Below are 288,358 nucleotides of genomic sequence, written 5' to 3' on the forward strand. Positions count from 1 at the left end.
CCCACTGCTTTTTATATCGGTCCTGGAGGTTATGCTGAATATGATTAGAAGGGACCGGTTGGTTAAAGGTATACAGGTCGGAGCCAAACAGTACAAACTGAGAGCATTTGCAGATGACTTAGTATTGACGTTACAGGAGCCAGAATCTAGTACTAAAAGGGTTTTAGAATTAATTCAATAATTTGGTCAAGTGGCAGGATTTAAATTGAACAAGCTAAAAACTAAGGTTTTAGAGAAAAATTTAACACCGATTGAAAGAGAGAGGTTTCAGAATGAGACAGGCCTGACTGTGGTTAAGAAAGTGAAATACCTGGGGATTAATATGACAGCCAAAAATGGGAACTTATTTAAAGATAATTATGAAAAATGTTGGACGGAAGTGAAAAAAGATTTAGAAATCTGGTCAAATTTGAAGCTTTCACTGTTGGGTCGTATTGCTGTGATAAAAATGAATGTATTGCCTAGAACGTTGTTTTTGTTTCAGACATTGCAAATTGTGGACAAGATGGACTGTTTCAAGAAGTGGCAGAGAGATATTTCTAGATTTGTCTGGCAGGGCAAGAAGCCCAGAATAAAATTTAAGATATTAACTGATGCAAAGGAAAGAGGTGGATTTGCCCTGCCAGACTTTAAACTTTATTATGAATCAGTAGCTTTTTGCTGGTTGAAAGAATGGCTACTTCTTGAAAATACAGACATTTTGGATTTAGAAGGTTTCAACAATGTATTTGGATGGCATGCATATTTATGGTATGATAAGGTCAAAGCACATAAAGCATTTAAAAAACATATTGTCAGGAAAGCACTGTTTAATGTTTGGATAAGGTACAAGGATTTATTGGAAAATAAAACCCCAAGGTGGTTGTCACCGATGGAAGCGAAAGCTCTGAAAAGGCTCAATATGGAGGCCAAATGGCCGAAATATTGGGAAATTTTGGAACAAGAAGGAGACAAACTGAAATTGCAGAGTTTCGAGAAACTAAAAAACAAAGTGAGAGATTGGCTTCATTATTATCAGATAATGGAGGCATATAATTTGGATAAGAAAATTGGCTTCCAGGTGGAAAAATCAAAACTAGAAACAGAACTGTTAGAACCCAAAACTAAGAATTTGTCAAGAATGTATAACTTGCTGTTGAAATGGAATACTCAGGATGAAACGGTGAAATCTGCTATGATTAAATGGGCACAAGATGTTGGACATAATATTATGTTTGCTGACTGGGAACAGTTATGGACCACAGGTATGAAGTTTACGGCATGTAATGCCCTAAGAGAGAATATTATGAAAATGATATACAGGTGGTACATGACCCCAGTCAAGCTTGCAAAAATCTATCATTTGCCTGACAATAAATGTTGGAAATGTAAAGAAACTGAAGATACATTCTTTCACCTTTGGTGGACGTGCCCAAGGATTAAGGCTTTCTGGGAAATGATATATAATGAACTGAAAAAGGTATTTAAATATACCTTCTTGAAGAAACCAGAGGCCTTTCTTCTGGGCATTGTCGGCCAATTGGTGCCAAAGAAGGACAGAACTTTTTTTATATATGCTACAACAGCAGCAAGAATACTCATTGCAAGGTATTGAAAGACACAAGATCTACCCACTTTGGAAGAATGGCAGATGAAGGTGATGGACTATATGGAATTGGCAGAAATGACTGGCAGAATCCGAGACCAGGGAGAAGAGTCGGTGGAAGAAGATTGGAATAAATTTAAAGACTATTTACAGAAATATTGTAAAATTAATGAATGATAGAATGATGTTGGATAGTAATTAAGTGGTTTCCAGCTGTGATGTTCTAAGAGAATATGAAAAAAGGGTTATAAATGGGTTAAAATCTAATGGTAAGGATTTGCTGAACCAATAAATTGAAGTGGAATACAAAAAAGGGAGGTACGAGGAGGTCCGGGAAACAAGCTAAAGGAAAATAAGTAATAGAAAATATGTGTGTTTTTAACTGTTTTTATTTTGTATTTTTCTTTTTTCTTTTTCATTTTCACTGTAATATTTCAAAAAACCTTAATAAATATCTTATAAAAAAAAAAAGAAGTACGGACCTCCAAAATGAATTAAGTTCGTAACCAGAGGTACCACTGTATCTATCTAGCTTCCTTGGGGGGGGAGAACCACACACATTTCATAAGGACAATAGTGTATGGGACAGGGTCAGTCCCATTCTCCACATTTGACATTCCTAATCCCGATCAGGTCCCTCTGTAGCCTTCTTTACCTATGGGTCTGGGTCCAGTCACCTCGTACCCTCGCCAGGAGCATGAAGGAGTTAAGCAACGCCAGGGTGTGATTCCACAGAGAAAAAGTTTATTCGGTTACTGCGCAGCAGGTACCAGCGGAATTGCTTCCAAAGTCTGGCACACACATACAGGTCTTGCAAAGCCTTTTATACATTGGTTTCTCCGCCCTGTTCAGCCCCCTGAGCCTATCCCATTCATGTGTCCAGCCCCCCACGTACTGACTGTGCTCGTGCCCAAGTCATGTACACCGCATGCTCAGGGTGTGCTTATCAGCAGGGAAGCTCGTGACTGCGGTTAGTACTGTGCATGTGAGGAGCGTGATCACCGCCTGGGCTTACTTGGGCCTGCCTCATCAGGGCTGTTGTGATAAGATAAGAACAGGGCCTCTTTCTCCTTCATTAGAAGGGGGCCTCTTTCTCCTTCCCCTCCTTGGCTACTCTTCCCATCCCCCCCCCAAAAAAACCCCAGAGGTATGTGAAATCCAATCACACATTTCATGTATCATCCAGTTTGGCCCTGTATGGTGTTAAAAAGTTATATGCAAACCAGTCCAAAGTTCCGTTTCCTCAGACTGTGACTACTGTACTTGCTGTTGGCAGGCCTCTGTGTCTGTGTGACTGTATACAATGTGGGCAGGAAATTACAGTGAAAAGCTAATGTGTAGAGAGTAAAAAGTGACACAAATAGGACCAGCAAGCTGAACATTCCTGGGAGATCAAGATTTCAGAAGCAATTGTACTGGTGTCACACATAGCAAGAGCACTGGCAACTCTGAGCTTGCTGGCTTGCAGGAGGACGTCTGATGCTGTGCATGCAGAAACACAGAGAGGACACAATCGGGAGGACTTGGAAAGGGTCCATAATTTACACTTTTAAGTGCCGCCTGCCATTTCTGTTATCCTGCTTACTGCTAATCTCAAGTAGGCATGTAGGAATAGACCACCATCCACTATACATTTCAGAAAGTTGTTTGTCTGCCTGTCCACCTGTTCTCTGTGGGTTTGGCCACCTCTCTAGATATCGTTGCCAAACTTGGCACAAGGATCCTAAAGTTGGGGCAGCAGTCTTTGGTGACATTTGTGTGCCAGACACCTTTTTGAATCAAGATGGTGGACCAAAATAGGGCTTTGGCATGACTTTGCACCTTAATTGGCATACATTCAACTGTCTCTTGAGATATCATCACCAAACTCTGTACAAGGCTTCTTGAAGTGGGGACACTGGTCTTCATCAACATTTGGATGCTGGGTGCCATTTTGAGTCAATATGGCAGACTAAAGCATGACTTTGCCATGACTTGGTTCAGTTTTGGGTGTGATGGGTCCAAATTCACAAATTCCACTATCCATTTAGAAATCAAGATTTTTTTGTTTTTTTTTGTTTCTACAAATTCCAAGTATTGTATTTGGACTTCCACTCAGCAAACGTCCTGCTTTGATATCAGATTCCAACACCAGGGTTTGCAGCTTTCTGACATCTAGTTATGAGTTGTTGTAACTACCAATGCTTAGCACCTGTACAGGGGTTTGTATGCTATACCATGGTTGTAGCAAACCATGGAAGGGAAGAGGAATTTCCATGGGAGTTGGTGTAGGTGCTCACAAGCCCATAGCATTCTCCCAATTCTTCAAAGAACAGGATATTGCATGTGCACAGGAACAAAGGGATCATTTAATGAATTGTGCCTTTGTGTGTATAGAAGTTTATTTACGATTTCTATTTAGGGAATGTGACTTTAAATCACAGGAATGGACTGGGATAGTGGTATTTCTGATCTTGCAACGCAGCCTTGCGATTTCATTTTGCAAAGGTCACCTTCCTGGGGTAGGTGATAATTAAAAGCAATATACAGTGGTACCTCGGGTTAAGAACTTAATTTGTTCCGGAGGTCTGTTCTTAACCTGAAACTGTTCTTAACCTGAAGCACCACTTTAGCTAATGGTGCCTCCTGCTGCCGCTGCTGTGCTGGAGCACGATTTCTATTCTCATCCTGAAGCAAAGTTCTTAACCCGAGATACTATTTCTGGGTTAGCAGAGTCTGTAACCTAAAGCGTTTGTAACCCAAGGTACCACTGTAGAGGTATAATTTCTGCAGCAATGATAATCCTATGTAAATGCACCTGAGAGTAAGCCCCATTGTACACAGTCAGATTTACTTCTGCAGAAAGGCATAGGATATGGGAGGGGATATCTGTCTCTCTTCCCTCACTGCTACCTCTCTCCCCCACACCTCAAATTTTATCTATTGATGCTAGTTGAAAGAAAGCTGGTGGAAAGCATGCCAGTGTAAAGGGACAAAAAGAGGCATGGACCTAATGGTCAGGGGTCCCTTTACCCTTTTATAATAACCCTCCACTCCCAAAAAACACATTTTAAAAGGGCATAGGATGATCACAACATTTAAAGTAAGACAATTAACAAAGCCACTACCGTGGTACCTCAGGTTACAGACGCTTCAGGTTACATACGCTTCAGGTTACAGACTCCGCTAACCCAGAAATAGTACCTCGGGTTAAGAACTTTGCTTCAGGATGAGAACAGAAATCGTGCACTGGTGGCGCAGCGGCAGCAGGAGGCCCCTTTAGCTAAAGTGGTGCTTCAGGTTAAGAACAGTTTCAGGTTAAGAACAGACCTCTGGAACAAATTAAGTACTTAACCCAAGGTACCACTGTAGTTGGAAAGACCATTTATTTGCAACCAATTTGGCTGGTTGCCTTTCTGATACAGTTAAGCTGCATCCTAACTGTTTACTGGTTCTTTGTTTATGTTTCCCGTTTCGTTTTCCCAAGCAGAGATAATGTGTAAGTGTAGTGTCAGCTGCCTAAAAAAGGTTGTCAACTCTGGGGAACCTTTCCTAAGAAAGGTCAACAACTTTGGGGTCCCCAACTCTAGGAAACGGGGGGGGGGGCGCATCGGAGGGATCTTTGCACCACAGCTCCGGATATGCTTAAGACAGCCCTGTGGACCATTGGCCAGATCCAGCAGGCTTAATCTTACATCCTTAAGATGTAACTGTGCACCAATTTAAGATACAACTCCAGATTTTAATTATGTTTACAGACTGGAGGTGTGCACTGTAGATCAGTGTCTAAATCTGCTGTCTCCTATCTCTTCTAACTGGCTGTTGCAACTTTGCTGATATGTACTACGTTTGAAAGTTGTGAATATTTTAGTGTTCTGAAAAATGATATATTGGGAGGCTACAGAAATGTGTGCGTTCATGTCATCTGAAAGTGAAAATGTGCCTTCTGGGATGCAGGAAATACATATTTAAAAGATGAAATCTGGGGGATTGCTTGGCAGAATGCGCCATCGCCTTGTCACACCACACGGAAGCAGGTGGCTCATTTGACTTCATTATTATCATAACATAAGCTGCTTGTGCACATAAAGGAAAATGAGTGTACCTATTTGCTTCCGTTAAGTATTGATTTTATTGTTCTGTTCTCTGTAATTAATTGCCATAAAAATGGCATAATTGTTTTGCCCTGTTAGAGACCTTCAAGGCATCTGTAAGATTTTTTTACACACGTGACTGTGATATTCTAGGAATATCTGTACACCAGACTCAAACTTTATGGGGTTCCAATCCTGTACCGCCTTAAAATGGATTCAACGGAATAATTGCCAGAACATATGCCACATGTGCATATATATATGCATATGCCGAATCTTTTCGTCTGTAAGACACCCCCTATTTGGGGGGACTCTGATTTAAGAAAATGGGGGGAGATCTATCCGTGTATAAGATGCCCCCAAATTTTGGACATTATATTTTAGGGGGGAAACCTAGTCTTATACACGAAAAAATACGGTATTCTGGACATGTCCCAAAATTAGAAAATTTACTTACTTCTGAGTCAACCTGTTCTCGGGATTTTTTTGGGGAAAGCATGACAGTTTAAAGCAGTATCATGATACTTTAAATGTATGGTGTGAATGTTGCCTTGAACTCCTAAAGAGGGGTTTCTCTGGGGTCCAATTTTGTCTGTACAGTATTTCAGAAGGAAAGTGGTTACTTCTGAGCCACTGGGTTGCTGCCAGGGGAGACACATGGCTCGGGTGTGCTGTAGGCCCTGTGATAAGTGGCGCCCAGTGCACCACCCGCCCCTCCCTAGCTATGCTGCTGATCTGAGCCTAGATGTAGCGTGCAGAGCATTCACATTTACTCTGCAGCAAGGATCGGGAACCTGTGGCCCTCCAAGGTTTGTTGAAATTCAAGCCCCATCAGTCCTAGCCGGCATATCCAGCAGCCAAGGATTCTGGAAGTTGCAATCCAACATCTGGAAGGTTGCAGGTTTCCCGTGTAGGACTTTAGTAGGAATAATATTGAGTCCCGTCATTAACAGGCAGTTTCCGTAGGGGTAACCATGTTAGCATGTTGCAGCAAAGACTAACAAATTTATGATGGCATAAGCTTTGTTGAACTATGAAAGCTTATGCTGTAATAAATTTGTGGGTTTTGAAGGTGCCGCAAGACTCAATGCAGTTGATGGGCAGCAGCCTTAGTACCTTTGTTGATCCCTATTGGATTTCTTAAGTCAGATCTAGCGAGCACAAGCATACTGTAACACATCTATCATGCTGTTCATTTTCCAGCATTCTGCAGAGGTTTTCATGGGCAATTTCAACTGTCTTTTCGTGGAAAACACCACCAGATGTTTGGATGTTGCGTTTTATAGCTGTTTTATAACAAAAAAAAAACAAAACATTTTTATATTTGTCCATTCCCTCTCTTGATGAGAAAAGAGAAAACCCTTATGTTCAGGAGGGAGACGTCTTTGAAACCAAAGGATTAAGAATCGTTCTTCGTGTACACCTTGCACATCTTGTGTAGTCTGAACCACAAGGAATGAAGCCAGTGGAATGTATTATGATCACTACACTTACCAAACGTTACAATACATGGAGGGAGGGAATGCTTGCAACAATGATGACTGACCATTCCAAGACGCTGCTTATTAGCCAATTAGCCACACTCCACATGTCCCTCTTGGGATCATGGTCCAAGTTTGCCTCCAGGTTTTTTTTGGGCCCTTGAGCACCATGGTTATCAATAGGCCCCTGGGCAAAGCATCTTTGGATTCCAAGGGAGATGATTCTGGCTCCCTGCTACTGTCTCATGAACCCAGAGGGAGAAGGCTCAGCAATTATTTTTTAAAATTATTTTATTAAGGTGATTTCATGTAAAAGAAAGTGATACAGGGAAAAAAGGAAAAGTGTGTGAGAGAAAAACAACAAATATACATATAAAAGCAAAACATATATATACATATATACATATAAAAGCAAAAATAAGCAAAAAGTGAGAGAGCAATACAGTGGTACCTCGGGTTACATACGCTTCAGGTTACATATGCTTCAGGTTACAGACTCCACTAACCCAGAAATAGTACCTCAGGTTAAGAACTTTGCTTCAGGATGAGAACAGAAATCATGCTCCAGCGGCGCAGCAGCAGCAGGAGGCCCCATTAGCTAAAGTGGTGCTTCAGGTTAAGAACAGATTCAGGTTAAGAACGGACCTCTGGAACGAATTAAGTGCTTAACCCGAGGTACCACTGTATACGTTATTCCCATACATTCTTGTATAAATTGGTATAGTTTTATTGTCCTAGTGCTTATGCAATTATGGCAGTCACTGCTGCTTGTCCTCCTTGTCTTCACCATTGACAGGGGAGCTGACTTCTTCTCTCTCTGTGCCCATTGAGGGGCAACTACAGCTTCTGCTCCTTGTTATTGCTGTGCCCAACCCCAGGGAGAAAGGGGCCCATAGCAGCAGCACTGAGCCGCCTTCTCTGCTGACCGAGCCTTCTGTGCCTGTTGGAGCATGTGTGTGAGGCTAAACAAAATGGCGGCCTCCAATGGTATTTCATTATCTACTGGCAGAAAGTCAAGCCTGTAACATCCTTGCACTCCTTCCTATGAACTCATTGACAAAGTTGTGTATATCGAGCAACAACATACAGGCTATTAGTAGATTATATAAACCACAAGTAATATTTAATAGTTCTTTCGAAATCTTTCGAAAGGTTTTCTGCAAAACCTTTACTGAACCAATGTGAGCCTCGGCGTCCCTGTGGCTTTCTGCCGCAGACCTGGCTCTTCAAGCCCTGTTATTTCCCTTTGGTACTGACCCCATTGAAAATTACATTCTAAGACCTCATAGCAGGCAGGAACTGTGTCACTTCTGCGTACGCTGTGCTGAATAAAATGCTAAATAGTACTGATAGTTCCAGCAGCGGATCAAAGAAAACAAAGCAGAGGCTTCTCGTTAGAACAGGTTGTTCCGGTGCAAACCAGCAATTTGCTAAATTGTGGTGTTTTCCCTTGTAATCTTCAGGAAGTTTAGTATTCTGTCTGATGCAAAAGGTGAGACCAGCTGGACAGCGACAGGAAACTATATGGGGGTCAGTAAATAAAGTGATCATGCCATTGATACGAATGAACGGATTTATTACAGTCACAGACCTTAGATACAGAAAATATTGCTGGGCCTGAATAAACAAGTACCATTCGTTGAGAAAGGCTACGCGATAAGATTGCAGTCGGATAGTAGCTAGGAAAATTGCAAGTGAATAGTTCATGTTCATGGACTGCAGCACACTTTTTATTAAATGTCACAATGCAATTGCTAAATGTAGAGGCCATGAAATCCTTTTCTCCAGATCATGTTACAATTCTTGGGAAAATTTGCTAGAGAGTAATTGGGGAGGATTTACTTCTAAGAAAGCATTTTTAAGACTGCAGGTCTTGAAAACAGTCAGTCCAGGATTATTTTACATGATAGGACTGCTGCATGAAGGGGAGGTATGCAAACATGGCAGGTGTTTCGCCAGGTGAGCAATTCATGTGATTCACTATATGGGTCACTGGGCACCTTTCTTTTTCAATAGGAAGGGAAAGGACCACAGTTCAGGGGCAGAGAATCTGCCTTGCTTGCAGAAGTTCCCAAGTTCAATTCCTGGAGAGCCACAGCCTGTTAGTGTAGGCCAGTGTTTCCCAAACTTGGGTCTCCAGCTGTTTTTGGACTACAACTCTCATCCTCCTTAGCTAGCAGAACCAATGGTCTGGGATGATGGGAACTGTAGTCCAAAAAAGAGTTGGTGACCCAATTTTGGGAAACACTAGAATACCTCGGTAGATAGACCAATGGTCTTACTCAGTATCATAGTTTATTAGGATCCTATATTTACTGTGGGGAGCTGGAAAGTGTTGAACCCAAGAGGAAAATTGCTGCTTACCAAAGAAATTTATTTGAAGGGTGTGATATTCCCGTAACAAAAGCATGCACAATCATTTGATGTCTTTGTTTTTATTTTCATTATGTATTCCATGTATATTGTAATTTTATGTTGTGAATCACCCTGAGATCTACCGGTATAGCTAGGGTGGTATACAAATTTAATAAATAAATAAAAAAAATCGTTTATAAATTTGTCCCCGCTTGTAATCTTCCTTTGGACGGTTGCCAGATGACATGGAACTGTTATTACCGATGGCGATTAGGAAGGCTTTTGCTGGATTTTTACCAGAATTTACCCCATCTTGTTACTGCTGACGTTCATTTAGTAGAAGCCTCTTTCTGCGTGGGGCGGGGAAGGGGGTCGAAGCGGCCCACGTTGGAACCCCGAACCAACCCGCACCTGTGCATTTGATGCAAATCTGCACGCCCCTTTTTCTTGGCGTTGCGTTGCTTGGTGCCCACCCCGCGGTGGGTCAGAGGTGGTGGCGGCGGCGGTTTTGGCTGAGGCTGCTCATGAAAGCGCGCCTCTTTAAAAGAGAGCGAGAGCGAGCCGGGCCAAGCCTCCGCCCCCCCCCCCAATCCTGACGCCCGGCCTTGGGCAGCTCCCCCGGGGTACGCAGGCAGAGAGTGGCTTTGCTGCTGCGAAGCGCTCCTCGGCAAGCGGCCCGCTGTCTCGGGATAGGAGCGCGCGCGCGCCTCTCTCTCCGTCTCGGCCTGCGAGCGCGCGGCGCCTCCCTTCTTTGCGGAGGGGGCGGCCCTCGCGGCGGGAGGAGGCTGCGCGCTGCTGCCGGAGCGAGGCGGGGGTGGGCGGAGGGAGGAGGGAGGAGGAGGAGCGGCAGCGGGGGAGCGAGCGAGCGAGCGAGGCGATCTCGTCGCGCGGCTCCTGCAGCGACCTGCCTGCGGCGGCGGTTGCAGCGGCAGCAGCGGCATCCCCCTCCGGGCAGCGCCGGCAACGTCTGCTCCGCGCTCTCCGGCGGCGGCGGCGGCTCGGCCTCCCGCTCCTCGATGTGCCTAAGCAGGAGGTGGCGGAGGAGGCAGCAGCAGCGGCGGCAGCAGCGGGGCTTGCACTCGCCCCACGGGGACTCGCCGCTTGCGCGCTCCGGGCAACCCTGAGCCCAAGCCTGCTGCCTCTCTCTTGCCTGCCACTCCGGCTCCTGCATCTTTTATCTGCCGCGGCGGCGGCGGTTCGCGCTTCCCTCCTCTCGCCCCCTTCTCCCCACCCCCTTTCCAATTTTTCCTCAACACCCCCCCCCCCAATACCTTTTCTTCTCTCTCTCTCTCCCGCCCTCCTCTCTGTATCCCCAAACCGGGCTGCAAGCGCGAAGTGTCTTCATGAACCCCAAGGATGTCCGGGAAGCATTATAAGGGCCCTGAAGTCAGTTGTTGCATCAAATATTTCATATTCGGCTTCAATGTCATTTTCTGGGTAAGTGGAGTGGTTCGTTTTATGGGCCAAAGCTGCGTGGGGCTCGTGTGCATTTTCTAGCTGGGCGAGGATTTAGCCCTCCACCCCTTTCCAGAGAAATTGGAGGTGTGTGTGTGTGTGTGAGAGAGAGAGAGAGAGAGAGACAGAGAGAGAGAGAGAGAGATAAGCCCAGCAGAAAATAAACACAAGGCACTTCAGCGGGAATGGGTTTTTTCATGAAGTAAATAACCTAGCAGGATACGTGTGTGTGTGTGTGTGTGTGTGTCTTCGTGTTGATGTTTTTTAGTGGGGTGATCTTTACAGGGAACCCCCCCTTTCCAACATTTTGGGCAGTATTTGACTTTTTCCTGGCCATAGTCTTTCATGTTCCGTGGATAATAAAGGAACGGCTTGGTTTTTCCACCATCCCCACAGTAGATCCCCTTGCAAGGTGTGATTCTGTTTCTCCACCACCCCCACCCCCACCCCCACCCCCCATTTGCCCCTATTGTTGTGGTTTAAAAGGGACTGATAAGATTTCCATGGACTGGAGAAGGCATAATGCCGTGTTCCAAGTGTTCCTGGAAGGCTAAATAGCTGTGTTGTTGGGAGAGAAGGGTTACACAACGACTGTAGGTAAGAAATGGGTCCGTTGTGGTGGGCTCCTGTTAATGCAGCAGAAACAAGAGAACTGTGTACAGTACTTTGCCGCTGCAAAATAGATCCCCTTTTTAATTAAAAGAAAAAAGAATATACATTGGGATTAGGATAAGCATTTGCTTGAAATTCTGCATGCATACAGATCACCTATTGAGTCACCCCCCAACCTTTTTAATTGTTTTGCTGCCCCTGCTTTGGTGGGATTGGAACTGTATGTTGGAATATTACATCACTATGCTCTTTCCACTGCTTCCTCGCAATTTGCTGTAGCTTTGAATGCTCTTCTCCTTTGAAAAAAAGCCTTTTGCTGCCTCTGTGTATGTGTGTGTTTAAACACACACACACACCACAATGCCATATGAGGTTTTACATATTTGAATTATTGTTACATAATGTGAACCTTTAGGGATGTAGCAGGCTGTGTTCGTATGGATATTTCAGAAATGGGGATATTGACTGGGATAATGGATTCTGGAAACAATTGAATAAATAGCATTTGGTGTTCATTGCAGCGAAGTTGGGTCAATAGGAGAGCTCTCATGAACTAACCCTACTTGTGAGCAGGACATTACATAAAGGAAATTGATTCCCTGTTAATGGAGAGGGTGTGTGCACATACACACAACACAGAGCGCAAGAGGAGCTCTGGATTTCAAGTTGAGAGACTGCAAAAGTAGGCTTGGCTGTAAGTCTGTGGCTAGTTTATATGGAAATACATTAAAAGCAATTCTGATCTGTTATTCCATATGGAAAGGAAGGAAGTGTCACCCATCCTCCTCCTGCTTTCCTTGTTGCCAGGATAGAGCTTTGATTATTTCTGGCACTTGGGTTCAGAAGTTAATGGAGATGCGGCCAAAGGCCTGGAACAGAAACCAGGTGTTAATGTTGCTGTTGAACCTGCCAGTGGAGGAGGCTGCTTTGTACATATGGCGAATGGGCCCTGGTCCATGAACGCTTTCGCTGTGATAAATATGTGAACCTTCAGTATCACAAGACTCTTGGTTGTATCTTGCTGCTAAGAAAGGCCCGTGTAAGGACATAGTTGTAGTGTTGCGTTCTTACTAGCAAACTAAAAAATCCAGACTTGGATAAAGTGCTATGCAGGGGCTGTGCGGTTTCTGGTGTGGCAGAAGGACCTGGGTAGTTCTGTTATGATCATAGTGGGTTCATCAAATCACTTGCATATGCCTAAAGAGATCTTTTAGCTCCTGCCCAAAATAATAATAGCTATGCTATTGACATTAAATTAAAATAGTGCTGCATTTTTGGCATTAGGAGTAAGAGGAAGATATCTGAAGATATTCTGATGTTCTAGATTGAAAACTGATTTTTAAAAGCAGGCTGATGCATATGACGCTCTCTCTACTCTACCTAAGGTTTCCTTTTCTGTTTTTTCACCTCTTGCTAGAGAAGGCAGGTAAAAATAAAACTAGTCTTCTGCTGCACCTTTTAGATACCCTCCCCCCCTTCTTGTTCTGCCATGGAGTGCCAAAGCTCTATTGTTCCCTGCTTCTTTCTAATGTCATATTTGAATCCCATCTGTGCTGCTACAAATCTGGTGCAGTGTTTTTTTGCAGTGACTGTTCAGCTGTCCATAGTATTGGTTCTTGAAATGGGATGGGGGAGGGGGTGGGCACTGTGATGAATTCAGATGTTCCCCAGCTGGCAAAGAAGGCACAGTAGAATGAATCATGCAGCCTTCTTGGAGAGAGCATATTACAGGTTCTAGACTGTATGCTTATGAGAGTTGGGATCAGTCCTGAAATGCACAATTTGGCATGCTGACAAAAAAAAGAAGTTCCTCTCTAATTCATTGTTATGACCCTGTACTATGTAACTTTGGTGGTTCCCTGGCTCTAATCTTTTAAATGCTTGTATTCCAAGGAGAGTTGTGCAAAAGATGCTTTGGAGAAGATGCTTCTGATGCTTGAATCACCTGTCCAGTTATCACAGGTAGCAGAGTTGTTGAATTTCAACCTTTCTCCTATTAAGAGGTTGGAGATGTGTTAATGGGTGTTGGAATGACTTACTGTGACGCACTGACTGGTTTTCTAAATGTAGCAGGAATGAATGGAGTGGTGGTGTAATTATTTGCAGACTTCGAACAGGAGTTTTGAAATCCTCATGAAACCAGTTTTCAGTACCATTAGCCTGACTTTAAATTGCTTCTCCATTTTAGCTTTAGACCTGGAGTACTAGGATGTTTTCAGACTAAATGCATTCTGTAGGGGGTTGGTTGTTTGCTAAAGAGACTTTCTATCTCCCAGACTCTTATACTTGACGAATATGTTGAATGAACATGGGCTGAATGTGTCATACATCATACAGTAGTGAGTGCCTGATCTGCTATGAGGTTACTTTGAGCAGGTATCTTCAACCTTTTCAGACGCAGGACCCGCTTTTAATCCAAATATGCACCTGGGGACCCATTTCTTAATCATTGTGACCCACCTTGGATCAGGCTGTGACCAATTAGTGGGTCCCAACCCACCAGTTAAAGATTAGTGACTTAGAGGCCAGAGTGTCACTTTGGTTTAGCTGCCATCATGACGGCACAGAAGCAGGACAGTTTCAGGCTAGGTAGGTTTATTTTAGAACTGAATTTGCTGAATATCTTTAGTAAGCATTGCCTACACACTGTGGTCTTCTTAACTGCACCGTGTTTCTGCAAATTGGCTGATTAGTTTGGGCGCCTTTTGATGAAGAGCCAATTAGCTACCAGGTGGATCTTGTTGCTTAGTTTGGGGAGGTGGCCACGGGAGAGGAAGAAGATAAGGTAGAAAATATGTTTGAAGTGTGAAGTAACTTCCAAAATGCTAGGCTTACATCTGCTTCCAATTCATGTTCAGTGAATGTTCACTGTGAACATTTTAATAGAATGACCAGACCTTAGGCTGAAGACTGCTTCATACTTTACATTAAAGCTAATTTTGAGTATTTTCTTGTTCAACACTAGCATGTGAGTGAGCTGGTCACTCATGGATCCAACTCGCTGAGGTGTGAGTTGGCTCCTTGCATATTGCATTGTGTCCATGAAAATGGCATGGCATATCCTTACATGCATGCATATCCTTGTATCCGTAGCAGCATGAGCCAAATTTGAACAAGCACATAATTTAACTCAAAACTAGGTTTTTGTGGCATGTACATTTTAGTTTAAAGCCAGTGTGAGGAAATTCTCCTGAAGTTTTTGGAGATCTGATTCATGGACCACATTAATCTGTTGATATGATTATTCTCTGTTGTGTGGAAGGTATTGGTGAACTTGGAATGTGGTTGTGCACTTCCTGGACCTTGGTTCAGAAATGACTGTCTGGCAAGCTGGTCCTGAACAGGCCATGCCACTAATTTTGCATAGAGGAGCAATAATTGGCTTCACACAGGGCACAGCTCTACTTGGGAGACATCAGAAGTGAACGAAGATTAACATGTCACTGTAAACCCGCTGCCTTGTACAGTTCCCAGTGTCATTTAAAAACCAGATTCCTGCACACTCAGAAATGTGTGGGTAATTCAGCTGTGGGTTAAAATTACAGGGAGAGACTTAAAGGTGATGTTCGCGGTATGTGTGAAAACTGAGCCTGCATTGTTTAGATGATTGCATTTATAATGTATACAGTAGTTTTGATTTAAAAGAGATTATGTGGGATGGGTCTAGGCTTGTGTTCAGCGAAGGTTGGCTTGTGCTGAAGGAAAGGGCGAAAGGTGATTTTTTTTACTGATAGCTTCTTTACTACTTCTTTGCCTCTTGATGTAGAGAGGGCCTTCTTGGTAGCTGCTCTTAGATTGTGGAACTCCCTTAAACAAAAGGCGTGGCCGTCCCCCTCTCTGCTTTCAAATCACCAACAGGCAAATGCTTTTTTTGTTTAAACAGGTATTTGGCCACTATCTGGCTGTTACAGCAAGGTCTTTTGAGCATGGGTGATGCCTTTTTGTGTGCTTAAGTGTTTCAGTGCTGTTTTTTTAATAGGCTTTCTTAGTTCATTGTTTTGTCAAAGCTATATTTATTGTGTGTTTTTAGTTGAATCTGTTTGAATTTATGATGTGCGTCACCTTGGGCCAGGCACTGGGAAAAAGGCATGGTGATAATAATATCTATGGTTTTTGTTTGTTATTATGTTTGTATTTTTATCTTGTAAACCACCCTCTGATTTCCGGAGGAGATTTAAAAATACATTTATTTATTTAGTTTTTACACTGCCTTTCTTCCATCATGGAACCCTAAACCCATGTGGTTTCCTAGAGGTCTCCAATCCAGACACTGACCAGACCTGGTGTGCTTCCAGACCATACCTTCTATAGACTGTTCTGGAGAATTGGGGGACCCTCAGGAAGGACATGAAAGTGGGGAAGGATCCAGGAAGGGGGAATCTCCCCTTCTTCCAGTGAACGTCTGTTGCAACTTGGTTCCTTCCATGTATGGAAGTAGCCCTTCCATGCACGGAGGGCCAAGTTTGTATCCAAATAATAGACTTTGGGGTGTCCTCTTAGACACCTTCCTCTTTTCATCTTGTAAGGTTCAGCACCTCTTCTGTGATGGTGCCTGCCTTTTTGTTTCTTCAGGAAAGTTCACAATGTGAGTTTATTTAGATCAGGTGGTCCTATGCGGATCACTATGTGAGAACTTGTGCATTGTTATATTTGAAAATTACAGTTAATAACATTAAACTGTACAATTATTTGACTAAATTCTTTAAGTGGGCAGCATCTCTGTGATAACATTCTTTGCCTCTGACCTCACTGACAAAGACAAAGGTGGTGTGAATTGTGAAGTGCTAATACTGAGGTAAAAGATTGCACTTTATATCACATGGTGCCTTTAAGAGCTATGTCCCTTGAACACTTAAAACAAGAACTTAAAATCAGGGTACAGTAATTTTGTATTTGGGAACCTTTGGCCCCACAGTAGTTCAGATCTTGCAGAACTACAACTCCCACAATCCCTGGCGGTTGGTCATGCTTGCTGGGGCTGATAGTTGAGGAGCACCTGCAGGGCCACACCTGGTTGAGATGTTTTAATTTAGCATTTTGTCTTAGACAAACCAGCCTGCCAATCCATCCAGCTTCATGTGTTCCGAAATGTCCTTGTTTTGTAGCTGACTTGTGCTATACTCCCACAAGTTTATCTTGGCTACTGTGTCATCTAGGATTTTATCTCACAAACCAGGAACCTGTCTAGTCTCAGGATCTGGTCCAATGTATTCTAGGAAGAAGATTCAGTAGTACATGAGTTCATAACATTTGCTGTGGGGTTTTTTTTTGGTGGAGCACGTGCTGGGCTTATTTTTGTGGTATTAGCCATATGGGAGGTTTTAAATTGTCTCCTGACTTGAAGATTGGCAGAAAGCAGGCTAAATCTGGTTATATAAGTGTTCTCTGGGGAAAAGCAGAGTGAAAGGCATGCTGTCCTCTGTTGGGCAACAGCTAACTTGACTGCAAATCGTTAATAGCATCTTTTGAAAGGGGCGAATACTTTTCCATGGCAATGAGTTGCAGAGGCTTCGGGAAATAAAAATGGCCGCTCTTCTAAATTACCCTAGGATTTATTTCATCTTCTCATGGTGCAAGAACTTTGTTATTTCTTTATATATATTGGAATTATAGCTCTATGCCTTGTGGAAGGCCCAAACTCCCATCATCTTGTTACTGACCTAAAGGGCAAATTGGCTGAGGCAGCTGCGCCATTCTGTAGGCTGATGCCCATGCTAACTTTCAGCCCTTTGGTTTTGACATCAAGTGGCAACTGATGTATTTATCTCTAGGTAGTAAAGTACAAGCTGGATTCAGATAGTGACTGGAGGCAATTCATTAGCGCTAAATGGGAATCTATGGTAACAGCAGCTTGCTTGGCAGCCACGCCAGCGTGATGCTTGTGTACCCTGGATTAAGAGCTGGGGAAGAGTCATACCTGGTATCCAGAGACTTTCATACGCAGGCCCAAATGGGCCTGCCAGTTCCTTTTCCCATTGCAGATCCTTCTGCGTAGGACGATACCACCTTGGAGAGGGTCTTGACATTCAGGAGCAATTTTTAAAGCAACATAGGAAGCTGTGGTCTGAAGGGGAGAGCCCATGGAAAATGTTGGGGTCATGTCCACACAATACCTTTGAACCGCATCCCCCCCTGTATTTGGTTAAGGTGCTGGGAGTGGTAGCTCAGCGAGGAGCAAACTATGTTTCCCAGGATTCTTTTTGGGGAAGCAGTGTGCTTTAAATAACTGGTGATGATGTGAGCTGGCTATTTGAGGTTCCTTGTGTGGCCCTTTTGCGTCGTTGCCTGAGGTTTTAGAGATGCTCCGTTTGGGAGAGTGTCTTCAGGAACTCTCGCCCAGTAATTTGTAGGGAAAATGCAGGAAAGCCGCAAGTGAATAGTCTCTGCATGTAGTCATCTCATATAGAGATCTACATGCAGGTTTTGCTTGCTTTCCTACAAATAATTGATCTCTGAACAGGAGAAAAACATCTGAAGCATCCTTAGGTCATACGTCCAGTACAGGCATAGCATAAGTTTACTTCAAAACAGGTTTTTCAATTGGAACCAGATTTGAAAAGCTGCGCTGCTCACATGTGTAAATTCTGTTCTCCCATCCCCATCCCCCCTCCTCTTTATGGCTTTCACATTGCATTAATTTATGTGGTGAAGATGGGAATCCTGGTTAATGTTAATTATAGTTTTTGAAACCAGGGTTTGAAATGGGCTTGCAAATTCCAGTTATACTTAAGGATGGCTAATGGAATACAGCTTCTGAATATTGTTTGCAGGCTAGACCTTATTCTTGTCTAGGTAGCACAGTAGTCAAGGAAGGGTTTTTCAGCTGCAACCAGTGAAAGCATGCATAATCAAATTATGTAAAAGCCAATTATTTGCCACTTTAGGCCTGATCCTTCAAATAGATTTCTACTGTCCATTCTTAACACCTGTCTATATAATCCAGTTGTTTTCAAATGGGATTTCCCTGAAAGTTTGCATAAACATACATGAACCAAGATTTTACGTGCAGGTCCTTGATGAAAAAAGCTACCTAAATTGTAGCTAGGCACTGGGCCAATAAAGGTCTTTTTAGAAACCTGAAAAGAGCAGCTGGTGTGGAAATAAAATAGTGATATTCGCTGCTCTTATTTGAATGCTTTGCACTCCCCTGGCTTTTCCTGCTTTCACAGTCATGCTTTTACCCTAGTCTAGCTTTGCTTTTGGTTTTCCAAGTAAAACATGTGCAGATTATTTGAGTTGGGTGGGCCCGGACAAACAATTCGCTTCATTTATTAAACTTCTATCCTGCCCTTCATAGGATGGCAAACAAGGCAGTAGGTTTGTTTTTTATTTTTAAAAACCAAGTAAATGAGCGTCAAGAGCATTGAAAAACAGCCTTGCAATTAATATTTTTATTTATTAAGATGTATATACCACTTGATTGTAAAAACAACCACCTCAGAGCTGTTTCAGTATTATTCAGCCATCAAATATGTGGTTTAAACCAGGATTTTAAAAAACGTTTCTCCTGAACATTGACAATGAAGGAGGGAGATGCAATTTGCCAGAGCGGACATTCCACAGAAACGGAGCCACCACAAAGAAGGCCCTGCCAAGCATGATTACTGACTGGGCGGCACTGGCAAAAGGGCTTTAGAGTCTGGGTGGGGAACCTCAGACCCAGGGGCCAAAAACATCCTTTCCCGCCTTTCTGCCTGGCCCTTGGAACTGTCCCCAGGCTACACCCCTTGCTGGCCGTATTTTACACCCCAAGAGCTTCTTCCTATCTGAAATGTGTTCCTTGCATTCTGACAAGGGCCCCTTGCTTGACTGGATGGTGGGTAAAGAAAGGTGTGTTTGTGTGTGTAGAAACTAGCTTAGTGTACAAAGGTAAAATTGACACCAGCTACTTTGCCCCCCCTTTTGCCTCTGGCGCCTGCCTGCCACTGACCTGCGACCCTCAGAGGGCAACCCTACATCAGCCCTGTATTTCTCTTTGTTCCCTGCTCCACTTCTCCAGCTGCTACTCGCTGTCTTTCCTAAGCCAAAAGGAAAACTGAGCTAGACAACATAAGTGTTGTCATTTCTTCCTTGGAAGTTACAGGTTGCAGGGATCTTTTTTTCCATGTTTCCAGTCTTGGCTTTAAGTCGCTGTGGTGGGCTTCTTGAATAGCTCAGTGGTATGAACAGGTAGGCAAAGTTACCTGCTCCCAAGGTCCAGTTGCCGCTTTCCAGTAGAGTTGCACATTCTACTTTTACCTGACAACCTCCTTGTGCAAGAACAGGATAAGGATATGGTGATATTAATCTCCCATGGAATCTCTACATCAGGAGCTGCAAATTATGGCTCACCAAGCCACATGTTGCCCTGACCATAGGTTTGGGTCACGCTTCTAAGAAAGCTTAGCATGTGAAATGACTTGAAACAAAGACTGTTGGCGCCCTTTTTATTTTTCAATGTAAAGCATAAGAAAGAAGATCTGGCAGACTTCTCCCTCTCTTCCCCTCCAAATAATATTAGCTCTCAAGTAAGCGGTGTGCAGATCTGAAAGTGTGCTGCGTGCTTGGCTCCTGCGGCTTTTGCATGGCACAAAGGGAGTTTTCCAGCCTTCACAACATTTGGGGCCTCATTTGTGCAGCCTCTATTTACAAGTAGCTCCCATTGACTTTAATGGGAGCTGGCTTGGTTGCGGCAGCTGCGTATTCAGAGCCTTTTGGTTTTCATCCAGTGTGGGGAAAAGATGTGAAAAGACTTCAAAAAGAGCCATGGCCATTATTTGCAATCTGCTTAAATAGCCGAAGAGCAAATGTGCAGGAGCAAAGCAGGTTGGGTGTAGCTGGGATGCAACCTCTGATAACAGGTTTGTGGAGGGGAGCGTATTGTTCCTGTCTTTTGCAAACACACCAGATGGATATGCCCTTATTTGCTCACTTGTTAGAGAGGGTGATGATCGCTCATCTTCATGGCCTGATGCTTCTGATGTTGGGGGAAGCCTAAGAGACTAAAGTGGCAGTGGAGGAAAACAAACATGCACAACCCTATGGATTGTGGGTAGGGGACCATTACCAACTCAGCTAGGAACTTACAGGTAGTCTTGATAAGACATCTTTAAGCCTCAGTTCTCTTTCCATAAAACAACAACTTGCTTTACAGGGTAGAAAGCAAGAAAGAACAAGGCCAGGATTGTGAAATGACTTGTATGCCAAGTAATCTATACATGATACTAATGGAATGCAGCAGTAAATAATGGCTCTTTTGTCTTGATGTGGCTATCAGTTGAGGAGAATGTCAGCATTTTAATCGGCCCTTGCCAGCCTTCTAGTGCTTCTGTGTCCTGTCTCTGTCAGCCACTCATACAAACCCAAGGCAGTAGCATAATGCCTTCTCTGACACTGGTCTTAAGTAATCGCTAGGAGGATTTTCTTGGACCAAATCTCTAGGAGATTTGTTGTATTCTCATTAGCAGACTCCTTTCTGCAACTGGGTCTTGCAGTTTCGTTTGATTTCTTCTAAATATTTATACTCGCACGTTTTGTAGGACTCTGTCCTCACGTGGCTGTTTCCAGAAGTAAGGTAACCACAATTACAGTAAAAATAGAAAAAAAGAAATTAAGCTAAGCACCAGGTTATAAACAGAGTGTAAGGCCCTCCTTGAACAGATTAAACCAGAGATCTTTACATGGCTGTGGGTGGGGGGAGAGGAATGTTCACTTTTAACATGGGTCTTGGGGACTGGCAGGATATAAAAGTGGCTAGCAGCTCATATGGCTGTACAGTAGCCTTCTGGTTCAGCGATTGCATGGAGCAGTGGTGGGGAACCTCCAGTCCATGGGCCAAATTTTAGAGAATTGTAGAGTTGCAAGGGACCCCAAGGGTCATCTAGTCCAACCCCTGCAATTCAAGAATCTCAGCTAGAGCATCCATGACAGGTGGCCTTCCAGCCTCTGCTTAAAAAAACTCCAAAGGAGAAAAAAACATCCAAGGAAATTTGGTCCGTCTGACTGCCCATTTTGGCCTGTGAGGCAGTTTTTGGCTGCTAACGCCCACCTGCCACTTGTCTCTGACATCCTATAACATCAGGTGTGTGGGACAGGTAAAGCTTTGGATGAAAGGAACACAATCAGGAGCCTTAAAGCAGGGGATCCAGAACTCTGATCCATGGATCACTGGTGGTACATGGGAGAAAATGTTTGGGGTGCATGCCCAATTGTTCCTTTGCAGCCATGACTTACATGCAGCACTGTTTCAAAGTGCTGCTGAATGCACACCTTTCTGATGGGGTGAGATCCACCTGTTGCCAAACAGCAGGTGATGGACAGGTGGGCAGTCCTGCTCACCCCTCACATGAGGCCTGCAGAGGGTTGGGTGCTTTTTGATCTGGCTTTCCAGATGAAGTGGTGCCTCACCCCGACATAAAACTGTAAGGTGTTGCCTGCTACCTCAGACTTTTTGGTTGTAGCCTTGCTATGGGATCAGTTTGGTTGTGGGCAGTCTAGGCTGCCACACGTTCTAGGCATTTACAGGCTTTTATGAGAGGGCAAGTGTTCTGTGGTCTGGGCAGGTCCTAAATATGTTTAGTTTGCAATCCACATCCCGCTTGGACAGTCTAAAGTTACAGTCCATAACCAGTATTGATAAACTGAACATAATGGGTAATTTATATAAATAGATGTGGCAGAAAAGGCTTTGAGTAAGCAGTGAGGTTTCATTTTCTCTGATCTGAGCTCCATTTAAGGTTTTTTAAAAGTTCATTGCGCTATCTAGCAGAATCATAAGCTGTCAAAGTGGAAAGTGCTTTTCTGTATTTAGTAAAAACATTTATATATATACTGCCAAGACTATTCTTATCAGCCCTTAATAGGCACAGGAGTTACAGAATCATGGGCACATACCTGAAGTCTGCCCTAAGACAGGCTCCTTGTATACCTTTTTCATGGTGGTTCATTCCAATCCTAAACACGTTGACCTTGGAGCAAGCCCTCGTTAACACAGTGAGATTTGCTTTTGCATGAACATGCGTAGGATTGTGCCTGCATGTGGTGGTCTTTTTATTTAGAATTCTTGACTCTTCTTTAAAGCATCTAAGATAATTGCTGGGAATATATTGTTGCCTGACCCCTAAAAGCAGGAGTGACATGGGGGGGGGGCAAAGGTTCCCCACTGCTGCTTCAGAGGATGTGAGCAAGCAAACTGAAAACCAGCATGGTTTTGGCTTCTTTCTTCCCTAACGCCACCAGTTGTGAAAGGTCACTGAAGTGCATGATATTTGAAAGCATATCTACATGATAGGAACATCTTATACCAAGTCGAACCAACTACCTCTTTATTGCTTGCACGGACTGGCAGTGGCCATCTGGGATTTGGGATGGGTCTTTCACATAATTACCTAAAGATGCCAGGGATTGAACCGTTGGCCTTCTGTAGGCAAGGCATGCGCTATGCCACCACACTTCTTACCAATAGGCTTATTGATTTTGAAATTCTGGTTTTCATTTGGCCAAGTCATTCATCCTGCATAAATTCTTACTTGCGACACTAATAGACCTTTGATAAGAGCTTTGCAGTAACAAGGCGGGAGTCATACTAAACCTTGACCCAGATCTAGTTTAAGCCGTGCTACCTATCTTATGAGTGGTGGTCTCTTGGGCAGAGATGCTGCTTCTTCTGACAAGTATAGTGAGTACATTATCCAGTGTGAGACAATTTCACCATTTGCTGTTTGCAATCTCATGCCAAAAGTGAATCTGCTGGTCCAGGAGTTGGGAGTGCGAGCATTGGGCAACTTGGGCCCAAACCTCATCTTGGCCAAGGTAGGTGACTTGTTAGGTAGTGCTGGTTAATTTGCCTCTGTTTCCCCATCTGTAGCATGGGGATTAGTGAGTCAGCATCCAGGGATGTAAGACTTGATGTACTGTGCAAATGCTATTCTTTTAGCTTTTCCAGAGTCAACTGTTGGAACTAGACTGTGAGACCTCCAGAAGTGAACTCCCTTGCTTCTCAACCAAGCGTGACCATCTTTCCATACTTGTGGGAAGCCGTTAAGCTCATATTTGTATGGAGCATGCAGCTTACAAATGACATACCTGTGGCTTTAGCTATGGTACCTTGCTACTAAGCTGGAATAGCTTCTGGTGGTTGCTTGAACTGGGTTTGTGCAGTGATCGCTGAATAGATTTCCTTCGGATTCTACCCAAAGACCACAATGACACCACAAATTGAGAATGCTGCCAAACTCATTCTCCTGGCTGTGTGAACAAGGCGGGGCAGCAAAGGAAGGGTAGTACATGGGTGTGAGTCTTACTCAGGCTCTTTCCAGCTTGTGCATGTCAGATAAAACCATGGGCCACTGCTTTGTATGTGGGCTGTGGTGCAGTTTCATAACTGTGGTTCAGTTAAGTGCAGGAGGTCAATTTCAGGTTCCTATTCAGTGCAGTCTGCCTCTGCACTTGGTAGCTTGCTGCAGAAGGCTGTTTTCAACTCTGAACAAAAGCAAATGCACTCTGGAAAAAGAAGATGGAATAGATCTAAAGCACAGCACAAGGTCTCAACAAAGATGATAGGAACATTGGAGCACAGGAAGCTGCCTATACAGAGTCAGACCATCGGTCCATCAAGCTCAGTATTGTCTTCACTGACTGGTGACATCTCTCCAGGGCTTCAGGCAGGAGTCTCTCCCAGCCAGCCCTACCTGGGGAGATACTGGGGATTGAACCTGGGACCTTCATGCAGAACAGATGTTCTACCCCTGATCCTACAGCTCTTCCCCAAAGTCTGTCGCTGTAGCAGTAGGGTAAGAACAGCCAGCATGTCTTGCATTTGCACCTTTCCTTATTTCATAAGCATGGGGTTCCTTTTCTTGGTGAATCTGCCATGGTGCTGTCAGGCAAAGAATGTCCGAAGTGAGCAGTTAACTTTATTGTCAAAAGTACACTTACAAATTAGAAAATGGCATGTCCATCTGTCTTACACAGGGGTCAGCAAACTTTTTCAGCAGGGGGCTGGTCCACTGTCCCTCAGACCTTGTGGGGGGCTGGACTATATTTTGGGGGGGGGGAATGAACGAATTCCTATGCCCCAGAAATAACCCAGAGATGCATTTTAAATAAAAGCACACATTCTACTCATGTAAAAACACCAGGTAGGCCCCACAAATAACCCAGAGATGCATTTTAAATAAAAGGGCACATTCTACTCATGTAAAAACACGCTGATTCCTGGACTGTCCGTGGGCTGGATTGAGGAGGTGATTGGGCCGGATCTGGCCCCCGGGCCTTAGTTTGCCTACCCATGGTCTTACATCTCTCGGCTATCCCTAGGTGTGCATCTGATGAGGCAGTTACCACAACAGAGGGGCTGTGCCCCTGACCTCAACGTATCCCCCCCCCCAAGCTGCATGCAAGCAGGCAAAGACTCCACCTGCGTGTAACCTTCTGCCCCTCTTTCAATCCTCTCCTGGTCTTGGGAGACAGTGGAGACAGAGATTAGAGGCAGGAGGATGATGTGTGGAAACCCTTTACACCAGCTTGACCTCTTCCTCCTCCTGTACCTGTTCTTCGCTCTCCAGTCCTGCAGCTTCTCCTCCCTCTTGACTCTTGTCTTCCGACTGTTTCAGACTCCCCCTGATCACGGATCCCTTCTTCCAAGTCGGCCTCCAACCCGCCCCCAGCCGCCACTCCTCAGTGCACAGCCAGTCCCTGACACTATCCCACCCCCAGAACAAAGACGGCAGTATCAGTATGCCATTCTTAACAAACCAGAAATACTTTTTTCCATTTCCCCATTTTCCCACCTTCTCTCCCCCCTCCTCTTGTAGCAGGGGCTCTTCAAAGGCAGGTGGTCCCTTGAGAAGGCTGCGACACAGATGCCAGATCATACACGAGAGAGCCCTAGGGCAATGGCGCTCTCAGTGTACAGCCATTCGAACAGAATATTTATTTTCTTTGTCACAACCCACAAACGGTAAACTGAATCCATTCCGAAGGCAAACGGCAACGAAAATGCTCTTATCAGTATCTAATTTAGGTCACGGAAGCCCTTGTTCATATATATTTAAGGTCATGTTTTCTTTGAAAGCACAGTGTGCACTGGATTCCAAGAGATATCATTCATAAATAACATTCCTTAAAATTTGCCTTCAGTGTTTCAATACATTAAGAACTTGTGCTGATAATGGCCGCACTGTACTTTTTGGGTAAGAAGCACATTAATATTCTGTTTTCCACTGTTCGCGATTGTATCAAGTCTAACCCTCTCTGTCTTACTGTAAGTTGCCGACACAGAGCTTTCCACAGCATCTTATTGCAACAGTTTGCAGAGGGGCAGCCATCTTGGGTCGCTCGCAAAGTAGAATCTTGTGGCAATTCAAACATGAAGGCTGTGTACACAATCCTGTTCACTCTGCATCCAGAGCTCTCCCACCCTTGTTTTGGGAAGTGGTGCACACCCCACATGGGTCACAGTCAATATCTATCCTGTCATTGTGTTGTCCCCCAAACCAGCTTCTATCTGAATTGAGAAAAAGAACAACCTAGCTGCATTTAATCTGTTGCTATGGACACAGTTCAGCACTACAATCCTAAACCCAAATACCTGGGATTAAGTTCCATTGAATTCAGTCGGACATATAGATAGTTAGGATTGTGCTGTAATAACACATTCGTTTTGTGTACTTCAGCCCAATACATTTAAGTCTTTACGGCTTTACGGCTCCACAAACCAGTGGTACCTTGAGTTAAGTACTTAATTCGTTCGTTCTTAACCTGAAACTCTTCTTAACCTGAAGCACCACTTTAGCTAATGGGGCCTCCTGCTGCCACTGCGCCGCCAGAGCATGATTTCTGCTCTCATCCTGAAGCAATGTTCTTAACCCGAGGTACTATTTCTGGGTTAGCGGAGTCTGTAACCTGAAGCGTATGTAACCTGAAGCGTATGTAACCAGAGGTACCACTGTACTGCCCCCCACTGCCCTCCAGATTCTGATTTTATTTTTGTTTTTCTTTTGTTTTTCATCACCACTTTTGAATTTACTTATTTTCTGGACCTCCTCGTACCTCCCTCTTTTGTATTCCAGTTCAATTTGTTTGTCCAGCAATTTCTTTCCCTCTTTTTTAATCCCAATCCTTAATCTTAATATGATATAACATTAAATTCTTATCTATTAATAGCCAGTTTTCCGTTCTTTTAACCTTTTTATACCTAATCCTTAATCTTAGTCTATATATAACTTTAACACCTGTGCAGCTAGAAACCACTTAATTTCAATCCATCATCACTCTAACATTCTTTAATTTTGCAATGTTTCTGTAGATGATCTTTAAATTTCTTCCAATCTTCTTCCACCGACTCTTCTCCCTGGTCACGGATTCTACCAGTCATTTCCGCCAGTTCCATATAGTCCATCAGTTTCATCTGCCATTCCTCCAGTGTGGGTAGCTCTTGTGTCTTCCAATACTTTGCGATAAGTATTCTTGCTGCTGTTGTTGCGTACATAAAGAAAGTTCTATCCTTTTTTAACACCGATTGGCCGACTATGCCCAGGAGAAAGGCCTCTGGTTTCTTCAAGAAGGTATATTTAAATACCTTTTTTAATTCATTATATATCATTTCCCAGAAAGCCTTAATCTTTGGGCACGTCCACCAAAGGTGAAAAAATGTACCTTCAGTTTCTTTACATTTCCAACATTTATTATCGGGCAAATGGTAGATTTTTGCAAGCTTGACTGGGGTTATGTACCACCTGTATATCATTTTCATAATATTCTCTCTTAAGGCATTACATGCCGTAAATTTCATACCTGTGGTTTTATTTTTGTTTTTCTTCCAAGTGAGGCTCACTTTTTAAAAAAAAGGTCCTCCTCTCACTTACCATAGGATTTACTATCCCCACTTGTAGCTGGTACAAAACCTTGTTACTGAATTCAGCAAAACGGACTGCAAGCAACAAAGCGTCAAGGATAGCTAGATGTTGGGGTGGGTGGGAAACAATGTGGCTGGCTCTATCAAATAAGCTGAACACAAATTGAAATCTAAACAAAACAAATGCTACTTGAAAAGTTGAAACCACTTGATGTTTTTGTCCCATTGTTTGAAACTCCAATGAACTCTGTGCTTTAAATAGGTGCCCATTATTTTCAGGTTGAAAGAGATTGCTAGTCTTGTTTTTCTAAATTCCATGGAGCTATACACACATTTTAAAAAGCAGCAAAGTGACTAAACAAACAAAACCCCAATAGAGAAGTAATGCCCTCCCCCGCCCTGGGTAGGGTTCAAAATGCTGTTTAACTGTTTGTATCCCCACTGCACCTCGTATCTTGTGTTTTGAATTTTAAAAAAGCAACCGCCCTTCTGAGTATTTCAGGTTGCTTGCATTTCTTTGGTCTTAATACAGTAGCGTAGCCCCTATTGCTCTGCTTCTTCTGCAATGGTTGGACTCTGTCTTGTCCGTGGTATGCATACCAGGGCCTGGCTATGGAAGGTCCAAATGTTTGGAAGATGAGGGTATAAAGCAAGGATATGCAGCCAGTTAGCACAGTGCCACTGCCAGGTGCCTCTGCAGACTCTTTGTAGTATTCGCCATCTTCAAGGTGATCTTTCAAGCTAAAGGCAAAGAAGGAACTTTTTTCTTGCGTATAGAGGGCTAAGTGTTATGATAGGAAGGGCTGTGGTTTTCAGCAGAACCACTCAAGCAGCAGCATCAAAATTGACGGAGTTGCGTAAGCTCTCAAAACCAGTATGCTGTAGATCTGAGGTGGTGAGTTGACAGCCCGTTGCCTGAATCTGGTCTGTGAGTAACTTTATCTGGCATCCAAAAGCCTTGCCGACTCTTAATCGAATGTGGCAAAACCAGTAGAACTAAATTGGCTTAAAACCCAAGCACACTCTTGCTTTTTTGTTTAATGAGATGGCAAGGCGGGTAGTAGATATATTGAGAGGTGGTTCTCCCCCCCCCCAAGGTTGTTTAGCCTAGTGCAGGCACGGCCAAACTTGGCCCTCCAGATGTTTTGAGACTACAACTCCCATCATCCCTAGCTAACAGGACCAGTGGTCAGGGATGATGGGAATTGTAGTCCCTAAACATCTGTAGGGCCAAGTTTGGTCGAGCCTGGCCTAGTGAATGCTTTCCTTGCAATATTTGAAGAACGGATGCATAGCACATGCCAAAATAGTCGCATGTGATTGCTGCATGCGCCTGAGCTTACACCTTTCCTCACAGATTCAATGAAACATAGGTGTGCTATTGCCATGTTGCTGCCTGCCTGAAGATTGCCCATGCTTTTGATGTGGGAGCTCTGAAGATGACAAGCAGTTCCTCTCAGAACAAGGGTGCTTTCAGACATGGGGAATATTGCATTAATTTCCTTGATTATAACACTAGCGCTTCAGCCCCTTTTTCTAATGTTACTTTCACACTGCAGTACCCGTTGTGTGGCTTTTTGACCAATATACTGGCATATCATGCTAAATTTCATTCACTACAATGGGCATGGTGTGACACAACAAGAAACAACATTGGACAATGTCACTACTGCCCTTTGCTGTCCACACATGTCTGCTTCTGTTCCCCCCACCCCATGATCCACCCATGAAAATGGCAGGAAACAACTGAATGCAAGTATAGTTCCCCAGATTTGTCATCTTCCACAATTTTCTGGGTTAATGGGGCTAGAAATCTTTTTTCCCCCTGAAAGCAGGAAACCTGGAAATGAGCACTAAATTAGATTTTTGGATGTGGCTTTTATGTTGTATGAAAGTTCAAATATAATGCAGAAATTAAAAGAAAAATGTTGGGGAAATGGAATAAACTGTTGTGGGAAAGCAACCTAATGAAGTGCATGGGACATTCAGCAGAATGCTCTAATCTTTGTTTCTGAAACTTTGATCTGGTTTAAAACCCTGTGTCAAATAATTTCATCCTAGCTTATTAGGGTATTACAGGGATTTTGGAAACTTTTACTCAGCAAGTATAAAATTTTACTCTGAGTGTAAGAAGGTGGCATGAATGTCCCGAATAGTACCCATCTGTCCTATGCCTCCTGTGCAAGAGATGCATTCGAAACAGTGGACCAATAAATGAGAAGGAGCTGCCTTGACAAGGCTGCAGAGCAGATGCCAGATCAGACCTCAGATAGCCCAAGGGCACTGTTGAATAGCAAATCTAATAGAATGTATTTCTTTCTTTCCCGGCGCTAGCAGAAAGCTGGAGCCCTTGACTTTATTCCAAATGGCAGCAAAAATGCTGTCACTGGAACTTAACGTATTTGCTCCTAGGTCTTGTTAAAATGTAATGTAACAAAAAAAACATGTAGAGAGGCAAGATGTCCTGTTCTACATCCATCCATGCGCATGGTCAGACTTATGGTTCTGTTCAAGGCCAGGTACCGTACGGCTCTCTCTCCCTGTCACCCCTCCCCATAATTGTCATAAAGGCTACCCACACAGTCCTATAAATCAGTCATTCCCAGGCTGGTGACTCCCAGAATTTGCTGGACAGCCGTGGTCAGTGTCTTAGACCCTTGCTTACCAGGCTCTGGGAAGGCTGGGGGAGCATTCTAGGGCCTCCTGAGACTTTCCCAGCGCCTGGTAAGCAGCCTTCCACCTTGTGGGGGTCGGGAGGTTTAGGGGGTTCCTGACTTCGCGCAATTTTGCCTTTGGACCTCCAGAACCAAATCCTCATGTAAATGGCGGGCCCACTGTATAAATTTCTTTCCTTAAAGCAATGTATAATCTTAGCTACTTAAGATTCCACCAGAGATGAGAGAAGCACAAACAGGCACAACATCATCGACCCCATGTGCCTTGAAACTTCATGAATCATGTGCATGTGTGTGCTTGCAAATAGAGGGGCTGGTTAAGCACAATGATGTGCTTTGGTCAAACTTCATCTTGGAGCTGTGAGTTGAAAGGGCACCTTTGCCATTGTTCCCAACCTTCCAAGCCTTCCCCATAGGTTCAGCAGTGTTTACCTGTGCCTTGGTTGGGGTGGTGGATGTGTAGGTCCTGCTTTTGGGTTTTGATGGGCATCTGGTTTGTTATACAATAGTAGTAGTAGTAATAATAATAATAATAATAATATGTAGTAATACCCCGCCCATCTGACTGGGTTGCCTCAGACACTTTGGGCAGCTTCCAACAGAATATAAAAAACACAGAACTTCAAACAGATGTCTCTTAAAGTCATATAATTGTTTATCACCTTGACATCTGATGGGAGGGTTTTCCACAGGGCAGGTGCCACTACTGAGAAGGCCCTGTGCCTGGTTCCCTATAACTTCACTTCTCACAGTGAGGGAACCACGAGAAGGCCCTTGAAGTTGGACCTCAGTGGACAGTCCTCTGGGGACAGGATGACTGGACTAGATGGGCCTTTGGTCTGATCCGGCAGGGCACATGTTTTTACATACACAGTGGTAGCCACACTTATCGTCGCTGTGGGAAATGGCGGGAAATTACTCCAGGCTTAGGAAGCCTGTGTTCGTGAGGCCTAATATTCTCTGATTATCTGGGAAAGTGCTTATGTAGCTTTGTTTCCAGGCAGAATCTGCAAGCCCTAATGAGGGGCCCCTGCTGTGGCAGTTGCCTTCTGCTGCCTTCGTCTTTGCCATGGCTGGGAAGAGGGCATGAGAGGCGCCTGATGACAGCAGTTCATTTTCCAGGTTTCCTGTGGCTGCGGCAGCTGCCGCCCCTTGCCCCCAACTAAAAGGGCATAAATCTAAAAGCATGCTGTTATTCCCCTGACGGCCATGTTTAGCAGACACGGCTTATATTTTTATAATACTAGGAGTCCCCTTTGGAGGGAGGAGCTGGGGCTTTAAGTTATCAGGCTGTCAAAATGTTTTGATACAGCCAGATGATTTAATGGCTGTATACAAAGGCAATTAGCTTCATGTCACAAGTTGGCATCAATAGGAAATCTGGATTTCTTTTCAGTAATTGCCACGGGAGGAGCTGTATTATTATTATTTTTCGCCCTTGGCGCCTCTGTCTCTATTTAAAGGCTGAATAAATTATTGCTGCTTTTCAGGGATATTTTCCCCTTTGGTTTTGAAGCCCCTGGAGAGAAACTTTTTAAAAGAGCCGTCTTGTTCTGCAGCACGCAACATTTAAATAAATCTAGCTAGATTTCTGTTCCTTCCAGCCTTGAGAGTCTTTTGTTTGTGAGGTCATAGACTCTGGTTAAACCAATGTGCTCACTGGGTGACTTCGGGCCTAAGGATATTTCTTGACTAACCTTCTAATAGGGTGGTTCTGAGGATAAAATGTGGGGAAGATGAGCCTGCATTATATGCCACCCTTTGATGCTTGGAATAAATCAGTCGGTGGGAAGATAGAAATCAATAAACACAGCTATTTTATACAGCATAGATTTCCTTTTAAAAGAATGATAACTGGAAGTCTAGCATGTCTTTGTAATATATTGATTCACAGCTGTATAGGCTGATCGAATATTATAAGGCCAGGAATGAGGAACCTCAAGCCAGGTGCCCAGACGTGGCCCTTAGGATCCCCTCTTTCTGGCCCCCAGGCACACACCCTCCTGAGCCCCTTGAGTGTTTTTGCCTCACTGGGATATGTCTTTGAACTCTGGCGACGCCTCTTGCTTGCCTGGATGGGAGGATAGAGGGAGTGTGTGGAGAAATGAGCCTATTGTACAAAGATAAAACTCACATTGCCCACTTTTCCCCTCTGTCCCCCCTTGGTGGCATGCAAAACCTGGAAGATTGCAAAGAAGGGAATGTAGCCCTTGGGTTTAAAAGGATTCCCCATCTCAGTTGTATGCAATTGTAGAAGCCACCCAAGTGAGCAGTGGGGAATTTCAAGCAGGCCTGTGCAGAGAGGGGCAGGCAGCCAGGTAAACCTGCCCTGGGTCTTGGAGGGCAATGTTGGTTGGGGTCCCCCGCCAGGGGCCTCCAAGACGTACACTGTCGTGCCAAGAACAAGACTCCCACCCCAGGTCTCGGACGAGCTCTGCATAGGCCTGGTTCCAACACAGCCCCGTTCTTCTTTCCGTCCCTGGTCTGGATTGGCTTTCTTACAGCCAGACCTGAAACTACTTAGCCTTCATTGCCCTCTTTGCATATACATGCTCAGGGACAGAACTGGCTTCACTCTCCACCCTGGCAAGAGTGCTTGGGTGGTTCTCTTTCCAAGTTTCTGGAAGAGTTACCTGACCCTTCTTGCCAATTGCTCCCTGTTAACGTAAACATCAGAAGCCCAATGCAGCAGAAACAGTTAAAATACAAAGCTGCAGCACATGCCTGCTTCTTAAAAGTTGGCTGGTCTAAACGAAGAGCTATTGTGGCCTTTTCTGAAAAACTGTCTGTCTTTTGGGTTTCTTCCTTTACTTTACCTTTTTACCTAAAGGAGGCTCTTGGTGCACTGATGCAAGGGAATGAATTTGGTGGTGGTGCCAGTGACTTTGATCTCAGATATGTAGGATTCAAGTCCTTTAGTGCTTTATAAGTTATAACTGGCTGTGAACTGTGCCTAAAACAATGTAGAAAGCCAGTACAAATCCTGGATCATTCTAGCTAGTTTACCCTCAGCAGAAGGCATCCTTCCATATCATGGTTGTGTACACTTGTGAAGAGATCCATGACTTGGAGCATGGAAGACAGATTGAGAGTCTGTGGGTAAAAATTGTAAGAGAGAAACAACATTGGCCTTACTGTGTGTGTCTGTTACAGATAGCCAGGCCAGACTGAAGACTTGAATGATGCCTTCCTAGAGCAGATTACCAAACATTCAAAAAGGAGAGAGAGTATAGTCATGGTAGACTTAACTACCCTGATATCTGTTGGCACTCAAGTAAGGTCCAACAGATTCCTCAGTTGCCTTGCTGACAATTTCATCTCTGAACATTGCTGATTTGGTAGCCCTACATTGTACATCACAAAAGCCTTTCCTAGATCTTGCGAAAGTATGAATTATGACTTTTCAGGTGGGACTGAGTGTTGTGGGCTTTCATGTCAGATGGAATCAGTGGGAAAACTCAAATATATCAGTGGATCTAGGAGTGTTGCAAAGGTGAACAAGAATAAAATATTAAGAGGGGTTAGATCACCCAACTGTGACTGATTTCGCCATTCCTAATGTCATCTGCCACCCTCTCCTCACCAAAGGGATTGTGCATCAACTCGACCAGACTGAGGAAGAAAGAGAGAGCATCTTTTGAGTAGATTTGTTACAGTACCCTGAAACAGGTTTTTCAACCTGGTGCCCTCCAGATGTTGGATTACAATTTCCATCAGCGCTGATCATAGTCCCTGTTGGCTGGGGTTGTTGGGAGTTGGGGTCCAAAACATGGGAAGGGAACCATTTTGGTGAAAGCTTCTCTAAAAGTAGGGCCAAATCTTTATTAAAAAGCTACAGAGTGCAGTTAGAAGGATATGTTTCTCCAAGCTGTGTGAAACTGCAGTTACATAGTCCTTCAAAAATAACAAGCATATTAGGATCTTGTACCTAAAAACTAGACTTGGCCTCTCTTGATTCTCCTTTCTTAATGAGGCTTGAAAACTGGCCAAAGGAGTCTTAGCTGTTTGGAATTTTTTTGACCTGACAGAAACCCTTAATTAACAGCACACACAGTCAAAAAGGGATTCCTTAACAAGAAATTCAGACCAATGCTAATGAATCCAGAGACACTTGAATCACTTGCAAGGGGGAGAGATCGTTGTTGGTTTGCCAGAAAATGAACTTCTGTCATTTATTTGAAGACCATTGGTCCCCAAAGGTTTCAGAAGCAATGAAGTTCTGCTTTAACAGCATTTCCAAAATTCTTCAGTATGCTTAACTGTGCCAAGCTCGTCTAGTAAATGCAGTAGCTCACAACTTCTTCATTGTGGAACTGTTAGGACAATGCATTGCATTATGCAGATATCTGAAGAACTCTTCTTTGCTGATTTTGTACGTGTGTGCAAATTTCACACAGCATTTCAGTTAATCCATGTTTTGTTCCTTACCTTGTCTTCCTGTAAGGTGAATCATTATGACTAAACTTTATGGGTAAAAGGCGTTTGTGCCCTTCCATCTCTAGAAGATCTTTAGGTCTAGCAGATGCCTCTACTATTATTAATGGGGGGAGGTGGAATACTTTGGAAAGTTAAGCCTTAGAAGAAGCTAGAGATGGCACAAAGCTTCTTTCATCTTGTTACTCCATTTGCTTTTTGAATCTCCACTTGCTTTTGTTTAGCTTATTTTGTTGTAACCCGTGGTAGTGGAGCTGATTTTTATGGCTGCTCTTAGAGCTACCATTTTATTTCCAAGAGTGTCCTGGAACAACTTAACATCCCAGGAAAGTAAAAAGGCAATGTCTGGGAGTGGCCACTGATTATTTCACTCTTGCACTACCACTAGAGATCAAGGCACCTTCCCCAAAGGATGGCAAACAGTAGCATTTGTTTTATAATCACTGGAAGTAGAACCAAATGGGCCCTATTCAGTTCAAATTTTGTTCTGTACCAAATCAAATGCATATTATCTACCTAGAAGGAGGATAGTAAAGAGGCTGGGTTATTTACTGCAAGCAGCGGAGCTGTTTCTGTAGTGTTGAAAGGCAGAAAACGTTGAGTGAGAATCCTTTCCATTTTAACGCAGTGTTTTAATTGAATGGAGAAGAGTGTCTGGGAGTGTTAGAATGGTTTCATCTTAAGAACAATAGCACAACTGGTTTTGACCTGGTTTCATATGCTCAAGGGTTAAACTGAGCTACAAGACAGCTGCAGCTCCAGACAATATCAGGGTCTCTTGAGTTCACTTTGCTGATTGTCAGGACAGATGAGCCTACACACAATAGCAGATTTTCCTCCTTTCATCCATTACACTTGCATCTTTCCCCTTCCAAGGACCTCAGGGTAGCTTATATATGATATTCAGGCTGCGCTTGGGACCAGAGCTGCTTACAGCACAATGCAGCATTCTGGTCTTTTGCCATTTTCATTGACCTCCAGTTTGTTTCCAGGCTGAATTCAAAATGCTGCTATTAACCTTTTAAAGTCCTAAATGGCCTTCGCGTAGGAAAGTTACAACGGCTGCATCCTCCAGTGTGAGCATGCCTGAGCCTAAATTTCATGTCCTCGCTTCCCTCTTAACATGAGGCAGATGGCTAAATGTGACAGGGCCTTCATGGTGGTTGCCCACAGGCTCTAGAGTCTGAATTTGTTAGGAATTTTGCCCACTATTGGAGGGTCAAGTCCCTCTTTCAGACAGCCTCAGTGTCATGGAAATACTAATTGCCCAGTGTGTTGATGGTGTCATTATACAGCTTAGTCACTAGGTGGAACTGGACTTGTGGGTACCTGGGGTCAGGTGTTTCCTGTTGCTGTTCTCTTGTCTGAGAGACAGTAAAGTTCTTGTCTGGCTTCCTGACTGGTGCATTCTTCCCGCCTTCCATAATGTTCACTTGTGAGTGCTGTTTTCAATTTCCCTTTACATTATGCTATAATTCTTGTTTTGACTGTTTCTGATTTTGATAGCTGCCATGGGAAGTAATATAGGAAGATGCAGTACAAATACGCCCCCCCAAAACCCCCAAATAATTTCTGTAGCAAAACTAATGTATGCCTTCAGACATTCAAAGTTTGCATAAACCGGACCACCCTCGGATACCCTTTTAAATGTACATTAATGGTTATTTCTGCTCATTACGGTACTGGGATGGCTATACACGATCCAGTTTCATGGTGGACAATACTTCTCCATTTCCAGTCAGTGCATGTCCCATAACGTGCTGCAGAAAACTTTTTTGTTCCATGAGCTGTGATTCCAAGTGACTTGTATTTCAGTACGTATTGTCTCTGGCAGTAGAGGTAGAGCATAGCTGTTGAAGCTAGCAGCCATTGATTGCCTTTTTCTACATGAATTTGTCTAATTCTCTTTCAAAGCCATTCAGATTGTTGACTTAACACTAACTCTTGTTGGAGCGGATTCTATAAACCTTGCCTTTTTAAAAAAGCCTTCCAGCTAGTGATCATCTCACCTTTTGTGGCAAATTCTGCATGTGCTCCCTGGTTGCCAATAGCATGCCACAGGGCCATCTTGGTAGTGGTTCCCTCAATGAGATGCCCTCTCTGGTGAGATGTGGCTGTCTGCTTTGTTATTAACATATGGGAAGAATTTAAAAACATTTCTGTTTTCCCAAGTGCTTTATGGTTCTGGCAACCATGAAATTAATTAGCTGTGAGGACATAATAACTTTGTAATTTTCTTAATGCTTTCATATGTTTTAAATTATTTTATTTTTAATTGTATTGTTTTGCTGCTTTGGTGTTTGCCACATGGCCTCCTTTGAAAGTTAATAAATGAATAATTTCATTGAACTGGAGATGCAAAATGTCATGTTTTTGCTTAATTATTATTATTATTATTATTTACTTCTAATGCATGCTTTTGTTTGGGAAAGAGTGAAAGAATATAATACCACTAGAGATATGCACCTGTATTCTTTTTCCTTGTTTGTACTAATATGTCAGAATGCAATTGAACTTATGCTTTGTCCAAAGTTCAAAAGCTTTCTGGAGCTACCAGGGAATATTAAAAATATGAAGAACTTGGCAAGCACATGCTGTAAGCACCACAAAGCAATAAGAGCAAGATGTTTAAAGATCTGAGTGAAACTGTATTGCAACTTCCCATTGTGGCAGTGGTCTAATAGTCCTGGAAAAATTAATGCTTAACATATCAACCTGGGAGAGAAAGCAAAAAAGGTCATGAGTCATAGTATTGCATATGAAAGCTATACACTGAGCAAAATCTTTATAACAGGAGTCTTGCTGGGTCAGACCAAAGACCTATGTAGTAGAGCACTCTGTTCTCAACCAGAGGCCTGTAGGAAACTGAAAAGCAGCCGCATGGACCGATCTAATGTTTTAACTCCATTAGAATCTCAGCAGTAGCCAATACCAGCTTAATATGTGTTTGCATTTTCTTCTAACAGACTTAAATGGCCATCTGTATTGATGATGATGCAGTGTGACCGTTTTTCTTGCTCTGATTTCTAGTGATACAGGAATCTGGAATGCCCTGGGCGGAAACTAAACGCCTGGAAGTAGAGTCTTGCTTGAGCCCATAATAAGAGGTTACTTCACTGCAATCAGAGTCAGTTTTATTGCAGTTGTATTTTAGCAACCAGCCATTGTACAATTTCAGTTAACTAGGTTCTCTGGTCATTCAGGTTCATATTGGACACTAATTTAGAAAATAAATGATACAGAATTATGAGGAGGAGTAAAAAAACCAAACCAAATACATTGGGTTGGTTTAATTTATGCTTGATACAGTTAAATATAGTGCAGAAGGAAAAATCTAAGCTGGAAATTTCACAGGTACATCCGTCAGGACACTTTTCTAAAGCTGCTGCAGTAATTTTTGCTGATCTAAATGTGATATGCATGCAAATGCAGGACAGTGGACGCTCGGGTTGCTAACGTGATCCGTGCGGGAGGCACGTTCGCAACCTGCAGTGCTGCATCTGAGCACATGCGGGTCACAATTTGGCGCTTCTGCGCATGTGCAAAACACCGAAACCCGGAAGTAACCCATTTCCGGGTTTTGGTGCGTCCGTAACCTGAAAACGCGTAACCCGAAGTGTCTGTAACCTGAGGTATGACTGTACTTTCCTGAGCCTGGTTCCCCCTCCCCCCGAATTTTCACAATAGTGCTTACATACATTTAGCTTGCAGTTCCATATACATATTGTACTTCAATAAAAAAAGTAACATCTTCCACCATTTGTCAGTTACAGACACCCCCTAACACTTGGAATGATGTTTCTTATAGGTCCAGCATATGAGATGGTGGTTGGGCTTCTAAGACAGTGGTCCAGTTTCCAAATGACTTTAAACCACAGCTATGCTTAAGTATGGCTTAAAGGTGAATGTGTTGCATGCTGGTACATAGGGAGAAAATGGTGGGCATTTTGCTCTTCCCTTGCTGCTGTGCTATCAGGAGCTAAGCCATGGTTTGGCTTAATGTTGTGCCCTGTAGCTGGACAGATGGTTGCCTCTCCTCAAACAAACCATGGGCTGTAAGCAAGTTTTGTTATTGGCAAATCACGAACTTTTTGGATGTAAACCTACCAATGGCTGTGCTTTTTGGATGTAAACCTACCAATGTAGAGTGCGGTGGGCATGGGGGAGGAATGAAGTGGCCACAATTTTCTCCCTGTGCATCAGCACACTGCATATTCAGCTTTAAAACAAAGCTAACTGGTTTAAAGTGGCATGTGAGCAAAGCCTTCCTCAGTCAAATGAATCAAGAAATAGTGTCAACCCTGGAAGGAAGGATAGTCCAGCAACAGAAAAGAAGTCAGTAACAGTCCCCAGAATACTACAAAACTAACCGCAGTAGCCTCTACTTCAGCACACAATTTAAGAAATGGAGGAACCTTCCCAAATTACCACTTGGCAAGCTGATGGAATGCATCCAGTGATTTAAAGGCAGAGCACAATTCAGCCTTGGCTTTTCCCTAGGTATGTGAATTGTCCATCAAGCCACTTCTTTCTGTTACGTAGAACAGGGTAGCTAATCTGTTGCTGAACTCTACAACTCCTGCCATCCCTGACCTGTGGCTATGTTGGCTGGGAAATCTCTGGATTAGCCGCCCCTGATGTAGAAAGATCAGTTGTGAGCAAATGCCATTTGCATTGGCAATCGGCCAGGTTTTGAAGACACACCTATTTTACACAGGCATTCCTCTGCTCTCTTGACTGGAGTCTCTCACTTTTAATTTATGATGTAATTGCTGTGTTTTAATGGGATTGTTTTATTGCACATTTTAATAACAGTCATTTTATACTTTTATGTTTTAATAGGTCTGTTTATTGTGTGTTTTAATTACGGTGCATGTGTGTTTTAACTAAGCTGTGCAGCAACTGGTTTTTATGTTTTGTATGAACTGCCTAGAAGCCACAGGGCATTGAACAATAAATAAATAAGGCACGCATGCTTCTGTGGTCAGTTAATCAACTGCTGGGCTTCAGAAGGAGCAGCTCTGAAGGGCACTGTGTCTATGACCTATATATAGCTATAATACTCAGTTTATAAAAGTGGATTTGAAAGGTTAGGCAAGGTAGACCATAGTGTAGCAACCAAATGAGTCACCTATAGTTTTCTCAAAAGAGCAGAAGAGTAGGAAGGACCCCAGTTCCCAAATACCAGAAGCATGGTGGTAGCAGCATGCTATATATGCGTGAACTTTATGCTGCTGGCAGCACATAGGAACAAGAGCCCCAGGGTGAATGAAGAACTTTATGAGCACGAGGGCCTGGGCCTTCTCTTCTGCCAATTCCTATAGGCTTAAAAGAGATGTAAGAAGAGGAGATTGGAGTCTGGTGGCGGAGGAGGTGTCCTGTGGACGGTGAATGAGCCAAGGATGGAGGGCAAACCAGGAAGAACAGGAGGCATTGCAGGTGGGCAGGAGAGGCCAAGGGGGTTTGGTACTTTCCTCCCTCCCCCAATCCCTTGCAGCCCACTGCTTGCAAGACCCTTTGTCCTCCAATTCAGAAACTAGATTATTTGTAAGGTTGAGAACATCTGTAGAAGCTGAAGGCAGTTTGACCTGATAAGAGGAACATTTGAAGCTAAGTACTGTCAAATATTAAACAGCTTTAGTAATGAATATGTTTTTGCCTCTTACACTGGAATGCGGCCTCTGGGATGAAAAAAAAGTCCGCTACCCCTGCTTTAGAATCTCTGTTTGTGTTTTGCAGCCAGAGCTGCCTACAGAAGGTCAGAACGAAAACAAGTGTCACCAAGGCTGCATGCAGCATAGAACTCGTTGCTCATCTGGCAGTGGAAGTTTTGTTACATAGCTCTGTCGGGTAAACTGGAGCCACTAAATAAACATTCTGTAGAGTAGTATATGTCTTGAATTTATGCATGCTTCTTGTATTCAGATCCCAGTGCTTTTCTGTTAAGAGTTTCCCATAATTTTTATTGGTGAGGAAATTCAATACATAGTTTGCTGTGTTAGGCAGGCATGTTCCCACTTGTTTGGCTTCCGTCCGTTTTTTAAAAAGACAGCTGTGAAACAACAGCTGCTTGTGCATATAATGACCGTGTTGAATCCTGGTAATTGGAGGGGCATCGCTCAAGGGCAGTGTCTTTGCTTTACGTTTTTCCTCCTTCTGTTACAAGTTTTATCTTTCTAGGTGGGCTATCTATGCCTTGACTATACTGTTTGTTTTTTATCACCTGAGCCAGAGGGGCCCCTGTCTCCATGAACATGGTGGGCTCTGAGGCATAGGGAGCAGCGGGAGTGGCACTCTAGGAGGCTGAGGCAGGTAAGGGCCCACGACCCAGCTACCTAGCTGGCCAGGTGGGGCTCGCTAGCTCTGAGGAAGGTGTGTGATTCCTCAGTTGGAGTAGGCTTGGAGCAAGTGAGGGTCACATGCCTCATCAAGTCCAAATGCTACAGTCAGCATGCAAAGTATAAAAGGGAAGCAGAGCTGAGGTGCTGGGTCTGCTCAACTTCCCACATTGGTTGGACGATGGTTTGGATGATCCAGAGAACTCTTCGGGACTTTGTGTGTGACTGATCTCCAGGTGCCTTGACCTCTGGATTGGCTGCAGAGGTGGGAACCTGGCCTGGCTGGACTTTGGACCTGTTAGCCTGCCAGGCTGTGCACTAGCATCTGCCGTGGGATCGTGTACTCCAGCAGGGTTTTTGCCATCAGGTACCCCTTGGCGCTGTGGATTAAACCACAGAGCCTAGGACTTGCCGATCCGAAGGTCGGTGGTTTGAATCCCTGCGACGGGGTGAGCTCCCGTTGCTCGGTCCCTGCTCCTGCCAACCTAGCAGTTCGAAAACACATCAAAAGTGCAAGTAGATAAATAGGTACCACTCCGGCGGGAAGGTAAACAGCGTTTCCGTGTGCTGTTCTGGTTCGCCAGAAATGGCTTAGTCACGCTGGCCACATGACCCGGAAGCTGTACACTGGCTCCCTCGGCCAATAAAGCAAGATGAGCACCGCAACCCCAGAGTCGGTCATGACTGGACCTAATGGTCAGGGGTCCCTTTACCTTTACCCCTTGGTTCAGGACAATTGGGTAGAGAAGTATGGTCCTACTTCACACCACAAGTGTTCTACACATGGGTAACTTGTGAATAGGCCTCTTGTTGTGAGACTAGAGCTGTTAAAAAGTATGCCTCAGTTTTCATCAATCATATGTTGCATGATATGATATTGGGCCACAATGGATTTTTTCTTCCTCTGCTACCAGAAGCACTATTTCTCTGAGTTCCAGTTGCTGGGAATCACAAGTGGGAGGAGTGCTGTTGCAGCCGGGTTCTGTTTCTGGGCTTCCCATGGTTTGACACTGTTAAAACAGGATGCTGGACCAGGTGGGCTACTGACCAACTCTGGTGGAGCTCATCTTACGTTATTTTGGGCTATCCATGTAGTCCAGTCAGTTTTACAATGATCTTAGCATTACGTGCTGAGGGTGGTGTGTGTGTGTGTGTGTGTGTGTGTGTGAATATTTTCTCTCTTTCACAAAGTTTTCATGCATTTTTTTTATACCCCCCAAATCCAAGATGAAACAGACCTATGAACTGAGCACACGCAAAGCTGAAATGGAGTAGAAATAGGCTGATTTGACCATCTCCGTGTGGTGTACAATTTGCCACTCGAGGCCCAAATCAAAATAATATGCTGCAGTGAAAACAGAGTGTGGACCTTTAATTGCAGCCAGTGAAAAATGTATGACTTGACCTAATTCATTTACATACTAATTGTGCCAGACATTTCTTTTTCTTTTTTTTTAAAGCTGGTTTCCTAGGAAACCGGTGCCTTTATGCCAGTGCAGTAATTGTATGGAGGCTGCTGTGTGCCTGACGCATTGTTCATTTGTGGACAAAAGGCAGTGAAAGGGGGGGAGGAAGGGGTGGACTCGTAACAAAATGGGCTGACATTTTTATTTTGCTAGCCCATTAGATGTCCTGTTTTCCCATGTGCTGCTAATAAAGATGTGTTTGTAAAGTAAACGGAACTAAAAGTAGAAGCCGTTTTGTTAAATAGACCTGATCGGGGCTACATTTTGGGGCACTACTTGACAAACACTGAATGAATCTTAAGTCAAACTGGACTGCTCCTGCCTGAAGGGAAAGCACAAAAAAAGTTAAAGTAGTGCTAAGATTTTTAATAGCTTGAAATCTCGAACTGAAACAGGTTCGCGTTTCTTTCAGCTGTCATGCCTTTCTTTTCTTTTTTTGGCGGGTGTATGTATATGTTTTAATTTTTGGCCATGACTGTCTTATAAATTGTGGCATTTATGAGAGTCAGTTTTATGCTGTGAGACCAAAAGGTGAGAGAATATGGCAAGTAGAGTTTGGAACTGGCCTCGGAAGCAAACAGCTTTTTAGTCTCTCTTGCTTACGTGTCATAGTTACCGTTTCAGGCTTTCAGGTGTCTAGAAAATGCATTTAAACTATGCAACCCTCATGGATTTCCACATACATGCAATATAGCCACGTACTATAGATTAATAGGAGGGAAGCAAATGTTACATCTGAAGACATTCATTTCTACTTTCTCTGTTCCCCATCCCTGCAGAAGTTAAGAGACTCCCTGGAGCAGAATTTTTTGGGGGTAGATTCATGTGGAAGTCCTGTTTGCACAACTAGAAATCCTTTCCTTTCTTGCATAGAAAGCACTGGGTTGTAGCCCAAATGTGTGTGTGTGTGTGTGTGTGTGTGTGTTTGTTTGTTTTTCCCCAGTCGGGTACTGTAAAATGCTCTTGAGGTGTAATGTGGGAAAAGATACACAATGGTCTTTTTTTTTAAAAGGATTTTTCTCCTTTGTACACTTAAACTATTTCCCCACCTCCAAAACTGTATGCAGTTTAGTGAAAATGCTCTGTGCTTTTTTCTGATGGTACTCACTGATAGAGTATGATCATCTCTCCCCCCCCTCCACTTGCTGTCCATGTCAGCCATTTTGTGTTGGTACCCGTGGCATTTATTTTTTTAAAGATGTGAGTACTGGCACTTTACTTGTTTTTTTTAACCAAAAAAGTGTGCATTATACAAGGGCTGACCCAATACATTTTGGCACCTGAGAGAAACCACAAAATGGTGCCTCTCCCTGACCTCTAGCCAGGGAAAAATTAGATTAGCATGGATTAGCCTTAACGTTGGTCTTGTTTGTACATCATCATAAACTAAAGTGACTGGTTTACTTTCAGTGCATTAGCCTTCCCTGTCCTGATCCTTCCTATTGTGTTCAGGAGGAACAAGCAGTGATCCCCGACTAAATATTATGTATACACCAAGGAATTACAAACCATGATATGAAGCCATGGTTTGTTCTTGGCTTCCTGACCATGGTTTGCTTGGAATGAAACTAATAATGGCCCAAGTTTGGCGATACCACTAAGTCAGGGGCTGTGTCTCCGATGCACTGGGAGGTGGGTGATCAAATGGGCATGTTCACAGTAAATCCCTTCGCTATGGTTTACTGTGAAATGTGAACACCCTTTTTCTTTTCTTTCTAACTCCTCTTTCCAAAGCTTTGTGTCCAGAAACAACTAGTCATTGTCTCATTTCCTGGTAATTTTCATGAACATCACATTTTCAGTAGTTTGTGCGTCTCTTCTAAATTTTAAGGAACTCCCTGCCCCCAGCAGGATGTTTCTTTGGTGAGATGTTCTCAAGTGAACGGTAATGTTTTTGGAAATGTTTTCACAGGCAGTGTTTTTGGAAATGTTGAGTTTGTGTGTCTACTGACAATGCATTCCATAAGAATGATGGAACTGTTTGAAAGGGCAGGAAACATTACCGAGTTTTGTTTTGTTTTAAATTTATTTATTGATACTTACTCAAATATACACAAAAATACATACCCATTACGAAGTATCTTTTTATAATATACTGAGATAAAACAGCTACTTAGTCTGTAAGAGAACAAAGTCAGGAGGAAGAAAAGACAAGGAAAGGAGAAACCTAAAGAAAGGGAAAGCGAGAAAAAAGGAAAAGAAAGGAAAATTAGAGGAGGAGGAGGAGGAGGAGGAGGAGGAGGAGGAGGAGGAGGAGGAGGAGGACTTCCGGTTCTCTGTCCTGCAGCTACATATGATATTCATTCCTTAAAACTGAAACGTTGGCAAGTTTTTTTGCCTCACCCCTTTGCTTTCCTGCTGAACATGGAACCTTAGTCCATATGGATGAAACCAATTTTGACTTGGCTCTGTGCAGCTTAAAAAGCACCAGGAAACTTCAGGCGATGTAAAATGTTGGACGGGATGGTCAGAGCATGTTGCTCTCCTGCTGTTCGATCCACACTGGTTGCTTTTTTGGTCTCTTAATTTCAACTTAGGGTGCTGGTAGTTGCCATCTTAAAGCCCTTGAGAGGCTTGGGAGCAATGAACCTAGTTGCCTTAAGGCCTATATTTTCCTTTGTTCTCTTCAACATGTTTAGCCACTGTTGTGTGTTCCTTCACACTCTGCGACATGCCAAGTGGGTCCAAGGAGCAAGAGCTCTTTAGGGGCACATACCTTCATGCTTCCTAGGTAGGCCTGCAAGACCCCGATGCTGAACGTTTTTTAGATGTTTGGTGAAAAACACAGCTTCTCAGAAAAGTCATTGGCTAACAATGAATACTTGCTGTTGCTGTGCAGCTGTGGCCCTTCTACTGATCTGTTTGCTGGTTTTGTGACTTTATTTTTGATGGTTTTATCAACTGAAGAAATCTGTGTTGTGTTTTATTCGTTTATTGTTGTAGCTGCTTTCCTTCTCTGGAATGATAAAGCAGGATAGAGCTTAGAAATACGTTTAATCTCCCCAAAAAGGCAAAAAAATTGGGATAAGTACAAGAAAATGAACAGTGGCAGTTAGAAAGTGTGCTACAACTGGATTTGTGCGTATGAAAAAATCTCCTCATGAGAGATAAGAGGGAAGAAAAAGCCCATTGTTGTTCACATTACAGACAGTACTTGCAAACTTTTGGAAAGCACAGTGTTGAGAACAATGAGTACTTTTGGGAGGGCAAAGAAAAGCAAAATGTTCGGGTCCATCTGTAGCCAGTTAATATCATGTCACTCCCTTTTGTACAGTGGGTGTTTAGTTTATGAATGAGTGAGTTGTATCTGAAATGCCGGGCAAGGTCATTGCTCATCTTCCTCGCTGTGTCCTCACCAACCACCTACCCAGAAGGAAGGGAAGAAGCTTCTCATATTTTTCCCTTGAAAGAAAAACATTGCAATATATAGTTAGCACCCACAGTGTTCTGCGTGAATTTAAACAGTGCATGTGGCTAGGAACTGTAACATGGCAATTTACTCTAGATTAACTTTAATCAGCATGAGCAGTGTGTCGAATGCAGAACTCTGTGGCATAACAACAGTAACTGTTATTACCGTACACAGCGCTTGGCATTTTTTGTTCTGCAGAACTTGAACCATTGTTTTCAGAAGAGAAGGGGGGCAGAAAATAAACAGAGGTGGTGGACCATCCCAAGTTTTACTTGGCACCAGAATCATGAAAAGAACACAATCTGCCTTGGATCCTCATGTTAACTCTTCTTTCTTATATTTTAACACTATAATGCATGTGGTCAGAACGCTACTCCTAAAACTGTGGCGTCTATAAATTAGATAAACCACTAACTAGCCCGCATACCAGTCGCATACAGGTATCCATGTAGAAATTTGAAAGTTTTCGTGTGTACTTTTTTCCATAATAAAATATATGGTTGCCCACATTTATTGAGGCTAATTTTTGCCTATATGGAACAGCTGCTGCCAGCTGTTGTCTAGTATTTCTGCGTAGTATTCAGTGTATTAACCTAGAACAGTGGTTTTCACACTCTCCTAGGGAACCCAGAAAAGCCTACCAAGTTTTATTCAGTGAGAAGATTAGTGTAACTCTGCTAAGAAGACTTGCTGATTGCTACTACTTGATTTCATTTTTTACTTTGCAAAACTTATTTGATCGTAGTAAGACCTCTAAGGGATGTACAGTAAATGTGAAAATTATCAATAGTATTCCCTTTCCTGCATCATGTACCTACCAATATCCTAAGATCAACACCTGGGGCTTTCTGCAGAGTGAGGCTCAGCCCAAGGGAAAGGGTAATTTCAGTTGTGGGCTCCCACTTGCTCAACACTACTGCCTTTTGGCATCAACTCCCTTACTGGTATATGAGGACTGATGATTGTTGTTGTTTAGTCATTTAGTCGTGTCCGACTCTTCGTGACCCCATGGACCAGAGCACGCCAGGCACTCCTGTCTTCCACTGCCTCCCGCAGTTTGGTCAAACTCATGTTCGTAGCTTCGAGAACACTGTCCAACCATCTCATCCTCTGTCATCCCCTTCTCCTTGTGCCCTCAATCTTTCCCAACATCAGGGTCTTTTCCGGGGAGTGTTAGTTGACGGTTTTTGATTGGAATTTTGATAATTGGCTATTGCTTCCTCCATGTTCAGAGGCCTGTCTATTCTAAAGAAGATAACCGTCATATCCAGTGCTCTGCCCACTTTGCCTCTGGCCTTGCATGTCTTTTCCCTCTTGGGTGTAACAGGTCCCCTACCCTTGCCATAGTGTGTTTGCTTCAAGATCCCCATCTCTTTGCCCGAAAGAATTGCCATATGCATTCCTCTTTTATGAAATGACTGTTAAACCAAATTAGACATATTATAAGAGAATGCCTATGGATCTCTTTTTGCACTGCTAGTTTCTTGTACGAGGGCTGTTAGCGGAGTGCAGGAATGCAATTTTAAAATGGGCTGGTTAGCAGCAGTCTATAATCTCATAGGAGACAGGCTTGCAGGTGTATGTGGAAAAAGCTCTCGCAGCTTAGTCCCAACTTCCTTATTCAGAACTAAGCTTAATCAGGCTCTCTGCTAAGTAAGTCTGCAGTCCTGTGCACACTTGAAAGCGTAGCTGTTGCCCAGACTCCCCCCAACGATTGGACTTTTCTTGTGGTGGAGGTGCAAAATTAAAAGATAGCCTAATTTCCAATTATTCCCGAAAAGCGTTTAAAACTTTTTGCACTCGTGAACAGGCATCATCTCTCTCCTTGGTCCGTGGCATTGTGCTTGGAGGGACAAGGTTCATGAGAAAAATGTCTATAAGTGGCAGGTAGTAGGAATGTGATTTACGGGCCGTGAAAATCCATTCAGCAGTGGCTGAACATGCAGTTGCCTGTTTTGGCATAACAGGCCCATTGTATTGCTGGGTTCAAGGACAAAGTGCATCGATTGTTGGAGGAGATGGTGCTGGCTTGTCATTGTACTAGGCTTGCCCCCCCCCCCCAAAGACTGCGGACCAAGGTGGAGTTGCTATTTTAGATGGCCACATTAAGAGCAGTGTGTGGTGGTGCTCCTTTAAAACGCTGTGAAAATATATATATATATGAAATAGGCTTAAACACCTAGAGAATTAGGATTTAAAATAAAAAATAAAAATGGGCAAACAGCCCCGGATCATTTGATCTTGCCCTAGATGGGAATGAATTAAGTAGATTAGCAAAGTAGCAACTGTCTCTCTCTCCCCGCCCCCCCTTTCCTTTACAGATCTTCCATTCTGTAAAGAGAAAAGGGCTTTCAGCCTCAAGGGTAAGGAAGAAGACTATTCATTTGTAGGCGTGGGAGAAGGACGGAGGACATGACAAAATAATTTATGAGGACAGATTGTTAACTCATAGGCTCTCCGGAGTCTAATGGCTGCCCTTGCTCCTCATGAAAGATTTGTTACACTTGCCATCCCGAGACTGCCTTTGTCCATTCTCCTCTTGGCTGAAATGTGCAATTGCACAGGACGCTGTGTTTTTAACTTGCACACGCAAATGCAAACATTACTGGTGCCTTCCGTGTAGAAGATGAATAGGCTGGCTACCTATCCAACCCTTGTTCTACGTGGCAGAGCAGTTCGGTGAAGTCATGTTAATGGGAATTTGGAGCTCTCCGCTTCCTATAAATTTCATTCTGGTCTCTGGGGATCTCTCTCCAAAGTACTAGGAAGCAATTCTGTGACCATTACTTCTAAGTAAGGAAGCTCTAACTCTCTTGAGATGAAGGCATCCTGGAAAAGAGGTGAAGAAGGCCCCACTCGAGTCATAGATCTCTGGCCTAATAGATGTTAGAATGTCAAATTATTAGTGCAGATTAATTCAAAAGGATGAAGGTGGGCTCCCTCGAAGAACAGATGGTGCTCACTCTGGGTAGTTTCTGGCTTCGACATTTTAAAGATTTATTCTAGCTTTATGTATTCTCGGTGCAGGCACTGGATTCACCTGGAAATGTAACCAGAAACATCTCTAATGTAGGGGAACAAATTGACATAGTTGCCCTTTGCCTTTTGAGTATTGTGCATTGGTTTGCAAATGCAAAACATCAGCATAGGTAGGAAAAATACCTGTCTTTTCCCATGAAAACAGAATCCCAGCATAACACATGGATCCAATGGTTCAACTGTGGAGATTTGGGGGCATGCTAGCTGAAACAGATCTTGCATCCGTGGCGCAGCTGTACCAGAGGATTTGTCTTGCTGTGTTCTTGAACATTGTTTGCAGTGTTTTCTAAAAAGAAAAAGAAAACCCCCTGAAATACTGGTGAATGAAATAAAAATTAAGCTTCCTATTATAAGGAACTAATCATTATGTGACTTGAAAGGAACCCTTTGTTGTAAAGGACTCCAGCCTCAGAAAAATATGTTTTGGATCCTTTTTAGACATTCATGGTGGAGTCCGAAGAAGACTCCAGTATCAAACTTTATTTCGGTCACAGACCAGCATATGACGAAGACTTCAGTGAGGGTGGAGGAAGTTCTGAAGAGAGTGGAGGCACAGTGGGGCTTTGTTAAGGCTGCTCAGCCTCCCCGCCTAGCAGCTGATGTGCGGGGTAGTGTAGCCTCCACTTTTCCAAACATCCTCCATCCTGCCTACAAAGCTTCAACTCTAGTTGAAGAGACAGTTATGTGTAGAGACAGCTGGTGAGGAAGAAAAAACGGGCATTTAGAGGCCTTTTAGAGGGTGCGCCCCACTTATGTGATTTTCGCTTATGCTTTTGGGGACCCAGAACATACCCCTGTGTTAAGGAGGGGGCGCGGGATGCTTGTACACAACAAGCTTGCAACTTCTTGGTATGAGGTGGGGATTTGTAAGCAAGTCGTCCCTTTATGTGCTTCGAGCTGATGCAGCCAGTAGAGGACTGTACCACATGTCCCTATAATTCTGAAGTGGATATTAACTCATTTGAATGGAAATAACCTTATGTATTAAACAATTGCTCTTAAACTGAACTTCATATGTGAGAAAATCTAAAATTGGCTATGGAGAAAATGGTAGGTGGCAATTTCTGAAAAATATGGTTGACTAGTATTTTCACAGCAGCCTGAACTGAACCAGAAACAAGTAAAGTAGCTCTGTAAATTTATTGTTAGAATGTATTGTTTTTAAAACATTGAAAAGGATATGATGATGTTGAATTGTGTTGGATAATAGATTTAATCAAAGAAGTGCATTTTGCTTCCCATGTTGCAATCCAAAATGGTGACAACAGTGAATGTATTCAGATTCCTGGAAAAAGTGATATCTGTGGAAACAGAGCACTTTTTGATTCACATTATTTTTTATCTGTTTTTTGTAACTGTGGAAGTTCATTGCAGATAGTGTCTGAGTTGCTTAAAGAAGCCTCATTTGTTAAAGGACACTAAATAGGCTGGATGCCATGATGCAGGGCAAAGATGTAGGCTCAAGTCAAATAATACTTGGCAATATTATGGTCTGTATTATGTTCAGTCAAACTATGACTTAAAGCTACTTGCGTGCTTTCATGTTGTCTACTTAGAACTCTCATCTTCTTTGAACACTGCAGGCTATTAGCCCTAACTATGTATCTTAATCTAGCCATCATGCCAAACCATAATTGGTGCAAATCATGGTTTTGCAAATCCACCGAACCATGGTTATTGATTCTGGTTTGGCCATTTGTGATCCATGACTTTTCCATTCTGACAGTCCATTAAACTATAGACCTACTTAATCATGCTAATGAGAGTTGAGCCATATATCAGCTGGCCACAACAGAGGCTGCCCTCATCACCTTTCCTCATTATCCTCCATGCAGTTAGTAGCACTTTTTTTTGTTTTGATAAAGGCTAGAAATATCAGAAGCATTGCCTTGTGGCAGGCGTGAGCTGCTGGAGGGAGCGCATCCAGAGATAAGATAAGGTTATCGGTTAAATGCAGCTTTTTTTCTTCTCAGTTGAATGTGGTTTGAATGGTCAAGGTCACTCATGGTTAACAAAGAGATTCATTAAATGAATGGGATGTGTTCACAGAAGAGCAGTGATAGTCTGCAAAGCATATAAGAACGTATATCTATCAGGTTGTTCCCATCACTTTCTCTAGCTTCTTCTTGTGTTTTACCATCAGCTCTCTTGCTTGAGTTATATTACTATTATTTGTTAATTGAGAAATGCTTGTTTTATGTAGTTATGTATCCATGTTGAAGGGAGAGGGTTTTTCGTTCAAGAGCCATGGCAACGATCTATGTCACTATCAACCCAGCAAAGCACTGGAGGGATGACTTTGCAGATCATGGGTTTGCAAATCCACTGAAACCATGGTTATTGATTCTGTTTTGGCCACTTGTGATACACTGCTTTTCCATTGCAGTATCATATTAAACCATCCCACCTACCCCTTTGCGAACCACCCTTCCCCAACACCTGATCAATCCCCCTCCCTTTGCACTTCCCCCCTCACCATAACTTGCTAAACTGCTGTGTGAAGCACCTCGCCCCTCTGTTAAACAGCTCGCCAGAGCCACCTGTCACCTGTGCTGCTTCTTCACTTGCCTGCCTGCCTGCTGCTCCTCATGCTGCAATTGGAGTTCTGCACCAATAAGCAGTCACACTAACCACAGCATGATGACAGCCTTAGGTTTTTATGTATATAGGAAGATAGTGTGTATGTACACACACACACACACACGTCCAAATAAATACACTTCGCAGCGGTGGTGGGCAGAGCCGTAACTAGGTGATCTTGCGCCCTGGCAAGAACCGTCCAGATTGCACCCCCTAGCCACAGACAAATTAGTTCTTCTTTCCGCTTCTCCTCCAACCCCTCCTTCAATTCACCCTCTATTAAAAACCTTTTCTTATGAGGCAATAATCAATATTTTTATTTGTAGACATATTTATGGACATATTTTAGCTGATTTTGCGCCCTCCTCGCCTGCGCCCCTGGCAGGGGCCCACCTCGCCACCCCCTAGCTACGGCCCTGGTGGTGGGGAAGAGCTAAATACTTCGTGTGACTTATATGTAGTGCCATCTATTACTTTACTTTGTTTTTTCATATTTGTATATCATGTTTTTAGTATCCGCTGTCATTATGTTTCAAGCTGATTGATTTGTGACACCAAACCTCTTTTGTAATCTCCTCTCCAGTCAGGCCTCTTTCCTGTTCTTCCCACCCAGTTCTAATTGTGTGTGACTTAGTGAGAAGAGACACAATTCCACTGAGTCATCTGAGGAGATGGGGTGGGATGGGATTTGTGTACAAACTCACAGACTTGTTCCCTGGTGTGATTTTTCTTGTCCTCCTTTGCTCTTTGCAAGGGAGGAGAAAGGCGGGGAATTTGCTTTTTCTACCAGGTGGAAAATAAAAGCAACTGGTGAGAGGGGAGTGGAACGCCTTATTGAGCTCAAAGTATCTGGCTGGCTAGAACCCCATTAGGAAGTGAAAATATGCGGCAACGTTTTGTGGCAGGGTCTGACATGCCTTGTGTATCACCTACACGGGGTCAATTCATTTTATTCCTATAATAACACTGGGAAATTTTGTAGGACAAACAGCAGTGAAACTTAATGGCTTGACTGGAATTTGAACCCAAGTCAAATCCACCATACCATCTGGGACACCACACCATAAGGTTGCACATTGAATTCTTTTGCAGTGACTGGGCTAGGGCAGCAGTCTTCAGTCTTCTCAGACCTGGGACTCACCTTTAGTCCAAACAAGCATTTTGGGGACCCACTTCTTATTTTTTTCACCATAGAGTTAGTTACACAGTGGTTTTGCTGTGGTAGGTTGAGGTTTTTGCAAACCTGAGTTCTGTTTCTGCATATCTTGCATCTCAAAGCATGCATGCGTTTGAGGGGAAATGGTGTACTTGCAGAAATACTCAATGCTGCAGAATCTGTTAACAAGTCCAGTTTTTATTATTATTATTAATTGCCATTTTCACTGTGTGCAGGTTTGAAAGTTAGATGCTAGAGTTATTTATTTTAGATTGTATATATATTGGTAGATTTTTCCAAGTATTCATTTCTAAGGTGGAAAATTCCTAGTGTTTTGTTTCTCTCCCCCCCCCCCCCATGTGTGTGGTTGTGTGTGGTTGAAAGAGAAGACATTTTATCTGTAAAGCAAAATTCTTGGTTGTGGTAGAGAGAATTAACTTGCGTGTTGTTGTTGTTGTTGTTGTTGTTGTTGTTGTTATGGCTGGCTTGTGTGGCCTCTCCTGTAAGCAAACCATGTAACCCCAGAGCCTTCTCAATTCAGCATGAGGGAGAAGATTAAGGCCGGCCAACTTCTAGCTTGCAGCCGTGCAGCAGATGGTCCTCAGCAAGGCTGCGTCCTGCTCGCTTTTGTAACTTCTCTTTCATCAAGCCATCTGCACTTACCACAGCGCCCATCTCCTTGTGGCTCAGAGAGATTTCCCAATGCTTTTTTTCCTGACCAGTGTGTGCCAGCAGAAGGGATTAGCTGCTAGTGCTCATTCATTCATGGGTGGAAAAATACATTGGGGTGTGTTTTTTTTTACTTGATTTTATTTATTTCAGATCTTTGTAAGCCTCTTTTCAAGACTTCCCAACCTGACTTACCTTAATAACAAGCATGTCATTGCATTAAAAAACTAACATGAAAACATGCAATTCGGATTGCAACAAAACAGCCTGTTTAATTATGCCCGATACAGTAAAGTTCAGTAAACTAATTCAGAATGCGGCAGCTAGACTGGTGACCGGGAGTCACTGCCAGGACCCTATAACAACAATCCTAAAGGTTCTTTATTGCCTCCCAGTGCGTTTTGAAACACAATTCAAAGTGTTGGTGCTGACCTTTAAAGCCCTAAACGGCCTTGGCCCAGTATACCTGAAGGAGCATCTATCTCCACCCCTATCGTTCAGCCCGGACACCGAAGTCCTCCTGCGAGGGTCTTCTGCTGGTTCCCTCGGTGCAAGAAGTGAAGTTACAGGGAACCAGGTGGAGGGCCTTCTTGGTAGTGGTGCTGAGAACTGAAGGAACCCACTGTACAGTATTTCTCTCAGAAGGGAATTGCATGGGGTTGGAGCCATTACTGAGAAGGCCCCATCTCTAGTTCTCATCAGCCCAATTGATCTTAAAAGTGGGCGCTTGAGTAAGGCCTCTGAAATGGATCTTAAAACACAGGCACTTTAGTATAGGGCAGATTAAACAGGGCTGCAACAGCTAAAGAAATTTAAGGTAAATTAAACAGGGCTGCAACATTTAAAGAAATGTTAATCAGTAAATCATGTTTTAGTTGGTTGGTTTATTGACATCTAGATGTATAGGTAAGAACAATCTTTCTTGGGCTAGAGTCTATAGGATTGTATGTTGTCCTGTTGTTCTGCTTGAGCATCAGATTTCCACATGCACCACAGGAAACTCCCCTTCTCTTCACCCTTATAACCCTCAAAATCTCTCCAAAGCATTGGAGGGACTCCTCTGGAGCAGCTTTAGGGGGACACACAGGGAGAGGAAATTTCACAGAGAGCGGAAACACCACTCATGCAGTGTTGAGTGCGACCCATACTTGGGTTTTTAGGTGTACATTTGTGGCAGCTACCACATTAACGATGCAACCTTCCTTTCTCATGTTTATTCCCTGACACTTTGCTTCCCCACTCAATATCGCTAATCATTTTGAAATATATGAAGTTTTTAAAAAAAGGAATAGCATCTGGGTGGTGACTAAACTTGATTGCTGGTTTTTTTTTAAAAAAAAACTCAGAAAAAGTCAAATTACAATATCACAATAGAGCTTTTTCTTTTTTCGGTATTTATAGATTGCAATTTTTTCTTTAGCACACTTAACTTTTGTGGCCCAGTTTTTGGAATTTACAGCAGAAGCAAATACACATTTTATTTAGAAAGGCTTTTCACACAACTTTAAAATATCTCCATTCTCTCAGTTTCCAGTGTTAAGGTGTGTGACTATTGTTTACATAGCCAAAGCAGGAAGGAACCAAACAATAAAAATGTTGGTAGACTCCCCACTCCCCCCTCATCTCGATACCTTTATCTCCATTGCACTTTGCACAACCATGCTAGTGTCAAGTGAGACCCCAGGTCATGTGCATGAAACTGCTGTTAAATTAACATCTGCACTACGGTCATGATCACACACTAGCTCCTCAGGAAATAAAACACTGAAAACTTCCGGGTTGTTTTTCAAAAGCAGAAGGAACCACCATTTTGGGTTATGTATATCAAATTTCGACTTTCCATTTGGTTGCAGCAAGCAAAAGTGAGACAGTTCATCTGATAGTCTTTGCAGTTGTCGTTTTTTCTTTCTTTAGGGGATTGTACGAAAACTGCTGTGTTTTTTAGTACAGTGGTACCTTGGGTTACATACGCTTCAGGTTACATACGCTTCAGGTTACAGACTCTGCTAACCCAGAAATATTACCTCGGGTTAAGAACTTTGCTTCAGGATGAGAACAGAAATCGTGCGGCAGCAGGAGGCCCCATTAGCTAAAGTGGTGCTTCAGGTTAAGAACAGTTTCAGGTTAAGAACAGACCTCCAGAACGAATTAAGTTTTTAACCTGAGGTACCACTGTAAAGCTGGAGAAGATCTACTCTATGCTTTTCGTAAGGGTCCATCAAGCAATAATTGCTATTAAAGTGGATTTGAATACTTGAGCTGTAGTACTGTGTCTAAAATGACATCTGGGAATAGACTTAACATCTGGAAACTGCACCTCTAGACGAATCCTTTTTGTGATACGAATTCAGTCAAGTGGCAACCTTAATCACTCACCGTACCTTAATTCACTAATATTTAGAATGAGGCTTTCCTGCTGGAAGCAGTTTGTGGAGAAAGGATCGGATTTCAGGCTAGCCAAATGCTTTATAGGTGCATGCGATATTAGTTAGGAAGTATTATGAATTAAACAGATGCCATCATCAGCTTGCTTTTCCATGGTGGCTCTCTGTGATTAACCACCTTGAAAACACATCTAGAATTGTCTCGTGGTAAGGATAGAAAGGACGTATGAGGAACGACAATCTTCCGGCATCATGCAGACAAACCCATCTTGCAGCATTAGCTTTTGTGGGCTAGAGTCCACATTGTCAGATGCATAAAGTGGCTAGGTATGTATACCCTGTTGAAACAGCAGTAGCAAGTAAGGTCTGGGGAGTGGACATCTTCCACCACCCTCCTTCTCCCAAACCCTTGTAATTTCCCCTTCCCCCCCCCCTTCCCCCCCCCGATGTATCAATGTTCACTTACAGTCGGCGGCCTTGAAGACCTGTTGTGAGTCAGAAGTATATAAATACAGTGGTACCTCGGGTTACATACGCTTTAGGTTACAGACTCCGCTAACCCAGAAATAGTCCCTCGGGTTAAGAACTTTGCTTCAGGATGAGGACAGAAATCGTGCTCTGGCGGCGCGGTGGCAGCAGGAGGCCCCATTAGCTAAAGTGGTGCTTCAGGTTAAGAATAGTTTCAAGTTAAGAACGGACCTCCGGAACGAATTAAGTTCTTAACCTGAGGTACCACTGTATTTTAAATTAAATTTACAAACCGCGTGCGAGAGAGACATGTATTTACAAAATTAGACCAAAAGGCTAATGATTGTCACCCTCTGTGGCTTAGTTCAGATGTAACACCAAACATTGGCTTGGGATTAAGGGAAGTGAGCCATAGGGAGCATCTGGCTTGGGTGCTCTCTCTTGCAGGAGACAGGAAGCTTCTGCTTGTGTCTTAGATTTGTGTTAAAATGTGGTTATGGTAACTGTAGTTTGAAAACAGGCCAGCTTCTTAAACCATGGTTTTAACTTGTTTCAATAAACATTACTTAACATATGAATCCAGATAAACTATGATTATTATTATGATGATGCATGTGGTTAAACCAAAATGGAGCTGAAAGCTTCCAGGCTCCTTGTGGCTACACAAAAAGAGTGTGTGTGTGCACACATACACAAGTCTAAGACATGTTTGTCTTGTAATTCTGAACCATAGTTTAGTGTTCCACCATCCAAACAAGGCGTCTGTGTAGAGCACAAACAAAAACAAGATCCATTAAACTTTCTGCTCTCCGCTGCTGAGGATGTGTTTGAAAAGGTTTAAATGCCTCCTCATTGGAAATGTTCCACCCATACATTAACAATAAGGTATGATGAACTTTGAAAAATCGTTTTCCATAATCCTAAGTGCAACCTCTATTGCTAAAAAATTACTGTGAAAAAAGCTGGGCATATCCTTATCCTTATATGGGCCGGGAATTCCAAAATGGACTCTGCATGCAATTTGTGTACTCCCAGTGTTTACAGACCTCCATATACACCAGTCTCCTTCATCATGCCTTCCAACCCTTTGCATTCTTATTGAGCAGTGCCAGATTTTCTCCTGAAAGGCTTATGTTGAATGCGGATTAGTTTGCAGCTAACTGATTTGTGCATTGCTGTCCCTTTAGGGGAGCTGCTTCTCTGAGGGGTTGGGTCCTATGCTGCCCTTGACGAAGAACTGGATGGGTTGGTCAAATGTGCCACCAGCCCTCACAGAAAGGGTATATTCTCAAGGCCATTATTTTGCTGAAGCTAAGCAGGTTTGGTTGGTACCAGGATGGGTGGCCGGGGACGCGGGTGGCGCTGTGGGTAAAACCTCAGCGCCTAGGACTTGCCGATCACATGGTCGGTGGTTCGAATCCCCGCGGCGGGGTGCGCTCCCGTCTTTCGGTCCCAGCGCCTGCCAACCTAGCAGTTCGAAAGCACCTCCGGGTGCAAGTAGATAAATAGGGACCGCTTACCAGCGGGAAGGTAAACGGCGTTCTGTGTGCTGCGCTGGCTCGCCAGATGCAGCTTGTCACGCTGGCCACGTGACCCAGAAGTGTCTGCGGACAGCGCTGGCTCCCGGCCTCTAGAGTGAGATGAGCGCACAACCCTAGAGTCTGGCAAGACTGGCCCGTACGGGCAGGGGTACCTTTACCTTTACCTTTTAGGATGGGTGGCCACCTGGGAATCACTTGTGCACTCCTCAGGTTCCAAGGCAGAAGAAAGGAGAAAGAAAGTGATTTGTACATAACGTGGCAAACTTTTATTTCATATGCCAATTAGATTGACTTGCAGCACCACCCATATTCAGCAGCTTTGAAAATATGGAGGTCATTCAAAGAAACATTCATGGAAGTATTTTTGTCCATCCATAAAGCCTTGCTTGACAGTTGTTTGGGTTTCTACACAGGATGCCTGGAAAATATCTATCATCTGTCTGTCTGTCTGTCTGTCTGTCTATCTATCTATCTATCTGAATGACTATTAATGAGATCAGGTTATTAATACTGTAACAAAGATGGTTTAAAAACAAGAATTAGAATTATATATATTTGTAAAACACACAAGAACTACAGATACTCGATCTTCATTATTTCTGGGGTTGTTTTTTTTTGATGATTTGTATTTTCTTCTTACATATAAACAAAAAGATTCAAAAGAAAAAGAAAGCCATGCTAGAAATAGAAGAAAATAAATAAGGGGTGATTCTGGCATGTGAGGTAAATGTATCTTTTGCCCATCTCATGATGTTTCCATATTTTATTTTATTTTTAAATAGCAATGTAGAATCCCATGTCTCGTGTGAGGCAAGGACTTCTTTCCTCCCTACTTTTTGGGGCTGGTGGCAGATCTACGATGCATCCTGCTATAGTTTTCATTGCCATTTGTTATGGGACTAAGGACTGCCTGATTCACTTTATCCCTTCTCAGTCTCTGAGGTCTTCGGGGCGAGGGGGCTACTGTTCTCCACGGCTCAGATGCAAAGCTTGTGCGTTCAATATTATGGTCCCTTCCAGTTCGGGTCAGATAGGCTCCCTTCTCCGGTTGAACTTCTGCAATCTTTTGATCACAATCTTTTATTGTATTGAGTTACTTGTACACTTCTTAGGGATGATTGTGATTAAGCAATATATACATTGTTGAAAAAAATCAATAAAATAGGTAGTGGTAGTGGTTGATTTGTAAGCTGCTCAGAGTATATTTTGGAAGGGGTACCATACAACATTTAGAAGAGAACATGTAAAAAATGAGAATGGAATATAGATGATGTCTCCTCATCTTGTCTTTGAAGTCTTGGATATAATTTAATAGATAATTGGCTTGTGTTATGTTATTACTATTTATTTACTGCTTAATGTGGTATGAATTATTTTGCTTTTTTAATTCTAGAGATTGCAGGTGGAAAATAAAATTAAAGGAAGGGCTTCTGCACAGAACCTACATTAAAGCAGAAGCATTTTTATCTTGACCTTTTTAAAGTGATTTATCATTTGTACTTTGGAGAAAAAATTACTGAAATGAAGGTGGAGGGAAAAGAATCCAAAACTTCTAGCTAATGTTGCTTGAAACGTTTGAAAGGTTATGCTGAGGGCATTTGACTTTCTCTGTACTTACTGCCAAATACCTTTTATATTGACTACATTTAAAGCTTTTTCCATATATTATGGACAGCCTTTAAAATTATTTTTAAAATAATGTTGGCAGTTGCTGACCTTTTCAGGAGGCTAGTAGAGAATAAAATGTCAAGTGTACACAAGGTATTGATGAAACATCTTCAGAAATTTAGCTGATAGAGACAAGGCTTTAGATCTGGCTCTCGTTTTTAATTGAGTCATAGAAGAAAAGGACAGTTTCCCCCCTCTTAATTACAATCTTGTACACTTCTCTATACATTCTGTCAGCAACTTCCATCCGTATATATTCTGAGCAAAGGCACAGCATGAACCACAAGGATTTATTAAAACCTTACAAAACTTAGCTATGGTTACTAGAGATTTTCACAGTCGAACAATATCGTGGCTCTTTTTAATGCAGATTTTAATTTTGCACTATCCTCAGTGCTTTCAAAAAATAGGTACCAGATATTCCTGAAGTTAAGCCTGCCTTGCATTGGTTATCATTTTCTCCCTGTGTCAGCACCTTGTTCAGCCTGAGGGGTGCTTTCTCTTCTGGGCAAATGTAAAAGGGCCCACTGGCAAGAGATGAAATGGGCCAGAGGCAAATTGGGCAAGAATGGTCAATTTCACCTTTGGATATTAGGCTAGTTTCTACACACCTGTCTTTGTTAGGGAATCATTCTGCCAGAAACAAGTAGAATTTTCTGGAAGGTTCCAGAGTTTTCCTTTATATGGCACTCTGAGCTTAATTAGCATCAGCTGGAAGTGTCAATAAAAAGACCACTCTGCTTCGTTTTTGCAGATGTCTGTCCGAAGGGTACTGTCTGTAAAATCTGCTGAAGGACTGTTCGTGTAATTTACTACGCGGGGAAGATAAGAGAGACTTTGATAGTGTGATGTTAATTGCTGTTCATTTTAACAGTTGAGAAATACCTTTGCTACTGTAATGCTTGTACCCGGTCAGGGAATAAAATCTCTTGACTGAGACTTCACAGAGTTTGTGAGTCATCTTTAAAACAACTTCTGTTATTGTCCACTGCTTCCGAGAGAGAGAGAGAGAGAGAGAGAGAGAGAGAGAGAACAAAAACTCTGCTAAATTAGTTGAATGCAGTTTACTGAGGTCTCATCACACAAGTATCTGCACAGCGAAAGTGTGATGGGTGGTGACCTGCTCTAATAGTCTTCACACACTGCCCTCCATCCTGGGAAGCAAGAGGCATTATCGGAGTTCAGTGACTTATTCCAACCAATCAAAAACACATGGTGTGAAGCAGGGCAATTGAGGGTTGTGGCCAGCCCTACAGTGAGGTCTGGAGAACTGCATTCGGCTCCATACCTCCACAGCAGAATATCCTGTTTGTGTTTGGTGTTCACTCACCTGCCCATCAAGTCATCCCAGCTCCTCCAACTTTGGAAGCATCACCAACGTGAGTTATTGTGTTGACGTCTGAGGGAGTATCTTATTTTAATCCTGATGGGTGTGAATACTGTGGTTGGTGAGCAATGTCCCAGTTAGTCATGCAGCACAATCCTCATCCAGTTTCTTCAAAAGTCAGTCTTACTGGTTTAACTACGACTAAGGGTATTAAGGATTATAGTTCTAGATGTGGTTGGAATGACGTGCTAAGCCAAACCTTGGTTTAGTGAGACTGTGCTATACATTTAAAGCAGTACCATGCCACTTTAAACAGTCAAACTCAGCCAAGATTTGGCTTAGTGTGTCATCTGAACTAGGACTCATGTTTAAGCTCTTTCCTAAGCACCAGTTGTAACCAATAACAAAGCCTGACTACAGCTCGTGGTTAGTGAGGAGAGAGCTTAACTACAAATCTCAGTTTGAACAACATGCTGATTCAAACCAGGCAGGCGCAAAGCAGCTGTAAGCTCCTCTCTGGAAGCCTTAGCATCTCAGTTTAGCGTTCAAACCAGTACATACTCCCGTGAATAACTCTATTGGAGAGAATCCTTTATTAGAAGAAAATAATAATTAATATTTATTTATTTATTTATACCCCACCCATCTGGCCGGGCTTCCCCAGCCACTCTGGGCGGCTTCCAACAAAATATTAAAATACTGTAATGCATCAAACATTAAAAGCTTCCCTAAACAGGGCAGATCTTCTGGCAAGAAACCTGGCTTTGATTTATGTGTTGGACCTGTGAAGAGAAAGAGGAAGAGTTGCTGAACCTTTGGGACTTCATAGCTCATCTGATCCATGCTGCAGTATCTTGGGTTCACTCCCTTTACTAATAATCATGCTGTGTCAAACTGTTTTGTGTTGCGTGAGAGCAGGTCCAGCTATAGTTTGGAAGCCTTCTCTGTTCTGTTCCTTTGTTCTCTTCCCTCATCCTGCTGCGCACCAACTGGGAGAAGTAGTTTGCAGAACTACTTGTGTGGACTTTGGAGATTTGATGTCACTCCAGTCTCTTACATCATTCTAACCCGTTGCTTGCGATCAGCCGGCAAGCTGGAATTGGAAAAATGAAGTAGTCAAGCAGTTTTACTTACCTGTTTTATGGTTTCAGAAGCTATAATCATAGTATAGAATCAAAAGTGTGACCCAGTTGGAGCGCCTTTATAGGTTCCTGCACTTGCCTCCTCTGGGCTCCTTCCCCCTTTTTCCTGAACCAGTGCAGCCACATAGTTGTTGCCAGTATTTTCAGACCAGGGGCCACATTTTGGAGAGAGGGCTGGAAGTGTTGGTCACAAGATGGCTGCCATGGGGATGTGAGATATAACACAAGAGAGAGTACAATCATGGTGGAGCTTTTCTCATAATTGCATCTCCATTCGAGTAAACTTTTGAATTTCTGAAACCATGTTGGTGCAGCAGGTGGTACGGAGCTAGATTAACCAGTAGTCTGCGTGTCCCAGGTAGAGAAGCATGGGAGTTCTTCTATGGGTGTTTTTTTTTAATTAGAAACCACAATCCTACTTTCAACCCATACTTTGGCAGCTAGCATCGTAGAATTTGAACCAGGCTTGTCATTTCCTAGGCCACAGATGGGACTTAGTGTTTGAACTGGTTAACACTAGAATTTGGCCTTCCTCATGCTTGGTGGTGGTTAAGTCTCTGTGAATCCATTTTTTATTGTTCTTTGTGGTTTGGGTGTGGAGGATCATTTCTCCCATGTCTCATGGGTTTTGTTCTTGGGTTCTCTGTGATGAGAGCCCAATGGTGTTCGTCTCTGGAGTCATGCTATTTGCAGCTAAAGGTGTCCCAGAGGTGAGGTAGGTAGAGGAGAGTGTTTAAAAAGTGCATTTCACTGTGACTTCTTCTTTTTGCCAACCTGCTTTTCAAACCACGGGAAATTTGGTCATGAACATGAACAGGTCTAGAAAAAAAGCATAAGTGCGGTGGGTATTAGCTGCTCATTTTAAAGAGCAGCTTCTGTTTCTAGTGACATCTGTATCTGTATATATTAATTTTCATGCATTTTTGGCCATTGCTGAACTCTGAAACAATACACTCAGTGTTGGCCTTGTGGAAATGTAGTTTGTTAATGGATATAGTAACTAAAATGAAATATATACTAAACATTACCTCAGAGTTTGAAGACACAGCTTAAGTGCAGTGCGGAAACATGAGCCTTTGGCAAGGCTCCTGGAAAAGTTCATAACCCTGCGATTTGGCAAGCTTTCAGGATCCTACCTGGGCCAAATGGTTTGAGGAGAGCTACATGGAAAGCAGAACCGTGTGTGTGTGTGTGTGTGTGTGTGTGTGTGTGTGTGTCACAAATTGTCTACAAATATTCTGAGTGTAACTCAGTTTTGCTCTTGAAGTGGCTTGATTTTATAAAACTGATGAGGCTATGATGTTACTAATTCAATAAATTTCTAGGAATGACACTAGGTTTTGGTAAAATGTTTTGGTTTGGGGAGGGGAGGGAGCCATGACGTTTTCTGAGCAGAATAAATTGTTGCCACAACAATGAACAAGCTCACACAGTAACGTAACTTTGGAATTGGTTGCAGTCATGACCTGAGGATCATGACCTGCTGGGAGCCAGAGGGCCCTGTTCCTGCTTCTCTCCACCTGGCCTGGGGTGGGGCCTGACAGGCCTCATAAGGACTGCTGCTGCTGCTGCCCAGCAAGGACGGGGGTATTTTGGGAAAAGTTTTGTTGGGAGTTTTTGCTGTTATTGATATTATTTTTTTGTATCTTTATTTTTATGTGGAAATTGCTCAGTTTGGTTATGTAGTTTTGATGTGTTTTATTTATTTTTATGACTACTTTGCTATGTTTGTAACTATGCAAATCTTTTCATATTGTAAGCCGCCTTGAGCATTGTTTTAACTGTGGAAAGGCGGTATACAACTAGAATGATGATGATGATGATGATGATGATGATAAATTTCTCCAAGAGCAAATAGGGCTTTGAAGGTTGCCACTAAGGTAAATTGTGGCTTTGCTTTTGGTGATAAAACAAAATTTTTGAGGCAGAGGAAGCTGCCTTGTATTAAGTCAGATCATTAGTCCATCTATCTCAGCACTGTTGACCCTGCCTGATGGCGGGTTTCAGGCAGGGGTCTTTAGACTTCAGAGGGTGTATGTCGGATGTTCTACATACAAAATGCGTAGTGCATGGGTAGGCAAAGTAAGGCCTGGGGGCCAGATCTGGCCCAATCGCCTTCTAAATCTGGCTCACGGACGGTCTGGGAATCAGCATGTTTTTACATGACTAGAATGTGTGCTTTTATTTAAAATGCATCTCTGGGTTATTTGTGGGGCATAGGAATTACCGTATTTTTTGCTCCAAAGGGCGCACCGGACCATAAGGCGCACCTAGTTTTAAGGGGGGGAAATCAAGAAAAAAAATCTTATCCCCCCCCCCAGCCCCAAAGAGCAAAGAAGCCAAGACAGCGAGCGGGATGGATTCCGCTCACTGCCTTGGCTTTGTTTTTAGCCGCAGGGCTGGGGCGGGGGAAGCCTGAGCTTCCCCCGGCCCCAGCCCCCAGAACAGGTCTGGGAGCAGCGGCAAGGTTGCGTGAGGCCTTGCCTCCACTTGCGGGGCTGGCGGGGGAAGCCTGGGTTCCCCCCCCCCAGCCCCAGGGACCACACATTCGCTCCATAAGACGCACAGATATCGTCTTAGTTTTTAAGAGGAAAAAAGTGTGTCTTATGGAGCAAAAAATACGGTAGTTCATTTTTAAAAATCAAAATATAGCCTGGCCCCCCACAAGGTCTGAGGGACTGGCCCCCTGCTGAAATAGTTTGATGACCCCTGATGTAGTGTATCGCTGAGCTACAACACAACCACACAGTTGTTTGTGATCTACTGTGGATGGAGCTACAGCAAATGGGTAAACTCTTACAGCTCAACACACCATTAATTTTATCTGTTTATCAAGGTGAGCTTGATTTGCTAGCTCCCAAATCTCCAGTTTTCAATAAGTTTGCATTGATGTTTTTCCATTTCCAGGAGCTATTCTGCCCAAGACTATCATTCTTTGATCTGGATGTTGAAAAATAGCAGTAAAAAAGAAATCATTGTTACTTTTTCAAGGCTGAGCAGGGTTTTTAATCTAACCTTAAATAATCTGTCCATTTAGAAACCTTTTTTGGATTTTTTATGCTGCTGATTTCTGCCCAAATAGCCCACAAGTTTTCAATCAAATCTTGCATACGTCTGGCTGGAGGCAGGGTTGATTTTCAAATTTGGAGCTATGCAGAAATGTAATATAGAGTGATGCTTCAGTAATGTACTCCAAATATGGTCAACTGATGTGGTCAAGTCATAATTCAAAGCAACCTCTTGAAATGCTCTTACTTATGTATATATATATTTCCTTTTTCAGTTTCTGGGCATAGCATTTCTTGGAATTGGACTTTGGGCATGGAATGAAAAAGTAAGTATCACATAACAAATTGTTGAACCAATTTAAAGCTAAATCTCCTCCAACCCCAATGTTGAATGTACTGTCACCTTGCTTGGAAGGAAGTGTTGCCATCTTGTCTAGCAATAGAGATTAAGGAGCACACACATTGAACTATGGTATGCAACTAGTCGCAACCATATTTTCGCATCCTAGTTCAGTGGCCACCCATAAGCCCCACCAGTCAGATAAGCAGGGCTTTTTTCAGGTGGGTGCCATTGCCATTATAAGAGAACAATGGAGGTGTTCATAGTGAGTTCCGGCACCTCTTTTTCTAGAAAAATAGAACTGCAGATAAGGCTGGTTCATGCATCATGAGAAACCGTGGTTTGGCATTTTATTGAACTGTCTCATTGAAATGTTCATCACTAGGCAAAGAAGGCACTTCTGTTTCTGCCAGTGCCTCTATAACAGGTATTTGGGTGTATAAAGGATCATAAGAAGAACTAAAATACCCAGATCCTATTAGCAAAAGCAAAAAGTCCAGTGACACCTTAAAGTAGCCTTTGCTAGCCTGATGGCTTCCAGACCAGGTACCACGTTGGTGAAAGCTGGCTTAAGACCAAGCAGGAGAAAATTGTAAGGTATGGAAGCTGAATGGCAATGAATTGCAAAAATTAAAAATTAAAAAATGCAGTCAGTGATAGAGCTTAGAGGTGTTCCTGTTTAGCATATACAGTTGACCCGTAACTTACACACATTTAACTCATGCACATTCAGCTTTATGTGCTTGGCAAAAATTAAAATGAAAAATAAAAAGCTGGTGGCCATCCAGGGGGGGGGGGAAATTGGCAAGCCCACCCCCCATTGCACCCAGTGTGTTTTGACTAGCCACAGTTTTGGCTTTATGCACTATCCCTGGAACGTAACCCCTCTTAAGTTGCAGGTCTACTGTAGGTAACCTTTTAGAACAGCACATTGGTGATAATTGCTGCAATAACTGTGTTAACACCTGTATGGCAGCAGGGAACAATTCACAAGAAAATAACAAAAGCACAAATACCCTGGCCGGCTAATTAATGCACACAGGGTGATTAAAAGTCCTTTGCCCTGCTTTGACCTACAAGTGATGGCACTGAACTTCTTGGTGAGCTATTATTCAGCTGTTTCATGTTGTAGTCTTCCTTTGAAGTTACTTTCTTCCAGAACGGCCACCTTAAGGTCAGTTACAGTGTGTTCTAGGAAGGTTGAAATGTTCTCCCGCTTGTTTATCTTACTAGATCTTATTAGGTTTGCCTTATATTGCAATTCAAGACACTTCCAAAGAGACTCCGTAGACTTGCTCTAGTGAGTAAAAAGCCTGTAACTTGATTTGTTAGATTAATTTACTATAGGGCAATCCCCAGGTAATTTAGCAACACATTTTTTGTTAACTTGTAAAAATGGCCAGCACCATCTTGGAAGAGGCATTTCTTGCTGTGAAAAGACCGAAGGGGAAAACGTCTGCTGCTGTGTCATCCAAAAAGTAGCATGTTATTTCTATTGTATGCAAATGCGCTTAATTAAAACACTGTTGATTTACCCAGGTTTCTGTAATTTGGTTGTCAGCCCTAGGAAAAATATTGGGAAAAATAAAATCTATGATGTTTTGGGCCAAGGTGGCACACTAGATTTTGGAAATAAGGTCGTATGCCAGCATTCTCCTTGAAGCTCTATATTTCTGTGTGCAAGGAGAGGCATTTTATGGTGGAATATTCAGCAATACAGTCTTGCACCTGCAGTCTGAATTGATTCAGTCCGCAAATATTGTTTTACCATGTGATGAGGAGTTCATCTGCGGTAGACTCTTCAAAAGGTGTGATAAACGTGGCTTTCAGTGACTGATCAGCCTATATTTCTAAGAGTCCTGCGTGCTACCCAGCTGTATTTATGCAATAAGCCTGGTAAATTAAAGCTATTCTCACTTTTCCTGCTGTTTAAGGGCATTGTGTTGTGCACTGCATGCAGTATGAACAAAAACAGATTCCGCATTTCAGGGATGGGGGAACCTGTGACCCCCCTGATACTTTCTGGACTACAACTGCTGTCATCCATGACTATGGCCATGCTTGCCAGGGTTGATGGGAGTGGGGAGTCCACAACATCTGGAGAGCTACATCTCAGCCTCATTGTTGTTGATCTGTTAATTGCTGGTTGTAAACAGGCCAACTAACAACCCAGCCACTGCAACCTGCTGGACACCTGTTTTTGGAAGCAGGATATTGGATTTTCCCTTATTTTTGCTCTGTGTTTGCTTGCTGATTATAATTATGAAGAAGCTGCAGTACAGAAAGCTTGATCTCAATTGAAGTCCTTAAGACAGCTGCATAATTCCACACCCTAAGAAGAACTGAGTGGTGGTTTTAATGATGTTGAAGGGGGGAAATACTTGTTCAGCCATTTTATTTTGAAGTAGTTCCCCTCAAAAAAACTCTCAAAGCTTCCTTAACATCAAAATAAGTTTGAACTTTATTACCATTTTACTCTGCTGTTTTTCCTTTATTTAAGAATGTGGTTGCAGGCATGCTGTCTTTTGGGGGGCTGGGGGGGAGGGGGCTGACACTTATAAAGATACCTTTAATCTCTGTTCCAGGCTAAACTGCAAACAAGCATCCTGATGGAAATGCAATCCAATTAATTTTAATTGTTTAGAAAGGGAAGCTTCTCTCTCTTGTCCTGACAACTCAAAATTAAGAGTTTTGAGCATCAACATGGGAAGCCAGGTGCAAAAAAGTAAAATAAAATAAACAGCTTGTTAGGATTGTTTTGCTGGACTTAACCTCAGGCAGCCCATCATAAGCTGTTTAGCTGGGGTGAAAGAGAGTTGAGCGAAACAAACATGTACCCACACAAAATCATGTTTTGTGTGTGTGTGTGTGTGTGTAATCTTGTGACTTTTCTTGCAGCCGTTAGGGAAAGCGGTGGAACTTGCTTGTCAGGCAGCTAAAAAGCTGCAGTTTGACAGCCAGTCAGTTGGCCCTAGAGGGGGAAACTGAAGAATTAGCATTCTAAATTGTGAACCTGAAAAAAGGATCTGTGAGGAACATGGAGGTGAGGAACCCAGAAGGCACAATGGACCAGTCAGGCCTCTTTCCCCACCAATTTACATTGCCTTTTTCATTTTCAGTTTTTCTCAGAGCTCTAGGCATGAGGGTTTTGGATTTTTTCTCCTTCTCTACCTCATTGAGTGAAAATAGTCAATAATAGAGCAGCTCCCGGCCTTAATATTTAGCAAAGGAAGCCTGTACCTTAATATTTCTCCGTAATACTATGCCCATTGATTTTATTCTTAAATGGAAGCAATATTGCAGCGATTAGATTGCCTTGTATTTATCTCTGTTAAAAATACTGTCAAAAGAAATACATTTTATTTTTTAAAAAATCCTCCTTTACTATATGTGCAATTCTGCACACTGTTAAAAAATAATGTTCTGCACTGTGCTTGGCTTTTGCATGTAGAATAAGCTTTTCCTGTTGCTTTCTGGAAAGCAGGGCAAATGATTCCTCTGTGTTCCTGTTCATATCTTCCCCCAGCCCCTTGCCAGTTTGCAGCTTGAAACTGCAAGGACCCAGCAGCAGACCACCTAGGAGCAGGTTTACTCGTGAGTTGCTTACTCATGAATAATTGGTTCCAGCCTCAGGCAAGCTGGCGAATCCACTGTAGGCCCTGCAACAACATATTCCTCACTGCTGCTGCTTTGAACAGGCGTTAGGGCTATAGCGGATGTGCCAGCTGGGAAGGACCAAGCTGAAATTGGAGCCCTCTTGGCCAACTAACCGGATGTAACTTGACAATTTTTGTTAGAGAGCACAGAATGCCATCAGGAAAGGGAGCTTTCATCAACTTGAAAGTGAGTACAGATCATTGTCTTCCCTGGGATCTAATGATAACGGTGTGATTGACCAGAAAAAAGTATAGGAGCCAGAATAGATTATGTCTTCTGTGGACAAATGGAATACAATGGATCCCTAGGGTGGTTATATTCCCCCCTCCCCCTAATCCAGCTGTTCTTTGACAGTGGTTATAGCACTCGCACCATGATCTCAAGGCACGAGAACTCTTGCAAATATGTTGACTTGAATGATGGATGCATGGCAACTCATTCAATAAAAGAAACGTCATAAGTGAAGTTCGTTCCAGTCCCTGAGCAAGTTTATTGTGTGTAGATCTCATTTTCTTTCCTTTTTATGTTATGCCGCTGGTATGTATGTGCTATACAGTGTAAAGTTCCTAGCAGTTCAGGACAGCATACATGGAGTTATCCCACTGTTTTTTTTTTTAACATATCTTTGAGGTAGGTGAAAGATTATGACACTGTGTAATTGCCCAAGGCCATCCTGTACATTTCATGGATGAGCTGGGGCAATGCTGGCTCTAGGTCTTAGAGAGCCCCTTTTCCTCAGTGAGATTACCCCCTCAGTGCATCAGGTCCAGGTGGTTTTTGTCAGTGGGTCACCTGTTGGCATGTGGACCCTTGGAAGATGCCCAGCTATGCTAACCTATATGCTGGCCGTGAGCAGGGTTTAAACATAGGTCCCCAATCCCAGCATTCTCTCTATTGGGCTGTTCATTAGCCCTGTTCATGTGGCAGGTTCCACTCTGATCCTGGTCTTTGCCACAGGACAGCGGGATAGTGATTGTCATAGTGTGGCAATTTCCTGACTAGGTGTAGGGTGATAGTGGCTCCTTCCTTCTACAGGTGTGAATGACTTATTAGAATGGTGCACCATGGATAATCCAGAGACAATGGAGTACCGTTGGTGGGTGGTTCATCTGATATCCAGTTTTTTTCTGGATATGGTTTCACTCTCCCCTAAAGGATTAGGTTTGCAGCTTGGAACTGCAGTTGGATCTGGTCTTACCTTAAGAAAGCCCAAGTGGCTTCCAAAACACATTTCACCAGCATCTTTTGGTGCACCAAGCCTAGCCTCAATTATCAGTGGTCTGATAACCCTGTATTTTGGATGACTATAATGTTTTGTATATGGGTCTGTTGTTGGGAGAGTACTTGGGAACCTCAGTAAGTACAAAGCATGGCACCTATATTTTCTAACTGGGGCCAAATGAATCATGAAACAACTGCATTAGCTTGGCAGCATGTTTACTGCTTCTTACCTTTTTAAAGGCCCAAACAGCTCAGGGCCTGGATACCTGAAGAGTCTGCCACCTTCCACATGAATCTGCCTGAGTTTTAAGATCTCTTTCAAAAGACCTTGTTCGAGTTCCCCACCATGTTGACTGTGGTGGTTGGGCAAAGGGCTGCCGTGTCCTGTGGCATCCAGGATGGGGAAAGCTGTGGCCCTCCAGATCTTGTGCATTTCCATCCCACCACACCAACCTTGCCCATCTAATGGTGAGGTATTATGGGAGTTGTAGTTCTACAAGGGCTCTCCCCAGAGAAGCTTGGACTCCGGTGCCTTTTGCTCCCAGATGAGGAGCTTCTTATCTTCCTTGGTCTTTAAAGATTAATTCTTTAGATCTGTTTGATGCTGGAATTTTAGTTCGGTTTTCTGGTTGCCGCTGCTCTTTCAATTGTTCGTCTTTAAACTTTAAGCCCTGTGGCAGAGGTATAGGTTAGGAATAAGCAAGCATGGCTCCCAACTGGTGACATGCGTTTCTCAGACCTTCAGACAAAACCTGTTCACCTCCCATGAGATGCAGGAGTGGTTCTTTGTTTTTTGAAAGGGGGTGGGAAGGGGCGCTAATACGAACCAATGAATACGGCCCTTTAAATAACTCCTGTTGCCCCGTCTTGCTACCCCTGCAAAAGCTACGTTGGTTAGGAGCAGGGTGAAATGTTGCATTGTGAGTGTCAAAGAAGGGAGAGCGAGGAAAGCCCAGGCCCATTAAAAACCAACATGTCATCGTACTTTGATTTCTTTTCAGGCTCTGCATATATTTATTAGTTAGGGTTCACTGGCCCTACAGATGCATGGGAAAAGGCTACCTGCTATTCAGAAGGAAGAAAATCACCATTCCAGCAAACTAGATTTCTGGCTGTCTTCTGGAGACTGCCAACGCTCCCTTCTTTCCGGTTTTATTTTTATTCATTTTTTTAAAAAAAGAACATTCTTTTTCACTTCGGACTCACCCCGAAACTTCCCTTGATTGCAGTGAAAATGGTGGGGAGAAAAGATTTGGTAGCTCCTCGGTGACAACAGCAAGGGGAAGCGCATTGGGGAATGTATGGATAGCCCTTACGCTCTGCTTCACAGGCCTCGGCGCTTCAGTTCCTAACAACATTTAGCCAGTGTCTCCATAAAAGGGTTGCTGAATTTGTCTGCACACATTTCTCTTGTCTCTTGGGGAGAGGGAGATATCTTCAGTTGCAGAACTAATTTTAATGCAAGAGAGAGAAGCCTCCTTTGGTACCTGCGGGGACCAAACACAAGAAGGAGCTCCCTAGAACAGGGATAGCCAATGTGGTACCATCAGCAGGCCATCAGCTGTGCTGGCTGGGACTGATGGGAGTTGGAGTCTAACAACGTCTCCCTCTTCTCCCTCTGACCACCCATTGTCGCTCTAGCACCAATCTCCAGGCTCTGAGCCTTTGTTCCTTGCGGGGGTTCCCCGGCTGGTGCCTCCCACCATTCCTCTGTGTCCAGCCAGTCTGTGGCAAGCAGCTCGCATTGGCAATAAGAATAGTAAGGTAAAGGTAAAGGGACCCCTGACTGTTAGGTCCAGTTGCGAATGACTCTGGGGTTGCGGCGCTCATCTCGCTTTACTGGCCAAGGGAGCTGGCGTACAGCTTCCGGGTAATGTGGCCAGCATGACTAAGCCACTTCTGGCGAACCAGAGCAGCGCACTTGCTCTTTGATGTGCTTTCGAACTGCTAGGTTGGCAGGAGCAGGAACCGAGCAACAGGAGCTCACCCTGTTGCGGGGATTCGAACTGCCGACTTTCTGATCGGCAAGCCCTAGGCTCTGTGGTTTAGACCACAGCGCCACCCGCGTCCCTCAATAAGAATAGTAATCAATCCTAATTTCAACATTTGTATTGATATAGGAAGTCTATGTGTCCAAATAGACATCCAAATGAGATTGACGATTATAAGATGTACATTGCAATGCAGAAAGGGCAGCATAGACCTCAGACGGTTGAATAATGGATGGTGGGTGTTTATCCTTCTGATTTCGCATTATGAGCCTGATCCTGCCCATGGGTGCTTTGTGGTGCTGCTGCTGCTGCTGCTGCTGCTGCTGCTGCTGCTGCTGCTGCTGCTGCTGCTTCTTCTTCTTCTTCTTCTTCTTCTTCTTCTACTACTACTACTACTACTACTACTACTACTATTTTTAAAAACTGGATAGTCTGCTCCAGAACTTATACGGCATGAACGCTATTGCAGCACATAACTACCGAAGTGAATAATGTTCCCACTGAAATTCTGGGCCTCACCTGAGGGCATGCTGAGACTCATTCGTTATCTCCCCTGTCTCCCAAGGGGAAAGAAACCAAACTGGTGGGAATACTTACCGGATCTTGGACTCTTAATTCTGAGGGTGCCCAGGTAGTTGGTTAGGGCTGGCTTTTGGTGCAAATGCAGCTTTTACCCTGCATGCTTAGTCGGTTAGAGCATGGTGCTGGTAATGCCAAGGTTCCGGGTTTGATCCCTAATGGGACAGCTGCATTGCAGGGGGTTGGGCTAGATGATCCTTAGGGTCCCTTCCAGCTCTACAATTCTGTGATCGAATTAGAATAAACTTTACCAATAACCCTTGTTCAAACCCCCACTCATTCTCTCCCCCCTGACCCAAATAGTTATTGCAATATGTCTCCTGCCTTTGGCTCCCACATTCAGAATTCCCCCCTCTTGCTGTTTTTAAATATGAGTCGGGATACATGTTAAGCTCTCTCAGCATTCAGATAATGACCACATCACAGTGGCTTGAAAGGGAGAGCCCCGAGTGTAAACAAGAAGCTCTGTCAGTTTATTTGGCTTGCTTCTTCACTTCCTGGGGTTCTTCTCTCCTTCCTCCCCTTTATTTTTTTTACCTCCTGTAGCAAATCTGGACCGAGACTGTTTCAGGAGTGCAGATGTAGGTCAAATAACTCCCCTGGAGTTTTGTCCTTTTGCAGCCTTATTAAGAGGGTGAAGGAGCTCAGTGAACAGCTGAACTGGAGATTAGCCAGGAAACTCTGTTCTGCCTCTCCCATCTTATGGGACGCACCAATATCCCTAGGCTGTAGCTAGCATGCAAGGATAATTTGGGGGCGGGGGGTGATTAATACATAACTCCAGTGCTTTGCTCCCACTTGCTATACATATTTATGCAAACACTGTAGTTCTGCAAAAAGCGCAATGCAAACATTTGCTTTTGTTTTAAAAATATATTCCTTTCCTTTGCTTTATTCACCTTAAAGGAACACCAATATTTTTATTATACAACGTCCTGTCAAAATAGAACCTTGGTTGCTTGAAGGTGTGCCCTGCAGCTAAGATGGTTGAAACTTAATAATAATAATAATAATAATAATAATAATAATAATAGTAATAATAATAAATTTTTGTTGTTTTTTCCAAGGATAGTTCAAACTTGGAGTTTCGTAAAAGCTCCTGTGCTTGACAGGCACAATAGCAGAATAGTTAAAGTTTTTTTTTTTTAATTGTTGCTCTTTAAACAGGAAACTGTGGCAAATGGACAGCCCACCATTCCCTTCCCAGCCCTTCTCCAGCTCTCGCTTCTCAAAGTTGAAAACACAATTTTTCCAGGAGTCAACCACCACCAGTATTGAACTGGAATAATGAGCATGTGTAGATTGCCTTCCTTCCGCTGTAGTTTATACCCATGAATTTAGGATTAAGAAACTGGGTTCTGGCTCCCCTCTGTTGTTGTTTAAATAAATTAATACAGCATTAAGTTATTTAGGAGGCCTGTGCAGACATTGTGCAGTTACCATTGTGTGAGTGGAGGAGCAGGGATGTGTTCCTTGGTCCTTACCATTAGTTGTGGTGATGGCCTCCCACTTAGATGTCTTTGAAACAGGGTTATAGACAGATTCACGGACAATAGGGCATTCCAAACGATGTTAGTAGATTTCTATCAGCCCCAGCCAGCATGACCAGTGGTCAGGGATGCTGGGAGCTGCAGTGCAGCCAACATCTGGAGGGCACCAGGTTGAGAAAGGCTGGTGTATTGCTATGTATAAACTGGCTCTGCATTAGCTTGCTTGTTAAGACTGTAAGCTGTTTTTCACTTCGCTCAATATCTCAGAAAAGGCAGCTTCACACAGGTTTTGCAACATGTTTGGACTTGCTAAAATAAGTAATGAATGGACTTAGGGGGCAAATGATTGATCAACAAAATGCCTTAATGGGTTCAACAGTCCTAGTCCTGTGCACTTCAAACTTATCAGTTCACCAGTCTCTCTCCTTCCCCTTTAATGCTTCTCTAACATCTTGGCAAACCTGTTCTCTACAGACATGCACTGAGTGACATGTCCTGTCACTCCCTCACACAGGATGCGACTCTGCGCTTGACGGCATTTGTGTGGTGGCATTTGAGTGCAAACAAAAGAACTGACAGGAAACATCACTTTTGCACAAACAGTATCAATCTCTCCTGGAAATAAATGCAAAGCATTAGTGTCTGTTTGGGTTTCTGTTACCATCAGAAGGACAAGCCAAAAAGCTACAGCTTAGGCACTGTATAAACCAGATGCATTTGTCACCTGTTGGGGTGCTTCCTTTCTCTTATCTTCTCTCCAACCTTCCCAGGGAGTGCTGTCCAACATCTCCTCCATCACCGACTTGGGAGGTTTCGATCCAGTCTGGCTCTTCCTTGTGGTAGGAGGAGTGATGTTCATTTTGGGGTTTGCAGGATGCATTGGAGCCCTGCGAGAGAACACCTTCCTTCTCAAGTTTGTAAGTAGCCTGTGCAGCTGGCTGTAGCCATTTCCTGCTTGAAGGACCAATTTCATGGAAAGCTGTGTTTCGATGCTGATTTTACTTACAGGCAATCCTTGTTTTGCGCGGGGTGAACATTCCGTAAGCCTGCCCTGCCCCATCACATTCCACCCCTTTTTGTGGCACCTCTAGGACATTTTGGGGCTACTTCCGGGTTCGGTGCCGTGCGCACGATTGCACGTCATTCAGATGCGCCTAAATTGATAGTTGCCTGTATTTACTCATTGAAATATTTATGATCTGCTGCTCATTAAAAAGAAACAGCAATCAGATCAGTTTACAACAGTTATACATAAAATTATACAGTCAAAGAAACCATATAAATATGTTAAAAAACAGGAATCAGGTAACTGTTATGGAAAGATGTATTCTTAATTGCCCTCATAAGTCTAATGGAATAGAAACGTTTTCAGCAGGCATTTAAAAGTTCAAGCAGAAGGTACCTGTTGAATCTTTGTTGGCGGAATATTCCACAATACCAGGTCAATGACACCAAAGGCTTGGTTTCTTGTAGAAATAACATGCAATTGAAAAGGCAATTTAAGGAACCGGTGGGAGGGAAGTCACAGGATCAGGAGAATCTGGATTTGATATTGTTGTGAATAATTTTGTTTGTTTGTTTGTTTGTTGTTGTTGTTGTGTGTGTATAAAACATTTCTCTTCAACCATGCATTGGGCTGATTAACATCCTATATAGCCTTTAAAATGTATTTGTGTGGGGGTGTTATTGTTTTGTTTTTGTTTCCATTATGTATTTTGTCTTTTTATCTTGTCTTTTTTTACTATGAACTTTCCTGAGATCTTCAGATGAAGGGCGGTCTACAAATGTAATAAATAATAACAATAATAATAATAATAGGCAATAGGACTTTACCTTTTCCTTCCTTTCAAACATTTTTTAATTAAAAAAAAAACTCTGCTAATTTTTCTATATGAGTAAAGTGTACACTACCCGATTGCCCTCACTTGTCGCCTCTTGTGTCTCAGGCTAGGGAAGCAAACGAGGCAACGACAATTAAGCTTGGCTTCCATTTATGTCCAAACGTGGGATAAGTGTTCGTTACTCATCAGCAAGCTAATGAGTAATGAACTAATCAGGCTTAAATCATAGGTTGTTGTTGCCTTACAGCATGCAATGGTTTATTGATTCCAATAAATGGTCAGCAACTATGGCTTGCAATGATGTAGGAACATAGCCAGTGTCTTTCATAAGCCCAAATATGTTGTGCCAATTGTTGACAGTGTTGAAAGTGAGAGTACTTTTGCTTCTCACAGGCTGAAAAGGAGAACGAAGATTACGCCCCTGCTCTAAGGCAGAATCCTCTATATTAGTGATTGGAAATTGTCCCATGTCATCCACAGTTATAGAATCAAACCTATGAAGTCATTTAGTTCCTTTCTACCTCCTCAACCTAATTGTGTGTTTGCGCATATGTTGCCGTTGACTGCCCAATTCCTATGGGCCTATTTCCAGTGAATACTTAAACATGCTTAATACTCATTCCTTCTCTCCGTGGAATCCTGGGAACTGTAATTCTATAAGGGAGCTGTGGTGGTTATAGAATTTCTAACCCCCTTGCCAGATTACAGTTCTCACAAGCCATAAAACTTCCAAGAATACTGTATATCTCCTTTGCAGTGTGAGTAGATTTGCACGCTAGTTCGTTGTTTCCTTGGGAAGGCTTGTTGGAAATGTTGGGCTTTAAATCCAGAACACCGCAAGACTGCTGCTGGATCAGGCCAGAGGTCCACGGAAAGCTTGGAAGCAGAACCTGAGCACAACAGCTCTCTCCGCACAGCAACTGATATTATTATTCAGAGGCGTATGGCCTCTGTCAGTTAAGCCACAGCATAACCATTGTATGGCTCAGAAAGGTGAACTTAGTTAAGAAGACCTGATTCATTTGAGGTGGGATTGACTCCTTTGTGGGATTTGGTTTCTAGGTGCCTTTTTCATCTGAGTAAACTCAGATCTGGACTCTGTAGTTTGATCCATGTGTGAAGGCCCAGCCCTGGCGCAGCTTGCCTCCCCACGGCTCCAGAAGGTCACAGGAGTTCAGCCACACTGAGGGAGCCTGTTGTGGGGGTGCCTGGCTGCACCCCCCCTCAGAATTTTGCACCTGGAGCCACTGCCCCTTTGACCCCCTCCCTGCACTACGCCATTGTCCCCTTTGAAATTAGTGGACTTGAAGTCTATTCATTTCTGTGGGCCTACTCACGAGAATAACTAATATGAGATATCACCCTATGATTCATTGGGAAGCTGAATTACATCAACCAACTGCACACAGCTCTCCTAACTTGGTCTGATGCCTGATCCCAGAAAAGTGGCCCCCAACCCAGTGAGTGGTGATTCCGCGTCTGTCACGATCAGCACACATGATGTTGTTTAGCAGCAGGGCAGCTGCGGTGCTCTGCTCTCAAAGTGCTCATTTGGCATGGTGCCGTGTCTTAAAGATTTGTCGCGGAAGCCAAATAATCGAAGGCCTTAAAAAAATGACTTTACTAAAATTACTCCTCTTCTTCATCTTTGCAGTTTTCAGTATTCCTAGGAATCATTTTCTTCCTGGAACTTACGGCTGGTGTTCTGGCATTTGTCTTCAAAGACTGGATCAAGGACCAGCTGTACTTCTTTATCAACAACAACATCCGAGCATACAGAGATGACATTGATTTGCAGAACCTCATAGATTTTACGCAAGAATATGTAAGTGCTTTTGCTTGCTTTATGGCAGGGGTGAGTTCCTCCAAAGGTTGCTGACCCGCAACTCCCGTCATTCTTGATCATTGGCCATGTTGGCTGGGACTGTTGGGAGTTGGAGGGCCACATGTCCCCAGTCCCTGATTTTGAAGGGAATGTACCTTCCACCACCCCTGTTTTCATTTTCATTTCTCAGCTCTTTATTTCTGAAAGGAGCCAAGCAAGCGAAACGTTTTATGGAACAATGCGAAGCTTGTTCCCTGTGAATAATGCGCTTATGATTGCAACTAAGCAATAGAGTAATTAACTTTATTAGGAAATGCTTTGTATTGCATCCAGACAAGTTCTCCTTCTTGTGCAAGGATTTCTGCTTGCACGATGGAATTTCTGCTCCCTCTCCTCCTCAAGTGTGCCCACCTAAGTCTGCTCTGGAGGGTTGGTGGGGGGAGTCTGTAGAACAAATTTGTGAGGTGTGCAGAGGGAGGAGAAGGAGGGAATTTCCATTGCGGTCCTTGCATAAAGGAGACTACTTAGTTGGATACAACCTTAGTCTTTAGGCAGTGTACTATTCTTGGCCATGCTTCTTTCAGGTGACTTATCCCCATTTTCGTGGCAGAATGAGAAACGCTAGATTGTTGCTATGCTTTTGGACATAGAATATTTTTTTTTTGTCCAAGGGCAAGGTTAGAAAGCCTATTGCTGTAGTTGTGAGGAAAGCAAGCCAAAACGAAACCCTGTAATGTGCAGTCCAAAACATCCTGCTCAAGATGGGTAAAGTGAAATAGTTTCCCCCCTGAAGGCTCCATAGAGTCTAGCTTTTTATTTGTACATCATAAACATCAGAAGCGTATATAGTAAAGATGGGAAGAAGCCAGTGCATAGGCTTTGATTTCATATGCCCAGTGCATATAAATTCACCACTGTGGGTTGTATCAAACAATTTGCTTCTCCATGTGGCCAGCTGACTCTGTGTGGCAGCTTCCCATGTGGATTTCCTCTGCATCATCTTAAACCACCAAAAACTGTGGTTTTAAGTAAGATTGCCCTGCCTGTCCGGTCTGTTGCTGCACATACAATTTCTTCAATGAGTTTTGGGGATTTGTGAGAAATGTAGTTATACATGCACGATAACAGGCACCCAATACTTCTGCGTGTTTTTTCAACACAGAAAAAGCTTGACATGCTGTTACCCAGAACAGTAGCTTGCAAATCCACTGGTGGTTCTTGGCTTGTGTCTCAACCCTCTGGTAATACATTTTCTCCTTCTCCAGTAAAACGGCAGAGAGATCTAGCAGTAGTGGTGATTCCGCCTGTAATAACTGTTGGCTTTCCTCCAGTGGCAGTGCTGCGGAGCCTTTGGAGCAGATGACTGGAACCTCAACATTTATTTCAACTGCACAGACACCAACGCTAGCCGAGAGCGCTGTGGGGTGCCCTTTTCCTGCTGCACTAAGGATCCTGCTGTAAGTCAGCTGGCAGCGCTGCTATTCCCTGGGGAAAGCTGCTGCATGCAAACGGGAGGCTGCCTTTTATGCTAAAAGAACTCTGTGTGAATGTGTGCTGGTCCTCTTTAATGGACCTATGTCTTGCTGCCAGCTCAAAGCATGCACAAAAGCTTTGCAGAGTCAGGGTATCCTATGCCTGTCAATACACCTTTCACCTTCTTGAGGTGACTATTGCCAGGCTACCTGCAGGCATCTATAATGGGCTGCAGCCAGTGACCAAACTAGTTGTCTAATTGTACTGGATGAGTAATAAAGACAGTGGGGGGAAGAGGTGATGCCAGTGCTAATTATAGAGCCACAAACTCGTTAACTTGGCATGCTTGGGTGTCCATAATTAAGCCCTGCTAAGATGCAGCTAGCTTTGTATTAAGATTAGGACTCTAATCTGCAAATAAGAGAGATGGGATGTACTATTTAAGATACATCATCTGTCGTCCCTGGTCATTGGCCTTGCTAGTTGGGAGCTAATGGGAGTCAGCTACTGGAGGACTGCAGATTCCCTATACCTGCTTTCAGACCATGGACATTTGGCAGGATGAAGGGAGAAATTTACCGGTGCCTTTTTGTGTTTTCGCATTTTTAGGAAGATGTCATCAATACTCAGTGCGGCTACGATGCCAGGCAAAAACCAGTAAGTCCCTGCCCATTTCACTTGGTGTAACTTCTGTGAGAGAGGATGGGAAAGAAGGTGGAATCCAAAGGGAAGGGTTGCATGGTTTGATTTGTGTGTTTTCTTTCCATTTGCTGTTCCCTCCAGGAAGTTGACCAGCAGATTGTTATCTACACGAAAGGTTGCGTCCCCCAGTTTGAGAAATGGCTGCAAGAGAACCTCACTATAGTGGCTGGCATATTCATTGGGATTGCATTACTGCAGGTATTGATTGATTGCATTCATGTTCTGGCTTTCCTCTAAGGAGCTCAAGGTAGTATATGTGGTTCTCTTCCTCACGACAACCTTGATGTCCTTCATCTCATAGCTTTCAGACCCACGTGGTTAATCCACGCTGCACGCTTGATGTGAAATAGGAGGAAGTGATTCCTGCTTGCTTCTTGTAAAAGCCAAGGGTTGTCCCTCTGGCAAGTAACCTAAACAAGACTGGAATTAGTGGTGGACACCAACTTGTTTCCCATCTTGCGGATCTTCTGGCTTCTGTAGCTATGAGAAGCCCCTGTAGTGCTGTGTGTTTGGAATGTTCTGGAAGGCCTGTGGAAGTCTGCTTCAATATCCTTCCTGGATGCTAGGCAAGGGTGGGTGGGATTCACCTACCTAGTCCTGTCAGTGGAAGTAGAGTGGAAGGATTCTGCTTGTGCAACAGAGCTCACCTCCCCAAAATTGGCTCTGGTGGAGTGGGAGACCCCCAGGACAACATGCAGGAAGGAAGGGGAGCGAGGGGAGGTCATTCTGTCTGGCAAACTGGAATGCTTGTGTAGACAGAATGATTGGAAGAGCGCAATGTTGAAGCCTGCCCTTTGGCTGCAATCACAGTGTTTGGGACGTTTTAATATGGAAAAAAAAGGTAAGAGGGGGTGTATTGGTTGCAAGTCGCTTTGGGTTGCCGTGGGCAAGATAAAGCGACTAACAGATTTAATAAATAATAATCATGGCACAGGTCTGTAAAACTGTGCACAGTGTTTTTCTTCCCTCTCTCAAAATACTAGAGCTGGGGCGCATCCGCTGAAGTGGAATGGTGGGAGATTCAGGGCAGGCAAAAGGAAGCGCTTCTTCACAGAAAGCACACCAAACTTAGATGGCTTTAAAATGGGATTAGGCCAATTCATCACAGAATTGTAGCATTGGAAGAGACCCTAAGGGTCATCCAGTCCAACCCCCTGCAATGCAGGAATTAAGGGCTACTAATCACGATGGCTATATTACCTCCAGTATCACAAGCAGCATGCTTCTGAATGCCACTTGCTGGGAATGCCAGGTGGGCAGGATGCTGATGTCCTGCTTGCTTCCTTCCCACAGGCATCTGGTTGGCCTCTGTGAGAACAGGATGGTGGACTTTGGCCTGATCCGGCAAGGCTATCCTTGTTTTTGTGGTTCTTAACTGTAGGCAGTTAAATCCACTTTAATGGGACAGCTCCATATTAAATGGGGTGCGGACGGCCTGCCTAGAACCAGGTTACGTGGTTTCTTGGGTGCATAGATTTGACCCGCTTCCAGACAACACTTGAACCTCATGTCTTCCAGATATTTGGGATCTGCTTGGCTCAGAACCTGGTTAGCGATATAGAAGCTGTCAGAGCCAGCTGGTAAACTCGCCGACACAAGCGGCACGAGACACCGGCCAGCCTCACCTCTCGGAAAGCTCCAGTGTGTCGCGTGGGCGCCAAGTCATATGGAAGTGGGTGACAGTGAAGTCTCGAGTTCTCAAATGGCCGGAAGTGCCTCAGACCGTTGTTTATTCCAGAGGGAACAGCTCCAGCCACCTGTTCGCCGACGAAAGCTTCCGAAAGCCCCAACCCGAACTTGTGTTGAGCTGCGACTCTCTGGCGCACCCTTGACTTGAGTCTCTGGTGGATGCTCTTTTCTTCCTTTTTTTGTGGTAAATGGCCTGTGTCAGTGAGACCTCAATCGCCGCCTGGTTTACTGGGCCCCACTCTTCATTCTCCGTGTCACAAGCCTGTCTGCCGCTGCCAAACGTGAGGCAATTTCTCTCATCAGTGCACACCAAAAGGAGCGGCGTGCCTTTTCAGCAGACGGGAGGCCTGGCGCTCCCTTCTGGAAGAGAACCTGTCAAATAGAAAGCCACTTTCCCAGTCCTTGGCTCCTTCGCTTACTGGCAGGAAATGAGGCTCCCCTTGGAAGCTCTGATTAAGATCTGCTCTGTAATGCCCTCTGTTGGGGACCAACTGTGTGTAATTATTTTCCAGTCTCTCGCAACCTTGTCCCACAAGGGAGAAGGGGTGGGATTTGATGTCTTAATCAACAGGTTTGAGGGGGAATGTGCCGCTCTTGTCCTCCTTCACCACTGAGTTGGCAACATGTAAGGGAGTTGGAGGATGAAGTCTCGAACCAGCTTTTTAACTAAGAGAATGGGAGGTGTGGTAAACATAAAGGGGGGGAATACCCTACAGCGTACCAAATTTCATGAGTAAAATGGTGGAATTTGTGGAATAGCCTTCAATCTCCTTTTTGTTCTTGTATTTGAGGCAGCTGCGCAGGTGTTCAAGGTAGCCCCTTGGGCCAGCCATCTCCAGCCGGATTGCTCGCTTCCCTCCATTTTTATTTTTGCATGTAGTTGCTATAATGATCCTTAGGAGTCTATTCAGTGTGACTTGTCTGGGTATCGGTGGTTTCTGAGTAGGCTTCCAATTCCAACTTGCATATTTATTAGCATAGATGCGGATGAGATAAGAGAATTCACAGCCCTTGTTTTGCAGTGAGAGAAATGATTTCACCTCTGTTCAAGTACCTCTGCAGACCGCTTGCATCTCTTCTTTAAAATCTCTCCCTCCCTCATGTCTTTTTCTGTGATTCAAATAGCAGTAGTTTATTTAAACAGAATTTCTAAAGGCTTTAAAGAAAAACAAGTAATAATTCACAGCCTCTGTTTTCAGGGCAGGTGAAGACATTAGGATTTTGGAAGAAGCACAATACAAAACTCCCTTTAGGACCACGATCCTAAATAGGTTCTTTTTTGTTCTTTGTTCTTTTTGCATGGGCGTTCAGTTCTTTGTGAATGTGTTTAGGGCCTGAGTATAGGTATTTATATTTGATTTAGATTTAAGCATCAATGAAAATCGCAAAAGTTGAAGGTGCCTTCTACAAAAGAATTGACTTTAGCATCTCTTATCAAGGAGATGGCGTTCGACTAAGCCTGTTGCATCTGGGGTGGGAGTGGGGAGGAATCTGGTAAACTCTTTTCATTATCTGGCAGGGATAACATGCGTCTTAAGGTGGCGTGTGGGAAAAGTTAAGTTCCGGATAACCACTGTAATTGTCGTTTTAGACACCTTAATCGGAACTGAATTCAAAACAACCTGCCTCTTTATACAAGCCACCTCTTAGTTTTAGTGGATGATTGACAGCCTAAATTGACCCCTTCCCCCAAAGCTGCCATTAAAGCAGAGAATGGGGGCCCCATGACTTATAAGTCCCTGACCGTTAGCCATGCTGACCAGGCCTGGTGGGCGTTAGGATGACAACAACCTCAGACTCACAGTCCCTTTAAAAATAACAATATATTTCCTCAGTATTACCTCATTCTTAAGAGACCCAGCGTGGCTGCCTTGACCGAATATGGGACACTGGGGGTCCCCAGCGGCTATCTGCAGTGTCTCTGCCGGGGGAATATATAAAATCTATTCTCATTGTCTCACAGTCCTGTGAGCCTCCATTACCTCCTAAGCTTTGTTTGGGCTGCTGCTGAAGGGGAAGGAAACAAACCCCTTTTGCCCTGGAGTGGCAGAATAGTGTTACGGACAAAAAATGGCAAAGTTGTGGGAGAACTTCTGGGTTTGCAGAGCTGAAGAGGCCATGCATTCCAGAAATGAGGCCAAACGCCCGAGAATGACATGGACGTATTCTGCCTGTAACAGTGAGTATGCAGAGGAAACATTCCTTGTGGCTTCTGCTGCTACTGTAGGTTTCTGAATAAGAATTTTTCCATCCTTCTGCTTGAAGATCATCTACATCCTTCACCAACTAGCTAGGTGTCCTCAAGATATTTTCGACAACCACTCCCGTCCGCCCCAGCCAGCACAGTTGGTGGTGAAAGCTGATTTTGTTCTGGCTTCTCTCTGCTCCCCTTCCTTTGCCAAGCATAAGTTTATGTGACCATTTGTAACTTGGTGGGTTGTGTGTGTGTGTGTGTGTGTTTGGGTGACTCTTCCTTGTCGCAACTCTAAAACTTTCTTGTTAACTTTCTGCCACCATGTGGTGAGGCTTATAATGGCAACCTTTTCATAATTGCCTTGTATTGGAATTTCTGTATGCTTGACCTAAAGAGTTGTTGTCTCCTTGGTCCCAGAAGAGAGTAAGCCTAGAAACTCAGAAATTGTGTTGTGTTGCATGCATGGTTTGCATGTCTCTAGGTCCTGGTGGAAACTGAGGAATTCTAAGAACCTCCCCTCTTTAATTCCTAGTGTCCTTTTTGCTGTTGCAAAGAGCTGAACAGTTTAGATTCCGTCAGCTGTTTAGTGTGTGTGCTGCAGCTTTTATAACCCTGGTTAATAGCTCCTTCAGATTCCATAGGCATTAGGGATGAGGCATTTGCCTCTGAAATTTAGAATGTTTCGAAGAACTTTCCAACTCACTTTCTTATGGCTCATACACATTTAAGCAAGCAGTGTGCACACTATCTAATGTGGACCTGTTCTCTCCACCCCACCTGAGTCCATGACTGCAAATCAAATCTGCAAATCAGATTTAACTGTCAGCAGGCCCCCAGCTGAAACAATAAGATGCTATAAACTGTGCGTAGAGAGAACTTAACCGTTCACTTATTAGGTTGAAAAACAAGTGTCAGAGAGCTGCCGATTGATTGATTTTATTTCTGTGATGAATGAATTTCAAAGTGGCTTACAACCAATAAATAACCATAACATAATAAAACCTAATAGCACATTGCGAATACAGCATATATCATATACAATAATTAACAGATTATAAATAAAACAGTTGCAACAAAAAACAACATTAACTAAACAGCAACTAAAAAATAAGCTAAACCTCACAGGTACAGCAAGTCATAGGATTAACAAATCAATGTGACGTTTAGAATCTATAATAAACGATATTAAAAACATTAACAAAATAGCAACTATTGGTTGGTATTTTATAAGCTAGGCACTAAGTTCATTCACACAATCTCTGCACCCCATGATCCCCCTTTAAAACAAAATATACAGCAAACCAGCAAGACAATAATTACTAATTGAAACAATAATTGCATTTATACTAAAACTAAACTAAACCCCAGCCCCAACAAACGTCCATCCCGCCCACAACAGCGCATAGAAACAAAAAGAAAAAACAAGAAAAACATTTTAAACACCATGGATTAACAAGTATTTTAAACATTTTAAAACATTTTTGACATGCTCAGAGTAAGTGTGGGCCCCACCCCCTAGGCCAGGTGGAAATGGGCCTTGCAGCAGGGAGCTGTTTTCCCTCCACTTTGACCAGCTGCTGCTTATCAATGTCAGGTTGCTGGAACGTCATCAATCTGCCATTTAATTCTGAAAGAATCTGCACCTGCCAACCTGGCTTTTATTTTCTGAGAGCAGGCTGGATGAAGCTGAGAATCCTGAATCCACCCAGCTGGCCCCAATCAGGTGTTTAGCTTTGAACCAGCCTATGGAGGAAATCTGGCCAGTACAGAAAAGATGTAGCATTTAGTATTTTCTCCCCTAGACCTCATGGAGCCATGATTCTCTCTGGTAAGTAGTGTTCTGGAAGAAGTGTCTCCTCTGGTTATTGAAGGAGGATCTTCAGGGTCGAAGCTGTCCTTCAGATCTACTTGTTCTTCCAGGTAAGAGGGCTCACGGTTCTGGCACCTCCTTAACTCCCAGCGGCAGTTCTCCGTGCACGATGTATTCCACTTACGGCAGCCACACATTTTATTTGCGCAGCACCCTTGGCAGGCGCACTGCAGATTTCTCCTACTGGATGTTCTGAGGAATACCTGTGGATCTTCCACTTTGACCTCAGAATATGAGTCTTCGTCATCTGTGACGATCATTCGCCTGTGAGTCTTAGATTGACTGGAGTCGTAGGGGGACTCCAGGCTGTCTGGTGCAGAGGCCTGCTGGCCACTTCCGAGCTTCTGGCCGCTGGCAGTCTGAACAGATGTTAGTTTTTGTTGGAGAGTTTGGAGGTCTTCACGGAGCTCATGGTTCTCCTTCAAAACCTCTGCTATGGTGTTCCTATCTTCTTCTGCATCTGGGTCATCTGGCCTGCTGTCTTAGTGACGCTGCAGCTTAGTCCTCCCCCCTTTTTTAAAAAATTAATCTTTATTTTAAATATTAAGCCCCTTCACCACAAAAAGAACAGAAGAAAAAACAAATCACCTCACATACAAAGAAAATATTACATAAAGAATAAAGTTCTTCCATAAATTAAGACTTCTGTCCTACCCAGTATGGGTCCTTCGTTTCATTGATAACTGCGTGTTTGTATATCCCTTAACTTAACCACTGTTTAACCATATTCTTTGTAGCATATAACATTGCAGAAGTTATTCAAAGCATATCAAAGAATACATCTGAGAACAATGTTCTTTTACATATAATCTGAATACACCCCATTGTATGTTGAACCTTTGGTTTAACTGATTCTTAATTTTTCCTGTCATCTTTGCCAGTTCTACATAATCCCATAATTTCACCAGCCATTCCGGTTTAGTTGGTATTTTATCTCCCTTCCACCATTTAGCTGTTAACATTCTCACAGCAGTAGTTGCCTACATAAATACCCTTCTGAGTTCCTTCGGGATATCTGCAGCAATGATACCCAAAATAAAGGCTTCTGTGTTTTTTTAAATAAAAGTTAATTTGAACTTTTTTTAGCTCATTATAAATAATTTCACAAATTTTTTTTTTCCTTTTTACATTTTCACCACATGTGGTACATTGTTCCCTCTACTTCTTTGCATCTCCAGCAAAGATTTGAGCTGGTTTTATACATTTTTGCCAGCTTGCTTGGTGTAGTATACCATCAATAGAGCATCTTCATGTAATTTTTTTTTTAAGGTATAGCAAGCTGTAAACTTTTAAGTCATTTCTCCAAATGCCATCTCCCAGGATGCCATCTGAATATTATAACCAAAATCTTTAGACCACTGAATCATCACTGATTCAACCTCCTCTTCTTTCACTTCCAAATCCAATAGCAGTCTATACATTTTAGAAAGTAGTTTATTCTTATTTTGTAGTAGATCTTTCTCAAGTTTCGATATTTCAGTAGCAAACCCTTTTATTTTATCTAATTTAAATGTCATTCAGTTGATGGTACTGTACCCAATCAGTTAGGTGGTTTCTAATTTCCTCAAACTTTTTCAGTTTTAGCTTCCTCCTCAAGTAGTTCTTTATAAGTTGTCCAGTTTTTCCTCATATTATTTTTCTTTGCTGAAATTGCCTCTAGTGGTGATATCCACCAGGGCGTTTTTGCTCTAGCAGGTTTCTATATTTACCCCATACCCCATACAATGATCTTATTATGCGATTCAAAAAACCTTTATGGACTTTGACTTTTTTTGTAACACAGATACGCGTGCCACCCAAATCTATTGTCAAAACCCTCCAGATCCAACAAATCTATATTTTGTAATGTCTTCAGTCTTGTAACCAGCAAAGGCAGGACGCCTCATAGTATAGCTTTAAGTCTGGCAGGGATAAACCACTTCTGTCTTTGATGTCAATAAACAATTTGTTTGATTCTGGATTCCCCCCCCCCGCCAAATGAACTTTGATAGGTCTCTTTGCCACTCCCTGAAGTGTCCCGCCCCACCGACAACCAGGAACGACTAGAACAAAAACAGCATCATTGGCAGAACATTCATTTTAATTGCAGATATCCGTCCCCAAAACGAGAGATTCAGTCTGTGCAAAATCTCTTAAGTCTTTTTTTAATCTCTTTCCACATCTTTAGATAATTATCTTTAAATAGATTGATATTTTTCGCTGTAAGCCAAATTCCTAAATATTTAACTTTTTTACTTGTTATACCAGAGATTCTTTGTAATTCAGTTCTATCTTGCTCTACCATATTTTTCACCAGCAGCTTAGTTTTGTTGTTGTTGGATATAAAGCCTGCCACCTGGCCAGAATCGCGAATTCTTTCCAAAATTTTGGGAGATTCTCTTTCCGATTTCCTGTTGTAATTACGAGATCATCTGTGAAGGCATTTAATTTAAATGATTTGTTCCCCACCATTATTCCTTTTATACCTTTATCTCCTCTTATTCTCCTTGATAGGATTGCCAAAACTAGTATAAACCATAATGGGGACAAGGGACACCACTGTCTTGTTCCTTTCGTTATCTTGAAACTTTATGTTATTCCATTGTTTATAATTTAGCTTGCTGATTGAGATAAATCACATTAATTCCTTTGCTAAAATTTTCCCCGTCCCATTGTCTTTTTCATGAAGTTCCATAAGATGTTATCAAATGCCTTCTCTGCATCGACGAACATTAAAGCTGCCTGTTTATCAGTCCTCTCCTCCAGGTACTCCAACATGCCTATTTCAATTCTTATGTCGTTTTTCATTTGGCATCCCGGAAGAAACCCCGCTTGATCTTCATGAATTGTGTCCTTCAAAATCCTTTTTAATCTATTTGCCAAAATGTCCGCAAAAAGTTTATAGTTGTTATTTGAGAGGGAAATCAGTCGATAGTTTTGTACTAACATTAGATCCGTACCTTGCTTGGGGATTAATGTTATGTAAGCATCTTGCCATGATTCTGGCAATTTACCTTTATTTAATATCTCATTCATAACATCCTTAAGAGGTTGTAATAATGACTCTTCTAGTTTCTTATAATAAATAGCTGATCGTCTGTCTGGTCCTAGTGTTTTCCCAAGTTTTGCCTTAGAGATTGCCTGTTGTATTTCCATCATTGTGATCGAGGAGTTTAAATATGTGATTTTCTTTCTGGGAATCTTAGGGAGTGTGCTGCCAAATATAGCAGTTCTTTCCAAGAATATCAGGCCAAAAGGAATGAGGAGGTGGAAGGGGAACCCAAAACAGTTTTATTAACAAATAAACAGCAGACATGCAAAGCATAAAATAAAACATACCGACAGGGGCTACCCAGTCTCCCCTTCAGCTGCCTGGAGCACCAGGTAGAACAGCAGGAGAAAGACCCTGACCGTCGGTCTCCTAGCATCAGGTCCTTTGATCTGGGTAGAAGCTCCCCAGGCCCCTCCCACCTATGGCTTTTATAGCCTGCCTTGATGTAATCAAGTGCACCTGGCATTACTCATGATTAGCCCAGGACCCCGAGATGGAATTAATACAGAGCGGCTGAGAGTCTCCCACTACTTGCAGCCGGGCATCCAGTCAGCACTTGCAACACAGAAGAACCCAAGAAACTCCCGACAGGTGTGTGAAACACAAGAATCCAGCAGGCCTCAAACTGGGGATGTTAAAGGGAAAAGGGACATGCTACCTAACTCCTCGAAATACAATTGTCTTCCGCATTTCCACTACAGGGAGGTTATTTTGTTTTAAATATTCTTTTGTTTTTCTTGCTATTATTCTCCTGCTTGATATAAATCCCTAAAGTAATTTATAATTTTTTTACTTAGCTTTTGGTTCATTTATAATCCCGCCCATCCTGTTTATTTATCACCTTTTCACTCTGTTTTTTCTTTAATTGCCAGGCTAGCATTCTCCCCGGCTTATTAGCAAATTCAAAGTTCCTTCGTTTTAACATTTTAATTTTCCATTCCATTTTCACAAGTATGGAGTATTGTGTTTGTAATATTTTAATATTTAGTTTTGCTGTTTCATTTCCTGGATTTTTAGCTAATTCTTTTTCGTTTTTACTTATCTCCAAAATTTTGAAGTCATCATGACAGCTTAGCCATGCTTAGAAGGGGAGCCCAAACACCGCAAGATGTCTGTGGTGTTACATACAAAGACATCAAACAGTATTACTTGGGATAGTACCCAGTTTATAAGGATCAGCGTGACTGCTATCCTGTGTTTATGATGGAAGTGAGCTCTGTTGAACTCAGTGGGGCCTCATTTCGACCGCATAGATTCTATTTGCAAAACACATGGAGCTTTAACAAAAGATGGTCAGCCAGCTGAAATGCAGCAATGTAGCTTTTAAATTCAAGGGAACCTTGGAGCTCTCCCGACGTTGCTGAACTACAACTCCCATCCTCCCCAGCAAGTATGGCCAGTGGGACTTGTAGTTCAGCAGCGTCTGGAGGGCCGAAGGTTTCCCAGAAAAGCAAACCATCTTGAAAAAGTACCATGCTGATTTAGACGCCTCACAGGGGAGAAAAAGGTAGAAAGTACCCAGCCTCTGCCTCTTTACTTTTCTAATTATTTGTCCTCTGTGCTCATCGGACGATTACTTGGAAGTTTCATTTAATACCTTGCTAGAAAGTCTCAAGCAGCACCAGAGAAAGGAGGGTCCGTCACTTGGGCAGATGTCATTGTTCTTCGTCTGAAGAAGGCCGTGTATTGATAAACAGTTGTATCGTATCACAAGTATGCATGCCGGGAAGGCAAGGCAGAGGAGAACTTTACTTCCACCAGGACCAAAAGCAGAATAGCAAGTGGAACCTGCGAAGGAAGGAGTGAGCCTGCTGCAACATGCGCCCCACTGCAGCCTGCCAGGCAGATTTTTTTTCTCCCTTCGTGGCTTTCTTATAACCATATGTATTTTTTCTTTGAAAGGGAGGAGAGATTCAAGCAGGGTGAAGGACATTTGGATCTGGCAAAGGGATAATTTTTAACATACCTTAAAATAAAAGGGGAGAAGGAATTGGGGTGTGTGTGCATGCTAAAATAGTCCAAACCACGTGTCTTCATTGTCCAAATGCTCAGATACAAATCTTGACGCCTGCAGTGCCTCAACCTCCCAAATCGATTCTGCAAGTTTTGTGTGTCGGATTTGGGGCTGAGTAGCTTGGCTGTTAGAGGCAAGCGTGCCCACCACCTGCTTTTCATCTCCTTCTTCCCTGCTCATCTCTTCTCACTCCCCCTCCCCCACAATCAGCACCAAATAAATAAATAAATAAATAAATCCCCAGCTGCAGAGATGCAAGTTTGAACACAACCTTGTCTTCTAAACACTGAAAGTCTGGGAAGCTTGTTGCTTGATGGCCAGTTCCAAGAGGCCTGATTAACAAACCACATATTGAGGTGTTGCCTGCCAGCTTAGTCAAGTTATCTCTTCGGAGACCTACACACCTGCAGTTCCTGGACAGTATTGTTATGGAGTGACGGTGGCTCAGTCCCATGTATGAAGTCCAAAGAGCCACTTTCAGAGGCCCCCAATTATAGATCTGTGTTCTCTCCACTGTACAAGCCTCTTAGTTGGAGTTTTGTTACTGCTCTAAACCTTTGGTTAAATAATTGTCACATGTTGAAAATACTGCATTCTGAGGGATACATCTTGATTTGAGCTTTCCTGCTCCAGAAGCCCTCTTCCTGCCAGAAGCTGCGGGAAATGCTTTCCTCTTGGATTCTCCCCTTATTATTCTCTGAGCAGAGTCTTACTTTCTTTCAGCTAAAGTTGTCAAACCAAGACTTGGGACCTGGCCTTTCCAGGTGCCAGGCGGCGTGTAAATAATTTTTGAACTGTAAATAGTAGCATGCAAATGATCTGATCCACACTGAGGATTGCAATTCATCTTAAATGTGTATTTATACTGAGAAGGTTGTATGAGGTGAGTTTGCCTGTGTGTTTGAAAAACTTAAAAAGCTTTACATATCTAGCAGATCATGCCTGGAATGCTTTAATATGCTGCCATCTAGTGTCTCCCTGGTAAAACTGCAGCTTAACAAAACTAGTTAAGACTGGCCTAAAAATATTTTTTTTGGATGTTTGTTCTAGAGCTGCTTTGAATCCCCTCTTCTACCCACTTTGTGCAGGGATTATATTGTCAGCTGCGCCACAGGAGCTTTGTGTTCTGATGCATCACCCCCAAAATGAATATTTCTGCTGGTCCCGCTTACCAAAGACGCTGGAGAGAGAACATTTTGATGGGAATGTTGAGGTCTCCTGAAAATGCCTGCCCACTAATGGCCATAATGCAAAGCACAATTCAGCAGACATGTGGGTGGGCCGGAGCTCTCTCCCAGCCAGAGTGTTCTCCTGGAAAACGGGGACAGGTGGGGGATATTAAGACCTTTGGGGTTGCCACTGCTTCTTTTACTGCTCTGGTCCAACATGCCATAAATTCAGCTGCCACATTTTTGCCACCATAGAAGCCTATGTGCCTTGCATGTTCCCAGCTATGGAGGTCTTTCTGCAGTGCAGAAGCGCCGGGGACTCAGCAGCCTAATCTATTGGCATGAGTGGTTTTGGAGGATAGGTTGTGCTGCCTGAAGAGAAAAGCTCCATTGCTTGCAAGAAAGCCTCAAGTCTTTTGAGTGCATGAAACTTGCCTTGACGGAACACATGCTGTTAGGTTTCTTAAGCAGCTTAATGCCAACTCTTTATGCTTTCTGGCACCATAGAGTTATCTGTCTTAATTGTACACAGCGTCATCAGAGCATGTATGTGTATCATGGAGGGTTCCCCCCTGCCTTGGTGGGCAGGGTATGTCAATGTGCAGGTCCTGAATGTGTGTTTCAGACACAGCCATTTGCATGGACTTCAACGTATTGATGTACAGGTGGAAAATGTTACACTGGTGTGCTTTTTTAATTAAAAATATCCAGTGCAACATGGGATATACTCCAGGCTCCTGCTTTCCAGTACTGTCTGATCTGATTTCCAGTTGTGATGCCACTTATGTGTGTTGCACCACTGGAGTTGTTCCCACAGTGTTCCCGTGGAGAGGAAATTCAGCACTGGATGCTGTTTCTCAGGCTTTAACACAACCAAGAGGGGAAGTGTCAGGGTAGTATCTGCAGCAGGGCTGGAAGGGGCAACGGAAGTGCCTTCTGTTTTCCAGTGGATGTTGCATTAAATTGGGAATGGTAATGACAAACATCTCCTGCAGACAGCCTGGGGTTTGTGGTTCAATCTCCTAATCCAGAGAGGCAGAATTGCCAAACCACCTCTCCTCCCTCCCCCTTTTTGGCATCCACGTGGAAGGAATGCTTGCACCCAGATTTCACTCTTACGTGGTGGCCGAGGGGGAGGCAGGTGACATGTAGGATCTTCAGCGTGGGTAAGCACTGAACCTGGCCTATGTTCTCCTGCAGTTCTGCATCCTTAACCCATGCCTCTCATTGCTCATAGATTATCACGGGCAAGAAGCAGTGCACTCCAGGGTCTTGCAGGGTGCCCCCAAATTGCCTTGACTTTGTGAGAACGTTAGGATTGGCTTTCTATTGACACCGTGTACTTTGAGCAGAAATTGATGGGAGAGATAAGAGTGTGTATACTCTTAGTAAGGTGACTGCAAAAAGGCTGCAGTCCTATGCAATCAAGCACCATTGACCCCAGCAGGGATTGCATCGGACCAGGCGTGCATAGGATTGCACTGTTATATAAAGCTTTGTATCCAAACCAATGCAGATGCTCCTTACGGTGTAAATGATTAAAATAAGCTGCACCTGCAAGCATCTTGCCGCATAGTTTGTGCCTAGGGAAACTGAGTCTCAAAGAAAGGTGTTCTCTCTTTATACTAAAACAAACACATCGATTGGGCATGGGGGATCTGTGACTTTGTCTGGTTTTCAAACATTATAAAAATGCTTGCATCACTTCCCTAAATCATTGCACGTCGCAACGAAGGGCACTACTGTAATTACCGTTGTGTTTTTTCTTTTTCTACGAATGTATTTTCCTGTATTGAAAGTCTTGTAAGTCGGAAAAAATTGATTGTAAAAAGCCAATTACACTTACTGATGATGGAAAGTATTGTTATAACAGAATTGCATGCTGGTACAGTTTGACTGAGGTTGTGTCGTCTCCTTCCCAGTTGGTCACACTTGGTCTAGAAGTGGATATATTTTTGTTCAATTGACATATTTCCTTCACAATAGAATATATGGTATATCATACATAGCCCATGCGAATTTCAGTGGATGTAACTGGACTTATACATGAAGTTAACACAACCTCTTTGCGTTAGTTTTTAAGGTATTGAAAGTGGTCTGCATCATGCTCTTTGTACCTTTTTTTTAAAATAGATGCGATTTTTAGGAATGTTTTAATACATTTATGATGGACAACATAGTTTTACTAGTTGTGCAGTATTCTGTATTTTACTTGAAGTAAATCATTTTATATGCAATTTGTTAGTATAATTACAGTTTTATAAATAAAATTGAGTGACATTTTGGGTCTACTTTTCACTCGGATGTACAAAAAAAAATGTTCTGCTCAGAGCTCTAAACCCGTTGTGTTAAAAAGGAGGATCAGATCATAGTTGTTACCGGGAAAATAAAAATCTGTTACAATTAAGCATTGTAGAATTGTGCGCCCTTTGGTGAATGTTGCTCTGCTCAGGGTGTTTGTGTGTATGCTGAAATCCCGAGGAAGGGAAGAAATGCCGCAGAATGTGGCATTCAGCTCATTGAGGGTCTTTGCTTCCATTTAAAGCAATGTTTCTAGTGCCTATGGAGCAAATAATACTTGAAAGCATGGCCGTGCCTATTGAAATCTCAGAACGCAGATGACTTGCTGTGGTCAGAGCGCAGGGTTTTCAGCGTGACTAGAAATAGTAGGCTAAATTATGAAAATCAATAATGCAAGCAAATACAATCAAATCTGCATAATTTACACAGGTCAGAGTTCAGCTATTCACAGATTTTTCTTTCCGCAGATGTGATTATGACTGGTGTGCCTAGGAAGTGAGGTTGCTCATCTTCCTTGTTTCTGTTTCAGAGGAACAGCCAGCTTAGTGATTGATTCAGGTATGTCCTCAGCTATAACTATTAAAGACAAGAGAAGCTAAGTTGTGGGGGTTTTTTTAAGACTCATTCCCACCCCCAGATACACGAATTGCTGCACAAAGGAACAACACGCAAGGTAAAGTGTGAGCGCACTGGAGTTTATTGATTTACCTCTAGGTACCATGGGGTTGACATTAATATGCAAGACCAGTGAGTGAGCAGCAAGACTCCCTTCCCCAAAGAGGCTCCCTCCCCATTTTCTGAAACCCCTGGCAGTCCAGCCCGGCCTTGCTGCCTCCTGTGCTTTGTCCCTAAGTTAGCAGTACACTTGTTACGGAGTTAGGGGTACAAGGGGAGGAGTCGTTGATGTAGTAGTACCACGTCTTTCTCTCTCTCTCTCTCTCTCTCTTTTTTACATTATTATAGGACTACAACATGCACATTCTACTATGTGGCTCAAGCAACGAGAATACATGTAGAACAATTAACAGGGCTAGGAGACATTTCGTGTTTGTGTGTAAGAGAGACAGGATCCATGTTGATGGCGACTGGCTATGGGTTTATAGAAATCTCGGTTGTGGAGAGAGAGGTACCTACAGCAGTTCGATCCGTGTGGGAATGTTACATGCATGCACAAGTGACACAGTGGGTGGGAGAAACGCAGCAGGACAGGACGAGAGGTGAAATCTGTGACGCGATGCTAGGTGGGAGCGTGGGTACCCCTTTCCTCAGCTTTCCACGGCGAGTCTCTGCTCTGTGAGGGAAGCCTGCTGGGCGACCGTTTTGTTCTCGTGGCTGCGGAGTTTTGATACGACGTCTAGAAAGGCCAGACTCTGCACTTCCTTGTGAAGGAGTTCTGTCAAACAGAAGCGAGACGGTTACTTTCCTGCTGGGCCTTTATGTGTGCAGCTGCTCTTTTGTTTGCCTTTTCTGGGGAAGCGGCAACGAACAGAGGCCTTGTCAACTTGGCACAATGTGGTCGCTGGAGAATAAGTGGCGCTGGTGGCTGTTAGCGGTACTTTTCAAGCATCTTAAATTTAGGGAGCCCCTTCACACACACACTTTCCTCCTTGCTCTGCAAATCATCTGCAAGCAAATGGGATCTGTCTTAGTCTTGCAAGGGAGACCTAGCAAATGATGTGGGGAAAACAGGTGAGCGTGTGCAAGTTTCTGCTTCTGCTTGCTGTGTTGTGTGGGCAGGAGATGGACCCCCTTCTGTTTTCTTGCAGGTGTGTGCAGTGTAAAACAACTACGTGGCCCTGGGCTGTATCAATGCATCAAATCTCCTTAAAAGGAAATTGCAGTTGGGGCCTATCAGAGGTTGGATGGGCTCTTAGGCCCAGCCAACCTCTCTAGAAGCCTGGTGATGCTTCTAGCTCTGGTTGGCCAAGACTGAGGCTTACGAGGACCAATATCTGGTGCGATATTGTCTTGTCTGAGTAGCAGCAGCTCTCCAGCATTTCAGGCAGAGTGTCTCCTATCATCAGTTACTTGACCCTATTGTCCACAGCTGCCAGGAATGAAATCTAAGGCCTTTTACACCAACCTGTGCTCTACCACTGAGCCTTGGCCCTTCCTTGAATCAGAGTAATTAGATGATGCTGAAATTAAGCCATGCTCCATACAGAGTGAGGCTTCTGCGACTCCTTCCCCTTTGGAGATGGCGTGTTCTTAAAGGGGCCACCAATGCAGTTCAAGGGAGGGGTGGGGGGAGAAGGCACCTTATGCAATTAAAAAGGGTCCGCTCTCTGTCACAGGACGTGTCCCCTTCATGAGACTCTACATAACAGAGTAGCCTCCCCAAGCATTTTGTACTACACCTCCCCTAAGTCCCACCTCACACAACCTGCTGGGTAGGTCTGCTGAGAGCTGCAGTCCTAAACATCTGGCTGGGGAAGGCTGTAAGAGAGACTCGCCTCAGCACCCTTTCTTGTGTATTGTGAACATAGAGTGGAGAAGCAGCCTTTCCATGTTTAGTACCTGAATAAAGTATGCCTTTTCAAAAAAAGAAAAGGGGAAAAAGCATGCAAGGATCCAGGCGGTGATTTTTGCTAAAAGCTTAAATGGTGGTTGTAATTAAAGCAACTTGCTCTGTTCCTCTTAGCACAGTCCGTGTTGGCATCTTAGTTATGTCAACAAAGAAGAAATGGAACAAATGATGCAAGCGCACAGTACCCAAAATATTTGTTTTTTGAGTACATCTAGAGGTCTGCTCAACACTGCTGGAAGTTGCCTAATTTAGTTGTCATGGTCGGGGGAAGATGAAAAAGCTGCTTTAGGCGCTAGGAGGATACCAGGGTTGAGGTAAACACACGACGCTTATTCTACTGGGGCTTGCTTAGGCAACAGCACAGGCTGCTCACTAACAAAAGAGCTGTTACAAATCAATTCTGTTACCCTACAGAGCCTCTTTCCCCCCACGTAGCAAACTGTGACCCTTGTTTTCCTGCCAAGTTTGCTGGTCACCTGCTTTCCAATCCGCCATGGCATCCGAACTCCCCTCTGTGCGACCATGAGCAGAGCGGAAAATGCCTAAAAGCAAGCTTAATGCCCCAAAACATTTTTATTCCCCACAAAATTTAATGGAAACAGCGTTTCCTATCCAGGCTATTCTGCTGCGGGAAGAATATACTTCCTACTTCCAGGATAGCTTGATATCTACAGCAGGTGTTGCTCTCTGGGTATTAATAGGTTCTAGTGACAAACCAAGTCCTGGGCCTCTTTTCTCACACTCATGCACACAGCAATGACTGTGATGGCAATGAATGCTCTGCTTTCCTTTCATTCTTTTGACGTTACATACACATTTACATTCCCTATTCTCTTCCTTCAACATATAGCGTCTCTTGGAACAGCAAAGCTCTCTGATTTGCAGAGGCAGCATCAAACCCAACAGAAAGAATTCTTTGTCAAAACTGAAGGCTCCAATAGCTATAGCACGTATCCCAGCTACCTAGAATGGTGGACTGACTGCAGTCTTTGTGGTGGGGATGGGTGGTTTTCTAAACGGGTTAAAAGGATTATTTTAAGGTTGATACAAAAAACACCACACATTGGCAAGAGAGACAGCAGGTTGGGAAGCTGCCCACCCATCCTCACACCCCCAATTTCATAGGACTATTAAGAAGCAAGCCCACCTTGCGGGAGCTGCTTAGATGACAAGCTAAAATGAGAAACCCAGACTTGTTGGAAAAATAGCGTAAACTCTTTCCCCCCTTTTAATGAGATGCTTTCTAACTGCAAGTCAGTGTTGGGCTGAGAGGGGCGACCCTGAATAGGAAACAGTCTTTATATCAGTTGGGTGATTGGTACACCAGGAACCTATGGCTCTCCAGATGTTCACGGACTCCAGCCCCCGACATTGCTGACCACTGGCCATGGTTGTTGATGCTGATGATGGGACTTGGAGCCCAAGGACATCTGGAGGGCCACAGGTTCCCCATCCCTGGTTCACAGTAGCTCTCCAGGGTTTCAGGCAAGATTTTTTTCCTCCCAGTCTTACCCAGAGATGTCAGGGATTGGACGTGGATGCTCTTATATGCAAAACACAAGCTTCACCACTAAGCTACGGCCTTTCTCCATGGGTCTGAGCAAATGCACCATTCTTATGCTTTTGTTTTGTAATGAATGCTGTAGAAGAGATACTGAAATCATATGGACCAGCCCTCACATTCCATTGGCATACCAGTAGGTCCATACTTTATGCTAATAGTTTCAGGGATTGGTTTTCTAATACAGAAGCACCAGTCCAGCTAAAGTTACAGTGGTACCTCGGGTTACAGACGCTTCAGGTTACAGACTTTGCTAGCCCAGAAATAGTACCTCGGGTTAAGAACTTTGCTGCAGGATGAGAACAGAAATCGTGTGGTGGCAGCAGCGGGAGGCCCCATTAGCTAAAGTGGTGCTTCAGGTTAAGAACAGTTTCAGGTTAAGAACAGACCTCCAGAACGAATTAAGTACGTAACCAGAGATACCACAGTAGTCATAACTATGGAGTGGTCTACACAGAGTCTGATGGTAGGGTCTCATGGAGGTAGAATTTGGTTTTACTTCAGACTAGAGGAGTGGGATAACATTTTTGAATATCCTCTCTCTAAAACCTCCTTGCCTATATTAGATGATTATATTAGGAGGAGGGTACCTTTGTCTTCAATGTGCTAGTTTTCTACTTGTGGGAAACCTTTGCAGGAAGTGTTAAAAAACTAGCATCTCTTTTGAATGCAAGCCCCCTTGCTTTCCATGAGACCTCTTGTCTGAATAAGCATACATTCACTGCTATGTTCACTGATGATTACCATATTTTTTTGCACCATAACACTCACTTTTTTCCTCCTAAAAAGGGGAAATGTCTGTGCGTGTTATGGAGGGAATGCCTATGGGTGGCATGCCTACGGATTTTCCTCCTCTAAAAACTACGTGTGTGTTATGGTCGGGTGCGTGTTATAGAGCGAAAAATACGGTACTTCTTTGCAGCCTTTGCTGCAAATAGACTTGATTGGATCTGTCATCTGCATGCCACTCCTGGCTCAACAACAGGCTTGTGTGTCAGTCTTGGGCACGTCATGTACAACCCTCGTGACTTTTTGAAAGTTGATCTAAAGCAGAGCTGTGGAAAGACTCACCTGATCCCATAAGAGCACAGATCAGCACCATGGAATTGTACTTGATTTCTGGTGCACTCCTCTCATCCGAAAGCAGCCTGTGTAGAATCTGCACTAACTGAGCACTTTCAAGATCCTTCTCTGCTGTGGCTGTGAATCGAAACAAAATGGGAACTTTAAACTCTGAAGGACTGGGTTCCTTTTGTTTTTTCTTGGGGTGGGGGGTGGGGGGTGGGATTTACTGACATATTCTAGTACAAAGAGTGCTGTGGAACCATAATACATGCCTCGCTTAATTGAACAGAATCTAAATTTATATTGCATCGTTAAGGAAAGCAGGGAGGGAAGCATAATTGTGTTGAAGAAGGCCAATTGTATATATGTCTTGTCTACTGGGATAGCTTCCTCCTTCCAAGAAATTGGGGTAAAGTCCACTTGAAGCACACTTTCATTTGCAGAATTTACACAGAGGAAGGGCTACAATAGCCTCTGTTTGGGACAAATAAAAACAAAAATCCCACAAGTTCCAAATGAATCGTTCTGTGTGTTTACCCCGGTCAATGTAACATGCTGTGGGTAATCTCCCACTACCAATAAAACTGATCGAAGGAAGCACATTTAACCACCAATACATAATTTTCTTTTTAAGAATGTCAAAAGAGCCGGGGACAAAATAATATCCCATGAAGTTCTCTACAGATACCTGAATTTGGGTTACTTTTTTATTTCAGCCAATGAAGAGCTTTGGATGACTGAATAGCCCATGGGGTAGTCCAAAGAAAAAGTGATCCATGGAAACAGAAATAAGTTTCCTCCTTTTGACACAAGCACACATGGCTTATTGTGAGGGTACTTTACTTGCTCAAGATACAAGGGAATTTGGCTTGGAGTAGCAGAATGTACCGGCTCAAAAAGTCAATGGAAGTTAAAAAAAAAGGTTTAAACCTGTTGAAGGAGGTTTAAACAAGCCCATGTCCTCAAATCTTAATTCTGTCTCTATGGGAAATACAGCAATAAATTCTCTCCCTATATCCTACTCTCTCCCCTAAGGTTGCCTCTCCTCTTGAACCAAAAGAATCGTTTTTTGACCCTGTTATCCCCCTACAGCCTTTCTCTTTTTTCCTGTCATTTACCTGAAGAGAAACTACTTGGCAGAAAACCCCAGAAACTTTGTCATTTCAAATCACTACAGAAAAGATGGGAAATATAACGATGAAACAACAAAAGACATCCAATACCATTCTTATATTGACTACATTTTCTAAAGTTTACTTTGTCTGAAATACTCCATTGGGCAATTATGAAAAAGAGGCACGTTTTATGTATGAAGCGTTGAGTCCTGAGTGATGGTGGCGAGAGGCCAAGGCTTCATTCACACATCCAAGCGGCCTGTCACTGTGTGAGGTTTGACACAGTCATATTGGCTGTCGGCTTCGATACTGCTAGTCACTTAACCTGGAAACAGGTGCCATAGCCCATTTTGCTGCCCATGTCTGCAGTGATGCCTGAATAATACTTGCTTAAGCTTTCACCCTCACCACGAAGCGGCTCACCATTCATGCCTTAACTCTGACTTACTCCCTCTCCTTCAACAGAGACCTGAGTACAAAGCATTAACCATAGAGATACTTACCTAGTTCTAGAGCTGCTATTAGCGCCAAGGCGACAAGAGCTTCATTCTGCATTATTACGTGTTCGCTAGTTGCCATGGTAACTAAATGCTTAATACCGCCGCTCTGAACAATGGTCCTAATTACATCCTAAAAAAAGACAACGCAAAGTATTGCAGGACATGAGGAAAAGACGACAGTCTGCTACCGATAAGCAAAACAGAACAATTCAATAACGTACACTATATTGATATATTATGCACATAACAAGAGTGTGTATGTGGTTTACAACTGCTATTAAAAAATAAAATAATACTTGAAATATTTGGCTCCCACCTACTCAGAAGTGAACATATGAAGCAGTCAGAACACAGGCACATTTAGTAGAGTTTTCTCTATGCCATGAGTAGGCAAGGTGGCATCTTCTAGATCAAGGTTTCCCAGCCTTGGGGCTCCAGCTGTTTTTGGACTATAACTCCCATCACCCCTAGCTAGCAGGACCAGTGGTCAGGGATGATGTGCACTGTAGTCCAGAAACAGCTGGAGACCCAAGTTGAACTCTAGATGTTACTCAACTCCCATTGGACCATCCAGCATGGTCAATGGTCATGGGATGATGGGAGTCTTAGTCCAACAACATCTGGGTTAGAGAAGGCTGCCCAAGTCTACTCTGGTGGTGGCTTTCCAGGTTCTTTGGCAAAGCTTTTTTTCCACAACACCTGAAAACCCATTTAACTGTGACTTCCAGGTCAAATGATGCTGAGTTACACACCAAAAGGCGGATCAGACTTCTCCAGACAGGCAAGTAGCCAAGGAACTCCAACATCCAGTCTATACCATGCTGGGCTGGCTCCAGCACTGCCCACATGTCCCTGCATCACATAGAATCATGGAATTGGATCCTTTGCTCCAACCCCCTGTAATGCAGGAATATGCTGGTGGCCCATAAGGGGATGGGCTTTACCAGTACCACCGCACTCTAACCAACTGACATCAAAGTCAAATCATTGCTGCTGTTTTTCAGAGGCAGTGCCCCTGCCCACATAGTAGTTGTTAAATCCTGTAGCAGCCTTTTCATTCAGAACCTTCCAAGTTCCCCGCAGGCCACGAATTGCAGGAGAAAAGTTCTTCCTCTTCTGTAATACTGAAATGAAGCTCTTGGGTTGGACGACTGGGGACAGACAAAAGGAGGGTACTCACATAGTGCGCAGTTAAGGCAGTGCCCCATCACGTTGCCCCCAAGCTTTTGAGGCGACCAGCAACAAAGCAGAACAGCACTTGAAGCCGCTTGTGTTGTGGCCCATGTGTCTCTCAGTGCGCCACTGCTGCAGATGTGAAAACACACACCTACGACTCCGGGAGCAGTAGGCGTCAATTACATTTCTGCACATTTATTTTCCAGCTTCAGCTTAAGTACAGCACAGTTTGATACCGCGGCCTTGGCATTTAAAGTAGATTTGATATTTTGACTGAATGAGATGATTAAGTGCAAGGCAACGGCAAGGAAAATGCAACAGTGATGAAAACGGCACACGCACACACGCACCCCTTTTGTGCTTCTCCTCCGTGTTCAAGCCACAAGCTGAAAGCCATTGAAACAGAATGTGCTTATGATAGTTTATATTCCGTAGTGTTCAAAAGGATTGTGCTGTGACATTTTGCATGCAAAGGAAACAAACAAAGCAAACAGAAGAGTGGGACCTGGTTAACCTCCCTGGGGAAGACAACTATAATTGTTGATGCAACTGAATACACACTGAGAATTTATTCCCAGAATCCAGGTAATTTTACACCTGAATCTTAAACCATAAAAACCGTCTCACGTGCAGAAACAGGTTCTTATATGCTAACACAGAGGGAGCAGCTCTACATCGCACTGGTCCAATGTTGCACATGTAACAAATAAAGCCTAGACCAGCCTTCCCCATCCAGTTGCCCTCCAGATATTTTGGACTACATCTCCCATCATCTTTTACCAGGGGCCGTCTGGAGAGCATCAGACTGGGGAAGGCTAGTGTAGGCTGACAAGATAACTTCGGGCAAGCCACACCACCTCAGGTGGTTCAGATCCTTACCTCTACAAGGGGAGCAATCTGCCTCGGAGGAGTGAAGCTGCTTTGGCAACACAAAACTTATTGCACTGCCTTGTGGTTTTTGCAGGAGTCACTTACTTTTGATTTGCTGTGTCGTATAAGAGCGGAGAGTAGTCTGTTTGATTCTCCCATCACACCTGCGTGGTCCTTGGCTTCACACCACTCCACCAGCCGTTCAACCAGCTTCACGTTCTTCCCCAGTTGTTCAGCAGCTTCTGCTACATATAACAAAGATGGCATTTTTTTCAGTACGCAGCAGTTGTTCTAAAAAAAAATCCAACCCAGCACCCCACATTCCTGAAAGGTGGGAAAGAAAACAACAACCTTGATTTTGAACAAATAGGTAAAGGTAAAGGTACCCCTGACCGTTAGGTCCAGTCGCAGGCGACTCTGGGGTTGCGCACTCATCTCGCTCTATAGGCTGAGGGAGCCATCGTTTCCCCACAGACAGCTTCCGGGTCATGCGGCCAGCATGACTAAGCCACTTCTGGAGAACCAGAGCAGCGCACGCCGTTTACCTTCCCGCCGGAGTGGTACCTATTTATCTACAGTACTTGCACTTTGACGTGCTTTCGAACTGCTAGGTTGGCAGGAGCAGGGACCGAACAACGGGAGCTCACCCCGTCACAGGGGATTCGAACCGCCGACCTTCCGATCGGCAAGCCCTAGGCTCTGTGGTTTAGACCACAGCGCCACCCGCGTCCCTTTTTGAACAAATAGAAGGCAAAAATAGCAATGGGCTGAATCCAGTTGCTGTTGCTCTGTTAGCAGAATATTAGCAGAATGAGGAAGGAGATTTGGGGGGGGGGGGGGATTTCTCCTTCCCTAAGCAGTCTGGCCCCCACTCCAAAAATCTGCTGAGAAGAAACCTTCTGAAACCAATTGGGGAAGAGGACAGAGGAACAGCCAATAATCAACTCCCAATTCTGCTGATGGATATTTTCCATTAGCAGAGCAACACCAACTGGATTTCGTTTAGGGAAATATTATCCCAGTCAAAGGACACTGCTCAAGGTTGTACAGAAGGGCTGGTGAGGGGTGTGGCCTGGGGACAGTCCCAAGGGCCGGACAGAGAGTTTTGAAGGGCCACCACTGGCCCCCAGGGTCTGAGGATCCCCACCACGAGGTAGGTTAAAAAGAACGGAGTGAGCAGGGTCAAAGGTACTAAAAAGTGTGTTTTTCAAAAAGGAAGCTGCCTAACTGGCTCTTGAGCAGTCAATACAAGAACGAGCCTTGAAGGTCAGGTGGGGACAGTCAAAGGAAGATGCCTGGAGTCTCCTCTAGCAACCATCACATCATTTTAGAGAAAAATTGCCATCCATGCCTGTCCAAAACAGTGGCAAGCAGTATAATAAAATTCTATTTTGCTGTAAATACAGGATGAAACAAGGGCTGCAGCCCTGCTAACCTGAATATTTTAGTTCCACACGATGTAGCAAATTCCTTGTAATACCTTGTACTAAAATGTAAATAATCTGAAGCTGCTCATTATATCCATGGTGTGCTGACTTCAAAATTGTGATAATTCAAAATCACAGTAAATGTCAATTTCTGTAGCTTCCTTTTCCCCTTGACTCTAAGTTTTTTATCTTCCCCAGCCCCCGCTCTTACTTCCAAAAACTAGCTCTGGAATTTTAAGGCACACACACTTTTTTCAAACCAACCAACCGCCCTAGAATCTCAGGCAAACACAAACTTAACAGAAGTTGATCAAGGATATTCTGTAAACTCATAAGCTCTTTATTTTTTACTTCTGGCTGAAAGCCTTCCAAACTCTACTCCCTTTTTGCATGGAGGAAATTTGTAATTCTGCTGATGATAAGGATTTCAAGATACATGAAGTCCTCGGTGTAAGCAATTCAGTTGCCATGAAACTATGGCAATCTGCATTTATTACTTGCAGAAGTTCAATAGATTATGTTGCCTCAAACATCACTTTTTAAAAATAAAAGGTGTTGAGATAATTGTTAACTATTTCACAAAACTGTTCACATGTGTAGGAAAAGAGGATTTTTGGAACACCTGAAGCGGCAATATACTTCAGATATTCATTGCATGGCACACTATGGCTGAGGAAAGCTGTGCTGTGCCAATAAATCAAGAGCTTAAGCTTGCGCTTAGATAACAACGGACCATCACAGGTTTTTAAGAAGTCCATGCTTTTTTCACTTCACAGATGCATTCAATTTATTTGAAGGATTTTCTTGAAATCCCCTTTTTCTTCTATAAGGAACATAGCAACAGATCAAGGGCAGAATCATTTAATACAGGAAAACAATTTATTTTTACCTTGTGCATCTATTAACATTCTTAACGTCCCCAGCAGCTTGAACTGAACAGGGGGCATCTCGGATCTGAGAAATTTCAAAACGGCTTCTGCCACGCCAGCTGACAGCATCTTCGCCTTATTTACAACTGCATGAATAAAGAACAGATATTATCTGAGAGGCACTGCGGAGATGATACACTTACACCGCGTGAAGAGATTTAGTCCTGAGGCAGCCTTTAAACACCTTTTCCAAAGGCCTCCAAAAGCAACATTAGAGGGTTCAGTTGTGTGAGGGGTGGGGGAGATGATCAGAGGAAGCAAGACTGGGTCCTATTCTACTCCCATTTGAGTAGTAGGATTTTTTAAAAAATGTTTACTATAATACATTGTTAATTATTATTATTATTACTATTCTTTTATTTATATGCCACTCATCTGACTGGGTTGCCCCAGCCACTCTGGGCAGCTCCCAACAAAATATTAAAAACACAGTAAAATGTCAACCATTAAAAACTTCCCTAAACAGGGGTCCCTTCAGATGTCTTCTAAAAGTCAAATAGTTGTTTATAAGGCCCTCAGAGCTGGACCTCAGTGTCCAGGCTGAACGATAGGGGTGGAGACGCTCCTTCAGGTATACTGGGCTGAGGCCATTTAGGGCTTTAAAGGTCAGCACCAACACTTTGAATTGTGCTTGGAAACGTACTGGGAGCCAATGTAGGTCTTTCAGGACCGGTGTTATATACATTATGTACCATATATCAATCAGTTCATCCTATATCAGTCCATTTAATGCCTTATGTTAAATTTGCTTTTCTACCTACCTAAGAAAACTTTATGTAAAACTTCTATTACCTCCTTTCTTATGTTATATTATCTGTGGAAGCATATGTAGTTCCCTGTATGTCAAACTGTACAGAAAAGCTGACACGATATGTTTAACCAGTGTATGCTCTATGGATGAACAGATGTCAAACTGTGAAAGACACAATATATCCTGCTCTATTGGCCTCTAGCTTCCTCAACCTCCTGATCTATTTTAAAATTATTTTAGCACCATGCCTCTAGGCTTTAGACTGACCTTTAAAAGTTTAGACTGCCTTTAAAACCTAGAAGTCGTCTGCTTCTGGCTATTCTCTTTAAGGGCCTCTTTAACGCCTCTGGCTGATTTAGTAGCTCTTGGGCCCTTTTATAATAAAATAATATGTCCTGTTTAGGAAGTTTTGGGGGGCCAGGGTGGGGCAGGGCAAGGCAGAGGTCTGAGAAATATTTCAGATCAATAAAGCACTGCTGTATCCTTCCGTTTCGTTGAGACTGTTGTTTGTGGTGACTTCCAGTTGCGGAAGTTACATATTTATAAGTAAATTTATGAGTTACTTAGGTATATTAGAACCAGCCTGCACCTTTCACCAAATGAGGTGGTAGATTTCTGGGCTGTACTCACTATAGACCGCAGATGTAGAGGAAAAGAGGAGGGAGGAAGCACCCTATTGGCTTGTGGCATATGATGACTGTGTTGTGTTTTTTAAATGGGGGCTGATCCACACAGCACTGGTGTGTATGTTCTAGGTGCAGAGGGATGTGGAAATGAGCCCTGCATCTGTACACCCTGCTGTATGTATGGGACACTTAGTACAAGCCAACGTTATACACATGTATGTGTGTGTGTGTATATAGAGATCCATCCCACTCCTGCGATTCATCCCCTGCAAAAGAAGGGGCAAGGGACTGGGGATAGGTGGGTCACATGAGCAAGGCGTAAGAACCAACCTGAGTTCACACAAATAACTGGATAGACTGAGCAAGTGTCAGGGACTGGTAGTGGGAGGCACTGGCCAGTAAACTCCCAAGGGAAACCCCAGAGGAGGTAGGCTCAGAGCCAGGGGAGTCGTGGTGGGACACTGAGGAGAGGTCAGAGGGAGAAGAAGATTGGGAAAATGAACTGGATGCTGAAGGGGCAACAGGGTTTAGTGAGCAGGAAGAGCTGGTGAAAGAGAGCAGTTCAGACCCTGAGGCTGAAGAAGAGGAGAGGGGTCAAGAGGCTGCTTGATCCCTCTCCTAATGCGACAAGCTCCCCCTCCCTTCATCTAGTCCCCAAGAATCTGCAGGATAATGAAGAGACAAGAACAGAGGCCAGAGGTGTGCAGACGCAATTTGAGACTGCTTGAGAAACATCCAGGAGAGGAAGAGCCTTAGAAAAGGTGGAAGGCAGGAATCTTCAGTCCTGGCAACTGCTCCATAGGGGCAGGGCCTACTGGGAATGGTTGCTAAGCTGTATGTTGTTTCCTTGACTAAAGAGTTAACTTCACTGACAACAGAGCCCTGCTTCTTTCATGCTGACCTGCGTCTGACTCCAGCCCTGGCAGCAAACATACGTGCCGAAGGCTCAACACACGTCGTGCCTACACAAAGGGATGCAGGATTGTGTGTGTGTGTGTGTGTGTGTGTGTGTGTTTGTAACATAAGGAGAGAGAGAGAGCTTTGAAGAGACAAGGAAGGTCTGCTGTGAATCCAAGACAGGTGCTGTTCTATGAACACAGAATTCAGAAGAATGCAAATCATCTCCCTTCTATCATAATCATTATTATGTGAATGACAAACAACCCACCTTGCAAACAGCTGTCTATAACATTGCAAGGAGCCTGTGCTTTTTGCTCAGTCTCTTGGGACCTCTCTTCCGCCGTTCTTGGCGACTGCACCTGTTCCACCCCTGTGAGGCTCTCTACCCCCACGTGCAAAGCAGGAGACAGACTTCGCTCCAGAATGCATTTTAATTAAAAGTGAGAAGTTAGATGGCATTTCGAACATGGGCTAACAAGATGTTGCTTGTTCTGGCAGAGATTTCCACCTCAGAAGCTTATGCTTTATTTTTAACAAGCACTTTTCACTAAGCTGTATTTCCTCCTTGCTGAAGGAATTTCGATAGTAATTTGCACCTCTTCTCAAAATCTTGGTTTGTTTGGTTTTTTAAAAAAAAAGATTTAAGTGAAATGAGGTGGGAGAATAAGAAGATTTGTGGGTGCGTGTGTGTATCTACACACAGAATGCATCTGCTGCTCTAATAACACTTAGCTGTACCATAAACATATACAAATAGACCTGGAAAGCAAATAGGTTGCTCACAGCTGAATGACTCCCTAACAGGAGTTCAAAGAGAAATAAAAACAAGAGATGTAATGCTGCACAGAGATGCATGTAGAAGAGAAAAGTAATTGATGGGACTCTGGCTGTCCCCCCCCCCCCCACTTCAATATATCTGGTCGGCCATCAATCCAACACAGGTCAATTCAATTATATGCAAATCTCATAAACAAAGTCAAAGTGGTGCTGCCTTATGGATTGGCAGCCAAATTTGCTCCTGATCTTTACAGCAAATCCAACCACTTGCATCTCCACCTCCTCTTCTTTATACAGTACTGTACTATTATATTTTATAATAAGAACATAATATACATAACATGGTATTTATCTGACATTTGCCCGTAAGTGCTCATGATATGATTGCAGCACTGCAATCCTTACACTACCAAGTAAGGTAGCCCAGTATTTTTATCCCCGCATTAGAGATAAAGGAGCATAGTTAGTGCCACCCAGTCCATTTCCCATGTATTAATCATTAGGAGAACGAGGTTAAGGCTGCAACGCTAAGTGCAATTAGTAGGGAGTGAGTAAGCCCAACGAACACAGCAGGACTTACTTCTGAGTAAACCTGTAGAGGATTGTGCTAAATTGTTTCCTGATGATATGCGGCAGGACACGCAATTTGGAGGAGCAGAATTTCACCACCCCACTCACGGGACAGCCCCCCCTTCCTCGGAGCTGCTCTTGTATTTGGAAACACGCTAAACTGCTTACCAGGAATAGCGAGGTTTCGGAGCGCGCTCAGTGCTGCATGCTGCACGGTAACATTGCCATCCTCTACGTGCCTGTCCAGGAGGTCCATCAGCTTCTGAACGATGCCATTATCCACCATATGGATACAGTTTCCATCTGCGCAAGACCAGACCGTCAGAGCATGCATAAAACGCTTCTCTGTTAAAACCAGTGTTTCTCCTCCACCCAAACTTTCAGCAATAAATTTTGCTCTTCTGAGACACTAGTTCACCATTCAAAATAAAACTGGGAAGACGAAACAAGAGTCCGAGACACTGTTTACCTGCTTTCCAAATTTTCTTTCTTCCTTTTTTTTGCCTAGGCCATATGTATTTAAATGCACAGTCTCCCCTACTCCAGATGTTCTTCAAATCACTTTGAAAACAAAATTCACGAGGGACATGCATGGCTGTTTACCTATTCCTTTGCCTTTCAGTGCATTGTGGGGACACCATCGCCTCGTCCCACCTAATGTTTGGCAAGTACTAATGTCCTACAAGGTGGCTATATTTTTAAGGTCTGAAAACAAACAAACAAAATTTTTCCGAAAGTCGGGTCTCTGTTCGGCTGCTTATAACCCCCACCATAAAATGCACTATGCCAACAAATATATATTCCCTGCCCCAGTGCTATTAAAACTTTAGTGCTGACAACAAGCTGGAGTGTGAACCTCAATGATTTTTACCATTTCTAGCAAAATTTGCAATCGCCAGTGCTCCTGCAAGCTGCAGCTGATGGCTATTAGATAGGATCCACAAAAGCACCCTTTGGAAAACACTTCCTTTTCCTCCTTCAAATAGTTTTTGCATTGATTCATCTGGGGGAGGAAAGAAACAAAGAACATTTGGACAAAGTATGAAAAATATGGATCTATACAGCTGCTTCGGGCCAAGTCAAGCCATTAAATTCATCAGGTACAGTAGCGACTATATACTGTTGACCCTAGGGTGGTATTCAATTAAAAAACAGCACAAACAAAATGATTCCCACTTCTTCAACAGGACTTCCCCCTTTCTCCTCCCCACACCTGCTCCACAAGGTGGCTAAAACCCTAAAACAGATGGGGGGCACAGGGGGAGGAGAACCGGGAGAGACTGAACATTCACCAAACTGAACATTCACCTTGCCATTAAGTCAAAATCTCCCTTGGCTCTCTACAGAATCAGATGGGACCTCGGTCTTGTTACATTTAGCTAGAGATGCCACATTTAACTAGAGATAGCATCTAGGATACAGTGCTCTGCCACATTCAACAAAACTTCCTTGTACCCATTGGGCTTACAGCACATGTAAAAGTTCAACCTATACAAAGAAAATCAGCATGTCTGGGGACCATGCCTGCCAACTGTCTAGGAAAAGTTGCTGGATGTGAAAAAGAAGAAAAGCAGTTTTAGCTGGAACTACTAAAACTCAGCCACTCTAGGTGAACACAAGCTAACCCACAGACTGCAGTGCGATGGCTAGAATCCGATATGCTAATGACAGCATGAGAATTCCCAGGTTCCACATGCAATACTCACCTCCCAGCAGTAGTAGAACCATAAGATCAGAGGCAGTTTTGAGCTCAGCAATGTCGTCCTCTTTGTCACTGTCCACGGTCTTTTGGACTATCTCAAGTAGACACTCCACCAGGCCTGCTTCAACCAGCTGTAGCTTAATGATATCTGGGTGAAGATAGAAGAACCTAAATATAAAATGCTTTTTAAAATACAGTGGTACCTCCAGTTGTGGACGGGATCCATTCTGGAGGTCCGGTCGGATCCAGAGGTTTCCGTAACCTGAGGACTGCTTCTGCGCATGTGCGCGGGGCTAAACCCAGTAAAATACTTCTGGGTTTGCTGCGCGCACATCCCGAAGTTTACATAACCAGAGGGTTACGTAAACGGAGGTTCGACTGTACTGTGACTCCAAATAAGGCATAACAAAAGCAAGAAGACAAGGTAACTACAATTGTGCATGCCACACAATGCCGGAGACTACTAGCCATGATGACTAGGCCCTGTCTGCAAAGTTGGAGGCACTGATGTTTCTGAATTCCAGTTGCAGGAAGCCAATGAAGAGGAGAGTGGTCTTGTGTTCAAATCCTGATTGTGGGTTTCCCACAGGCATCTGGTTGGCCACCGTGAGAGTGGGATGCTGTTTACTAAAGATTTACTTGGTTTGCTGCATTTTATGAGTTGTACTGTTGTTGTTGTTTTCCTCACAGAGCAAATTCATATGCTTCTGCTCTGCTTTCTTAACCCTCCTTTAATTTTTTTTCTTGTTCCATCCAATCACAGTTCTTTAACCTTGGATGTTACTGGATTACAACTTCTGTCATCCTCAGCTATTAGTCAGGGCTGATGGTAATTGTAGTCCAGTGGCATCTGGGGACCCAAGACTGAAGAACTGTGCATAGTACAAAACACTGAAATAAAGGGGAGGGGCTCAGTCAAGGGTTTCCACACAGACCATTTCAGCTAGACACAGCTTCCTCAGCAAGAGCCGTGACTCAGCCAAATATCAAAAGGAATTTCTCTCCCTCAGAAACAAAACTGTCACCAGAGTCTCACCATTTTCTGCCAAAGGAGCCAAAACTTCAAATATCATCTCCTTCTTGTCATGTTCTATTTGCTTTTTGAACAGTTTCACAAGCTCTTCGGCAATGTTTGTGTAGGCGAATTGCTCTTTGCTTGATTCTGTGAAATCAAAAAGGGGAAAGCTAAGTGCACAGAATGGCAGCACTGTTTTCTCTTCAGTTTATTAGGAGGTTACTCGGCGCAGTGATTAACAGCGCTAAACGCTCTTTGCAGACAGGAACAATATACTCCCATACTTAAGCCTGTCACTAAATGAAAAGAAAAACATCCAGGCCTTTTAAGATAAATGTGATGACCTGAATTATTAATTATGTTCAAAGCTGTTAAAAATTTGCACCAGTGGAACGTGAACGTACCCATAGCAACAGCAAAATTACCAACATATAAATTAAGCCTTCAGCTGCCATCAGCTGAACAAGAAAAATTACACAGTGAGTGCACTGGGTTTCTGATCGAAGAGACTAAAGGTCAGACCCAGCACCTTAACATGGCTGCATGCTGGCAGAATTTGTTCTGGTGTCTCAAAACAGACAAATCCAGATGCTTTGATTCAACCTTCTTTCTGGGTACCCTGGCTTTTAAAATGCAGGTGCAATATTAAGTTTATTGACCCGTTTCTGACATCTGAAGCCATCCATCAATCTACACAGTTGCCAATGTTAGCTACTTAATTTTTTTTATGGTTGTATTATGTTCACACGTCACGCAAAGCCAAACCATGGCTTAACATGACAGCACTGGCTCCCGAGAAGGAGATCACAGCTGCTTGCTGCTTCCCAGGGTTTTTAGATTGGTGTGGGTTTGGCTTAGCATGTTGTCTGAATCCAGGATGGCTATGATCTCTCCTTCTTCAATGAAACCTATAACCACAGGACAAACATTGGCTACAGACCATGGTTAAACGCAAGAGCTTAAGAATGACCCTGGCACACACTGCCAAAAAGAAGATGACGATGCCACACCTTAGCTTAGCTGCCATTGTCAACTGACCTAAATACCCCAGGGAGCAGCAAATTGGTTGTGATTCCCTCTCAGGCAGCCAGCACATTTGCGCCATCACAGGGAGTATGTGGCTGTTAGGTGGTTGAGTTAAAGTTGGCCATGGGAACTTGAGGGCTGTCCCAAAGGCTTCATAGAAAAGGTGGGTTGTGAAGAGGGATTTGAAGCAGTTCTTAACATACAGGGCTATACTGAATGTAAGAACTAGCAAAACCAAACTTTATGGGTTATTTATACACAGTGGCAATATATTTGTTTAAATTATATCATTTTCCTGTCACAGAGCGGTCTTGCCAAGCCCAACCACTGTGGATGGGTAAGGTGGCCTTGATGCTTGCTCCCTCTGCAGCATATTAACTTAAGCAATAAAACAATACAAACAGGAGAAATCATCAACATTGTAGTAAAAACATAAAATTATCATGTAACCTGGAAATTGTTATGGCTCCTCCAGTGTAAAGCAGACATTAAGAACCCATTTCCATAAAAAGAGGTGAGGGAAAGAGCTGGCGGAGGAGACACACATCAATGAATACTATGAATACAAAATGAAATTTAATCATTCTAAGCTATCGCTGTCAGTTTCTGCTTTCATATTTGCCATATTTATCGCAGACTTCTGAAAACGGAAAGTTTCCCCAGGTTGAACGCTATAGTACAAAATTGGTTTGTTTGCTTTTAAAGTTTTTCTTCCAAAATTTTCCAGGTGTTTTTTTCCAGGCCTAGCTGGACCACTGTAAGAGGAAGGCAAACACCAACGCTGTTTGCATGAGAGGTCCTTCTAAACTCTTCCCTGATATCAAGTAAAGGTATCTAATTTTATAACTGTGCATAGATTTATTTTTTATAAACTGTTATACTTTCTTGAGAGACAGAAAGCAACACTTCTTATAGTTAGGCAGTGAGGAAAAATCTGATAGGAAGTCGTATTTGAACCTTAGAAATAAACTTTATTTATGTCAGGAGTAACCAAAATGGCATCCTCTAGATGTAGTTGGGCTCCACCTCCTATCGACACCAATCAGCATGGTCAATGGTCAGTGGGGATGGAAGCTGTAGCCCAAGTGGAAAGATGAAGTCATGTGTAGACATCAGGCAGGCAGAGAAGAGCTGGGAAGGGGAACTTGGGATACTTGAATAGTGAATACAGATGAAAATATCAGCACTGGTCCTCCTTCTATAAACTTGCCATAAATAGTAAATTAAAACAATGTAACATTTATAAATAAAGAGAACAGGTTTGTGGGTTGCATCCCAGAACTTACCAAGTTCTGCTAAATTGCCAAACGCAACAAGGCACATTTCAGTCAAAGCCGAATTTTGGCAATGAATGCCCAACAATTTCACTAACGTAGGGATAACTCCCATGTTGATGAGCTGAGATTGTAGGGTATCTAAAGACAGACAAAAAAAAAAAAAAAAAAAGAACAAACGTGTTTGAGTTAGCACTGCCTTCGCAGTATCACAGTATCCTTAATTATTCTTCAATGTCAATAATTTAAGCAAGGAGGCAACTGTAACCTACAATCAAAACATTGCTCCTCCTTGTTCTTCTGATGTCTGCTTAGTATTCAAACCTACTACATGAGAGAGACTGCCTCTCTCTGGCCACAAACCCATTTAATAATAAACTATTATAGTTTCTCCAAAATAATCTTAGACGTTGTTAAACCAGCTTTCCCAATCAGATGCCCTCTAGATGCTTGTTGGACTACAACGTCCATCATTCCTGGTCATTGGCTGTACTGGCTAGGGCTGATGTGAGTTGGAGTCTAACAACATTTAGAGGGCACATGGTTGGGGAAGGATGTGCTGGTGTGCATATATCCTCAGCGGGCCAGAGATTTATTAACAACAAAGAGAAGGGAATATATATGCTGTGCCATCACTGCCTTCAATGTCCGTGCCAGCAGAGAGTCTCTCCAGAGTGAAAGAAAAATCCATGCATGCATTTCTACTTGCCCTCTGAAACCTCACAGAATTATGGATTGTGGCCTTTTACTGCAAATATTGCATGTACATTCTACTGCTTTCAAAAGGGGTTTATACGTTCATAACAGTGTGCAAAAGACACAGGCTTCTCCAACGATAGCTGCAGCCCAAGTAAGTGAAAAATGCATTTCTCATCTATACTTCCCAAATTGCCTTTGAAAGCTAGTGACTAAATACATCTCAGTATTTCAGGTAACGGAATGCTTCTGTCAACACAACCAAATAATTCTGAAGACCAGATTAAATCAATAATCATAATCATAATAAGGCAAGGTTACTCCGTTCATCACAAAAAGCCCCCTTGGAAGCCCGCAATTACAAATTATGTACACTAGATTTTCAGTTTCATGAAGAGTAATAATAGGTATATTGATGTAATGTTATAGGCAGTCTCGCCTTCCCCTCACCAATGCATTTTTTTGCTTTTAAATAGTAAGGTTAGCAGGAAAAGACAGAGTAAGTACTTATGGACACTTAACACGCTAAAAGTGTTATGCAAACAAGTCACAATATAGGTTACAAAAAGCTTGATAAAACAAAGTGGCTTAACGAAGGACAAGGATGAAACATTTCAGAAGAGTCCATTGCCACTATGGTATAATCTTCATAGATAAAAAAATATTATTGCGTGTAGATATTTGCAAACAAAAATATGTTTGAAGATTATCCATTAGGAGACACCATTAGTTTACAAAACAAAAACAAAAGCTTCCACAATTTAACAAGTGAAATATGTTTGCTTTGCAACGGAAGGAAACGATGCAAAAATCAGTTGTAGTCATACTGCGCTGAGATTCCTCCAGGGATGCCCCTGAGCAAAATAACGGGAGCCTATAGCCTCACTGACTGACTCCTGGATTTTAAAAAGCAAAAGCGGTCGTATATGTGATAGTCTTAAACCTTCGTGCACACAGAATATCTGCAAACTGCCCCCCTCCCACCTTCTGAACCAGATCGGACTATATCTTGTTCTGGACATTCAAATGATTATAATTTGATTTTTAATTATTAAAGGCACGGATTCAGTAACTTCCTGCAGCAAAAAGGCACATAACACAACAATGGACAGCCCATGCTGCTGGGGCATAAAGGAGCAAGCCTGTGTGTTATCACTGGATCTCCAAACCTTTCTCCTGTTGCAGGCTTGTGTTGACAACCACTGACAAAAAGGTAACTCAAGCTTTTGAACGAATGGCTGGATGTATGCAGATGTTCCATTGCTAAAACCTTGCCTAGATTCCATTCACATCAGCCAAGACAGAGTGTGTCTCCGTTCAGACACTCACCTAATGCAAAGCTAACAGAAACACACAGGAATACCCAGGCTATTCACCCTCCGTATTTTCTACTCTGGCTGGCAGTGGATCTACATAGCCTTGGACAGGTGTCTTTCCTATTACCTGCTATCTGTTCCTTTCAACTGGAGATGCCAGGGATTGACTCTGGGGCCTTCTGGGTGCAATGCAGAAATGCTACTACCACTGAGTGGTGATTCAAGGGTGAAGGTGTGGAGGCGTGATCTCTCCTCAATAATCAAAGCAGGGGTGGTAAGCTTTGTCCTTCAAGATGGTGCTGGATTAAATTCTCATTGTCCCCAAATATTGGCCATGGTGGCTGGGGCTGATGAGAGTTGGAAGTTCAACATCATCTAGAGCAGCCTTTCTCAACCTGTGGGTCCCCAGATGTTGTTGAACTACAACTCCCATCACCCCTAGCTAGCAAGGCCAGAGCGCAGGGATGATGGGAGTTGTAGTCCAACAACATCTGGGGACCTACAGGTTGAGAACCGCTGATGTAGAGGGCCACTGGGTAGCCACCATAAGGTGTGATCTGGGTCCTTCATCCAATTGCCAAAATGACACCACTCTTTCCTCTCCAAAAATGATAATATTGCATGATTCACCCATCTGAGTGGCAGGAGGGCCCTCTTGTTCCACCACCACCACAGGAAGAGGATTTTGTGCGCAAGTAGGAGTCTGAACAGAGGCCAGCAAGCTTGGAAAAATGGGAAGAAAATGCAAATTGTCAGCATTAATGTAGAAGTCAGTATTCTCCTCTGAGCTAATTTATTGAAATTTAGTATATTTTTAAGCCAAGAGCTCTTTCTTACAAAGCTTATTAAGAAACCATTACAATCAAAGAATGTTGCTTGAGGATGAGTGTTGAAGCTGGTCCTGTAACATGGTGTACCAACTAAAGGTTACAATCCTGTTCCTCTAAAATTAGTTGAATTTTTATTCTGATAGCAGAAGGATAGCACTGCAAAGAGTAGAGGCTAAAAATAAAGTTTAACTGCTGATTGGTAGAATGTCATATGTTTAAATGAATGTCTTTGATTACCTAAGGCGTCTTTTTTATTTTATTTTTGGGAAAATATTCCTTATTCTGTTTTTCAGGCACTGTACTTTTTATGTATTCCACCCTCTCTCTGCAAATATTAGATGGCTAAATCTCCAAGATTTCATATTCATATTGGTTTAAGGACATGCACCTTTTACTTAATAAGTTTGTAATTTCAGTTTTTACAGACAATGGAAAATTATAATCGAAAATCGCTGGAGCTTTTGAGTTCAGCTTCTGAAGCTGCAGAAAACAAACTGTACAATTTAGCACTAACTGGCTGTATTTATGTGTAAGCCTTCCAAAGACTACAAGATGCTAGAAAGCCCCCACTGTTACAAAGCTGCTTACATTTATTTTTCAGCAAGTCCATGAAAGTGCCCCATGCATACAGGAATGGGTAAATAATAATACATTCTCCTTTAATGCCATTCTAAGTTGTTCAGAATCTCGAGGCTCCTCCAGAAATTAGTTTGGCTGTTGCTCGGTAATGCCAGACATTTGAGATTCCATGGAGGTCCATCAGCTGTGTCTTCTTCTAGTGAGTGCACAGGAAGAAGCCACAATGCAGCTAGCAAACACATTACCACAGATCATGTCAGAAGGAGCATGTGGATTATTTAGGAAACTTGGAAAAACAGAAGAGTCAACTGGCTCGACACAAGAATTAGGACACAGCATTGTGTTTTCCACTTTTAAATTCCATTTGCTTCCTCATATGCTCTTGGAATAGGAGTAGCCAATATACTATCCTTCAGATGTTACTGGATTCCCTATCCCATTAACTCCAGCCAAGATGGCTAATGACCAGGGTTGATGGGAGCTAGAGTCAAACAACATCTGGACACTGGGCATTTGGTGCATTATGATTTACTGATAGATACTGGGATGATCTGCCATACATTGGCAAGAGTGCCTGACCCCCAGTTGTTTAACAGGAGCAAAAACAAAGCTATTTATTCAATCTGATACTGAAATCAAATTCCTACTCAGAATCTGCCTAGAGGCACTCTGTTCTTTAACTCTAATGGTGTGTCTTTTGCACCTGGCGCTGGTTGGTAAATCGCTGAGCGAAAGATAGAAGTGGATCTTGCAAGCCTGAAATCTGCTCAGAGGCTCCCAGCAAGAGAAGGAAGGAGCTGAAGACTCAGAAGAAACACAGAAAAAAGGACAGAAAAGCACAACGTATGGCAAATAATGTGGATAGAAAGTTCATGCTGCTTCAAAAGATGTTAAGAAGCGATCATGGAATGTATACATTTGAAAATGCTTTGGAAACCAAAATCCCCCCCCCCCCTTCACAGTCAAACATCACCCCAGAAATTTGATTTTCTCAACCCAACTCTGGTTTCAATCTACTGAAAGGCTGTTGTTGCAGAACGTTTAGCCTGAAGTTTGGGCAACCAGACAAGTGGAACAATGTTTTAAGACACATTAAGAGTTATGTGACGAAACAAGCAATCTCATCCACTATGGTTTGTAAACCAACACAACAAAGCCTGCGGCTCATTAACACTGCAGGGAGACACAATGTATTTGACGCAGATATAAATTCAGATGCTAAGTAAGGCAACCTTGTGTACTGCTTTAGTCAAGAGTTCATCAATTTAAGTGGTGAGTTTGAAGCTTATATTTTTAAGAGGAAGTGTGCTGACAGCCCAAGACTGGATGGCGTGAAGTCAACTCTCTTGTGCAATATTTCATTCTATGCTTATTTAAGCCCTCTTTAGAATACCCAAAGAGAGCTGGTTTCCAAGAATTTTTTAGCTCATGCCTATGAAATGTATATATATACCCATTACGTAACTGTAACCTACCGCTATACCTTTGGAAATGCAACTTTCAAGCAATATGCAAATAAACACACAAGCCACTGTAGACACAAGCATTAGCAAAGGAGAAATGCGTGGCTTGAATATTGATCCGCTTTCCATTTTTGTCTACATAAGATTTTCAAGTGGAGAAAAAGAAATGCAAAGCAGCAGAACATTAATCAACAAAAGCAATATATTCCAGTCACATACTTCCAGAGCGCTTGCAAGATTAAGACAAGCTCAGTGGTTTTACATTACACTATTAAGAATTTTTCTTCAAAGGTAATGGAGGAAAAGTCCAATCTGGCAGATTGAATTTTAACACAAAATGAAATGAGAAAGTATAATGTAAAGAAAAATGATTTTTAGATACAAACAATGTGTGTGTGTGTGTGTGTGTGTGTGTGTGTACACAGGAAATAAGATAACAGTTCTACATACCTCTTGTGTTTCTATTTTTATATCTCAAATCAATGAATTAATAAATAGCATGTGGTGCAGTGGTCTGAGTGTTGGGTTAGGTCAGGGGTAGCCAGGGAGTGGCTCAGCTAACATGGCTAATGGGCAGGTATGGTGGGAGTTTAGTCCAACAACATACGGAGGACACCAAATTGGCTACGCATAGGCAAGGTTCAAAGACTGCAGCTTGTACAAGGCACAGAGTGAGCTTCTGAAATCCCCAGAGCCAAACCTGTCTTCTAGTTTTGTTGTTAAGCTCTGAGCTACCTGGATGAAGGACGAGATAAATACACTAAACAAAATGTTGAAGTGTGGACCAACCTCCTTCAGCATTTCAGAAAGCCAGCCACACCTCCTTCCAGTCACTCAATTTAATTTGCCCTCCCCAACAGACACTCAACATTTTGGGACTGCTGAGCATGCTCAGTCCTCATTGGGCCTTGTTTTTGCTGCCCTGTTAGGTTTCATTTTCTAAAGGACGGGTTGCTAAAATTTTACCCTCCAGATGTTGTTGGACTAAAACTATCACCCCTGACTTTTGGCCATGTTGGCTGGGGCTCCTAGGAGGTAGAGTCCAACCATGTCCAAAGGGTCCTAGGTTAGCCACTTTGTACTTCTGTAAACCTTGGAGTTCCCCCAAGAATGATAATAAATCCCTGTTGCTCACCAGTGGCGCCATTTTGCCTAACATTCTGTCAACACTCACCACCTGAGTTTGTTATCAGAAGGAGTGGAAATTCTAGGCTATGATTTGATCTTACAAATTCTCACTTACACCCATAGTTATGACTCAGCAAAACAAATGGCATATGGACCAACAACCACAAGACTTCCTTCATCAGTAAATATATTATTGGGATGGAACAAACATCGCACCAACGTGACAGGCATACACACCCAGTCTGGGAACGCTTAAGGATTTGGGTGGCAGAGGACTCATCGTGTTTGAACCATCCTTTGCTGGCAATGCTATCATTCTGTAAAGTGGAATTTGTATCTTACAAGATCCCCTTTACAGAAAAATACATTTGTATCTACACATACCTTGCAAGATGGGAGGAAAAAGGAGAAAAGTTGCATATACCCATTTGAAAAGCTGTTCATCTGACTGCTGCAGTCAACACTGCTGCAGTCCCCACCCACCACCACTGCAATGCTTCAGAGGCAATAAATCAGGGGGTGGCAAACTCTGGCTGCTGCACAGATGAAGTGCAGCTCATGGGAGGACTTAGAAAGTAAAATTGAAAAGCCTCTTACTTTGTTAGCAGGCTGGTGGCCACAATTAAAATTATTCATCCTCCTCGCTTACAGGGTTAAAGTACCATGTGAAGCAGCAAGGCAAATGGCAAAACTGAATAAACAATAACACAGCAGGGTGGCGGATGAAGAAGAGATTTGGGGAGCAAAGGATAAACCATGGCAATGACAGCTTTTAGTAAGCGAGGAAGGAAAGCTATGAAAACAGAACTCTGGTGTGATTATCAAGCCACTGTGGGTGAGGCGGAGATGGAGAATCTGGGTGCACCCCGTGATTTGACCATATGAAGATCTGGCTCCTCAGCTCTTAAGAGTACATTCCTAACCCCATTTACCTGGGAGTAGGACCCACTGAATTTCATAGGACTTACTTCTGAGGAGACATAGTTAGGACTTGCAATGTTAAGTCTATTTACTTTGGGCACCACCGCTGTAAAGGAGGAAAGGGCAGCTTGTTAACTTGGGAAAGGTATGGGAATGAAAGGAAAAAGCAGCAGCGTTTTAGAAGGAGGATAAAAATCAGTGTGCATTTAATGTATTATTCACAGAGCTATCATCAGATCATAGGAACTGTCATTGATGCAATCCACAGCCCTGGATGCAGTTTGAATGAGACGGAGGTGCCGCGGAGCCCAGCCTTGCCTGTTTTGAGAATCACCTCCTCAAATGGTGGGCGGCAGCTACCACTGGCCGCTTCTGGCAGTAGTCGGTGGAAATGCACAGAACAGGGCATTTTGGGTCAGGGGCTGGACCAACACAGTATCCACTGGTTCCTAATTTAGCCCAGCTGCTGTCACATGACAGCAATGGGCCCAATAAACGTCTCTTCACAGCACCAGCTTGGGAGCTGCCAGAGTAGAGGGTCTTTTTTTCCTCTTCTACACACAACCCAGTCACCTTTCGCTGTGGCCAGTGAGAGTAGCAGAACTGTGGCTGTGGCTATACTGCTCCACTATGTTCCCCACTGCCAGCTAGGGGTTTAAGAGCAAAAGAAGAGTTTCCTGGATAGGGTCAATGGCTCATCGAGTCCAGAATCCTTTTCTCACAGTGGCCACCCAAATGCCCGTGGGAAAACCTCAAGCCGGACCTGAGTACAACAACACCCTCCTCTTCTGTGGCTTCCAGAAAATGGCATTCAGAACCATTAATGCCTCTGACAGCAGAGGCCAAACCAGTAACCATTGATAGCCTTAACTTCCATGGCTTTGCCCTTTTTTTTTTTTTAAGCAATCCAAGTTGGTGGCCTCCTGTGGGAATGAGCTCCATAGTTTAACTATGTGTTGGGTTTGGATTATATCCTAATTCTCAGGGCTTTTTTCCCCAGCTGGGACTCACTCAATCTGTTAAAATCTTCATACATTTGTAAATGATTTTTTTTTCCTGAAAGAGGGGAACCTTTTCTTTCTTTGGCTTTAAATTATGCACCTATGTGTTACAGCAGGCAGCACTGTAGAATAATTATTTTCTCTTGTGAGTGTGAAGAGCAAACAGAGGTTTGTCTCATTGATTGGTTGAATTTATATACCGCCCTATACAGTGGTGCCTCGCAAGACGAAAAGAATCCGTTCCGCGAGTCTCTTCGTCTTGCGGGCTTTTTCGTCTTGTGAAGCAAGCCCATTAGCGGTTTAGCGGATTAGCGCTACAGTATTAGCGGCTTAGCGGGCTTAGCGGATCAGCTGATAAGCGGCTTAGCGATCAGCTGTTAAGCGGCTTAAGGATCAGCTGATAAGCGGCTTAAGGATCAGCTGATAAGCGGCTTAGCGATCAGCTGTTAAGCGGCTTAGCCGATCAGCTGATAAGCGGTTTAGCGGCTTGGGGAAAAGGGGGGGGGGAACCCCGCAGGAACTCGCAAGACATTTTCTTCTTGCGAAGCAAGCACATAGGAAATTCGTTTTGCGAAGCACCTCCAAAACGGAAAACCCTTTCGTCTAGCGGGTTTTCCGTCTTGCGAGGCATTCGTCTTGCGGGGCACCACTGTACCTGGAGGTCTCAGGGTGGTTAATGGAAAAGATCACACTATATAAAATAAAAATAAAAACAATAATCCAGTAACACCCCCCCCCAAAAAAGAGCCACATTTTAAAAGGGTATAGGATATTGATTAGGTAAACCAAAGGCCTGATTAAAAAGGAATGTTTTTTGCCTGGCGCCTAAAGGTGTACAGTATAATGAAGGCGACAGGCGAACATCCCTGGGGAGAGAATTCCACAGACAGGGAGCCACTACAGAGAAGGCCCATTCTCGTGTTGCCACCCTCCTGACCTCTTGAGAAGGAGGCATCTTCTGGGATGGGTCCTGCTATCCAGAGTTTTTGCAGGTAATTGTATCAAAAATCCTTTAAAACTTTTTTTTTAAAAAAAAAACATTTTAATCTACAACTTTTTAATCTATCATGGGATGCCAGTGTGCCTTTAAATACTGGAGGCCACTGAGAGTTCCAAGTAGGAAGAAGTTAAGATAGCTGGAATTAGACCAGCTGGGGTCAGAGTGACCCAAAAGGCATGGAAATTATATAAATTGCAATCAGTTCCTCTAATAGCGAACCACACAGATGAGTGCCTATGTGGCTGCAGCCTGGAGCCACAGAGAAATGAGATGGAATTATTTGCTTGACGGAATCATTGTGGGTTGCAGGGGCAAAATTTTTTTAACCTCAAATGCAGCCCAATGGAAAAGAAAATGGAAACATAAGAAGACCATGCTGGACCAAGTCAATGGGAAACCTTCTCCCTTCTAGCAACTGCCATTCAGAAGCACACTGCCTCCAACCATCTGGTTTTATTGATTATACCGACAGGAAAGAGCACAGAAGGTCTCCACCGTTAGCTTGTGAAAGATTATGGTCCTTGTGATTTCGGACTTCTTTCATTCCCTGACATTTCTGTTTTGCTACTTGGTGGTTACATGTTTTTGAAGTACACAAGAGTTAATATAGAAAATTTCAGGATCCTCTCATAAAACCGATATCGACTGTGAGGTAACGCCCCCAAAGATAAAGCTTCATATGGTCTATTTTCAAAATTTCATCCCTGAGGTGGGAGGAAGTGTCCTGGATTTGCACTCCAGCCGTAAAAGGGGGGGAAACATTACTTTTCTTCCCACCAGAGAGATGAACCAATGAAAATGGACCACATGAAGCTTTCTAATTCGGGACGCAAATATTCGAATGTGTCTTGCCACAGACACATTGTCAAAACAGTCCCTCCAACACAAACACACACTCCCCTTAATCATACTCCTTGAAATATGTCAAGGCCCTATAGAGTTTTTTTAGGTTTTAAAAAAAAGAGGGCATCAGTAATGCAGATTTTTTTCCATCCAGGAATAAGTAGCTCATTTAATATTTATACATTGTTTGGACTGCTCAAAAATTGTTTACCTGGGAGCTTATATTATAATTAGTTTATTTAGAAAAGTGTTCACAGGTGATTAGGAAGTACTGCCAGTTTAATAATGAACCTCAGAGATTGGGCAGGGGGGCAATCCTCTTGGGCTGCCCAATCGCCCTGTCTGTTAGAAATAATAGCTCTCCCTCTTCCTCAGATTAATTCAAGGGAGTCGGCAGAACCACTTCAAAGACGGGAGAAATCTATTAAGCTAAAACCATTTTGCAGACAGAAAAAAAGTTAATGAGAAGACTTCGTAGAATGGGACACAACAGCAGCAGAGCTGGGTGCCATACATAAAATGCACTGAACAGCAAAAGAAGCATTTTTGTTATTAAGAAAAGTGATGAAAGGACTATTTATGAAGGTTCACACAATCCTTTTAGACAAAAACCAGTTGCCCACATTTTGCTGCCAGACAGGGTCTGGCTTGATTGTTACTGGCTCACTTCAGAATGTCTTCTGAAACTTCATGCACCCTAGTTGTAGCATGAAGCTCCTGGCTTGCATTAAGCCTTAAACTCCCATTATGTCAAAACTTGGAAATTCTGGCTTAATGTCAGTTAGCTAGCAAACAAACAAACAAACAAACAAAGCATGATGCAATACAAGCCAGGATCTTGATAGTGAAGCCAGTGTGCAATTGGAGGGGAGCAAGATGGAGGGGGAAAGGGGAGGAGTTTGGCCCCAAGGCTAATTCTTAGCATCATAAACTCAATGGCCCAGTTCAGACAGTCTTTCCCAGTTTCATAAATCCATGTTTATGAAGCCTTGAATGACTGCCCTAACTGGGCCACTGGCTCCCAATGGCTCAACCCAGATGTTAATTCCTGACATTATAAACCAATGTTTCCCAAACTTGGGTCTCCAGCTGTTTTTGGACTACAATTCCCATCATCCATGGCAACTGGTCTTGCTAGTTAGGGATGATGGGAGTTGTAGTCCAAAACTGCTGGAGACCCAAGTTTGGGAAGCACTGTTAAACCATGGTTTATGAAGGCAGGCATGTGAAGCCCAAGCTGGGGCACTGAGTTCTCTATAGGGATGTGCAACAGTTCCTTCCCATGGGGAACAGGAAAATGTCTTCACAACACCCCACTGGCAAATAAAGAGCTCCTCTGCGTATGAGGTGTTGCCCCATACATTTCAACACAAGAAACAAAGCTGCACGAGTATTATTTTTCACATGCAAAATTGCTCCCTCCATTGAAATGAGGGGAGAAGCTCTCATTTGCTTCCAGAAGCCCTGTGTGCTTGTACGTGTAATGCACATGAGGATTAGAACAGGGACAAACATATATTTACAACTCTGATATTTACAATCATTTTGCTAATACAATGGGAAACACCGTTTTTACCTGTAATTAAAACAGCAACTTTTCTTGCGTACTGGTTTTAACATTATATAGATATATATTAAAAAAGAAAATCCTAGGTGTATAATGTATTTAGAGAAAAGGGTTTCTTAGGATTTTTGTTTACCATTCTCATTGCTATAGTTCATCAGCATGCCACAAAAGACAGTCATGAGCTTCTCACTGGCTGGATCTGTTTTACTGCACAGTGACCTTAAATGGTCTATTACAATCTCTGCCCCACCTGCATGGTCAACTGCGCTTCTGCCCTCATCTGTAAAAAAAAGAGTCAAGTTAAAAATAAAATTAAAAAGGCACTTAAGAGTTCCAAACATAACAATAGTCATAAAAAAGTAGATGGGTCTCGGATAATTAGCGCTTCTGTAATCACAGCATGAACTGGGCAAAGTATTTACACAAGTGCTTAAGGGATAGGCTGCTACAGGCACCTTATTTTAAGGGCAATTTCTTGCAAGACATAAACCTGGGGAGAATCCCAAGGCCCGTCCTCTCCAGCAGGTCACTCAACCCTTCCCTCATGCCACCAGCTCTTGCGTTTTCTCTCCACGCAAGTGTGCTGAAGGACAGGGAAATCATTCCTTCATTGGGAAGGCAGAAGATAAAGAGCAGCAATGCAGTACATTTTCACTTGGAAGTAAATGCCACTGAACTCAATGAAACTTGCTTCTGAGTAGACACAGGATTGCATTGGTGTTTCCTCAGAGCCAAACACAGATAGATGCTGCTTCATAGCAAAAGTTGGTATGGCAACTATGCTTGAGGACTATAAATCAGGTAGACAGGGCCATCTTTTTAAAAAGTTAGTCAATTAGTGGGTAATGGAAATCCACAAAAAGCAGCCTTTCCCTTCTGTCCACAGGAGACAAAAGTATTCTGTTCCATGAATGGAATTCCACTCATTCATCTCTGGATCCAACCTGATAAAACTAAATTTGGGGAGAGGAAATTGTTAGAGAGAGTTTGACTGCAAGCTCCAGGTTCAGACCAGTAGTGTGTATCTCTCTTTGAAGGGAAAAAAGCAAACTGTAAATTGAGAATGCCACATGATGCTAATTACAGGCTATCTGCCCTCCCTTTCTGATCCCCAAGTCCCAGAGTATTCCACAAAACATGCTCAGTGATCCCCAGTCAAAATAAGTTCAGAATGTGCTTATTGTTTCCTTGACTGTTACCCTGTCAACTTTAGCAGCCAAGTGAACTCCCACGCAAAACATGTTTCTCTAGCAGCTCGCAAGGTGGTGGTGGTTGTTAAAAAAAAAAGTGCAATAGGTTTCTTTTAGAAAGCAAACAACAATATGTACTGCTCGCTTGTAAACACAACAAATTGCTTTCGCAGCTTCAGTTTGCATCACTACAGTTCCCAATAAAATTCGTCTTGAGAATATTTAAATGTGCATGTTGTTCTTAAGGTTTGTGGTTAAGCTCAAGTGATGAGTAATACCATACAGTGATGAGAAAGGTATGCACTTAATATTGGAAATATGGGGGGGGGGGCGCTTGAGGGGCGAGACAGCAGCAAGGTCAACATGACACAAATGTAGCAGCAGAGCCAATTCTGCTGGTGCACTGCAAAGGTCTCATTGCCCTTCCACCGCTGCATAGTATATAATGGAGTATCAGTTTTACATTCATTTGTTGGGAACAGAGTCTATTCATAACTGAATGTTTCAGCTAATAGCCATTTAGTTTTCCAGCCTCCTGAACTCTTCTCCCCATCTCATCTTCTCACAGGTCTGACTACTTAAGACATACACCAAAATGGTTGCTATTTATTAACAATTCCATATACTCTCAGGAACAGTCAAAGATTTCTAACTCCACTCTCTCAGCTCCACTGTTTGTAGAAGGACTTGATAGAATCAAAAAAAACCCTTTCTACAACCATATTCTGCCTGAGATGGCCAAAGAGATCATTTAACTCTATTTAAACCTCACCCTTGTCTTTTCAAAGTTTTTCAAAATGTATATACTTCAGGGATATATAAAATAACACAGTTTCCTTTAGACACAATAAACTTCTAATTCCTTTAAAAAGCGGACACTGGTTTAGTTTTTGATGTCTCATCTCTTCAGTCTTACTGAACTACTGGACCAAATCTTTCAAAATTCTGTTATTCTTGCTCCTTTCAATTTTTGTTAAGGAACAGGTTATGCTATTTTTTAAAAAGTCTGTTAATGTGCTAAATGTTATGCAATGCATTTCTCAGGAGTGAACCAATTAGCTAAACAAACATTTGTGAAACCAATAAATATGAGCATATTTCCCCACCACCCCCAGAGATGAAATTAAAAACAAAGCGAGGCTCATCGTTCCATTATTTTTACTGAGCAATTTGGACTTTTTTGCAACCCTGTGGTGGATCACTTTTAAATTATATTTCTCAGCAGGATACATTTAATAGGACTGGAGAGCAGCAGAAGGAACAAAAATGGTACTTTAAAAGTATAGTTTTCTCCATAATATTCCATATACCTCAAGAATATGTTACTCTTCAAAAGTCTCCCAAAGGAGCTCTTTAGAAGAATTTTAATTCCCCAGAAAAATATTTCCAGTCCTAAAGGAGAGTGCCCTGAAAACCTTTACTTGATGATGATTTAGTTATTCTGTTCCAGTTCTACACATTAATGGTGAATTATCAGGGTTGTTTCCTCAGCTTTAATTCTAAGTCAATGCTTGTTTTTGCAAGTTTCTAGCATATATCTAAAATCAGAAGATGGGGGGAAAATTCACATGCTTGCAAACCGAGGGTGTCTCCAGAGTTTCAGATTTGGGGCATGTCAATAAAACCTTTTCATGCTGCAAGACTAGACGTGGGAGTGGCTTTTCAAAGCAATGAAACCATAAAATCTTGTTAAGATGCGGTTCTCAGATATCAATGCCCAGTAACACAAACTGAAAATCAAACACGATGAGCCCGCAGTGCAAATATAACCATAGTACCACAAGGACAAGGAACCTCAGGCGTTGAGGTCAAATGCACCAGCCCCCAACCTCTTTGTCTGGTGCTTTGGATTCTCCCACAGCCAGCCCCTCTCCTCAACTGCCCCATCTTTCCAAAGGCCACAGTGCGGTGGCACTGCAGAACACCCTCCTTCTTGCCTGCCTGGAATGTGTCTTCGAATTCTGATAATGATTCTTGCTTGTCTGGATGGAGGGGTGAATGTAGAAACTATCCTGTACAAAGGTGAAATGTACATTTCTTCATGCCATGACTGGCCTGAAGAAGGAGGAGGAGGAAGAAGAAGAAGAAGAAGAAGAAGAAGAAAGCGTTTTGCTCCCTCTCCTCAGGAAAAAGAGAGAAAGAGGCATAACTTGTTCCCATGTTTCCGCCAATGTGTTATGTTTTGGGCATTTCCAAAAGTCAGAAATATCCCAGGATTCTAAAGAACTGGTGTCCACAGTTTTTTATCCTGCTTCCTGTTTGCTCTGTTCATAGCAACCAAGATACATCTGAGACAGGCACGGTCCAGAAGTTATTCTGTGTAAATAGTGGGTGGGTGTTAAGCCCCTAACCCCAATGCAAAGTGTTAGGCTAAAGCCAATGCACTCGTTAAAAATTCACTGTATAGTTAACTTGCAGTGCAATGCATACATGTCTACTCAAAGCCTCCTTGTGTTTAATAGGGCTACTCCCAGGTAAATAAATAAATTTTTATTTATACCCCACCCTTCCCAGTTCACAAAACTGGGCTCAGGGCGGCTAACAACAAATTTAAAACACTTAACTGTAATACAACATAGAAGCAGCATAAAATACAGTATAAAAACATGAATAACAATAAAATTCAAAGTTCAAAAATCAATTTGGGGGAAATCCATCCAATAAGCATTAGATAGTCACCAGGGCTAGCTGACTGAATTAGTCCTACTTGGGCCAGCAAGGAGACCAGGGGAGAATTAGCTGTGGAGTCTCAGAGTGGGTAATCTTCATAAAAGGGATGGGGGAGGGAAGAGAAGGAAAATAAAAGCTCAGGCTGAATTCAAATTAAAGGCCAGGCAGAATAGCTCTGTCTTACAGGCTGGACAGAAGGAGGGTAAATCCTGAAGGGCCCTAGTCTCATGGAACAGAGCATTCCACCAGGTCGGAGCCATCACTGAAAAGGCCCTGGTGGAGGATAGTTTGACTTCCTTTGGGCCTGGGACCTCTAAACTATGGTTATTCGTGGACCTTAAGGTCCTCTGCGGGGCATACCAGGAGAGGCAGTCCCGTAAATACGAGGGCCCTAAGCCACAAAGGGCTTTAAATGTCAAAACCAGCACCTTGAACCCGACCTATACTCCACTGGGAGCCAGTGCAACTGGTAAAGCACTGGGTGAATATGCTCCCACGGCAGGCACTCTGTGAGGAGCCTCGCTGCAGCATTCTGCACCCGCTGGAGTTTGTGGGACAGTTTCAAGGGCAGCCCCACGTAGAGCAAATTACAGTAGTCAAGCCTGGAGGTGACAGTTGCATGGATCACTGTGGCCAGATCAGGGCGGGAAAGGTAAGGGACCAACTGCTTATGTGCTTGATGTAAAACAAATTGGGTATAGGATTACAGTAAGCAGGCTAGATGAAAAGCAACCGAAGCCTTGAAGCTGTGCCTAATTACAATGTGGTGTGATAACTTTTCTCTCCATTATGGTAATGCATGCAAATGCATAATAATGAATTGCTGAGGCCACTGTTGCCCTGCTTCCATTCACCGGGGGGTGGGGGGGAAATCAGTCATGCCTTTATCCAAAGATAATCAAACTGCTAATTATAATCTTAGCTGTCTACAATATATTGTGATAGGGCTAAGTAATTTTAACTACAGCTTTATAAATAAAAGTTTCAAGAAGGAGAATGTACAAATCAAAATTAATTTGCAAGAGAGAGAGAATAATCTGCTTCATCCACAGGCACTAGGTAACAAGCTCTATATGCATCGAGTGCATATCCCATTAATGTATGCACTGAAACATTTTGTATCTGCTGTCCTCTTTAAATAGTCTTCAAGGGTGGTCTTTGTAGAGCATGCCATCTACAACAGTTATGCCTGTACATGGTCTCTACATTCAATTAAAAATATCACACTCTTCTCAACAAGGCCAGGGAGAAAAGAGCACAGAGTGCCATCACTGTAATGTGATACTGATCAGTATACATTCCCCAGTGACCAGGAGAGGCTCAAATTAATTATCAATACACAACTTCCATGATCTTTTTAGAGGCAGGTAAGGTGAAAGGGAGGTACGTATTGTCATAAGTTTCAGGGGCCAGAGTCTGGGTGCAAGTTACCCATAAATCCTGGAATTAGTAAAAGTCAGAATTAATGAAGGTTTTGTTAATCCATGGTTTCCCAAGTAAAATCAAGTTCACCCTGGGTTGTCAGCAGGGGGCAGAGACTTCAAGTTATGCATTTGCACTCAAAATGCACTTTTACACTGCCTCACATTGAGCTTGACTACGCAGCCTGCCTCAACTTGGGAACTTCGGTAAAACATAGTCTTTGCCATAAACTGTCCCTTTATTTCCAGACACTTAGGTGCAGGTAAAAGCACTCCTACTTTTAAGGCTGGCTTGCAAAGGAGAGAACAAAACAAACCCAAACAAAAAGATAGAAAGTGCTGTGGTACCTTAGAGACCCTGATGAAGTCATCGACTGAACAATTAGTCTCTGGGGTTCCACAATACTTACCAGGAAAGATGAAGAGTTATTTTGTGCAAAGAAAATGAGGGGGTGGGGTGGGGAGAGAAACCTTGAGTCTCTCTCTCTCTTTCTCCTGCCCTTGCTGTTCATTCAGTCCCTATTTGAAGAGCCATTCCTTCTGCAAGGAGGAGAGATGCTTTCAATGAAAAAAAATGTAAACAAATGAATATCGTTCCTCCACTTCCCTGCCTCGTTTACTGTTGCGATCAAAACAATGTGCAGGAAATGAGAAGGTGTAAGGCCAGGAAGCTTTGCCAGCAGCTGGTGGGGAAACTCAAGTCCTGCAGATGTCCTAGGAGCTGTAGAAAGGATGCTTCATTTATATCACATCTTTTCTCCAAGGAGAAAACATGTTGGCTCTGAGTTAGTCCATATTCTTAGGAGCCCACAGTGCAAATATACCGGTAATACATATGAGCCAGCAGGCAGAGCCCTCAGTGGCACCTAATCTGCTATGGGTCTGGGACCTGGTCATCGTAGTCAGTGTCAACATAACAGCAGGTGTGGGGGACTCCCTGGTCCTGAATGGGGTAACTGTGCCCCTGAAGGACCAGGTGCACAGCCTGGGAGTCATTTTGGACTCACAGCTGTCCATGGAGGTGCAGGTTAATTCTGCGTCCAGGGCAGCTGTCCACCAGCTCCATCTGGTATGCTGGCTGAGATCCTACCTGCCCGCAGACTGTCTCGCCAGAGTGGTGCATGCTCTGGTTATCTCCCACTTGGACTACTGCAACGCACTCTACGTGGGGCTACCTTTGAAGGTGACCTGGAAACTACAACTAATCCAGAATGTGGCAGCTAGACTGGTGACTGGGAGCGGCCACCAAGGTCCCATTGAAAGACCTACATTGGCTCCCAGTATGTTTCTGAGCATAATTCAAAGTGTTGGTGCTGACCTTTAAAGCCCTAAATGGCTTCAACCCAGTATACCTGAAGGAGCATCTCCACCCCATCGTTCAGCCCGGACACTGAGATCCAGCTTTGAGGGTCTTCTGGGGGTTCTCTCACAGTGAGAAGTGAAGCTACAGGGAACCAGGCAGAGAGCCTTCTCGGTAGTGGTGGCCGCCCTGTGGAACATCCTCGCATCAGATGTCAAGGAACTAAACAACTATCTGACTTTTAGAAGACATCTGAAGGCAGCCCTGTATCGGGAAGTTTTAAATGTTTGATCACATTATTATTATTATTATTATTACTACTACTACTATGGGAGCCGCCCAAATTGATGGGGTATAAAAAATAAATTATTGTTGTTGTTGTTGTTGTTGTTATTATTATTATTATTATTATTATTAACCCCATCCTTTATCCTGCAATGTGACTTTAAAAGCCCCCAAATGAAACTCAGATGGGCCTGAAATTGGCAACCACCTCAACTAAGCAGACAGTTACTCAAGATTATTAGCAGGCATCCCTGTATATTTAAATATTCTAAAACTCTGCTAGGCTAGGAATTCTGATTCCAGAGTGGGGTCAGAGAAGCTTTCTTGAAGAGAAAAATGCTAAAAGTATATTCCACACAACCCCAAGCATCAAGATAGTTGAATACCAACAGCTAAATACTAAGAATAGCTTCTTCCTCCTTTTGTCAAGATGCCAAATGCTAGGGCAATTTAAAAGATCTCTGCTTTCAAGAAATGCTCATATTTCAGTTGTGGTGAGCCTTGAAGCAAAAAGGCATTTCATAAGAATTAAGTGATTACCAGGAATGTAAGAAGAGTCCTACTGGTTCCATCAAGTCCAGCTTCTCTTTCCCCCAGTGGATAACCACCAGCTGCTGGGAAACCAGCACCAGGGCATGAAGACAACAGACATCATTTAATGTTGTTCCCCAGCAGATGATTATCAGTAGCACGATGCTTTATGAATCTGGAGTGTCCACATGCCCATGGTAGACCTCCCCTTTGCGAATCTGACCTTTAGAGCCTTCCTGTGACAGTGAATTTCATTAATTATGAATTCTGCGAAGTAGTGCTTTCTTTTGTCTGTACAGAGAACATATCTACGTACATCCACTAGTTGAAATAGCATCCAGATGACAGGAAAATAGCACATGTTCTGTTGTGCTTTTTGGGTACATGGATGCCATTCTAATCATATGTGATTTGTGGCTGACAGTATCAAAATTTGACAAGAATTGTCAAATATATACAAAATTTGCCACCATTGCTAATGGAAAATGTCCAGAAACAAATAAGAATCATTTTCTGATTTTAAACAAGAGAATGATTTCTGTAAATACGGTTAATTTCTGTAATAGACTTGGAATTTGAATTGATAATGTTGATGGAAGTTTTATAAATGTATATGTGACCACAAACAGGGGGCCTCTGCGATGCTGTAGCTACATCTCTTACAAATACTTTGCATTGCGACTAGTTGCACTGCCTACTTGCCACTCTCTGAACAGAGCATAATATTTCTGAAGCTTTACATATTGTGCTGGGCGTCCATCGTCATTTCCATGACAATGAAGCTGAAAACTGAGTCAGCAGCTGGACATCTAAACTAAGAATTGTCATTCTGATGAGTCACAATTCCCAAGACTGACCAAGACTCCCCCCTTAGGTTGGAAGGGTGCAAGCAAGCAGATACTATGTTCAGGCCTGTTTCAATTCCCTCATAAACCATCCCATTGCTTCAAAGATTCTGTTGGACTCTTCAAGTCTCCTTACTTCTCCCCTTGTTATTTGTCCTTCACCGTCATCAACATTTATATGGGGGCAGAGACTACCACATCACAACACACCTAATGCAGGGACTGACTGCCACGTCAAAGCATACAGAAACATAAGCAAATTAGGATCCCACATGGAAAATCTGAGTCACCATGCAAGAATAATTCCAGACTTGACATGGTAAGCCAGCGGTAACAGCAGTAATCGTCAATGCAGCTGTTGATGCTAAAATAAAAATTACTGTTAATAACATGTACTGAGAAATGGGTGTAGAATCTGAATCACTACACTTCATGTCAGAAATCAAGCAAAGTAAAAAATAAAATTACAAAAATAACATGCCCAATAAGGGAAAACTGATCAATTCAGAGGGGGAAAGATAAAAACTTTTGACAGCAAAATGATGATGATCCCATCAGCAATATTCCATTAGCAAGTATACTTTTATTCTTCTCATAATCCTCGTCCAGTGAAACTCTCAGTCACTCTCTCTTTTTTGGCCAGGATACTTTGATATTGCTTACTGTGTGCTAGTGAAAAGCAGCATGTGTAGAAAAGGGGGGCAATTACCATATAGTAACATATAACAGAGTTTTCCGTTTGTGTTTTGATTCCAACTTTTTTTTTGCGGACAACAATATATACAACTAAATAATAATAATAATAATAATAATAATAATAAAAAACGCATCCTTACCTTTAATATGGGGAAACTAAATCTCTTATATGGGAAAGCTGGTACTACTAAACAGTGGCATTTACAGCAGGCAGGAGTGGGAAACCTATGGCTATCCAGATATGGCTGTTCTATCAAGTCCCATCAGCCCCAGCAAGCATGGCTAATGATCATGGATGGTGGGAGCAGAAGTGACTTGCTGTTTGGGGTGGAACCACTATGCTAGCTTCCCAGAAGGTGGGTTGCTGTGCTTACTGGCAGGGAAAGAGACAAGACAGTGCAAATACACCAGCAGGGAACCCCCCTCCGCCTGCCTTACCCCTCTTCTTCCCAGCAAGCAACAGCAAGTCACTTGCTGGGAAGCTAGCACAGCTGCTCTACCACACCTGATGAGTTACCTGAATGTGATTTGTAGTGTAGCAATGTCTGAAGAGCCTCGGGTTCCACAACTCTGATTTACAGTCTGTCTAGTAAACTAAAATTTTCAGGCTTCTAAACAGAAGGGTTTACTTCAAAATGTAGCACCCAGGATAGCTGCGCAGGTTGCACATCTACAATTTACAACATACGTCGGAACAATAGCGTCATCTGAACAGTAGAAATCTATTCTGCCGGCGAAAATTGTGAGGCAATTATCGAAATGTGTTGCCTACATGCAACTGGTGTGTTGGAGGCTGCAACATGATGGATACTGAGGACAGCCAAGCGTCAACTATATAGGGTTGTGATTTATAGACCTGACTGTTTCAGGCCTCCCATTTCCTCTAACCTTCTGCTACCAAGCAGGACTGTCTATATGCCAGACACTGTTAATTCATACTACCAGTATGCAGGTGCACTAGACAATGGTGCCAGCAATTCACTTGTGATGCCAAATGTAGTAATCAGTGAGAACCCAAATGTGAATCTAAATGTGAGCTTTATTATCAGTGTTGGGAGGGGGGTGGTCAGAACGGCACATCTTCCCCATTAGCATTAGCTACAGAAACAAAATTAGGATTTTGCAGTTTTTTATTTATTTAAAAAAGAAGCAGCGGGGGGAAAAGAAAAATAAAAGAAAAAGAAGAAGCGATTTTACCTATGTCCACAAAACCCCACCATATTTGCCAATGATTTAGCTGCTTCTATTAAAAAATGGGACTTTTGACAGCCTGTCATTCAAGCAAGGCTTAATTGTGACAGCACCCACAGATGTCTTGCAGAAATCGGCACTTCTGACAACAAAACAAGAAAAAATGAACAACAAGAACCAGTCTTTTTTTTAATAACCAAAAATAAAAAAATAAAAACAAAACACTGATATTTGAACACTTACGGCTGTCGTAGCATATGTTGCCCAAGGCACGTCCTGTTTGAAGAAGCACGTCCTGGTCTTTGCAGTTTAAGAGCTGCACCAGAGGTGGGATCAAGCCAGCATCCACACACGGGTTCCTCATAAATTCTACAAGCCACAGAGAGAGGTTTAATTAAAGGCTAGTTGATGAGGATTGATTATTTCTTGTTAAAGAGAGCCATTTTTCCTTCAGCAAATGTTTTCCTTTCCAAATTCACACATACCAGAAGCACTGCAGCTGCTTCTCTGTATGAGAACTAATTTATGTACAGATAAAAAAGCAGTCTAGTTCCAACAGCAGCAACAAAAGCACCCCAGGAATTATGGGCACGTTCCAAATTCTACATATTGACAGCCCGCTGTAGATTCCTTTGGTGAGAATAAAAAGTATTTTAAATATCCTTCATTATATTTTTTAAAAGCACCTAAACATTAAAACACCAAGCATATACTGGGAGCAATAAACACAGGCAAGAAAGCACCAGCAACTTTTCTTCTGCCCACTTCTGTTCACTAAAGAGGATCTAAATAACTCAGTTAAACGAAACCTGATATAAAGGCTGCTGCATCCCTGTGTCCAAAGGAAACCTCTTGCTTCTGTACAGGATCTTGATTAAACCACAGAGGAAAATTAAAGCAATTTTCAAAGCTATAGCTGAAAGCAGGCAGTGGGCTGCACATTATACTTCTTCAAGGGTCTAGATAGTAATAAGAGTCAATTTCTTCCAAGAGATTAGATGGAGGGACTTAGACAAAGACCCTGGGGTCTCCCCACCTAACCATGGCAGGCTTCTAGAAAGTCATTCGGTGTTCCTTTTACAAAACAAAAAGCAATGGGAGAAATAATATTAATACTTAGCATTTGTACAGTACCTTCAAGTGTTCAGTGCACTTCACATGTATTATCTAATTGTAATCCTTGCAGCAACCCTGTAATGATGTTTATTTTTTTGGTTACGTAATCAATGCGCTTTACAAATACTGTATGTATGTGACCACATAAAAGCCTGGAGAGCAACCTGCACAGGAATGAAATCACCACACATTGTTTCTAGCAACTGGGATCCCTACTTCTAGTAGCTAGTCCTTCTGCAAGAAAAGGGCAGGCAGTCAGCAACAGCAGCAACACTGTTGTGGCCCAGGTGGTCCACGCTTCAGCAGTTCTGCATATCCACACTACATTTAAAGCACATGGTTCTCGCTTTCCACCCCAAAGAATTGTGGGAATTGTAGTTTGTTATGGATATTTTTTTTTGGGGGGGGGAGAAACCATGTGCTTTAAATATATGGTATGGATGTGACAGTTCTGGGCACCACAATTTTAGAAGCTGGAACGTGCAGAGGAGGGCAACCAAGATTGTAAAGTCTGGGTATGTTTAGCCTGGAAAAGAGGAGACTGAGAGGAGAGATGATAGCCATCTTCAGATATCAAAAGGGCTGCCACATGGAAGATGGAGCAAGGTTGTTTCTCTTGTTCCAGAGGGTAGGACCAGTATCAGTGGATTCATGTTACGAGAAATGAGATTCTGACTGAACATCAGGAAGAACTCTCTGACGGTAAGAGCTGTTCAACAATGGAATGGACTCCCATGAGAGGTGGTGGAGTCCTTCCATGGAAGGTTTTTAAGCAGAGGTTGGATGGCCATCTGTAATGGATGATTTAGTTGAGATCCCTGCATTGCAGGAGGTTGGATTAGATGACCCCCCAGGGTGCCTTCCAACTCTACAATTCTATTGTCCAGACTTGTGCCATGAAGAGGGCACTTTGGTGCTGCAAACAAAATGGCAGGAGGTGCTTCTTCACTTTAATGCTCACCTGGAGGCAATGGCCATCCACTCTGAATAAGTAGCTAATTTTGAGGCTGAGCTTGTGCTTTGGATACATGGATGTTTGCTATTGTACAACTTTTGTCTCTGTAAAAAAAAGGTCTGAATAATTTAGAACTGAACATCTAAAAAAAAAATGTGCATGTGCCAATGTGCAGCACCTGCTAAAATGAGTCACAGGAGCTGAATGTGGCCTTTGGCAGCTTTGAATACATAGTTAATAAATTGCTGTCTCCTTGCAGGGCAATTTGTTCTGGGAAGCTGTGGCAATTTAGACATGCTGCATTCAGTTAAAAAGGAGGACTAGAATTTCAGAACCACAATCTTGATTATTGGGCGGAAACTGACTGCTTTGTTTTCCAAACAAGAATCTTAAAAAAACAACAACCAACAAACCACGAATACGGTCCTGGAGGTCCTGCTAAACATGATTAGAAAGGACCGGTTGGTTAAAGGTATACAGGTCGGAGCTAAACAGTACAAATTGAGAGCATTTGCAGATGACTTAGTATTGACGTTACAGGAGCCAGAATCTAGCACTAAAAGAGTTTTAGAATTAATTCAAGAATTTGGTCAAGTGGCAGGTTTTAAATTGAACAAGCTAAAAACCAAGGTTTTAGAGAAAAATTTAACACCGATTGAAAGAGATAGGTTTCAGAATGAGACAGGATTGATTGTGGTAAAGAAAGTGAAATACTTGGGGATTAATATGACAGCCAAAAATGGGAACTTATTTAAAGATAATTATGAAAAATGTTGGACGGAAGTGAAAAGAGATTTAGAAATCTGGTCAAATTTGAAGCTTTCACTGCTGGGCCGTATTGCTGTGATAAAAATGAATGTATTGCCTAGAATGTTGTTTTTGTTTCAGACATTGCAAATTGTGGACAAGATGGACTGTTTCAAGAAGTGGCAGAGAGATATTTCTAGATTTGTCTGGCAGGGCAAGAAGCCCAGAATAAAATTTAAGATATTAACTGATGCAAAGGAAAGAGGTGGATTTGCCCTGCCAGACTTTAAACTTTATTACGAATCAGCAGCCTTTTGCTGGTTGAAAGAATGGCTACTTCTTGAAAATACAGACATTTTGGATTTAGAAGGTTTTAACAACGTATTTGGATGGCATGCATATTTATGGTATGATAAGGTCAAAGCACATAAAGCATACAAAAATCATATTGTTAGGAAAGCACTGTTCAATGTTTGGATAAGATATAAGGACTTATTGGAAAATAAAACCCCAAGGTGGTTGTCACCGATGGAAGTGAAAGCTCTGAAAAGGCTCAATATGGAGGCCAAATGGCCGAAATATTGGGAAATTTTGGAACAAGATGGAGACAAACTGAAATTGCAGAGTTTCGAGAAATTAAAAAACAAAGTGAGAGATTGGCTTCATTATTATCAGATAATGGAGACATATAATTTGGATAAGAAAATTGGCTTCCAGGTGGAAAAATCAAAATTAGAAACAGAATTGTTAGAACCCAAAACTAAGAATTTGTCAAGAATGTATAACTTGCTGTTGAAATGGAATACTCAGGATGAAACGGTGAAATCTGCTATGATTAAATGGGCACAAGATGTTGGACATAATATTATGTTTGCTGACTGGGAACAGTTATGGACCACAGGTATGAAGTTTACGGCATGTAATGCCTTAAGAGAGAATATTATGAAAATGATATACAGGTGGTACATGACCCTAGTCAAGCTTGCAAAAATCTATCATTTGCCTGATAATAAATGTTGGAAATGTAAAGAAACTGAAGGTACATTCTTTCACCTTTGGTGGACGTGCCCAAGGATTAAGGCTTTCTGGGAGATGATTTATAATGAAATAAAAAAGGTATTTAAATATACCTTTCTGAAGAAACCAGAGGCCTTTCTTCTGGGCATTGTCGGCCAATTGGTGCCAAAGAAGGACAGAACCATTTTTTATGTATGCTACAACAGCAGCAAGAATACTCATCGCAAAGTATTGGAAGACACAAGATCTACCCACTCTGGAAGAATGGCAGATGAAGGTGATTGACTACATGGAACTGGCGGAAATGACTGGCAGAATCCGAGACCAGGGAGAAGAGTCGGTGAAAGAAGACTGGAAGAAATTTAAAGACTATTTACAGAAATATTGTAAAATTAAGGAATCTTAGAAGGATGTTGGATAGAAACTAAGAGGTTTTTAGCTGTAATGCTTTAAGAGATATGAAAAACGGTTTACAATTGGGTAAAAGCTTAATGGTAAGGATTTGCTGAACTAACAAACTGAACTGGAATACAAAAAAGGGAGGTATGAGGAGGTCCGGGGAAATAAGTGTAGGGAAGATAGGTTATGGAAAACAGTCTTTTTAACTGTTTTATTTTGTATGTTTCTTTTTTATTCTTTACTTTTCTGTTATATTTTAAAAACTTTATTCTTTTTTCTGTATTTTGTATTTCTTGTATTTTTTGAAACTTTAATAAATATCATTTTAAAAAAACAACAACCACGAATAATTATTTCCCTTCCATCACATCTCCTCAAGAGCAATATTTCGAACTGCCTCTGCTGCCCAGTCCATGACAACCTGCTAATTCATGGGAAAGGAAGAGAGGCATCACTTTGTGGAACCTCAAGCAATGATAAGGCATCCTGAAATGAGCTGTACATTCAAATCTCTGCAAGTTACCAGAGCAACGTTAGACTTGTTTCATTTCCAACCGTCTCCTGTGAGATTTGTGTAAGTGCTCGGCGCAAAAGTCAGAGCAGCCCAGGGAGAATAACAGGAGCTTGCAGCAGCTTAAGAGACAGCATCATGAGATATTTGGGATCAGCATGCTAGGCCCTTCTGAAAATCCCAGCAGCGACAGCTTCACTCATGTCTTCTTTTACAGTATACACTTGTGATATTGGAATGACCCTAGCAGACCTTTTGGGAAAAATTAAAGGCTTGGCAAAACAGCAATAGGCTTTTATGACAAGTGGCTTCTTGGAGTGGGGATAAATGTATATATGAATAAGTTGAAAATGAATGCCAAATTAATGTATTAATGCAACATATGGTGTTAAAATAAAGTTCACCAGACATGCACAAATGTGCCTGCAGTCACACCTGCAAATGCAACTATGAAAGTCTTGTCATTTAGCTTTGCCTAATAAAAAAACACATCGCGGGTTTTTCACAACAGTTAGCATTATAAAATAATTGCAACTCTGAAGTGCTTTGATGTATCTGGCAAATGGATGACTAAGAACTAATATATTATCAAGGCAGAACAGAACAAAAATAAAGAGTGCAGTGGAAGGGAAAGAAGAGAGAAATGAAAAGCATCTATTCTATAAAATGAAAACATAAATGAAGTAAAACATACTGACAAGTGAGCTGCAAAACTGAAGATGTTCCAGGAGAAAAGGCCTTGTGGAAAACCTCACCATTTTTGGCTACTTCTGCTATGACGTTAGCTATTTTTGCGGTGCAGGAGGACTGCGGAGTCAACAGACTTGCAAACACTTGGAGGATCCCACTTTTCTGGATTTTTTCACTTGTCTCTGTATCTGAAAAGAGAGGAGGAATATACACAAAACAGAATTGAGTGGTAGGTAGCAGGTTAATGAAAAGGTATTGAAAGCTTCACACATAAAACGAAATTCCAAATCTTGACACCAAAACCAAAGAATGACCCTTTGTGCCATTAGTTTGGAGAGAAGGCTAGGTGGCATGACAGAGCTGTATAAAATTCTGCAAGGCATAGAGAAAGCTTTTTCTCCTACTCTCATAACACTAGAAAACTTGAGGATGTCCAAGGAAGCTGGACAATTCAGGGAGGACAAAAGGACAGACTTCTTCACACAGTGTGTAGCTGAACTATGGAATTTGCTTCTGCAAACCGGGATGGCCTCCAACTTGGATGGCTTGAAAATTACGCAAATTAATAGAGGATGAGGCTATCAATGGCTACTAACCCTGATGGCTATGTTCCACCTCCACTGTCCAAGGTAGTATGAGCCTGAGTATCAGCTGCTGGAAACCAGAGGAAGAGACAGTGCTGCTGCACTTATGTAGGTCCTGCTTGCAGGCATCCCATGGGCATCTAAGTCAACAATTCTGAGAATGAGATCCTGGAACAGATGGGCCACTGCCTGATCCAGCAGGTTCTTCTTGTGATACCCAAAGATGCAGATGTTTCAATGATGCATTGCTATTTGAGAACTGCCTTTTTGTTTACATAGGAAGCTGTCCTACATACCAAGTCATCGGACTATTCAGCCCTGCATTGTCTACAAGGGCAGCTGCTTCTCCAGGGTCTTAGGCGGAGGTCTCTCCCATCACCTACGACCTGATTTTTTTTTTACCTGGAAATGCCAAGGACTGAACCTGGAACTTGCGGCACACAAATAATGTGCTTTACCATAGATCTATGGTCCCTATCCTATAAGGAGCACCATGACATCCAGCAGGGCCTAGCGAGCAGAGGAAGCTTTGAAATCATTTATAGTTAATATTGCAGGACAAATGTGGTGGTGTTAAATCACCTTCCACATATATATGCACAAAATATAACTAAATAACAGTTAAAAAACAGCACCAAAGGATAGCAGGTGATGAATTTTAAAACAATTCAAAATGGATGCCCATGGAAGAGAACTGTCCTCAACCTGGGAAGGTCTGATGGAACAAAACCGTCTTCAATTGTTTCCAGAAAATGCAGATAGTGGGCACTCATCGTATCTGGACAAAAATGCTGGTCAATCAAACAGGGGCAGCCACACTGAAGGCCCTGTGCTGAGTTACATTGGAACAGAACTCTAGTATCACTGGAACTCAAAGAAGCAGTACTCCTGTGGATTTCAGTGACCTACTGGTAACCAAATAACCCGGTATAAGTAGTAGAAAAATAGATGGGTACCCCTACTGTGCATATAAAAGGAGAAAGTCAGGACAAAACTAGAAGCCCTGAAAGAGCCATTAGGGGAGTTGTGGTTCAATGGATAACAGTAACTGCGGATTCAAGGTGCATAAGACTGGTTTTACTCAGGTATAGTAACTTCCTGCACTTCCTCCTAGATTCTCAAAGGGGTGCTTTACTTACACAAAACCTCTGTGAAGTAAGGTAAATGCTGGATTTCCCCAAGGCTATTGAGTGAGATTCAGAACTTAGTAGTAATGCAAATGTTCTGCTTTTAAATCCACCATTCCAGCTACTGAGATGAGGTAGGTCAGATTTCCATCTTCAGAATTCTGAGGATGCAGGTAAAGAACAAAGCTCAAAGGCTACCTGTGGTGTCTTATTTCATCTACTTTCAGAATAACATAGCCCCAATATGTTAAATAGCCTTAGGCTCAGACATATGCTGAATATTCTGAATTTTTAAAAAATAAGACACAGACATTTTGTAATCACAAGAGAGGTAAAAAGCAGCTTCTCTCTCTACTCAGGAGTCCAACTACATTCAGCAAGGCTTACTTACAGGAGCGCATGCAGCCTTAGTTTTGTTTTGCTTTTGGGGCACCCCCGTTCCCCATGAAGGGTGCACAGCAAGCCCGGCACACAGGGTATTGTATTTGCATAAACAGGGTCACAGCAGATTCTACCACAGCTCTCCATCTCCCTTCTCACACCTTGGCCTCTTCTGCACAGCACACACCTTGTTCGCTGTGTTAGGGGTAATGTAACTTAAACATAGTAAGCAACTATTGTGCATATTCACCAGGAATCATAGAGAGTGTGCACATAATCTGTCAATTAAGAGCAATTGTGTACATTTTCCGGTCAGTATACATAATCTTCAGCAGAACTTGTGGAACGTGCAAAGACAATGAATTTTATATATTCTCTGGTCATTATGCAAATCTCAAACAATTCCCTCTTCACAGACAGATTAGGTGCACATTCTGTGCAAAGCCTAGTAAATGTGCACAATGGCCAGTTATTATGCACACTGACCACTTAACTTACATATATACCCACATCCACTGAACTGATGCCAATTTCAATACTTCAGAAATAATGGGCTTTTTCAAAGAAAAGTCTAGAAATATACAAATTTCCAGTAATAAATAAGAGAGAAAACACATGCAAATATTTGCCACAATGAGTTCACAATGAGAGAAATGGATGCTTTAAATTTCAGTGTCTGAACCTCAAAAAGTTACAGGGTTTTGTGTCTTGTATTGCCCCCCATTTCTTTAAGAGGAATTGACTGGACACAATCTACTGGGAGTTTTTCTTGCCTTGTGCAACTCCTATTCTTTTCAATAAGAGGAACAGATGAGTGATTCCCATACTGTAGGGATTGTTTGTACAATCTGGTCCCTACCCTATTACTTACAATTAGCATGCAAGATGCAATAATATGATCCCACCCACTGCACCACTGAGAACCTTAACACAGTATTGACTTGCTTTTATCACCCACGGTTTGACGGACTTGTTAACTGTGCAAATTAAATCAACGGTATAAAATGTATCCTGAAAAGCAGCGAAGAAAATAAAATTAAACTGTTGCCTCAGGTTAGTTTTGTGCAGCAGGGATGCTCTGATTTATTTGACTGAGATCAGCAAACACCAGTAAGACAGAATGACTCAGACTCAAAAGGACTTCTAAAAGAAAATGGAATGCCAGATCTCCTCCTCTTAGAATAAGAGGGCATGCAAAGAAAACTAACATTTTGGCAGATTTATTTCTTCCAGTAAAGATCATCTGACAGCTGCTGAAGTGGGAAGCTTCAGCTATGTGGGTCCTGCACAGCTTTTTACACTCACACACTAAATCTGAAGCATGGCAAACCTTTATGAAAAACACACATAGACATAACAGTATGGGACAAACTCAAGTCAATATCATTATTTTGGTCTGTGCAGACCCACAAGGCGGTAGAGAACCTTTTTGAACTTCTGAAGATGGAAGCCTGTTTCTGTTGTTGCTGCTGTGTAGGCTTCCTGAGGGATTTAAAACCCAGATCTTCCTGCATAAGGAACCTCCTTGAGTGCAGCAGGTTCTCTGCCAGTCGTGTAGTAGCAAATTAGGAAGTGCAGGGTCTCATCATGACTATCACAGGCACGCCCCTCTAAGTTTATACAATAATATACTAATGATTAGAGATACATTGCAAGGATCAGCGCAGATCTCCAGGTGTTGCCCTTTAGCTAGTGCACATACATGGGCAAATGATTTTGAGTGCTTCAATATCTCTTTTTAGAGTGATGTAAGTTCTGTTTTATGTAACGGAACTTGAACACCATTCTCTTGAAACTGAAATACCTTATGTTTTCAGTGTTCCTAAATGTTTAGCTCTGGGTAAAGGACCCCAGGATGGTTAAGTCTAGTCAAAGGCAACTATGGGGTGCGGTGCTCATCTTGCTTCAGGGTGAGGGAGCCGGCGTTTGTCCACAGCTTTCCGGGTCATGTGGCGAGCATGACTAAACTGCTTCTGGCGCAACGGGACATCGTGCCAGAGTGCACGGAAATGCCGTTTACCTTCCCATTGCAGCAGTACATAGCCAGTGTGGTGTAGTGGTTAAGAGCGGTAGACTCGTAATCTGGTGAACCGGGTTTGCGTCTTCGCTCCTCCACATGCAGCTGCTGGGTGACCTTGGGCCAGTCACGCTTCTTTGAAGTCTCTCAGCCCCACTCACCTCACAGAGTGTTTGTTGTGGGGGAGGAAGGAAAGGAGAATGTTAGCCGCTTTGAGACTCCTTCGGGTAGTGATAAAACGGGATATCAAATCCAAACTCCTCTTCTTCTTCTTCTTCATCTACTTGCACTGGTATGCTTTCAAACTGCTAGGTTGGCAGAAGCTGGGACAGAGCAATGGGAGCATACAGTAGCTATAAAACTCCCCTTTCATGCAGGTTGAGTGGTTCTAGGACACTGTAGACAGGGACCCTTCTGCAGAAATAGGAACAGGTATTTGATCCCAGACAACCCCAAACCACTATGCCACTGCAATGTGGACCTACATGAGGAGGGAGGATCAATGGGTTCATCCCCACCTCTATCTGTCACACAGAAAGGAAAATACATAGCAGGGAGAATGAATGAATATTCTTCAGAAATGAGTATTCTCACAGCAGAAGCAACTGGAAATGGAAATTGGAACAATGCTGGCGGGTGGAGAGAGGAGAAGGACAGGGAAAGAGAAACATGACAGGATCAGCTGTGTTTTAGAGGCAGTGCCCTCAGGCGCTTAAATAGTCCTTATTTAACCGCTGAAATATTTAAAAACATTCCTTCTTATTCTTCACTTGCAGATTTGAAAAACACACGGGCCAAGGTCATGCCGCAATGGAGGTCTGAAGCCATAAGGAACAGGCTTTAACAAATAAAAATATATGAACCATGGTGACGTTTTGTGTGGCAGAGCAGAAGGCAGACTGGAACCAAATCTCGTAGGGAGCTGGGTGAGGTGAGGTGGGTTGGGAATGTGAAGTGAAACAGGAGCACCGCCTGACAAAATGAGCTCCTCTGTGTTACAGAGGCTGCGTCACACAGTATAGGGGCAGGAAGACCAAGGAACCAAGAGTAATAACGAAACAAGAGCTGGGAAGAAATGCAGCCTTCCCCAACCTTGGGCCCTCCAGATGTTCTGGATTACAATTGTTATTTGCTTGCTTGTTTGTTTAATTTGTATACTGCCCTTCATCCATAGATTTCAGGGCAGTGCACAACATAACATTACAATATTAAAAACAAGCAATACATAATAATAATAAGCTGAAAACAAACCAATAATCCCGCCTCCCACAACACATTTAGAAGGTTGTAGAGGAATGCTTCTGCATGGCACCTAAATGCATTCCACAAACAGGGAGCCACTGCAGAAAAGGCCCTGTTCTCATGTTGCCACCCTCCGTACCTCTCATGGAGGCAGCACATGAAAAAGTGCCTCAGAGGATGATCTCACAGTCCAGATCAATTCACACAGAGAGAGGTGCTCCTTGAGGTATTGTGGTCCTAAGCTGTTCTGAGGCTTTATGGGTCAAAACAAGCACTTTACAACAGACTGGTGCTGGTGCGTGCTGTAGCGCAGACCTTCGGGTTCTCCACTTTACCACCATTGTAAAGGCCTCCAGAGTTGTGCCTAGTTGGACCTTGATGCATCCTGTGCGACAGATGAACTAGTGGTGTAGCAGAATCCAGTCCAAGAACTGGCTGAAGCTCCCAGTTCTAATCTATTTGCCACAAATTCAACCCATGATCTCGCAGCCTCAGTCCCCCTTGCTCCACAGCAATATGGGGGAGCAGATAGCCCTGCCTTAGAAACTTGCTGTAAGGCTATATATGCAACACTTCAAAATATTAGTTCTTTGTGTTTATGAACTGGGAATATCATCATATGGTATGGGCACCTGTCTATGGAGATTATGTTGGGACACAGTAAGAACGCTGGTCTATCTAGCCCAGCAGCTGGTCCTATCTAGACAGCTCTCCATAGTTTCAGGCAGACAACCATCGTAGCCCCACCTGAAGATACTGGGAACTGAGCTTGGGATCTGTAGCATGAAAAGCAGGTGCTCTACCACCAGGCTACAGCTCTTCTCCCAGAAGGGTGCTAGAAATAGTCTGAAAATAATCATGGTGCTATTCTCTGCAAACATCTATCTGCTGACAAATGACTGATAAATGCTGGAGGCTAAGACTCCAGCCAGAATGTCTTGCAACAGCTTACAAATGTTCTCTGTGTGTGTGTGTGGGGGGGTGTTATTAAATATGTTTTTACTAACGTGAAGAGTGGCCTTTTTCTGTTTCCCCTTTGACAGGCAATGAAGACCAGTTCAGCAGCCTTTTGCTATAGATTAATATTGTTGCTGCCCCTGCTAATGCAACACCCAATTTGTAAGTGTCTGACAACTTTTAAGCAACTTCTTGCTAGGATTATCAGCACTGCTTTTTTATTAAGTTCACACTGAGTGCAGTAGCCTAATCCTTACCATATCTCATCCCTGCAGCAACCGGCTGAAACATTTCCAGTTTAGCTAGAACCAGAGGAGAGACAAGAGGGCATTCAAGACCCATTATTCTTCCTCTAAAATCTGATGGGGCAAGTCAACGAGGGAAATCTGGAATAATGATGGACATTTCTGCCTTCTAGCCACTGCTGTAAACATTGACTCAGAGTGCTAGTCCAGAGGGGTTCATCAGCATAATGCAATCTGACCTGATGAGCAACACTGCCTGCTGATTTTCACCCATGTGCTTGCTTTTATGTAACCAAACTTGTGAACCCAAAATGCCAACAATGGAGAACTGTTGCTCAAAGTCTCTCTGTGTTTTCTCCTTTGGGAAGCCTTGAGTAATTGGATGCTTTCTTATTAATAAGTGTCCTTTGGCTTTCACCCATGCAAAGGCTGATTTGAAACTTGGCAAACATATGGAAAGGACCACAGAATCCTATTCAGGTGAAGGAGTTGCTTAAAATAAACACATACATGTGCTTGTACACACACACTACCAAAGAGAATTCCAGAACTACTTCTTTGACAATGTGGAGCATGATATTTGGCCTCAAAAACTCTTGAGTCTTCATTTCTAGAATATTTGGTTTGGCTGCAAAGAATCTAGGTACACTGGCAATGTAGGAAATGACACTTACTCCAAACTTTCAAACATGCATTATTTAGAATAACCACTAAATACATTTTTACATCTAAGCCAAGATGGCAAAATACTAAATCTAGTTGTCTACTGTCATTTGATTCTCTCTTAGGAGTCTCCTTATCCCTACTACTTATAGGTTATGATTACTTTCTTGAAAATCTAATTCCCGAAGAATGCTCTAATGCAGGTATGGGGGAACTTTTGGCACTCTAGATATTGCACATGTTTTACCATCCCTGGCTACTGGCCATGCTTGCTAGGGCAACATCTGGTGGATCTTTGCTAGGGCAACATCTTTCCCACTCCTGCTCTGAAGGTTAAATATGTAGTGCCATCTCTGAAGCTAAGCACATCTGGGCATTGCTAGTACCTAGACAGGAAACTGGTAAAGACAATGAGATTATAATCAACCTTATACACAAAGCCAAAAAAGTTACTACCTGTTTTGTTTCGCTTTTTAAATTAACTAGCCTACCATTCCTCATCAGCCAACACATTTCCTTGGTGGCCACAGAAAAGATGCTTCCTTTCACTTGCAGTCAGCATGGAACACAGTAGACTGAGATACGGGGGGGGGGGGGGGCAGGGAAATTTGGCCTTTCTCCACCTGCCTGCTCACTCAGTTGCATGGAATTCTAGTGAGTAGTTAGATACAAGGCTGTATACCGGGGGGTGCCTAACCTGGTGTCCTCCAGATCTTCCTGGACTCCAACTCTCATCAACTGCAGCCAGACTGGTCAATGGTCAGGGATGATGATGGTCATAGATTAGTCGGAGGCGACAGTCACAGATTAGTCACCCCTGTACACCGTGTGATTTTATTCCAGCTCCATCCTCAACAAATGCTTTGTAAACAGCAGCAGCATTGTGACATGCCAGTGTTAAGTGTAGTTTCTACCACTGCTCTGGCTGTGCTATGCCTATTGTAAAAATGCTAGCACTGATGTAGCCAGAGGATACAGCATCCACCTTAAAATTGAGTCATTCATACCCAAGTTCCCTCCCCCGCCCAGCCCAATATTATTAACCCAGCAATATGTGTGATTTATCCCTTTAGAGGGGAAAGAAAGTATGCACCATAATTGCAAAGGTGTTCCAAATCTATAGCAAACGCTGCAGAAAATTATCTTGGCTTCATCATATCCCTCCCACATGCACTTATCAAAGGAGAAGAGGACGAATGTATAAAAAAGTTATGATCAGCCACATGCAACGCGATGTAACACATTCATCTTGCTCTTTTAGCAACTGGGGGGGGGGGGGGCTGTGCAGAAAAAGGAGACCTGTGACCTAGCATAAAAATGAGAGAAGTATGCAATGATGACGACAACGTGATAAGGTAACTGACCCATCCACCTTTTGCCCTTTGGAATCCCACCCCCCCAGCCTATAAAAAACATGAAGGAAACACATCTGTGTAAGATTGCATCTGAAAATGTAAGTTGCTTGAAAGAGCCAGATATTCTATTTCTTATTTACTGTTTCCATTTGTACACTACTGGCTATAAGAAGGTTCTGTTAAACCTCAGCTATAATCCAATGAGTCATAGGGGCATAAAGGTAAAGGTAAAGGATTGTTTCCAGAGGTACTTTAAACAACTATATACACAAGGGCCACATTAATGTTGAACTATAAAATAACTGAACAGGAGATAGAAGGTGCCATTCAGGATATGCAATTGGGTAAATCTCCAGGACCGGATGGACTGACTTCTAGATACTACAGATCTTTAAAAGAATGGCTAGTACAACCTTTGAAAGAGGTCTGCAACAAAATAATAGAGGGGAAAAGGGCACCAGAGTCGTGGAAAGAAGCGTATATCACACTTGTACCGAAAACAGAGACTGAAAAGACGCAGCTTAAGAACTATCGTCCCATATCACTGCTCAATGTGGATTACAAAATTTTTGCAGATATCTTGGCTAAAAGACTAAAAAGAGTGTTAGTGGAAGAGATACATAAAGACCAAGCAGGCTTTCTCCCAGGAAGACATCTATCTGACAATGTGAGAAACATAATTAATATTTTAGAAAAATTACAAGTGAATATAAATACTAAGGCAGTTTTAATATTTGTGGACGCGGAGAAAGCTTTTGACAACATTTCTTGGACTTTTATGAAAATGATCTTACAAGGGTATGGGGGTAGGCCAAGGCTTTGAAAACGGTATAAGTGCAATATATTCTGAACAAAAGGCTAAATTAATTGTAAATAATGTGGTGACGGAAGAATTTAAGATAGAAAAAGGGACACGACAAGGTTGCCCAATCTCCCCACTGCTTTTTATATCGGTCCTGGAGGTTTTGCTGAATATGATTAGAAGGGACCAGTTGGTTAAAGGTATACAGGTCGAAGCCAAACAGTACAAATTGAGAGCATTTGCAGATGACTTAGTATTGACGTTACAGGAGCCAGAATCTAGCACCAAAAGGGTTTTAGAACTGATTCAAGAATTTGGTCAGGTTGCAGGGTTTAAACTGAGTAAGTCAAAAACCAAGGTTTTAGAGAAAAACTTAACACCAATTGAGAGAGAGAGGTTTCAGAATGAGACAGGTTTAACAGTGGTCAAGAAAGTCAAATACTTGGGGATTAACATGACAGCAAAAAATGGGAATTTATTTAAAGACAACTATGAAAAATGCTGGGCTGAAGTGAAAAAAGATTTAGAAATTTGGTCAAATTTGAAGCTTTCACTGCTGGGCCGTATTGCTGTGATAAAAATGAATGTATTGCCTAGAATGCTGTTTTTGTTTCAAACATTGCAAATTGTGGACAAGATGGACTGTTTCAAGAAGTGGCAGAGAGATATTTCTAGATCTGTCTGGCAGGGCAAGAAGCCTAGACTAAAATTTAAAATACTAACAGATGTAAAGGAAAGAGGTGGATTTGCCCTGCCAGACTTTAAACTTTACTATGAATCAGCAGCTTTTTGCTGGTTGAAAGAATGGCTGCTTCTCGAAAACACAGACATTTCGGATTTAGAAGGTTTTAACAACGTATTTGGATGGCATGCATATCTGTGGTATGATAAGGTCAAAGTGCACAAAGCATTTAAAAACCATATTGTCAGGAAAGCATTGTTTAATGTCTGGATAAGATATAAGGACTTATTGGAAAATAAAACCCCAAGGTGGCTGTCACCGATGGAAGCGAAAGCTCAGAAAAAGCTCAATATGGAGGTCAAATGGCCGAAATATTGGGAAATTTTGGAACAAGATGGAGATAGACTGAAATTGCAAAGTTTTGAAAAACTAAAAAACAAAGTGCGAGACTGGCTTCATTATTATCAGATAATGGAGGCATATAATTTGGACAAGAAAGTCGGCTTCCAGGTGGAAAAATCAAAATTAGAAACAACTGTTAGAACCCAAAACTAAGATTTTGTCAAAGATGTATAACTTGCTGTTGAAATGGAATACTCAGGATGAAACGGTGAAATCTGCTATGATTAAATGGGCACAAGATGTTGGACATAACATATTGATGGCTGACTGGGAACAGTTATGGACCACAGGTATGAAGTTTACGGCATGCAATGCCTTAAGAGAGAATATTATGAAAATGATATACAGGTGGTACATGACCCCAGTCAAGCTTGCAAAAATCTATCACTTGCCCGATAATAAATGTTGGAAATGTAAAGAAACTGAAGGTACATTTTTTCATCTATGGTGGACGTGCCCAAGGATTAAGGCTTTCTGGGAGATGATTTATAATGAATTAAAAAAGGTATTTAAATATACCTTCTTGAAGAAACCAGAGGCCTTTCTCCTGGGCATAGTCGGCCAATCGGTGTTAAAGAAGGATAGAACTTTCTTTATGTATGCCACAACCGCAGCAAGAATACTTATTGCAAAGTATTGGAAGACACAAGACCTACCCACTCTGGAAGAATGGCAGATGAAGGTGATGGACTACATGGAATTGGCGGAAATGACTGGCAGAATCCGGGACCAGGGAGAAGAGTCGGTGGAAGAAGATTGGAAGAAATTTAAAGACTATTTACAGAAATACTGCAAAATTAATGAATGTTAGAATGATGTTGGATTGAAGTTAAGTGGTTTCTAGCTGTAATGGTATAAAAGAATATGAAAAAATGGATTTTTAACAGGTAAAAATTTAATGCTATAATATATTAAGATTAAAGATCAGGATAAAATAAGGAGGGAAAGGAATTGCTGAACTAATAAATTGAACTGGAATACAAAAAAGGGAGGTATGAGGAGGTCCGGGAAACAAGCAAATGAAAGATAAGTGATGGAAAGATTGAATTGTTTTTAACTATTTTTATTTTGTATTTTTTCTTTTTCATTTTGTAATATTGTGAAAACCTTAATAAATATTTATATATATATAAAAAACGGTAACGGTAAAGGGACCCCTGACCATTAGGTCCAGTCGTGGCCGACTCTGGGGTTGCGGTGCTCATCTCGCTTTATTGGCCAAGGGAGCCGGTGTACAGCTTCCGGGTCACGCGGCCAGCATGGCTAAGCCGATTCTGGCGAACCAGAGCAGCGCACGGAAACGCCATTTACCTTCCCGCCAGAGTGGTAACTATTTATCTACTTGTACTTTGACGTGCTTTCAAACTGCTAGGTTGGCAGGAGCAAGGACCGAGCAATGGGAGCTCACCCCATCGTGGGGATTCAAACCGCCGACCTTCTGATCAGCAAGTCCTAGGCTCTGTGGTTTAACTCATAGCGCCACCCACGTCCCATAGGGGCATGGGGGGCCTCAAATATGGGTGCATAGCATTGCTCACTAAAAGTAGGGAGTATTCCCCAACTTAGAAGAGGACAACTCACAAAACATACAGACCTTTCTTCAGACCATGCTCGTTTTCTTTAACACACTGTATTCTAGCAGCAATATTTAACCACACGCATAATTATCACTAAAATCGATTAAATATAATTGAGGAAAAAATAGTCATAATGCCATTCAGTGTCGTGGCATTTCAGATAGGCAGCCATACCTATTTAGTGGTTGTCAATTAGGAAGAGTAGCATTAGTTCTTACTCCAATGTACTACCCCTTCCCAGTAGGTACTGTGAAGTTTTATACGAAACACCAAGTCTTGGGTTGCAATAAATATTCCTCAAGAGCTGGATGCAAGACTCATTTTATGGAGAAATTAATACTGCATTTCATTTCATTTCGTTACTGCAACATAAACTTCTTACTATGTAAAATGGCAGAATTCAGAAGAGTCTGTGTGGGCAGGGGGTGGAAGGAAGGAAGAAGAACACCGCATATTGAATGTTGAGGATATGGGCACATTTGAACCTGGAACTTCAAGTTGAAGAATTCACAAAGGCACTTCCCCATCAAAGGACTATACAGTGGTACCTTGGGTTAAGAACTTAATTCGTTCTGGAGGTCCTTTCTTAACCTGAAACTGTTCTTAACCTGAGGTACCACTTTAGCTAATGGGGCCTCCCGCTGCCGCAGCGCTGCTGCCGCACGATTTCTGTTCTCACGCTGAAGCAAAGTTCTAAACCTGAGGTACTATTTCTGTAATGTGTCTGTAACGGAGTCTGTAACGTGAAGCGTCTGTAACCTGAAGTGTCTGTAAACCGAGGTACCACTGTATGTGCTTTGCCTGCTTTTCTTTCTAAGTCAAAACTCAATCTAAAAATAAAAAATAATAATTATCTGAACACTTACCCTGCCACAACCCATTCTGACATTATAGGAAGGTTTCAGGGTCTGAAACTCAAGGGTGGAGCCTTTACCATAACATGACCAAAAGTGAAATAAGAACAAGCACAGAGAACAAAGGTTTAAATTGCTCTTGTGTGGCTTTTTATTGGATGCCCACTATGTAAATAGACCCAACTTCACTCCCTAGGTAACTTAATACGAAGTGAAGGAGCATTTGTACACAGAATAGATTTCATGGAAGGGATCTTCTTCCCTCCGCTGTAGTAAAGGACAAATGTAGTAAAGTGACCATGACAGATGGTAAGTAAGGTGCCTGAAAGCAATGACCCAGGGGAAAGCAACAATGGATCATGCTGGAAGCCTCTTCCCTTGCAATGGGTGCTGGTCCTGCTATCTGCCTTTCCCTGACCCACGGCCTCATGTACCTGCTACTTAGGAGAACAATAGCCAGAGTAGTGTGTGAGAGCAGGAAACTGGAGTCAGAAACTGCTCTGTGCTGGATTCTAAAGCTGTGATGAATGGAGGAACAAGAGCTTTTGGGGTGTTAATGCTGTGAGCCCTTCCATCCTATGCTCAGGTTGTGTATAGAGGTAAAGGGTAAAGGGACCCCTGACCATTAGGTCCAGTCGTGGCCGACTCTGGGGTTGCGGCGCTCATCTCGCTTTATTGGCCAAGGGAGCCGGCGTACAGCTTCCGGGTCATGTGGCCAGCATGACAAAGCTGCTTCTGGCGAACCAGAGTAGCACACGGAAACGCCGTTTACCTTCCCGCCGGAGCGGTACCTAGAATCATAGAATCATAGAGTTGGAAGAGACCACAAGGGCCATCGAGTCCAACCCCCTGCCAAGCAGGAAACACCATCAGAGCACTCCTGACATATGGTTGTCAAGCCTCTGCTTAAAGACCTCCAAAGAAGGAGACTCCACCACACTCCTTGGCAGCAAATTCCACTGTCGAACAGCTCTTACTGTCAGGAAGTTCTTCCTAATGTTTAGGTGGAATCTTCTTTCTTGTAGTTTGGATCCATTGCTCCGTGTCCGCTTCTCTGGAGCAGCAGAAAACAACCTTTCTCCCTCCTCTATGTGACATCCTATTTATCTACTTGCCTATTTACCTACTTACCTATTTATCTACTTGCATTTTGACGTGCTTTCGAACTGCTAGGTTGGCAGGAGCAGGGACCGAACAACGGGAGCTCACCCCGTCGCGGGGATTCGAACCACCGACCTTCTGATCGGCAAGCCCTAGGCTCTGTGGTTTAACCCACAGTGCCACCCGCGTCCCAGATTGTGTATATATGTAAATAAAACCATATATCCTAAAGACACCACAGTCTTCCTTCATTCTAAGGAGCTGAACCCTGGAGAAGAACTTGGTGTCTCTCAAAGCTAAGAGATTGGGATGCTGTGTAATATTGCTTCATTTTGTTTTGTTTATTTTTGCTGTTGTTTCAACCAACATGGTAATATCAACCATCCAAAAAGAATATACATCATATACAATATATACATAAATACAACATTAAAACACAATAGCAACCAACAGATGATGATGATGATGATGATAGTTACAAACTAATTTCAGATAACACAACACAACATAACAATGCTTGGTGAAAAACATGATTGCAAGACACACCCAGAAACGTTGAACAGAAGATATTGCATAGCTAAACTGGGGATGCAGGGAGAATGGACAAAAAGATGAAACACACATCTACTGTCAATGTCACACATTCGTACTCAATCTTCTTTCTTTGTTAAAAAGGACACACATAACCTTACAAGTTTAAACACAAAGGGTACTCCTTCAAAACGAAACTGTAATCTACATTACAAATGCAAGATCACAAGATGGCACTTGGGAAGGTTTTCACAAGCACGTAAAATCTCTGTATTTCTCTTCTTCCAGAGAGTTCTATGCCAATGCTTCGTTTGCTTTCTCTCAGAGGCTGCTTGGATTCCTAACTGATCGATATAAGTACACTTGACCCTGTACTGTGGGTTTTTACATCTTAAGTTCACACACATCTCCTGTTTCAGAGCCAACAATGGTGGGGAGAGAGGAAACTAATGGGGGGCGGGGAGAGGAGAGAACACTACACACTCAACTGCTTATGGCAGGGGTAGGCAACCTAAGGCCCGGGGGCCGGATGCGGCCCAATCACCTTCTCAATCCGGCCCGCAGACGGTCCGGGAATCAGCATGTTTTTACATGAGTAGAATGTGTCCTTTTATTTAAAATGAATCTCTGGGTTATTTGTGGTGCCTGCCTGGTGTACACTGAAGCAAAAAACAACAACCTTAATGTGGCTCAATCATCACTTGTTTTCTGGTGAGTGGTAAAGTCTTGATTGTTTAAAAATGGATTCTGGTACAGATGTTTAAGGATAAGTTTCTGGTCTTTCCCCCCGTGCTGCTGATGTCTTTTAAAACCACAGTTTATATCATTTTTATTTCTGCATTTTACTTTACAGTGTATTCTTCTTTACTGTTTTGCTACTTTAAACCTTCAGGATCAAAAACATGGGGTATTAAATGCAGTAAATACAATAATAAAACCGAGCAGAGCCTTTTTGAATAGTTAGAAAGATCTAGCACCCATTCCAACTAAATCTGTTAATTCCCCGCACCCGGCATGTCATATTTTGTAGGCTCTGCCAATGCAAGCTCTCTTTCTCACCCTGTTAACACACACACACACACACACACACACACACATCCTAGTTCATTTGAAGTTGAGCATGTGCGTTTGAGAGTGAGAGACAGACGCCTGCCCACAGCTGTCACAGTCAGCCCTACCGCAGGAAGCACAAAGTAATGCAGCAATTCCACCATTGGAAAGAGAACACCCATCTGTTGTTCCCTGGAAAATTCCTGGAGGCTAGATGTGTGTGAAACGCCCTCGTTATAAGCCTTTTGTTTGGTACAGATAGCACTACAGAATATGGAAGGTAATGAGCCACAGGGGAGACCAACTAGGAAAAGGGCAGATGAGAATCCATCAAACCAGACCTTCTTTTGCTTTCCTTGCTCAGGAAGGGGGATTAACAACATGTAAGGGAACATTTGGGACCCAGCAAGATTGTTAAACTACTGGAAATGCCAGACATTTTCTTTTTAGGCTAGTCAGAGGATTTCATTAAAAGAATTTTTTTGTCTCTGTTGGAGCATTGGTGACTTATGAAAGTCACACAAAGGCCAAAGGTTGGAATAATCTTCTAATCTGGAATCTCTATAGTTATTAGGGTGAGAAACCTATTACCTCAGGTCTGAAAACCAGTGAATTAAGTGAAGATACTCCAGCAGTTAGTATCCAATTCCAGGTGCCAACTCTATGACGTAACATTGACAAGAATAAGGAACAGAGTTTTTACAAGGTCTGGTTCAGTTCCCTTTAAATATTTCAGTGTAGTACAGTATCATATCTTATCAAAATAATTTCTTTAATTTGCAGAATATGGATAGATATCTTCTCAAAATGAGAGCAAGCACATAAAGTGATACTGAGGGCAATCCTAGATGTAATCTAGAATCGCCATTCAAACTGAGTGCTGGAGAAGACTTGTTTATGATTATATTTTGGGAATGATACATTTTCTTATGTAGCTGGATTGTGTTATACTTTCTGGGTGCCCCATGCTCATATTATAAAGTAGTTGTGCTCTATGTTACAATTCAAGCACTGCTAGGAGTTGTTTCTTTTTCTTTTCCAACGTGTTTCTTACCAATAAAAAATTCAGTGTGGTGCGAGCAAATTTTATTCTGAAAGTGCAGCCCAGAGAAAAAAAAGTTTGACAACCACTGCTTTAAAATCTTATAAAGCAGAAAGCAATTACAGTGGTGCCTTGGGTTACAGACGCTTCAGGTTACAGACTCTGCTAACCCAGAAATAGTACCTCGGGGTAAGAACTTTGCTTCAGGATGAGAACAGAAATCGTGCTCTGGCGGCGTGGCAGCAGCGGGGGGCCCCATTAGCTAAAGTGGTACCTCAGGTTAAGAACAGTTTCAGGTTAAGAATGGACCTCCAGAATGAATTAAGTTCTTAACCCAAGGTACCACTGTAATAAAAATAAAATAAAATGGAGGCAGAAGCAACAACAATAACACAAAATAAAGTAGAAGCTACCATAGTGTGAAGGGCAGGATAAAAATGGTTTAAATAAAAGGAAATTACCAGTATATCCTTCAAAATAAGTTTTTGTTAACAGGAGACTTTATTTTTGTTTCTTCGTAAATGAGCCAGAATTTAAGATTTAACTCTCCATTCAAGACTCATCTGGTGTCTTAAAAAAACAAAACAAAAAAAACCACCTTCATTGACACAATATTAAACCTCACTAGACAATCTATGGGAAACAGGACAAACTTGGTTGCATTGGCCAATTATAGGTTTTCAGGTCGATGGTTCAGTTGATGGCTGACCATCTTGGGACCATGAGCTGATGGCTGTTTGAGAGTTTAGTCCCAGTAGGAGATGTTTCCATAACTGAAATTAATATGCTAGCAGCCTCATTAGGAGACCAAGCTGAAAAACTGAGGACAAAAATGATCCAACAAATAATTCAGTATCTTCCAAGACTGGTAAGGTGATAAGGCCAAGGTCTGAATTTTCAGGAGCAACTGTTGTCCAGATAAGATGGGGTGGAATTGCATGGCGCGATCAAACTGTATAATAAATGACAATTTTTAGCACCTTCTAACAAGAAAGGATTCATTATGGCAACCAATACATTGGACACAGCTGGAGCATTACATGTAGAGTTCAAGAAAGGTATCTGGGAAAGGAACCTGGTTCAGCGGCACAGCAAATGCTCTGCATGTAAAAAGGCCTCCAATTCAACCACTGTCAACTGCCTGAAATGCTAGAGAGCTGTTTCCAGTCACCAAGCTGAATTTATTTATTTTGTTATTGTTACATTTATACCCCACCCTTCCTCCAAGGAGCTCAAGGTGGCATACATGGTTCCCGCCCCCTATTTTTATCCTTAAAACAACTTTGCAAGGTAGGCTATTCTGAGAGATAGTTACTAACCCAAGGTTCACCCAGTGAGCTTCATGACCAAGTCGGTATTGGAACCCTGGTATAACGTAGTTTCCTGTAAGACATCACTAGGAGAAATATCTCCATTTTGAACTATGTAAGCCAGGCACAGGCAAACTCAGCCCTCCAGATGTTTTGGAACTACAACTCCCACCATCTCTAGTTAACAGGACCAGTGGTCAGGGATGGTGGGAGCTGTAGTCCCAAAACATCTGGAGGGCCGAGTTTGTCTATGCCTGACGTAAACAAAATAATTTCTCTTTTTCTTCAAAGTTAAATTGCGGACATTTTTTAAACCATCCGTTGATTAAATTTAGTAATAGCCAGTAATGACAAGGTATTGCTCTTACTCTGCCAGTGTTTTCAGTAAATGAGTGAAGTCAAAAAATGATTTGTTTGGACACCAGGAGAAGGGAATTCCTGAGGTCCTCCAAAGCATGGAAATGCGGTTATGGAAAGATCAGCAGGATCCACCCATTTGCTGCTTGGTTTGTTTTATTTTGCTGCCTGCCAACCACGTGGAGCCATCAGTGAGCAGGCATTTGAGAAGCTTCAAAAAATATTCTGTGCTGAGGTGGGGGGGGGGAAGTGGGGGAATTTCCTATTACTCGTTTTGCTGCCTGCTCTCATATGTCCCAAAGCTCAGGAGTGGAGTGGAAGGATGATGATGATGAAAATAATGTGAGGTGGGGGAGGCTGAAACTGGAGAACTGGGGCTAAAAAAGGTGTTCATACTTTTACTTCCTCCAGATCTGGTTGCCCCAGTAGGGGAAGCCAGACTCGCTTCCCTTCCTCCCTTCCAGAGAAAGGAACGTAGCAACAGAACCCAGAGAGGGCATCAGTCAACCGTTGGGGTGGAGGAGCCAGAGTCAGATGAGGAGCCCACAGTCTGGTCACTCAGGACCTGGCTGCAGACTCATGGGAACAGATGCATCTTTGCCGACTCAGTGAGTGTCTGCACTCTTGGCAGTCTTGCAAGGCACGAGAGCCTCACAAGTGAGCCCGCCTTGCCACATCTTCAGAAGAGTAGCAGATGGACATACCGCCTTGTGAGGACGACTCTGCTGCTTCCTTGCAGTTCCGACCTCCTTCCTTTGATCCTGAACTCCTTGAACTCGGGCTGCTGCTTCAAGCTGGATGGGAGCCAGGACAGTTGCACAGAAGAGCTAGCACACAGCTGCTCGAGGAACGTTTTGAAAATCTGGGGGTGGGCGAAGAAATGCAGGAATACCCCTGTTGCGGCTGTATTTGTTTTGCTGCCTACAGTAGGCAGCTGCAGGAGATGGTCCTCAGCTGAGTATGTGGGTGTGTTGAGAAGGATATGGCTTCTGTTGTTGCTGAATGCCCTACAGCAGGGACTACTCCAAAGTGGCTGGAATGGGAAAGCCCAGTGCAGAGGTACCTCCGTTATTATCACCATCATCATTACCACTCTTTTCCTGATTGTTCCAAAATTCTTGGGGGAGAGAGACCCAGTGCAAAGGCATCATTATTATCACTATCATCTTCACCTTTCTGCTGCTTCTGCCCAAGGGGCAGGGCAGTGCAGTGCAGTGCAAAGGCCTCATCATCATCATCATCATCATTATCAGCTTTTCTCCGTTCCCAAATTGTTGGGTTTTGTTGGGGTGGGCATTTCAGAAGCATCATTATTATCACCACCTTTTTCTCCTGCCTGGCCCACAGGAGGGGTCACCCCCAAATTGTTTGGGGAGGACACAATACACTCTAGAGACAGAAACATTATTATGTCTCCTAAATCCCCCTACTTTTGAGTTGCATATAGATGACGTTCAGCCTCGAACATCACACTAGTCTAGGCCAGTAGTGTTCAAATACTGCTCTGGTGAGTTGTCTTTCATGTACCTTCTGTTTATTTTCCATGTATTTCTATTCTTTTTTGTCCCACAAAGATGATGATGATGATGATGATGATGATAATAATAATAATAATAATAATAATAATAATGCAGCCAGCATTATTTGTGACTATCTGTGACTCCACAATTGCATTTTCTCATACAGAATTCTAGGGCTTGGTGTCACAAAATTATTCTGATAGCTTTTCAACTTCATAATAAAACACAGATCTTAAAAAGAAGGGGTGAACAGACTTTTCTCAGCGGAGACTTGGGGCGCAGGTTTATCTGCAGGCCCATAGTCAGGCTGTTGTTGATTTCCGGGTTTTAGTTTTCTTGTTTCTAAAGTCTCCCTCACCCTCTGCTATTTCTGTTCAACATAAACAGCTATTGCGCCAGTTCCACTTACAGATTTATTCCATTTGATACACTTATTACCTCCATAATCATTTATTGATTGAATCATATGGTATGAAATTGGAGGGAACAATAAAACTTACTGTTTTGAGCCAGAGCTTGAAGCAGACAGTCCAAGCACCCCTCCAAGCTATCAGCTGTGCTGTCAACAGCTGTTATCTTCAGCTTCTTCAAGGCATCGCTTAGATTATCTGCTTGGATAACATGAAGGAGAAAGCAAAATCAGTGTCCTGGTCTGTCAATTGTAGCTTATGGGCTTAAAGTGCAAATCAACATAGATAAGGTGATGCCAACAAATGCGCCGACAAAAGACATTGACTATTTTATCTCTCCCATTCCCTGATGCCAACAGGGCAAGGACTCTCTTTAGCTGTGGGGGGAAAACAACAACAGACCCACAGCAGCCAGTTGGCTACAGGCCACACACTCACTTCCACCGCTACCACCAAGTTATACAACAAGCAAAAGGCATTATAAACTCAGTATTAGGGCAATACATTTATTAGGCCAACAAAAATGCCACAAAACACTGGGCAATTTGAGTTCTTCAGAACTCTTCATCAGGCTAGATCAGGAGCAGCGACTACAACCCTGGTTTGGAGAGCCATTTGGCGCCTATCTTATAAATCCGAGTTTCTAACACTGGAGATAACTGACAGTAGAACCATGAAGTCTCAGTCACTGTTCCTTCTTCCCAGCAGCCTTTGGTGCAACCAGAAACCTGCCTAGTACCCAACGCCTCATTTTAATGTGCTACCTTCTCCCACGCTGCATCTTAAGGACTATGACCAGATGCAGGCTCCATGGCTTCACCATCAGCCTATTTTCTTTCCTCCTCTCCTTTGTTTTATTTCTAGCCTGGTGAAGAACTCAAAAGTTTGCACACTATAGTTATTATATGCTGACATGACATGGATTCTAGAATTTTTTGATTTATTTATTACATTGATATGACTTTCATCCAAAGACTTAAAGTTAGCTTATAATGTGCTATCACACACAATAACTGATTATACAGGACTAAAGCTGGAATCAGAAAATATTATTTGTAGTTGTTTTGTTTTTGTTTTTTTAAATCTTCACCATCATAGAAGTCATCTCATACCTTGACCCTGTACAAGGGTAGCTATATTGAGGTTAACCTTAGCCCTATAACATAACCAATTACTACAGAATCAATTGCCAAACACAACTGTAGAGTTGCTGTGTTCTGGATACAGAAGCAAGTGAGCTACTTTACTCTTTTCCATTTTGTGAGAGAATGAGGAAGCTTTCAGGAATGAAAAAGAAAGAGGCCAAGAAGTTCCAATGATGAAACGAATACTCTGCCCCCTGATCATGTTTTAAAATAGGTTTTCTGTGGATTCACATTTATGTTCCCATAAAGCATGCCTGGCACTAGCACCTTAAATATTCTGTTTATTCAAGAGGCATAGTAAGTGCTAACAGCCGCAGCTTAGTTGTTGTTTTTCCTTCTCTTTGCCAGATGATGACTAACCTTACATGTGAATGGCTTAGCCTTTTAAAAAGACACAAGGAATAATTCAGATTCCATGCCCACTAAGACTGTAATCCTAACTGTCCTTATTTGGAAGAAAGTCCTATTGAAACTGAAGGGGAATGAAATGCACACCACAGTGCTAAGTCAGCAAAGCAGAGATATGTCTCCCCTCAAACAATGATACAGTGGTGCCTCGCAAGACGAAATTAATCCGTTCCGCGAGTGTCTTCGTCTAGCGGTTTTTTCGTCTTGCGAAGCAACCCTATTAGCGGCTTAGCGGATTAGCGCTATTAGCGGTTTAGCGGCTATTAAAGGCTTATCGGCTTAGCAGCTTAGCTGCTAAAAGGCTCTTAAATGCTTAGCGGCTTAGAAAAAGGGGGGGGGAGCGGAAAAAAATCTCAAGACTCGCAAGACATTTTCGTCTTGCGAAGCAAGCCCATAGGGAAATTCGTCCTGCGAAGCAACTCAAAAACGGAAAACCCTTTCGTCTAGCGGGTTTTCCGTCTTGCGAGGCATTCGTCTTGCGGGGCACCACTGTAAATACTTCCTATATCTGCTAAGTAACACAATTATTATCCTAATCCAAATCCTGCCATATGACAACTTTGTGGTATGTCTATCTCTTGCAAATGCCAAGGCATGTGAACAACAAAAGTGTAAAGCATTTATTTGTTTATATTTAAAGTATTTTATGCAGTATTCAGGGTAAAAACCATTCCAAGGTAGTTTACAGTGCATAAAATACATAGAAAATTATCTATAAGAAAACAACCAGCAAAATAGTAAACAAGACAGCAGGGGACATCTGTCATTGTAACTCAGCTCAAAAAATATTTTAAACCCTTTCAAAATCAGCATCATAATAAAGCAATCAAGAAAAACAATCAGTTCTTAAACCTTGATTAAGGGGACATTTTCACCTCAGCATTCCACAGCCAGCAGGTTAAAATATGTTATGTATTTGGATAATAGTAATGCCTATACACATTAGGTAAGTATATGGAATTGGAATTGTTAGCTTGAATAATGATATAGTACACCTTTTATTTTTATTTTATTCAATTAAGCTGTTCCTGAAGAAGATGAAGAAGAACTCCATAGCTACAGGATTGCTAACCAATGGGGCATCCACATGAGGCAATCTAAAATATAGTTGCTTCAATTCCACTTCTTCCTTGCTGTAGATAATTGAACAGTCTCATTTCCTTCGGTGTCTCATATATTTTGAGAGATTCGTAATGGGAGTCCAGTTCAAAGTGACGCACTAGATCAAACAAGTCAGAAGCTCATGGCTTCTTCGGTTGCATTGAACTCCCACCCCTCAATATTAAACTTTTCCCCCAAAGCTTCCTTCCACTTCTCCTTGTGGCTGATAAGCAACCATCCTGTGTTCTGCTGAATGCTTGCTAAAAGACAGGGATGATTGGCTGATGTATTTCCTCAAAGTGACTAGAAATGTTTTCCTGAATTGGTAATTTACCTGCTGATAGAGTCTGGAACCAGTGATTTATAGGGGGGTGTGTGTGTGTGTGTGTGTGTGTGTGTCCGTCTCAAGAAAAAAAACAGTATGGAGCAGTCTGAATTTAGGATGAGGCAGAGAATGGCAGAGGAAGCAGATGTTTACAGCTGTGGTTAGCTAAAATTGGGTGCAGCTTTTGCTGCAACAATTGTTCTTTCAGAATCTGATGCAAGATTAGAAGTTGGGCTACCAGCTTTAGAAGCCATAAATTCTCTTTTAGAGGAAATTACACACTGTACACTGGCTCCCTCAGCCAATAAAGCAACATGAGCGCCGCAACCCCAGAGTCATCCGCGACTGGACCTAATGGTCAGGGGTCCCTTTACCGTTACCTAAAACCATCAAGGAAACATATCAAACTTTGTCTTGTTTCCGCAACTTGGTCTCAGATACATTACAATCAAACAACAACACCCAAAAACTCTTTGCTTTGATGTCCAATATGGGTCCCCTGTATAATATTTAAAAAATTAATTTTGATGTTGCAGAAACGAATTGCTCCAACAAGAAGGCAAGCAGGTAGATTTCTACCTAACAGAAAGATAGAACTTCCAAAATCAAAACAAAGCACAACAATGAAAGAGGCTTGTTTTATAGTATTCCCTCATGCAGAAAGGATCTGGGTTGTATTTTGAGAAAGAGCATATGCCATGAGGAGCATCCTTGTAATTATTCAAATATTATTCCAGTTCTCTAAAGGTACTGAAAGAAGATTCCAAGCACATCTTAATGCAGCAACGTATCTCCTCCAGCTCCCCAAAGTGTTAGTTACGAAAAGCATTTTCACTCCTGTTTTAATCATCACAAAGGAGTGATATAACAGACCACTAGAGGTGTCTGAGGAAGCAAAAAATTCACCGGCCAGTTCCTTTGCAGCGGAAGTCTGAAAGCATCTATTTGGAAGAGGTATGGGAGGGTGGAGTATAAATATATTATTATTATTATTATTATTATTATTATTATTATTATTATTAGTGTTGGCTAGGGTGCCCACCCCCAAAGCCCACTCTGCCAGGGAAAATCGATTACTTATCAAGACATATGAAAATCAATCTGTTCCCCACCCCAGAACTACTATACATCTCCTAGTCCTTGAAGCGCCTCTCTGCAACCTACCTAGAATCTGAGTTGAAAGGTGGACCTCTGATGTCATCAAATCCTCAGAAGTCCTGATCCAGACTGGGCCACCTGCAATTTGCATTTTCAAAAAACATTTGTTTTGGGTTTTTTGGCAATGCAAATTGCAGGCATGTGGAGCAGTTTAGATTAGGACTACTGGGTGGAAGCAAACATCAGACCTCCTCTACTTCTCCATGTCAAAGCCCTTTTGCAAACAGTCTTTTGCTGCTCTTTAAACTTTCAAAAACTGTCACATTTGGCCCAATAGGAGATAAGGTATGCTGGCCAGAAAAGGTATTTTCCACTCTGGTGAACACAATACAGAGTTAGAATAGGAAGGTCAGTCCAGAAACATCCAATATTACTGGATATATTTCTCCTTTTAAATTAATGTGAGCAACTTTGGAAGACAATTAGCTGAAAATTGGAATACACAGAGAACATATAATAGTATATTTACCTATAATAGTAAATAAATATAAGTCTGTCAATCCAAGTAGTAAGTGACCAATCTTGACTACTCCAGAACTGCTACAAGAAGACATGCCTTCTTATCATGCCTCTACTACAGAGAAGTTTTTTATGTTCCTAGAGGTGTCAAGATAATGTTCCCATCTGCTTTCTGAATTCAGAGGCAATGTATCTGACTTGGCTTATCTGCCAATTTGGCTGCAATGAATTCTTGCTTAAGAAAGCTGCAGGGCTTGAAAACTTTGTGGCACTGTCAGAAATATACTGGCATTTCCAACTACAAAAACCATTTCCCCAGGAAAATAATATTGAGAGAAGTTGAGTATCCGTTCTAGATAAGGATGCTCTCTGTCTGTTAATTTTCTGAGCAGAGTAAAATGGGGAGTTATTTGATATATACTTCATACATGCTACCCCAAAAAACAGTCTTGTATAGTTACAGTATTTCCTGCTAATTTATCTTCATGAAAAACTATCCATGAGGTAGGTTAGGCTAACAGACAGTGACATGCAAAAGAACACCCAGTGAATTTCATGGCTGAATCAGAATTTAAATGAGGCGGCTGAGAAGGCATAGCCTCATTAGTACATGCAACTCTACAGATGAATATCAGGGTTAATAAAACTTACAGTTAATGATCGTGTTTTATTTTAATAATGATCTCCTCTCTGCTTCATGAGATAAAAAGTGGTTAGAGGATGAAAGTGTTAGGTAGCAAGAACATGTCAAGAGTAGGGCGGTAACAAGGCGGGTGCAATGAAAACAATGGAAAAAACACACAAATTCTTATCCATGGAAATGAAATGCATTCTGTTGCAATTTATAAATAATAATTATAGGTCACAAAACAACAATATAAAGGACTGGATCCAAAGATGTGCAATCAGAACTTTGCTTGCGCAACAGAGTTGTTTTACTTCCTAGTCCTGCTGTGATGTCTTACCCTCTTCAAGATCATAAAACAAGAATAACATGAGGTATAATGCAGGAGAGGGCTAGACTTGGAAGACAGAATCAGAAGAAATTGTGGGACAGCAACCCTATGCCAGCAGCAGTGCTGTCCACTCATGCAAAAGATGTTCTATATCCCAGCCAAGGATTTCGCTGATACTATCAACATGCAGCACTGATCACACTTTAATGGCCTTGTTCAGACACATTAACAGCCTTATGAACAAGTGTCTGGCTCATGCACTCCCTCATCCAATCTTCGCTTCTGGCATGGCCACAAGAAGATCAGAAACCTCTGCTTCTGCTTTCAGTTACCCAAAGCTTGGTGTTACATCCAAACACTAAACTGTGGTTAGCTTTAACTATGGTTTACTGAAACATGCCAGCTTCATAAACCACACATGGCTTGTTCCAGTATGCCATAATTTAAGACTATCCACAGTTTGCTGAGCTTAAGACATATGTAATGCTAAACTGTGGTTAGTTAAAAACTGAAGCAAAACATTCTGATCTTCTTGTGGCCAAGGACAAGGGGTCACAAGCCCTTCAAATAAGCATACTTTGGGATTATGTCCAAACAGGGCTATTGCTTCACTAATATAACAAGCTTGAAATCAGAAGCAGAAATAGTCATCAAAAGGATTATAGATAATTTATGCCACTTAGAATATGTTGTTCTCTCTATAAAAGACATTCAAGGTGTAATGCAACAAACATGACAATAAAAGCTGACGGGTCTGTGTAGCTTTTCTGGTAAACAAAAAGAGAATGAAGAATTTTACTTTGCCTAATGTCTTATAGCTTGCTTATTGGAGAACAGCAAACATCAGCAACCTTGCAAATGAGCTTAGAAAAGTTACAACCAAAGTGGTTGCTAGCTCTACCAAAAAATGTCCAAGGCAATATTTATTGGGCTAATCCTCATTTCTGAGTCCGAGATTAGCCATTATTATTATTATTATTCCTCCTATATTTCATCTACTGGATTTTAACTGGATATTTTATGTTTGTTTTCAATCAAACATTACCATCTAGTCAAGCTTTCATTTTTCAGAGTCTTGGGGATTTTCATTTATTTAAGTAAATAAAATTGGCACAGCCATGTTTATTTGCTTTGCAAGATATATACATCTTAAATCGAGCGACAACAACAAAGCTCTGGAGAAAAAGGGGGCATGGGCAGATTGCTAATTGGGGTTTGGGGAATGCTTTTTAAACTGGCATTAGGAACAAAAGGCGTCCGCAATGGGTAAAGACAATCTACAATCCTTTGTAATCATAGCTAAATCTACATCAGAATAAATTGCTCACAACAAAAGACTCTTCAGCAGGTAGTAATCAATCAGCCATGGTAAGCAAAGAAGGAGGGATGCAGTCTACAGATCTTAGGTACAGAATTAGTTTCATTAAATAGCCTGGGCATGAGCAATGCACTGCTTGTTGTCATTTGGGGGAAAAACAAAACTATTCTGGTGTATCCCAATGGAAAGACCTTTCATTGCTAGAATAATAATCTATAGAACTATAGCAAAGAATCTGTATCTCTATGCCAGACTCTTCACCGAATGAATTATGCAAATACAGGCACAGCAAAAAGAGATCCATTTTCAGGCATTCACAAATGTGGACATGCTGGTGGAAACATGCCAGAATTAGTGAAACCAACAACATGTAAATTCTCTCTGGCTTCATTCTTTCCTCAGGGGACAGCCCAGCTAATTATCATCTTCTGCAGAAGAAACATGTTTTAAGGTACAGTGCTGTGATTCATTTCACCACATAAGAACTGTGAAGTTGCCAGCTAAGGAATCATCTTAGCTTTTAAGGAATCGTCTTAGCAAAGAAAATGATAGCTGCAGACAAGGGCTCTTATCACAACCCATTCCCCTCCATTATGGGAAAATGCAAAACCAGGGTGGCAACTTCAACAATGTCTCATACCTCACAAAAAAAAACAACAAAACATTATTTCAGATTTGAGCTAGCCAAGCACCAAAGTAAGCTGGATTTTGGGTAGTTAGCTTCTTCCTGCTGAGACTACTAAAGAATATAAATGAATATGGGTGGAACTGCCAACTTCCACTAAAAATTAAAACAAAAAAATAGCATATACTCATTTAGCATCACCAAGTCTGCCACCACACATATACACACACTTACTTATTTCTGCAATCTATCATTGATTCTGAAGCTCTAATGCCACAGGTGAACTTACAGGCTACTCCTCAATGTTATAGCTTTTGTCACTTATGCACACCATCAGTTACACTAAGGATGGAGAACCTGTGGCCCTTCAGATGTGGTTCCGTCTTATTAACCTATCAAAGATCCGGAGCAGCTACCAACTGGGCAGACAGGTGATTGTATTATTTCACAAAGCAGTGGAACATGGGACAAATTTGGCCATGCACAGGTTTCCAATTTGGTTCACGAGGCCATTTCCCTCCAAATAGGCCACCTGCCCCACACCCGATGTGACATTAGATGTGGAGCTGGTTAAGAAGTGGATGGATTGGCTGCATGACCAAGTTCCCTGCAGAAAGGAGTCATGCCAGCCTTATGCTCATCACTCTGCCAGGTCTATGTGCAAAGGTTGCCAAGCGCCAACTGTCTGTTAAGTGTTTGGGAACTGCTGCATAAGGGAATTTGATAGGTGGGTAGAACCAACTCAATCGTCTCTCAGGCAAGTGACTGACAGGCAGGGTTGCCCACCTATCTGTCATACTAAGGACTTGTCTACTACATGAAGCAACTTAAAATGGCCTTCATGTGTAAGCTCCACTCACTTTGCACCTTAAATTTTTTTGCAATGGTTGTCGCTCAGTGACAGAGCATCTGTCTAGCTTACCTGGCCTACATAAGGTCCAGGTTCAATACCAGTCTTCTCCAGGAAAGATTGTGAGAGACCCCTGACTGAACCCCTGCATTGGTCTAGCTCAGTTTAAGGCAGATTCAGATGTTGTTAAGTTACACCACTGGCCAATTTACAGTAGTTCTATACTGTCTACACTGCCTGCAGTTTCAGGCAGCGGTCTCTCTTGGCCCCAACAGGGTGTTTGTTCACCCTGGTGCATGGAAACATTATGGCCCATCACACAATGCCTTCATCACTATACAACACCACAGTCTGTTTTCCATTGCAGGAGCATACTGCATCTATATGAAAATGCCCAACTGATAGGATCAACCCAAGGCTTTCCTGCGAATAAAGCTTCTATTAAATTTTCAAACAAAAGTGGCTCAAAGCTTCACTCCAATCAAATGATGAAATTAAAGTGATCCTTTAAAATCCCCAGTATTAACCCTATTTCATTCTTTCCCCGTAACTTTACTGATATCCTATTAAATCTCTGCAGTTCTAAGTGGCCATTAACCTTCCGGATACATCTGCAGTTTCATTTCAAGAGAGCTGTATGATGCCAAAAGCAAGTGATAGTGATTATTTTCAGAAAACACGTTCCAGCCCACATGCGCAGCTGGGTGAATCACCACACTTCAATATTCGAGATTTTATTTTTTTAAAGCTGGCTGATAAATGTTTGAGATGACGAGCTATTGTTACAATTTCAAAACCTACTTAGCAGAAAACAAAGCAAGCAAGCAAGCAGGCAATGAAGTTCGGCTACAGAAGTGAATCTGTACCTATGTGGGCTGCAGAACTATAAAATGTGCATTTTCCCATTTAGAACCGGGATGAGGAACCTGTGGCCTGCCAGATGTTTTGAAACCCCGTCAACCCAATCTGCATGAGCAAAACAGGCTGAAAGGCAAACTGGACTGACCAGTTCCTAAACTGGAAATACGTCTAAGACCCCTCTTAGATTGAATGGTATCTGATTACTAAAGTATAGATTTAATCATGACGTGATCATCCAACCATTGTTCAAAAGCCTCCAGTAAAGGATAATCCACCACCTTCTGAGATTATTCATCCCACTGGTAAACAGCTCTTGTTGTCAGAAAGTTCTTCCTAATGTTTAGTTGGAATCTCCTTTCTTGTCATTTGAATCCATTGGTTCGGTTCTTACCCTTGGGAGCAGTAGAAAATAAGCTTTATCTCATTTGAATATGGCTATCATATCTTCTCTCAGTCTTCTCTTCTACCAGGCTAAACATACCCAACAGGTGTGTGGCAAAGTAAATGGCTCATCACATCCAGAAAATGGTTTGGAGGGAAATGATGGTACTTCAGTGGTGGTACTACTGAAGCTAACCAGGTCTCACTCTGTATTCAGATAGCATAGGAAATCATATTAAGAGTGTAGTAAACCTAAGTATAGTAAACCAACAAATATGGGCAGCTGCAAGGGTATTATCACGGTGGATTCACAAAACTGTTTGGCTAACGCCAGGCAGTGTTTTTTTTAACCACCCCATGGTGAGATAAATGTCAAAAATGTGCTTTAGTAAATACTCCCTGACAATCACATGAGGCCTCAGGGAAGACAATAAGAATAGATCCTTCTCCATAAGCCATACTGATCCTTCTGCCAGTAAATTTCTATAGCCTCTGAGGCCCAGGCTGGCAGAGAAGCTTTTCATCCACTACTGTTGAAAATTTCAGTAGCTGAGGAAAGTGCAAAAGCTTTACAATGTGTGGTGGGAAATGGGGCCCTTGGAAATCTCCTCCACACACCCCCACCACAAAGACAAAAGCCCTCCCTTATTCCTACTATCTCACCATGCAATGATGGACCTGAGCTTAGAAGTCAGATTTTACCACCCCCAAAAAACTAACTGGCCAAAGGAAAGCGTATGACCAAAGGGTTTTACTATTTATATATAATGCTGCAAGGGTAGACAGAAATGCTTCCTCTCATTCTTTCCGAAATTTCACCCCTATTGAAAAGTATTTCATTCTTTATATGTGGAGTACAGAGAACAGGAGTCAAAATGACTTTAAAAGTTGTTCATCAGGAATGCTGAAGCATCTGGAAACCCAGCCAGATGGGCGGGCTATAAATAATAAATTATTATAATATATTTTTTATTATTATATTTCCTATATATGTCATCTATGGTGCTCAGAACAAAGTGTCCAGGCACATGCTGGTTAAATCCAGTCTTATTTAACTCTCAGTAGGAATAGAACTACATCTGACACTTTCCAACTTTGCATGTACCTTATTTTACCACATGAATCTTCATACATATGGAGATAAAAGCACTGATGAATTAATCCTGTTGATTAATTCTTAAGGCATTTGCTGCAGATTTTAAGCAAGAGCTATTCCCTGTGAAAGGAAACTCAGTGGTGGCAAATTTAAAATTGTGTGTGCGCACACAATGGAAAGTGTGTACACACATACCCTTGGTAGATTTTGAGTGTTGGAATTAAGATATTTCCACAAATTCTCCCTCTGTGGTGTTAATTCTAGACAAACAGTTATCTTCACGTTTTCAAAATACCATCTGTGCCAAGATGCTATAAAATTAATTAACCAATTTAAAAAGTGGATTGATTAAGAGCAAGGCCATTAATTAAACTATAGCCTTTAAAACTGGAACAACTGCCCCACCTAGGACAAATTTATATGGGTTAAATGAAGGATGCGCCTCCAGATGTTGTTTGACTCCAACTCCAATCTGGGTATGGTCTGGAGCAGGCATCCCCAAACTGGGTCTTCCAGATGTTTTGGGACTACAATTCCCATCATCCCTGACCACTGGTCCTGTTAGCTAGGGGTGATGGGAGTTGTAGTCCCAAAACATTTGGAGGGCAAAGTTTGAGGATGCCTGGTCTGGAGGCTACTGCCTGGTTGAAACCAGGTAGGTCTCGGTTTAGTCAGTGTCTGGATGGATGGCTGCTTGTGTGCTGTGATGGGATACAGAAGCATAGAACTGTAGAGTTGGAAGGGACTCCAGGGATCATCCAGTCCAACCCCCTGCAATGCAGAAATCCTGCCCACAGCCATCTCTGGGTGGGCTCAAATCACCAACCTTCTGGTTAACAAACAGCAAGAAGCACTAACCCTTTTAAATTAAATAATCGTAAAATAAAATCATGGGACGCGGGTGGCGCTGTGGGCTAAATCACTGAGCCTAGGGCTTGCCGATCAGAAGGTTGGTGGTTCAAATCCCCGTGATGGGGTGAGCTCCCGTTGCTCGGTCCCTGCTCCTGCCAACCTAGCAGTTCGAAAGCACGTCAAAGTGCAAGTAGATAAATAGGTACCGCTCCGGCCGGAAGGTAAACGGCATTTCCGTGCACTGCTCTGGTTCGCCAGAAGCGGCTTAGTCATGCTGGCCACATGACCCGGAAGCTGTACGCTGGCTCCCTCGGCCAATAAAGCGAGATGAGTGCCGCAACCCCAGAGTCGGCCACGACTGGACCTTAATGGTCAGGGGTCCCTTTACCTTTACCTAAAATAAAATCAGTCCCAGTCAGAATGGCCAAAGGTAGTAGCTGAAGTCCAACAATATCTGAAGGGACACAGGTTCGCCATTCCTGAGCCAAATGACCATTTCTGATTTCTTCTCTTGAAACACAAATCATTTGACATTAGCAAAAAAAGACCTTCCACATCAAAAGGAGCATGACAAGGTCACCTCAATACCAACAACATGCCACTCAATCTATTCCAGAATAAATATGCAAGCATTCTTAGGAGATTATGGAATGGTCAAGCGATAGCATTGCTCTCTGAGATGTCATTTAATAATAGTCTCCCTGCTGAAGTTTGTTAAGGAAATCCTAATTGGTCCAGTTGGCAATGGACCATATAAAGTAAAACGCAACAAGAATGACTTCAATTCTGTCTAACTCCGAGTTCTCAAATACTTTAAGTCCCGTCAAAATTTCTTGTTTGCCACAATGTAGATCACAAATAGTTGAGTTTATGAATGACAGGTGGCGCGGTTAAAGGGAAATATGAAACCTCATTATAATGAAGCTATCACATTAGTAACATCATTAATTCAAATGCTTGGCATTTACATTATATATCTAACATGCAAACATAGCGTAGTACCTAATAATGTTCATCTGCTAATGGAAGGAATCCATCAGTGAAAGATGGGTGGAGGCATTATTTTGTATTTCTCCTCCTGCAGCCTGCTTGCCCCCCCCCCCCCATTAATCTGGTCCCTACAAATGTCTGTGCACAATAATTCTGCAAAGTTTTCTAATCTGCATTATCTGGTCGCAGAAATTCATCTGCTATTATAAGAGCAGGGAGCAGGCGACAAGACCACATGTTCCCTTCCATGAAAGCTCTGCTTTATTCCATTTATTGTGATCGAGGCACCAGTCTCAACAACAGCTAAGGCTAACCAGGGTTCCCATTCAACCAGGATTTTAAGGAATGCTGTTAATGAGAATACTGGCTGAACTTGCGATTTAAGTTGGTGTCAGTCTAATGCATGGGTAGGCAAACTAAGGCCCGGGGGCCGGATCCGGCCCAATCGCCTTCTAAATCCAGCCCGTGGATGATCTGGGAATCAGCGTGTTTTTACATGAGTAGAATGTGTCCTTTTATTTAAAATGCATCTCTGGGTTATTTGTGGGGCCTGCCTGGTGTTTTTACATGAGTAGAATGTGTGCTTTTATTTAAAATGCATCTCTGGGTTATTTGTGGGGCATAGGAATTAGTTCACACACCCCCAAATATAGTCCAGCCCCCCACAAGGTCTGAGGGACAGTGGACCAGCCCCCTGCTGAAAAAGTCTGCTGACCCCTGGTCTAATGCTTAGCTGTGGTTAAGGAGGTAGGGGAGAAATTCATTCCAGCAATGGAGGTGATGGTGGATAGGGAGCAATGAGCATGCAGTCCCAGGGCCACCCTTAGCCACCGTTCTAGGCTGTTGCATCTGCACTGGATCTTTGGGTCTGTTCTCAAAGTCTTCACAGTTTGCAATGGTTGCTCTCTTGAGTGAATCCTCAATGACTTCCTACTCAATGACTTCCTAAAACAGCTGAGTGAACACCACACGAAGCACTCTGAATGAGTTACTCTATCTCACCAAAAGCAGAGGCATCGCAACACAAAATAGCCGACTGGTGTAGCTTTTTCAGTTCAAAGCAGTCACATTTGAAAACCGGCATGCATGGCTTCCAAATGGCTATTAACATGCACTTGTGAAAATATGCCCTGGTTTACACCAAGGAAAGTGTAAACAATGTCACAAAACAAGATGAGACACATCTACTAACGTCTACCAACTGTATCAATGAAAAATATATATCCTCTATTTGCTCACATATCTATTAGATTTTCCTGCTTTCCATATGTGCCCAACTTCCCTCTGCAATTTCTGCTGTGAACGCTGATGTTATCACCCACCAGACAGGTGCTAAATACAGTATTCAACACAGAACTGTCATATTCGCTGTTCATCTTTTGAATGTGTTGAACAGATACACAGAAACATACAGTACAGTCATAACTCGGGTTACAGCTGCTTCAGGTTGGGTTTTTTTGGGTTGCGGACCGCCGAAACCCGGAAGTACCGGAATGGGCTACTTCCGGGTTTTGGTGGTTGCGCATGCGCAGAAGCGGTGAATCGCAACCCGCGTGTGCGCAGACGCGGGTTGTGAACGTGCATCCTGCACGGATTACGTTCGCAACTGGAGTGTCCACTGTACTTCTAAAGAACTTAAGCCTCATATTTACTAGTCATGAGGGCTATAAAGTACCTCTAGTATCAGAATACTAGTTGCTAGTAGTGGAAGAAACCCTGCTGTGCTCATGTCCTGCTTCTCACAGGCATCTGGCTGGCTACTGTGAGAACAGGAGGCTGGACTAGATGTGTTGGATGGCTCAGTCAATATACAACTTTTGATCTCAGGGTCATGGGTTTGAGCCCCACGGTGGGCAAACGATTCCTGCATCGCAACGGGTTGGATTAGATTACCCTTATGGTCCCTTCCAACTTTACGATTCTGTAATTATTATTATTTTTTATAACTTTTTATTCAAAATTAAAACAAAACATATTACCCAGAAATATATCCTTATTTCTCCCCCATTTTTCCTCCCTCGCCCCTCCCCCCACAGAACCCACCCACCCCCACCCCCCGACTTCCCTCAGTTCCAGTCTTTGATTTCTCTAAAAATGGTATTTTCTGCATGTTACACAGTTATATAGATCCTCAAACTATTTAGCTGATTATTATCAATAAAAAGTTTGTGAATGTTTATTCAAAACCAGCCAAGGAGTCCAGTTCGCTTTGTTGCGTCTTCAAATACTTTGTAAAGGGTTCCCATTCATCTTTAAAGTCACAGTTATCCTTGTCCCGTAGCTTTTATGTCAGTTTTGCCAGTGCTCCATTGTCCATCAATTTTTCTGTAACCCGTTCCAGTACTTCCGAGTTCAGTGCACAACCCAAAATCACGCAACCCGAAGCGTCTGTAACCCAAGGTATGACTGTAATTAGTTTTCAGATGTGGGTGAAAATACATACAGTGGTACCTCGGGTTACATACGCTTCAGGTTACAGACTCCGCTAACCCAGAAATAGTACCTCGGGTTAAGAACCTTGCTTCAGGATGAGAACAGAAATCGTGCTCCGGCGGCAGCGGGAGGCCCCATTAGCTAAAGTGGTGCTTCAGGTTAAGAACAGTTTCAGATTAAGAACGGACCTCCGGAACGAATTAAGTACTTAACCCAAGGTACCACTGTATACACCTTTTGTGGATGCGGTACTTGCATGCAGTACCTCTCTATGTGCAAAAAAAAGAAAAAGAAAAGGAGCATGTCATCTTTCTAACCACATGTTTCAAACAGACACTTGAGCTCAGTTGTGTCTTCAATGCAAGGACACACAAGAAAGCTCTTTCACTGACCTTGACCATGTTCATCAAGGACAGATTTCCCTACATTACCCAGTGTCAGATACAACACTTACGGGCTAGTGGAACTACTGTACAGCCTTGTGGCATGCCCTTAAGTGTGGATATAAAGTCATACTATTACAGATATAATAGTCCATTGGCATTATAAATTCCTTCTGTAAATTATCAGGATCCAACAGAACCCTTTAATTAATCAGTAAGTCATAAATTTACAATTATACTATCATATAATCCAAGACTTGGTAAGACTACATTTAAGATAATTCAAAACTCAAGACTTGCTTATATGAGCTGGTTCACAATTCTATAATTTACTGGGGGGAGGGCCACTTTTTCATTGCAAAATTCCTGGATTTTTCAGTGCTCTTTAAGACTAGTCAACTGTGAAATTTTTTTCCCTGTGCAGATCTCAAGTAAGAAGTCTTCAGCCTTCCCTAATGTCTATTCAGGGAAGTAGGAAGCTTATGTTTGATGAACATCTTATGTGTCCTGTTTCATAAGATGTCTACACTAGAGGATTTGTGTCACCTCAGTGCAGGGAACTACATTTTCTCTCTTTCCCATATTGCCCTACATTAATTTGATTTTGAAACTGAAATGCAGCTAAACAATTTGAATCTCATACTTCTTTTAACTGCAGTTCAAACAGTCCATTAATTTATACTAGAAACTTTAGTGCCTATCTCCACAGGTAAACAAATCTTCTCTTAACATCTTGGGAGAATGGAGAAGCTTCCTCATTAAGTGTCTTACCCTTTCTATCCCCCCCCCAACACCTTATGTCAGAACAATTAAGTATAGCTGCAAAGAAATCTCAATGCATTGCTGCAATATTTGCTCTGCAAACAAGATTAGAATTAATGCTGACAGTTTTGATAAAGTATGGTGATTTCATTTTTATTAACATTTCATCTTGGATTTTATATGGTACAGTATTAATCTACTCTCAGCTGAGTGCCTTTTATTGGATATGGATGGTTTTAATTATGAAAATCTCAAATATAAAGAGGTTAAGAGTACTGTGTTGAAAATTTCCATGCAGCCAGCTGAAATTGTCAAAGTTACCAAGGATGTAAATATCTGAATCTGACTATTCATCAGCAAGGACAAATACTCAAATGGGATAACTATACCGTTTTCAGTACCAATTCTAATTTTGCTAGTTGAATTCTTTACTCTTTTCCACCTCAGTTCTTTCCAACTCTAAACAGCTACATTCCTCAGAAATGTGTCATTCAATAGACTTTGTTCAGTGAACCTGGTGGGCTCCTTCAGCCCTCTGGGAATACACGACTTTATCATCATCTGAAGGCTGGAAAAGCCATTATCTCAAGATTTTCATGCTGCTATATACTTCCCCACTCTATGAGGGCTTTCCTTCTTTGCATCACACACACACACACACACACCCACACACCCACACACCCCATTCTCGGCTGTCTTCCTAAAATCCTCTGGCCTAATGTAATCAGCTGATTTAAGCCTAAAAATCTCTGAATATCTTAGGTCCAAGGCCAGTTATGCCTTGTAGGCAAGACCAAGCAGCTGCTGAGGGTGACACAGTTGATGCCAGAGATAATGTGTAACTTACTAGTTCTTAAGTTGGCTGTCTACATGAACAGAGTGGAACTAAAAAAATAACCTCCAACAATGTGGTGTTAGGCCAGCCTTCCCCAACCTGGTGCCCTCAGTCTAGATGTTTTGGCCTACAAGTCCCATCAACCCAGTAGCACAGCTGTGAGCTAGGCCTAAAGAGCCTCTTTGACTAAACTCTCTTGTTATGAGGGAAATTATGAAGAATAAATTAATAAATTATAAATCAATTTGTATCAGTTGCTACACATTTGGAAAGCTTACCCTTTCCTGGAAATTCAACAAAGCCTAAGACTCATCTGGAGGGAATATAATAGCTTAGAAACAACCGCATATGCCCAATGTTAGACATAGAGTAGTCGTACCTATACTCACTGAAATTAATGGACATGACTAATTTAGAGCTACTCATTTCAGTGGATCTACTCTAAGTACAACGCATGGTTGCAAAGACTGAACAAGTAGAAAGCTTCTAAATATATATATATATATATCATGCTTCTTATTCTGTTTTCTCAAAACAGAAACATATCATCAGCACTTTTAAGATGACACACTGAAATAAATGCATGTACCTATGTTATTGTACTGTTTAGCCAGCCAGTTAAAGGCATTTCCAGGCTGTGGCTGCTGCCAAGTTCTAGGAGCCACAGGTGAGAGGTGAGAGTGCGCGGTGGGGACCAAAGGTGGTCTTACCACCCCAGAAGAAGCATCACATGTCCCCCAGCAGTCGATACTGCCCCTCCCCTAACACCCCATCTGTAGCCCTCCAATGGTTTCACTACACTCCCAAATGTGCACTCTGTAAACCTGAAGGAGCATCTCCACCTCCATCGTTCATCCTGGACACTGAGATCTAGCTCTGAGAGCCTTCTAGCAGTTGCCTCACTGTGAGAAGAAAAATTACAGGGAACCAGACAGAAGGCCTTTTCAGAAGTCACATCCACCCTGTGGAATACCCTCCTGGCAGATGTCAAGGAGATGTCAGTTAATAAGTAACTATAGAACTTTTAGAAGCCATCTGTAAGCAGCCCTGTATAGGGAAGTTTTTAATGTTTGATTCCCCCCCCCCTTCTTCCTCACTCTTTTTCTTTCCCTCTGTATTTTTTCTGGAAGCCACCCAGAGAAGGTAGGGCAAGCCAAGCATATGGGCAGGGTATTATTTATTTATTTATTTATTTATTTATTTATTTATTTATTTATTATTTCATTGTCTCCTGAGACAGGCAGATATCAACCGACTATTATACTTTCCATTACGGTCTTTAGAAATATTTCTAAGGTGTCCTTTGTGCTAAATTTGTGGCATTTTTTTCAGAGAAAAATTACCAAAGGTCCATACAACACTATTGATTTTTAAGCAAGTTCTCTGTTAAAATCAATAAGGAGTTCTGACTAAATCAGATAGCATGGCTGAGTCTTGTATTATTAATCTGACAATATACTCCTTCTATGCATTCTGATTTTGAAGGGTTCTTACCTGTGCATGAGAGAACTAATTAAAATTGCATAAGGCTTCTGTACACCATAAAGTAAACCCCGAGATGTCTTCATTGTTAAATACACTGTAAGATGTATTGGAAGTCTCTAGGTTTTAATATGAGTTCTTCAAAATAGAGTAATAATTTACCAAGGAGTTTACACACTTTCATTCTAAAACCTCCAGATTCATCCCATCTCATCTACAAACATATGCATGCTTGTTTATTTGATTTCCTACCTGCCCCAGGCTGGGTTACAGTGATAATATACAATTATAAAACAAATAGAATGAGAAAAGTACACAAACAATTCCGTATATAAACCAATAAAAACATTTCAACCTATAAAAACAATACAAATATTTAAAAACAATCCCATATACTGTATACACAGTTTAAAATAGTTCCAATACAGATGCAGTTATATTAATTTATTGCAAAGCTGAAAATTAGGAGTTTGTGACATTGGAAGAGAAAAATTCTATTTTCATCATTTATGTTTTGGGTTTTTTAAATTCAGTTCCCTGGCCTCAACTGCAGCACTTTTACCCTATTCCCAACAAAAGTGACTAATTATCTCTTATACTGCATATAAAAAACCCAACACAATTCAGAGTTCTGCAAGTGATCCTGCATAGTAGCTCAGTGGCAGACTCCTAGCTTTGCAGGCAGAAGATCCCAGGTAAAGCCTCGCAACCTACAGGCAGAACGGTGGGCATGATGTAGAGAGAAGTCTATTACTGTCTATTTCCTTTTCTGAAGTGTGCATCCCAACTGGAAGAACCTACAACGCCCCCCCCGCCAGGTATAAAATTGCTAAAACTGTTTTTATTTATAGTTACAAAGGTGGTTTTTTTAAAAAAGAGATACACACTGAAAAATACACAAAAATAACAGCACCTGTAGGACATATGGTCCCACCACCATCCTTCACGCAGGAGTTTTTCTATTTTTAAACAAGCATTAATACAATGCCAGAAAAATCTCTAATGTATACTAAGGCATTACTTACAAGTAACTTCTATAGTAGCACAGTATTGGGCTATGATTCCATATCCACTTACCTGTGGATAAGCCTCACTGAGCTCAATAAGACTTACTTCTAAGTAGACATTTAAATTATTGTTTAAATATAAATAATAATATTATTGGTTCAATATCATTACCACTAATTACTAGGGTTAGTCCATATATTCTTGTATTGGACAACCACTGTCCCTACTTTTGAATTTAGGAGGTGCTAATAGTTTGGGGAGTGATAAAAACAGCCACCTGGGGGGATTTCTGTAGTGGCACAGCTGCAACCTGGCTTCACATTGTGGTCACAGGAGAAACAGGGAGGAGAACTGGACCCAACCCCTGCAAACAACCATTCTCAACCTATTTAAGAAGTTAATTTCCAGGAACTATTGGCTACTGTATTATACACGGGTACACAAAAATGGCTTTCCCTTTCTTGAATGTTGTCACATGCTCTTATGTATGAAAACAACTTACCATTTCATTTGGCATTACCAAGGTATTTTTTATGAGGGACACAGGAAGGAACTGCTATAAAAATGAATCTACTGAACTACTGTTCCATAGGTCTATGTGTTTCACAATTACCTCTCTACCAAGGTGTCCTAATTTTACTCAAGAGGCAGAGAGAACGTGTTCTAGCTAGTGTACCAGAATCCTCCATAACTTTAATCTATCTTTCAGCTTTTATTTAAGCGCACTGTGTTCTTTCATTGCTCCACTAAACCATTTGCCCATTAGATTTCTTTCCCTTACACTGTTGTTTCTCGTCTCCTTTCTATATCACCACAACTTTGCTCTCTTATTCCATTTACTCTCTCTTGCTTCTTCCCCAATGGAGACCAAACCGATTCCATTATTTTATTTATTCATATAGCATCATCCACAGACACAGCACTTTATAAATTACGAGAGGGCGCTTTTAAAAAAACAAGAAATCAACACAAAAGAAGACAACAGGAGAGGGGAGGGAGTACACAAAGCAAAAACACACCAAAAAATTGCAAGAATTTCAGTTATACACAGCCTTGGTTACAGTAGAGTTTGAAGGGTAAGCACTTCTGCCAAAAGCGCCAAAGAAAAGGTGGATTTTGAGGAAGGATTTGATGAAATTAGGAGAAGGATCATTGAGGGGGGATTGTGAGAAGCAGCTCCAGGCATCAGGGTCAATAAGAGAGAGTCATCCATTGGACACACCTATTGCACTGAGACGATGAAGCTGCAGGGAGTTTGCTTCCCACCTCCTTGCTAAAAAAACCCCCACACCTGGCCCCCACTCCTAGCTGACCTGGGACTGAAGAACTGAAAGGAAGTGTGAATTGGGTCCATCTACCAGCCAAAGGGCCACTGCAGGGGATGTGTGAGTTTGGGGAAGGGGTTGTGTTATTAACAATTAGTCATAGATTGCCTTGAGAATCATGTGATTGAAAGGTGGAGTGTAAATCTTCAGATTAGTAAATCAGAGGATAAAGCAAACATTTGGGTGGCTGACTGCAGCGCCGCTGGAGGAAGAAAAGTCATGGGGGAAACAGGGCCATAGAGGGTTTTGAAGGAAAATAACAAAAAACAAACAAACAAACAAACAAACAAACAAAAACTTGGGAAGACAGGAAGCCAGCATTGGGATTTAAGCAGGAATAGCGCATGGTCATATAGTTCATGTGGTATTAAAAATTGCTCTAGTAATTGGTGCCCTCCAGATGTTGCTGGACTACAACTCCCACTATCCCTCTCCATTGCCCCTGCTGGCTGGGGGTGATGGGAATTGGGAACCCAACTTCATCTGAAGGGCACCATGCTGGGCACTCCTGTACTAAGCCATGTCTATTCTTGCTATGGGTTCACCACAGAAAACGCTGGGATAGAACTGTAGGGATTTTGCAGAATCCAAAATCTGTGTTACAAAACATAAAAGTACAAGAGTATGTACTAGACAGTACCGAAAAGCATTCGTTTAATAACATCTAAATAAAGACCATTGCTCATGTGAAGGTAACCCAATTTAAACCATTTAAACCAATACACTGCAGAACTAAAAGCTACCACAAGGCCTTTTCAGGTGATTCAGAGAGTATCAGTGTTTCTACTTTCAAAAAATATATACCGTATTTTTGTGTGTATAAGACTAGGTTTCCCCCCTAAAAAATAATGTCCAAAATTTGGGGGAATCTTACACATGGGGGCCATCTTTCCCCATTTTCTTAAATCAGAGTCGCCAAGAATTGGGGGCATCTTATACATGGGGGCATCTTATAGACGGAAAAATAAATGTAGAGTGAGAACAAGTAATGTAATCTGGGTTTCAAACGATCAGATCTCCCCATTTGTGGAATCCCCAGAGAGGTTAAGCTGGCACCTACATTATGCACCTTAAGGCAGCAGGCGAAAACGTTCCTCATTAACCATGCCTTTCGTTGATTGACATCTGATGCCCTTTTAAATGTGCTACGGAAGGGGCGATTTATTGGGTTGTCTTTGTCTTTATTATGCACAGTATTTCCTTTAAAATAATACTGTGATTTTAAGTTGTGAACCACCCTGATCTTAGGTTGGTATACAAAATAAATAAATAAACGAATTCAAAAATTTGTGGTGGGTTTTTGTTTTTTAGAGAGTGCAATCACTATTTTTGATTAAGAAAAACGAAACCCTGAATGGAATCTGTGCAAGATCTGAAAGTGGACAGGAAGCCAGCCTAGGGTTTATGATGGAATGTCATGAGATCCATGAAATGAGAATGGAAGGGGAGATGTTTGGAGGAAGGTGGCACCATCACGTCTCCAGCTAAAATGGATACTTTCCTATAAGAACTACCCTATGTTGCCAATGGTATGTGGCAAGCATCATGTCAAGCATCTTGCTAGATTCTCAGACAAACCTCCCTTCCATGACCCTTCTTCTAGTTCCTTCTAATTATCCCTATGACAAAGAAAGACAACAGACAGTGCAGCGCTTCTTCCTCATGTTGTTCAGAGGATTTTCCACAGATCTTTCTTCTCAGTGGATCTTGGGCTGAGAGCTAGACAATATTCACCTAACTTATTTACTGTTATTTATATTCCACCCTGAGGGAAAAAAATATCAAAGCAGCTTACCTAAAATATTAAAATATAATAAAAATGTTTATCTGGGGAAAAGTATGGGAACTTTTTACAGGTATGGTTTGATTTTGGTATCCTCATTTTCAACACTGTTTGCTATGGTTCTTTTTTTCCCCCACTGTGCTATCACGGTGTTATTTTTGAGATGTTAATGAATTCACAGTGTTTCTTGGACTGTGGTTTGTTTTTAATTCTAAGCCACCTTGAGATTTTTTTTAATGCTGTGCTGTTTATCAAATACCTTTGGCTGTGATCCTAAATTGCACCTGCCTGAAAGTAATGCACTTCCTTCCAACAAAACACATTTAGAATGGAGGTGTTGAATAATACTGGAAATGGCCCTCAGCATCTCTTGTAACGTTTCCATTTTAGAATGGAAGACAAGCTCGGCAGTAGCAACCAATTACTTCTGACTATCTTGAAGGAAGGGTGGCGCAGTGGGTTAAACCACAGAGCCTAGGACTTGCTGATCAGGAGGTCGGCGGTTCAAATCCCCACAACAGGGTGAGCTCCCGTTGCTCGGTCCCTGCTCCTGCCAGCCTAGCAGTTCGAAAGCACGTCAAAGTGCAAGTAGATAAATAGGTACCGCTCCGGTGGGAAGGTAAACGGCGTTTCCGTGCACTGCTCTGGTTTGCCAGAAGCGGCTTAGTCATGCTGGCCACATGACCCGGAAGCTGTACGCCGACTCCCTCGGCCAATAAAGCGAGATGAGCACCGCAACCCCAGAGTCGGCCACGACTGTACCTAATGGTCAGGGGTCCCTTTACCTATCTTGAAGGAATTTCCTGGTTCAACCACTTGCGTTTATCTTACAACCTGGGAGCAAACAATCTACAATAGGGTGTGAAGGAAGCAAACAGCATAGTTCAGGAGAAAAGCAGAATAAATTATTATTTAAGGAATCACAGCATGCAAAAAGCAGTGAAAAAATGAAGTCAGTATAGATGCTAATATGCAGCTACATATAGAACTAGCTGGCCATGCTACAAGGTCAACTGGACAGCAAATTTTAAAAACAAGCAGGGTCATATTTTGATTCGAATAAATGCTTAAAGTACATATCTAAGTTAAATCTCCTAAAGTCATGGAAAAAATACACTTGCAGAGGTGCAAGGCACATGTTTACATTTATACCACCTTTGTCAGAAGTATTAAAAGTGGACACTGAAGGCAAGGCCTTCCTTATGGTAGCACCTAGATCAGGGTTTCCCAAACTTCAGTCTCCAGCTGTTTTTGGACTACAGTTCCCATCATTCCTGACCACTGGTCCTGCTAGCTAGGGATAATGGGAGTTGTAGTCCAAAACCAACTAGAGACCCAAGTTTCGGAAATCCTGACCCAACGCTTTTCTCCTGGGAAAATCTGCCAGGTTTCTTCTCTGCTTGCACTTAGGTGGGCAGTTAAACCTTTTGGGTTTTTTTTATTCCAGAAAGTTATTTTTTAAATCTTTTTTATTATTAAAAGTATAGAATAATTATATAAGAATGTTAACAAAGAGCTACAGTTCAACTCAGCCGCAGTTTATGCAGAGTCATTCTACTCCTTTTAAAACCCATGCATTTCAAACACGTAAAACAAGTTTCTACTACATCTGCACTTTCATGAATAAGTTCTTAATATACCTGCATTATACTGTTGGTGTTACTGTGTTTTGTTAGGTATTAAGGTTTTAAGTCTGTTTGAATACAGAGAAAGTTTGACAAAATTATAGTGAAATAAGCCTTAAGAGTGCTAAATGAGTGTTAAAGAATGAAATGTAGAGATATAAGTAAAGTAAGTGAGTTAGAGGTTGAAGTGATCTATCTATGGAAGCATTTCCCTGTCAGGACTAATAATTTTGCATTGCAGTAGGTGAAAAGAGCAAGCCAGTAACTTGCTTAAAACATTTGCGCAATAAAGTTGATGTCAGCAATGTGGGCAGAAAAAATTCCAGTGCTTTATTTTTCCTCGGAAAGAAATCACAAATTATTACTTGCAAATACAGTATTAGACAAGTATGGCAGTTTTGAAGTGTCTAGCTTTCTTTACTAAGCAAAAGTAAAATAAATATACTAGATTAGATCACTTTCCAGGGCATCAGAACATTTCTGGAATCTTTTTCATTAAACCCACATCACTGCTTGGTGTCTGTTTACTGCTAAACCTAGAGTGTCTGATGCTACATGCTGGAAGAATAATAATGAAAGATTTGGGTGAAGAGTTATACTTTCAACTACAAGATCATCTAAGCCACAAAGCTTATCCTACCAAAATCAATATGGTATACAAATAAAAAGCACCTTGCATATAAAGGAAGATATAATATTTTTAAGGATTCCCCTGCTGCTACTTGTACATAAATCACTGATAAATCATTTCAAATGGGGCTTGCAAAGGAGAAATTCCTTGTTGACTTGCCCCTAAACATAAGCTATGAAGCCCATTTAAACCAAGAACTCACTAGGTGCCCTTAAGCAAGTTGCCTTTTTTGCTTCAGTCTCCACCCCCCCAGCAATCATGGGATAACAGAAACATTTATCATTATCGTCTGCAACACCATGTTACTAAGAATCCTGCTGGATCAGGCCAACTGGCAATTTAGTCCAGGATCCAGTTATCACAGTGGCCAACCAGATGTTTGTGTGAAGTCCTCAAGCAGGGTTGGACAACAACAGCACAACCCCCATTCCCTATGCACCCTGCCTCCAACAGTGGAAGCAGGACATAGCCACCATGTCCGCTAGCTCTTGATAGCCTTATCCTCCATAAATTGGCCTCTTTTAAAGCAACGATGATGGGCCTCTCTACGTCCTGACAGAGCAAACTTCTTCGTTTGCACACCGTGTCTACCCTGATTCTTTCAAGATAGCCCCGAGTTCTATTATTATGATCAAGGTTCTAAAATTTATCCCTTTCCATATTATCTACTATACTGTGTATCATTATGCACCCTTATCAGCTGTTATTTATACGCCCCTTACTCACTGTTTTTCTAAACTACAATTATTTATAATCCTATTTTCAGCCCCAAAGCCAAGAACATAGCAATACAACAAAAGATGCACTTCTATTGCATCTTCAATCATATCGAAACAGAAAAATAACAATATACTCTGTAGCCCCAAATGCCTTTGTTGCATAGATTTTTTGATGCCTCACAAGTCTGACCATTTCACAGGTACCTTGGCACTTCATGGAGACACCAATATGGTTTCTCAATGGACAAGGTCCTATTTTTTTATTAACACATGTTTAGTCTAGAAGTATTTAACACATAAAAAATGAACTCCAAGCTATTAACAGATTTGAAAACTCAATGATCCTAAATCCATATAAAGCGAAGCAACCCAAGAACTGAAATCTCAGTATATTGCACGCTCTTATTCCTGAAATATGCTTTCCCCTATCCACACTTCCCCCTACCAGGTGTTACATAAATAATATATCTTATCATTGTTACCACCATATAGGCCAATGCTTATGCATGTCATGAACTGGCAGTACAACGGGGAGAAGGAAGAGGATCCCAGTGATGGCAGTAGCTGGGACTGGGACACTTCGGGGCAAGCAGGGGATGAGGAAGAAAGTACTCACAGAGTGATGGGAGATGGTGAGGGGATGAAGGTCAATGCACAGGAACCAGAGCAGCAGGACCCATTACCAGAAGGGACCCTGTCTCCATGGTGGGCACTGAGGTGTAGAGAGAGCAGTGGCAGGGGCGCTCTAGGAGGCTGAGGCAGGCGAGGGCCCACAGCCCAGCTCCCTAGTTGGCCAGGTGGGGCTCACTAGCTCTGGGAGGAGGGGTGTGATTCCTCAGCTGGAGTAGGCTCAGGACAGGTGAGGGCCACACCCCTCATCAAGCCTAGTTGCTGCAATCAACAAACAAAGTAGAAAAAGGAACCAGAGCTGAGGTGCTGTGTCTGCTGAAGTGGTCTTGTTGGTGGACCTTGGCTTGGATGCTCCTGGACCTCTATGGGACTGTGGTTCGGGTTTGACTGGATCCTGACTTGGCCTACTTGGACTGACCCTGGACTGTGTTTCCTGACCTTTGACTTTGCTTGTGCGGATTGACCCTGGTCTTGTTGGACTTGACATACTGACTTGCTGCCAGGTAGACCAGGGGTTCAGGACAATACATGATCCGGGGGGTGGGGGGTGGGTGTCTACTGAAGTCTAGTTTGTAATGGAATTTCCACCAACATCAATAAAAAAAATAATAAAACGTCCAGCAAACCAGCAGCAAATGTTAAAGACCAGATGCACACGCTTTGCAACATAGTCTAATCCATGAGGGCAACATCCTGCTTCCTCTCCACCCCACAGCTGGGTGCAGCAGAAGCCCTGTTCCATCAGCTAATTTGATGCTGGATACCATGCTATATGATAAAGGCCTGAAAACACATCCATAAAAGCTACTAGCCCATTTACACATGAAACCATTAAGTATTTGAGTACTACTAATGGCCTGAATGGAAACTTCTGTTGTGACATCTGAATTCTTGTTCACCAAAGGTAACGGAGTGGTTTTTGTTTTTGAAAATCTGTCCAAAGTCCAACTGCAAGATATTCAACCTTTGTCACATTATATAATAATTGCAAATGAATTCAATGAATCATACAAATTTGCATATTGAAATACAGTTCTGAATATATATATATATCTATAGATAATATTTTTCAGGCCAAAAAATTTCAAGAGAAACAAAATCTCAGTTCCTTGGAAAGTCACTTCTAGAAAAATTGCTTTAAGTAAGTGACAGGCAACCTATTACAATTGCCGAGCTCCCACACACTGCTATGTACATATATTAATGGCATACATCTTTTGATTATAACATTAATGTTTACAAGGTCTATATGAAACCCAACTGCATACATGGCCCTCTTAGGGGTAGAAGATTCAAAACATTTAATCATGAAACAGACTTAGCAATTTAGTGCTCAGAGAAGCAAATGTTTGATTCTTTGACATGATTTACCAAGTGGGTAGGAGCTCACAAAGAACATCTAGTACTGGAGGGAAAAAACACCCTCAATATATTATTTCTCAGGCTTTCCAACTGTTATAAAGTGCAGAAAATAAACCTTGTAAAGAGCAGAGAGGAAGATTAACATGAAAGCCGCTACATAGACCTCAAAAGCTTCATACTACAATTATTGAGCACAGAAAAGTCATTACAATTTGCTAGGTTCTTTTTTTAAAAAAAATAGTTCTTATGAAAGGCTTGTCTTCAAAGAGAGATGGTTCTGCAAAGTTTGGTGAGTGCCCTGCTGACAGAAAATGAGGCCAACTGTACAGGCACTCAAGCTTTGATTATGGTGACTTCCTCAGTAACAGCAGGGATGCTTGCAGAACCACCTACAGCCAACTAAGAAGTGGCCTTTTCTGTCCTCTTTACCTTTCTTCTCACTCAACCCTTCCCTCCTCTCCTCCCCTCCCAATGAAATGCATAATAGCAACACTTCAGAAAATAAGCCTTCTGGAAGTGGTGCAATGGCTGTGGAACCAGAGTGAAATATAAGGGGACTGACCGGGTTACATTGGCTTTGCTAATAAAACCAAGAGTTTGTGTGTGCTGGGAATAGGGCTGGACAATATATCGTTCAAAACCAGCTTGAAGTCCATATTGTGATATCGGTTTCATGATTTTTGACCTGGCAGTATATCGCAAATCACGATTTGTGTATGCTATTCAAAAACCAGGATGCGGGGCGGGGGGGGGGGAGACGGACCGCTTCTAAGCAGTCATTTCTACAGCTAACCTTTATGTGGGCTCTCCCTTCTGTGGCACCACTGCTCCCTTGATGCAGCCTTCAAGATTACAGTCGTCTTCCAACAGTGCACAACCCCTCCTGTTCTTAGCTGTATGAAGTTCTTCTCCCAACTTCTTCTCAGTGCCAGACCAGATGCTTCAAATGCAGAAGGCCCAGAGTTCAATTCTGGTTTCTCTAGGTAGGGCTAGGAAGCCCGTCTGAAATTCAGGAGAGGCAACATTTGACAGCCCCTGCCCCCTGCAGCAATTTTACCTTCCCAAAGCCAGGTAAGTGAGGATCTGGGATTTGGGAAGGAGGCATGGAATTCTGAAAGGGTCCTAGAGTCATCCAGTCTCCTTCCCAAAGCCTAGATAGTGCTTTCCCAGCTTTGGAAAGGAGGTAGGGGGACTCTAGGACCCTGTCAGAGCCTCACATCTCCTTCCCAAAGCCAGCACCTCACTTAGCCAGCTTTGGGGAGGAAGCAGGAGGGCCAGGTGTGGGTGTGTGTGGGTGTGTTAAATTTTGGCCTCACTCCTCGTCCCCCCTTCCACGTGGCATGGCAGTGTGCGGTCCACGGGTTCTGTGTCAAAGTACTCTTGTGGCCAACTTGGTATGAAAAGTTGGATCACCCTGATGTAGAGAAAGACAGACATGATTCAATAAAAGGCAGCTTCCTGTATTCCTATGACAAGGTAATTTTTATTCTGCCACTACTTTTGTGCTACATGCAATGTCCTTAGAATAACTCTCATAATAATAGAACTGTTACCATGATTTTGTGTGCAGCAACTTTACAGGTTTCCCAAAAAAACTTACAACCCAGTGCTGCAAAAAGGGAGGTAGAAGGGAAGAAGGGCAGGTAACCTGATGCAATGCTGCAACCCAAGCCTGCCATTCTCAACACACCTAGGGGTAAGCATGTCCCATTGTAATCAAAGGCCCCAACTTCCAAGTAAGCATACCTAAGACTGCAATTCAAAGTGGGGAAACGTAACGAGGAGGGGAAAGAAGAGAAAGACAAGAGACCCCACAATTTTGACAGATACAAGTTACCGAACCACTTAAACAGGAGGCATTGTTAAATATACGCATTCGTGTAGATATACAGCTTACAGGAAGGTCTTACTCAACAAGAATGATGTAATCGTGAAAGTATGGGCAGTAAAAGATCCAACAGCTAGCCAAAAGAACCTTAGTCGTGTGCCCACATGGAAAGAAAGCCTCGGGAACACTGTACTTATTACCAATGATGTTATAGCAGCATCCAGACTCACTCTCAAATCCTACGTTAAGGATGAGCAGCAGCAAAATGGTTCCACTCTGTGAAATTTTGGCAGGGAACAGTAGATTGATCCATTGTGCTCCTGTCGAAAATCTCGTGAGTGGATCTCAGATACCAGAATAGCTTTTTTGCAGTTCACTACAAGCTTGCAGCAAGAAGCCAGTCTGGCGCCTTAATTCATACCCAGTTCAAAGCACCCTAAGTACAGCCACTCTGGCTATGTCACCGCATAGGTTCCAAGACCCCCTGGAACAGTTTTCACTACTTGCTGCTAGCCATGCCAGACACAGATCATTAGCATGCTTACCTCTAGTTGTCAAGACCCCAGCATGGCAAGTGACTGGCATTTCACTACCCGTATAGGGTACATCAGGTGGAATCAATGCATGTAATTCTAGAGTACCCCAAGAATGCCCTGTTTCCATTTTGGCCAGCAGGCAGTAAAAAAATCAGAACTTGCTTGCAGCACCAGACACATTCATTCTGTAGAACCAAGTGAAGATCTTTTATTTACCCAGGATTTTAAATTATTCTTAACTTACCCATGCTGCTAACTTTCTTAGGTTGTTGATGTAAACCTCCCTTTGGGTTTTATTGGAAACTGAAGGGTAAGATATATAATCACTATACTATAAATATTGTTATTTACTTATATTATAATATGGATAAGTAATCACAGGGTTTTCAGACACTAGAATCTGCCGCGATATGTTGTCCCACTCTGAAAATGCTTCTGTCTCAAAAAAAAAAGGGGGGGGAGCCAGGGTTCTGTCTTGGGTGAAATTCAAGAGCACCCTGGACTCAAGCTGTTGCACCCATTGAAACCAGTTTAGTTTCCATGACCTCACTGTTCCCTTAAGCAGTCCCCCAAAAGGGGAGAGGGTACTGGTGTACTGCCCTACTGTGTTTTATACCAAATTCTACCCTCTTATATCTGCCTGGTTCCTGTATACTCTGTACTCTTTTTGCTTTGCTTGAATTCTGCTGCTTGCTGCCTTGCTTGGATTCCTCCCCAATCCTCTTTGCTGGCATGCTCAAGTATCCCATACCTCATCACACCAAGACCACCTCCGTAGGCTCAAGCGCTGGAAGATATCCCAAGAATTCCCCCTGAACTATGGTTAATACAGGCTTGCAAACAGCCAGTCGCCTGGTAGCTTGTTGTAAGTAGTAACCATCTCTAGACATTACCTGGCAAGAAATATTCTGTTTTAAAAATAGAAGAGGTAGGCCTTTCCTACATGCTTTCCACTTTTGAAACAGTCTATGTGCCAGCAATGACCAACACAAATATGCCAGTGTTTTATTTATTAAATTTTAATATATAATTTTTATTTATTAAAAAATAAAGTAACAAATCTTGGCCTGTTCTTTCAATTTGAACACTATCTCTGCCATAGATCAATGACATTAGTATTTCTCCATTGTAACTAGCTAGTTAATTCCTTTTCCCCTTCTATATATTTAAATTAATAATGGATATATAATACCCTACATAATGGTTTTTAGTCTGAAAACAAGGTAGGGCCATAGGTAGCAGTACGTTCATTTGGTATATTATCCTGCTTTTCTTTCCTCATGGAACTCAAGGGAATATACACAGAATTCCCAGGTAGACTCCCATCCATGCATGGGCCAGACCTAGTCCTGCTTAGCTTCAGCAAGGTGGCTGCATCATATGACCTCATATCATGTTTTTAGACTCAGCTGGTAAAACCATCCAAGGAAATCTTCAATGCAATCAGCAGTTTGGAGAGCCAGGCCTTAGAAAAGCTGAGTGAGCAAGTTAACACCCACTACTTTCAAGACCAACACAGTTTTCTGAAGATTTCTATGCTAATCCTACTTTCCCAAATGACAGTGCAATCCTGTGTGTGCCTCCTCAGAAGTAGGTTCATGCAAGATTGCAGCCTTAAGTCCACAGCTTGCCTTACATCACAAGAAAGTCATGATTTACAAGAGACAGAAGACAGCATCAAGTAACATATATTAATTATGAATATATTTAAAAGGATACTGCAAAGTCTGGCTTTATCACAGTGACAAAACACACACCGCAAATAATTTACCTGATACTGAGGAAACTAAGCCAGCCTACGGATGCACCAAGCCAAATTCTCTGAGGTTAAGTTTATTAGACTGATAGTCAGCTTAATTAAGCTGCTTGATTTACTGGTAAGATCACAAGAGCTGCATCAACTTAATATTTAAGAAAGGCCGCTGGTGCATTTTAAGTTAAGAATGGGGTCCTTATTGTGAGGCACACAGATTTGGTGTGACCAAGAAATGCACTGAAGGCAACATCCATTTCAACCCACCCTAAATCAAGCCAGCATCTACTTTTATTTTAACAATCCCGGCAGTCACGACTTCGATCAGAACCGAGTCTGTGTCGTCATGGGCTTCCTATACATCCGCTACCCCTGCTGTACCCTAAGACAGCAATATCCCTGGGAGGCTGAAGGTGGAAAGCATCAATTAGAAAAGGCGCGGGGGGGGGGGGAGAAGAGAAGAGAAGCACATTGCACCCAGCCCAAGCTCCATCCCCGGGTTGTGTGCGGATGAGGAAGTTGCATGAAGTCCGCTTCCTTCTCCCGCTTGTAGGACACGGTGCGAGAAAGAGGGAAGCCAACTGGGGAGATGGGGTGGTGGCCCATAATGGTGGTGGGGGGGGGGGGAGGACAACGGGGAAAGGATGCACCTTAAGAAGCCACACAACGTGCGCTGGGGAGAGCCTGGGAGGGGGTGGCGTTGGGAGAACGCCCCACTTCCTCCAACCTCCCGGCCCCATTTCCCCGGCCACCCCTCAAAGACTGAGGGACCCTCCTCTCGCCAACGAGCCCCTTTAACTCTCCGACCACCTCGGACTCCGCCTGGACCTCCCTCCCTCAAACAGATGCTTCCTTTTGGCGAGACCTGGGAGGGGACCCGCCGGGGAGGTTTGAGGTGACTTACCCATGTTTCCGCCCGGAGAAATGGGGCGCGGAGGAGGAGGCGCTCCTGGGAGAAGAGAGAGTCTTTCTCCCCACCCGGCTGCTGCGGGGCTGCTTCGCTCTCGCCGCCTCCCCAGTGGCCAGGGAGGGACAGGCGGGGCCCGAGGCCGGTGCAGCTGCTCTGCGGCCAAGAGGCGCACGGACAGGCGGCGGCGGCGGCGGCCAGAGGAGAGCAGAGGGGCGGGTGGCTAGGAAGGAGGCAGGGGCAGCCGGGGCGCTCGCTGCCTTTCCTGCCGTGCCTGGGTGTCCGTGAGTGTGTGTGTGTATGTGTGTGTGCGCGCCAGTGCGTGCGCGCGCCGCCGGGCTGGAGGAGGCAGAGGGAGGCTTGCCCGCGCCCGCGCCCTGACTCGCAAGCAGCGAAAGGAGGCGGAGGCACAGGGGACGGTTCCGGGGTGCGTGCGCTCAGGGCGCGCGCGCGCCGGCCGAGACCAATAGTCCGCCCTGCTGCTGCTGCTGCTGCTTCCTCCCTTTGCCCGGAGGGGAGTGAAACGGGGTTTCTTTCTGCTACCGTGTATGCCGGCTGGATTATGAGTCAGTGCCTTTCCGTACATCCGGGCAAGGCCCTCCTTTAGGAAACACAAAGGCCGGCAGCGCAGCGGGAGGAGCGGGGAGGCGGGTGCAGAGCACCACCCGGGAGGAGCCCCGCGTGGCCTGCGATCCGCGAGCAGGGAGGGTCTCCGCCCTGCTGCCGCCGCCGCCGCCGCGCCTGCCCTTGGCTTGGACGCTGCTGGGCCCCTCTGCGAGACCCAGCCATGGGTGGCTGTGCTTACGGATTTTATAGTATACAGTTCTTCAGAAGATCAGGGCTTGGCTTGGGGTGTGCGGGTTTCCTTTTTCCGTGTGTGTAACAATGGTGAATGCACGTTGAGCCCAGCCAGGCGGAGGGTTGTCCTATGCAAAGCGGTCCTTTCTGCGCGCCTTATGCAGAGGCTGGAATTGGTAGGGCCACCTGTGAAGAGCTCTGTTGCTGCCCACAAATTCCTAACATGGACTGAAACTAATTCCCGCTGGAAATAAGCTGCAGACAACCAAAGCTAGAGTTTTTAGTGTTCTGATTAAGAGCAGTATTAAAGGAGTTGGAATTGCTCAGTTGGTAGAGCATCAGGCTGGTGGGTTGGGCAAAAGCCCGCATTGCAGGAGGTTGGACTAGATGAGCCTTGGGGTGCCTTCGAACTGTACAATTTTATGAACGCAGGCCTTAGCCAAACAGGTAGGTGGTTGTGATCCGCCACCTGCCCACTGAACGTTAGGGCAGAGAGTTTCCAGTGCAACCCCGGCCCTAATAAAGGAGCCTTTGAACATTACTACTGCTATTTAACAAAAAGCACCGAGGGAGCCTTTATATTGGGATAGGGTGCTGATCTCTCCAGATTTCTGGCGGGGGGGGGGGCATATCAGTGGTTCTTCAGTGAGAGGTTTTAGTAAAGGTACACAAGTTTCCCTGAAAGAGCTTGCCCACCACTACCAATATTTCCCTACAAAGTGCACCAAAGGAAGAACACATACACGCTAAGCTGGGGCTGATGGGCGTTAGAGCCCAACAACAACGAGTGCACAATGTTGGCTACCCATAATGTTGCTCATGTCTGAGAGCACCTGTTTTGCACCTAGAAGGTCCCAGGTTCAAGGTTCCTGGCATCTTTTAAAAGCATTCCAGGTAGCAGGATCTGGAAAGAAATCTGCCTGAGGCCCTGGAGAGCTGTTGCCAGTCACAGTAGACAGTACTGAGTTATATCAGCCTTCCCCAGCTTGGTACCCTTCAGACGATATTGGACTTTAAAACCCATCAGCCATAACCATTGGTCAATGGTCAGGGATGATGGGATCTGCAATCCATCACCAGGATGGGGGAAAGCTGCATTAGATAATGATCTGACTCAGTGTAAGGCAGTTTCGTATGTGCAGTTGTTTCCTATGTTCACAGGAAGTGCTGAATGTGCTTTTCATGTGAGGCCTAGTGGGATTGGTTAGCACTCTGCATATTCCCATTGTGTGGCATATAGCAGGGGTGAGCATTGAATGAACTACTTTTCTTTTTTCATAGAACCCAAAGAAGATCCACCAGCTAAAGCCAAGGGCAATATGGTGGTTTAGAAATGGTGGTTGACATATACTTATAGTTAAGGAACAGGGCAGGTCTCAGGGTGTATCTCAACTCAGGAATTTGTTTTCAGTACCAGAACTGAGATTACCAGTTACCATCTCAGTTCAGATCAAAGTTTTTCCTTCTAGGATAACTAGTAACTTTTACAATGTCAACAAATGAGAAACAACATTACTTAATGTTATATCTGTGGGAGAAACCTAGGAATAAACCTATGCTTTATAGCTCCTTATTTCTGCGTAAGTAAAATTCCTTTGCAAGATCTGAGCATTTGAGACAGCTTGTTAATGATGAGCTTTGCTATTGTGAAGGAGCTGAAGTGAAGACTAAAAATAAGTTTCTTAGGACTGAGAGCAGAAAAGGTGAGATTGGAACCTTTGAATGTGTTCTTTCCCTATTAACAGCTGATACAAAAGCTCACGGGAATGTAAAAGGTCACGGTGAATTGCCATGTTCTTCATCAAACTGGATTTGGGCATGAGTTGACAACTAAAATCTAACAGAATCACTTTGGAGAGGAAGTTAAATGCCTTCTCACCCCCTTTAATAAAAACAATATACAAGACAAGTACAGATACCATCAAACTTAGAAACAACACAGCCCAGAACACATTTCAGTTCCGTGCTCACGTGCATGCGCATATCCAAACACCCATATAATAATTATTTTTATTTTTATTATTTATACCCCGCCCATCTGGCTGGGTTTCCCTAGTCACTCTGGGCGGCTCCCAAAAGAATTAAAAGCACAAAAGAACATCAAACATTTAAAAACTTCCCTATCAGTGCCACAATCCAACACAGAGTCAGACCCTTCTAGAATAATTTCAGTTTCGTTTCCATGTACAGTGGTACCTTGGGTTAAATACTTAATTCGTTCCGGAGGTCCATACTTAACCTGAAACTGTTCTTAACCTGAAGCACCACTTTAGCTAATGGGGCCTCCTGCTGCTGCCGCGCCGCTGGAGCACGATAACTGTTCTCATCCTGAAGCAAAGTTCTTAACCTGAAGCACTATTTCTGGGTTAGCGGAGTCTGTAACCTGAAGCGTATGTAACCCGAGGTACCACTGTATTGAAAAGATGAATGACAAATGGCCAAGCATTACCCCTCCCCCATTTTTTGTTAAAGTATTCTGAATATGAGCAACCTTGCCCAAGGGCCTCTTGTGGTCCTTGCAGCCAGGGCGATGGTGGTGGTTCTCAGGGTGAGGGACATAAATAACCCCACTGAAGTTCTATCCATCTGTTAAAATTGTCAGAAGAAGCCTGAATAGAGAGCAGTGTTCCTGTCTATTTGATCCTTGAGCTGAGCCCGGAACTCAGATTTAAAACATGGCTAGGTCACAGTGACTTGTGATTGCTTTTTACCTTTTGACATTTTCTTTTCACATACTTTGTGAGTTCCCAAGCTTCAACAGTTCTCACCCATGACTTAGTTTTGTATTTTTTTCCTCTCTTACCCTAAAGAGCTTCTGAAAGCATTTTGTCTGTGTAGCACAGTTTCCAAGAAGCTGTCAGGAGGGAGGGAGCAAATTATTAATACTTTAGTGGCAAACACACAGAGAGAGAGAGATTTAATTTTCTTAACAGAGAGATGATTTCATAACATTTACGGTGGATAAAGTGGAAGAATGTTAGCATTGCCAGAACAGCTTTGTATATGTAGGTCGACGGCTAGGATGTTACGGTTTATTTTGTTTGAAATAAAAAAGGGGCTGCATTAAATATCAGTTTCTGCAACATTGTTACCTCACAAGGTTTGGGTGGTTCCATCTTTGACTGCCTTTTGATGGCTTGTTAAATCAGTATTGGTATCTGTTTACGCCACAGCAATGGAGCATCCATGAAATATGTGTAACAGCTAAAATGTCCCCCATCACTAAGGATGTGGCGAATTGGTCCGTTTCGGTTTGTCGTTTTCCCAATCTTAAATTTGTTTCTCTACATTTCCACATCAGTTCGTAATTTATTATTTTTTAAAAGTCATAATGGGAATTCATCAGCATTTTAGTGTGAATTTATCCTGATGTATGCATTAGTTTATAGGTTGGTGTTCAGTTTTTACCTAAAATACTTTTTTTTTTTGCAAAGCAGTGTTCCCTAAAAATGCATTTTTGCATGTCTCTTTCACTAATATATACACTTTATGTGCGCTTTATGTGCACATTACTTGGGTGGAGAACTGCATGTAAAATTTGGAGATGCGTGAATTTCAAATGATGGTTGTGTTTTGGTTCTTGTGTTGTTTTAGAAAATGCAAATTAGGTAGGTTTGCCTTTAATTGCAAACTGAACCACATTTCTCTCCCAAACGTACCCACCTCCCAATGAGCAGCAGAAAGTCATCTGAACATGGTCCTTGCACAGTTAAGATGAAAAAGAATTTTTTTTTTTTTTTTTGGTGCCTCAACATCTCGTAGAAAGGAAAGAAGGAATCATGCAGTCCCAAGATAGTTGATCATAGATCTAGATTTAGTGGCATCTGCCTTCTGCTTGAGTCAATCTGTTCTAGCAGTCTGATACAAGACATTTATTGTGGAGGAAATACTGAGAGGGCAAAGCGGCTTTGGAAGAAATTATTCAAGGCAAGAAATGTTGATGAAACTGCCGATAATGCTAAGGGACTAAAAGAAAAAAGGACTCTGAATCAGCAGAACTTGAATAAAATTACCTCAGTGTTCTTTCTTTTCATGCTTGCTTAAAATATTATTGGAAGTGTTTTGTTTATCTATCAGCTTTTTGCTTCCAAAGTGTGTAAGGAGTCAAAGAGGATGCCCAGGCTCTCTGGTTGTTAAGGATTTACAGATAGCCTATGACGCAGAGGAGAGTTTTGATAACCAAACAAACCATGACACACTTCCTTCTATTGTTTCCACTCAGCTATGCTCTCTTGCCACAGTTTATTAACTGTTCTATTTTTCTAGAAAAAAGAGGTGCTGGAACTCTCCAGGGATGCCTTCCTTGTTCCCTTTATAATGGCAATGGCGCCCACCTGAGAGGTGCTGGAACTGAGTTCCGGGTGGGGAAAAAGCCCTGCTCTTATTTGTCATGAAAGCCTAGTTTGGCCAGAGACAGCTATAAGGGGTGTCTGGCAGGTGAGGGACCCCAGAAAACTAAAAGGACCCTAAAAGGAATGAGTTTCCCCAAGTTGACTAAGGGTGTGTGTACACATTAGCTGCTTAAAACACAGCTAGGTTCCCCCTCCCCACTCAATTCAGATCGAATCTGGGATAAGGCAGCTCTGTATGTCTCTCCCAACCCATGTCCACATAGCTCATGGGAGAAGAACCCTAGGCCCAGGGCTAAATGTGGTCCTCCAAGCTTTTCTATCTGCCCTCGGAAGTCCTTGTACAGTGGTGCCCCGCAAGACGAATGCCTCGCAAGACGGAAAACTCGCTAGACGAAAGAGTTTTCCGTTTTGGAGGTGCTTCGCAAAACGAATCTCCTATGGGCTTGCTTCGCAAGACGAAAATGTCTTGCGAGTTCCTGCGGGTTTTTTTTCCTCCCCCCCCCTTTTCTAAGCCGCTAAGCCGCTTATCTGCTTATCCGATAAGCTGATAAGCCGCTAAAAGCCGCTAATAGCGCTAATAGCGCTAATCCGCTAATCCGTCAATGGGCTTGCTTCGCAAGACGAAAAAACCGCTAGACGAAGAGACTCACAGAACGGATTCTTTTCGTCTTGCGAGGCACCACTGTACATCATTTTTGCTTCTGTGGCCCCTGGAAGTTTGCCAAAGACAAAAAGTACCACTCCTTGTATAATTAAACTCGCTCAAATTGCTTTGGGGATGGAGGAAAGGAAGGAGAGAAAACCTGCTCCATTGTTTCCAGGAAATTGTGCTTTATTTGTTCAATTTATTATTTATTCAATTTATATGCCACCCTTTATCTGAATAAATTACCAGATGCCATTCCTCTGTGATGTGGCTTATCTTCTTTTTGCATGAATTAATTATATAAGAGGAGCAATTGTTTATTGTCAGTGTGAAACTTTGCCGTTCTCAGAGAAGTACAGTTAAAAGAGTAAGTGTTTGAGTATTATTACGGATAATCTCTGTGTATCTGTGCAGTTTTGCCTAAGGGGCAGAGATGAACGGGTAACAGTACACCAGTGGGAGAGGATGACTTTGAAAATCCACACTTCTCTCTTGATAACTTATGGTGTGGGTGGTGGCAAGAGGATCATAGCTTGTATCAGCAGGTTTTCATATGCTTATCTTCAGGCAACGGAAATTGCTGGTAGGAGCGATGTTCCCCCCTCCCTCTTCCCAGGGAAGAATCAAAAGTGTCAGGATCAAAGACCACATTGCTGACTCTGTGCTTGCTGAGCTGCATTGATATAACAATGGTTCTGGGCATTAATAGCACAAAAGGTCGCAGGACACAAATGCTGGAGGATGACAGTGAGCAGAAAGGATCTTTCTTTCACACATTTTTAAAAACCAATAGGTATATATTTCAGCTAAACGTATGATGGGAAGTAAGTCCAATTCACTACCTGAGAATTCAGCTTTCTTTTTCTTTTCTTTTTTAAAAAATTGCATCTGATTTCTGTGCTAGCAAGGACAATGTTGTATGGCCCAGGGGTGGCTAATTTATGTGACCCTCCAAATGTTGTGTAACTACAATTGAGGCTGCTGGCTGAGGGTACCGGGCACTGGGAGTCCCAACAACTAGTGAAAGGTTACTGGTTATCCACCCTGGCATAGCAAGAGCAGGTCATACCAATTGAGGAAGCCCAACTTATGAGTGACCTGCCCTGGCCTTTTGGCAAAAAGAAACTTCCTTGGTACTTAGGCTTGTTCCCTGCACTTCCCTAGGAAGGATGTTAGCTTAGTGGTGGAGAGCATGCTGTGCATGCAGAAGCTCTCAGTTCATTCCTCAGCATCTCCAGGTGAGGCTGAGAAAGGCTCCTTCCTGAAACCCTGTAGGGTGAATGCCAGGGTAGACTACACTAAGCTTCTGGCTTTGTATAAGACAACTTCTGATGTCCCTCTCCTTTTGCTAAACCTGTAGGCTAGCGCACAGGTTAAATCCCAGTTTGTATTGTACTGATACTGTTTCCAACCTGACACAAACTCTGGTAACCACTAGACTAGACTGCTGCAATGCACTGCATGTTGGGCCGCCTTTGAAGGTGGTTCAAAAACTGACATCAGTGTGGCATATGGCAGCCAGACCGCTGATGGGGAACAGGTGGTCAGAACATATATCTCTAGTTCTTGTGTGCTGCATTGACTTCCAATTTGTTTTCAAGCCCAGTTCAAAGTACTAGAAAACCTTGATCTAGAACACCTTGCACAGGTCGGAACCTCAGTACCTCCCAGATCACCTTAGATCAACATCTGAGGTGCTTCTCTTTGTATACTCTCCAAGACATATCCAGAGGGTAGCAACAAGAGAACAGGCCTTTTCTGTGGTAGCCCCCCAAGTATGGAATGCTTTCCCCAGTGAAGCTTCCTAGCAACAACTTGTCATTCTGCCAGTGCTAGGTGAAGATGCTTTTATTGTCTCAGACACTTTGGTCAGCACTAACAATCTGGCATTGGGTGGCTCTTTTTTGGTGCTCATTCTTGTGTGGGTGTGGATACTTTGTGTTGTGTGATTTTTTTGTGGGTAATCGCTTTTAGTGCATTCACATTGCTTTAAAGGATAGTATATTATATTTTGTGTGTTATTGCTTCTGTAAATCATTCTGAGACTTCTTTTGATTGTGAAGCGATCTATAAATTGAATGAACCAACTAAATTTGAGGCTTGACAGACTCTTCTGAAGCAGACTGAATTACGAAGAAATAAGAAAATATATGTGGTCAAATAACTATTTTCTTTGTGCAGGTATTTTTTTTTGTAAACAGTTTTTACTGTACTTTTAGTAAGTACAGAACAAGGTAAAGCAATGGCGAAATTATAGCAAAGAAGTGAAGGGCAACACAAAAAAGATAAAATACCAAGCAGTGTTTTTAAGGCATATATGGTACAGAAAAGTAGCAGTGGACAAAGATGAAACTTTAGTTATGTAAGAGGAACAGCAGCTTCAGAGCTAGCTTAGCACATAATGTTAATTACTCACCACCACCCCTTAGCAGAGTGTATACATTGCTCTGAAAAAGAGTGTATACAAATTCATGGAGACTAAGGCTATCAGTGACTACTAGCTATCATTGCTCTAGACCAGGGGTTAGCAACCTTTTTCCGCTGTGGGCCGGTCCACCGTCCCTCAGACCATGTGGTGGGCCGGACTATATTTGGGGGAGGGGGAATGAACGAATTCCTATGCCCCACAAATAACCCAGAGATGCATTTTAAATAAAAGGACGATTCTGCTCACATAAAAACACGCTGATTCCCGGACCGTCCGCAGGCTGGATTTAGAAGGCAATTGGGCCTCATCCGGTCCCTGGGCCTTAGTTTGTCTACCCCTGCTCTAGACAGTCTGCTGTCGAAGGCAGTATTCCTTTGAATACCCCTCCTTGGAATCACAAGTGAGGAAAGTTCTGTTGTTCTCAGGTCCTGCTATCGGGCTTTCCATCGGAAACTGGTTGACCACTGTGAGAACAGGATGCTGAATTGCATGTGTTGGTTTTTGGATTTGGTTCAAGATAAAAGAATATTGGTAAAATAAAAAGGAGAATTCCCTGGATTCCTAGATCCAGGTTTGGGGCAAGTACTCTTTGGTAAGAGAGTCCAAGCAGAGATTTAAAATCACAAACCATGCAACAAAATAAAGTTGGAAACCTTTAAAATATCCCCCCCTGAGTTGCTTCTAGAGTTCCCCACTTTCTTTAACATAGAAAGCTCCCACATGTTTGGTAAGTTAAAAATGCTTTACTTACAAATGCTTTCCCATACAGCCACAAGAAAAGAAAGGCAGTATAACTTAGGTTCCAAAAAAAAAAAAAGTTTCTAAATTATTTTTATAGTAACAGAAAGATGGCTTGCTAAAGCCATGTGGTCTAAGCTTGGAGCATCCAGCTTAGACCTCCTTACTGGTAGGGTTCACATGGTGAACAAAGAACAACAACAAAGAGTTGGTAACCTTTCCTCTCCAGGTGCAAGGGTGTGGCATAGCTAAGCCTGGCAGGACAGCTTACTCTTGTCTTAGCCCCTTCATGCATTAATTAGAGTTAAGTATGCTAGTTATATGATGCTGATTTATCCCACCAGATGGGCCTTTGGTATGATCCTGCAGGACTTTTCTTATGTTCTCATCTCTCTATGCTAAAACTGTACCAAGTTTCAGGATTTTCTGGAAAGTGGCTACTGATCCATGTTAAGTTGGTGGCAGACATATGCCTCAATTTCAGTTGTAATCAGTGAGACTTCATGTATCATATTTAGCTATATGTGCCACTGTATAACAGATTACTGTTCCCAAATTGTGGATCATGTCCCGCTTTCGCTTCTGAACATAGCCGTTATGCATATCCTTCCCCTGAAGATGTATTTTCCTAAATTGTGCTGATATGTATATATGTGATTACCACTGGAATTTCAGGGGGGAAATAATCAGCTTGGAATATTTTTGTACAACAGAAAAAATATTTTGTGCTGTCACAGCAAGTCTCTGCAAAGCTTGATTCAGTAATAACATGTCTTAAAATTGTAAAGTTGGTGAACTGTGATTCAGTGAAGTGGAGTTAAGAGGATAGGCATGTCTGGGTGTTTTGAATTGCTGAGTTTTCAATGTCCCCAAAGCCACAATTTGTTGAATTTGGCCGCATCTCTCCCCTTCCTCCCCCCACCAATATATATATGGGCATAAATAAGACATGGGTAACAATGCATTAAAGAGCTATGAGTTGACTGCATCCTATTGAGAGGGTTGTGTGTGTGTGTGTAAACCTCTCGGTTTTATGCCGTCGGAATGTTGCCTACTATATAAAGTTAATAAATATATCACTCTACTCTTTTTTTGCCTCTGGTCCTGCCTGCCAGTGGGTCCCAGTTGGAACCCCATGAGGAAAGATAACCTCAGACTGAAAAAGGTTCCCTAACCCATACCCTCCAAGTGTCCCTATTTTCCAGGGAAAGTTCCAGAATTACAAAGCCACCCCATCTTCTGATTTGACCCCAGAATGCCCTTATTGCCCCCACCAGTGCCAAACTTGGGGAGGAGGATGAGCTGGCACTTGCCCTGAGTGGCAGCAGCAGTGGCAGCCTCCATGACCTCTTCATGGCTGCCGCTGCCAGCCTCCTCTCTTGGAAGACTGGGTTAGGAGGAGAGGCTGCCCCTGGCAAGGCCCAGCCTCATGTGAGGTGCTGGCTCTGAGGTTTAGGCAAAAGGCAGGGCTGCCTTGGGTGGGAGCAGAGCAGAGCTCAAGGAGACATATTTTTTAAAAAATGCTTTTATGTCCACGTCTGATCTTGCCCCGTTTTTCTTTTTGTAGATCTACCAAAGAAAATAAAATCAGGTTTAAGGGGTTTTCTCAGCGGAGGGTGTGTGTTGGGGTAGCGGTGGCGGAAATGTTCTGCAGGGGGAGTGAGAAATGTCCCTATTTTCACCTGAGGAATTTTGGAGGGTACGCCAAAACAGGTTTACAGGAATAAGAAACTAGATAGCTGTTACCTACTCTATTACCCAACTTTGGAGCAACATCCTTGTCTCTTCGAATCTGGCTGGATCTCTTTTTTTGCCCTTAGAATGGCAGCAAAATTTCCTACCTCAGGTACAGTATCTACCGCACATTGCCCTGGGGGTCCCAGTGAGTTTTATTAATGGAGGAATTAGACAATATGCACTGTTTGCACTATATATGCAATATGTTTCTGCACCCTGTTTGTATTGGATTTTCAATATCCTGGGTCTGCCTCATGGCGCCTCAGGTTGTTACAGAGCTCTGATGAAGCAGTTGTAGTCCATCGTAAGATTTTATCTGCCATATGTATACATATTAGAGTATTTTGTTTTGTTTGAACCAGAACAGCATATTGGTACATTACTTGATAGAAGCTGCTCTCTGAAGCTGAACTGTCCTGATTTGTGCCATTAGTTGCTGGCTTCAAAAGAAATTCTCCTTTCTTGTCTCCCTATGTTTGTCTAAAGTCACATTCATCTGCTCATCCCAGTGGGTGCCATATCTGATAGCGACACTGAGTTCCAGTGACATCAGTTCATGTTGAAATTTCTTCAAATTCTCTTAGGTCCAGTGGTCTGTCACATAGCCTTCTGGGGCTGCTGATGCTATCAGACAGTTGCACTGCAGCTAATTTATCTCTATAGAGATATCTATGAATGGATCAGAGAACATGTGGCATACTGAATAGACCATTCAGAGGGGAAAAGTTTAAAGATCACAGCGGTTAAAATCTGTGGAGATACAGTTATGTCTAATGCAACTAAAGGAAGCACAGTGTTTTCTCTGCTGTTTATCCTTACCAAGTTATAAACATTATTAACTTTTTTTAAAAAAAGTATCATTAAAATGTATGTCAAATGCTATCCAAATAGGTACTAGAACAAATGCAAATCCTGGTGAATTCATTAAACAAAGGAATTAAAAAGGGTTTTTTTTGTAATTGTCCAGCTTAGTGATTTTTACTATCTGCTTAAAAACTGCAGCTAAGCAGAGTTTTCAGGATAATTTCACAGGCGTTGGGCCATCACTAAAAAGGCCTTGTTCTGTCCCTGGTACACCAACCTGATGGACCTTAGACACAGTCTAGAGAACAGTTTCTTTGAGTTCAGTCTTAGGACCCAATCAGGTTCATGTGGGGGAAGGCTGTCCTTGAAATGACTGTGCCTCAGACTGTTGATACAACCTGGCTTAGATATGAATTAGTTAAAAGGTGTTTTTAAAAAATGTTGAGATGTGCAAACAGTTGCCAGTGACCTTTACAGAACCATAGAAGGTTAAGCTTGTGTCCTTAATCTGTTTGTCTAACACATTTTTATTTCACTCTTCTTCTAAGCAGCATCATGTGACATATTAGGCTTCCTGATCTTATCCCCCTGGCACTCCGGTAAGGTAGCTTAGCCCAAGAGAAAGAAGGTGTCTTTGAGGTTAGTTAGGCCAAGAGATAATGGCTGACCCTTGGCCACTCTCAGATTTGCAGCTGAATGAGTTTCCTATCTTAGTCTTCCCAATCCAAGTTCAGCATTCCATTCACTGAAATGCACTGCCTTGCCTTCTTCCACAAATAATTACATAGCCCACATACTCCACTGTTTCTCTGTGGCTTCCAATTAAGTACATGCCAAAAGAGGAAGCTTTCAAACCCCACAACTTGCCCTTGGATCTTTTCCAAGGAAAATGGCAACAGGCGAAGCTAGTTGCAGAAACACCTGGGAATGTTGCAGAGATGAAGCATCTTTGTGAAGAGGTTTTGGGGAATTGTTTAGGCATTGGGATGAGGATTTTGGAACTGAATTTTCAGCTGTAGCTTAAAGAAGCAAGTCAGAGGACACAAACAAAACTGCATGTTCACCTTAGTGTTGATAAATGAGTAGAGTGATTAAGCTAATCCATGGACCCTGGCTGACAATCAATCAAACATCAGGGACTCATGAAGATTATGCTTGTTAATCACCACTTGCATGTTGTTATAACAAAATTACAGAGTCAGAATCAGTGTATAGGGAATGCATTACTGCAAATTCTGTATTAGCATCACAGCGCTCTCTCTCTGTCTCTCTCTCTCTCTCTCTGTGTGTGTTACTCTTATACCATAGCTGCAATCTTACTGTATGACCATTTTCTATTCAGTATAATCATTTTCTATATTCATGCTTGTGTGTACAACATAGAAAAATGATTTATTATTGGATATTATTTAGCAGAATGGATACTATGTTGATGTGTTCATAGCAAGGCAGCTGCTTAAATAGGTTAGAGACAACCTAGTACTTGCAGTGACTTCATTTGTCCACATTAATCCTTTATTACCCTTGGATCTCTCCTTTTCCCTTGTCATTTTCTGTACAATCAAGACTGTAAGGACCTGGGGTGGGGTTAAAGACTTGTCTTGATTAGGAAATTATGTGAAATGCCATGTGCACTGTGTACACAAATAAGAATCCTTTTGCAAACCACTTTGAGGTTTTTTTACAATCAAGCGGTGTAAAGTTTATGAAATAAAATAATAAATAACATGACAGGGGGAGGGTAGAGAAAGAGATGAAAGTGTATTTATTCCCTGTTGTTAAAGGTGAATGAGCTGAATCACATGTTGCCATTATAATGAGAAATCGGGGGGGGGGGTGTTCCTACAGCTTAAAACTTGAAAATGATTCTGATTTTGTTGCAGACAGAATAAGAAATGGCTGGTTTTGAATGAGCTAAATGCTTGACAAGACATTTTGGCAGAGTGCAACACAGCTTTCCCTCTATTCCCCTGGAGAGGACCTGGGTGGGCAAAGTCTTCTTCTAGGTCCACTCAGGTGCCCCGCCCACCAGGAGCCCAGCTTGATGCTAATTGCCTCCCAACGCCTTGTGGAATCTTCTGGCTCCTGGCATGCCTCCAGTGACATTCTCTGCAAGGAGGTGGGAAACTGAAAATGCAGCTATGTCATTTCCCCCCTCGATTTGGACTGAAGCTGTTTTCGGAGGAAATGTATCAAAACACAGTATTTTATAACAAATTACAGGATAGATGTGGATTTTGGTTAATGTCACGTGTACACTACTTCCAAAAGCAGTGGAGGGAGCACACTGGCAGCAGAGTAAATGTGTGTGTGCATGTGGGTACACAGCCTCAGATTATCTTAACTTCAGTACAGTGGTACCTCGGGTTAAGTACTTAATTCGTTCCGGAGGTCCGTTCTTAACCTGAAACTGTTCTTAACCTGAAGCACCACTTTAGCTAATGGGGCCTCCCGCTGCCGCCGTGCCGCCGGAGCACGATTTCTGTTCTCATCCTGAAGCAAAGTTCTTAACCTAAGGTACTATTTCTGGGTTAGTGGAGTCTGTAACCTGAAGCGTATGTAACCTGAAGCGTATGTAACCCAAGGTACCACTGTATGTTTGCTGCATTCCTGCATTGCAGGGGGTTGGACTGGTTGATCTTCCAACTCTATGATTCTGTGTACCTTCAGACTATGCCCTGAAGCTTTGAGCTAACATTTTCTGTAAAACAGACTAGCCTAAGTGACATTTCCTTCTCTGATTTCATTGTCCTACAGAAAATCACCAGACCGGAAGTGCACAAGGTATGGTAGATAAGTGTGCTAGTCCCGGGGGGAAGGTTACTGTTGTCGTAGTCAAAGTCCAGTCCTGAGTCACTAGCCTGGAAACAGTTCACAAGGAGCAAAGCGAGGTCCGAAGCAGGAAGCTGGGCGGGGACAGGAACACTGGAAGGTCAGGTCTGGGTCCGGGTAGGAGCAGGTACTCAACGACGACGTTGCTCCCGCAACCTGGGACCGGGCTGACTGGCCTTTATCTTCTCTGAGGCCAGGGGCGGTCCCGGCCCCCAGGAGACCCGCCTCTCCTGGCCTTAAGACGAGCACTCCTCCTGGGAGAAACCAGTTCTCTTCGCCTCTCCGCCCTGAGCCTCTGCAGTTCAGGAGAGGCTGAAGGGTTACTGGGCCCAGGGGGAGACTCACCTGTAGGCACAGAGTCCTCAACCACCTCTGGAGCCAGAATGGATTCACCTGGTGCCTGCTCCTGAGGATCCGGCACAGGTGTAGGTGCCTCAGAATCAAGGCCTTGCCCCAGTTCAGCCGGCCCTGGAGGCGGGGACTCCTGTGCAGGCTGGGATTCCTCCGGTTCACCCTCTGAATCGGATTCCCAGGCCATCACAATAAGATTTCATAATGCTCAGACTTCATCACTTCTATGAAGCCCTTACCAAATATTGAACTCCAGAAACTAGGATTATTACCAATTCTGCAACAAATTTTGCCATACAACATAGCAGCTTTGAATGTGCGCCGTGTAAGCCAGTTCAAATCACACTTCAACCAGAAATACAGCCCTCTGGTGGATAACAATAGTACCTGACAATTGTTAGGTAGACAAAGCTGTTGCAAGGTTGACTAAGATAATATGCATGAACTGCTTTGAGCACTTGACGTGCGCTATCTGAAACATTTTCCACCATTTCTCGAAGACTGTCAACACTATTTGTTTGCACATGCAATATCATTTTTGCTTAGTGCATAGGAAGACTTCTATGAAGTGCGTCAAAGCCATTTGCTACATGAATTATGCAGTTCCTAGAGCCCTCTAAAAATAAACCACGAAAATGGGCATGAGAGGCTAGTTAGCAAGCAGTTCAGAGGGTGACCTCTTTTCCTGGTTCCTCCACATTCCATAACAATAAAAGCTCCTGATATGCTCAGTGTTAATATAAAATATCCTACAAGGCCACAGCCAAAGATTTGCCCAATTGTTTTGGTCGGCATACGAATGGTGTGAAAAGTTCTCTCCTCGATTTCCCCTCTCCTTTATACCACCTGGGCTGGGAAGCATCCACAGATCCAGTGGCGTAGCGTGGGGGGTGCAGGGGGGCCCAGCCGCACCGGGCGCAACATCTGGGGGTTAGGGTTAGGGGGCGCAAATTACTTGCCTTGCCCCGGGTGCTGACAACCCACGCTACGCCACTGCACAGATCCCTAACCTCTGATCCAGCCATACTCCCCCAGAATCTTAGAATCACCAAATTGTAGAGTTGGAAGGGACCACAAGGATCATCTAGTTGAACCCCCTGCAATGAAGGAACCTTTTGCCCAGTGTGGGGCTCAAACCCACAATCCCGAGATTAAGAGTCTCATGCTGTACCAACTGAGCTATTCCTCAGCTCTAGAAGCAAGAGAGTATTTCAGGAAGCCTTGCAGCATTCTTAAAATGTTGATCAACTACTGGAAATAGTAAAGCAGTCAACATACGCGAGCAACAGTGCAACCTCATGTTCATGCAGGTTCCACAGTGGGTTCTGCTGGCTAGTCTTAGCAAGAGACTGCAGGAAAGCTTTCAGCCTTAATATGAGCTCACCCCATTTCTAAATACAGGATAGCTAAGGGGTGCGACAGAATTGGATCAATGCTGCCTTTTTGTAGCTGTGTTTAAGATTAACCACCTGAAGTGCCTTATACCAGCAATTTACACAACCCCATCCATGCCTACTCAGAAATAAGTCCTATTGAATCCAATGGGGCGTATTCCCCAGTAAACGGATTGCAGCCTTAATCTTTTAGGATACACATTTTAAATCTGCTCAGTTCAAATATTAGGGCTAGTCACTCATACACGATTATCAAAAACATGAGATGAATATGGGATTGTCAGGATTCTGACAAGTACTTGCAAACTTATGAAAATATTTCAGATTTACATGCATCCTGTAACCATTAGTGGAAAATTCCCCCAACCCCCCTTTTTAATCAGAATTGCAATGTTGTAAATAACAAACCCTTTGTGGTCCTTGAAAACCATGGGGGTGTACATTCCCCATTCTGATGAAGCTTACTTTGTATGAGTTGAGTTTCATTTGCATGCTCAGGAACCATAATTGAGGTTAGGAAGTGTCACAAAAATAAAAAGGACATATTTTTTGTCTTTCAAGCCAAGCATGAACATTGCACGTTTGGCCTTGGCTGAATACATTTAGATAACTCTGAACAATGGATGACTCATTCCTCTTTATGAATGAATTACTGCTTTTGTATTCCCGTAATCTATGCTTAAAGACTTACTGGCTTTCCATAAACTCTCAAGTTGTGTATGTATGTTATGTAATCTCTGCAGGAGGCCTTCTAAAGTGAAGTTGATTCAGGGCATGAAGCATAACATGTTACTTCCTTTTGCAGAAAGCCAAAGATGGCCAGAACTTTTAAAGAGCACCTTTAGAGGCACAGTGGTGCTGGAGCATATTTTGGATAGCAATCCAATTATTCATAGGAAGCTCAAATGTATCAGTGGTACACAACTTTCAACTCAGATATAGGAGGTGGCACTTTTGAATAGCCTTACAAAGAATAATTCTTTACCTCTCTGATTAAAAAAAGAGTTCAGATTTATAGTAGCCCACATTCTCATTTCAGCTAAATTGCACATGAATGTGGTGTTGTAAGAGTTTCAGAGGTGTTCTCTAAAAGCTTTTGTTTCCTGTAAAGGAAACCCAAACTGTTTATTTTTGGATGTAATATAACTGAGACCAGAGGCAAGAACTGCACTCAATCCAATAGTCATCAAGAGAATTACTAGGAGATTCTTCTTCTGGCACTGCTTAGAAGGCCCCTCATCTAAATATTCACAAATTGTACCGTTCAGATATTCTTTACCACATGTACATCACTTGATGACTCATGGGTGTCAACAGCCTCTATTTTAAAATACTGTGTTTGAGGGCAAGATGAAAGATCTACTGTGATGTTTGATCTGTGATGACCCTTTCACATGTACATGTCGTCACTTGTTGGTTCTACTCACTGAGTGATGAACAAGCAAATGTCAAATTGGGCATTTAGCTGAACGTGCCTGAGGTCTGCTGCTACAACATGCCTTTCTCTCTGGGGGTAGGTCAGAAACTATTTTCTCCCAAGGAGCTGGAGGCAATTTACCTAGTTATTCCCTCCATTTTATCCTCACAACCAGCGGCGTAGCGTGGGTTGTCAGCACCCGGGGCAAGGCAAGTAATTTGCGCCCCCTAACCCCTAACCTGCCGCCGCTGCCAGCTTCTTCTTGCTGCTGCCTGGTCTGGTCTGGTGTGGTTCTCTCCCGCGCTCAGCGCTGCGCTGGGCGGCCGCTGCACTGTCCCTCCCCCAGATAGTCCCTTGCTCTCTCTCCGCACCGCACGCCTGGCACCCACCCCCTCCACAGTGGGCGGCGACCCAGCGGCTCGGCTCGGATTCGCACAGCCAGCACTGCAGTGAGAGAGAGTGAGTGAGCCAGGTAGGGGCAAAGAGCTGCGAGTGCGAGCGCGCCCCCCCCCAGATGTTGCGCCCGGTGCGGCCGGCCCCCCCTGCACCCCCCACAACAACTCTGTGAAGTACGTTAGGTTGAAAGAGAGAGAGAGAGAGAATGGGTTGTAGTCAACTAAATCTTACTCAGAGCAGACCAAGTGAAATTAATGAAGCTAAGTTAGCCATGTCCATTAACCTCAGTGGGTCTACTCTACGTAGGGCTAGTGTTAAATATCATCTAGTGACTGGCCCAAGGTTACTCAGCAACCATAATGTTTGGTTGGGGATTTGAACTCGGGTCTCTGTCCAGTTCTATTCATCACACAGTATCTCAGTGTTAACAAATGAAGTACTAATCAGCAGTGTTGTGATAACTAGTTATTTGTACAGGCTTTGTGGGTACAGGGCTAAGTCAGCTGAGCGTGGGGAAGAAACATCTAATGATATTTTAATGCAAATATCCCTTTTGGCCTATGGGCACATTTGCAAACCATAGAAATGGAGAAAGGGAACCCTGTGGACACCATAGAAGGTCTTTGAGGGCAAATGTGCCACCCGTGGGGGCCATATTAGCCATCCTTGGGTTTTAACTCTGCTTTAGTGGAAGGATATACTTTTGTTACTCACCTTTAGCCTTCAGAATGGGCTGAGCTGTGACTGCATGCAGAGCCATCTTTCCCATAGGGCTTAGTGGTGCGTCGCATCAGGGCGCTGGCCTCTCAGGGGCGCCCCAGTGAGTGGGGGAGCTGCGCGGCTTTGCCGGTGGCCTCCCCTTTCCCTGCACACCCACCAGCTGCACCCCACCAACTATATGGCTGGTGGGTGTGCAGCTTCCTTCCCAAGCCAAGCCTTTGTGGGGATTACTATCCTGCAGTGGCATGGGGGAGAGTTGCGCCCCCCGATGGCTGGCAGTGCGCAGCTTTGCCCCCCCATCCATGGTAATTTGGGGGCGCTGGGCGGATATTTGCACCCCGGTGCCACATCTGCTAAAGACAGCGCTGATTGCATGATAGCATTGGTCTTGTGGAAGTCATTGTGGTAAGCAACACTTCTCCCTACCCTGCAGCTCAAGAGAATTATGCAAGGACAGGTTGTAATGTTGTGAGTACAGTGGTACCTTAGGTTAAGTACTTAATTCGTTCTGGAGGTCCGTTCTTAACCTGAAACTGTTCTTAACCTGAAGCACCACTTTAGCTAATGGGGCCTCCTGCTGCTGTTGCGCCGCCAGAGCATGATTTCTGTTCTCATCCTGAAGCAAAGTTCTTAACCCGAGGTACTATTTCTGGGTTAGCGGAGTCTGTAACCTGAAGCGTGTATAACCCGAGGTTACACTGTAGTTTAGTTGAAAAGAAGGCAAAAAAAAAAAAAGAAACCTGGGAATTAAACTTCATCCAGGGAGGGCAACTTTCTGCCTTGCTGTCTCCCAACAGATGCCCATGTGTGGAACTCAGGGCTGAGCCTACCAATAAGCAGAGTGATGGGGCACCTCAGAAAGCAGATGCTGGGGTCTGGGGGAAACCTGAAAGGTATTGGAAGTTGGAGCTGTGTGTGCCACATGGCCTGCCCATAAGCTAGCTGTCTGTCCTCAGATGCAGTGGAAGATGGTGTCATTGTGCCAGCGCTGAAATAAGTTCCAATTGGAAGTGCAGTCAGTTTCTGTACATATAATGGGGGAGATGGTACTTGTCTCTTGGGATGGGCCCTTGTTGCCTTAACAATTGCACGTGCTTAAGGCTTTTAAATTTTAAATGTCATTTCTTAAATGACTGGTAGAAGATCTGAATTGGATTTTTATAACAGAAATACACAGATCTCATGCTGACCATAGCAAATTAGTGTTCCTTAGCAACACCATGCGTGATGGCTTTTGCTTTTCTACTCATGTTGCACCATGGGAAGAAGGTTTGGACAAGCTCTTAGAAGAGAACCAGATGCTACGGAATCTAGTTTTAAAGGGATGGCGGCTTGAAAGAAAAGTAGTGCATTTTCCTAACGGCTATATTTACAGACTTGTGTGGGCACTCCAGGACACTGGAATTAATGAGCCTGATTCAATTGTGCTCATTAAAGATTTTAAAGTTAAAAGTACCCTTGTTGTTGAATTGCTAACACCATTATCTGTTCTTCCTTATATGTTTAGTGTGAAGAGCGATTTTATTCAGGACTAGCTAAATAATATTGCTTAGATTTGATGCTATGTACAAATCTGTAGCGCAGTAACACATCATTAAATACTGCGAGTTTTTTTTAAAACAAACAAAACACACCAACATGAAGATGGCTGAGTAAGGTTGTAATTTGCAGTCAAAATCTACCAAATCCCTTTGTATCCAGAGAAAAGTTCAACCTGACACTCTAGCATAAAACAGGAACACAGTTCATTGTTCAGATTTCTTATTTCATTTGGCTGGTTTCCTAATAGTGTAATCCTGTACATGTCTACCCAGTAGTATGTTTCATTGAGTTTACTAGGGCTTACTTCCAAGTAAGTATAGGATTCCAAACTCAACCACCATACTGTCTGCTTGCACTCTTTGGGCCAAAGTTTGTGGTCCTTTTTGTTCTCTTCCTTTGGACAAGACTATAACTTTTTGAAGGAAGTCTTCTTGCCTCTAATACTGTAGTTTATTTGACTCTGCTTATTAACCATGCTAGTGCCCTTTTGGTCCACATGGTACCTTTCCTGATCTCTAGTATACACACCAGTTGAGTTTCTAATTCCATGCTTTTAACTATTAAGTCCAAAGACTAAACTTACCTAACTGTGCCTGGGGTGGCAGGGACGTACTACTCAATTTGCTTGGGCTGTGCCTGGATCTAGATGTATCAATTTTCCTAAAGGAAGAAAATATTTTATGTAATTCATTATCATTATCATTAATTAAATTTCTATACCACCATTCATCCAAAGATCACAGGGCAGTTAACAATATAAAAACGCAAAAATACATACCATAACAGCAAAAAATAACAATACCACCACCCCACAGTTTAAAAGGCCATAGATTTTTTCATTAGCCAAAGGCCTGGGAGAAGAGGACTGTTTTTGCCTGCTGCCTAAAGGGATGCAAGGAAAGCGCCAGGCAATCATTTATTTCTACTTGTGGGAAAACTACAATGTGGTCTGCATGATGATTTGTGATACAAAAGGATTGATCCAGTTCATCCTTGGCTTGATGATCTTGTTGTAGCATGTTTCTTCTTGAATAGTTACCCCAAACATGAGTGGCATACTTCACTTTCAGTAGTGGCCAACAAATAGTCACTGTGGATTCAAAACACTTTCAGAGAATAGGGCGGTAATACTGTGTGTTGATGACTGGCAGCTTAAAGAAGAGATTAAAATTCAAGGACGAAGAAGAAATGCTGAGGAAGAGGGGGGAAATATATTATCACAAAGAATGAAAAAGATCATCCAAAAAGCGAAAGAGAGAGAAAGGCAGTTTTCTACAATCAATAGCACATTATTGATTTGGCTTTTTTGTTTTGTTCTGTGTGTCTACAGAGACAGAGTTTAGAACTTGGATAACTTCTTATTTGTTGTTTTCTGTTTTGAGTAACTTTTGTTTAGAGGCAGTGTCAGGAACTGAATAGAAAGCTCTCTTGGTTTCCAGCTAAAAGGGAATGTGCCAAGTGCATTGTGAGCTGAGAGGGAAGCAACGTAGGCATTTTAAATGCCAGACTCTATAGGCTTACAATGCAGAGGCGGAGGTCCTCATACATTTTCACAGTGTGGACTGCATTTTAAATCCAGGGATTGAGTCATAGGCGCCTCCCACTCCCCATTCACAATTGTCAATATGATACTGTGAAGTCTAGCAATTGCACAGCATCCCTTGGTAACGGACATTTCTTTATATTTTGAGAGTCTCTTATTCATTCTGCAGTAATTCTGAATGCATGTTCACAGCCAGAAGCAAGGGAAAGAAACAGTAAAAATGTTCCCAGTACATTTCCATAGCCCATCATCAAATGCATCGGTATTCTGGAGCCTCTAGTTTAAAAAGCCTTATATTACATTAATTGTAAACAAATCTCATGAACCTACTGTACTTAAGGTAAAGGTACCCCTGCCCGTACGGGCCAGTCTTGCCAGACTCTAGGGTTGTGCGCTCATCTCACTCTAAAGGCTGGGAGCCAGCGCTGTCCGAAGACACTTCCGGGTCACGTGGCCAGCGTGACAAGCTGCATCTGGCGAGCCAGCGCAGCATCCAGAACGCCGTTTACCTTCCCGCTGGTAAGCGGTCCCTATTTATCTACTTGCACCCGAGGGTGCTTTCGAACTGCTAGGTTGGCAGGCGCTAGGACCGAATGACGGGAGCGCACCCCGCCGCGGGGATTCGAACCGCCGACCTTTCGATTGGCAAGTCCTAGGTGCTGAGGCTTTAACCCACAGCGCCACCCGCGTCCCTAATACTGTACTTATTCAGAACATAACCATTTTCTTTTCTCAACATGTGGGGGTCTGCTATTTTCTCCATAACAGAAGAGTTTATTGATGATTCCTTAATGAGAAATCTAAGAACTATAGTATGTGCCCTGACAACCTCTCGACTTGATTACTGTAATGCACTGTCTGTGGAGCTGCCTTTGAAGCCGGTGTGTAAATTTCAGTTGGGTCTCAAATGTGATGGCTAGGTTGATACCTGCAATATTACATAACCCTAAGGTAAAGGTAAAGGGACCCCGGACCATTAGGTCCAGTTGTGACCGACTCGGGTTGCGGCGCTCATCTCGCTTTATTGGCCAAGGGAGCTGGCGTACAGCTTCCGGGTCATGTGGCCAGCATGACTAAGCCGCTTCTGGTGAACCAGAGTAGCACACGGAAATGCCATTTACTTTCCCGCCAGAGCGGTACCTATTTATCTACTTGCACTTTGACGTGCTTTCGAACTGCTAGGTTGCCAGGAGCAGGGACCGAGCAACGGGAGCTCACCCCATCACAGGGATTCGAACCGCTGACCTTCTGATTGCCAAGTCCTAGGCTCGGTGGTTTAACCCACAGCGCCACCTGCGTACCTTACATAACCCTAGCTCTATATGAATTCTGATGTTTACCTACCCTATTTTTTTTCTGGGTTGGATTTAAGGTGTTTGTACTTACTTTTAAAGTGATTGACATAGAAAGCAGTTTCATATCCAGTCAGGCTTTCTATCCCAGAATTGTATACTTCACAGGTAGGAATGCTCTATCCTACGTGCAGCCCCATCAGCGCTATTACAGGGCATTCCTGACCGTTCTGCTACAAGTAGGGCTTCCATTTGGCACTGAATGCAAGCACTGAATGCAAGCCCCGCTTTCAGCAGAGAAAGCAGTGCAAGGTTCTTCTTTGGAAGCCATGGAAGAATCTTGTGCAGTCCTGGTTTTTTTTATTAAACCTGGAGATAGAAAGGAAGGATCAGAAGTGTAGTTTCAACAAAGCCCTGCCCATCTCTCAAAAGATTGTGGAGCACGCACCACATTGGGATGTGGTATCAAGAAGGCTGATCGCCGAAGAATTGATGCTTTTGAATTATGGTGCTGGAAGAGACTCTTGAGAGTCCCATGGACTGCAAGAAGATCAACCTATCCATTCTTAAGGAAATCAGCCCTGAGTGCTCACTGGAAGGACAGATCCTGAAGCTGAGACTCCAATACTTTGGCCACCTCATGAGAAGAGAAGACTCCCTGGAAAAGCCCCTGATGTTGGGAAAGATGGAGGGCACAAGGAGAAGGGGACGGCAGAGGACGAGATGGTTGGATAGTGTTCTCGAAGCTACCAGCATGAGTTTGACCAAACTGCGGGAGGCAGTGGAAGACAGGAGTGCCTGGCGTGCTCTGGTCCATGGGGTCATGAAGAGTCGGACACAACTAAACGACTAAACAACAACACAACATCTGAACTGGATCTAATTCTTCACCCATGGTCTAATCTAACAGACTATTTCTGGGGATTCAGAGAACTGCGGTGTAGACAGCACTTTCCCCCTGGGTCTAGTCTCCAAAAAATCCAGAGTACTGGGAGTACTGGAACCCCTGGCTTCTGGACCTGCTTAGGTCTTCTCTTATTACAGCCTGGGGATAAGGAACAGAAGATTTTTACACTGGCCTTTGGCATCAGATATGTGTGTTTTTGGAGACCACCTTATTATTTTGATTGTCCATACTTTCAATGCATTTAATATTGTGTTTTTGTACTGCTTTGGCCTGCACTTGGGACCTTGTGTTGGATGGTGGTTAAGAAACCTAAATAACAATAATGAGTTATAACAACTGAATCAGCAGTTTTTACATATTATTAACCCTGTAGCAATCAAAAATAATACATAGGTAAAAGGTTTATTTCAGTTTCCCCCAAACTTTGGCCTCTAGCTGTTTTTGGACTACAATTTCCATCATCCCTGACCACTGGTCCTGCTAGCTAGGGATGATGGGAGTTGTAGACCAGCAGAACATCCAAGTTTGGGAAACACTGATCTATATTATATCTGCACTGTCACACTATAGTTCACGGGGCTACCAACAGATGATGGTAGCTCTGCGAAGCACAGCATGCTGACAGTTGTTAATCTGCTTCAGCCTGGGTCTGGAGAATGCTGTCTACTTCTGAATGGGACACAGCTTATGGCAGTCTTGGGAAATTCCATCCACCCAGTTGCCTGCTCACAAAAACAAGCCTGTAAGAAAGAAGCCCTCCATCCCTGCTTTAATCGAACCTCTTCCTCTTCCATTTTTCTTCTGTCCCATGTGTGAAATATAAAGGTTATTTAACTCCTAGCACCAGGTGTTCTCTTCCACATGAAGTTCCAGATTCAATGCAACAATTTAGAACGGGTGTTTTAACAAGCAATCACTCATGTACAGCATCCATCACTTAACCTTCCCTAATTAAACAAGTTAATTAACAAGTGTCTTCTTAAGATGCTAGTCATCTTAACAGATACAGCCACAGAGATCTGCTGAAGTAGGAGGGCTGCAAAACAGGAGAGAGGTTGGAGCATGGAAATGGGGTGGTCTCTCTGCAAAGAGGAGTTTAAAAAATGAGAGAGGAGGGAGGAAAAATGGAGTAGTGGTGAATATGTGTGTGTGTGTGTGTGTGCGCAAAAGGGGCTACAGAATAGGAGAAAGGGAGGCATAGAAATGGTGGTGCAAGGGGTAGTTGAGGACGAGGAGGAAGGAGGAATAAAGGGGGGCGAAGTGGAGGTATGAAAGGAGCTGCATAATATGCTTGATTTCTCCCTCTCTGGTTGCCCAGGAATACACTGTTGGGGCCTCACAAATTGTTTCCTGTGTGAAATCCCTCATCAGGGTGTGCTGAGTAAACCATCAATACTCCAAACATTTGATTCCCCAGTCTTCTTCCTATTATATTTTCCTTTGATCTACTTGCCCTGAAGACAATAATCGACACTGCTGTGTTACCCATCTGGATCATTATTACCCTTAAAATGGTTCATTGTGACAAAGTTTGAAAATCTTGCTCAGCAGGAAAATGTTGCGAAAGATGCTATTTAATTAGAAATGTTGGCACAAGGATAATTAAGGAAAACCAAGATTTCTGTTTAAATGCATTAGTTATATTAGTACTAATTTAGGTCTGGATGGCTGGTAAACAAATCCATAACATGGATTAAAGTCACAGAACTTAAAAGTGTTCATGATTTAATTAAAAACAGGCTCAAGCTTCATTTAATTCCTGCATGCTAGCAGCCATTTTTGCTACAACGTGCAATGATTTAAGGACCCCCCTCTGCCACTATACTATCTTTCTATGTCGGTCTCACTTTAAAGCAATTGAAATGATGGCTTTAGAGATTAATCTGCATCTTACGTGCACTGGTAGATTACTGTAAAGAAACAGGAGGAAGTTAATTGCGCTGAGTATTGACTAAAAACGATGGAAATAGGTGCCACCTAGTGCTTTGTTTGGAGTACTGAAGTGAGCTACTTTATTTTCTCATTTTATTAAAAACTATATTAGAGGAATGAGTGGTTTTTTAAGATTACAAAATCTTCCCTTTTGCATTTATGGAGATGATTGCATTTTGATTATTGCAGCTTAACTACCATTGTGACACCAGCATACTGTAGTGCAGAGATTAAAATGTCACCTGCAAAGACCTTGGTTCCCATGAGCAGCCTTTTTCTTCTTCTTTTAAAGCAAATCTCTAGCCCTCCCAGAAAAAAAAGTGCAGGTACCCCTCCAAGTGATTTCTGTGAAATGTGCCAGTTTGCCTACTCCTGCCTGTCAGTGTTTTGTGCTAATGTATGAAGTCAGAGCTGTGATAGTTAGGTGAATTGTTTGGACACCAGGAAATAGGAATCCCTAGAACCCCAAAGTGCTACTGATTTCCCTTCCCATCTAGTGCACTTTTCTGCTTCTTTCTTATTTTCTAATCATTGGAATACTTATAGCTTGCCCTTCCTTTCCCCTAGCGACCAGAAAGCACATTTCCTGTGGTGGTTCATCTGAGATCAGGTAGTCCCTAGATGTTATATTCTACAAATATTACTCTGTAATAAGTGTGGATGGGTGGTAACCCCCCACCACAAGAGGCAAATGTAAAAACTCTGCAGAGGTAGAATATAAAGATCAGGCACTTAAAAATTCAATTTTACTGTATATATAACTCCACTATTCCCTCCAGAATGTTGCACTCCATCATTTAATGCTTTATCCACTATACAAAGATTAGGATGAAATATGTAACAGATACTCAGAGGGCCTTCATCGGAACAGTTGCCTGGCAACTGCCAATGACTTGCCTCCATCATGGGATGATGAAGGTACATCTTAACAACAACTTCCCTGGCCTCAGATGTCCTCAGAGTTGACTTCCTACCTGGTGATGACAGGGAAGACCAAGAATTGCAAGAATTAACCACATATATATACCATGCTATTTCTGATTATATTGGAAATCATTTTGAATATGGTTTGCATCATGCAATTTTTTGTGAGCTGCTTCGAGTGGGCTATAGAACAGAGCGTAAGCATTCTAAATGAGTAAAATATAAGAAATAGATCATTTCTTTTATTTTGCATAAATATATACAAATAAATTTTTATGCATGTGTGTGTGTGTGCACGCACACATGCAGGCTACAATAGTTAAGTGGGGTGACCATAGAAAGAGTTTCTTTATAAAGAGTGATTGCAAAGTATATGCCCCCACCCCACTGTGAATTTTTATTTTTTGCTTCTTGGTCACCTTACAATGTGACTTGGCTAACTTGTATGAGTAATCTCGAACCTTTGCTCTGTGACCAGTGCACATTTTCTCTGTTTGTGACATACTATTGACTTGATTGCTTGGATTGCTCCATAAAAAGCAGGTACACGCAGCAGTGCTTCCTTCACCCCAAATTTTGCCTCTTACTGTGAGCAATGGAGCAGATGTGGCAAGTGACGTGAACCCCACACTTCACCTACACAACCCCCAGCTTACCAGTCCCTTAACGCACCCTATGGAAAAGCAGCACAAGAGGGGAAAATAAAATAAAAAGGGTTCCACCTGCTGAATTTCTGCCTATTGTGCATCTACTAAAGACACACGAACCATTATAGAGGAAGAATCAAAGTGCAACCCTAGTTATATAGGGTAAGGTAAAGGTACCCCTGCCCATACGGGCCAGTCGTGTCCGACTCTAGGGTTGTGCGCCCATCTCACTTAAGAGGCCGGGGGCCAGCGCTGTCCGGAGACACTTCCGGGTCACGTGGCCAGCGTGACGAAGCTGCTCTGGCGAGCCAGCACCAGCGCAGCACACGGAAACGCCGTTTACCTTCCCGCTATAAAGCGGTCCCTATTTATCTACTTGCACTTAAGGGTGCTTTCGAACTGCTAGGTGGGCAGGAGCTGGGACCGAAAGACGGGAGCTCACCCCGCCGCGGGGATTCGAACCGCCGACCTTGCGATCGGCAAGCCCTAGGTGCTGAGGTTTTACCCACAGCGCCACCCGCGTTATATAGGGTACCTGCAACTTAATGCACATTCCCCTAAAAGTACCTAAAAACTATGGAGGATCTTTATGTATGCAACTATGGTGGCTAGAATCTTAGTAGCAAAAAACTGGAAATGTGACTCAATTCTTACAAAGCTTGACTGGCAGGTGAAGCAGACAGAATACATGGAACTTGCAAAAATGACTGGGAGAATAAGAGGAAACTCAAACCAGAAAGTGTGTAAAGAATGGATAACATTTAAAGAATATCTAAAATAATACAGTATTGTGAAAATGCAAATCTCCTGACAGGTCTAGATTGAATCTTGAATATTAAGGGAAACTAAAAATGTAGAAACTTTTCTGGATATGTAACAGATATAACAGGAAATGCGTAAAGGTTAAGAATATGTAGAAAGCACCATGAGGTGAATTGGAAGTCAAGTGTGTGTGATGTTAGACGATGTGTTGTTAGTTAATGTTTAGTTGTCATTGAGGTTATTGTTTTCGTTTGTCTGTGTTATATGTAAATTGTTTTGCAATAAAGTTTAAAAAACAACAACTATGGAGGATTTGGCTATGAAGCAATCTTAAAATGTAATTATTATGAAGACAAAGAAAATAAAAGACAACCTAACCCCCACCCTTTCTTCTGGTTACTTCAAACTCAGGGGTATTTGGGGGCTGAGGAAAGGCTGGATATAAACGAAAGCTTCTTCTTATAGCCTTAAAATGCGACATCTTCGTTAAAGCAGCCCTTTGTGACGGGAGGGAGTCCGCGAAGACTCTGAAGCGGGCTTTGCAACGGCTGGAGTTGGATGGAAAGGGGCGAGGCCGCCGCCCCGGGCTTTCCTGGCAAGGCAGGCCCGGGCGGAGCGTTAGGCCTGCGGTCGCCATGGCGACGGGAGCGCGTGGTGGAGGCCGCCGAGCAGCATGTACGACCGCGCTCCCCGCGCCTTGACCTTGACCGTCGGCGGCACCGCGTCCCACCTGGGGCCGGGCTGCTACGAGTTGCCTCCCGACACCAAACGGCTCCAAGGTGAGGCGAGGCGAGCGGGGAGGGGAGAAGCGCGGGCGGGCTGGGGGCCAAGGCCCGCTCCGCTCTGGGCTTCCCTCAGGCCAAACTTGGCTTGTTTACCATTGGAGCTGGAGCGCGAAGCGTCTGCCGGGCGCCCGGTTCATTCATTCATTCATTCATATTTATTTGAGATTTATACGCCGCTTGGTTGCAACAGCAGCAACCCACGTCAAAGCGGTTTACCAAAAGGATAAACGGGTGGAGGGGTGGGTTTATGTGTGGGAATGGGAGTTTGGGACGGCAGGCTCACTCAGCCCGACCCAGAACTTTTCTACTTGGAAATAAATCCTGTTATTGAGCCCAGTGGGTCTCAGTAAGGCTGCACTCTGAATTGGGCGGAGCATATTTCTCAAAGAAGACTGCAGCCTTTTTCAGTTATATTTTTTTTATAATCGCTACCTGTGTTTCATTAATTGCTCTGCTCCACTTAATTGAGCAATCGATGCACACGATTTTTTTTTAATAAAAAATATTTTTTATTAGGAATTTAAACAGAACATATTATCTTACAACATATCCTTAATTCCCCCCCATCCCCCCCCCCATAAAACAACCTCCCTCCACCCCCTGACTTCCCTCAGTTCCCATCTCTGGTTTCCCTGTAAATGCTATTCTTTGCATGTTGCAAAATTGTATAAATCCTTAAGTTATCTAACTGATTATTATCAATAAAAAGTTTGTGAGTGTTTATTCAAAACCTGCAAAGGAGTCCAGTTCACTTTGTTGCTTCTTTAAATACTTCCTAAAAGGTTCCCATTCACAGTTATCCTTGTCCCATAGTTTATGTGTCAATTTTGCCAATTCTGCACAGTCCATCAGTTTCGCTTGCCATAATTCTTTAGTCGGGGTTTCTTCATTCTTCCATCCTTGTGCTATTAAGACTCTCGCTGCCGTTGTTGCATACATGAAGATGTTTTTCAACTTCCTTGGCAGGTCTTTTCCTACAATCCCTAACAAAAGTGCTTCAGGTTTCTTAACAAATGTTAGATGAAACATTTTCTTCAATTCATTGTATATCATTTCCCAAATTTTTAAAATTTCATTTCAATCCCACCACATATGATAAAATGTCCCCTCCTTTTCCTTACACTTCCAACACATGTTTGAGCTAGTTTTGTACATTTTCCCTAACTGCACTGGTGTCGTATACCATCTATACATGATGCACACAATCTTATTGCTTTTCTAAAGCGAATATCCTGTTTTGCATCCTGAAAAATTTCCCCAAATAAACAGGAGATTTAAAGAACAACAACAACAACAACAATAATAATATAGACAGGCATTCCCCACGTTCCGTATCATCGTTTATTTCCACTTAGGGGATTCCAGAATGTTTTAGACTTTTCAGAAGTGGTGTTTATTTAGAAGTAAAACACTTGAGTTAAATCAAAGGTCACATCCGCACCATACGTCTAAAGCAGATTTATACTGCTTTAACAGTCATGACTTTTCAAAAGAATCCTGGGAATTGTAGTTTCTTAAGGCTGCTGGGAGTTATAGCTCTGTTAGGGGTGAATAATGGCAATTCCCTGATTCTCTGGAGGAAGTCATGACAGCCAAGGTGGTAAAAATGAGCTTTAAATGTATAGCAGTGTGCATGGGACCAAAATTATTCCCAGATTTTTACAATGTGGCATTTGGCATTCTTTCTTAGTTTCAAAGATATGACACTTGTATAGAAATTATTCTTGGCACACTGCTCTGGTGAACAAATGTTCTAAAATGGGAAGTGGGGGATAAATGTCCACAATAGGGATCACTCAAGCTTTTAAGAGGAACTTAAAAGGCAGAAATGATGTCCAGGGGGGAATTTCAGAAATGTAATGCTTTGTCCTGCATCTTAGGCAAGTCAATTGAATAATTGCACTTGTTTTAAAAAAGCTCAACAATTTTGGGGTCTTCCTAAAAAAATATGGCAACCCTATTATGTGCCTCAGGTTCAAAAGAGGTTTTGAGGAACAACTGCAAGACAAAACAATATATGCAATAACAGGGACAAATACAGCAAAGCCTTAAATATCATTTGAGCCACAGCTTCTCAGGTTGTCCTAATGCAATTTACTCAGTCTAGCAGCATGAGGATATGAAAAAGTTTTATCCACAAGAATTCTATTCAAACCGCTCAGATGCCGATGGTGTTTAAATAAGGTATATGAAAATCCAGTTTCTCTGCTGTTATTATCGGAATGTAAGAACTCTGCACTTGTACAACTCCCAACTCTACAGAGGAGAGCAATGATGTAGTCCATACTAAGAAAAGAAAAGAAAAGAAAAGAAAAGAAAACTCAACAGCTGCAGTTTATTACAGTACTGTTGGTTTGGTACATTATAAATAAAAGTGCTTCAGGCATATTGTGCATGGTTACATGAGCAGAAAAGAAACTCTCATTTGAAAGACAACTTGTGTGCTTGGCAGGCAACTGGGCATTGGATCTCAGCAGTCCAATTTAAAAGCAGTGTCTTCTTAGCACTTATTTTTCCAACCCAGGTTTTCTGGCTTCATTATTTAGGATGAGAAAGATTTCTGTACTTGATGCATTCTCAGTGAGAGATAATGGTTAAGGGCTTGATTCCTCAATGCTTGCCACAGTTATCATTTACCCATTTGTGGCATTTGTATTTTCTTTGAACCAGAGCACAACGGCAGGATTTTAAACACATTTTATCCCAGTGGCACACAAATGGAAGTATATTTACCTCCTCGTATATTTTATCACATATTATTTATTTATTTATTTTATTCTAAGATGATTACATGAATTGGATACCAACCATGGCATTAATCAGAATAATACTGTTCCAACTCTTACCCATTCTTTTAGCTATTAATTCAGAAAATGTGTGAGGGGAAGTCATCAATAGTTTTTTGTAATGAAAGTGCAGGATAAAGGTCCTATCATGCAATAGACCACACTAACTTTTATGTAAGCCGAGTGCATTTTCTTCTTCATTGGTGTTGTCATATGTAGCAGAACATGCTAACTTTTCACCTTAGTGCAGAAGGCCCCAACAAATCTAAATCTAGATTTAGCAAATAATGCTGATGTTTATTAATTGTTTATATTGCAAGTACACAGTTTAGAGAGCCTAATGGAAATGAAAGATTTTATTTCTGGTCAGCCCTGTTGAAAGTCTAGGCAAATGCGGTACAGTGGTACCTCGGGTTAAGTACTTAATTCGTTCCGGAGGTCCGTACTTAACCTGAAACTGTTCTTAACCTGAAGCACTACTTTAGCTAATGGGGCCTCCTGCTGCTGCCATGCCGCCGGAGCACGATTTCTGTTCTCATCCTGAAGCAAAGTTCTTAACCTGAAGCACTATTTCTGGGTTAGTGGAGTCTGTAACCTGAAGCGTATGTAACCCAAGGTACCACTGTATTTACTTGTGTTATTTTAAAACTCATTTGAACATACTTATTTAACCAAAGTTTCCTTTGCTACATTAAATGCTGCTATTAAAAATGTCTCTCAGTTCAAATGTGGCATGCTGGGGAGGGAGAAGGGCTGCTGTTTGAGAACAAAGGCGAAACCCAATTGGTTGCGCAGGAGTTGTACACACATTACTGTGTGTACACAAGCACCTCGGGCTGCTGCTGCGACGGCAAAGGCAGCGGAGGGGTGCGTGCTCTGCCCCTGGTGGCGCTTAAGCTCTATAACTCTAAAACTCTAAAATTGAACAGCAAAAGTTGGGGGTCTTCTTATATGCCCAGTCGCCTAATACGCCGGAATCTATGGTATTTTGAAAAACGAGATCTAACAACTTTTCATCACTGAATGATGACCCGAAGCAAATTCTAACAAATTCAAATTTCCTCCCCCCCCCCCGCCCCACAGTTGGCTATGCTCCATTTCTTTCTTTCGCAAGTCGTGGCCATGGAAGTATTTATCGGAATGCTGAGAGCGATGTTCCAGGACCGGGATCCTATGAGATCGAGAAAACACAGGTAAAATTATACTGGTTGAATAAATTTGTTATGAAAGGTGGAGTTTGCAGTTCTAGAAGCAGTAAGTGGATCTCTCGTATAGTCAACAATTTAGTTGGACATGGAACACAATCCAGACCCACTTGCTGTTACTGATTGAGGGAGACTTAAGATAGTATGTAGGTGCCCACTGGTGAGGCTGTGTTCTAGTGGGTGGAAAGCTACTACTATTGGTAGCAAGCAGAAAGCCCTGAATTGGAGCATTTCAGAGGCAGGATGCTGGCAGCTTTGACTGATCTGGACCCTAAGCCCCATGGATCTACCAAGGGACTCAGTCCTCAGGCCCCTCGGCTGTACCAGCATAGCAAAATGGTAGGGAGATGTATTTTATGGTATGGGATGTATTTTAGCAAAGATGGGCAAACTAAGTGAAACTTTTTCAGTTTGATGTCTTTATCTGCAAATATCAAAAGAGGATAAAAGAAGCTGATGTGCAGCTGAATGCAATAGAAATAGGTAATTTGGTTCTTCAAAATACATTTTTATTAGATATTTTTGTTGATTGAATTTAAAATGTTCTGAGATGATTGGGGGATTGATAATGCTCAACTCAACAGATAGCTGAATGTTGGGCACTCCTGAATCTTCTCCAGAACAGACTGAAATCCAGGCTAGAGAAGATTTCTAGGCTTTGAGCCATTTTGCTTCTTTGTTGGTTTGGTAGAGGGCTGCTTTGAAGATCTGCCCTCACTCAGCTAAACTTCACGTGGGGTGTGAAAGGATCAGAGGGTACCTTTGGTGTGGAGATGGTCCTTTGGCTCTCAACCCTCAGTTTCCTTGGCAGCAGATATTTAAAAGAGCCTGGTAGCAAAGAAATGGATAAACACCTGGGTGTGTGCATGTGTGTGCTTTGCAGGACTGCTTTTGAGAAAACAGGTGTGGGTGGGCATAAAACCCACCATTACAGGAAGCATATATTGTAAGAGTGGGTGGCCTTTTCCATCTCCCATTTTCTTGCGCACAGATCTAAAGAGTAGCCCATTAGCAGACAAATGGGTTTCTTTTTAGAGCCTCAGATTGGGTGACAAAATGAACTGAGTTATTTCCAATTACTTTGGAAAAAAGGAGTTCATTTCCAAGTCTATACAAGGGGAGCAGCGGTCAGTTTTCTCATCTAGGCATTATACAAACTGCAGTGCAAAAAGGTAAGGGTTAGACATACATTTCTTGCTAATATTCCACAGTCCCTTCCTGTCATCTTTTAGAATTGATACATATTATTTTTATAGGCAATAACCTATATATTACACTTAGGGCAGCAGAATTTGCTTTGGAAGCAAAGAAAATATGAACTCAGTATATTAAAGATCACAGTGTGATTTGTGCTTTTGTTAATCTTACTTGATATCCAGTATTTTTAATATAAGGACCATTTTGAGGTTTAATATAAAGAATGAGTGGTTTTATTAGTTTTTATTCTGTTTAGGAGTATTGGAGTTATTGTTGTAATATTTGCTTTGTATATCCTGGATGTTTTACTGCCTATATATTTTTTTCAGATTGCCATGGCTATAAGCAACAAAGCTTGTATTTATCAAATATAACAATATTTTCTAAGACGAAAGTCTTAAATATCCCAGTTAAATCACCTCTGTGAGGTGGCTGTTCAAGTGGCAAAACTAGAATGTCTATAAATCACAGTAGTTGTGTCAAATGTCTCAGGATTAGTAATCCTTTTAATTCAACCAACATGTCCCAATATTGTAGTCAAACTTTCAAGCTACCAAGCCTTGCAGCATATGATTATTTTAATAAACAAGATAAAAAAGGGAAGCAGGAAGGTGTTTTGTCTCCCAAAACAGATGGATGCCAACCAGGAAGGTGTTCGGTTTATTGTGTGCATTTTATTTAAAGTTTGAATGCCAAATGTTGGTTCAACATCTATGAAATATGTGTGAGCAAAGCTGCTAGAGTAACCTGTAAACAAGGTTAAAGTAAGTTATCATACAGAAGATTGGTTTTTATATGCTATAGGTATTTGTTGGTTCATTAGTTATATGCTAAGCTTGTTCTCTCTGGTGGAAAAAAGTAACATGGTTACTATCAGTGTTATGCTTAGGTTTTGATTATTATTTTTTAAACAGAAAGGTTGAAACAATTACTTTAGGGGTTTTTTATTCTAAATGTGTTTTTGAATCCTGTTACCTTTTCAAAGCAAACATGTTCACTGCAGCAGTTTTTATTCACTAACTTTAACTTATATTTGCAAGCAAATGACTTTCAGCATTCTATAGTGTGCCCACAAAGCAGATTTGAATTTGGCTGCCCTTTCCACTTTAAAAGGATGAGATGTCTGCGTATTTATTTTTTGGCAGGCTGGGAGAGGCAATCTAAAGGAAGTATAGAAAAGTGAGATGAAAATCCTGGTGCAAATATTAGTTTTTACTGGGTTGCTGAAAATCACTAGCAGGTTGCAAACTAGGATGGCATTTACCCTGGGCTCTGAGTTACCTGAAAAGCAGAACACTTTTTAATTTTTTAAAAATATTTCTATCCTCTTTGAATTTGAAAAGTTTCTAAGTAGCTAAGAAACACACAGTTGAAACCAGTATCAATTCAAAGCAATATCAAAACATAGACAGCCACAACAATAACCCACAGCATTAGTAAAACTCCCTACCCTGAGCACAGAATAATAAACCAAAATTGGTCAGCAAATCACTTAACAGTACAATATTCTGACACAGGTGAGGTATAAAACATCAGCCACCTACCTCCGAAAGCCTCTCAGAATGGCAAGTGGAATTCATCCAGTGGAAACAGCCACTCAAGGCTGGGTCTCAGATGCTGAACAGAGTATGTGAGAGGCCACATTTGCACGAAGATGGTCCTTAAGGTACCTAGGTCCCAGGATGTAGGGTTTTGAAAGGCCTAAATTGGGCCTGAAGATGAACACAGTCAATATTCTATCGTAGTCATTGCTAACCTGTTTGTCTGCAAGTGTTCTAGTCCACCAGCTATGGCAGTGACACTTTGGACAAGTGAATATTTTGACTTTTTGGTTTTTGGCAAGGTGTCCCCTCATAGAGTACAGTATTGGGGCTCTTCTGGCTGTGGGCCTGGTACATCTGTAGCCTTTGTACCTGCCTCTTCACAGCCCTGATGTCATTTACAGAATATGGTGCTGTATACATAGTGGTGATTGTCACATTCATGGGCTATTTTGCTTAACCTCTAGAAAACCGTTAAAGGGGGCAAGAGTCCTCAGAACAAAGAGAAACGTTTCCGAGAGATCCGTGCCGATACTCCTGGTCCTGGAACATATTGCCAGCCTCCTTCAATGGGTCTAGACACCAATAGGATAAAGAAACCATCAAAAATCTCTGCAGCACAGGTACATCAGCATAAAAAGGGATATATTTTAATTTTGTTGTTTATATGAACTGCCAGGACTGATTACTTTTTTCCTATGTGAAGAAGAAATGCCCATGTACACTGGGAAATTTACAGCAATGTCTCTTCTGCTGTAGTTGAAAGCCTGTGTAGTACCTTTCTGTTGCCCTTATATCTAGCTCTGCTACTTGCAGAGGGTTTCAGTGCTTCAGTGCCAGGCATCAAATATCCACATGATGCTACTTTATTGATTAGGTAGAACAGCAGGATTCTTTCCTAGTGAGGCAGAGCAGAGCAGAAAGATTTTATTCTTTCTTGCCAAAACTCCTGAGAATATTATGGAACTCGGAATGATTTCCACCAGTTTCTTCTGATCCAGCAAGTGGAAGGTTATAAAAGCACTCCCCCCCCCCTTGGACCCAAGGTCTTTGGTTGTGAGTGTGCACCCAAAGGTTTCTGATTCAGTGAGATGTATGGGTGTGTGCGTTTATTACACTCCCCTTCTTTAGAGGGCTCCCTTCATTTGTCAGAAAGAAGTTGGTCTTGGGTCTGCTTTTGAAATATTTCTATTTTTGGTGGAAGCTGCGATTTTTGAGTAGATTTCAGGGTGTTGGTGAATTTGGAACTCTGCTCCATTTCTGCTGAAAGATGAGTAACCTTCTGTGCCGCAACCTTGCCATAACAGCTGTACTGTATATGTCAAGGATTGTATAGGAGGCTTTTTCAGAATATACATACAGTGTTGCTTCACACAATGCAGCCAAACATAATTCAGCTAGGCAGAAAATTTGCCATTTGTGTTGTATATGTTTTCTTTTCTTGGGCTCAAGTCTCTTTATTCTTTACGCAGCTGATGTCAAGATACAGGAGATGTCAGGCTGGATGACATCTCATTTAAATTAAAAGCATGTAAATCTTATACTGCACACAAGAAACATGTCATTTTGTAATGAATTCCCTTTAGATTCATGTTCCGTGCCAAATCTGTTAACTATGTATTTGGGTTTGGTGTCTACATCATCGCTGTGTTTAACTTCAGGACTATCTCCGGTTTTCTCTTGGAAGTCAGCCCATGTAATCAAAAATATAACATTTCTCCCACTAGAAGCAAGTACGGGTAACTTGCCTCTTATGCATATTATACTTGTGCAATTGCTGGTTTTCATGGGTGGGTGGGAAATAAATAATTGGAGAGTGGGGGAAAAAATCACTGTTCCTTCTCTCCATTTGTTTATTCTCCGCCGCCTACCTGTGCACAGCTGCAGTCATGGGCTTACTAGGCTTTGGGAAGGCAGTGCGAAGGTTCTGGCAGGGTACAAAAATAGTTAAGAAAGAAACCACGGGGCACCCTGCCCTCCACCCCCCAAAAAGGCCAAGTCTGGTGAAGATTGAGTAGCTTAATGGGTATTGAGTTCTGACTGCCTAGAGAAAAATGGAACACTGGGAGCAGTTTGTCTGGTATCCTGAACAGAAGCCCTCCCCATTACAACTTTTTGTTGCAGGCCCCACTTCTTATTTTTTTTGTTTGCTTGTTGTTGTTGTTGTTTAGTCGTGTCCGATTCTTCGTGATCCCATGGATCAGAGCACGCCAGGCACTCCTGTCTTCCACTGCCTCCTGCAGTTTGGTCAAACTCATGCTGGTAGCTTCGAGAACACTGTCCAACCATCTCGTCCTCTGTCGTCCCCTTCTCCTTGTGCCCTCCATCTTTCCCAACATCAGGGTCTTTTCCAGGGAGTCTTCTCTTCTCATGAGGTGGCCAAAGTATTGGAGCCTCAGTTTCAGGATCTGTCCTTTCAGTGAGCACTCAGGGCTGATTTTCTTACTTGCAGATCCTTAAATACGCTAAGCCATGCCCCCGGCCAGCTGGATTGGCTGGCCAGGGGGCGTGATGCGGCCAGGACTCCCTGATGATGCGGGGGCTTAGCTACGCCCCCACCGTGCACGGGGAGACCGCATGGCCAGCCTGCAACACTGCCCCATGAGGAAGTGGAGCAGCCTTACTTTAGTAAGTGTGCAGAGTCAATAGCATGTCTGTTGAGAAGTGGAAAGGTAAATTCCACTGGACATGAATTGGACAACCCTAATTATGTTAAGCTGTTAGAAGGATGTACTGTATCTGTGACAAGGTGTATCGCATTTGTTTCTACAGAAACTTGCAGAATGTATCAAAGTCTTCCGGAAATCAGAGGCTCCCTCTATCCCTTCCCAAGGACAATCATTTGGTTATGAAGAGGCTGCTGATGGCACTCTTTTAAAGCATAATCCTCCTTCAAGAGACACTACTTTAGGTCCAGCATACTATCAGACAAAAGGTGTAAGTAATTATAAAATTTTGCATTATGGGTGTCATGACTTGGACCTCAAGTAGCACTCCAGACACAGAAAGGAACCAGCCAGGTGCTGTGAGTCAACATCAGTGTTAGAGGCAGTGAACTCAAGTGAACCTGACAGCTGGGATCACCTGGAACTCAAGGCTTGTTAAGTGTGCTTTGTATCTCCATAATTTCAGGGTCATTGACATCAGGTAAAGTTGAACTAAGGCTTGGGATGAAACTGGCTCTGGAGCCTACTGTGTCTCTGCATCAGTGTGACTGGTTTTTTAGATTTAGAGGGTGTGTCCCTGTATAAATTAACTTTTTTATCGCCTCTCATAGGCAGGTCATAAAATTCATTTTTTTGTTTTGCCGCTACCGATTTTTGTTTCATTTCCTGACTCTCCCTACTCCTCTGATTCTTTGGTCTTCTTAGCCCTGCTTACTATTTCTGTCTTTGTGGCTGTGGCACAGCAGTAAAACACATGCTTTGCTTGCAGAATTTTCGTACTTTGGTTCTTGCTATCTCCAGCTGAAGAAGAATCAGGTAGCAGGATACCCAAAATGCTTGAGATGCTGGAGACAAGGGTGTCGGCCCGGGGGAGTGTAAAAATCATGCCTCTCCACTCAGGTTGATGTGGTTACAAGCCTGTCTGCCTGTCCGCGTGCTCCCCTCTCCACTCCTCTGGTGGTCAGGTGAGGCATGCAGGCTGCTCTGGGTGCCTTGGCTGGTGTGGGCTGTCATAGCAGGGCGCCCCTCCCCAGTTGTCATCGTTGGCAAAGGAGAGAGTGGGGCAAGAGCTAAAGGAGGGAAAAGGAAGGAAGGAAGGAGGCAAAAGGCAAGAGGAGTGAGGGAGGAGCAAGGCAGATAGGACTGATGGAGAGAAGGAGCAGAGCAGACTTGACCCTGATGGCCATGGAGGAAGTCATTGGCATAGCTTTAAAGGCGACAAAAAGCTATTTTTTTCACCATGGTCTCTCCTGGTTTCAGAGGAGACTCATTGCCAAAAGTGCAAGGGACCGGAGGGTAGGTACCAATACATCTCCTTACCTAGGGTACAAGGGAGCATAGGTACACATCTGCCCAGAGAATCTCTTCCAGTCAAAATATATTGGGCTGGATAGATACAATACAGCCTCTTCTTCTTCTTCTTCTTCTTCTTCTTCTTCTTCTTCTTCTTCGCTTTTCATGGCATTCATGCTTGGATTTAACCAAAATTTCTAAAACCATAATAAGCAACCATTGTCTTCTTAAAGTTTAGTTGTATATTACATATTTTCAGCTAAAAAAGCAACATGCTATGTCGAAAACCATAATGTTGCAGTTGCTAATTATAGCTATTTTATGCTTGTAGATACTTCACTGTATTATAAAGCAGCAATTTCTTCTTTCAGTAAGATTGAATAGAATAACATTTCTAGAATAGTGTTTTGTTCAGATATGTTCCCAGGGTGTATTTTCTAAACCTACAATTGATGTTCGTTGAAAGCACACATGTTGCTTGTTAGAAGCTGTATGGAAGTTCTGAGGTATGCAAGCAATCCTTGTAATTTTAAGCACACCTCATCTTTGGTGACAGAACAATGATTTAGAGTTTGCAATTGACTAAAATATGGAATTGCTACAAGAATGCTTGGAATTCTCCATTTGTTCCTTATAATATGCTTTTTCAGTCAGTGCATTAGGTGGCAGCAGAGTCACTAAAATGAACTACTTGTCTTTGGCATCATAAAACATGGAGTGAATTTTACTTTACTCAAGTTGAGTTACTATGTTAGATGAAGAGAATGAAAAATCAAATCTTTAACCTTTTTGAAAGATTAAGAATTTTCTATTGGAAAAGTCATACATGATTCAGTAGATGCATCCATGATTTCTTTGTGTTTATGAATTATGTACAATATAATTTGGCTCCAAATATTATTATTTAGCTAAATAGTTGAAATCTTGATATCCAGTCAAAAAACGATCTACTAGTTGGTTAACAATGATCTATTTCCAGATGCATACTTAAACAACAAAACACAATATACAAAACAATAAGCCAGTTATTTAACTACTTAAACAGCATGAGCCAAAACAAAATCAGAAACTCAAAAGGCTAGCCAGAAAGGAGAACCTCTCGAATCATGGAACCTTGAAACTTTTATTTTTTCGAGGAGGGGGGATGAGCAATCTTTGTTATCTTGTGCAAACAAAGTAGCACTGTGACTGAAGTACACTGTAACAATAAAACTGAAATGCTGAAAATAATATTCTAATGGTACTCCTGTACTTAGATGTAAGTGCCATTGTTTTCCTTGAGTCTTACTCCCAGATAAGCGTTTGATTACAGACTAAGTTGTGTGTCACAGAGAACAGGGGTAGGCAATTTACACAGTTTATTGGAGTTAGTGGTATCAGTTACAAAGACATGGACAATTGTAACATTGGTAATCATGAGTAAGAGATTGGGAGCCAGTGTGGATTTATATATTTCTTTCCCCCAGCTCTTCAGTACTCCAGGACAAATTTTATCCAGCTTTGACGATGGTTAAGCATTGCATCATCACTGATATTAAATAGGTTCTTAACCTGATTTCAAATCCTAGTTAATTAGGGAGCCTGGATAGAAAACATACATGGGGCTACCTTTGAAGGTGACCCGGAAACTACAACTAATCCAGAACGCGGCAGCTAGACGGGTGACTGGGAGCGACCGCCGAGACCATATAACACCGGTCTTGAAAGACCTACATTGGCTCCCAGTACGTTTCTGAGCACAATTCAAAGTGTTGGTGCTGACCTTTAAAGCCCTAAACGGCCTTGGTCCTGTATACCTGAAGGAGTGTCTCCACCCCCATCATTCTACCCGGACACTGAGGTCCAGCACCGAGGGCCTTCTCAAGAGGACTCTCTGCTCCTGCAGTTTCCAGCAAGTGATGTTCAGAAGCTCACTGCCTTTGACCACGGAGAGCAGAACTATTGCTAGTAGCCTTTACGCCCATCAATTTGCCTAATTCTCTTCTAAACCCACTCGAGTTGGTGTCCAACTTGATCATTTGGTTGCTTGATCATTTTGGTTGCCCTTTCCTGAAGAATTGCTTGCTGTTGGTTTTCGTGTTTTTAGCAACTTTCTCCTTAAATTCTTCACTCAAGTTCTTCAAGGCTTTATACGCTAATAGCAAGGACCGGAAGACCTTTAAGAAGCCCTCCAGCAAGAGCAAACGTTAACTTTCTCTTTCCTGGCAGCTCTCTGGGTGGGAAGGAGAGGTTTGAGATGGGGATGGCAAGCAACAAGGGAGAAAAAAGTTGGCAGAGAAAAGGTCTACACTACCAACTTTTGGCTCCAGCCCCACCCACTGCCAGCTTTCGGCCCCTGACAATTACCTCTGAGGGGAATGTAGCCCTCAACAGAAAGTCTAGAACCTGTAAGTGTAATCTCATCTGGAGCACAGAATTGACTTCAGAGGGTGGACAATTGTTTCAAGAGGGAATAAAAGAGGGGGATAAACAAGACACCAAAATAGTGAGGTTTACATTAAAGCTGCCAGTGTATACTTACAGAAAGATCATTGGAAACCTGCAGCTGTTATAAATAGTGGCAAATGTTGATTAAAACAGAAATGTGCAATGTCTGTTTCTGTTTTTGGAAAGCATATTTCTTTCAGGCACAATGTCTGTGTGCGGAGATTTGATGGTGATTACACAACGTGTCTAGCGGCTGTTTTGCAAAATGCAAAACATTTAATAACTAAGCAAGGTTCCTACCCAAGCATTCTGAGATGTGACAAATAGTTGTTTCCACTTGAGGCAGCATGGGACGTAATCCCAAATCTGTGTTTTCCACGTTACTCTTTCTGGCTAAGAGCACTGACACTGATGGATTAGGTAGTGGCGAGAACATGCTGGGAACTACCTGTGCGCTGCAGCACTGAAAGACAGTCCATTAGTGCCAGAATTAATGCACTCTGGGACTTTTAATTCTTCATGATATCTATTTCCATATTTAATTACGGGAAAGTCATAGAAAAAAAGTTTCAAAGCACCTCCATCCATTTTTATTGTCAACAGGAGTGGCGATTAGTAATTCTTCAAGTTATATTGCAATGTTCACTTAAAATAATGCACCTCCTTGCTGAGTTTGCTTCAATTAAACCATATTTTATTTGCTAATGACATAGCAAGTTGACAGCGACCTTGAAGTTGGTATTGTCAACACTTCTTGGCAAAAAGAGTGTGGTGATTTAGAGTTAAGAGTGCATCAATTTATTCTTCAGTCTGCCTGTGTTCTTAAAAGGTTTTTTAATTCCATTATGCATGGGGCATTTTACCTGAGTAATGTACAGGTTAGTGTGTTAAGTAGCAGTCAATTTATATTATTTTTAATGCAGAGCTTAAGCTGTATATGGAGAAGGAAATTATGTTATTCATGCTTATTGAGTTTGAAAAAGAATAGGCTGTAGTTGTTAAAATTGCCTTTGGAGCTGACTCACTAAAGTGTTCTTTGTAAATGTCAAATATATATTGACCTTAAAGTTTCTTCATGGACACTTACAAACATTTAGCTATTGAATTAGAGTTCTGTATTGAAACAATTATTCTCCTGCTATTATGTGAAACTCTAACAAGAAAAGCAAAATATTTTAAAAAGCTATCCTTAGTTTGCAGATATCCAGCTGTTGTGGTTAATTATTAGTTTTTGTGAAGCTAGGAAATTATTATGCACCAACCAAAAAAAATCAAATTATAAATATTTATGGACTTTTAAATCCTTGATACTATGTGTTTTAATGTACACTCATGGAACAGGGCATGTGTTAAGAAGTTTAATATTTCCAATAAAACTAGTGCATAATAAAACACTTTCCCCATAATTAGGGCTTCAGAGGATCTTAGGAGAAAAGATGGCAGAAGTATGCATATGGGAATGAAAATGGCAGGAGCTAAATAGAACTAATGTCTGCATTTGTCTGTATTTCAATGTGTCAGTTTTTGGGCTTATCAGAGAAGTCATTTGTGTTTCTTCATTTCATTGAAAAACGTTAAGTGCAATATGTGATATAGAGACTTACTACTCCATTATGAAGCAAACAATACTGGAAAGTATTAGCCAGTACTAAACACTCTGGATACCAATATTAAACACTCTAATGAACCTGGTATGTGTTACATCTACGCAGATCTGTTTTGTGCCATTTGAAGATAATATTGTAGAGAGATGGGTGAGGTAGAGTTGGATTGGTTTATATATATAGAGGTAGAGAAAACCTTCAGGTTCCAGAGCAGGTGAATATACTTTTAAAATTCAATATTAAAAACAGTTAAAATAAGTTACAGTCACAAGCATAAGGTGGGCCCTGAAAACACATATCTCAGGTATCAAGGACTAAAGAGGTACATCTTCATACAGTAGAAACTGTATAATGGGTGCATGGCCAAATGGAAACCAAAATGGCTGCTTAGAACAGAACAAATTTTGCTGCAGTCCGCCTTATAAGTGCAGCATTTATTAAAACATCCTACACTTTCTGTCCAAGGAGATGTCTGCAGCAGAATTTTGCTCCAAACAGGGAAGCTTAGCTCAGTTCTTTGTGTCAAAAGAGAAACAAGTGGAGAAGGAGACAAAATGGCCTCCATCCCTTCTAAAACAGCAAAAAATGCAACCAAAAAAGAAAAAAACCTGGATGCCATACTTGGGAAGGAGTTTGAAGCAAAATGCATCTCCTTAAAAACCATGATTGTGGAAACCTGGGAGGAATTAATGGCTCCTCTGTAAGCCATTATCGAAGGCATTATTATTGGAACGCAAACTAGCACACTGACATCTGTTTATGCACCAAATAGTGGTATGTTCACTTTTTTTGCAAAAAAAACCTCTGGCCAAACTGGCAAAAAACCCCCAAAAAACCCTCCTTAAATGATTTACTAATTGGTTATTTTAATAGGAACATAAAAGGATTAATATGTGAGGAGAGGAAATGCAACAGAACGTAAGAAAGGCAGAGATCAACTGAAACTGGTGAGGTCTCTATGAGAGTGGGGGCTGAGGTGGGAGATGAATCCAGGAGACATGACTCATATGTATGTGTCCCTAGTGTTCAGCTTGCGATCCAGAATAGACTTGCTATTAAACTTCCTCCCTCCCCACTCTTAAATACAGTGAAAAGAACACAAATAGGAGAGATAAAAATAACAGAAAATGCCCCAGTCTCTTCAACATTTGAATTCACTTTAGTTGAGCACACTACTCAAGTATGCAGCAACTTTAGGAAACCTTCTCCAAAATATTACAAATCCCAATAGCTAGAAAAGGGTTCAGGTACTTATGCATTCACTTTACCCACAATTTACCGTATTTTTCGCTCTATAACACGCAGATTTTTTCTCCTGAAAAGGAAGGGAAATGTCTGTGCGTGTTATGGAGCGAATGTGTGGTCCCTGGAGCCGAAAAATCAGACAAAAATCAAATCGGGCTTCACGATTGCTGAAACGGAACAAAGAGCAGGGAAAGCCCCTCCCCTCCAGGCAAGCAGAGGGGAAAAGAGGAAGCAGCTGCTTTCCTGCATTCTGCCTCAGGGTCTTACTGCCCACCCGCTCTGTTTCGTTGCTGTGTTTGCTGAAACGGAACAAAGAGCAGGGAAAGCCCCTCCCCTCCAGGCAAGCAGAGGGGAAAAGAGGAAGTGGTTGCTTTCCTGCATTCTGCCTCAGGGTCTTACTGCCCACCCGCTCTGTTTCGTTGCTGTGTTTGCTGAAACGGAACAAAGAGCAGGGAAAGCCCCTCCCCTCCAGGCAAGCAGAGGAGAAAGCAGAGTGTCTGCTTTCCTCTCTGTGCTTCGGAGGGAACAATGTTTGTGAAGGGAAGAGAGATTACAGGTTCAGCTTAAAATTCTGATTTGACTTCCTGCTTTTTGTTTTTGGGGACACACAGCATTCAAATATGCTTTCTTCAATTTAAAAGGATGAAATCCTTAAACAGTGTTTTGCCTGTAAATTCATGCGATCTGGAAGATTACAGTGTCTGTACCTCTTAAGGGATGGCAAAGCTTAGGTTTCGCTGCTAAATAGTTCTTAATGCAGTTAAAATGCTTTCTTCTGTCAAGGCAATTAAAAAAAATAAATATCAGGCAGCCGGAAAACATGCAGATGGGAGAGAGAGAGAGAGAGAGAGAGAGCGAGCGCTGGCTGGCTTGTGTGGGTGGGTGGGTGGGAACTTTTGCCTTCCTTTCCTCACGTTATAGCCCTCTCCTGCATTCTTAGCCTTCTGTGTTTTTCCTTCCCTCCCCACTTAAAATGTGGTTACAAAGCATGGATCCACATGGATCCTCAGGATCTTTGCATTGGGTCACCCCAAATTCACCATCAGAGCACACAGTATGTCCATGGCTACAGCCTGCCCCCCCAAAATCACGCACCCACTGTTGCCTGGGGCTGCAATGGTGCAAAAACGTGGTTACAAAGCATGGATCCACATGGATCCTCAGGATCTTTGCATTGGGTCAGCCAAAATTCACCATCAGAGCACATAGCATGTCCATGGCTACAGCCTGCCCCCCCAAAATCACGCACCCACTGTTGCCTGGGGCTGCAGTGGTGCAAAAACGTGGTTACAAAGCATGGATCCACAGGGATTCTCAGGATTTTTGCATTGGGTCACCCCAAATTCACCATCAGATCACATGTCTGTGGCCACAGCATGAAGCACAAAAATGATACGTCCACTGTTTCATTCAGAATATTTTTTCCCTTGTTTTCCTCCTCTAAAAACGATGTGCGTGTTATGGTCAGGTGCGTGTTATAGAGCGAAAAATACGGTAAACAAATTTTATCAGGCAAGTTGGTATAGAAACACTAAATATGGACATAGGACACTGGAACAAAATTAAACCCTTCAGTATTATCTCATTACACAAAGAGGGAAGCCAACCTTCTGGATTTTAAAAATATTTAAAAGCAATCTTGATTGCTAACTGTGGCAAGTTCTTCATGGTTGCGATTATCCATTTATATACTATGAGAGAAAAAAATTCTGTCCAGAAACCACTGGATGGTGCTCTAATCCCATTACTGTGAAGTACTAGGTTCAGTTGTGGTCCTTGAGACTTTATAGTCCTGTTCATAATGATATTATAAGATGCTCCGAATAGAACCCTTCCCTTCTGTTCATAGAGATAACTGTTTACCCTTGTGCTTTTCATTCAGTCAAGTCACATTAGCAAGGGACCTGTGACTCTCATAGATGTTGTTGGACTCCAGCTTGCATCAGCCTCAGCCAGTATGACCAATGAATGGTCAGGAATGATGGGAGTTGTTGTCTAGTCACATCTAGAGGGCCACAGGTGAATGAAGAATTCATAAGCAAGTTATACCATGTTAGGCTTTTGGCCATGTGCCTTGGCAATGTCTGCACCAAGAAGTGGCTCTCCAGGGTTTCAGACAGGATACATTTCCAGATCTACCTGGAGATGCCAGGGATTGAACCTGCCACCTTCTACATTGGTACCTTGGTTCTCAAACTTAATCCGTTCTGGAAGTCCGTTCCAAAACCAAGGTGCGCTTTCCCATAGAAAGTAATGCAAAATGGATTAATCCGTTCCAAACTTTTAAAAACAACCCCTAAAACAGCAATTTAAGATGGATTTTACTATCTAATGAGACCATTGTTCCATAAAATGAAAGTAATAAACAATGTACTGCAGTCACACAATCAATAAATCAGTAGCTGAACTGGGTTCCACACAGTCACAAAAACAAAAAAAAAAGAGTCACAAAAACACAAAATAAATAGCAAAAACAGACAGACCTCAGCAGCCAGTGTGGTGTAGTGGTTAAGAGCGGTGGACTCATAATCTGGTGAACCGGGTCTGATTCCCCGCTCCTTCACATGCAGCTGCTGGGTGGTGTTGGGCTAGTCACACTTCTCTGAAATCAATCTCTCAGCCCCACTCACCTCACAGAGTGTTTGTTGTGGGGGAGGAAGGGAAAGGAGAATGTTAGCTGCTTTGAGACTCCTTTGGGTAGTGATAAAGTGGGGTATCAAATCCAAACTCCTGCTCCTCTTCTTCTTCATAACAGTCAAAACGGAAGTGTGGCACTCAAAATAGAGCATGTTTGGCTTCCAAAAAAAGTTTGCAAACCGGAACACTTACTTCCGGGTTTGCAGTGTTTGGGTTCCAAGTTGTTTGAGTACCAAGGTGTTTGAGAACCAAGGTACCACTGTACAGATAAAGCATGTCACTGATCTATGATCCTTCTCTGTAGTGGGAGGGGGGGATTTTCTTTCATTTTTATCAGTCCTTTTATATTTCAGCTAGGGCATCAGTCATGAATAGTTTTTACATACAGATCAGCTCCTTGTGAGGAAGGATGAAAAGTATGTTAATTTATAGGATCTGAATTCATGGATGTCACTTTGTGGATAAAATTATGTACACGAGGTGCAAATTACCTGATAATAAGCATCAACGGTGATCTTTCTGTAGGCCTGAATTATGCAATATTTGATTTGATCAAAGCCAGCGTGGAACAGTAGTGTTGAACTTGGACTTGGGAGACCTGTGTTCAAATAACTGCTTGGCAGTTATAATATATTGATCACAAGCTAAATGCTGATTAATCTTTTCTTTCAGGATTGTATTTACCCTACCATGAAACATAAAGGAGTGCAATTTGGCAATTTGACAGAAAAGCGGCATGAATTTAAGCCACGTGAGGGCCCCGGACCTGCAGATTATGACGTGATTCCGTATGTACACCTTAAGACAATTTAGAATCTGGGTCTGTTTGGAAGTCATGCTAAGTGGATGCCCTGATGGGAAAGAACCCGAAGAAGCCTTGGGCTCATGCTGTCCTCCTTCTCTCCTCTAGTGTGGGTATGAGAAGGACACTGGAAACATTTGCTTCCATTTTTCAACTGCAGCTTGTCATTGTGTCTGAACGCTAAACTGTTTTGAAACGAAACTATGGTTTCTTTGCAATGAGCTTGATTCATCTCCCATGGTTTGAAGTTGGTGTGAACAAACCATAGCTAATATTGATCACAGTCTTTTGGGTTAGGATGAAATGACAAGTTCACTGTTAAAAATGGAAATTGTGTGAGGGTGAGGCATGTGAAGCTAAGGCTGAAATGCTACAATGTATATTTGTATTCTAATAATAAAGGGTGTATATTTTCAATAGTAAATGCAAGAAATTAAGAATTAGTTTGTTTTCTCATATCTGCCCCATACATAGAACCTGGAAGCATGGAGGCAAATCTCCTGAAATAATACCCTGAATTTCCCTGTTCCGCAGTTTGTAGCCCGCAAGCTACCTTGAATGTCTTTGCTTTCCTCCCTTTCAGAATTTCATCTGCAACCATTTTATTTATGTGAAGGTTTTTGTAGGCCACCCTTTAGGACATAGTTGTGACAAGGCAGCTTACATCACAAAAAACCTCTCCTTCACATAAATGAATTCCCTCCCCTCTCAGTTGGATTGCTGCTCAGGTGGGGGCAGTTTTCAGGAGGTAGATGCTGAAGGAATTGTCTACCAAATAGCAGTTAGGTTTAGGTAAAGTCCCACTTACATCATTGGAATTTCTTTAATTAAGCCTAATTGCTGTGGGGTGTGGGTTTATTTTTTGGGGGGGTCATATTGTGCAGGGAAGAAAAGAGCAAGAAAGGGATGCAGTTAGAAATAGAAGGGGAGGAAAGAGAGATAAAAGCGAAAGAGATGGAATGTATATGTGTGTGAGAGATAGAGAGGAAGAGAGGGCGTGGTGTGACTCTTGCTCCTCCCACCACTGGCATGTGACCTGTGACAAGTTTCTTTCCAAGGCCACGTGTCTCTCTGGGATGTGGGTGAAATGTTCCTCATTTAAAGGGATACAGAAGTGGAGGCTACTGAAGCTGCCCTAGACTACTAACTTCCCCCTTGAAGGCACCTCTCTGAGTTTCTTTTCTGTCACCTCAGCTAATTGCCAGCCGGTGAGAAAATGGCCTAGGAGGATGGAGAGCAGGAGGAAAATGGTTCAACACCACTTTTCTGAGTATCCCTTTTGCACTTGAAATGATTCCACCTTGCTGGCATCAGTTTAACGATCAGGGGTGCTTAAAGATGCTGAATACATTAATGTTAGTGCTAGAGGGTTTCTTGCACTAATCCTAGAAAGAATCATGAGCAGCTTAAAACTACTCTGCTTTACCGTTGCTAATTAAATTAATTTTCTTAGTTGTATGTGGATTTACATTATTCCACTATCTGAGCATCTGTTCCAATTTAATCCTTTCCTACCATGCTCTATTAAGAAAAACGGGGGATTGGAATCCTGCACTGCACAATTAGATACTATTCCACGCCAAATTCTGTGGTTATGTAAAGTAACAAGACCTTTGGGCTAGCCGAAAATACTAAGAAGCTTTTGAATGTTGAGAAACAAAGGTTTCTCACAAAGTTGTAATACTCAAGCAAGGTTGCGGTTCAAGGTTCACTTGAGGCATTATTGTGATGGGACGATGAGCTGCTTGTGTGTAAAATCCTAGTCCCTCAGAGTTTGGTCAAGTTTGCAAACCTCTGTCTGTAACGGAGCCCCTTAAACATGGCTCCGTCAGTCGCTGGCAGATTCCGACAGTGGTTGCTTTCGGAATCGCTTCCAACATAAAAGCTCCTTAACGGAAACACGTCTTCTGGACTCTCTGCGTGACAGTTTCCGGCGAGGAGTGGGTGTCCCTACAGGAGGTCCTGAAACCTCCCCACTGTTTTCGCTGGAAGTGTCTCTGAGCCATCCCTCCAGCTCCCTTTCCCTCAGCCCAGCTCCTCTCCCCCTACTGGTTCCCTCTTCAGCTGCTGAGTCTCTCCCAACCTGTGTGAGCCCTTTCACTTCCCTTCCTTCCGATGGCAGTTCCCTGACATCCACCTCCCCTCCAGGGCCCCCTTCATCCCCTCTCGCCCCCTCCTCTACGGGCGGTGAGGAGGCAAAACCCCGGAATGAACTTCCTTCATCTTCCGATGTCCCGAACACTTCTCTCCACCTGTTGCGGTTCCTGGTCTCGAAGTACTCCTCCTCCTCAGAGTCCATCTCCCCTTCCCCTTCCGATTCCGAGAATCCTTCCAACTCCTCCTCCTCATCGGTGGTCCCAAAGTATTCCCTCCGGAACCTCTCCACAGGCTGAGGTTTCCTTGGGAACCTTTGATGGAACGTTTCTATCAATACCTCGTCATTGATATCTTCTGCCATTACCCAAGTGTTTTCTGACTCCGGTTCTCCTTCCCACGCTACCAAATACTCCACCTGATCCCCCTTCCATCTGGCGTCGAGGATTTCTGCCACATGGCTGCTGCATTCCCTTTCTTCTATGACCGGTCCCCGAGTGGCCATCCCTTCTCGTCCCCCCTCATACGGTGACAGTAACGACCTGTGAAATACTGGGTGCAGTTTCATGTGGTTGGGTAACCGGAGCCTGAAAGCCACTGGGTTGACCTGTTGAATGACCTCAAAGGGACCCAATCTCCTGGGTCTTAATTTCTTACAACCTCCTTTGAACGGCAACCCTTGGGTTGACAGCCACACCCTATCTCCCACCCTTATGGTTTCACCTTCCCTTCGGTTCTTGTCTGCCTGCCTCTTGTATTCTTCCTTCGCCCTTTCTAAGTTGAGTTGGAGCTGACGATGGATTGCTTCCATTTCTTCTACAAAATGCTCGGCTGCCGGGACACCCCATCTCTCCCCTTCTCCCCCTGGGAAAGCCCTGGGATGACACCCATAATTAGCCAAGAAGGGGCTCATCCCTGTGGACACATTCTCGGCATTGTTGTAGGCAAATTCCGCCAGCGCCAACTTTTCTACCCAGTCATTCTCTCTGTCATTGACATAACACCTCAGGTATTGCTGGAGGACCCCGTTTGCTCTTTCCGCCTGCCCGTTGGTTTCAGGGTGCCGGGCAGTCGAAAAGTTGACCTCCACCTGCAGTAAGCTCATGAGCTTCCTCCAGAACCTGGAAGTAAATTGTTTTCCTCGGTCTGAGACCACCCTCAATGGCACCCCGTGCAACCTAAAAATGTGTTCTACAAATAACTTCGCTGTCTCTTCCGCCGTGACTGCATGCGAGCAGGCTACAAAGTGGCACATCTTTGTTAGTAGGTCTACCACCACCATGATGGCTGTTTTCCCCTTGGACTTCGGCAGATCAGTCATAAAATCTATCGACACTGCCTCCCAAGGTCGTTCTGGGGTTGGTAAGGGTTCTAATAGCCCCGCCGGTGCCCGCCTCTCCCCTTTGGCTCGCTGGCATTGCTCACACCCTCTTACATACTCCCGTACATCTTCCCTCACCTTAGGCCACCAAAATTCCCTGGTGACCAACCACATGGTTTTGTGTTGTCCAAAATGCCCCGCCGTGGGGCTGTCGTGCAACTGCTTGAGTACCCTCCCCCTTAAGTCTCCTTCAGGGATATACAGTGCCCCTTTGTAATACAAAGCTCCATTTCTTTCCTCGAAACCCCCTGGTTCCTCTCCCTCACCCCTAAGACCTCTGAGCTTATTCTGGGCGTATTCATCATTCTCTGTTTCCTCTACCAGTTCTCTTTGTCCCACCAATGCCGCCCCACACACCCAGCGGTCCTCTGGAATGACATGTCTCTCTTCGGGTGCTCCCTCCCCCTCCAAATATTCAGGTTTGCGTGAGAGAGCGTCCGCCCTAATGTTCTCTGGGCCTGGCACGTAACAAATCTCAAAGTTAAATTTGGAGAACTCCTGGGCCCATCTCACTTGCCGTTGGTTGAGCACTCGTGCCGTCCTCCAATACTCTAGGTTCTTGTGGTCAGTGCACACTTGCACCTTATGTTGTGCGCCAATTAGCAGGTGCCTCCATCTCCGGAACGCCTCATGAATGGCTAGTAGTTCTCGGTCATACACCGTGTAGTTCCTCTCGGATTTGTTCAGCTTTCGCGAAAAAAAGGCACACGGTCTCCACTCTGACTCCTCCTTCCCTGGCTGCAGAAGCACCGCCCCAATAGCTCTGTCTGATGCGTCAGTTTCCACTCTCATCGGTTTTTGTAAATCCACATGCAGGAGTTGTTGTTCCGAGGCGAAGGCCCTTTTTAGTTCCTCAAATGCTCGCTCCGCCTCCTCAGTCCAAACGAACTTCTTCTTACTGCTGAGACAGTCCGTAATGGGCGCCGTCAGGTGGGCAAAGTTTCGGATGAACTTACGATAGAAGTTCCCAAATCCTAGGAACCTCTGCACATCCTTCCTTGTTTTGGGTGTTTTCCATTCCAGCACCGCCTGGACCTTGCCGGGATCCATGGCCAATCCCTTGTCTGACAGGCGATACCCCAGGAATTCCACCTCCTTGGTATGAAACTGACACTTCTCCAGTTTCACCCACAGCTGGTTGGCTTGCAGCCTGCTCAACACTTCTCTGACGTCTCTCACATGCTGCTCCTCATTCTCAGAATACACCAACACGTCGTCTAAGAAGGCCACACAATTCTTGTAAAGCAAAGGCCCCAGGACGTGGTTCATAAACGATTGAAAGCACGCGGAGCCTCCTTGTAGGCCGAAGGGCATAACTAAATATTCAAATGCCCCCAAAGGGGTGAACATGGTGGTTTTCCATTCATCCCCCTTCCTTATTCGTATCAGGTTGTACGCCCCCCTTAGGTCCAGTTTAGTAAAAATCTTTCCCTTCCTGACCCTTGTCAAAATGTCGTCAATCCTGGGCATAGGGAAAGCCACTGGTTCTGACACTGCATTTAAGGCCCTGAAGTCACACACAAGCCTCGGCTTGTTCGTGTTTTTTTTATCCACAAAAAACACTGGGCTGCCCCCCACCGCCCTGGACTCTCTGATGAACCCTCTCTTCAGGTTCTTGTCAATGAACTCTCTTAGCTCCTGCATCTCTCTGTCTGACATGGCGTACAGCTTGCCTACAGGGAGCTGTGCCCCAGGGAGTAAATTGATTTGACAGTCAAAGGGTCTATGCGGGGGTAATTGGTCAGCTTCCCTTTCGCTGAAGATGTCGCGGAGATCTGCGTATTGTCGTGGTACCTTCACGTTCTCCGTTACTTCAGTCCCTGCTAGGGTGGCTTGGGCCCCTGCCAAACCCTTTCCCTCTTTGCAGTGTTCTAAGCAATGTGCTGAACCAAAAGAAACCACTCTCTGATGCCAGCCCACCAGCGGATCATGTAACGCTAGCCAGCTCATCCCCAATATAATGGGAGCTCCTCCCAAGGTGGCCACATTAAACGCTATCAGTTCGGTGTGCCTTGCCACCTTCATTATCATTGGGACGGTCTGCAAGCTGACTTCTCCTCCCAACAGCTCCCTGCCATCGATCGTGGTCACCTGCAGGGGGTTGCTTAAAGGGATCGTCTGTATCTGGTGTTCAGCTGCAAACTCTTTGCTCATGAAATTGCAGGAGCTGCCTGAGTCCAACAGCGCCTTTATCTTTAGAGGGTGTCCGTTTGGCAGCTCTAGCGCCACTTCTATCACTAGGGCGGGTTTAGGAGGTTCTGGCGTGGGCACTTTCACTGCTCTTTGGCCTGGCTGCTGTGCCCCGACGGTGGCAGCCAGGCGTTGGCTTTTACTTGCTTCGGTATTTCTTCCTCTCTTCCCTCCACAGCTCCTACCATCCCTTGCCATTCCTTCCTCTGGGGGCAGACTCTGGCAAAGTGACCTGGCTGTTGGCAGAGATAGCATTTCCGGGCGCCTTTTCCCTCCTTCTTTCCCCCCTCACTGGGCTTTGAAACTGCGCGCGCGCGCGCTGTTCCGATTTCCATCGGCTCTGCCGGCGGGAAAGTTGGCTCTGGAATGTCTGGAATGCGGAACTCCTTCCAACGTTCCCCCTTCCCTTCCCGCCTCTCCAATGCTCTCGCCTCCTGGCGCGCTCCTATGGTCAGCGCTGATTTGGTCAGCTGGTCCATAGACTCCGCCCTGGGCGCCCGGGAAAGTTCGTCTTTCACAGCCGAAGAAAGCCCTTCTTCAAAGAGCATTTGAATGGGTTCCGCCGATAGATCCCACCCCAATTTATGGATCAACATGGTGAACTCAGTCCAGTACTCACGGACAGATCGGCTCCCCTGTTTGCAAGCCATTAACTGTCTGCGGACCACTCCCTGTTCAATATCGCTGGAAAACATCAGATCCATGGCGCGAAAGAACTTCATCGTGTCCTTTAGGACGTCACTATTCGCTGCCATCAGGGGTCTAACCCAGTCTCTCGCCCCCTTTTCAAGATGCCCAATCACGAAAGCCACTCGTGATTCCTCGTCAGGGAATTCATCAAACTGCAGATTGAGGGCATATTGCATCTCTGTCCGAAAGCCATGATAGTCTTTGGGCTCCCCCCCAAACTTCTGCACCAATCCTGGTACCTTTCTGACGAGCTGGGTGTCTTTCCCCTTTTTGTCTGCATCCTGAGCCCTCCTCTCCTCAAGCCTCGCCGTCTGCAGCGCTAGCTGGACCTCCAACACCCGGTACCTTTCTTCCAGGCTTGGACCCGCTCCAGCTCCTGCTTCTCCGGTTCCGGCTGGGTTGCTCATGATGCCTTCTCCTGCACAAGCTGCTCACGAAGACTGTCGGAATGCTGTGATGGGACGATGAGCTGCTTGTGTGTAAAATCCTAGTCCCTCAGAGTTTGGTCAAGTTTGCAAACCTCTGTCTGTAACGGAGCCCCTTAAACATGGCTCCGTCAGTCGCTGGCAGATTCCGACAGTGGTTGCTTTCGGAATCGCTTCCAACATAAAAGCTCCTTAACGGAAACACGTCTTCTGGACTCTCTGCGTGACAGTTTCCGGCGAGGAGTGGGTGTCCCTACAGGAGGTCCTGAAACCTCCCCACTGTTTTCGCTGGAAGTGTCTCTGAGCCATCCCTCCAGCTCCCTTTCCCTCAGCCCAGCTCCTCTCCCCCTACTGGTTCCCTCTTCAGCTGCTGAGTCTCTCCCAACCTGTGTGAGCCCTTTCACTTCCCTTCCTTCCGATGGCAGTTCCCTGACAATTATTTTCCATGTTTAATGGCTATTCAGCTTCCTGGTTGTCTTCTGCCTCCACTGTGTTTTTTTTATTGTAGTTCACCTATGGCAAGGAAACTTGAATATGAAAACAGAAATTCATTGGATACGTAGAATAGCACTACATAAACTTTGGCTGTCCTATTAGTGAGCAAACTAGCCTCTCATCTGTTATTGCAAAGAGCAGCTGTTTCTAATATACTCTTGTGGGGAGAGGGTGAAAGCTTTCACTGTGCATATTTAGGTGCCCCGGCACATTTAAGAGATGACTCATAAATCTCTTCAAACTTTCTAAAGGGAAAACGCAGTGCATTATGAAAATGTCAACATCAGAAAGGAAGACCAGAGAAAATATGACCTCTATGTTCCACGGTATCATGAAGTAATAGTATTACAGGAAGAAAAGAAGGTAATGCCAGTTCAACACTGTATTTTGTAGTACTTTAAATGTTATTTATAGTGGGACAGAAATTCTAGGATTTGAAGAACTGCATAAAATAGAGAACATACTTCAGTTCAGGCATGAAAGAAGATTTATCCAAATGGGTGGAGGAAATCATTCATTAGAGCACTGCTGTATAGAATTTTGCTGAGAACAAATGTGCGACGTTTTAAAGAACTGTTTGCAAATTACAACTGCTGAGAGATTGTTACAATATTGCAGTATTGTTTGTTTTGGGGGACAAAATACTGTGTTGGTGCAAGGGATTTTAGAAGTGATCCCATTCTTCCCAGTGGGCTTCACTGAATCATAGAATTGTAGAGTCGGAAGGTACCCCAAGGGTAATCTAATCCAACCCCCCCAGTCCATTTTAGGATTGAACTGTAAGATAATTCTTTTAAAAAGGAGAATATCTTGAAAAGGGGAACCTTTTTTGGTCTGTAGGTGATTGTGTGCTTCAGAGCTCTGTTCAGGGCTTTCAAAGAGTCTTGTGTGCTTCTGTAAAGCAGCTGTAGCTTTTGCAACAGTCCTGCTTTCTGCAGGCACCACTTCTGCAGACTTCAGTTCTACCACCCATCATCTGCTTTCTGCAGTCAACCGGTTGTGCAAACAAGTTCCTCTTGGGGGATTTGGTAGTGGAGCCAATCCTGCAGGATCTCTGCCCCACCTTCAGTAGATGTTTGTAGAGCCTAAGCCTGCTGTCTGGATGGGCATGATATTTTAAGTATAGAAAATAGTGCTAAATTTATCAGAGAGCATGAAAAATTCAAACCATGGGCAACTGGAGTATCGTGTGAGAAATAATTTGAGACTGAGAGGAGTTCCTGAGGAGGTGTTATATGCTCTGATTGCCTTGCACCGTTGAGCAACTGAATTCTGCACCAGCTGAAGTTTCTGATCTGCCTTCAGAGGCTGCCCCATGTATAACGTGTTGCTGTAATCAAACCTAGAGGTTACCAGGGCATAGACAGCAGAAGTTAGGCTGTCCCTGTCCAGATGGGGCACATCTGGACCACCAGCCAAAGCTGATCTTATCTGATCTCTTATTTGAGTTGACATAGTCTGCTGGGGATACTATTTAGAAATGTTTGTCATATATAGTAGAGTCAGCATTGCATCAATGATGTTGAGGCATGGTGATTGGTACTTTGCATGCAAATTTTCTAGAGGAAATAGATTGGGAATGATGTCATGATTGGCAAGGGAATGGAACTCTCTATAAAGCCTGAACATACTTTTTGATGAAATATTTTACTTTTTGTTGCTATGCTGTGTTGAGCTGCTGGTGACTGGGTACAGGATACGATTTGTGTACAGTTGAGCTGCAGATTGGTATTGAATATTTCAGAAAGACTTATGTTTTATCAATACTTTTGAAAATTGTATGCTGCATTTTAAAAAAATGATGCATTCCATTCAGGAGAGGGTTTCTTGCAAGATTTGGTGAGCTTATTTGTCAGAATCAGTAATAGGAATATATTTTTCTAAACTCAGAAAGATGACAGGAAAGAGCAAGGGTGTCAGAGTGAAAGAGACGTCGTAATAAGACTGATGATTGTCTGTAGTACTCATCTTAGCTTTTCAAGCTTAACCCTTTTGTTCATCAATCAGTCAAAACTGGCAGGTAGTGACCATTAGGAGGATTCATTAGCACCCTGCAGCATGTTTGTACAGGGTGACCCACATCTGTCTTCATTAGAAGTTTTCTAGTTGCCAGTAGTGAACAGATGGGTCATTATTGCCTACGTTGCCCTTTGGGTGTACCTGGAGGACAGGCAAAGTCGTCCTAAGCAGGACACACAGTGTTACCTCACAGAGAGCAATCAGCTTATTTTGAATAATATTATTCTAGAAACTGACTTTTGTTGCTCTTTACCTGCTTGTCCTTGGAGCAGGTGAAAGAAGTGCAATCAATGTCTAACATTGTTTTTACAGATTTAATTAACCTCTGGACAACAAATAATCCAGAAATCAGAGGATATGTTTATTTATTTTGCATGTAATAATAATTATTTTTGGTCAATCAGTCGCATTTTACTCAACTGATTTAAATGTCCTTGATTTTTTTTTTAAAAAAGAAATCTCCATTTTTCCAAACTTCAGGAAATGCATGTTATGCGCCTTAAATGTGAGAACTTACAATTTAATAATAATAAAAAAATCTATTCTTTGAAGGAAATTCCATCTTCACTGTGCTGTCCTATATAGGCCTGGTAAGAAGTAAGTGTCATTGTTAACTGGGCTTTCTCCCAGGAAGATTTGTGCAGGATTGCAGCCTTAATGTTTTATTTTTCATCAAAGTTTGGAATGTGGACTATTTCCTATTATTCCTGGTCTGGTATAAAAATGTCTTAAAAATATATTCAAAGCTTGTCAGAATTTTTGAATATTGTTTAAAATATGCTAATATTTATTTTATTATGTGGACGTTCTGCTTCTTTTGCTGTGGTTCTTGCTGTTTGAAAGGAAGAGGTGTGATTGTATCACCCTGAAAGCAAATTATCTGCTTTGAGAGTTTGCTATCTCTACTTATTTTGGACATCCCCAAAAATCAGAAAGTGGTATTTTAGGCTGTAATTTAAAAACTTTGTTCTGATCAACTGTAACAACTGAAGCCAGTTCAGTATAGAAGTTTAGAGTGTTAGACTAAAACCTGGGAGACCAGGGTTCAAATCCCCATTCAATTCACTGATCCTGGACCACCTTGCCAGACCACCTTCAGCATATAAGAAGAAAGATAGGATATAAATATAACATAATTTTTAAAAATAATAAAATCTCCCCACGTGCTCCATAAAGGCACAGAAATATAAATAACTAGCATAGCACTTTTCACTTACCTAGTGGCTACGTGGTGCTAGTTATCACTACTGCTTTTGAAATTTCCAAACGAGAAAAAATACAGCTTTTTTAAAAAGCTTGTTTTGCCATCTAGTGTAGCTGTACAGCTGTGTGAAGGAATTGGTTTTCTAAATGTACCTGTTGAAGTTACGGCTGACATTTAGAGCTACTGCTGGCATTTGCAACTTTTATACCTAATGCCATCTTGTGTTATATTGTCAGCCAGGAACATGAGGATTGAGTAGTTTGAAATGGCAATATAAGAGAAAACATATAAGCTCTGAATACCCGTAACTGGTTATAATGTCAAAATCACCCATGACTAGGCTGCATTTATCTCCATCGTTACTCTTCTCTCTTTCTTTGGAATTCGGCTTTTTAAAAACAAACAAGTATATCTTAATATTTTACACTTCTATGAGCATTATTATGACTAACAGAAAATTATGTTACTGAGTCTATAATTAAAAATAGCTTTGAAGAAAGTATATACCCTTTTTGGGAGGAGAATGTCTACCTTCTGCAGAAACAAAACAGATACTGTACACAACAGAATAATTGGTCCTTTAAATGCAAGCAGCTACCCTCCTTGTATTTCTTATTGATTGCTGATTATTCATGACTAGCTATTCAGGCTTGAGACATCTGAAAGTTTACCACCCTTTTATTTCAAGTGTTACCAATCCCTGGACGCTTCCTTTGTTAGTGTAGTGCCCCCATGAAGAAGGGTCATCATAGGGCACTAGCTCACAGCCCCTCAGGATGAAGACACACAAGTTTATACTTACGTATATGTGCATTCCATGGATCTGGTTTTAAAAAAATATCTAAATACAGTGGTACCTCGGGTTAAGTACTTAATTCGTTCCAGAGGTCCGTTCTTATCCTGAAACGGTTCTTAACCTGAAGCACCACTTTAGCCAATGGGGCCTCCTGCTGCTGCCGTGCCGCCGGAGCCCGATTCTGTTCTTATCCTGAAGCAAAGTTCTTAACCTGAAGCACTATTTCTGGGTTAGCGGAGTGTGTAACCTGAAGCGTATGTAACCCGAGGTACCACTGTAGAAGTATCTCCTCAGGATTGAACCTTCAGTTCCCCATGATGTTCTGATGAAAATTATTGTTGAGGAAGCTGTTATTTTAATAATAATACAAAATCAGATAAGTAAATTCATGTGTACATTTAACCTATCTTCTAGGCCCTCGGAGAAATCTGTGCTGACAAAATGAGAGGACACATGGTAGCAAGGAGATGGTTACCATTTTCATTTGTGCCATTGAAATCAGGGGCCATAGTCCTCCCATGTTCTGAAAAGTTATAACCACAACTTACACTGTGTTGCTTTTTAAATAACCTTGTTCGTCTCATAGATTTTGTGAGATACAGGCAATAAAAGATGGCAATCTCTTCCGTATTTTGTTAAAGGGTGACCATGTCCTAGAGCTCCTACATTCTGAATGTCTGGCAAGAAGGTAAATATCTCTTTGTATCTGAATGGGTTTAATCCATTTAATAAAGAATACAATTACCATGATTGTCAGAAATAATACACTCCGGAATGAATAAAGCACTCACTTGTAAAGTTGCAGATACAGCAAATTAATAGGACAATAAAAGTACATGTTTAATATTTCACATGGAGGTGATTTATTTAACAATCACTGGTACTTGGCACATAAAGTGTAGCATTAATTGTTTGTCTTGTATTAGGTGGAGTACTTGGTTTTTATTACTGTCTTCTACTGTTATTTCTGTGATTTAAAATATATTTCATTTCTGTAACGATAAAGGAAACCAGCAAATGCAGTTTGCTTTCACTTTGCAGAAAGTATCAACACATACTGACTCCTCTTTAGAAAGTAGACAAAAATAAAGGATGCTTGTTTTTTGTTCTTGCTTCAGTCAGCTGACTCCTGTGACAGCTCGGAACCAAAGCATGAGCAACCCAATTTTGATCAACAGGATGTTGGAGGATATGGCATTCTATTTAATTCAATTAATTCATTCTATTTAATTGGTCCATATAGCCTAGCGCTGTCAATTCTAAGTGTTTCCCAAGGCCTCAGAGCCTTCTCAGCATTGCTACTTGTAGATAGCTTCAACTGCAGATGCCAAGGTTTGAATCTTTTGTGCTGTACCACTGAGCTTTGGCCGCTCCCATTATTTCAGGAGTGGGGTATCTTTGGCCCACAGGTGAAACTTTGCCCATCAGGCCATTTTGGGGAAGCCACACCAACCTGCCCTAAACCTGACATCATACATGCATGGCTCTATGGACTGGCACAGCTGACATGTGGGGAAACTGGAGCTGGAGGTGTGGGGGAGCTTGGTTGACCAGCCCAGCTGACGTGTGCAGAGACCCTTCTTTCCTGCATGTGTGAGCTGTGTCAGTTCCACCGCCCTTCTCGCTCCAGCGAGCTGGAGGGACAGAGTGACTTGGTTGACCTGGCACTGTTTGTATAAATGGGGAGTTGCCTGTATTCAGAAGCAAATGTTTGCAATTCGGACTTGCAGAAACATTGAGATTTGAATTGGGATCTTTGCAGTCACACTCTTAGTGAGTATACACCAACTCTCCTGGCTACAGCTCCCAGTCATCTAAAGCTGTGTTCACACATTTCTTAGTAAGCCCTTGCTTTTCTTCCTGAGCAAAGCTTCTAAGTGAAATAATGAGCCAATTTACTATTGACCCATGCAACTTAATAGAGACAGTTCTGTTGGAAGGTTATCTCTGATAGATATTTTTGTTTCTGATGGATCAGGACATTGGTGAAGACTCATCAGAAACACAAATTTCTGTTACAGTGGTACCTCATGTTACATATGCTTCAGGTTACATACGCTTCAGGTTACAGACTCCGCTAACCCAGAAATATTACCTCCGGATTACCTTCAGGTTGAGAACAGAAATGGTGCTCTGGCGGCGCGGCAGCAGCAGGAGGCCCCATTAGCTAAAGTGGTGCTTCAGGTTAATAACAGTTTCAGGTTAAGAACGGACCTCCGGAACGAATTAAGTACTTAACCCAAGGTACCACTGTTTTTTGTTGTCTGGGACATCCCTACCCATAACAAACAATTAATAGTTCTATCTTTGCTACTCTGCCAGCCAGGTATGGGGAAACTTGGACCCTCTAGATCAGCCTTTCTTAACCTTGGGTCCCCAGATGTTGTTGAACTACAACTCCCATCACCCCTAGCTAGCAAGCCCAGAGCTCAGGGATGATGGGAGTTGTAGTCTAACAACATCTGGGGGACCCAAGGTTGAGAAACATTGCTCTAGATGGTGCTGAACCACCACTTGCATCATCCCCAGCAACCATGGTCAAGTATAAAGGGAGTTATAGTTCATCAACATCTGGAGAGTCAAAAGTTCCCCATACCTGCTGTAAGCTAACTGGATGGAAAGGCCCTTGATGATACAAGTCTTGCTTTTCTTAACCGGCCTCACTTGTGACCTGCAGTTTTCGTACATGCTTCCGGATCTTGGGTGTTTTGTAATAGTTTCAGTGTTGATAACATTCCAGTACAACAATCTTTCAATTACTGTTGAAGTGAAGAAAATTATATGAACAGTGATTTTCAAAAAATGACTATGAGCCACAGAGACATTCTTTATGCTACCATAATTTTGCTGCAGTAGCGGGGATATTTCACAAATACTAGCATGCTTTCTTGAATTACTCTAGAATAATGCTGACATGAATTACTTTCCCCTGAAGATAAAAATGTATTGGGGACATTTGTTGTCAACTGCACAGAGGACAAAAAGCTTTTCTTTTTTTTAAAGTACAAACAATTGAGGCAACCACTGAGGTGAATGCTTTAATGTTCTAGCTAATTAAAATGACTATTATTCTGTTACAATGGTAGCTGCTCCCAGAGGCTCATCGTCACTGTTGCATGACAGTTTTCGCTTGGCTAATTAAAGAAATTTTTCCATGCAAACATGCTTTCATGTCTCCATGTTTTAGGCCTTTTGCAATCATTTCTTTCATAATTGGCTGCATACATCTTACATAAGGATGGTTATGCAACAAACTCAGTAATAATGCAATGTATAAGTTCTCTTTTTGATTTTAAAGTTGATTCCAGCTTTAGCGTTACCTCTATTCCTTTAAAGATGCTTTCAGAGATCCATATTTATTTCAGCTTCATTTTTGGGTGGCTTCTGAATGAAATCTGCTTTTACCATCAAGTCAGTTGATTCAGAGTGGGTACAGCCAGCCAAAAAATGCTTATATTGCCATATCAGGCATTCTGCAACTATGGCGTTATTCTGTCAAGAAATTTAAGCTTTAGAATCTTGGTTGAGGGGAGTGCTGTTTTGAGAGAGTGGGGAAGATTGAAGGTGATGTGACCGGATCCCTGTTTGTCCCCCTTGGTGGGCTGCATGAAGTTGCTATTGTCACAGCTGGTGATACCTTCATACCCCAGATTTGTAATTAGATGCTCAGGCGGTAGTACTTGGCAAACTACTACTTATGTTTGTTACTATGACTGAGCAATACTATGTGGTGACTATGTAGGTGAATGGGCATGTCTGGTTCTTAGTGGTTTCCACTGAGGTCTGGGGGCAAATGGAAGGACAAAGCTGTTTGTGGGAGCAAAGCCAGCTCCTCCGAAGAAACTAGGGGCAGTTTTGTCTCTGAAACCCAATATGCCCTACCCTTTTTGATAAGAAAATGACTTACTTTCCTCTTCCTTGGCAGGCATCCTTTGGGAGTGCATTTTCTCTCTCTGATGTATGAATTGTATTTGAGCCATTAATGGTAGTTTTAAATATCTTGGTTTTAAGTGACTTTATAAACGACTTGGGTGAAGGAATTGAGGGGATGCTCATCAAATTTGCAGACGACACCAAACTGGGAGGGGTAAGCTAATGCTGCAGAAGACAGAATATGGATTCACGATGACCTTAACAGATTGGAGAATTGGGCCAAAACTAACAAAATGAATTTCAGTAGGGACAAATTGAAGGTTCTGCATTTATGCAGGAAGAACTGCATCACAAATATAAGATGGGGGACACCTGGCTTGAAAATGATCCAGGTGTGAAAATGATCCAGGGATCTTCGTAGACCACAAGCTTAACATGAGTCAACAGTGTATGCAACAGTAAAGAACAAACACACCTGGTACTATTCTAGGCCGCATCAACAGATGTATAGTGTCCTGATCAAGGGAAGCAATAGAACTGCTCTATTCTGCTTTGGTCAGTTGCCACCTAGAATACTGTGTGCAGTTTTGAGCACTACAATTAAAGAAGATTGACAACATAGAATATGTGCAGAGGAGGGCAACCAAGATTATCAAGGGTCTGGAAACCAAGCTTAATGAGGAATGATTGAGGGACTTGGATATGTTTAGCCTGGAAAAGAAGAGACTAAGAGAAGATGTGACAGCCATGTTCATATATCTAAAGGGCTGTCACAAGGAAGATGGAGCAAGCTTGTTTTCTTCTGCTGGAATGAGATTCCGACTGAATATGAAGAAGAACTTTCTGATGGTAAGAGCTGTTGTACAGTGGAACGGGCTCTCTTGGAAGGTGGTGGACTCTCCTTCCTTGGAGGTTTTTAAGCAAAGGTTGAATAGCTATCTGTCATGGGTGCTTTACTTAAGATTCCTGCATTGCATTGTGTTGGGCTAGATGACCCTTGGGACTCTACAATTCTGTGATTCTAAGCTCCTGAAGATAGTTGAGTTTCTTTAATGGAGCTCTTTGAATTTCTTTGTAACTATATTCTCTTAATTTATTGAAAGGTTCCCTTTCTGAGATTAAATAGGACTGTGTTCGACTTCGTGAGCTCACTTTTAAACTCCATGTTACGCTGAACTGGGTCATGTTCTGGTCGCCTTTTCAAGTTAAATGCCTTTTGGAAGATAACAAATAGCAATGGTCTTGCAGTATTAAGAGTGTGCTTTCAGGAAGTTTTGAGATGAGTTTAAATGGGAGGGAAAAGGATGTCACAACAGTGAAAGGTTAATACTAATCAAGTTGCATTAGTGAACAAGAAGAAAGACTTCTTAAGAAGTATAAAATATTTATCTGCTGATGGAATTTTCAGTAGGTGAGTTCTCTTAGAATTAATCTTACTTTGATGCTAATTTCTTTATGAATATTTATAACTTCTCCAGTACAATTTGCAATTGCTTTAGTAAAATCTATACATTAGTAGCTGTGTTCCTTCTCTCCAGAAGTTAAAATGACTATTGAGACTCTAAGACAGACCCATAAGTTTGTTCCTCTAACCCCGCACATAGTAATGCTAGGAAATATCTAGTATAAGAACCTTCATATATATTTACTGGGCAGAGAGTTTACAAAGGTACTGTTTCTGCACTTATTTAAGCTTAAGGAAATAATAAGGCAGAAAGCAGAACTTCATGCTGATATATCAGCATCTCATTATCTGGTTTGCCAGCATAAACTAGGACAATTGATATATTTTCCCAGTGAAATACAGTCTTACTCTTTTTAATTATTATTATTTGGGGCCATAAAGTGTTCATAATGCAGATATCCAAGTCACCCTGCCCCTTACATATTATTGATTGCTAAGGAATTTACAATCTTTACTACATAACTTACCATTTACCATTTTAAACTGAATTAAGTCTTTTAAGATTTAATTAGTTCAGTTTTGTCTATACTGAGTGCACTTATTTGCTTTATTAAAACACAGGATGTACTTGAGCCTTGAGTTAACTAAAATTTATGTTGCAATTATGCAAATTAGTACTGCCAATACAAAATCTTTGGTCTATTGTAAGATGGAAGACTTGCATTAAGCATTAGCCAATCAAGCACTGGAAATTGGTCAGCAAAAGTATTTCTACATCTGTGCCTCCCTCATTAATTCAATGCAACCTTCTGCTATGAGAGACCTATTTTCTCTTAGAGTCTTGGTATTCTAGCCATTTAGCTGAAAGCCCGGTTGAGATAAGAACCATATGGAATGCACTTTAGGTTAATAAGCATTTATTTTAAAGTGTATTTAAATTTGTTTTATGGCACTTCATTGAACAAGAGCAAGTATACTTAATGAGATAAATTTTCATAAATACTCCAGCCTTTACCTTTTGGGCTCATTTTGAAAAAGGAATGATGATTATATTTCAATTTCCATTGCCTATGTGGGGCAGTGGGAGTGTAATTCGAATCTCCATGGGGCCCTGACTGCACACTTGCCTTTAGACTACCTGTCCTGCCTGCCTCGTTGCTTCCTGACCATTGGTCTTGAAAATCTGATGCATATAAGAAACTCTGAGCAGTCTGCCTCATACTCTTCAATAATTGGAGTAACTGGACATTTCATTGTGTGCACAGAGTCAGGCCTTCTCAGAGGTTCACAGGCACCCAGGCCACTCTCGTCTTTTGAGGCCCTTTAGCTATAATAATAATTTAAAAATTATGACCCACACAAACAAAATAAAACACCAAGAAAAAGAGCAAGACATATCTCATTTAACAAAAAAGTATGTCTTCTACCAAATGACATCTCTTTTTTCCTTAATTTTGCAGCTCTAAGCTGAATGTGTGTGTCACATTTCATCTGATGTGCATAAGGACAAATTGCAAAACTTATCAAATGCCAAAGTATAATTGTCTAAATCTGAGCCTCCTTTGACCTTGAGATCCAAGACAAATGGTCCTCGAGTCCTGCCCCAGTGGCCCCTTCGCAGAGCATTTCCTACTTTAAGACTGAGTGGCATAGACTAGGGTGGGGAATTGGATGCGGTTAGATGCTAACTCCCTGTAGTCCCAGCCCCATGTTCACGGACGAGGGAGGTCCAGCAACATATGGATTTCCACAGTTCCCTACCCTTACAATAGATCCTATTTATGTTGCACTTCACCTTTTTCCAGTTATGTTCCCTCCTGCACACCAGGAAAAACCGATTGGGGATGTATACATAGTTGTTGTGTTTCACAATTGGAAAGCAAAATATTTTGTGCATACCAAAGTGGTGTTGCTAGAATGAAGCATTCTTGGCACTGAAATACCTTCCTTCTGCTGCCATGTTGATAGCCTAAACTGTAAGCAGTGCTATTTTTCTAGAAAAAGAGGTACCAGAACTCTCCATGAACACCTCGTTTACTCTCTTATAATGGCAATGGAACCTACCTTAGAGGTGCCAGAACTGAGTTCCAGCTGAAAAAAGGGCATTGCACATTTTGCAATGTGGGTGATCTTTCTCGGTTGAGAGGAAGGAAGCTACGGACTGGCTTCTCTGCAATCTGTTGTTATTTCAGGGTCTTGGTTGACACTGGAAGCTGTTTGCATGTTGGAAGGAAGGATCTTTCATTGCTCATTCACTGTGCTGTTTGATCTTTGCCCTTGGCCACAATTTTTCAGAATCTCAATAGTGAAAAGAAACATCCCATATCTCCTCAAAATGTGACTATACAGCTGATTCACATAATTGCCTAAAACATTTTACTTTTGAAAGCTTTGCGTTATTTCTGTGATTTGAGTTCTATGTTCTGTGGTTTTCTCAGGGTTTTCTCTTTCGTTAAGTTTCTTAGAGGGAAGCCTTTTATCACAATTATTTAATGTATTTATATTCCACCTTTCTGTCACCGCTCTTGTTCCAGAGTTAACACAGCCTGCAATACAAAGTATGTGCTGTATTTGATGCTATTTCAGTCATAGTTGCTGTAACTGTTTTGCAGGGTGTTCCAGGTCCTGGCCAGTATTACATAAGAAGTCAGTTTGAGAAGCCAGTTAGTGCAACACGAAGTGCTCCTTTCCTTTCACTTGCCCAAGTAAGAAGTAATATAGCTCTTTTTCTTTCTTTTTTCATTTCCCATAATGTTGTTACATTTCATAGAATCATAGAGTTGGAAGAGACCACAAGGGCCATCGAGTCCAACCCCCTGCCAAGCAGGAAACATTTACCCCACTTATCTGAGCAGTGAGAAGTTCCAGGGATGGCATTACAGTGGTACCTTGGTTCTCAAATGTAATCCATTCTGTAAGTCTGTTTGACTTCTGAAATGTTCGAAAACCAAGACACGGCTTCTGATTGGTGAAGGTGCCCTGGAAACAATAGCCAACAGCTGCACCAGACGTTCAGCTTTTGAAAAATGTTTGAAAACTGGAACACTTACTTCTGGGTTTTCAGTGTCTGGGAGCCGAAATGTTCAAGTACCAAGGTGTTTGAGAATCAAGGTACCACTGTACATGAATTTATTTCCTTTGCATAGGAGAGCATGGTGGAGATTTCTGGTACCATTGTGATAACTTTTTACTGGTATATAAACACTGATAGTGGAAGCATGTACACTCCTACAGCAGGTACCATAAATGCTAATCTTGCAACAAATTTCCAAAGTACAGCACTGTATAGCACCAGATATGCTTCTTTTATTCTAGTTTAAAATCTCAAGCTTCTTCTGCCTCTTTTCTTTCTATCCCCAAATTTAAATTACTCCTCCATACTCACACAGAGGACTGGGCCTACCATTAGGCACCAGATGTGAAACAGTTGCCTCAGGTGGCAAATGTGGGGCAGGCAAGAAGTTGTAGAACAGAGCTGTGTGTGCCCCCTGCCAAGCTGTCTTGCTGACCATTGGTATCGTGGAGGATGCTGTCCCATCAGTAAGATTCATCTGCCAATCTAGACAGCTTCTGTTCATGAAATTGGTGAGGGATTACCATCTTGACCTTTGCCCTAGGCAGCAAAAATGTCTTGGGCCTACCCTGCCCATAGAGATTTGGCATTCCGGATTCCTGGCCATTAAGGACCACCAGCACCTTATTTAGCCTCTGATCACACACATCAGGTGACATTATGCAACGGCATAGTTATCAGCCCGTGCACAACATTCAAGATAGCTATACTCATTTCTAATCCAGTAGCATAAAAGAAAATTCTGAAAAAGCATGTGATTGCATCAACATATTGCCCAGCCTTTTAGCTGTTCGGTTGCCTCTTCAGAGTATTGAAGCTCAGATGTTGCTCCTCTGCAGAATATTCCCTATTAAGAGCCTTGACTATTCATTTGGTTGAATCAGCATAACCAGCTAAAGTCAAGCAACAGACAAGATGCATCTTGTTGCTTGTTGCTCTCAATATCTGGCTTGCAAAGCTCTGACAAGTATATTAAAATATGTTTTATATTATACACCAGTGACTTTCTAGCGAGCACTACATAAGCCACTTGCAGTCAGGAAATGATTCCATCAATAAAACTTGTGATATACAAATCACAAGTTAACTTGTCAATTTATAAATGCTACCTTTATTTTTAAGGATGGCCAGAATTCCCATTACAGAGTGCATGCTTTGAATGCGGAAAGGTCTCAGATTCAGGCGCAGTTAAAAAGCACTCAGTTGCAGAACTGTAAAAGAGCTCTGCTGGGATCTTTGAGTAGATACACCTTGTTTAGTTTTGAAAACAGAAAAAATATTGATTAAAATAAAGAAGATAGACGAATGGTTTGACTCAGTGTAAGACAATAAAATATGTCCTTTTAGTTTATTGCTATTAGATTGAGAAAGCTGTTTTTAGACAAAGTTGGGATCTTTCTACCTACATAGCTATTTGAAGGGATTGCTTGTCATTGATTTATTTTCTCTTGTGTTTCCGTAGAGATTTGCACCTGTGAAATCAACTGCCCCAGCTCCTGGCACATATAATGAAACTCGCTACGCTCTTGAGTCCTTGAAGAAAGCGACTCAAACAAAAAACATTCCATTTGGCAATACAGCTGTTCGATTCACCCAAGACCACAGGCTGCGAAAAAGTCCAGGTTTGCAGTAATTAATGTAAACAAGTGGGACGAGCAGCAAAATATCTCCACCCTCTAAGAGGAGTGCTCCAGGCAGCCTGCAGCAGGAACCTTGAGGTGCTGTTCAGGCCTCCATTGTGTGGATGCGCTATGGCTTTTCAGGACGGCATAAAGGGAAACTTCAGCTATTTCCTTATTTATATATTGTGATGTTTCTGGAGAGTGGGAAAGAGAAAAGTGTCCCTCTTCCTTTTCTTACTCCTGAAGCATCCCTTATTAATGCAGAGAGTCTAGCCTTTTCCCTTCGTACATGGTCTATATCTCCATAATGCGAATTCCCACTCCAATATGAAACTGTCAGAGTCTTAAGCAGATCAGTTACATCTTTCTTTGACACCTCCAGCTTATGTCCCTGCTCTCCACTTAACTTCTTTCTTAGCACTTTCTGCATGCTAGGCAGGTTTGGGGTTAAGCATTTTTCTTTTAAGTTATACACTTATTTATTTCAGGATACCTAGGAAATCTTCTAAGCGTTTGGGTGGTCCTATTTCACTTCCTAGCTGATAAGCAACCAACCACCTGAGTTCTCTGCTGAAAGGAAGTATTTGTCTGGTGTTAAGTTCATGTGGTTCAGGATAAATAATCAGTGAAGATAGCAATGGACCTGGATTTGTATTACAAAACAATACCTTCCGCATAGTGATTAATGTACATAATGATGTGGAGCTGAATTGTAAAACTGAATCTGAATAGTAAAGCCCAGTCTCAAATAGTTCAGAATACAATAAGATTATGCATTGTTTTCGAGAGGACTTCAGAAACCACAACTTTCAAATATGGGTTGTTTTCCAATACAAATAAGATGAGGTCAGGACATATATAGATGTCTCGGAAGAGGTGACTACAAAGTCATCTCATTGTGTAATGGTTGTATAAATAATAATAAAAAGTTTTTTATGCAAAAAATGAGAATGGGCCAAAGTGGGTTGCATGTGAAAGTTTTTCTTGTGCTGCTGACTCCAGCTATATTACAATGCTTGTTCAAATATCAGCATATAAGCAATGTTTGTGCCACTGATGGATTTGGAAGTCATATGTATACCTCTAATATCAGTATTGTTTGAACTATCCTTTTGGCAGTATTTGCTAAATCATATAGTTAAATAATAGCCTTGCTTCCCTCTGCCTACCCAAATACAAGCTTAGCAGTTTTATTAGAAACACATTAATGAAAACACATAAAGTGACAGAAAGTGGTTTTGCTTAAAACAAAATATTGCTTGGAATTTAGATGGTTTTGATGATTGCGAATGGGCTTATTGCTATTGTTTTCCCTGTGTTACCATAGCAGGTGATCAGGAACTTAACAAAGAGCTTGATGGTCTATATTTTAGGCTTCAGTTTCTCCCATACACAGCAAGGGTTGGTTGCTAGAAACTGAAGCAGCTAGAAACTGAATTGTACAATATGCATTGAGACAGAGGTAGAAAGTTTAATTGAGGTTGACCAAAAGAGAAGCTGTCTTTGAGTGCTGTTGCTCCTTGGGAAGTCAAAACAGGATTAGTTGTTGTATTGCCTACTGTAGCTTCAGCTGGGCTCCACTTGTATGTTTGTAAAAAAGACACCATGTCTCTAATACTGTCTCTCCACCAAAGGAAACTAAGCTCTGTAACACAGCCATTTTATTTCTACAACTCAAGGAAATGGGAGGTGCATAACAGTATGCTAAAGCAGAACTACCACAATTCAGCTCACCGAGACTAACTTTTAAATAAGAGCACATAGTATTACAGCTGTAGAGTTTATAATTTATGAATATTTTCTTGCCATTCAAAGAAGTGGGTCTTTATTGTAAATATTTACCACAGTTTCCATTGAGTTCCCCGCATATTCCTTCACATCTGACAAGGTCACCCTTGTTGACAGTCAGAAAAAGCTATTTATCCTTGTGTTGCAGATCACGCTAGTTATCCTAAGATTCTAGAGGTCATCAGCACTATAATATGACAGTCACTTCCTAAGACAAATAGTACCTATTAATGGTATTCCCAAGAGTGCGCTCTCTCTCTCTCTCTCAGAGCACTTTGAGTGAGCTGTGTATAAACAAGACAACTGAATGAGATACTTGCAGAAACTAGGGGAAGGGTGGAATCTAGTATGAATGAACAGTTTCCCCAATGATTTCTAGATTTGTCCTTTTTAAAAACATTGTATGAAAGCAAATGTAAATAACCTGAAATGTATCAAAGGGTATAATGTTTGGTGACCCTTTGTATATTTTGAGCTGCCTACTATGAAAACATGCTAATGATGTATTTCTCATTCTGCTCATTTCCCTTCTATTGCACCTCTCCTTGTACTATGTCCTTGAACAGAAGTCTTTGCTTTCGCCCTCTAATCTGCAAGAAATGTGGCCTACCATTTATCTTCAGCATAAGCCTCTCTTTGCTGAGTACAACATTTGATCGTGTCCTCTGTTAAATGTGGACCTTCTCACCTGGCAGAGATGTGGGTTTTCTTTTTCCTTGACAATCCAAAGTAGTTACAGTGCTGTGCTATATGTGTATGTGTGTATGTGTATATAAGCGTATTGTTTTATTTTTGTATAGCACTTTTGCCCTTTCTCCTACAATTCCCGTTTTAACTTAATTGTCTGTGGTAAAAGAATTAAGTAACAGCTATTATGCTTACAGAATTTCCTTGTATGCTGTGCAGGTCCTGCATTCTATAATATTCTCAACCATAGCATTGCAACAGAAAGTCTTAAAAAGGCTGACATGGAAAAAAAGAAAAAGGGAGCATTTGGTTCTTCAGTTCCTAGACTCCTATATTTAGTCAAGAGAGAAGCTTTTACTACTCCTGGACCAGCTGATTATCAGGTAGATTGGTTTTCTTTTTCATGTTAAAAATGGAGCGCAAATAATTTGTGGTACAGTCCTGTGCATCTTTACTCAGCAATAAGTCTCTCTGGGCTTAAAGGAGGTTACTTCCTGGTAAATGTGTTTAGAATTGTAGTGTTAATCTACTTTTTCTATAATCCAGAGATGTCTTGTGCCAGGAAAAAAACATTTCTCTTCTTGCAGACCTTTGGCTAATTAAACCATCTATGGACTTTTAAACTGTGTGTGTGTAGGTTACTGTTTTTGTTTTTTTACTATGGTATGTATTTTTGTGTTTTTATATTGTAAACTGCCCTGTGATTCTCAGATGAAGGGTTGTATAAAAACAAAACAAAACCTCAAATGAGAGTAAGTGCTGAATTCTTTCTTTAGCAAAAGCCACTTGTACATGAATGTAGCAGCAGCAGATAATCAGTTCTGCAAATGGAGAATAAGTCTGTCAACTGCTGTTAGCATGATAACTTAATGGAGCACCTGTCTTCAAAGGGATGGCAAAGCTGTGGCCATCCAGAAGATGTTGGAAAGCATTTCCCATAATCCCTGCCCATTGGTTATGTTGGCTGGGACTGATGAGAGTCCAAAAACATCCGGAGGGCCACAGGTTTCCCATCATCCCTGCATTATATCTCTGAATACCAGGTGCTGGGAATAAACAAAAAGGGATCTGTTGTTTTCATGGTCTGCTGGTGGGCTTCCCAGAAGCTATCAGGCCATTATTGGAAATAGGATCCTAGACTTGATGGACCTGTGGTCTGATCTACCAAAGCTATATTTGTTTTCATCTGTAAAGAGGCAAGTGAACAGCAGGTGCTTGTGCATCTTTTGTGGGGGAGGTTGGTCTGATAGAGTCCAGTGTAAGCAGACTAGCCAATTTAGTGAGCTTCAGAGAAAGCCTGCATTCGCCCCATAGGACGCACCCAGATTTCCCCTTCATTTTTGGAGCGGAAAAAGTGTGTCCTATAGGGTGAAAAATACGGTAATCACTTTCCAACTCAGCTGTTTCAGTCCCCTCTTTCTGTTCTCACCTGCTTTTCTGCTCTACACCGTTCAGGTTGCCCTTTTATGCGTATTTACTTTGGCCTCCACAGTCACTTACGGACTCACTGTTAAGACTGTGTTCATGGAAGACAATCTTACTTGGCTACAAGTGACCATTGAAGAAGAAGATTTACTAGGGAGTTAGCCCCTCTGAATTCAGTGGGATCTAACTTTCCAGTAAATTTTCATAGGGTTACCAGACTTTGCATTGGGCGTTACTGCCTCTGAGCACCTACTGGGAGACAGAAATGTGCAGTACACAGGAGCCAAGCTTCATCAAACAGAAACTAGGGAATTGGCTTACAGTTATATAGGAAAACAAAAAAAGAATATCGTGGCACCTTAAAAACTAGCAGGTTTATTGTGGCATAAGGTTTCATAGTCTTTCATGACTGCAATCCATGGGATATTACACCACAGTAAATCTGTTAGGTCTTAAGGTGCAACAGTACACACTCTTTTTCTTTTTTGCTGTAACAAACCAAGACGGCTTTCCCTCTGGAAAGTACTTGTGAATAATCCTTTCTGAATGAGAAAAATCTCTCTATAAAAGAAATAGGTTCTACTGTGGTTTAAAGAACGACATAGACCATCTTGTAAATACAGAGAAAATAAGTAACTAGTTATTAGAAAATAACTTACATTTCCACACTACAGTCAAACTAGAAGAATAGTAAACCTACACTATTTCTCAGGTGGTGTCAATTAATTAGCATAGGATCTTTCTCTTGCTCCATATTATCAAACATATTAAGTATGACTACCTAAGAGCCCCATTAACATTCCCTGACAGCTGATTTAACAGAATTATAATCATAAGGGGAAGAACTGAATACATATTACCAAATGTGCTAGTTGTAGGGACAATTTTCCGCAGCATGTCTCAGATGCAAATACTTTCCCCCCTTAGGTCTTAATCAAGCTGAATAGCTAACATATATTATCATTAGAAGTTATTATAGATAAATTTAGAGATAGGTCTCATGATAGCGGAAGGGAGAAGGGGGTTGGATATGCTATTAACATTTCTTACTGGGGCAAAGTCATCAAATATTGTTCGTCAGCTTTTAAAATGAGCTTATTAAAAATAATCCAAAACAAAATGCATAACTAAAAAGTATCTTGCATTTCCTACATAACACAATATTTGCAAAAAGTTTTCAAAATCCAACTTGTAGCTCTGTAAGATTATATAGTTTCTCCAGAGAGCCAATTGTCAGGTGACAAATTTTAAACACTTACAATGAATTACCATAAATCACAATAATATTAAATTAATTATATTTGCCTGTTTTGCATGGCCTGGTGTGCTGTCCTCCAAGGGGATTGTCAATTTTAATTTTTGCAGGGGATTTTTTTTGTAGAACTCTGTCCAGGACAGCGGCGTAGCAATCCCCACCGGTGCCTGGAGTGGACCAGAGTTGTTGCGTAGCTGCATCCTCCCAAACGCCCGGCAGCCACAGTGCCAAACTCAAGCTCCCCTGCTGTGCTGCCCTATGCCCCCACCCACCTGGTGTGGACAGCACCCCCCACCCCTGGCTAGCTATGCTCCTGGTCCAGGATTCACTTGCTGGCTGGGGTAAAATGAGATAGAATATCTCTATGGGAGACATGCTGAGCAAGGGAGAAGACTCCCATGACCCCTTGTGAAGTTATTCTCACAAAGGTGCCCTTAATATTTTTATTTAAAGAAATATTTATATCCTAGTAGGAATAAAATCTCCTGCCAACCTAGCACTCCCGCCAACCTAGCAGTTCGAAAGCACGTCAAAGTACAAGTAGATAAATAGGTCTCTAATACTCCCAAGTAGATAAATAGGTCTCTAATACTTCCGACGGGAAGGTAAAGGGCGTTTCTGTGCGCTGCTCTGGTTCGCCAGAAGCGGCTTAGTCATGCTGGCCACATGACCCGGAAGCTGTAAGCTGGCTACCTCGGCCAATAAAGCGAGATGAGCGCCGCAACCCCAGAGTCGGTCACGACTGGACCTAATGGTCAGGGGTCCCTTTACCTTTAGGAATAAAATATAATTCTAGTAGAATTGCACACACTTAAGTGCTTTTATGATAAAGTTCTAGAAAGAGGTGAATCTTTAGTGGGATCTTTCTTGGAAGTATTAGAGATCAGGGCAGGTAGAGCTGTATTAGCACCAGTGCTAATCCAAAAATTGTGCCTTGAGTAAATCAAGATATACCCAAGCTGCAGGTGGGCACAAATAACTCTTTTGCAGCTGCTTCAGTCTTTCCTTGTACAAACAGCTGAACACGACAGGATTCAACATATAAACATAGCTTGCCCTTAGGTGTTTTCAAACCATGACTTCATGCCCTAGCCTGTTTTGAAGCAACGTGCTTGTAACAGGAAGCTATGGTTAGTTGCTGAATCCTGGCATGTTGAGTCTCTCACATGAAAGGATGAGTGAAGTGAATTCAAGGGAGCTCAACTGACCTGCATACAGCTCATGTGTATATAATCAGTTGTTAAGATAGGATTTTTGGCCTAGCATTGTACATGAACAGCTTATTTGTGCAAATGAGTCTGGGGATTCTGCCAGCAGACTAATATTTACTAAAACTGTAAAGCAGTGACACGTTCAAACTTCCCTTTATAATGTAACCTCCCCTGCACCCAAACGTAATACTACCTACTCAAATTTCAGGTTAAAGAGACCACTGAAGAACCACGAAAAAAGAAGAAGGAATTGGCCATTTTTGCATCAGTTACAGAAAGAATTCCAAGAGTAAGCTCGGTAAGCTGTCTCCAGACTGATTCCTCTCCCTTTATGCTGCATGCTCCCAAATTATAGAATAGTAGGTAATCCACAGATTCATATTCTATGTAAGTATATAACTCCACGGCAGAAAATAGTTGTCCTAATAGACTTCAGCATATTCTTTCATTCTGTGGAAACAGCATAAAAGTTGGTACAGTGCAGTAGAAAATTGAGTACTTTAAAAATACATCAATAGAGAATAATTCAGTGCTTATTTCCAGTGAAGTTTAGGATGTAAGCAGTTGTGAACTTAACAAACATATGAATAGTCAAATTATTCTCACACACACACACACACACACACACACACACCATATTTCTTCGGCTAAGAGCTGTGGTGTTAATTAGATAAGCATCTGCCTTCCCTATGGTGTGTAACTGAGAGGCAGGTGTTTAATTGAGGCTATTTAAGAGCTGCGTTAATTACACTTTGCATCTTAGTCCTCATGCAAACTTGGATTGAATGGCAACAATTTCTCTCTTGTGTAACCAGTCAAATTTGGAATGATAAGCTGTTACATTGGAGACTGAATCTGTGGGAGCAAATGTCAGATAATGCAAGAGTAAAAGGCAATTCATTAACTTGAAATATTGTTTCAGTGTTTCGTGGCTGTGTTGTAACCGGTGGAGACAGAGGTCTAGAATGGTGACGTGGAATTCTCTAGGGAACAAACCAGCAGTGTAAAATGCGGACCTTTAGGAGCCAATACCAAAGTGCTTGTTTTTCTGGATTCTCCATTAGACCAAAAAACAAAACAAAAAAGTGAGACTCAGGTACTTATTTTCTCTGATGGGAGTATCCAGCAAAACTTAAGCACTTTGGTATTGGCTCCTTAAGGTCACATCCACAACATACATTTAAAGCACTCATACCATTTTAATGGTTGAGAGTCCTGTAGCTTGTTAATGGTTCTAGGAAATGTAGCTTATTGGGTTAAATGGTTGCTTATGGGAGTTGCTATCTTTGTCAATGCCAGCTGGAGACTTGAATGTTAGAGATCTGATAGATGAAGGTCAGGCCTGTGCAGAGCTTGTGTCCCGGCCAGACAGTGTAAGTCCTGCAGCCCCTTGGCATCACCCCCTCTGAGGCCCAGGACAAGTGTACCTGGCTGCCCCCAGCCTCTGCATGGGTCTGTTGAAGGGGCCTTGTCAACAGAAGGATGCTGGGTAAAAACATTAATAGGTAGACTTGGTACCACTCACTGTGGAATATAGCTATAATGAAAAAAATCACACATATTTTGAAATTTCAGCAAGCACTAGACTCTCCAGACACTTACTATATTCTTTGCCACTTATTTGTGACATATAAAGCAAAACCATCTTTTTTCAAGGCAACCCTTGTAACAAACCTGGCAAATCTGGAACTATATTTGATAATCTGATAATGTTGATAGTCTTTTCTTGGACTTCGTTATTTTAACCCATGGTCAACTTTTCTCATTCTACATCCCAATTTTGTAGTTTTGTTTTTCATCTTTTAATTTTCATCCGTTGTTATAATTGTTATGTCTGTTTTATATGCATTATAAAATGAAATAAGAAAGGTTAGAAACCCCCAAACATTAAAAGGTAGCAGTTACCGAAGCACATGCCATTTTCTTCTGAGAGGGGGTGGGAATTTCAAACATGCTCAGACTTCCTCTGGCTTCCAAGAATCACCATCAAAAAGGTTTAAGTATAGTTCAGCCTTTTCCTCTCTGTTTTGAGCTCCAGGTCCATTAGCCTCAGCCTGCACGATCAGTGGTCAGGGTTGATGGGAATTGTCTTCCAATAATATCGGGGGGGGGGATAGATTGGGGAAGGCTACAATAAATATTAATTTATTGACCAGAGAATATCCATATTGCTTTCCTTTTCACACACACAACTTTAGTGGTTTTTACTTAATTTATTGTGCTCATGGAGCACCCCTCATGCATTTGCATTCTCCGGCTTGGATTTCTCCAATTTGTAATGACTGCTCCCTTTATGACATTGCCTTCCAAACCACAGACTATAAGATCTAGCCCCACAGTATATTCCATTCTCTCCCCAAGCTCTTATTTCTTCTGTCATATATTAAATTTAATCTATGTGATCCTCTGCTTATTTATTTATTACAACCACTATTTATTTGGAGACATTTGGAGTAAAGGAACATGACAAGTTTTGTAGGCAGCAGGGAAGGAAATCAGAGAAACATATGTTAAAATTATATTACAAATGTCTTAAACCATTGCTCTGCAGCTCCATGTCTGATGAAAAGTAGGCTTTTTTCAGTGACAGCAGACCCAAAAAGAAAGATTGAGAGGAAATATCTCTTATACAAGACAGAAGATGCTTAGAATGGGAAATTTTATTTAAATTATTTATGTCTTTCCTTTCTCAGAGTATTTAAGACACATTACAATATGTGTGTAAAAACAAACAAGATACATTGAAATCATATTTGTACATTTGCAATTCTGTGTTTTGATGTAAATCTGAGCTCAGTGCTCTATCCCAGGTAAGTAGTTACAGGATAGCTGCCTAAATTATGAAAAAATACAGCAGAAAAAATCTATATGACTAATACTACAATATATTCAAATACTGAATGTATTGTATGGTGAGCTTAAATTCTCCTTCCAAGTTTTCCTTGCTGGACATATTCCTCCTATTACCTACTTCCTTCAGTATTCCATAAATCCCATATATGTAATAGGCTTTTTTGTTATCCTAAGGTGGCTAGAACTCTTATCCCTGGGAGATTCTAGTGTGGCCCCTGTGAGGGCACCTGTGTCTTCAGGCCTTCCCTGGTATCCATAGTATGGAAGTTGCCCCTCATCCTACCGGGATTAGGTTTGGAAGAAGCATTATCTATGGTAATCAGTGCAGTAGGTTGCAGTGTGTGATAGAGTCTGGAAGTTGAGCCTTTTTCATCTTCGCCAAGCTAAGCAGTTGGCTCCTTACATATGATAACCATCTTCAAATATCTAAAGGGCTTTCATATGGAGGATGGAGCAAGCTTGTTTTCTCCTGTTCCAGAGGGTAGGACTCAAACCAATGGATTCAAGTTACAAGAAATGAGATTCTGATTAAACATCAGGAAGTACTTTCTGACAGTCAACACTGTTTAACCGTGGAATGGACTCCCACGAGAAGTGGGAGACTCTTCTTCCTTGGAGAATTTAAAGCAGAAGTTTCATTACCATTTGTCATGTATGATCTAGTTGAGACTCTTGCATTGCAGGGGGTTGGACTAGATGACTCTTGGGATCCCTTCCAACCCTACAATTCTATGATTATATGGATTCACCAAGCCACTCCTTTATGGCGTGGTTGTGTCCTATATGAATGGCTTCCAACTCCACTGTCTTTTGGTACATGTGGAGATGTATGTTCTGGATACTGGAACACTCTTAGAACACTTACATGGAGTCATCTGCAAAGCATTGGTTTCCCTGCTGTATGCCACAGAATGTCTTTATCTGAAAAAAGGGGATCTATAATAATATGTTTTGCCATTTGTGTGCTTCCTGTGAGGAAGGATGTGCTTTCTGCCAATTAATTACTTTACAATATCCTTAACAGACAGCCCATTAGTATATAATGAAGACCAGATGCTCAGAAATTTAGTCTTGTCCCGTGAAATGAGCTCCATGTTGACTATGCCAGTAACAACATTTTATTACAAACAAACTTAAGGAAAGAGATGTGGATATCTATGAAATCCTTGACTAAATATCTACTAAATAGTGATGTTCAGCAAGAAAGATATATATGGAAAATGAGATAGTAACTGTGGTTTGAAAAGAGAATAAATATTGATATATGCCACTGACAACTTGTATTGGACTCTGCAGTCGTTTTACAGCACTGCTGTAGTATATATATATTTAGTATACACACATGAAAATATCTTACTGTAAATGAAAGTCAAATAATACTCTGATTGTTTCAGAGTAAACTTGATTTAAAAAATAAATTATATCCCAGGATTTTACAACTCAGTGCTTCAGAAAGGTTTTTGATTGTAATGGATTATGATATTTATGCTTTAATATATTTTAATCCTATATTAAGCTGTTTTTATTGTACTGTTGAACGACTGGTTATGGTCTTTGACTAAGTAATAAAAATTCGAATTTGTATCAAAAATCTTGGATATCCATTCCCTCTGGCAATCATTGGGAGCTTCATGAACTGAGACCCCCTTGACATGAAGCGACATGGTGTTTGGACTGTGCTGAGGGCAGCAAGCACTTTGAGGTGAGTCTGGAACTGGGAACAAGGAGCCATTAGACAGGCAAATATTTGGAACTGATGAGCAAGGCAGGACTGAAGGATGAATTACAGTGCAGGATCAAGGAAAAAGCTGGGAGTCATGACCAAAGAATAAACAAGACCAGAGGACAAACAAGGAATTGGAGCCAAGAGGCATGCCAGAGGACAGGAAGAACTTGTTAAAGCAAGGCTCAGCCAAAAAAAGAAGTAATTTGTTCTCTTGGAGAGCCAGTGTAGTGTAGTGGTTAAGAGCAACAGACTCATAATCTGGGGAACCGGGTTCGCTCCTCCGCTCCTCCACATTCAGCTGCTGGGTGACCTTGGGCCAGTCACACTTCTTTGAAGTCTCTCAGCCCCACTCACCTCACAGAGTGTTTGTTGGGGGGGAGGAAGGGAAAGGAGAATGTTAGCCGCTTTGAGACTCCTTCGGGTAGTGATAAAGCGGGATATCAAATCCAAACCTCCTCCTCCTCCTCCTCCTCCTCTTCTTCTTCTTCTTCTTCTTCTTCTTCTTCTTCTCCTCCTCCTCCTCCTCCTCCTCCTCCTCCTCCTTCTTCTTCTCTTGTTCATGCAAAGAAACTTTCAATGGGTAGGCAAAATTGGTCTAGAAGGTTGTTTGCTAAGAAGGCGGCCACTTACAGTTTAAATCAGGGTTTTCTAAACTTGGGTCTCCAGCTGCTGTTGGCCTACAACTACCATCATCTCTTGCTAGCAGGGCCAATGGTCAGGGATGATGGGAATTGTAGTCTAAAATCAACTGGAGATTCAAGTTTGGGAAACGCTGGTTTAAAAGGTTCACGACATGAGGCAGGCACACACAGACGCCAGCAGCTTCTGACACATGGTTTCTGCCTTACTCATTTTGTGAGGTTGCCCAAAACATCATTGGGCAAAAATCTGGTGCAGTTCTAGTTACTGTGTAGTGCAGAGCAGCGGCTCATGAAAGAAAAAGAATATAGGCCCTTATTACTTTTTATTTATTCATTTTCAGTTTTATATTTTTTCAGTTTTCAAAAAATTACAGTATGGATTTCCTTGCTTAAAGCAGGATCCATAGTAATGAGGAAACCAGCAACTGTGGTTGGTTTGTGGGTTTAAAAAATATGTATATATGTGGAAGAGCTAGTAAGGTCTTAAAAAAAAAAAAATATTCCCCAAAGTGTATAAAGGGCACGTTTGCTTCACAATGCTATTATGTGATTAAAAACAAATTATAAAGTTCTGTAGTGAAAATGGTTCCTATTAAATTTGACGAGGAAGCTATCAGATGTAATCCACTATTATTATGCTGCTATAATGAGAACTGGTTGTAGGCTGCCATTAAACTGTTAATAGTGCATTGTACCACAGAGAGATACAGAGCATCATTTAAATAAAAAAGTGTTTATCACAAGTAAATAGCATTAGTCAGTTATGGGGAGAGAGTGCTTGCAAATTGTTCTATAAGTCTGCCCATCTCAATATTGTCCTTCCGTAATCCACTTAACACCACACAGATCACAAAGGACCTTGTTTCCTTCTTCCAAAATAGCTTTTGCGTTTTTGATACTGCTAACGTTCGGTTAAACAGAAACTGTGCACTTAAAACAAAAACAAAAAACAAAAACAGGCTTAATTCACCTGTTCTAATTCTTTAGTAGGCATTGGTTTCAAGCTCCTTAACACTCTTAAATCCAGTTTGGGATCCAAGCTAGGCATGGGGGAAGACAGATTCATGTGCTAAGCACGTCCGTCTAAGCTGCATAGAAAAAGGTCTGAAACAGGTTATCTGTTCGCAGTAGCAGAAGATGCAGAACAGACCCCTCCTCTCCAGTAGCTGAGTGGTAGAGAATCTGCTTTGCATGCATCTCCAGAGATTCTGGTAAGCTCAGTCAATGTTGACAATATTGAGCTAGATGGACAAATAAATGGTCTGTTCCTTCCTGACAGTTTACTTCCCTTAAGTCTGTTCTCCCGGGGCTTTTCTACTCAGCTGTGTACCAGTTCCAGAAGTGCTCTTGGCTGAGAGAAGGGAGCTGTGACTAAAAAGACAAAGGGTTCTGGTCTCAGCATCTAGGAGTTATTTTTTGTCTTTTGTATTCAGTTCTGGCTTGAGCCTCTATCCCAGGAAACCTGGTCTCCTGTTTGGATATTTGCTTAGCTGTCTTCTCTCCAATCACCCAACATGCACATGCATAGTTGTGAGACAGTCAAGCAATATTTTTTGTTGAAATTAAACAGCAGCAGCAGCAGCAGCAATAAATTTGCAACATAGAGGAAATTCAAAGATCTATACAAGTTCAAAATTGGGTTAATGGTCTTTGTCTTTACCTTTTCTTTTACCTGTTTGCTTTTTCTGAAAATAAAAATGGGTTTAAAATATCCCAGCAGATGGCAGCAAAAAAGACTCCTGTGGTTCCATTTTGAACACTATAGCTTTGCCACTATCAACAGCAGATCAGAAACACAAGTAGTAGAAACCACCCATTCGTGATTCTATCCAATAGGAATTGCAAAGCAAGATCCAAACTGCTGGTTAATAATTTCTTACTCTGTGTGTGTGTGTGTGTGTGTGTGTACGTACATATAAATCAGCATATGCAAACTTTTATGCAAATATGTATAGTATTTTGCCCTCTTGCTTTGGTGATGGCCACCTTACTAAGGGTGGTGGTGGGGCTGCTTACACATAGTTGGAAAAGAGAAAATTCAGTGCAGCACCAACAAAAGATGGTGCAGATCTGCATAAAACTAGCACATGCAGATTTACATGCATAAATGAAAAAAAAAAGTCTAAATAGAAAAATAAAACATCTCACTATAGTGGGCGAAACTGAGTAGGTGACGTGGGTGCCTGCCTGCTCATTCTGTTGTCTAGGTGCAGCTGACAGGCAATTTTAAGGCCCTTCCTCTCCTTTCCTACGCATTTTAATTTTTAAACTGGACTTGGACAGGACAGCCATTCATAAAGAAGACTGCTTCCTGTAATGTTGGGCACATGGCTATCCTACTTCCTGGTAGTGATTTCAGCCATGGAAGTTGAGCCCATCTAATTGTGATTAGATGAAGAAACAACTTCACTGTGCTAAGGCAATAATGTGAACATACCCTTACTATATCAGTCTGTTTATTCCCATTCTATCCACTCCAATTGCCGCTGGCTCTTAAAAGTCTCAGGATGAAGTTTTTCTTACCCTGCTACCTGATATACCGTACTTTGAAGTAGATATTGTAGCAGGAAACCCCCCCCCCCCATCATTCAGTTTGTACAAACTTCACAAACACTCACACTTACACACTACATACGCTACACTTCTGTTATAAATTCATAGAAAATTAACCATACATCGGATTTGCACTGTTCCACTTTTATTTTACTCCATGAAGGAAGGACTACAAAATGGGGAAGGTTTGATACAGGCCAGCCATAATCCCTTGAACATCCCAGCACATCCACAGGAGCCTTGCCCAGTTGCTATGCCAACCCTGATGGTCCTAGACAGAAGACAATCAAGATCACAAAGAACTTGCATATGGGAGTGGATTCTGCATGGACTGGAACAAAGGACAATGGTCAGATCTTCCCTCAGGGGGCAGGAAACTGCGACTACCTTTTGTCTTCAGAAAATGACTCATGGGGAGGGGTAGAAGTGAACCAGCCAGGTGACAGGACACTCAGGTTACCACCACAACTCCTCCCTCAACCCCTCCTTTCTGTAATGTATGCATGATGTTTCTGGGGGTGGGCTTGACCTAGAGGAGGGGGAATTTCAAAAGTTTTTATAAGGTCTTGCACACCATTTTCTGTGTCTTTTCCTCTCTCCTGCAAGTGAGGGGAACACCCTGTTGCAACAGTTCAATAAAGGCCAAGCCTACAGGCTGCTGATTTGCTCCAATTTACTCTGGTTGGTGTATTTACTTTTTGTCCAAGGGAGCCCTCGGATTTTTCCGGTAACAATATACTGGGGATTGAAGATGAGACTCCTCTGCATTTAACCCATTGTCCTTTGCCGCAGTGCTGTGGCTCTATTCCTCTTAGAAGTTGAGCAGTCTTGGCCCAAGCAAAACAAGTTAGAATTCAGCTAATCATTAACATGCTAATCAAGCCCTGCATGGTTTGAGAAAATTCTAATTGTAACAGATTGTTCTAAAATGAAACCATCCCTGATGCATTCCTGTAAGTTTCTTCCTCATTTGCTGTGCTAATGGAGGAATAAGATTTATATACTTGTCAGAGTAAAAAATAAAGCTTATAGGCTTCGTCTGGTTATTTTTCAAATTTCAGAAACATTATGTCACTCATGCTGTGCTTTCAGTTTTCACTTAAAAGGCATCATTGCAGAGCCTGCTGTGTGATTGTTCTTTGTCTATCCCTGAGACCCTCAAAACTTGTAAGTTTCACCCATTTCACTTCATTACCCATCCTGCATCTGTTGCCTTGAATTAAAATCATTTTTACCTATCAAAGAAAGCAATTGCATTAAAATTTCATTTAACCAAATCGTTTGGGTCTTAGGATTTGGTTAGGAATAAATGAAATTCAGTTGTAGGGCAATTGGAATCCTGGCTTTACTTGCTTGACAAAGACAGTGTGAATATAAAGGGCCATCACTGAGCAAAAGGACTTGGTAGTTACTGCTGACTGAGGTGTTTATCTACTGAAAACTTTTGCATGATTTCACATGTGAGAATTTAATATTCATTTTATGAAATAAATTACCCTATTAGCTGTACAGTAGTTTAATTGTATTTTATGTTCCTCTTACGCTGTGATGCCATATGGCAGTGTAGAGCTGAGACTCTCTAATCATTTACACATTTCTTTCTTTTCTTACAGTAAATTATCCTTCCAGGAATTTGTAAAGTGTCTGTGTTCTATATATTATTCATCTTTAAAAGCGGTTACCTGCAGACCAAGGCTTTGAGACAGAAGTAGCTAAACTTGTTTCTGCAAGTTATATGGACCAGATATGGATTTATATGCAAAGTATATGGTTTGTTTTGTTTCTGGGGCATAAACAAACCAGGACGCCTTGGCTTTGCATTACATCTGAACCTGGGATTATGACTTATTACTCCCTTACAAGCCATGATAGCTAGCCAACTTGAAGCTATGGTTTCTCATTGGATTGTTTGTCCTGCTTGTACCAGGGGAGGAGCAAAGTGAGAGCGATCAGGCAGGGTATACCAGCATGCTGCTAAATTCTCGTTAAACCACAATAAGGAAGAAAGTATGATTTATCATGATGTGTGAACATAGACCCTCACTGCATCTTTACCCCAGCTTCTTCTCTTTTTCATTAGCCTTGATCCTTTCTCATCCCCATATCTCTTATTTCTCACCTGTGCCAGTCTCAGAGGTCTTTAACACCAGGAAGATGGCGCTACTAAGATGGTTCATTTTCTCATGTATTTCTTGCATAGTTGTAGTGATCACTGTATCTGAAATACTTCTGCTTTTTGGTTGATCAAGCCATCTTTCTTTCATATCTTCTCTCCCCCAAAGTTTTTATTGCCATATCATATAAATATCCACACAATGTTTAAACTGCTAATTCCTGATTAATTTTATTCTTGATCCCCTTAATCATGCACAGTCCAGCTTCTTTAGCTTTTTCCTCTCCTCTTAGACTATAATCCCAGGGAACAGAGACTCTGTGCACTCTTGGTTTTATTGATTTTTGCGTAGCACACACATATCATGATTCACGATATATTGCCAGGTCAAAATTATGAAATCGATATCACGATATGAGCTTCAAAATGGTTTTGGATGATATATCAATATATTGTCCTGCCCTAGTCATAACCTGTGCTAAAAATGCCCTATGACTTTTTTTAATTTTAAAAATATGTCCATCCCAAAACATAGGCAGGTGTCTTAGCCTTGGTCAGATCATTGGTCTGTCTAGCCCAGTATTCTCTGTTCTGGCTTACAGCAGTTCTCCATGGTTACAGGTATTGATCTTGAGATCCTTTTAACTGGAAATGCTGGGGATTGAACATGGAAGTGTTCATGTGCTATACCACTGAATGATGGCCCTTCTGTGTATGGCCCCTAATTATGTATTTGCACAATATGTTGCTCAGTGATTGGCTCTTTCTCCCTTGGCTGCCCACTCCTTATGAATCAAATGGATACCACCTTGAATTTACACTGGTCATCTGAATATTTGAACTGCCTGTAGCGAGGATACTTCCTGACAGCAGCCTAACTTTGTAGGCGTCAGCCAGACTGTCAGCTTTGAAAGCTGTAACTGCTTCTTCCTCCCTTGAAGGAAGTCTTTTTCACCTTTTGATCTCAATGCCAAAATGTGAACAGAATTAATCTATTTTGGTCCCATGTTTTATGCAAAAAATCTACAGCAACATTTACAGCAAGGAAAATATGACATATTCCTCTAGCAGCCAGCTGCTTAAGCTCTTTGCATCTTGCTGTTTAGAAAGTCAATTTATTTTTTGCACAACTTATGTGCTCATATAAATAAATTTGAAACTATTGCAGAATGAGACACAGTAATCAGTTCAAACTCAGCAGTTGGCAGCTATTAATTGCCATTTACACACATTTAAATGCAAGACTTGTGATTGCTTTGATTCATAAAATGTTGAAGATATTTTTAGTGGGGATTTTTTAAAAAAAATCCTGCACTTATTTGGAAGTAGAGAATTATATTCATGTTGGTTTTCTTTAAAGAAGGCTAATTGCTATCATTCAGTAGGTCAAAGAGTAGTATGGTCATAAATATAAGGTGATCAGTGTCTTTCTGCTCTTATGAGTTGCACAAAATGCCACTTTGATCAAGATGGTGATGTGATACTGTATATTGAAACAACTACTATTTATGAGAAAAAATGTTCTGCAGATGACTTCTGTAAATCCTGTACATACTAATTATACATGGTACCATGAAGAATTAGAACTCTGGCCAAAGGACAGTGTTGTCAGCTGTCTCACTGTTGACCCAGGAATTTGCAGAAGAGATGATGAGCTATGAATTGACTGCATTCTCAGCCTCCCCATTCTGCCTTGGCCCTCTCCCATAGTTGCCTCCAACATGTCCCAGCTCAGTGTGGTTCAGGTCCCAGCTGTCTCTGCTACCATCTTCTAGTCCATGACCAGCACTGTCACCTCTGCTGCATTATGGAAAGCACCCACCTATGCTAAGCCTACCTCACTTGCTTTCCCCCTCCCCAATTGACTCCTGCATTAGCTGTCAATATTATGGGACCATAACCAACAATGTGAGACCAACTGACCTCAGGCACTAGCCCAACATGAAAGAGGTAGCTGGGTTTTTTTCCCCTCCTCCTCTTCCTTGACCAGCATCCTGGGGTTAGATGGTTTCATTGCTCCCTTTTCAGTCCTGCTGGGATTTGCTTCCCCAGCCTCTTCCCTGCACATAGCACGGTGGCAAAGCAGACCTCTGCAGCCAGCAGGATTGTACAGTCTGCTCATCAGCTGGTTGTTATTCTGTCACATAGTTGACAGGTGGTGGGGCTTTCTACCTGTCAAATTCACAGCTTTGCGAGTCTCCTCTCCCTCCCCTTTTAAGCACTCAGCCTCAGAATTTCATTTCTTATTTATTTATTTCATATAAATTACACACCACTGGATTGTAGCCTCCCTCAAAGCAGTTTAGGGGGGGAAAACCATAAAACAAGAAAAGAATCAAAAAGAAAAAGTAACAGCAATAATTCATGACTTTCAAAAAGTTAAGATAACAATAAACTAAAAACAGGTCAAAATAGAATTTACCTGAAAAACTGCCTTCCACTCCATTGCTTGATAAAGGCATTATGATCAGCAAATGGAAACTGGTTGGTTTTGCCATGACCTGATGATTATCGGCCCGTGGTAACACTGAGATTTGCTTTTTTACTGATGATACTAGTGTTGTGGAATAATGAGAAGGGGAAAAGAGAGGACCCAAATAATTATCGCCCAGTCAGTCTGACATCAATATGTACCAGGGAAGATTCTGGAGCAGATCATTAAGCAAACAGTCTGTGAGCACCTAGAAAGGAATGCTGTGATCACCAATAGTCAGCATGGATTTCTGAAAAATAAGTCATGTCAGACTAACCTGATCTCGTTTTTTGACAGAATTACAAGTCTGGTAGATGAAGGGAACGCAGTGGATGTAGCCTACCTTGATTTCAGCAAGGCATTTGACAAGGTGCCCCATGATATTCTTGTAAAGAAGCTGGTAAAATGCGGTCTTGACTATGCTACCACTCGGTGGATTTGTAACTGGCTGACTGACCGAACCCAAAGGGTGCTCATCAATGGTTCCTCTTCATCCTGGAGAAGAGTGACTAGTGGGGTGCCCCAGGGTTCTGTCTTGGGCCCGGTCTTATTCAACATCTTTATCAATGACTTGGATGATGGACTCAAGGGCATCCTGATCAAATTTGCAGATGACACCAAACTGGGAGGGGTGGCTAACACCCCAGAGGACAGGATCACACTTCAAAACGACCTTGACAGATTACAGAACTGGGCCAAAACAAACAAGATGAACTTTAACAGGGAGAAATGTAAAGTATTGCACTTGGGCAAAAAAAATGAGAGGCACAAATACAAGATGGGTGACACCTGGCTTGAGAGCAGTACATGTGAAAAGGATCTAGGAGTCTTGGTTGACCACAAACTTGACATGAGCCAACAGTGTGACGCGGCAGCTAAAAAAGCCAATGCAATTCTGGGCTGCATCAATAGGAGTATAGCATCTAGATCAAGGGAAGTAATAGTGCCACTGTATTCTGCTCTGGTCAGACCTCACCTGGAGTACTGTGTCCAGTTCTGGGCACCACAGTTCAAGAAGGACACTGACAAACTGGAACGTGTCCAGAGGAGGGCAACCAAAATGGTCAAAGGACTGGAAACGATGCCTTATGAGGAACGGCTAAGGGAGCTGGGCATGTTTAGCCTGGAGAAGAGGAGGTTAAGGGGTGATATGATAGCCATGTTCAAATACATAAAAGGATGTCACATAGAGGAGGGAGAAAGGTTGTTTTCTGCTGCTCCAGAGAAGCGGACACGGAGCAATGGATCCAAACTACAAGAAAGAAGATTCCACCTAAACATTAGGAAGAACCTCCTGACAGTAAGAGCTGTTCGACAGTGGAATTTTCTGCCAAGGAGTGTGGTGGAGTCTCCTTCTTTGGAGGTCTTTAAGCAGAGGCTTGACAACCATATGTCAGGAGTGCTCTGATGGTGTTTACTGCTTGGTAGGGGGTTGAACTCGATGGCCCTTGTGGTCTCTTCCAACTCTATGATTCTATGATTCTATGGAATAATGAGAAGCCCCATCAGTATTGGCATTCCACCAATGGACATTTTAAAAATTCCTCCAGCTCCTGAAGTCACATGTATTTAGGGGGCCATTCCCCTGAACTTGAATTTCTGATCTTACTGTTTTAACTATTTTTAAAACTGTTTTGATAGTGGTGCATTTTAATTGACTTGCTTTGTTGTGGATTTTATTTAAGACTATTTTAATGCTCTGATAAGTTGTTTTTGCGAATTTTAATTTTGCATGGACGTTATAATTGATCTTATAGTTGTAAACTGCTTGCACCCACAGATGCCAAGTTAAGCAGGGGCTGTGTAAATCTGCAAGGTTATGTCACATTTTTATGATGGACATTATGGTAGAGTAGTGGAGGAGGCCTAGTTCCTAGGCAATGCCTAGTTCCAGTACTGAATACAATAATTTCACAGTGATGCTTACAATATCCAGAAACAGCTATCCAAAATGTGACTGTCTTATAGTTTTAATGTATTGTTATTGCCTAATTTCAATTAGGTATTGTTGGGTTTTCATTACTGGAACCTTAAAAATGTGAGTGGCTTATAAATGCTGACAAGACTTTTAACTAGGAGGCGTCACTGTTAAAAAATAATAATGATTGAGCATGTTGGCTATAAATAGATGAGACATTTTACTCATTTACCACTGAAAGTCATTTAATAATTCCACGCTGAGTCCCCTTTCAACAAATTTAATGAAAACCAGCATGATATTGTGGCAGCTTCTATTGGATTTTTCTGCCATTTTCGTATGCACCGTGGTGTGAGTGATTAAAATAGCATCTAATAAACTAGTATTAAAGGCTCTCCATCTTCCATGTGTCTCGCAAACTGACATAGACCTTTATAGACTTTTCCTCCTCCTCTCCTGAAGGGTGTCCTTGTTTTTCTTTTCATTACCTGGGAACTAAAAATGGTTAAACAGGAGTTTTGGGGCACTCTTCCCTCCTCATTCCAAGAACCAGTGTGAAGCTATTTTGAGGCAATCCTAGCAGGAAGTAATGAGCTGATTTTCAGCCTACTGTGAAACTTTATTAATCTGAAGAGACCATTCTGAAATCCACTTGATGAGCTCTGGAGTAACAGAGCCCTGTGGCCATGCCATTATTTATTGGTCTTCTTGGATGCTTTAAGCTATGAAATGCCACTTTCACTTCTTGAATATCTTTTTACTGTTTTGCTTTCATCCTTTTATGTCTTATAGAGATATTAATAAGGTTGCATTGCACCCAGGATAAAAGGCGAAAGATTTGCTTTCACTTCTTGAATATATAGTTTCCGGCATTTGGAGATATCAAAGCTACATCAAAAGCATTGATTGAATATGAAACAGCTTTACGTTGAGTTGCTTACAAGAGTTGTGTCCAATATGTCTACATAACCATCCCACAAATGCAAGGATTTGTGTTTGCGCTATGGGACTCCCCCCCCCCCATGCACACTGCACCTTCTCCAAATCTGGGAACCCCCAGAGCATTTTTAGGGGACGTGGGAGGAGGAGAGGGGAAGAAGCCCTGTTGTGCTATAAATATTTATGCCTTATGCTACTTAGTCTTGCATTGGATACAAACCAAAATCACTGCATCCTGTTTTTTAAAAAATTGTTTCCACTTTTCCAACCTGGTGTCCTCCAGATAATGTTGGACTACAACTCCCATTAGCCCTGTATAGGCAGTCTGTGCATAGTGTTGCAGCAAGAGAAGAAACTCAATCCATCAAGGGCTCTCTCCTTTACAAAAATGCTTTATCCCATATGAAAGCTGACAATACTATGCCAGTAGATGTTTCAACTTCATCAAGTATTTTTCCCCTTTAGCAGATGGGACTGTACTGTGCATCCTTAGAGAGTTATACCTCAATAGAGATGTCCTTTGGGTGAAATAAATGCTAACTTGTCCATTAATAAGCCGTTGATCCCGCAGTTGTTTATATTGATAGATGTGTTGCACCGGCCTCTGATTGCTGATTTAGGGAGCCCTGGCTGTCATCGGGGAAATCCCTGGTTTGTTCCAGATTTTAGGCAACATAAATCAAATCAGTCAGATGTCATTAAATGCCCACAACACAAATAAGTTTTAACTGTAGGTGACAATAAATGGTTCTACAGAGACGGCTGTTATATATTCCAAGGAGTTGTCACCTGACAGCTTTTACTACTTGTGCCTTGGTTTTTGATAAACGATTCAGCCTTGATAAAAACTAATTTTCAGATACTTCATGACAGGGCTTTGCCCAGCATCTTCCCCAGCAGCAGCTCTCAGCTAGCTCAGTCAAGCGAGCTCCGAAGCAGAACGCTGCTGTTAAAATATATGTGGCTGTCTGTATGCTGCAGCCTTTGATGAGTTCTTCTGTGGATAGGAAAGTGACTCATCTGAGGACTTGGGGCAGCTGATGGAAGGATCCCAAGTGCTCCCTGCAACAAGAGCCAAAGAGTAACACAGAATTGGTAGACCATAATCCTAGCATCCATCCGCACAAAAGTATCTCAACTTGGAGGAAAGACATATTGTGTATGATTGTAAGATTGGATTGAAGGAAGGAAGGAGAGGTCAGGCCCTATGTAACTACCTAATTGGGAAAACGAATCTGCCCAGCTTGTAATGCTTGAGTGTATTTGTGAATACAATACTTTTTAATCTTGGCAATTAAAACATTTTAATCTTGGATTCAAATATCAAAAGCTTTCTATCAGGTAATGCTGATTTGCCAGCTGTGATCTGATTTGCTAGCTGTCCTAGAAAGGACAGACCTTGCCTTTGTGACTCTAGTGCAGGGGTGGGTAAACTTCTTTTGTTCAAGGGCCATATTCACTCTTGGCCAGCCTGCCACAGGCTGCAAGCCAATGGGGAATGTGGCCAAAAGTGAGTTTAGTCACCCCACAGTTTCTTGTGTGCACACACACACAGAGGCACACAATCTGCCCCCCCCCCAAGCTGATCCATGTCCATGCTGTTGGGGATAAGATGGTCAGAGCATATGATGCTAAATGGATTGCACTGGCTCTCATTTCTAGGCCTAATTTAGTAAGAAGCTGGTGTTAACCTATAAAGCAGAGATGAGGGACCTGTGGCCCTCCACATATGGTGGGACTCCAGCTCCCATCAGCCCTACTCAAGATAGCCAGTGGTTAAGGATGATGGGGGTTGGACTCCAGTAACATTTGGAGGGCCACAGGTTCCCCATTCTGCTATAAAGCTAAAAAATGGCTTGGAACTAGGTTATCCAAAGGTTTGCCTTCACCTGCAGCAGCCTGAGTGTACTTTAAGATAAGCCTCAGCAACTCTTCTCAAATGCTTGCTGGTATGGTCTGTTAGGTTGTTGTTAGAAAAACACTGGGGCCTAATTTGAATAGTAGAATGTCTGGCATCTGGTGGGCGGGGCTTTTGTGTTCTGCTGCGGAATCGGCCCCTCCTTTTGTGTGTTCAGTTAAGTTCATTTAGAGAGACCAACTGTCAATCTTGCCTCATGACATTGTTTTAGTTTCTCTCAGGCAGTACGTTATTATGTTACAATTTTCTTTTATTATTAAAGCTTTGTTTGACATGTACGTGGACCGCTTACTTTGCTGAAAGAAAAGAAACTCTGCTGAAGAACGGTGGAATATCCTTAACTTGGGTGGGGTGAGTGAGGGGATATTGCCAGTCTGACAGGAGAATTGATTTTTTAAATCACCCCACCCTCCCCAACAGTTGTTATGTATAATTAAGAGGACCCTTGTAAGCGTGACCCCACGATTGTGTGCAGATGGCAGCTTCTTTTCCAGCTTTTAAACAGGCACTGGAAATGCATTTGTTTTGGAGAGGCTTTGAGTGAATATGCTGTCACATAATAGAATTTTAAATGGCTGAAGGATTTTTAAAGTTTGGCTGGTTTCAAATTAGTTTTGCTAAGCGGGCGTGTTTTAAGCCTTTCATTTTTTTCGGTTACTTTTATAACTTATATTAATTTCATCTAGGGTGGCGTTCAATGTTAGTCTTACTCAGAGTAGACCCACTGAAGTTAAATGAAGTGACTAACTTAGGTTCATTAATTTTGATGTGTCTTCTCTGAGTAGCACTTAAATTAGTTTGTTTTGTGTATTTTAACATTTAATAGAAGCTGCTTTAAGAAGGTAGTACCCTAAAAAAGAAGGTAAATAAACACACATTTGAAGCATAGGTTAAAAATAGAATAGGTTTTTATCCTACTCAGAGTGGGGTAGGCAAACCTATTAATTTCACTAGGTGTACTTTGAATAGGACTAGTATTGGATATAACCCTTTGTGAGTATTTTTGGAAAGTTTTCAGCACCCAAATAATTTGCTTATCCAGCTGGAACCTCAGTCTAATGTGGATTCTGTTGGCCTCTGGCAGAGCAAAATATTAAAGGAAGATACTCATTTATCTGAGAAAAAGACAAGATCATTTGATATAGTTACCTTTTGCTTTCATGACTCTTCTCTGGAAGTCATGGCCTCGAGAGAATACTGTTAAATTTCTTCTGCAGTAATTGCGTTCTGAGAGCTACCTCCGTGGATTTATTTTCTTTATACCGGGAGAGACAGTTTTAGGAAAATCAGAACAATACTTAATTTCTTTCCTGGTGCAGTTTCATTAGAATTTGTCCTCAAAACATTGACACAATGTGAAGGCTCCCTGAGCATCAGTGTCTGTCATAGTCCTATGCTGATCAGCCACAGCAGAGCTTAGTGGTGGGAGAGGCCAGCCAACCAGCCAGGTCTCAGGGAGGTACTTGCCTGGAGGCAGAATCCATATGCAAGGTTCACTCCAGTCCTAAGGTCAGGAGTATCTCAGTTCACATAGTCAGACGGTCTGGGGGTCCAGAAAGCCGAGAGTCCAAGGTCCCGAGAAGCAAGAACCAGCAAGGTCTGGCCAGGAACGACAGTTTTCTTTTTTACAGCAACTGACTGAGGCTGGAAACCCTGCTTAAGAAAACTGGAGCCAGCTGGTTCACATCAGGAGCAA

At 42.5% G+C, this 288,358-nt stretch overlaps 3 protein-coding genes and 1 long non-coding RNA gene across 10 annotated transcripts in view; 2 read left to right on the forward strand and 2 right to left on the reverse strand.

The window, feature by feature from the left end:
• The first annotated feature begins 10,755 nt into the window (after positions 1 to 10,755).
• TSPAN5 (tetraspanin 5) lies at positions 10,756 to 100,480 on the forward strand. 2 transcript variants are annotated; one of them, XR_013990488.1, is made up of 9 exons: positions 10,756 to 10,931; positions 64,979 to 65,029; positions 74,752 to 74,898; positions 77,477 to 77,647; positions 78,979 to 79,104; positions 79,730 to 79,777; positions 79,904 to 80,020; positions 94,558 to 94,648; positions 99,960 to 100,480. XR_013990488.1 is itself a non-coding variant. In XM_081021213.1 (8 exons), exons 1-8 carry the CDS (start codon positions 10,851 to 10,853, stop codon positions 81,404 to 81,406), a joined length of 807 nt encoding a protein of 268 aa, XP_080877339.1. In that variant the 5' UTR covers positions 10,760 to 10,850; the 3' UTR covers positions 81,407 to 94,196. The 2 variants fall into 2 exon arrangements, 1 of the variants encoding a protein (XP_080877339.1); XM_081021213.1 differs by lacking the exons at positions 94,558 to 94,648; positions 99,960 to 100,480 and adding an exon at positions 81,341 to 94,196 and having other exon boundaries at positions 10,760 to 10,931.
• On the reverse strand, positions 94,765 to 193,912 carry RAP1GDS1 (Rap1 GTPase-GDP dissociation stimulator 1). Of its 6 annotated transcripts, none has more exons than XM_081020858.1 (15): positions 193,543 to 193,912; positions 161,109 to 161,219; positions 140,875 to 140,997; positions 135,618 to 135,743; positions 125,379 to 125,525; positions 113,914 to 114,042; positions 111,623 to 111,748; positions 110,591 to 110,734; positions 109,756 to 109,887; positions 109,053 to 109,187; positions 105,221 to 105,346; positions 103,010 to 103,146; positions 100,862 to 100,988; positions 99,250 to 99,378; positions 94,765 to 95,483 (listed from the first exon to the last, which is right to left on the reverse strand). In XM_081020858.1, exons 1-15 carry the CDS (start codon positions 193,544 to 193,546, stop codon positions 95,356 to 95,358), a joined length of 1,824 nt encoding a protein of 607 aa, XP_080876984.1. In that variant the 5' UTR covers positions 193,547 to 193,912; the 3' UTR covers positions 94,765 to 95,355. The 6 variants fall into 6 exon arrangements, with proteins under 6 accessions (XP_080876984.1, XP_080876982.1, XP_080876983.1 ...); XM_081020856.1 differs by having other exon boundaries at positions 103,010 to 103,149; positions 193,543 to 193,910; XM_081020857.1 differs by having other exon boundaries at positions 103,010 to 103,149; positions 161,109 to 161,216; positions 193,543 to 193,909.
• A 12,880-nt stretch (positions 193,913 to 206,792) lies between these two features.
• On the reverse strand, positions 206,793 to 214,362 carry LOC308485445. Its single transcript, XR_013990505.1, has 2 exons — positions 214,284 to 214,362; positions 206,793 to 207,157 (listed from the first exon to the last, which is right to left on the reverse strand). It is a non-coding gene; the product is annotated as an uncharacterized lncRNA (long non-coding RNA).
• A 7,969-nt stretch (positions 214,363 to 222,331) lies between these two features.
• The window catches only part of STPG2 (sperm tail PG-rich repeat containing 2), a 218,740-nt gene continuing 152,713 nt past the window's right edge, over positions 222,332 to 288,358 (forward strand). Inside the window, exons 1-10 of the mRNA XM_081020883.1 lie at positions 222,332 to 222,486; positions 226,362 to 226,471; positions 229,689 to 229,844; positions 231,994 to 232,158; positions 241,766 to 241,881; positions 249,422 to 249,533; positions 261,080 to 261,172; positions 263,003 to 263,162; positions 265,857 to 266,020; positions 269,737 to 269,826. Coding sequence (XP_080877009.1) covers positions 222,381 to 222,486; positions 226,362 to 226,471; positions 229,689 to 229,844; positions 231,994 to 232,158; positions 241,766 to 241,881; positions 249,422 to 249,533; positions 261,080 to 261,172; positions 263,003 to 263,162; positions 265,857 to 266,020; positions 269,737 to 269,826 — 1,272 coding nt within the window. The 5' untranslated portion in view covers positions 222,332 to 222,380. The remainder of the gene's footprint in view (positions 222,487 to 226,361; positions 226,472 to 229,688; positions 229,845 to 231,993; positions 232,159 to 241,765; positions 241,882 to 249,421; positions 249,534 to 261,079; positions 261,173 to 263,002; positions 263,163 to 265,856; positions 266,021 to 269,736; positions 269,827 to 288,358) is intronic.

The sequence above is a fragment of the Podarcis pityusensis genome (genome assembly GCF_964106645.2).
Source record: "Podarcis pityusensis genome assembly, chromosome: 9".
Lineage (NCBI taxonomy): Eukaryota > Metazoa > Chordata > Lepidosauria > Squamata > Lacertidae > Podarcis > Podarcis pityusensis.

Bases quoted from the DNA above. Each gene is read 5' to 3' on its own strand.
- RAP1GDS1 (XM_081020856.1), bottom strand. The intron at 99,379-100,861 runs GTAAGTATCTCT...TTCGATTCACAG, and splicing joins AATAGCAGCTCTAGAACTAG to CCACAGCAGAGAAGGATCTT. The intron at 95,484-99,249 runs GTGAGTCTTTCC...TCTGTTTGACAG, and splicing joins CTGTGCTCTTATGGGATCAG to AACTCCTTCACAAGGAAGTG.
- TSPAN5 (XM_081021213.1), top strand. From the start codon at position 10,851: ATGTCCGGGAAGCATTATAAGGGCCCTGAAGTCAGTTGTTGCATCAAA. The intron at 10,932-64,978 runs GTAAGTGGAGTG...TTCCTTTTTCAG, and splicing joins GCTTCAATGTCATTTTCTGG to TTTCTGGGCATAGCATTTCT. The intron at 79,105-79,729 runs GTAAGTCAGCTG...TCGCATTTTTAG, and splicing joins GCTGCACTAAGGATCCTGCT to GAAGATGTCATCAATACTCA.